Raw genomic sequence first — 288,358 nt, forward strand, 5'->3', positions numbered from 1 at the left:
TCTATCCTATCTTTTTTGGAACAAGGCTGCAAAGTTGGGAGACGGCGACGGTGCCGGGGCCGTGTCATGGCGGGTAGCTTCTCGGCGTCAAGGAACTGGGGAAACCCCTGCAGGCGCGGGTTTGCCTTAGTGCCCTGTTTGGGAGGGGCGATTCATTCTGGAAGCGACTGAGCAGAGCCACAGGGAGGGGGAGCTCTCCCCGCGGCTGTGACTGTGTTTCGTGCGGCGAAAGGGTGGGGAGGGAGGGGAGGAGTACAGAGCGTGCCAGAGCGAGCGCGATCTTGAGACTAGATCCCACCCCGGCGTCTGCAGAGCCTGAGGCGCAACTGGTGCGAGGGCTCTGTCCTCGCGTCCCGGTCAGCCCCCGCTCGCGGCCGCCGGGGCTCGGGCCGCGCGCTCGCGGGGTGGCTTTGCCAGGCGGGGGCTGGTTTGCAGAGAGCCGGGCATTTGCATGAAGCCACTCAACCCCACGGAGCAGCGGCAGCAGCAGCGGACCCCGGCGGCGGCAGCGGCGGCGCGCGGTCCAAGCCAGGCGGCCCTGGTCTCCGGGCCCCGGTGGATGCGCGGCTGGGGAGGAGCCCATGGGCCGGAGCTGAGACTGCCCGCGGCGTTGGGGCGCGGGGCTGGGGGCGCGGTCGAGGCCCGGAGGCGGCGGCGCAGGAGGAAGCGGAGGAGGTCGGGCGCGCCGGGCCCGGGAGGCAGGCAGCGCAGCGACGCCGCCGCCGCCGAAGCCCCGGGCTCGCCATGCTCCTGGCCTCGGCCGTGGTGGTCTGGGAATGGCTGAACGAGCACGGCCGCTGGCGTCCCTACAGCCCGGCGGTGAGCCACCACATCGAGGCGGTGGTCCGTGCCGGTCCCCGCGCCGGGGGCAGCGTGGTGCTGGGCCAGGTGGACAGCCGTCTAGCGCCCTACATCATCGATCTGCAGTCCATGAACCAGTTCCGCCAAGACACGGGTGAGCCGCCCACCACCCTTTGGGACCCGGGAACTCCCGCCTCGTGCACCCACCTTCGTCCACACAGTGGCACTTTCGTGCAGTAGTGTCACCAAGAGGTGTTGGTGCTTTATTCCTTTTGATCCTCTTAGTATCCCACCATCATCACCAAATACACATCCATGCAAGTAATTTTAACTACTGGTTATGCAAACCTTGCTTCAGCCTAGCCCGTAAGAACCCTCCCCCTTCACGCCCCCTTTTCAGCCCTTAGTCTCCCTAAGTCCTTCCTTGTAGAAATTCTGAGGCCTTCTCAGCCCATAAGCTATCCCAGCCACTTGCACCTCTTGGCTGACCCCGCTTTGCCCTCAGCACTCTTGGGCCTGCCACATATTCCCCCCCCCCCGCCCCCAACTTTAGTGTCTCTTCTGTCCTGGGTGTGGGCGCGGGGGGGGGGGGAGAAGAAGAAGGGATCCCCCAGGTGGGTCCTGGGTATGGGTGCTGGGGGAGGAAAAAGGGATCCACTAGAAGAAGGGATCCCCTGGAGGTTGCAGCTGCGGGAAAGCCTGTGGGCCCTCTCTGGGAGGAGAGAAAGGAATTGGGGGGATCCCAGGGATGGAACCCCCTGGATGCTGTGGCATTCCGGAATACCTCTGCTGGTGCACTCCCAGCACCGAAGCAACAGGCCAGAGCAGATGGAGAGGAGGTGGAGGGATGGGGCTCTGGAATGCCTGGCAGGGATGCCTCTCCCTTTGTCCCTGGAGGAGGAGGGGGGAGGAGGCCCATTCCTAAGAAGAAACTGTCCTTAGGCTTCTGACTGAACTGTACCCTGGGTATCCTATGATGGACACCCTGGCCTCTCAGAGTGCAAACTCCTATCTTTCCATGAGAATCAAGTTGCCATTAAGGCCACCACAACCCTACTTCCCAAAGGCTGACCATCCTTTCCCTCTGGGAGCCAGGAAGGGTTCCTGGAAATGGAGGTTATGGGGAGGGTGGGGGACACTGGAGGGAAGAGGAGAGCCTGGCTAAGCCTCTTCACTTGGTCCAGTGCAGCCAGCCCTAATTGATGACCTGGAACAAGTCTCTGTGTGTCTTCACAGTAATCTCTTCGGGGACAAGGGTGGGGGAGGGGATGTTTCTGGAATTCTGGCTGGGCTTTCCCCAGAGTGTAACCCAGGAGCCTGGAGAAACAGGTGTGGTGGGGAGGGGGCAGAGAAAATCACCAGGGAGGGCCCTGCCACTCAGAGAACAGCTGCTGGAGCAGGGCATCTCTGCTTCCTTGGAAAGCCCCCACATCCTGTGTGCTAATTAGGATTGTCATGGGAAAGGGGTATCTTCGCTCCCTGTGTCCCCATCTTTCGTCATAACTCCCAACAATCTCTTTGCCAAGACCCTGCAAACACTGGCCTACTGAGGAAAGTTTTCTGGGGAAAGGATTCCAGAAGTTTTAGTATCTGGCTGGCCTAAATCTTGGTGGGGAAGGGAGGGAGGTGGAGCTGGGAGAGACTGGGAGGAGGGGAGAATAAGGAGGAATGTGGGGAGATGGAGAAAGAGGATTCAATGTGTGAGAGGGAGGAATTGTGCTACTCTGTGTGCAGAGGCCATGGAGGTGAGGGTGAAGGCCTCAGATTGAGGAGAGGAGAGGGATTCTAGCTGTCAAGTGGAGAGCTGAGCCCTGGAGGTGGGAGCATGGACCACCCGATGGGATTCCAGACCTGCTCAAAAATAAATAAAAGCAGGGATTAGTTTTTTTTTCTATTTCAGACTCAATCTCTGAAGTGTATAGAGAACCACCCCGGTGATATACAGGTATCCGCCCCTCTCCCATTTTTGGTAAGGGCAGAGAGGTTTAATGTGTGTTTGTGGATACCTAGGAGGGGTCATGACCTAAAGGATGCTTTTGACACAAATGAAGTTGTACAGAAACCTGGGCTGATAAAAAGCTACTTCCCAGGGACTGATTCCTCTGTCTGAGGACAGGTTGACTACTGCCTGGTGACTGGCAGTTTAGGTAGAGTCTGGGGGCTCTTGAATGTTAGATCTGAGGCAGAGAACTGGCCCTGGATCATTTTAAAGACTGCCTCCGTGTGCATTTTATATTCAGACTGCTTTTTTTTCTCCCACTCACTCAGTCAGATGGTCAACCTTCCTGAACACCTTTCTGTGCCAAGCCCTGTGCTGGGTGCTGAAGGCCCTGGGCTGGATTCCCAGGAATGTTGGGTCTGTCGGGGAGCTTGTCAAAGTTAGAATAGAATCTCTGGGCTCTGAACCCCCCTTCTTCTCCCTTCCCCAACACACACATAATTCCTTTCAATATCTCACATTGATGAGACCATGATACGATACGGTAGGAGCTCTAAGCCACCAGCTCCCAGGCAACCTCAGCCAAGCCCTGGCAATGTTCAATTAAATCACTCACCATCCCCAAGCCACAATTTAAAGCTGGGAACCAGAAATATCCCTATAAACAAAAGACCTGGAAGTTCCCTGCCTAGAGGCAATTCCTCTTTTTTCTCTTTCTTTCTTTGGTTGCCTTCTCTACGGAGGGACCTTTCCTGACTGAGAACATTGTCTTTTTAGCAGTTGCTTGCCTGGCTCCTCAGCAAGTCCGAGTCTCTCTACTCTGCTGGACTCCCCACCTCATCCAGCAGAGTCTCCAAGGAGATGGCTGGGAGGTTGCAGACACCGTCTGCCCGCCTCTGTTTGCCCTGGGCCCTTCTCCTTCCCCAGACCTCCTGAGGGTTTGAGCTCATTTGCGTTCTAGGCAGGTCTCCTCTAGTCATTTTGCACTGAAGTATCTAGAAGAAGGGAAGAGATTCAGTTAGATAGAGGGACTGTTCTTGGCTGCTTCTGAAAGCCTTTGTGGAGTCCTCTCCACCAGAAGTAATTTACCTTGACTGGGCTGCCATTTTTCCCTTGTAGGGTGGTGACCAGAGTGACCGGAGAGCTTGACTTCACTGTCACTTAACCTCTATGCCCTAACACACCTAGTTGTCATCTCCAGGGTTCCAGCAGCAGGATGAGAAAAACCCAGGCTGGGAGTGAGAAGGCATGACTCAGGCTCATTCCAGACTCACTGCCTACTGTGTGACCTTGAGCAAGTCTCCTGACTGCTCCCCTCTCCTTTTCCCCTGTAGAGTGAAGAGTAGCCTTCAGATCCTTCCTTCCTCCCTACACGCAGATTGGAAGGAGAATGGGGCTAACGGGATGTGGCACGGTGTAAGGGAGGATTCCTAACAGTTTGGAGTTTTCTGTGCATTTTTGTCTTCTTTATGTCTTTAATGTGGCAAGAAGGGTCAGACAGAGGAGGTGGGTTTGACTACAGGATTTGACAGATGTTGATTTTTTTAGACTCCCTGCCCCATACTCCCTCCCTGGCGTGAGCACTGCTGTGAAGGAGGCAGTCATTATGGTGACCACATGGTCACTACAGTAGAGAGGATGCACCCTGTGTCGATATCGTGCCAGGCATGCTGCCCATGTCACCTCTTCTGATCCTTACAACAGTCTTTTAAACACTGCTCTTCCCAATTTAGAGGAAAGGAAACAGGTTGAAACAGTTTCAGTTTCTCAAGGGTTTAGGCAGTGGCAGAGCTTAGATTCTGAATCAAGTGCCCCATGCCCCACTCCTTTCTCCTGTTAACAGTTATGGATCAATCACTTTGTATAAGCACTGTTCCAGGTGTGCAAGATACAGCAATAATGGGACATCCAAGACTTCATCCTCATGGAACATTCTGGAGAGGGTGGGGCAGTGCTGGTAAGAAACACCTGAAGTGCCTGCTCTATCAGCAGTGAATCACTTGCATACATGTGTGTGACATGCCCTAGACATGTCAGCTCATGCCTGGAAGGCATTGCCTCCTATTTCCCCAGAGCCGAAACATCTCGGATGCTTTGAGATGCTGGTGTCTGAGTGGTCAGGGAGGGCTGGTTTTCTTTGTCTTTCTTCTTCCTTAGTTTCTGAACATTCTCTATTCCTCTGTGCTTAGAGGTCTTTTACTTGGTTGACTGTACCTAGAACAAGGTAGAACTTCTTTAGACTATCTAGTTTAAAGCCTCATTTCTAGAAAAACTCAAGGTTAGTATATTTCAAATGGGGCAGTCTCTGAAAATAATCAGAGAGTGAAATTCCACCATCTCTCTTGTCTCAAGTCTTTGGTTCTGAGGTTGTTTACTATCTCTTTTTTTAAAAAAAATATTTTACTTTAGTTGTAGTTGGACACAGTACCTTTATTTTATTTTTATGTGGTGCTGAGGATCGAACCCAGGGCCTTGCCCATGCTAGACGATCACTGTGCCGCCGAGCCACAACTCCAGCCCCAGTTGCTTACTATCTCTAACTACCCTCTAAGGAGCAACTGAACTCTGTAACTTTCTGTCCAGAAACAAGCTCTTCTTCTCTTTTATTTTTTTTTTAATTTTTTTATTTTTTGGTAACTGTACACAATAACTTTATTTATTTATTTATTTATTTTTATGTGGTGCTGAGGATCGAACCCAGGTCCTTGCACGTGCAAGGCGCGTGCTCTACCGCTGAGCCATAACCCCAGCCCCAGAAACCAGCTCTTCTTGACACTCCTCTGCCTGTTAATGGCACCACCATTTTGCTACTTTGCCACCGTCAGAACCCCAGGATTCTTTGGCTCATTCTATCATTCAGAGCTTCTTAGGTACCTAATATACATAGCTTTGCAAACACATGACCTAACAGTTGAAACTTTAGTGTGCATGATGAAAGCTCAGGTGCCCAGGTCCAAGCACAGGTGATATTGCCCTTTAGTCTTGAGGGCATTGCTTAACTGGATACCTGGCAATTACGAAGTAGCGGTCCTGGAACCTCACTTGGAAAGCTTTCAGCTACTCATGGTCAGTTCCTACCCATTTCTCTTTGTAGGGTCTTTTTCGTCTGTCATCTCTTTTTCATTTCCCCACCACGCCTCTACTCACTTGGAACTAATTAATAGAGCAGCTCTGGTCTTTCCACTTCTGTTTAACGAACTTGACTCCTCATTGCCTCCAAATTAAATCCATTGCAGTTTGATGATCCAGACTTCCTGTGCCCTGGCTCTGACATCCTGTCCAGGATTATCTTCTTCTATGTCTTATATTTTCTCAGAGTTTTCCATCCTTTTCCCCTCCCCACAACTATTCGTAAGGTCCTGTCTACTGAAATGCTGTCCCTTAGCATTTTTGCCCATTGAAATTCTCTGTATCACTCAAGTCCTATGCCACTTTTTATCCATTTCTTCAAATATTTTCCATTCCAACATTACCTCATTTATCCACGCAATATTTATTGAACCCCTGGGACATGCAAGGCATGTGAGATAGACGTAGGAGTGAACACCATGATGCCCACTATCACAGGATTGGGACTTGGGGGAGGGAGACAGGTACTCATCAAACTAGCAACAAATAAATGTGTAACTGCACATTGAGATAAGACTTTGAAAAAAAAAATAGGAACAGGAACTTGATCTGGTCAGGGCAGCCCAGAATGAATTCCTGGGAAATGATCTTTAATCTGAAAGATGAGCAATAAAGAAAATGCCATATTTTTAGGAGGGAAAACCCAGCATTGTGAAGAGGCCAGAATCAGAGAAGCATAACAGTGGGAGAGTTTGAAGGCCAGTGCAAGGAAAAGTGAACAGAATAGGTTAGGGTGTGAGGTGGCTGCAGAGGCTGGGGTGTAGGGTGGGGATTTGGTCTCTACCTAAGGAGACATTACAGAGAGATTTAAGCAGGGAGGAGACGTGGCTAGATTCACCATGCATTTTGTTGGCATCCTTCATGTGGTATATTTTGTACTTTGTCTTCTAATGCTGTCTTAGGCTGTGCACTGCTTGAAGAATGCTTGAATCTTTGCATTCTCCATAGAAACGAATGGGGGATGCTCAGCAATATGTGATCAATGATTAGATGTCACTGCAGATCAGGGGTCTTCAATCAGCCACAGCACAGTGTGTGGAGCCCTTGTAACTCAGACACTGCCTCAGGCACTGGAATGCAGACAGCTGCGCAGGATGTGCCTTCCCTGACTCTGGACACCTATGCAAAGTTTGAAGACACCTGTGCTCAGCAGGCCCAGTCAAGATCTGCGGCTTCAGACTTCCTGGGGTAGGGGGGCCCAGGATGGGAGAATATCTCAAGAATTGGGTGGCAAGTGACAGAGGACCTGAAGGATAAGGAAGATTTCGGTAGATAAAAAGGGCAAAAGAGGACGTTTCTGGTAGAAGGGCCCTATGAACGATGGGGTAGGGAGTCAGAGAACCCCGAGGGAATGTGAGAGGATAAAGGCAGCCTCTATTTGACAAGAGTAGAGGACAAGACAGGGATAGAAGAAGATGAACTTGGAAAATAGAGCCCTGGCATGGTCTTCAGAAGTCCTGGTATAAATCTCAGGCATCTCCAGGTCAACTGTATTGTCAAGAAAAAAAAAACAAACAACAACAGCCCACATTCGTGAGAATTGCTCAAGTGCATTGTTCTTACTACCCTGCAGCGACTATAAAAGAGTGCTGTGTAAACTCCAAAAACTTAATTTCCTCATCTGCAAAAGGTGTTTTATAGGATTGCCATGAGAATTTTATGGGCTGGCATATATGAGGTGCTTTCTAAGTAATAAAGTTTGTGCAAATATGAGCCAAATAGAAAATTCTGGTCCCTTTCTCTCTTTCCCTCTCTCTCTCTCTCTAACACACACACACACACACACACACACACACACACACACACACTGACTGCATCCCTGAACTAAGGATTCCCCATAACTTCCATCCTGCTTGGACATAATAGAAAGTCAATTACAATGATAATCCCTGTTTTATTGAGTTCTTGCTGCTTGATATTCGTTCCTTTGTTTAATCTTCACATCCACCTGTTGAAGTAGCTGCCCAGGACCCAGATGAGGAAGCTGAGGTTTATCACACAGCTGGAAGAATCTCTCCTGCTCTACCTAAAGCCACATTCTTTGTTCTTCAGCAAGTTGGTTATTAGGAAGGAAATGGAGGCTAACTAGGGAACTCCTGCCGCCCCCACACCCCATCCTGATATTCCCTACATCCCCCAGCAGAGGCCCTGGTGCTGAATAGGGGATTGTTCTGCTTCTCCCTTGTGCCTCTGAATGTTGATGTTTTGGGTCATTAAGGGGCTTGGAGATGGGGTGGGGGGCAGGTTATGACCCTGGCAAAGTCCTGAATAGTCATTGTTCCTTTTCTTCCCCCCTTGAATGGGATTCTGTCCCCATTCTTGGTGTCTCCCTCTGGGTTGGAGGAGGGAGTGGGTCAGAGGCCAACGAGGGGAGCCTTTTCCCACCACTTTGATGGATAGAGCTTAAGCTGACAGATGCAGACATTCCAGCATCTTTGGAGTACTCCCCAGCCTCCTCGTCCTGCCTAGAGATAGGCGTCTTTACCCTTGATGTTGATACCATGAAATGAGCCCTGGTTGGAATGGATCTGGATTTAGGATTGGGGTGGGTAGTGGGGAAAAGGACAATAGTTCCCTTCCAAGCCGTGTTCCCTTCCAATCCTCCTGATTTGTTTCTGTTTATACCTTTACCCTGTAATAACCCTGACCTCTTCCCTGCCCCACTATGAGACTGTCAACATTAAAATGCTATCTTTAGAAGGGTTGGATGTTTCTGAAAGAAAGACATTAGATAATTGTAAAATTATCCTCAGGCCCATGGAGAATGTTTTTGTTGTTGATATAAGATTTAGTGTTGGGAAATACTTAAGAGTTCTCTCACAGGTTACTGTAGGCTTCAGCTACGTCATTGACTTCAGCACCATTTTGTGTTTTAACTGCACCTATAAAGAGCTACTGCAAGCTCCATCACCTCTGCCTCTGAATAGTCCTTGAGTGGAAGCAAAGTTGTTCCTCCATCCTGTAGGTGTCCTGGGTTGGTTTTCTGCATAGTCTTTGGCATAGGGCAACAGAGAAGAAAGAATATGATAGTCAGATCCAAGAATTAAAAGGACCTACTATGTTTCAAGGACATTATATCCCTACATGCAATATGAAATCCAGTATCTGGCATGCACAAACATACACTTACCCAATGAATAAATGAGTCACGTCTAATTTTTACAAAAAGCAGATGAAGGGGTTATACTGTCTCAGGAGAGAAGGGTTGGTTGAAGAGTTCCATATTAGCTAGTAAGTGAATTTTTAAAAAAAAAAAAATTTCTTCAAATTTTATTTATTTATTTATTAATACTGGGGATTGAACTCAGGTCCTTGCCACATGCTACCACGGAGCCCCATCCCAGCCCTAAATTGGTTTGGGTGCTATCCCATCCAGGGGGCCCCCTTTCTGCCATCCCGCTCTGCCCCGGGTCTCCTTGCTGTTACTTCTTGCTTCTGCCCGGCTTTGAGAGCAGACTCCTCAAAGGCAGGAATGAATACTCTCCTTCAGAGCTGACACCTCCGAGTACCGCAGAGCACACGGGGCTCCTCTGACGTTTGCATGTTAACGGGATGCAGTTCAGTGTAGTCCACGCTGACCCTGAGCTCTCCTCTGTCCTCCTCTGGCAGGGACCCTCCGCCCAGTTCGCCGCAACTACTACGACCCATCCTCGGCCCCCGGGAAGGGCGTGGTGTGGGAGTGGGAGAATGACAACGGTTCTTGGACGCCCTATGACATGGAGGTGGGCATCACCATCCAGCACGCCTATGAGAAGCAGCACCCCTGGATCGACCTCACGTCCATCGGCTTCAGCTACGTCATTGACTTCAGCACCATGGGCCAGATCAACCGGCAGACCCAGCGCCAGCGCCGAGTCCGCCGACGTCTCGACCTCATCTACCCTATGGTCACTGGCACCCTGCCGAAGACTCAGTCCTGGCCGGCCAGCCCTGGGTCGGCCACCTCGCCTCCGGCACCACCCTGCTCCTGTCCGCAGTGTGTCTTGGTGATGAGCGTCAAGGCGGCCGTGGTCAACGGGAGCCACGGGCCCCTGCAGCCCACAGCGACCCGCAAGAATGTGCCCCCCTCTGGAATGGTCAAGCTGCCCCCACCACCAGGCCCTGGGGCCAAGCCACTGGACAGTACAGGCACTATTCGAGGCCCAGTGAAGACCGCCCCATCGCAGACGATCCGGCGACAAGCCTCTGGCACACCAGCTGGGGCAACTGCAGGCTCTCCTGCCAGCCCCCCAGGAGCCAACAGCAAGACCGGGAGGGTGGCCCTGGCTACCTTGAATCGAGCCAACCTGCAGCGACTGGCCATCGCCCAGTCCCGGGTGCTGATCGCCTCCGGGTAGGTGCTTCCAAGGCTGCTCAGGGCATTTATTCATCTCAGGCAGAACCTATGACTGGCCTTGTGGGTCAGTGTTAAGAGGGACTGCCAAGACCTTAGCTCTGCTCATCTTGTGCCGGCCCGGGCTGCAGGTGAAGGCCACATCGTATGGGGGAGGGAGGCTTAGCAGTTTGTGGTCCAACAAATCTGGATTCTAGGTGGGACTTTGCCTTTCCCTTGTGGGTGCTTTGGGGCAAGATCTCTAACTTAGAGCCCTAATTTCCTCATTTGTAAATGCTGGCAATCCTATTCACATTAAAGTCACTGTGAGGATTAAAGAAGTTCATATCAAGTCATAATGAGCAGCAGGAACTGAGCTCCCACGATGTTCTGGTTTGGGGGTTTTCTCCTCTCATTTAATCCTTACAACAACTCTATGAGATAGGCATTATTTTCCCTTTGTACAGATGAAGAAAATCAAAGTTCACTTGCTCAAGAGCACATAGCTAGGTTGGTAGGTTCTGAGATTCAGACTTTAGAAACCTTGACGCTGGAGCCAGATTCTGACTCCATAGTGCTGCCTCCCTGCCAAGCCTGTACCATGGTGCTGGCATGCAGTAGGTGCCAAATGCATGTTTTTTTCTTGCTGTTTATTGTCTCAGGTATTCCAGCAACAATGTGGTGATGCTGTGGGTTCTGTTAGGATGGCCTTTTATATTCTTGATCTTCTTGATCATAAAATGGGAGTAACCCAAGTCCATGTGCAACATCTGCAGCCTGAGCCTGCCAGCCCCTGGTTTCTGGTCAGCCTCCTACACCCAACCAATCTTCCCTTTCTCCAGAGAGACCTGGCTCTGCCAGCAGGCCCCGTGCTCCAGATGGTCAGGATGGTTTTAGGATTGCATTGGATGCCTGAGTCTGAAAGTCCAGGTTGCCCTGAGGAGGCACCATCAACACTGTGCTGTTTCTCTGCACACAGTGGCTTAGCACTGGGAGGAGAAAGGGAGGGAGCATACACTGCAGTGTGCCAGGAGGATCAGGCTGGGATTTGGAGGCCATACTCCTGCCTCTGCCATTTGGATTAAGCCACAGAATTTTGCAAGGTCCAATATCATTGTTTGACACTGAATTTGCCTTACCTACCATGGAATCATTGTGAAAACCTCCACAGGAGTTCACCAGATGCGCTCTTCAGCAGTATCTCATTCTTTTACTCCAATACAAGTGTTAGGCACAGGTAGAATGAACTCTCCAGGAGGTCCTCACAGCTCAGCTCCTGTGTTAAAAGGAAGGTTTGGAACCCAGGATTCAGTGTCCTGGTCCACTTTTGTTTTGGCTAAAGCCCAGCTCCTCATTGAAGGCAAAGCAATTCTTAACTGGCAACATGCAAGCCAGATACAGGAGATTTTCCTGACATACTCTTAACTGGTGGAATATTTGGAGAGGGAAATAGGCACCGAAACCATGCCGAGTTTGGTTTCTCCACACTGTCCTGCAGCAGCATTCTGGGGTCCTCTAACAGAGCTCCAGGGTGATCGCTGGCTTTCAAGGGAGGTTCCTGCACTAGATAAGAACATGGCCTCCAAATCCTCACGACTGGGATTTGAGACCAGTTTCCTAGTTGTGCCACCTGGGGCAAGTTCTTCATCCTTTGTCTTTAGTGTTCTTATCTGTCAAATGGAGTGGTAATGTTACCTTCCCTTCAGAGTTCTCATGAGGGTCTATTGAGACATTCATTGTGTAGACTTAGCGGAATGTTTGACACATGCTCAGTTTAGTCACCGTGAGCTGCTACCATTATTACTATCAGGTGTCTACTGAATATATACTGTGGAGTTGCTAAAATCAAGTCAAAGCTGAGCAGGTCTATCATGCCTCCTGTTGACATGAGGCACTGTTGACAAGGGCCAAGTGACCTCCTGCCATCATTGAGGGAGAGGCCCCCCAGTTGCTTTGAATCTTAATGAGGGAGTTGGTAGCACTTTATCTCCGGTCTTTATTCCCTCTGCCTGTCACTAGTATCGGACCTGGAGAATGGGGTGGAGGTCCGCACGGTGCAGTTTCCACAGGGCTATAGAAATGAGCTGTTTCTCATTCTGTTCTATTCTCCTGCCTACCCCGTCTATATTCCAGCACTTTCCTTTTCACCTCCTACCACCTCTCTCAGCCCACTGCCATCCTCTGCTCCTGCCTTTCTTGGTCATTTAATGAGCGTGTTTATTCCCTTTGTCTGGGATTGCCATCCACCTTCTGTCGTGTGGCCCCGCCCCCTCCTCTTTCTGCCCATGACCTCTTCAAGCAACTTTCCCACGGAAAAAAGGGAAGACAGGGAGGGCGGGAGAAGTGGGATGAAGACAGGGGTTGGGGTGGGTGGGGGGGACAAAAGATTCTGTGAATTATTCAGAGACACAAGCAGGGGGTTTCTAAAGGGTGGGGGGGCTGTGTGGTGGCAGGCAGGGCTGCCCCTCTGGCCCTCTCCTCCTCTGTCTGGGCTCCTCTCTCCAGCTAGGCTACAGTTGCCTTAGAGACAAGACCATTGTCCTGCCTGAGGATTCCTGGGTTGGTGCATAACTCAGAAAAACACTGCCTTTCACCATGGTATCTGCAGGATAGTTTCCCTGCCTCAGCCTCTCCTCCCCCCTCATCTTGTCAAACCCTTGTCCTTTCTTGGTTTTATATTTTATCAATGGAAATTAAAACTTGGACCCTCCATAACTGGGAACTGGCCCAACAGACTGGGAGGGGGTCTTCTTGTTGGTGATCGGCTAACAAAGTAGTCAGCCCAGAGACCTTTGGCTGAGCGGAGTTGCCTGGAGGATGTGACAGGCATGCCTACTGTGGGGTGGCAGTTTGATAGAAGGAGGGCCCAGGCGAATATTGCTGGGGCCCCAACAGAGTGGGCAACATGGGCTGTTCTCCAGGGTTTTCCTTTCAATCAGGAACCATGGGGGTGGGGAGATCAGGTGTTGCCAACTGAACAACCCCCAGAACTGCTCAGGGTTCAACTCTGCACCTTTACACTAGAGTCTCCTGTCCTCAAGAATCTTGGAAAGTGGGTCATTCAAGCAGGAAATGGCAGTAACTAAGCCCAATATGGTCCTTTGACAGTTGGACATAAAAGTGTAAACAGCCACCCAAATTTGCATAGGGCTCAGCTGTTTGCAAAGTATTAGACCTAGATCCTGAATCCTCACAGGGACCCCAGGGCGGGATGGGGCGGGGGTGGGGGCAGGCATTTGGGGTGCCCTATTTACAGCTGGGATTTAACTCAAATGTGTTCAGGAAACTGCAGAAAAGCCAGGCAGCTCTACTGCAGGCACAAGCAAATCAGAGCTGAGCTGGGTTAAGATTATATCCTGCTCTGCTCCCTAAACAAATATCCCCCACCCTACCCTGGGCCCCGTTGCTACCCACAGCCTGTAACAAGCCCTCCCACCACGTCGCCCCATTCCCAACAAGCAAGGACAGACTCCTCTCCCACCTGTTGGCCCCCCAGTGTCCTGTGTGTCTCTCATGTCCCACCTTCAGGCCCTCCCCTTCCTCTTTCCAGACCTTCTCCCCCACCCCCACAGTTCTTAGGCTGCTGGGGGGCGGGGGTTGGAGTATTTCCTGGTTGACCAGATTGGGTGTGGAAACCTGCCAGTCCAGTTTGTGGGAACAAAGGTGGCTTTTGTCACCCAGATCACAGCTACTTATCAGCTGGAGTGGGGGACTTGGAGATGGCAAGAGGAAAAAGGGCAGGTGCAGGTTTGGGTGGCAAGTGCTGCCCTCTGGTGGGGAGCAGAGGTACAGGCCACAGGAAGTGGCTCTTTGCCCTGGGAGGGCACCCAGGGCTAAGGAGGCCACCTTCTCAGGTCCTGGGGTGGGGGGCTGTCAAGAAGGTATCCTCTAAACAAAGACCTTAGCTGTTCTACAGACAAGGACATCAAGACAGCCACATTGACTGTGAGGAACTGTTGGCAGGGTTGGGACTGGAGTCCAGCTTTCTTGACTGTGTGTCCATCATACCACACCTGGCCTTGCAGGGCAGGCCCCAGAGCCCAGCTGTTCTTGGCCTGTTGGCACCTGTTTTAAATTCAGCTCTCACATCTTCCCATCTTTGCTGCATGTGTCTTCATTCCTGGGAGAGAACAGCAGCCCAGGCAGGCTCTGAGTAGCTGGGGAGACCCCATCTGTGCTCCCATTCCTGCTCCCCACCTTCCCACCTAGTACTGGGTTTCCTTGTTACCCTACAGCATGGGGTTCTTGGGTGTTGGGGATGATGTAAGAGCTCAGAGTAGTGAGTGACACAGTGAATGTCCCCGGAGCCCGATTCTGGGGTGTGATTGGTTTGTTTAGCCGAGCGACTCTGGTCATGTTTGCTTACCTGTGCACCTCAACTTCCTTGCCTATAAGATAGGGTTAACAACAGTCCTCTTCCATAGGTTGTGGTAAGGACCGATGGGTTTGTATGTTGTGAGCAGTTAGAACCGTTTCTGGAAGAAGGAGGCTCTGTGCATGTCAGGGATCATAATACCAAGATGAAGCCATGGGCTGTCCTGTTCGCTGCTGTGTCTCCAGCATGGAGCACAGTATCTAGCACAAAGTAGGGTGCAATAAGTACTTTTCAAATACATAAATAAACATACTCTTTTCTCCTTCCAATTGCCCAGAATCGCTCTACCCTGTAGCAGAGCTGCTGGCTTCTCAGACTGTGTTACTCCTGGAAGCAACTGACCGGGTCCACTGTCCTCTGCAAGCCAGCTGTGGAGTGTGGGTGGCAGAGGGGATGGCGTAAGCCCCAGCCCACGTGTCCCATATTTTCCTAGTCAGCGCTGTGGGCGGCCGGGCCTTTCCCAGGCAGCTGTGCCTCTCTTCTCCAGCCTGGCTTGCGTTGCTGGAGAGAAGGACAGAGAGGGGAGGAGGTTGTGCCTGATGTTTATGTCTCAGGGAGAAGGAGAAGTGAAAGCTGTTCAAACAGTGATTTCCAAAAGCTGGGCCTGGGGTTGGCGACATCTGCATCCTCTCAAGGAGCTTTGGAAAAAATACGGCTCCATGTGCTCCACGGGTGGAGATTCGGATCTGGGCCCAGGGCTCTCCATCTTTTTGAAAGCATCTCAGGGTGGCTCTTTTATACACTGAGATCTGAACTTGCTTCTTTATCTTTCATCCCTTCAACAAATATTGATTGAATGCCTACGGGTGCCAGTCACTGAACAAAACAAAGACTCAATGAACAAAACAAAGATATTTGCTTACATTCTAGAAAGGAGCTGAGGAGCAACAACTTATTTTGAAAGATCATAAGTTCCATGGGAGGGGGAGCAGGGAATAAAAGGCTGGTCTCAAACTTGCCAGTAGGATAAGAAGGTTTGGAAGTGCCAGGATTGGGTGGAGGGGTAGGAAACAGTATTCAATAAGACGGGTTCAGGAACTTCACTAAGGAGGTAAAATGTGAGCCAGCTGAGACTGCTGGCGTGGAGGAGGAAGCTATGCCTGGTGGAAGAGCACTTCCGTCAAGTGGAACAGCATGTGCAAAGGCTCGGAGGCATATGCTGTTTCCTCTGGCATGTAGGAGAAGCAGCAAGGGCAGAGTAAGGGGCAAGTGATGAGAGGAGGCCAGAGAGGAACAGAATGGAGGGTGCTAGCAAATCATGCAGGGCTGTGTAAGCCTTGCTAGGACTTTGACTTTGACCCTGAGTAAAAACTGAGCTATTCTGTGTTTCAAGGTTCTGAGTGGTGGAGTGGCTCAGCACCTCTGCTGCTGTGTTAAGAACCTCCGGCACCTTCAGTAGGGTTAGCACTGGTCCATTTTGTCCTGCTTGTCAAAACCATAATGTATCTACTTTTTCCTTCCACAGGGTCCCCACTGTCCCAGTGAAAAACTTAAATGGTTCCAGTCCCGTCAACCCTGCCTTGGCTGGTAAGAGCTGCCTGGGGCTGGACTTGCTGGGGTAGAAAAATAGGAGCCATGAAATAGGTGGTGGGCATCTGCGTAGAGGAGAGGATTGGGATGTTCTCAGAAGCAAAAAGGGATTTTAGGAACTGTCCTGGGAGGGCAGGGAGAGTTTGGGAGAGATTGCTAAAAGCCAAGCACACTAGAGAATCCATGAGTCATGGGAACTCTCTGCTGGAGAGCAGGAGTCATCTGATGGGGAGAGAGGAATTCGGGGAGTGCTGGGAGCTCATTCTTCAGCCCTTCCTCACCGTGCCCTGCCCCTTCCAGGAATCACAGGGATCCTCATGAGTGCAGCTGGATTGCCTGTATGTCTCACCAGACCGCCAAAGCTGGTCCTGCACCCACCTCCCGTCAGCAAGAGCGAAATCAAGTCCATTCCTGGGCTTTCCAACACAAGCCGCAAGACCACCAAAAAACAAGCCAGGAAAGGTACCAGCCTCTCGATCCAAGGGGATGCCCACCGTGAAGCCCTGGCTCCCTCCCCGACCAGGGGCACAGCTAAGGCTGTGTGCCTTGCTTTCTGTATCTAAGTGGGCCTCTCTGGCAGACTCTGATGGTTACACTGAAGTGCACTATGTACGAAGCAGATGGAAAAACGTTGGGAAATAGAAATATGCGGTGCAAACATATAGAAACTAAAATATTAGGTATGGCGCAGAGAAGATATGGTAGAAGAGAAAGATCACTTTAGTGTTAGAACAAAAATGGATTCACAGCCTAACCAGTTGTATGATCATGTGGAACCTGTTTTCTCATCTTCATAATGGGGCAAAAATGTCCACAGCCAATTTTCAGCACGTATGTCCTGGAAAGTAGCCATGAGGGTTGGGACAAAGCCAGGGACTTGTATCCACCTAGATTCTCCAGAACTTCTGGACACTGGAATCTCCTTCAGGATCCCCTTCCTACCTGCCCACAACCCAGCTACCAAGGGGTTCATATTACTACCTTCCTGGCACCAAAAGAACCTGGCATAGCTTTAGTCCTTTTGGTCTATAAATCCCAGCAACCTGAGAAGCTGAGACAGGAGGATCACAAGTTCAAGGCCAGCCTCAGCCACTTAGCAGGACCCTCGGGAACTCAGTGAGACCTTGTCTCAAAATAAAAAATAAAAACGGCTGGGGATGTAGCTCAGGGTGAAACACCCTGGATTCAATCCCAGTGTGGAAAAAAATTAATTCTTACCAGAGAAGCAGGACAGTGGAGGGAAGGGCTGGCACCTCAGCTTTGGGCTGTTACACGATCCATTTCCTCAAACTCTTGTCCTACTTTTCCAGTCTATTAAAATTTCCCTGCCTAAATGAACTCAATTGCCTTGCTCGTGGTCTGATTGGGAGTGACAGGATTTTACACTTTCCCACTCTTCCTGCTATTATTAATAGCACATACTGCATCCTTATCTGGCAACGTGATGAAGGGCTGTTCACCCCGGAGCCTATTAATTGTCAAAGCAACCCTTTGAGGTGGGTGCTATCAATCTTCCCCATTTTTATAGAAAAAAAAAAAAAACAGCTTAAAAAAGTGAAGCAAGTAGCCCAGAGTGGCACTGATGTTGCTTCCTCTGTGGCTCCTTGTAAGCCTGGGTCACTCCGGCCACCTCCTTCAGGTTGGATGGTCTCCTAAGGCTCCAGCTCCCAAAGGAATCCCCGGATCATAGCAGCCTGTCAGGATGCTTCCCAGAGTCTCCCTCTACCCTGCTGCTGGGCTGTGTCTGCTGGCCATGACAGCATCGTCCAAAACCAAGGAGGACTGTCCTAAAGCTGGGGGTCATAGCTTCCTATTTTCCCTTACAAATGTCTTACTTTGGTGCCACATTATCAACTTAGACAGTGCTTAGCGAATTGGAAAGTGTATGTGGTCACACTGCCTAATGCTTCCTTAACACCTAACAGTGGACAAAGGGCTTTCATTTCTGTTATCTCATAGGATCGTTTGAGCTAGTCCAGGCTCTTTGATTATAAGGAAGAGAAACTCACTCAATGTATGTCTGTTAAAATGTGGATTCATTGAAAATGGAGAGAAGCCCGTTAGGGAAGTGGCTGCAAGGGTAAAGGCAGATGAGAACATCTCTCCCTCCTCAAAACCTCTCTCCAGCCCTCTACAACCTGTACTCTCTTTCAAATTCTTCTTCTTTTTTTTTTTTCCTATTTATTTATTTATTTTTGGTACCAGGGATTGACCCAGAGGTGCTTCACCACTGAGCCACATCTCCGGCCCCTTTAAAAAATTTTTTTTTTTTTAATTGAGAGACAGTATCTCTAAATTGCTTAGGGCCTTGCTAAATTGCTGAAACTGGCTTTGAACTTGCCATCCTCCTGCCTCAGCCTCCCGGGCCACTGGCATTACAGGCGTGCACCACCGTGCCTCGCTCCTTTAGAATTCTTAAAGCCAATTGCAGAATAAATTGCTCCCTTTTCTGCTTTTGAACTTGACTATAACTTTCCTCTCTGGCACACTTAGGATGGCAAGGCTTGGTGGATCCCTTACCTCTGCCTTGTTAACCCAAGGGATCCCTTTGTCCTCCCAGGTAAAACGCCAGAGGAAGTGCTGAAGAAGTATCTGCAGAAGGTCCGGCACCCGCCAGAGGAGGTGAGTGCAGGGGAAGTAGGGCACGGTTCACCTTCCCCATCACCCACAGTCATTTCCTCTGTAGTAGTTTTCTGCAGGATGTGGAGGAGCCGCTTGCTAATCCCTGACTGGTACAGAGCTAATCAAGCTGGAGCTCAGGCTCCCAAGTTCATGGTCAGAGCTGCAGCTGTAGCTTAACCTTTCCCCTTTAGCGGAGTGCTGATGGAGTCTAAGCTACTTTACATGACAGTTGGAATTTAGGAAAAACAGCATGCTAAGCCACGTGCACTCACTTTGGAATGGAATTGACATAGACCCGTGGTTCTCAAATGAGAAGATTTTGCCCCTGAGGGGACATCCGCTTGGGTGTTTACTGGTATCTAGGGGATAGAGACCTGGGACGCTGCTAAGCCCTCTACAAAGCCCAGGTCAGTAGCCACAGCAAACAGTAGCCACAGTAACATTCCATCAAATGTTAACATCGCTGAAGTTGAGAAATCAGCCATAAATTTATTTAAATAACAGCCTCTCTGGTATATGGGAAACATGATTCCTTTACCCAAGTTCAGCTTAAGCGAAGCTTGTCAGTGTGTCTATTCGCAAGCCATTGGAGGACAGGGCTTGGTCAGGGGTTGTAATGTGATTGACAAGCCCAAGTTCACATATTAACCACTACCAGGGATTACTTCAGGAATTTCTCTGTCGTGTAAAGCAAGATTTCTAAAAGCCCACCCTCCACCCCTGACTTGTCAACTTTCTAGAAGAGGGGGAGTGACAGCTCACCCGGCCTCTGCCATCACATGGGAACCCCCACAGAGGGGCCCCGGCTGCCCAGGCTGGTGAGAACTGATATCCTCTCTGCTCTTCCCCTCTCATCCCCAACCACAGGACTGCACCATCTGCATGGAGCGCCTCACCGCTCCCTCGGGCTACAAGGGCCCACAGCCCACGGTCAAGCCTGACCTGGTAGGAAAGCTGTCCAGGTGTGGCCACATCTACCACATCTACTGCCTGGTCGCCATGTACAACAATGGGAACAAGGTCAGTGTACCCGGGGGCCTGCTGCCCTGCCCCTGGTAGGCTGTGGAGGACCAAGAACATGAGCGCCCTCCACATTCTTCCCCTGGCTGGTCTGAGGAGTCTTACATCGCCCCACTTCTTACTCATCCAAAAACTACCTGCATTTCAGAAGCTGCTCTGTTCATCTCTTACTAGGGGAAGAGCAGAGGCAGTAAAAGGATATCAACCTGAGCATGGGTCCTGGTTAGGAACTGAATGACCTCGGGCAAGATTTTTTTTTTTTCAGGCTCTCTGAGATTTCCTTTTCCATCTGGAAAATGCAGATATAACAATACCCACTTTGTAAGGTGTTATTACTATTATTATCCAAAAGAATTCCTCCCGTGTATCATGGCTGTAGTGTTCCCCACTTCACCTTTACACAGCTTATTGTGTTGATGTTCCCAAAGTGCCAACCTTGAGACTTTTCTCAGCGTCCCAGACAGACAAGGTGTAGGATGCAGTCAGTTCACTATCCTGACCCTGGCCTGAAAGCTTCCATTGGAGTCTCACATTTTAAGAGGTTACTCTGTGTTTAAAGGGCTTTCTTAGCACTTTCTTTCCTTTGGGGTTGACCGTATCCAAGAATGTCTAGTAACTATTTGCTTTTACGTCAGTAGTTTCAAAAATGTCTCTTGAGGCGCTCTCCTTTGTTCTCTTTTGCACTTACACTTGGAAGCATGTGTTTTCATTTTATCAAACACATGAGGGGAAAGGGAGGGTCTGAATAGGATGGAGCCATGCCCCCGAGGCCATGAAACAAGCTAAGGCCTCGGCGGGGAGTGGGACCCCAGCTTTAGAGAGGAGCTGACTCCAATGTGAGCTGTTCCTCTAAATGAGTAGAACTTACATGAGATGTCTCCAAATAGCTCTTCAGAGGATCTGCATCTTCCCAAAGAGTTGGGGGAGGGACATCTGAAGAGAGCTTTGGTCCCAGCTGTGGGAAAGTCCTCTGTCAGCACATGCGTCCTCCTCCCTTCCTTTTGTGAGCCTGGAAATAGGATTTGCTGTGGGGGCTCCCGCAGGGTTCCCCACCCTCCCTGCCACAGCAGGTGGCACCTCACCAGGTTCTCCTGTGAAACCACACCCTTTCATATCTGTCTGGAAACCCCTGTGCCACCAGCAGAGCCACTGGGGGGCAGTGCAGTGCCGTGGGGTGAGGTGGGGGTGATTTAGATGCACTCGCAGGTGTTCTGACCCTGGCTGGTGATGAGCCCCTCAATCTTGCTGTGCCTCAGCTCCTTTATCTGTGAAAGGGGTTTATAATTCCTCCCCAGCTAATGTCAGAAGGTGAGGCTGATGGGAAACAAGCATTGTAGATTCTGTTGTAAGATTTTAAAGCATGACAATTACGGCATCATTTTCTCCTCTGGTTGTTTATGCAGAACTTATCCTCCATCATTCTAAGCCTATTTATTCTTCAAGGGTCATTTGTTTGAAGTCGTCTTTATGTTCTCCAACACAGTGCTCAATTTATCTTTTCCTAGCAGTGGTTTCCAAACCTGAGTTTATTAGTCTTTTCGCAGAAATCATGAATAGACTGATAACACTTAGATAGGCCACTTGCAAAACACGTCCTATGGATGATCTCATATAGTATTCTAACAACCCAGTGAGACAGATACCGTTGTTTTTCTGGCTCTCTAAAGAAACTGAGACTCCGAGAGGATAATTGATTTGTCCAAGGTCACACAGCAGGTAGAAGGCAGAGTAAATCCAGGCAGTCTGACTTGCGAGCTCACATTCCAAACCACTACACTTTGCAGTCGCCCAGTTCTGATAACTGTGGGCCTGGTGTGGGGTCCAAGCATCTTTATTTTTAAGAATCTTTCAAATGACCCTGGTGGTCATCAATTGGGAAGTCGCTGCTCTTGAGAGCTTGCTATCTGTTCTATCCATTTGAGGCTTAGATATGAGATGATGATTCCCTTTGTGGGCTCCCTGCCCTAGTTGCCTGGCCTCTTCACCAATGACAGGGGCGTCCTTTCTATGTTCCTTAGCATGGAGCCTAAAGCTATTTGTAGAATTTTCTTTCTGTTACTTTGGAGATAGCAGCCGTGGCTTATGTAGCTAGTCAGGATTTCAGGTCTAGTGTGGGGTCGGAGGTCGGATCAAGTTTTTCCCCCTTGCCCTTTATCTCTGGTACCTTTGAGGTTGGGTGGGAAGGTCATTAGCAAAACGATTTCCCAGGTTGGCTATTTTGACCTTGTCTCCTCAGGATGGGAGTTTGCAGTGTCCAACCTGTAAGACCATTTATGGGGTGAAGACAGGCACCCAGCCTCCAGGGAAGATGGAGTATCACCTCATCCCCCACTCCTTGCCTGGCCACCCAGACTGTAAAACCATCCGGATTATCTACAGCATCCCCCCGGGCATTCAGGTGAGCCCACCCTCAGCAGTTGCCTTTTATAGTTTTAAGTTTAAATGTTTGCATTCGAAATGTTTTATGCTATGAAAAGTCTCCTTCCCACCCTTGTTCCCCCTCTACAGATCTAATCCCCCATCCTCTCCCCCTCCACTACCATTGTTCTTACTTTCTCATGTACCCTTCCAGGATTCTCTGTGCCCAGGCAACAGAAATTGTATCCGCCCCTCCCATTTTTACACAATGATTGACATTTAGGGACATTGTTTCATACTCTGCATTTTTTCAATGAACAATATAGTTTGTAGGTTTTTCAGTACAGAGAGAACTTCCTCTTTCTTTCTTATATCTGCACAATAATCCATCATGTAAATAATTTAATTCAACAGTCTCAATCAGATGAGAATACATACGGATTATTTCCAATCTTTTGCTACAACGAATAATGTTGGGATGAATAAACTTGTACACATATGAACCTTGCCCAGTGTGCAGCCCTGTACCTGTTTATGTGCCGAATAATTTTCTAGAAGTGGAATTTCTTTGTCAAACAGTAACTTGCATTTCTAATTCCATAGCTACATGATCACACTATTCGATAGCTACACTACTGGCTCTGAGTTTCATGGGCATTTCTTTCCTCTTTGTTTCTTTTAAATACAGTTCCAAGGAACAAATCTGAACAATATTCCTGATGGCAGATGTAAATTTTGTGGCCCTTCTTCCCACAATGAAGCTTTATCAAATGTTCTAGGGTGCAGACTAGATCGACTTTTAGCAAATGTTGATTAGTTTACCTCTTTTACTCCCTCCTATTTGTCTTTTTACATTTAATAAATATCTGCATGTGAATTAGGGATCACAAATACCCTTGGCAGTAGGGAAGGCAGGTGCAGCCCTGATAGGATTCTTTCTCTCTGAAGTCCCCATTCTGCTGGGGCCAGGAAAACCATAAAGCAAACAGACAAATGGGTGCTTGCAAATAGTGATAATTCGTGGGGAAATAACCAGGCCCATGTGATAGCCTATAAAAGAGTTAGGTAAAACATGGTTCTTCCTTGGGGGATTTACCAACCCGTCAGGAAAAGATAAGTGAACACCACCAATTAATTTAGAGAGCAAAATTGGGTGTGCACCATTGATAGAAGTTGTGCGAGGCAGAGTGAACAAAGAACTGCAAGTCCTTCAAAGTCTGATCAGCCTGGTTCTTGCCTCCGTTGCGCATGTGTGTTTGGGTGGGGGGTGCTGAGGATTTAACCCAGCATCTCCTACACGCTAGGCCAGCACACTACTGTTGAGCTACATCCACAGCCCTTTGGGTTTGTTTGTTTGTTTTGTTGTTTTGGTTTTGGTTTTCCTGTGTTTGTTTTTGAGACAGGGTCTCCCTAACTTGTCCAGGTTGGCCTGGAACTTGGTGATCCTCCTGCCTCAGCCTCCCCAGTAGCTGGGATTATAGGCGTGTACCCTGGTGGGAGTGTTTACTTGCTGGTGACTCTGGGCCAGCCACCTGATCTTTCCAAGCTTAGCTTCTTCAGCAGTGCAGCCGGGCACCTAACAGGCGGAGGTGTTGTGCGGGTGAGAGACATCTGTGTGTGCACCTGGGGCAAGGGTACAATACTAAGGTGCTCAATACCTGGTGCCATTATTATTGAGTATCCTACTCATCCTGGAAAGGACAAGGGCGTGTGTGTGTGTGTGTGTGTGTGTGTGTGTGTGTGTGTGTGTGTGTCTGCAGCTCAGAGGGGACTTTCGGGTGCAGGTTACTCTCTAGGGGAGCCTGGGAAATGTGAAGAAATGGAGGAGAGCATTTTTAGTTGGAGGGTATAACAGTTGTGGAGGAGAGAAAGTAGGGGTGTTGAAGGCAATAAGGAAGAGTTAAATGGGGGCCTAAGACTTGCAAAACGGGAGGGAGCATGACAGAGATGTTGAAGACCAGGCATTGTTGGAGACCGGCACCAGGCCACAGAAGGCCTGACCACTAGGGCTGAGGGTGAGGACCTTCCTTATTAGGCTGCAGGGAGCCCCTGAAGATTTCTGGTTTGTGATTAGATTTTGGACTATCACGGGGTTGAGTTTGTGCTTCAGGAAGGACAGTCTGATGTAAGCACAGAGGACAACCAGAACAAAGACCCATCAGGAGACTACTGCAGTAGTCCAGGCTCTGTAATGGGGCCTCAGCAAAGGAAAGGTCAGAGCAAGAGAGAAACAACTGGGTGTTGCTCGGGGGAGACTCCTGGGATGATTCTGAGCCGGCCAGTCGGGGTGGTAAGGACATGAGTGAGTCAGGAGGAACAGCAGGCAGCCTGGGTTAGGACTAGGGTCAGGGTCAGGATTAGGGCTAGGGCTAGGAAGAGCTTGTACTGTGGTTTTAGAGGTATCCACGTGCTGCTCTGCAGAGCCCCGGCTCCTCCAGGAACACACCCCAGCTCATCTCGAGAGAAATACATGTCTTGGTGGCCATCCTGTAGTCTCAGAGTCTCAGAATGCTCAGTGCCGTCTCTTCAGACTTCAGGGGCCACATCAGTGTGGGCCTTCACTGCAGAGAAAAATTCCCCACGGGAGAAACTCTGGGCCAGGCTGAGGCTGAGTCGTGACTGCTCTGCTTGGCGATGGGCCCAGAGCACACAGGCTTGCTGGGTCAGTGCCAGGTGGACTCTGCATTGGACACACAAGCAGCAGCCCCAGGAAGGGGAGGAGCAGTCATAGCCCGGTGCTTGGACTTGGCCCCTCAGTCAGGCGGCCAGGCTTAGTGAGGTAGTCATGTCTTTAAGTGTGGAATTGGAACCATCAGGTCCTGCATCTTCAAGAAGACATTGTTGGGGCTGGGGATATAGCTCAGTTGGTGGAGTGCTTGCCTTGCATGCACAAGGTCCTGGGTTCAATCTCCAGCACCAAAAAAAAAAAAAAAAAAAAAGAAACCAATTTAGCCCAGGGAAGTGTGCCTTTCCCCAGACCCCAGTACAGTCCTCACACCCTGCAGATGGCAAAATCAGAAGTGATCTTGTACTGTGCTTTCAGAAAAATTAAAGCAACAGAATTTTTGATCACTGTGCATAAAGAGACAAAATGAAAAATCTGTATGCTCATTTGTTCCTTCACTCACTCATTTATGCAGCCAGGACACACTTGCTGATCATCTGTGGGAGAGCTGTTGTTAACAACAGCACAGAATTATCAATTTTTTGGGGGAGGGGGGTACTGGGGATTGAACTCAGGGGCACTCGACCACTGAGCCACATCCCCTGCCCTATTTTGTATTTTCTTTACAGACAAGGTCTCATTGAGTTGCTGAGCACCTTGCTTTTGCTGAGGCTGGCTCTGAACTCACGATCCTGCTGCCTCAGCCTCCTGAGACACTGGGATGACAAGCGTGCACCACCACGCCCAGCTACTGATATTTAATTGGTTGTATCTGGAAGGGGTTTTTAAATAGGGTTCCATCCCTGCAAGGTTTAGGGTTGCTCCGAAATTATGCACAAACATTTGTGTGAGTGGAAAATATATGCATTGCTACTGAGAAAAAGTGCATTGCTTCTCATGAGTTGCACAAAGGGGTCAATGAACCCATCTGGCCTCTGATTAAGAAGGCTGGTGTCTTAGTCTGTTTTCTGTTACAGAGTACTGAGCATTTATAGATAATAGAGATTCATGTGGCTCACAGTTCTGGAGGCTGGGCAGTCCAAGATTGTTGTTTGCATCTGGTGAGGGGCTATTTCTACTCAAGGCAGAAGCAGAAGGACTGCTAGACATGTGGAAGTGGGAGACCATAAGGAACAACCTTGCTTTAGAGCAACAGGCTTTCACAGTACTAATCCAGTCCCTCAAGAGAGAAAGGAGAAGTTCTTTTAGAAAGGCATTAATTCCTCTCCCTAGTCACCCAACAGCCTCTCAAAAGCCCCATCTGCCAACACAGCTGCAATGACTGTGCAATTTCATCACGAGTTTCAGAGGGGACAAACCACATCCACAATTGTAGCACCTGGATCTGATTCAATCCTGCTTTATTTTTGTTTGTTTGTTTTTTAGCACCCAGTAGCCTGAGACTGGGCTTTAAATAGGATATTGGGCAACCACGGCTAAAATATCGTTAGAAGATTTTTAGTCCTGAGTCTCCTGATCCGTATGCTAAACAAGAAAACCAACATAAATTCATGATGACAAAGGAGAATCCATGGGAATCATGCAGGCAATTCTGCTTGCAGGGTTCATAGCTCAAGACACTTTGATGATTCTGAGTAGTTCAGAGCTAAAAAGTGTAGACCACAGACCTCAGAAAAACTAGGCTTAATTTTCAGCAAAGCCGCTAACATTATGGAAGAATTTAACTTTTCTGGGCCGAAGTAAAACAGTAGATGATGAAGACAGGGATGATGTTTTAGGTTTACTGGGTTCCTACCATGCACCAGGCACCAAATGTGTGTAACATGCGAAACAGCCTCACAAGGTGAGTATCCCATGTCATTGCTATCAAATCGATGGGGCTCAAAGGCCCCAGAATTGGGCTCCAGCACATCCAGCTGGGAGGTAACAGCTCGGTCCAAACCCAGGTCCAAGGATGCCCAGTCTGTGTGTTTAATGATTCCTCACACTGCTTTGGGGGTCTGTTCGGTCTAGACTCTATGGCCATTATGATCTTCATCACTATTTAATGAGTACCAGCCTGCACTCTTTTCTCACCAGAATTATGTTGAAAAATCCTCTTTGTTTTCTTTCTTTCTGCTTGCAGGGGCCAGAACACCCAAATCCTGGCAAGAGTTTCAGCGCCCGTGGCTTCCCACGACACTGTTACCTTCCAGACAGCGAGAAAGGGAGAAAAGTAAGAGTGGAAATTTCAGAGTAGTTCTGGGGACTTTATTTTCTCAGGGCCTGAGGTTTTGCTTCCTACAATGCAAAGACCAAAGAGAACTGGTTTTGTTTGTTTTTGTTTTTTCCTCTTGATATATATAGTAACAAGCTCCTATCTGAGTCAACCATAAGTAAAGTTGGATATGATTAGAAATTTTTCCTTTTTTTTTTTTTTTTTGCAGGTGAATGAGGTGGGGGCTTTTAATTTGTTCCTCTCCAGGATATTATTGGCAATAATTCATCTATTTTAGTATTTTTTGTTTAAGCGATGCTGCCTAAAGGCAGGTCCTGGGAATAGCACCAGTGGTAATATGCAGGAACTTGATAGAAACGCAGAACTATAACCTATTTCAATTTAGCAAGATCCCAGCACATGCTAAAGTGTGAGAAGCACTGATCTGGGGCATGGATCTTAATCGGTGGGAGATTATTTTATTCTTATATATTCTTAGACTTGTCTCCAAAAGGGCAGTGGGAACAATCTTTGGGACTCCTAGTACTTCATGATCAGTCTCCCATGCTTCTATGAACTCTCATTAGAATTTTTAAAAATCTACCTTTGTTTTTCCGTGAATGAGGCCATAAAAATCACTGGGCTTTCAGAATCTTTCCTGATCTCAAGAGCGTTGGGAACCACTGGTCTAAGGGAGTGCTGGAAAAACACAGGCAGGAGGTGTGTTTTAGTGGGTTTTCTCTCCAAATCTCAGCAGCCTCCTTCCACAGGATGCCAGTGGCTGTGTGGTTGCTGTGGGTCAATGTCTCTGTCTATCTGGGTGGTTATGAAAAAATCCCACAGACTGGGTGGCTCAGAAACAACAGAAATGAATTTCTCTCCATTCTGGGGGCTGGGAATCCAAGATCAAGGCTCTGGCAGAATCTGCATCTGGCAAGACCCACTTCCTGCTCATAGACAAAGCCTTCTCTCTGTGTCCTCACATGGGGAAAGGGGCAAGGGGGCTCTCTCCCAGGACTCTTTTGTAAGAGCATTAATCCCATTCACTGAAATGCATTTCTCTGCCTTAATCACCTCCTAATACTCTGTCACCTTGCGGGTGAGTGGTCATCATTTGAATTTAGGTGGTAAATAAACACTCAGCTCTAGGGTGCTCCATTTGTCTCCCTGCTCTGAAACCCAGGTTGAAGGAACAGCCCTTCTGTGGTCCATGCTCTTCCTTCCAAGGGTGGGAAACTGGAGAGAGAAGAGAAAGAGGACTAAAGAGAGAATCCGAGAGGAAGTGTGGAATCCATTTAGACCTCCTGGCACCTTTTTTTTTCCTTCTCTCGCTTTCCATAGGCCCTATCAAGTTATGGACAGGCCAGGTGAAGGATGGGGTGGTGAAATGCCCATAGGGAGAGCCCTCAGGTCTCATGGCACATGGTATGGATATGTCCTCATCCAGGGAGGAAGGAGACAGTTTGGAACAATGAAAGAACCAGCTATATCACAAGATGTGCCAGTCAAGTGTTCCCAGATTAAGAATCAGGACTAGGCCTGATGCCTGTTTTTCTTGAGGATCCAAATTTTTGTGCCTGAGCCTGAGATCTGCATCTCAACAGTTGGCTAAATGTCTCTACTGTAAAGTCCTGCTGTTCAAACTAGAACCATGTTCCCCAAAGCTGTTCTGCCTGCAGGACTCTCTTATGTTGACGACATACCCTGAATTCCCAGGATCCAGAATGGACATATTGGTCTTCTTGGGCCCTCCCTCTTATCCACCGCATCCACTTAGCTCCCTGAACTGCCTTCTAAACCACTCGATTCCTTTTATGAACCTGCTACCACCAACCTAGTTAATGCTTCTTCATCTTTCAACGCCACCAGTTTAGTCATCCCAAAACATAATTCCCAGCACCAAACACCTTTGTTTAAAAAAAAATAAGATTCAAACTGGGTACAGTGGCACCTACCTGTAATCCCAGTGTTCCAGAAGCTGAGGCAGAAGTGGGGTGCAGTGGCACACGCCTGTAATCCCAGCAGCTCTAGAGGCTGAGGCAGGAGGATCTCGAGTTCAAAGCTAGCCTCAGCTTAGTGAGGCCCTAAGTAACTCAGCAAGCCCCTGTCTCTAAGTAAAATATTTTAAAAGAGCTGGGGATGTGGCTCAGTGATTAAATGCTCCTGGCTTTAATCCCCAATACCAGGAAACACCAGGAAAAAAAAAATATAAGATGAAGTATTGCAGGTTCAAGGCCAGCCTAGGCAACTCGTAGAAACCTTGTCTCAAAATAGAAATTTTTAAAAGGGGCCAGGGATGTAACTTAGTGGTAAAACACCACTGGGTTCAATCCCCAGTACCCTCCCCCCTCCAAGAAAAGAAAAAAGAAATAAAATTCAAACAGTTGTTTCTTTTTTTTTTTTAATTTTTTTTTAGAGAGAGTGAGAGAGGAGAGAGAGAGAGAGAGAGAGAGAGAGAGAATTTTTTTTTTTAATATTTATTTTTTACTTCTCGGCAGACACAACATCTTTGTTGGTATGTGGTGCTGAGGATCGAACCCGGGTTGCACGCATGCCAGGCGGGCGCGCTACCGCTTGAGCCACATCCCCAGCCCCAAACAGTTGTTTCTTATTCATAAAGAATACTCCTCTCCGCTTGACATAAAAAGCCTGCTGTTGTGTGGTTTTACACCTTCCTATCTCTCCAGTTGCCCACCCTTGTCCTTCACGTGGGTCTCACTGGAGATTGAGGCACAGTAAGAGCTCAGGCTTTGGAACTAGACCGGCCTGGGTTCCAGTCCTAGTTTTCACACGCATAGCTGCAGAAACTGGTATTAAAGGCTTCACATCCGAATGACTTGTTTCCTCATCTGTCCAGCAGTGGTAATAATTTCTGCGTGGACAGGATGTTGTAGGAATTCAGTGAAAGTAGCAATAGTAAAATGCGATGGCAGCTGTTGTTGTAATCATCCATGCCTGGGGCTCCTATTTACTTACCGAGGTCTGCGGTCTGCACATCCTCTCTGTTAACATACCTCCCATCCTCCCTTCCGCTGAGACTCGGCTCAGAAGCAGCCTCCTCCTTGAAATATATGCTGATCCCTATCTAAAGTATACTTTGGACCCTGGGCCATGGAGTCAGGCAGCCCTGAGGTCCACCTCCAATACCCACCCTGCTGCCTGCCACTAGCTATAAGACTAAGGCAAGTTTTGATTTTTTTTTTAATCTTCTGAGCCTGTTTTTCTCATTTGTTTAAAAAAAAAAAAAAAAGGTGGCGGGGGTGGGGTGTGTGATGATGAGAGTATCTGAATCCCAGTTATTGTGATCACTGTATAACTTAACTCCTGGAGCCGAGTAAGTAACCTCTCAGGAAAGGGTAGCTCCTGTTTTCGAGTTTACTATTGTGTTCCTTGGCTTCGCTTCACTGTGACAGAATACCTCAGAGCAATCAGCTGAAAGGGGGAAGGATTTGTTTTGAGTCATGGTTTCAGTCCCTTGTCACTTGCTCCTGTCACTTTGGGCCTTGGGTGAGGCAGAACATCATGGCTGGGAGCATGTGGTGGAAGGAAACTGCTGACCTCCTGGTGACCAGGAGGCACATAGAGAAAGAGAGAGGGGGGAGGGGAGGGACTGGGGACAAAATAAATCTTCCCAGGGCGCACACCTCCAGGGACCTACTCCCTCCCACCGGACCCCAGGGACTAAGGTTTCTCCCATCTCCCAACAGTACCATCAGTTGGGGACCAAGCTTTTGGCACACAGCCTTTAGGGGACATTTAAGATTCAAACTGCAACAACGACTGTTATTACTGTTATGATTCCCCAGCCGTCAGCCTGTACCATGTTTGGAAGAGTTCATCTTTCCGGGTGTCTTCCTCATATGGACAGGGCTCCGACCAAGACTGGGAATAAGGATGTTAGTCTCGCTCAACCAAGATCTTGTTGAATTTGGATGAATCAGAACCTTCTGCAAACCCCAGCACAGGCCACAGCTTCCTCATCTATAAAATGGGGATGATGATAGCACTTGCCGTGGACCTGCCTCCAAGTGTGGTGTGAGGACCAGATGGGAGATAAATAGGAGAGAGCCTGGAAGAAGTCAGAGGGCTTTTTAAGATGTCACTGGACAAATATTTCCCAGTCTTAGTTGTTGGTAAATTAATTCCACCTCGAGGTGGTGCTGGTGGAGGGCAGAAGTTCAGAAGTCCTCAGATCGTAAGCACTGTGACTCCTAGACCCAAAGTTTTAAAATGCAACTATTATGCTGATAGCTGACCTTTTTTTTTTTTTTTTTTTAAAGTATTGTACTCCAGGCACTAGTATGAAAATGCTTTTCTTGTAGTGTTCCATAAGATGTCCACAACCTTTGAGACGGGTTATACCATTGCCACTTTATAAATAAGGATTTTAAGCATCAGAGAGAGGTGCTCTAATTTGTCCATGGTCACAGTGATTCATTGACAGAGCCAAGACTCAACCTATAGTTCCCTGACTCCAAGTCCAAGTCTCCTTCTCTTTCATTGAATTGCTTAGGACTTCCTGACGCAGGGAGATTGGGACCCTGAAGAGGATCCTACCACCCAGGGGACAGTGTCTGACCGACACTGAAGTCCGCCCTCTGTCTCTTTCCTTTGCTCCACAGGTTCTCAAGTTGCTCCTCGTGGCCTGGGATCGCCGTCTCATCTTTGCCATCGGTACCTCCAGCACCACGGGCGAGTCTGATACGGTCATCTGGAATGAGGTGCACCACAAGACAGAGTTTGGCTCTAATCTCACCGGCCATGGCTACCCAGATGCCAATTACCTGGATAACGTGCTGGCCGAACTGGCTGCCCAGGGCATCTCTGAGGACAGTACTGCCCAGGAGAAAGACTGAGGCTGGAGAGGCGTGGGGGTGGGAGGGGCTGTGGGGCCACAGGGCAGGAACAGGGAGAGTCAAGGTGGAAGTTGGTACCATGCCCTCCCTCCTCCCTCATCCTCCCTCACCCTGTCTCCGACTGGGAGGGGAGGCAGATTGCATAAGGTGACATAATTCATAAACCTCATCCGACAAAAGGGGACATGGGGTGATGGCCATCCTGGGTCTGTTCCTGTTGAGTTTTCGGTGCTGGGTAGGCAAGAATCCCCACCCCCTCCATCCCTCAAGTGGGGGGCATGGTCAGCACACTCGGGTGTGGACAGTGCGTGGCACTGCACACCCTGCCTTGTGAAGCTGAGGTTTCTGGCCTCAGCTGGCTTCTAGCTGCTTCCACTCTGCTTTGAGAGTGGAGTTTCCACTTTTCTCTCCTCCGCTGAGGCAGAGAGCTCTCACTGTGCAAGGTGGGTGGGGGGCACCAAGGGGTGGACCGCTAAACTGCTGTGACATCAGATCCTGGATGCCTTGGTGTGGGGCGAGCGAGTGCTTCTTGCTGACAGGGTCAGGGAGGCAGACGCCCCTGGGAGGGTTCAGCTCTCTCCATCGTCCTCTGGGCTTCTCTGGGCCCTCTCTTCCCCCTCACACCTGTGACCTGTCCAAAGAGGCATCTGGTTCTTTTGCATGGATGGATGGACTCTGGGATTCTTCTCTGGGCTGGCATCCTGTGATGCTGTTTCCAGCCCCTCTCTGATCAAACCAGAGTCTGCATCCCACTGGGCATCTGCACTGTCCTCAGGGAGAGGAGCCCACAGCCTTCTTCCCAACTCATCCCAGACCAGCTCAAAGATTCCACGAGTTTCATGGATTCACTGTGAGTGGGGCCCATGCTGGGCCCTGTGCCGTCTGTGTATGAGCCTATGTGTGTGTGGGTGTGTGCGTGTCATGGGCCACGTTGGTGGACAGTCCATCCCATCATGACCCTGAAATCTATTTTGCAAGATGCCAAACCCCAGTTCTGAGGGATGAAACTGCCAGGGTGTGGTCCCTGGACTTTCCTCTTCTTACCAACCCATCTCATGATAAATGTGGAACCTGATGGAGGTAGAATTGTGCTTAGGGGGATGTGTGGAGGTGAGACCTGGACCCACACCTTTTTCTATTTCTGTTCAAGACGGAATCAGAGCCAACCTCTGTCCAATCTTGTTTTTATGAGGGTTTCAATCTGTACCCATGCAAATTTGCTACGTAAGCCCAGAGATGGTGCTGGGCCCCTCATCTGTCCCACAGATGGACTTCCAACATGGTGAAAGCCTCTAGTTCATTCCTAACAGGGTTGGGACCACATTATGTTCTGGTCCAAAGTGCATCTGGGTTGTATCCCAAGACCCTGTCTATCTCCCCTCAACATCCTCTTGCCTTTGGCTCCAATAATGGATTGAGGATCAGAGAGAACAGGGGTTCTCAAGAAGGGAAACCCAATTCTCCTTTTTGAAAGTGGGTTCTTTGAACTATGTGTTTGGGGGAAGTTCCTCTGGATACTAATTTGAATTTATATACCTCATGTTTTGGGGGTTTGACGTATACATATATATGCATATATATTTCATAAAACTTGGAAGGTTTTTGATGCTGGAAAAAAAATGAAACAAAAGAACCTTCCACGGTGGTACTTAAGTTAGAACTGGAGGCCAAGGTTTCATAACAGCAGCTCCACAGCTGCTTGCTGTTAGCCCTGCAGCCACTTTGACATAAGTGTGACTAGTGGATTCACCTGTCACCAGTTCCTTGGGACTTACTGGTGCTGAGTCTTTCTTTACTCCCATTTGGCTACAGGGACAATAATTGGCCACATCAGAGGGAGCTCTGAGAGGAGGAATTATTCCTGCCACCCTTAATCCAGTCTCTCCCAGCAGTGGGAAGCTATTTTGCAGATGAAAAGACTGGTCCTGGGTTCACTGCCCCTGGGGCGTGTAAGTTCCTACTACAGTCAGGAAGGAAACATTAGAACTAAATGACAGAGATGTCCCTGCAGAGTGTAATGTCACACTGCCAAGTTATCACATGCCAGAGATCATCCTCTGGGCTTCTCTGGGCCCTCTCTTCCCCATCACACCTGTGACCTGTCCAAAGAGGCATCTGGTTCTTTTGCATGGATGGATGGCACTCTGGGATTCTTCTCTGGGGTAGCGTCCTGTGATGCTGTTTCCAGCCCCTGTAAGCGTCATACCGTTGCCCTTGTCAAGTATCTTCTCGGCTTCTAGGCCACAGGGATGAGGAACAAGACCGAGGGCCTGTGTGTAGGAAAATTCAGGAAGCTCGAGTGGAAAAGAAACGAAGACCTGCTCGGACAACTGGAAATGGGCAGTGGGGTGACCCTTCATCAGGCAGAAGGACAAGGACTGAAGATGATATATAAGGGAGTCAGGAGGCAGTGGCAATACCACTTGGAGAGGGGGTCTTCATGCCATCAAGCCCCCCACCCCACCCCAGGTCTTGGATGTGTTTGTGCCCCATTTCTCGTCTTCTCTGAGGAAGCTCAGTAGGGCTACCTCACCCTCAAGCTGCTCTTCTTGTTGAGCTTTCTGGGCAGAAAGGATCTTGGATTTCCTTTCTAACACTGTGCTAGGCAAGGCAGTGGGGGGTGGGCATTCCCTTGCTCCTTATCTTGTGCCAACATGGAAAGACAGAGTCTTGGTTTCAGTGAGAACCCTGCCAGCAGAGCCCTGTGTGCCCACTACTGTGAAGCAGGGTGTTTCCCACTAGAATCCCGACTGTGCTCTCCGGGCCCAAGCAGGGGCTCTCGCGCTCTTCTTTTCATGGGCTTAGCACCAGGGTCTCCAGGGATGACCAACAGGATCAGAGACAAACCTTCTCAGATGCTCATCCTTTAAAAGGTTATGTGGTGTGTACGTGGTGGCGTGTGCCTTTGTGTTTTCATTCCCTTCCCCTTTTTGTAAAAACTGAACATCTCTGTGGTTTTATACTTGGTCAAAAGTGCTCATCCTGGTATTGCACTATTGTGTGCATGAGAGGACTGGGGGAAGGCCTCTGCGGTGCAAGAAAGGCCCCCGGCCTCCTTTCCTTGTCTGTGATCCCTGGTATTTGAGCGGGGGGGGGGGGGTTTCTGGAAGAGACAGGTGAATGTCCAAATGTGATTGTTGTGTTTGTAAACTGCTGTGTTTTGAAGTTCTTTGGTATGACTCTGAGAGGACATCGCCACCTGGTGCTCATGAGGTGTATGTGCAGAAGAATAAATGGCAAACGAACAACCACAAACAGTTGTTCCTGGGAACCTTCTGCTTTTTGCCGACTAGTGCACCTGGGAGGCATCTGGGTTACTTCCTCAGTCTGTAAACAACCACAAACCCTTCCACAAGATAAGGGGAAAGTCTCTTTTCTCTAATTTTCTTTGTCCACTTCTTTTCTACCCACACATTTGACCTGACTTGACTCCTTGCTCCCCCAGAGAAACAGACCACATGGCAAGGGAAATGGGAAAGTGAACTTGTGGGAGAAAGGTCATCTTTGAAATCATGAATGTTGACTTCTTAAATGTCCCTCCACCTGACTACAATACAGTGTGTGTTTTAATCATTTCTAGACTGCCGTTTTTCAAATAAATGTGTACTATTAATCATTCCACTATTGATAAGAACACAAAAATAAAATGCAAATGCAGAACCACCAATGTCACCAAAATCTGTCTCCATCTCTGATAGTCCATGGGGCGTGATGTTCTTGGAAGTCAGGACTGGTCTTTCTCCAGACTTCAGACTAAGATCATCTGTTAGGAAGCTAAAACACAGCAGAGCCTGTGGGTGTGAGCCCTGCACCCAGAATCTGACTTTGTAAAGCGATTTGATGGATGTGAACAGCACAGTCCCACGTTCTGATTTCATATGGATGAACAGTGTTGGACAGTGTTCCTTAGTACCTATTTAAATGCACATCTCTGTAGTTTTGTTCATAGAAATATAAGTTTGTAAATAACTTTGATTTCAATGGGCAGTTAATGCATTTAAAGTCTGGCGACCTTTGGCTGTACTTTGCCATTCTGATGGTTAATTGTTAAAGATTTCATAAAGTCAATATTTTCAGAAAAGAAGTTAGGTTAGCTGAAACATACAAACACCCAGGTATTTAGAAACATTTTAATGCTTAAGGGGCAGGGTAAAGGTAAGAGGTTATAGAGATTGGTGTCCTTGAATGGACAGTCAGGCAAGAGGGGCTCAAAATCTGTTCTCTATCTCAGTTGGAAACGAATGAGTTTTCTTACTCCCACCTTCCCACAGTCTGAGACAACATGCTCTTCAGAAAAAAAGCCTGCTGTCAGCTCAAACCCTTGATTGTGAACATCAACAAGAAGAGAACAAAGTATCCTTCATAGAAGATAACTCACTGGCAACATTTGATATGGCAAATGTTTGTGTAATTTTTTTTTAATGTGGAGGAGCATTGATGTTGTGGAGGTGACTGCAATTAGACAATACTGGCGTTCAAGTTGAGCAAAGCCCTACACACTTCCAGGTGGCAGTCATGCATCCTGCTAGATGCCCCAGGAAACTCAGTCTGAAGCTGCTCTAAATGTCACAAGTGGCTCTGGATGCCTTTTTCAGCTCATGTAAAGACAAAGATTAGATCACCTCTGTCCCTTTTCTACCAGGTCAAGCAGTTGGTGCTTTCTACAGTGTTTTGGTTAGGGAGGAAATGATACTTGGAGTGGATTCTCACTTACTGTTGGAATGTGGTGTGTCTGTGCACATGAGCCCCTGCACCCAGGCTTGTGATGGAAAGACAGGAAGGGTGCAGGCCATCCACAGAAGAGGAAGGGGATATATTTTGGTAGCACAGAACACAAAATCATAAATGTTTGATCTATGCAATCGACATCTCCCCTCAGTGTCTCATCTAGGACGATCTTGAGGGGGACATCAGTTAGCTGGTTGGGAATAAGAATCCCAATCTTCCCTAAGCACCAGAGTCTTTTGCAGTTTTTTTTTTACTACATGTGTCCCTGTAATCTCTTCACCCATGGCCTCCTAGTAGAAGTCTATAAGTTGAAATATATTCATAGGACTTGTGGACACTAGTCAGAAGTCCAAGAGTGGTCTGGTCTCAGGAAGTCCTAACCCTAAGGCAGCTGGAAGAAGGGGAATTAGTTTAGGCAACATCTTTCCTTTCAGATGAGCTGGGGGGAGATAGTAGCCCACTGACCCAGAGCCCTCAAAGCTGAAATCAGGGGCCAAGTGGGGTTTCCTGTGTCTCTAGGGCTCTGTCTCTAGGATCATAAAAAAAATCAAGACAGCTTTTTAAAACACAAAATAGAGATGGTGCTTTACAGGAACTCTGACAGCTCCCAGATTGGAAACCACTGCAGACTTCAGACGAAATGCATAGATTCCAAATTCAGACATCTATTTTCTCCCTCCTGTCTTGTGACACATGCACAAATATGGGAAAAGACACTTCCTCTCCATTTTAATCCCCCCGGGGTAGCTTTTGCTTAGTGAGAGTCAAGATTGCTCCCTCTCCCCACCTCCAATCTCGTCCGTGTAGCTCATGGCATTTCCTGGCTCAGAGACCTAATTAAGAAGTCACAAAGTTATACCTGCTTTTAGTTCCATTGACACCTCAATACTTAGGAAGGCAAAAGTGGAGAGGGAAGACATGACAGACGTGCCTGAAGCTGTGGTCAGAGATGACAGCTGTTTCCCCAGGAAGATTTAAGCTGGGCTTTGCTGCAGCTCTGAGGCGGGGAAGTCTTCGGGGGGTAGAATCTCTGAAGTCAAATTCCTCCTCTCCTCCTCGAATAACTGGTATTCCCTTCTCTTGTATTTCCGGGTGCCATAGATAGCCAAGGCAATGACAGCTGCCAGGACGGTGGTGACTCCCACTGTGATCCCAGCTGTTGCCCCTCCCGACAGGCCTTCGCTGTTCCCATGGATGACTTTCATGGCTCTGCGCAGCTCCAGAGGTTCCCCCAGCCTCCATAGGTGGGTCTTGGAGTCTTTAATCCAGGATCTGGAAATCTCTCTGTTTGTCACTAAGACAGTGTTGGTGCTCTGACTTAGGAGGGGTGGCCTGGTGAAAGGTGGGAGCCTGGCGGGGGGCAGGGACCCACCTGTGAAGACCCCAGCCTTGATGCAGTAGGACACTTGGCATCCATCGCTGATGATAGCTAGGTGTTGGCTAAAGCCCTCGGGACACTTTTTCAGAGAGGGTACCCCATCTGTGGATATAGAAGACTTTAACAAGGGGTTCCCAACTGCACAACTGAAGAACCCACCAAAGGGGACAGAAAACTTGTATCCCATCTCATAGTCCAGAGAAACACATACGCTGAGGCTTGCAAAGAGGCTCACTGGGATGTAGCCAACTGGGCAGGACTGTGCATTTGTCATCGGGTTCACGCTCTTACTGCTGAAGAGGCCCCCAAAAAGAAGTCCTGAGTTTGCAGGTACTTGGTCCTTGACCATACACCAAAAAACCCTAAATTGAACCTTTGACAGCTGGAATACATCTTCACACACCGTGCTGCAGAAAATGACCAAGTAGCACTTCTCCTTACACTCCAACTGACTATAGCCCTCCTCATAGACCTGACTCAGCAGATGGACTGGAGAGTAGCCAGCAGGGCAGGAGAAATCGCCAGTGAGTGGATTCTTCTGCTGCAACTTTTGGCAAAGGAAAGCACTCCTGCTCCCTGTGAGTTGAGTGCATTCTTGATAAATCCCACCAAAGGAGAAGTTGGTCATTTTCCCCTCACAGGAACCATCATCTGTATTGGCATGAAAATTGAAGTTGGGTGAGTTGATATCAGTACACCCGGGGTAGGTGTTGAAGTTGTAATACTGTCTCACCGCAGTTTCCACCGTTTGTGACAGCTTAATCACCAAGGGACCAGGCAATTGAGGCAGCGTGTTGGGCTTGATGAAGAAATGCAGGGGCAGGCCAGCACGATCTATTGCCACCAGGTGGTTGGTGGTACTCTGCTGCCAGGTTTGGAGGGTGATGCCTGGGTAAAAGGGAACCCCTCCAATGCTCTGAACCCTGGAGTTGGTTCGGTTTGCGAGGTAGCTCTTGGTGAAGTCGTCCTGGTCGGTGACGTTCACTGATGCTTTGAAGTTCACGGTGTTTAAGAAGGAAACTCCGGCAGACGCGGTCACACCTATATGGTTGCTCTGGCTGTCCCGGAGGAAGGAGGACTTGATATGGTCCTCCTGCATGAGAATAGCTCCAGCTTCCAGACTAGTGATGACATGGGTGCCATAGTTGAGGACCAGGAGCTCTGCCAGGTAGGTGGCCATTCTTGTCTGATTGTTCGCTAGAAAGTCAGAGATGTCCATGAGGTCCTTCATAAATCCTGAGCTGAGTCTGGAGGCTGGGTCGATTTTGACTGTGTAGATCAGGTTTCTTACCTGAACACGAGTCGTCGCAGCTTGGTCCCTCACTTGAAGGGTCTTCATTCTCTGGAATTCAGTGGAGAACTTGCCATTGACCTTGGAAAAAACAGAGATCTCCATGTTGATGGAAGAAGAGACGCTGCTCTTGTAATTCATCCAGGATTCCAGGATTTCCGAGTTCAAGTCCAGGTTGCTCTGTTTCTGAGGAATGGTGAAGACTTCATCGGGGATGATGTACTGTCCATCCTCTGTGGTTCTGCAGTTGGTGTAGTTCAACTCTATCACCCGTCCCATGTCCACGTTGCGCAGATTATCCCAGCCCCCTCCAGGGAGGACCTCCAGCACAGGGATTTTCAAGGCATTCTTGCATCTTTGAACTCCAGTCTCCTCTTTCTTTTCTAGAGGCGGGTCTGTTTTAGCACAGGCCACCACAGCCCAGAAGACGAAGGCAGCCCTGAAGCTGCTCATGGTGATGACAGCCCCGGCCCCACACCAGCTTGAAGCAGCAGCCAGCGAGCACACTGAAAGATGGAAAAGAAAGCAGTGGCTGAAACAGAAATTTCAACTGTTCTCCTCAAGTCAACGGTTCCTCTTTAGTTTAACGCCACTGCAAAATGGGGAAATGAAAGTTGGTTGGAATATCGAAGTCTATTAAAACTTCGCAAAACTTATGTTCTTCTAGTATGCAAACAGAGTCCTGTGCTTCAAAGTTCACTGCCCTGTGTTCCCTATCTGCAGCTGTTACTCTGCAGCAGTAGTGGGCACCCAAAAATCCTGATTCCGTGGCTTACCACTTCCCCACCCAAAGGCTCTGGATTGGGTTGTTTGTTCACTTTCTTGGACTTGATGTTTTAAATTTTGCTTGACTTCTCTCTCCTGGGACTCCAGGGACAGTTTCCTTTTACTGGAAATGCAGAGGGTACTGGACACATCACCCTTACTGAGATACCCCGCCTCCACCCTACCCACTCGGACTATAGAGAAAACAACTGAGGAATGGTGAAAATTTCATCGGGGAAATTAATTCCACCATTAACCTGATGGTGGAAATCCACAGATAAACACATTTATCGTTGTAAGTGCTGATAGTCCTGGCTTTGGAGATGGAGTTATCTGAACCAGAGCTTAATGTGCCCACCAGGATTCTGTTTGCTGTCTGCTGGGAAACCTCAGTCTGCATTGTTCTAAGCATTCAGAGTGAGGGTAGGGAACCCCCACACTGTGTTGTTGTTTCCTTTCAGTTAGAAATGCTCAAGCAAAGACAAATACATGCTATAATCTAGATTTTTGATGTTTTAAAATTTTGCTTGACTGATTTACCCAAAGATTCTGATTTAAAAAACACACAGTGGACAAGGATTATATGTATGTGTGTACATGCACTTACATAATCTTCCATGTGCATGCAGTTTGCAATAAGTTGTACCTCTGGTATCTCTTATGCCTTTTTATCCTATTTCTAAGTGCATATCATTGGCACAGGTGCATAAAAAAGGATGTCCTCTTTATTTGTTTTAAAGCAACAATTCTTTTTTTTATATATCATTAGGAAAACATGTCATGAATTTCCTTTTGTGTGTTGATGCCAGGTCAGTTAGACCCCATAATTTAGAACAATGTCTCTTGACCCATTGCTCTAGTTCCAGGATTAATTGAAGCCCAGCTCAATTAATTCTTTGGGATAATTAGAGTGGGTCTCAGTACCGTTAGTGGTAGCCAGGGAATCCAGAGCAGTTAATGAAGCAAGCTCCCCATTGTACCCTCCTGTTTTCAAAAATCAGACCATAAACCAGGTTCTGAGGCTTCAAGGAGTCATGTCTCAACCCACAAGTATCACTGTGCTGTCACCTGAGAAGCAGGTTCCAAGGAATTAAGTTAACCAGGACTGTCACTGATGCACCCGAGAAGTGTTTTAAAAAAACATGAGGCAAGCTGCCTAGCTTCACAGGCTGAATTTCACTAGTGATAGTTTTAAACCCCTGATGGCGATCTGTAAATACAGAAATACCACATTCTGGGGCTATTCAGGCCACAGTTATCATGCTTTGGGGAATTGACTTACACTAGTCACTCAAGAAGGCTTGACTTATGAACCAATGTCTAGTCCATGCTTGGCTAGAGTGCCAAACATCTGCACAGGATATTCTGGCTAAGTTGTAATCAGTGAGTTATAAGTTCATACCTCAGCAAAGACCCCAGAATTAGAGAAATGACAGTTCAGTTCCCTTGAGTACTTTCAATAACTCAATATCTGCATGCTTCTTTTCAAATGTTTTAGGGATGGTTCCTGAGGATGGGAATACTCTCCTTCTTACACTTGGTTGGAGGTTTGCTCACGATTCTTACTGTTTTCTCTTTGCTAGATCCTGTTGAGACCTCACTCTTCTGCAATGAGAACCCAGGCAAGGTGAATATAGACAATTCTATATTCAGGTGTTCCTAAATATTTAAACAGCTAGTCATCGTCTTTTTTTTAAATTATTATTTTTGTTTTGTGATACTGGCAATTGAGCCCAGGGGCACTCAGCCACTGAGCCACATCCCCAGCCCTTTCTATTTTTTATCTTGAGACAGGGTCTCATTAAGTTGCTTAGGGTCTTGCCAAGTTGTTGAAGCTGATCTCGAACTTGCAATCCTCCTGCCTCAGCCTCCGGAGTTGCTGGGATTATAGGCGGGTACCACCATGCCTGGCTTTAAAAAATTTTTTCTTTTGTTTTTTGCTGTAGCCTTCCTCTTCAATTAAAAAAAAAATTGAAGATAGAGAAAAAAGCCAACAAGAATGAAATTATATACCAAAATATCATAATTATTTTAATAAGTGAGAGATTCTTATGTCACGATGTTGTGATAAAAGGATGATATACATCCAACTTGACCCCAACTATGTACTATATGTGTTATAACATATGTGTGATATGATAGTTATAACTGTAACTAGAGGAACCTGTATACCAACCAATTGACAGTGATTATATCACATGGTTAGGTTTATGAATAATTTGATTTCCCCTCCCTCTTTTCTCTGTTTTACCAAGTTTTCAACAATGAGCATGTCTTACTTATTTAAGAAATAAGAGAGACTCTGAGCCCGGATCGGCTGAATTCAAGCTCCCGTTCGCCTGCTTCCCGCAGACAAACAGCTGTGACTCAGCACTAATCCATCCAGCTGAAACAACTGGTCAGCCCTTCTCATCCTACGGAGGTAAATGCCTACCGAGCCTTCATAGGTAGTGGCCACAGGTTTGAAACGGGGCTTGGGAGAGACAGTAAGGACCCACCCGTTGCATTGGTCATCCGGCAAAGGGAAATGAACTGTCGCCATTTGCAAGAGACACCACCATGGCAGAGAACTGACGTCACCAGACTGCGGCGGAGGAGATAACTTCATTGAAACCTGCGGCTACAGGTGTGTAATTCCCTAGCCTTCCCTCTCCACACATCGGGGAAACCTTAAGGGCCCCTCCCAGCTCTCCCGTGAGCACGATAGCCAGACCCAGGGAATCAGAGGTGGCGCGGGACCCGGGGCGCGGAACTCCCTGCTACCGCTCCCACCAGTACTGACAGCTGAGGTCTCTTGAACCAGCTACCGGGGGAGTGGCTACCGGAGGGCAAGTAAAATTCGCTGAGGATTCTCAGCCCCAAGCTCTACAAACTTAGGGTCTGAGGGAATGGCAAACTGGAAGAGTGTGCCCAGTCGTTCATGAAAACAGGGCTCCCGGGAGCAGCAGACCTGGCGTGTAGCCAGTATTGTGGTGAGCGGCACCCGTGAGAGGGGCCTGGCTAGAGGAAAAGTGGGAAGTGACTAGACACAAGAGGAGGCCCTAGGCACTCAGGATTGGAGTTTCGCCCAGTCTGGGAGGAGCTGCTGCACAGTGATTGGTTCCCACGTATTGACAGGAGAAACTTGGCCTGGTGGGCACAGCGCCACCTACAGGAAGAGAAATTAATCAAACTCTAAGACTGCATTTATTAGGTTTTTTTTCTTTTTTTCTTTTCTCTTTTTTTTGATTTGGGTTTTTCTTTCATTTTCATTTTTCTTTCTTGTTGTTTTTTTAATTTTTTTTACAATTTTTAAAAAATTTTTTTTCTTCTAATTTCAATTTTAATTTTTTTAATTTTTTTCTTTTTTTATTTCCTATTTTTTTTCTTCTTTTCTCTTTTCATTTCTTTTCAATTATCTTATCCCCCCTTCCTTGAATTCTACCTGCTTACTCTCATTCTCTTTAGTGAATTCTTCCCTTCCCTTCTAATACCTATCCTCCCAAGCATCTAATAAATTTATAGGAGTAAACAGTAACTCATCAGTCAAACAGAACAAGAAGTAACATGAGCAGCTTCAAAAAGCAAGGAAGAAAAGGAGTACAAACAATGCAGGACAGCCTAAATATTCAGGAGGACCTAGAGTCATCAGAAAAATGGTCATATAAAGAACTCAAGGAACTCCTTAGACAGATGGAATGGAACCTTAAAGAGGATACAAGACAGCAAATTCAAGCAGCGAAAGAACACATTGAGAATGAATTACATAAACAGATAAAAGAAGAAGTTAAGCATCTTTATCAGGAGATAGAGATTATAAAAAATAATCAAACAATAATTCTAGAAATGAAGGAAACGATAAACCAAATTAAAAACTCAATTGAGAGTATCACTAACAGAGTGGAGCAAGTAGAAGCCAGAACGTCAGATAATGAAGACAAAATATATCATCTTGAAAACAGTCTAGCCAACTCAGAAAGGCTGGTAAAAAATCACGAGAAAAACATCCAAGAGTTATGGGATAACATAAAAAAACCAAACTTACGAGTCATCGGGATACAAGAAGGTACAGAGATTCAAACCAAGGGAATGAGTAACCTGCTGAATGAAATAATTACAGAAAACTTTCCAGAAATAAAAAAGGAAACAGATATACAAATTGAAGATGCATACAGGACACCGAGCACACAAAATCACAGTAGACCAACGCCAAGACACATTGTTATGAAGATATCCAATATACAGAACAAAGAGAAAATATTAAAAGCTACAAGAGAAAGGAGACAGATTACATTCAGGGGTAAACCAATAAGGTTAACAATGGATTTTTCATCACAGACGCTGAAAGCAAGAAGGTCATGGAACAATGTATTTCAAACACTGAAAGATGCCAACCAAGAATTCTGTATCCAGCAAAATTAAGCTTCAGGTATGACAACGAAATAAAAATCTTTCATGATAAACAAAAGTTAAAAGAATTTGCAGCCAGAAAACCAGCATTGCAAAGCATTTTGAGCAAAACACTACACGAGGAAGAAATGAAAAACAATAACCAAAACCATCAGTAGGAAGTGCCTCGGTAAAGACAGAGGGCGAGGGGAAAGATAATCATGGAGAAACAAACTAAATTTTTTTTAAAAAAGGATAAATAATCAAACATGGATGGAAGTACAAACCATATATCAATAGTAACTCTGAATGTTAATGGCTTAAACTCTCCAATAAAGCAACATAGGCTGGTATCATGGATTAAAAAAACAAATCCAACAATATGCTGCCTCCAGGAGACACATCTGATTGGAAAAGACATACACAGGCTGAAGGTGAAAGGATGGGAAAAAATATACCATGCACACGGTCCTCGTAAGCAAGCGGGGGTGGCCATCCTCATATCGAATAAAATCGACTTCAAGACTAAGTTAATCAAAAGGGATAAAGAAGGACATTATATACTGTTAAAAGGAACCATTCACCAACAAGACATAACAATTATCAATATTTATGCACCAAATAATGGTGCTGCGACATTCATAAAACAAATTCTCCTCAAGTTCAAGAATCAAATCGACCACAACACAATAATTATGGGTGACTTCAACACACCTCTCTCACCATTGGACAGATCCTCCAAACAAAAGTTGAATAAAGAAACTATAGAACTCAATATCACAATCAATAACCTAGACTTAACTGACATATATAGAATATATCAACCATCATCAAATGGATATACTTTTTTCTCAGCAGCACATGGATCCTTCTCAAAAATAGACCATATATTATGCCATAGGGCAACCCTCAGTAAATATAAAGGGGTGGAGATAATACCTTGCATTTTATCTGATCATAATGGAATGAAACTGGAAATCAATGATAAAAGAAGGAAGGAAAAATCCTACATCACATGGAAAATGAACAATATGTTACTGAATGATCAATGGGTTACAGAAGACATAAAGGAGGAAATAAAAAAATTCTTAGAGATAAATGAAAATACAGACACAACATATCAGAATCTATGGGACACAATGAGAGCAGTTTTAAGAGGAAAATTCATCGCCTGGTGGTCATTCCTCAAAAAAAGAAAAAACCAACAAATAAATGAGCTCACACTTCATCTCAAAGCCCTAGAAAAGGAAGAGCAAAACAACAGCAAATGTAGCAGAAGGCAAGAAATAATTAAAATCAGAGCGGAAATCAATGAAATTGAAACAAAAGAAACTATTGAAAAAATTAACAAAACTAAAAGTTGGTTCTTTGAAAAAATAAATAAGATCAACAGACCTTTAGCCATGCTAACGAAGAGAAGAAGAGAGAGAACTCAAATTACTAACATACGGGATGAAAAAGGCAATATCACAACAGATGCTACAGAAATACAGAAGACAATTAGAAATTATTTTGAAAACCTATATTCCAATAAAATAGAAGATAGTGAAGACATCGATAAATTTCTTAAGTCATATGATTTGCCCAGACTGAGTCAGGAGGATACACAGAATTTGAACAGACCAATATCAATGGATGAAATTGAAGAAGCCATCAAAAGACTACCAACCAAGAAAAGCCCAGGACCGGATGGGTATACAGCGGAGTTTTACAAAACCTTTAAAGAAGAATTAATACCAATACTTTTCAAGTTATTTCAGGAAATAGAAAAAGAGGGAGCTCTTCCAAATTCATTCTATGAGGCCAACATCACCCTGATTCTGAAACCAGACAAAGACACCTCAAAGAAAGAAAACTACAGACCAATATCTCTCATGAACCCAGATGCAAAAATCCTCAATAAAATTCTGGCGAATCGAATACAAAAACACATCAAAAAAATTGTGCACCATGATCAAGTAGGATTCATCCCTGGGATGCAAGGATGGTTCAATATACAGAAATCAATAAATGTTATTCACCACATCAATAGACTTAAAAATAAGAACCATATGATCATCTCGATAGATGCAGAGAAAGCATTCGACAAAGTACAGCATCCCTTTATGTTCAAAACATTAGAAAACTAGGGATAACAGGAACTTACCTTGACATTGTAAAAGCTATCTATGCTAAGCCTCAGGCTAGCATCATTCTGAATGGACAAAAGTTAAAGGCATTCCCTCTAAAATCTGGAACACGACAGGGATGCCCTCTATCACCACTTCTATTCAATATAGTTCTCGAAACACTGGCCAGAGCAATTAGACAGACGAAAGAAATTAAAGGCATAAAAATAGGAAAAGAAGAACTTAAATTATCACTATTTGCAGATGACATGATCCTATACCTAGAAGACCCAAAAGGGTCTACAAAGAAACTACTAGAACTAATAAATGAATTCAGCAAAGTGGCAGGATATAAAATCAACACACATAAATCAAAGGCATTTCTGTATATCAGCGACAAAACTTCTGAAACGGAAATGAGGAAAAACACTCCATTCACAATATCCTCCAAAAAAATAAAATACTTGGGAATCAACCTAACAAAAGAGGTGAAAGATTTATAACCCTAAAGAGAGAAGTAGAAGAAGATCTTAGAAGATGGGAAAATATACCCTGTTCATGGATAGGCAGAACTAACATCATCAAAATGGCGATATTACCAAAAGTTCTCTATAGGTTTAATGCAATGCCAATCAAAATCCCAACGGCATTTCTTGTAGAAATAGATAAAGCAATCATGAAATTCATATGGAAAAATAAAAGACCCAGAATAGCAAAAGCAATTCTAAACAGGAAGTGTGAATCAGGCGGTATAGCGATACCAGATTTCAAACTATATTACAGAGCAATAGTGACAAAAACAGCATGGTACTGGTACCAAAACAGGCGGGTGGACCAATGGTACAGAATAGAGGACACAGAGACTAATCCACAAAGTTACAACTATCTTATATTTGATAAAGGGGCTAAAAGCATGCAATGGAGGAAGGATAGCATCTTCAACAAATGGTGTTGGGAAAACTGGAAATCCATATGCAACAAAATGAAACTGAATCCCTTTCTCTCGCCATGCACAAAAGTTAACTCAAAATGGATCAAGGAGCTTGATATCAAATCAGAGACTCTGCGTCTGATAGAAGAAAAAGTTGGCTCAGATCTACATATTGTGGGGTCGGGCTCCAAATTCCTTAATAGGACACCCATAGCACAAGAGTTAATAACAAGAATCAACAAATGGGACTTACTTAAACTAAAAAGTTTTTTCTCAGCAAGAGAAACAATAAGAGAGGTAAATAGGGAGCCTACATCCTGGGAACAAATTTTTACTCCTCACACTTCAGATAGAGCCCTAATATCCAGAGTATACAAAGAACTCAAAAAATCAGACAATAAGATAACAAATAGCCCAATCAACAAATGGGCCAAGGACCTGAACAGACACTTCTCAGAGGAGGATATACAATCAATCAACAAGTACATGAAAAAATGCTCACTATCTCTAGCAGTCAGAGAAATGCAAATCAAAACCACCCTAAGATACCATCTCACTCCAGTAAGATTGGCAGCCACTATGAAGTCAAACAACAGCAAGTGCTGGCGAGGATGTGGAGAAAAGGGTACACTTGTACATTGCTGGTGGGACTGCAAATTGGTGCGGCCAATTTGGAAAGCAGTTTGGAGATTCCTGGGAAAGATGGGAATGGAACCACCATTTGACCCTGCTATTGCCCTTCTTGGACTATTCCCTGAAGACCTTAAAAGAGCATGCTACAGGGATACTGCCACATCATTGTTCATAGCAGCACAATTCACAATAGCTAGACTGTGGAACCAACCCAGATGCCCTTCAATAGATGAATGGATAAAAAAATGTGGCATCTATACACAATGGAGTACTATGTAGCATTAAAAAATGACAAAATTATAGAATTTGCAGGGAAATGGATGGCACTAGAGCAGATTATGCTTAGTGAAGCTAGCCAATCCCTAAAAAACAAATACCAAATGTCTTCTTTGATATAATGAGAGCAACTATGAACAGAGCAGGGAGGAAGAGCAGGAAGAAAAGATTAACATTAAACAGAGACATGAGATGGGAGGGAAAGGGAGAGAAAAGGGAAATTGCATGGAAATGAAGGGAGACCCTCATTGCTATACAAAATTACATATAAGAGGTTGTGAGGGGAATGGGAAAATAAACAAGGAGAGAAATGAATTACAGTAGATGGGGTAGAGAGAGAAGATGGGAGGGGAGGGGAGGGGGGATAGTAGGGGATAGGAAAGGTAGCAGAATACAACAATTACTAATAGGGCATTATGTAAAATTGTGGATGTGTAACAGACGTGTTTCTGCAATCTGCATTTGGGGTAAAATTGGGGGTTCATAACCCACTTCAATCTAATGTATGAAATATGATATGTCAAGAGCTTTGTAATGTTGTGAACAACCAATAAAAAAAAGATTAAAAAAAAGAAAGAAGAGAATCTACCTACTACCAAGTAGCAATAGTACAAAAAAGAATCATTTTTGTATTCAGGAAAAAAGTAACCCCTTCCCCCAAAATACCTATATTTTTTAAAAAGAAAAATCATTTCTGGAATTTTCATAAGCCTAAAATGGTCCAAACGGATGGACTCTGCAATTCCTGTGCTCAAAGAAGTTCTCTTCGACTCAGGGCCAACAAGGAAAGGAGAAGTCTAAGGAGGGAAATTTGGGCTCAACCGCATTGGGCCCGCCAGGGGCAGGAAGAGTACCCGCAGAGGGTGAGGAAGTGGTCCAGGGAGAGCTGGACCCAGTGTTTCACCTGCACCTTTCCTGTCTTAGTCCTTCCACAAATAAATCATCTTTTTTATTTTCTATTTTTTTTTTTAATTTTTACCGAAACGCATTTGCAGTCACATATACTCACCAGATGGCCACCCGGGAGTAGTAGGGGCTGCGGCTAAACGCTGAACTTTGGCCTCTAACAGAAAGAGGCACCTCTTCCACAAAAGGTATATATCTGCAGTGCTGAAAAGCAATTTCACTTCCTCCAACAAGAAGTAAGAGGGAAGTCCCAAGTCTGCCTTCTTTCTCAGTTTGAACACATGCAAACTTCTGAAACCATCTCATGTGGCACGGAACCGTGATTCACGTCTGAGGTTCAGTTCTGCGTGGGCTTGGAAATGGTTCAGGTTCTGCCTACTTCTGCATCTTGCCTGTGCTCTGAAACAGTTGTGTGTGCCAGGACCCTCCCCTTTCTTATCTGCAGCAGGAATCTAGAAGACTCATCAAGAAAACCAATAATTGCTAAATGGATCCGTGGAGCACTAGGACTTCACAGACTCTGAAGTTTTATAAGCTTCATTCTGGAAAAAATCTCAGAGGTGTGAGTAGCTGAGACTGAGTCCAGAAATTCAACAAATCAGGTTCAAAGCCACTGGCCCCAAAAACCAAACAGAAAAGGTAATGGTGAAAAGCACGAATTAGTCCTTAGCCCCATTGAGTTCTGCCCTCTGTGTGGAGGTGCTTGGTGGAAGGGCTACAGAGGCAGGCCGTCATGTCTAAGAACCCCATCTTCATAATGTGTCAGTTTTGCAGGACACAGTGGCCCACACCTGAAATCTCAGCAACTAGGGAGGCTGAGGCAGGAGGATCCCAAGTTGGAGGTCACCCTGGGAAATTTAGCAAAATTTTTCTCTAATTTAGAAAGGGCTGGGGGCTCAGCTCAGTGGTACAGCACCCCTGGGTTAAATCCTCAGTACTACAAAAACAAGTTGATCAATTAATTAATTAAAAAAATAACTTTCAGCTTTACTTACTTCTGGTAAGGCTGACACAAGTGCACATCTCAAGTTACATTTAAAAGGACCACTGCCTTTCTCTTTCAATTGTCCTGCATGGCTTCCCTTCGGCTTTTTCTCTACCCTCATAGTTGTACATTTGTCTTTGGTCATACTTCCCTGTTGGGTATTTGAGACCAAGCAGATGACCTATATTTTGGCCAAAACCTAACCTCTTTCTTTTCTACTGTTAAGGTCAGCTGAGACTCCTCAGGGGTTATTTTTAGGAACTTGTGAGGAGTCTCTGGGCTCCTTCACTTTCTTCCTCTTCTAGTTATGCCACCTGCCAGGATGGGTCAGGGGCTTGCAGACCACACGTGGATTCCTTTGTAAATGTTGCAGACATTCCCTTCTCCAATGACCCTCTTCTTTGCACCATGCACAGGTTAGCTTCCTGTTTTCTAGGGTCCTCACAATCCCGGGATCAGAAGGTTGGGTGGTTCACCAGAGTTGCAGGACCCTTAGAGGGCTCCTATTGTTCCTTGGGACCTGGCTGACCTTGAAGGACAAGGACTGAAATATTAATGATATTTTTCTTAGCCATTTTATTTTTGGATTTTGGTCATTGTGTCTGTTGTTGAACACCCAGAAGAGTTCCACCAGCCTTAAAAGGGGAATAGTGGGTCTTAATTTTAACTTTTGCAATTTTACAGTTATTCCCCTTCTATTTAATTGGAGTCAGTATCAATACAGAGAGCCAGTTATATCCTATCTCTCCTATAGGTGATGTCTTAGTACTTCAAATTGACTCAGGTTATTCTATTAGAAGTTGTACTTCTACAAAATACTAACAGGCAACTGTTATAAAAAAAAATTGTTTTGAACTGGGGATTGAACCTAGGGGTGCTTCATTACTGAGAACATCCCCAGTCCTTTTTATTTTTTATTTTTGAGACAGGGTTTCACTAAATTGCTAAGGGCCTTGCCAAGTTGCTGAGGCTGGCCTCGAACTTGCAACCCTCCTGCCTCAGTCTCCTGAGTCAACAGTTATAAAGTTTTAGAGGGAAAATACAAAATTAACGAGGGCAAAACCCACATTTCTTTGTATAAAGTTCTGAACCAAGAAGCATAATTTATAATATTAATATACCTTTGACATCTGATTAGCATCCATAAACCTATAATTTGTCAAGTCGATCACATATAAACCTAAATCAAATAGAAAGACTATAAGATAAGAGCACTTAATTTCCTTTTTTAGATACCTATCAAATATTTGCAAGCAAAGTGAAGTCTAAGTCCTTGTTACAAATATGTATTTTTATATATGGAATATATTATATGTCATATTTACATATTTACAAATACGTCTATATAATATATGCACATATCTATCTGTGTATCTAGAGAAAGAGATCTTAAGGAATTAAGAAACCAAGAATACGTGAACTTATATTTAAAATTAATGTTTAGTATTTTAACTTACAAATGACTCATATGTCTATAAATGTTTATTCCATTTACATCTACCTTAACTACCCATTTTAACGGCTATGTTTAGATTACCCATGAGTTGGGCATGGTGATGTACACCTGTAATCCCAGCAACTCAGGAGGCTGATGGATGCAGGAGGATTTCAAGTTTGAGGTCAGTCTGAGCAACTGTCTTAAAAACATAAAAAATAAACAAACAGACAGACAGAGCTGGGGATGCAGCTCAGTGGCAGAGAGCTTCTTGGTTCAACCTCCAGTACCACCATCCTACCACCACAGCCAAAGCATTTATCCTAATACTGGCCACCACCACCACCTCCCCTGCCAAGATAAAATAAAGCAAAAACAGATTGGGGATGTAGATCAGTGGTGGAGTGCATGCCTGGCATGCTCATAGCCCTGGGTTTGATCTCCAGCACCACAAGATAAAGAAAAGAAGAAAACTTGCACATGAAAACCAATATCAGACAAGTATAGTTAACATTTTAAGCTATTCTTATTGTTGTTCTAACAGTGTCCACATTATGCTTTGAATATGGCCCTTGCTGCTTTGCCACTGAAAATTATTTTTAAAATGGGTATGTTTCTTTCTCTACCTCTCTCCCCTGCCCTAATCTCGGAGGAAGCAGGATTACCTTTTTTCTCTATTTTAGGCAGATTTATCTGTCCTGGAGTACACAACCACCATAGGAAATAAGTAATCTAGACTTTGGGGATGGTAGCAGAAGTTCTCAGAAATGACTGTCTCCCAAATGAACAAGTGAATTACACAACTCCAACGGAGAACCTGTGAAATGGAACTTTGAATCACCTCTTTAGAAGGCCCCAGTTCCCGGAATATCTCCTTTGCAAGCAAAACAATAAACCTTCTTTTTTCTTTTTTCCAAAACCGTGTCCTTGTACTTATTTCAGCTTCTGGGACAAGAACCCAGCTTTCGGCAACATTGTTGTTGTTACTATTATTATTTGGCCAAAGAAAAAGTCTAAAACCAATGAAAGTTGCACCTTAAACATCTTAACAGAGAAAAATACAGTTCTGATTGGCAGATAACCTGGGCAAAAGAACAACAACAACAAAAATAGTGTGTTTTTATAATTCTAAAGATATCTTTATTTTATCTTACTAACAAATTTATATTAACTTATTTTTTTTTAAGGATTTACCTAAGTAATGTAAACTAAAAGGCATTTGGGGTTATGTCTTTTTAAATTTGTAAGTGCTTGTTTCTTGATAAGCCAATTTCATACAATGTAGAAAAAACACACAATACACACATGTACACAAACATAAGAAAAAGTAGAAAACAAAGGTTTTATAGCTTTTGTTTAGATTTATCATTGACAGATTTTAAAAAGTTTGGCTGCTGATATTACTATAGCTCTAAGCAATCCTTAATCTTAAATCTGCATTTCCAAAGGTGTGACTTAGTGAAAACAAGGTAGAAAATTTACATCTCAAAGACACAGAAATTAATACGAACATCCTTCAGTAGGGCATAGATCAAGCCCTCAAGAAAGAAAAAGTTTTAAGAGTGAGGCTCAAGCAGACCTAAGTTAATACTTTTCCTATTTTAAGAGTTAATCAAGCCCAGCGGGGAGGCGAATGTCTGTAATCCCAGCAATTGCTAAGGCAGGAGTTTCCCAAATCAAATTCAAGACCAGCCTCAACAGATTAGGGAGGCCCTGAGCAATTAAGTGAGACTGGGCCTCAAACTTAAAAAAGAAAATAAAAAGGACTGGGGACTTAGCTCAGTGGTAAAGAATTCCTAGATCAATCCCCAGTACAAAAAGAACAAGAAAAAAATTCATCAAGACAGGGAGAAACCCTTACAAAGGGAAATTTCTTTTGCATAGCATGAGAGAAATCATATTTCGGAGAACTATCTGGTTGATAAATCCTTGCTTTATTTCCCAGTGACTCTAGATCAGTGTGCAAGAAAACCAATTTTGGAATATTAAATGTCTATCTTTTTTTTTTTAAACATTAGGCCCCTTGATCATTGAATGTAAAATTGGCTGGAGTGCCAGACGGGATTTGTCTCCAAATGCTTTCCTCCATCCTTGAGTTAATTTCCCATTTTGGTGGAAATGTCACTTCTCCCAAAATTTCAGCCTTCTGAGCTAACAGGTGGATCTGTGTTTTGGATTCAAAGGGGCAAAGGTTGCAATGACCCGGAGGGAGGAAAAAAAAAAAAAGACAAAAAGCAAAAAGGTAAATTTATGTAAAGGAGAGATATAGGAGAAAAAGACCAAATAAATGCTAATAAGCAACGTTGTGATAAGGGTTCTAAAATAGAGGATATGCAAACCAACCAGACTAGAACAAAGAACCATTTATCAAGTAAAATAACTTTCCAGCAAGGGATGGTGGCAGCCAGCCATCAGATTCTTTTGGCCTTTATCATCAGTCATCAGAAGCAGAGTAACAACCTGACTTATGGACAACAGAACTCATAAAACAACTGCATTAAACCAGAGTGCACTTCCAGGTACCCAGGACATGCTGCACTACAATAGTAAGTCACCTTTTAGGTTTATAGCTATAATTACATCAGAAAGCCAAAATTCTCTCTAGGGGACAACTTCACAGAATCAGTATTTTCCATTCTTATGCAAGTGACCAGAGATCTCCTCAAACCAACCTTGTTTCTTGTTTCTCAGAGAAGTTTAAGTTCCTTTCTTGCTACAAATCCACAGATCGGAATCCAAACTTCCCTCTTAATCAAATGGCACAAGTCCAAATCAGTTGACAAGAAGCCACATTGGCGCAAATGATCCCCAAAGACAAGGGAAAAAAAGGGGAAGTTCAATGTGCCGTGTTCAGGAGAACTTACCAGGGGTCAGATGTCCAGAGCTCAGAGAGTTCAAAAGTTTGTTTCTCCGCATCAACAGATGGCGGTAAAAAGCAGCCAGTTCTATCGCAAAGTGGAAAGAAAGGGAGAGATCCTGAAATAAATATAATTTCAGCAGCTGCTTGGGTCCCTCCTTCTCTGCCCTTTAAGGTTGAGGTCAGCTAATTATAAGTAGATAATGCCAAAGGGCATGCTTCTTCCTGGTGGGGCTGTTACCAGAGTCCTAGGCCAGAGGTCTGACCCTGGGCATCCAACAGATCAGGTCGAGCCACTTGTTGCCAGAACCAAACACAAAGGTAAGTGAAAAATGCAGGAAAGGCATATTAATCAGTGCAGCTACACCCAGAAGATAAGGGGACCCATGTCCTTAGCCCTGCCTTCAAGGGACTGACAGTGATTTTGAGGGTTGATAGAAAGGGGAAGGAGGGTCAGAAATGGGGATTTACCTAGCTGGCGTCGTCACACAGCTGCCAAAGCAAGCGTTCTTGGTCAGTTGTGCTCTATCCATTATCATCTCAGGATGGGGCAGGTGGTGCCTTGTAGGCAAAAGAAAGTAGCTCTAGCCTGAGGGGTATCTTCCACTAGTCACAAGACTTTGGTTGATCTGACCTCTCCTTTCTGGAATCCAAGGTGACCAGGAGCAAAGGAGACTCCATGCAAACTGGAGGCAGAGGTGCCCGGTCCTTAATGCTCCTCTAATCACTCATGGGACATTTGCAGGCAAAAGTGAAGAGCCCTTGTTACAGTAGCAATGAACAAAGTGACAATATATACTTTTCTGGACAGTTGTCCCCCCCCCCCCCCCGCCCTTGGTTCTTTTTAGTTTTACGTGACAATGGGATTTATTTTGACCTAATCATAAGAGAATAGAATGTAATGTGTCCTAATCAGCGTCCAGTGTAACAGTGTCCACTTTATGCTTTGAATACAGCAATTGCTGCTCTGCCACTGAAAATTATTTTTAAAGTGAACATGTTTCTTTCTCTTTCTCTTTCCCTGTTCCTCCCTTTTCTCTCTCTCTCTCTCTCCCCCTTTCTCCCTCTCCCCCCTATCTCAGGGGAAATAGGATTACCTTTCTTTGCCATCCTAAACAGAGTTATCTGTTCACACCCACCACAGGAACCATGCAAACCGGACTTTGGGGATGGCACCAGAAGATCTCAGAAATGATTTATCTCCCAAATTAACAAGTGAACTCCAACAGAGAACACATGGGAAGTAGCCTTTGAATCACCTCTTTGGAAGGCCCCCTGTTCCTGCTGATGGGCAGAATCACAGCCTCTGGGACAGGAGTCCCCTGTATTTCTCCTTTGCTAGCAAAGCAATAAATCTTCTTTTCCCTTTTTCTCAAAACCACACCCTTGTTATTGAACTGGCATGGGGGACACGGACCCAGCTTTTGTAACACTAGTATTTCCCCTTCTCCTCCCCGGCCCCTGCTTTCCTTCCTTTAACTCTACTGATCTCTTGGCTACTTACTTATAGTTTGTTTTTGTTTTAATTTGTGTCTTGTGATGAGCAGGACAGTGAGATTCACTGTGGTCTGTTGATACATGTACATAGGAAAGTTAGGTCAGATCCATTCCACTGTCTTTCCACATCCCGTCCCTCCTCCCTCCCCTTCATTCCCCTTTGTCTACTCCACTGATCTTCTATTCCTCTGTTTTGTTTTGTTTTTTTTTTTTTACCCTCCTCCCCAAATTAATTTTTAACCCGATGATGCACACTTATAATCCCAGCAGCTCGGGAGGCTGAGGCAGGAGGATTTTGAGTTCAAAGCCATCCTCAGCAACTTAGTGGGATCATGTTTCAAAATAAAGCATAAAGTTGCCCTAAGCAACTTAACAAGTTCTGTCTTAAAATAAAATATAGGGGCTGGGGTTGTGGCTCAATGGTAGAGCACTCACCTAGCATGTGTGAGGCACTGGAGTCTATTCTCAGCACCACATGTAAAAATAAATTAATTAATTGGGCTGGGGATATAGCTCAGTTGGTAGAGTGCTTGCCTCGCAAGCACAAGGCCCTGGGTTCAATCCCCAGCACCACAAAAATAAATAAATAAATAAATAAATAAATAAATAAATAAATAAATAAATAAATAAATAAATAAAATGTAGAAAAGGCTGGGGATGGTGCTCAGTGGTCTAACATCCCTGGATTCAATCCCTGGTACCAAGAAACAAATTAAAACAAAACCAACCTGATAACTTGATGTTTTGAGAGCTGTTTGTCAGCTCCTTCTTCGATGCTGTTCTTCCCACCAGGATTGTCAGTCTACTAATCAAAACAACAGCAGCAGTGGCTTCATGGTTCCTTCTACTATGAAGGGGAAATGCCAAAGGCCCGTGGGAAATTTTGTATATTCCCATTAAAAGCTAGGCCATGGTTTGGTAGCCTAAACCATGTTATTCTCTTGTTTCTTAGGGCTTCTTACCTTCCCCTTTCTTTTGTGTGTGTGTGACGCCAGGTATTGAACCCAGGGCCTTGGGCATGATGGGCCAGCTCTCCACTATGGACTTACACCTCATCCCTGAACCAACCTAGATGCCCTTCCATAGATGAATGGATAAAGAAACTGTGGTACATGTACACAGTGGAATGTTGCTCAGCATTAAAAAAGAATAAAATCATGGCATTTGCAGGTAAATGGATGGAGTTGGAGAATATCATGCTAAGTAAGTCAATCCCAAAAAACAAGGGGCTGAATATTTTCTTCCTTTCTTTCTTCCTCTAACTTTCTCTGACTTTTTTCTTTTAATATTGCTATTGACTACTCCCTTTCTGTTCTTTTTCCTCCTTGCCACTTGAAAATTTGGGTTTGGGAACACAGTGTAATTGAAAGTGATACTTCCATTGTACAAAAAAAGGAAAGAAGAAAGAGCACACCCCCCATACACAGACTTTGTTTGACTTCCTTTCTCCCACTGTTTTTGTTTGTTTGTTCTTCTGGTACCAGGGATTGAACCCAGGGGTGCTTTACTGAAGAGCTACCTCCCCAGCCCTTTTCATATTTTTATTTTGAGACACCACACCTGCCTTGGTTGCCATTTCTACCACCAGATCGTCAGATGGGCTTTTAACTGAAACAAAGTGAATGTTACTATCTTTTTTCTTTCTTCCTAAAACATACCCTGAACACATTAAATAAAGGCAAGTGAGTTCATTGAGGTGGTTCCTCCATCACAAGATTATTTGGAGTTGGGTGCTTCAGTCCCTCTACTGAAATATTCCTCTTGTCTCTTTTAATTTTTGGTAATCTAAATATGAGATTAAAGCCTGGACTGCACCAAGCATGGTGGCACACATCTGCAATGCCATCTACTCCAGAGGCTGACACAGGAGGATCCCAAGTTCAAGGCCAGCCTCAACAATTTAGCAAGCCCCTGTCTCAAAAAAAAAAAAAAAAAAAAAAAAAAAAGGCTGGGGCTACAGCTCAGTGGTAAAGTACTCCTGGGTCTAATCTCCCAGTACTGAGGGGGAAAAAATTCAGTCCCCAGATTTTGTTCTGCTTCCCATTGTCACTCAAATATCTCGATAGCCTGACACACAGAGATGTGAAAAGTGAGATTCCAGAATACAGGCAGCATCCCGACTCCTACTGTGATGTCGGGCAAGTTCTGGAGTCTTCCTAAATTTTTACCTCCTCCCACTGTGGACCAAACTGTATGCAATAGATAAAGTTGCTAAGAGGATTGACAGCAGCCTTTCATGAAAATGTCTACACAGAGCCGCAGGAACGCAATACAGTTCACCTTCCAGCTTTGCTGAGCTTACTGTTGCAGTCTCCAGACTGATTCTGTAGTTCAATCCTTCTAAAATAGGAATGGGGGAAAGAGCATGCTACAGCATCTCAGGAACTTGACTTTCCCCTGGTCCACGAGGGCAGAGTGGAAAGCCACGTGAAGTCAGAAGGGATGCCTGAGTTTTTTCTCCTAATAACCTCAGCAAAGGCATGTATCACTTTAAGAAAAACAACCTGGTCTCTGTGGGTTCATGACACAGGTAAATTAGAAACGATTAATGACACCTGTTATCCTTCACATCCTTTAAAACAAGTGGACAATTTTTTTTTTTTTTTTTTGGTATAAATGATCAGCTAAGTGAATATTTCAGGCTTTGCACCCAAATGATTTCTGTGTTTCCTTAGCTGTGGTGTTAGGTTAAAATTGAAGAAATTAGGTTACAATTTTGCACCTTGTGATGCAAAAGCAGATGACATGTAAATAAATGCACAGGCATCATTGCATTCCAATCAATAGTTACTTGCACAAATGGATGGGCTGGATTTGGCTTCAGATCTGTAGTTTACTGACCCCCAATTTAAGACAATAGAATCATAGACTGCCTCGATGAGAAAGGAGCTGCCCCCAGCCAGTGCTTGATTCAGCCTCACGAAGCGGTTATTCCACCTTTGTTTAGATTCCTCCTGGACATGGTGGCTTTCTACTTCTTGAGGTGGACAGATCAATTCTTAACTTCTTGTTTTAACTGATCTCAGGTTGTCTGTCTGATCCTCTGGTGGTTGGTAGTGCTCTTCTTTATTGAGGTGACCTTGAGGGTGACACTGTCAGTGATCCAAGCAAGAGGAGTGATTGGCTCTGATGTCCACAGAGAAAGTCCGGTGAGGACCTGACTACGTTGATCTTGTTCACTAACAGCAATGTGTCAAGAACACAGTCCAAGGGTCCCGGGAGTCCTCTGCTCTGCTAAATATTTCTTTATTACTAGATCATGGGGAATTCAGTTGTTTCCAGGTCAGGGATCAAGTCGGATAGAGCAATTGGTGAGTTTGGAGAAGCACCTGTTAACCTACAAGGAAAAACTTTTTAATATTTCCACACGTCTTCCCGTGGGAATTGTGAAAAGTTTCTATAAGACGGAGAAGAATCCCATCCTGTATGGTGACTTCAAGGCACGAGGTTCCCAGGAGAGTTACAGGGTCTTCTTCGATTTTCACCTAACATGACCTGGGCATGGTGGTGCACACCCCAAATCCCAGGGACACGGGAGCCTGGGGCAGGAGGATTGCAAGTTCAAGACCAACCACAGCAACTTAGGGAGGCCCTAGCAATTTAGGGAGACCCTGTCTCAAAATAAAAAAATTAAAAGGGCTGGGAATGTAGCTCAGTGGTTAAGCACTCCTGAGTTTAATCCCATTACTGGGGGTTAAAAAAAAAAAAACAAAACTTTTTTTTCTTTTTAACCTCACATGAGTGTGAAATATTTACAAGCTTGAGGATTGTAAAGTATGTAAGAACATTTTGGCAATGTGAATTGGAGGCAAATTCAAATGGAAGAGGTATGTTTTGAGATGTATGTAGGCTAATAGGTAGCTGGAGGCAGTTACTCAGCCCTGAAGTGCTCTTTCTACCTGCAGGCTGGGCAAAGCATGCTGTTTATTCAAATCAGCTATTTGCTGAGGCCCGTTCCTGCTTGCTCTTTATATTTCCATTTAAATATGATTTCTTCCTAGAAACCTCTGAATCCACAGACCTATCAATCAGACTTACTTTATGTCCCTCCCCAGACTCTTTCAGCAGTGCTAGCCTCCCAGGTTCTGGGCTAGGATAATTCCTCTGTGAAGAGCCCTGGGTTGAAGGATCCCCATCTCTTCACCTTCAAACCATTTGCCCCTTCCCTAGGAAGAGGCTGCGTTCTAGCAGAGCTTCCTTCACCGGCCCAGCAGCTTCTAACTCAAGCTCAGCTAGAGTAAAGTTGCTAGATTTCACAAATTCAAATACAGAACAACCCATCAAGTTTGAATTTCAAATAAATGAGGACTTACCGGGTACATTGGTACATGCCTATAATCCCAGCCACTAGGGAGGCCAAGGCAAGAGGATCACAAGTTTGAGTCCAGTCTCAGCAACATAGTGAGACCCTGTCTCAAAATAAAAAACGAAAAAAGGGCTGGAGATATACCTCAGTGGTAAAGCACTCCTGGATTCAATTTCCAGTATTGAAAAAATTAAAAAATCAAATATATGACGACTAATTTTTTTTAACAAAAGCATGTCCCATGTATCATTTGGAGGATGTTCATACTAGAAATCCTCGATTGTTTACTTAAACTTCAAACGTAATCGAGCATCCTATCTTGTATCTGCAGATCTTAAACAAGAATGACCTCGAGACAACCTATTTTGTCCCATCTCTTCCAGAGTCAGCTAAAGCGTGGAACCCCTGCATGTGGCATCTAGCTTCTCCAATGGCTGGCCAGAGGAGCTGGACATAATTCTGTATGGCTGTGAACACCGATGGATTAGAGACAAAAAGTGCACAAGATCTAGCAGGAAATTTCCTCTTAGTCGTCCAATGGATGGATCTGAGGCCTGGTGTTTTCCTGCAGTTTGTATGGAGACATTTGTATGATTAAACAACTGTTTGTGGGGGCTGGGGAATAACTCAGTTGCTGGAGTGCTTACCTCACATGCACAAGGTCTTGGGTTCAATCCCCAGCACCACCACGCCCCCCCCCCACACACACAAACTTGCTTATGCTTATGCCGTTATAGGTTTGTTCATCTCCTTCCACACCTAATCTCCCCTTCCCCCCTTACATTTCCTGCCCTTCAAACTGCACCTCCCATTAAAACAATAATTGAAACAGAGCATTCACTAATAGATAGCATGGTGCCTTTCTTCTTCCTTTCTTGATTTTTTTTTTTTTTTTTGTGTGTGTGTGTGTGTGGTACTGGGGATTGAACCTAGGCCCTTGTGCATGCCCAGCAAGCACTGTACCAATGCTGACCTCCTCTTGTGCTCCAGGAGAACTCTCTCCATTTATTACTCTGTATGTTAATAGAGTTTTTGTTTGACTGTCTCCTCTGGGCAAGGAGTGTGTCTTTGGTTCATTGTTTTCTTGTTGGGACATGGGACAGTGTTTGGTACATAGTTGAGATTCAACATCTCTGCTAATATTTAATCAATATCTGCTAATAATGAATGAATAGAGCAATGAATAGAGCAAACAGTTTTGTCAGTATATCTCAAATATTTCACTGGAAAAACTGGCCATGTCTGGTTGGGAATAAATCCTCAAGCCCAAGTAGCATGATTATAGGGCTTTTATTTCAATTTATCTCAGTATTTGGTAGTACATTCTGAGTCTAGTGGGGTATTTTTATTATTATGGAAGAATTTGAAATTATAATTTGAAATTATAATCTGAAATTATAGCCTTGGTGAACTTGGAACTTGTAAACTTGATATCTTACATCATAAATTAAATATAAGAAGTAGCATGGGGGGATCTATGTGCCAAAGGATTTTGCCATATTTACATTTGTTCTGGTCTTCGAGGCCCTGGTCCTGCAGGACTGAACCCATGACCATCTTCCATACACACTGTGCTCCCCATTCTGGATGGTCATTTGCCCAAAGATGCTCATTCTCACTCCTCTCCCTCTTCCCAATCCTTCCACATAGATGCATAATCATGTGTTGCTTGATAATGATGATAAGTTTGAAAAACGCATCATGAGGCAATTTTGTCCTTGCACGTACATCCTAGTGTTCTTAAACCTGGAAGACATAGCCCTTCATAGTCCTTAATCAATTCAATTTCATCAGTCACTTGGCATGGCCTCTTACTGGCAGCATTAGCAGTGGGTGGATTTCATACACATAGGAGCCACAATGAATGAAACGACAGGAGATTCAACCTAGCCCAAGAGAAAATATTGCAATCAAGATGTGTGAAGCTGCTGCTGGAGAAACTTTGCCTACTGAGTCACAATAAACTTTAATTTTTATTTTGTTTTGTTTTTCTTCCTTTGGTGCTAGAGACTTTACCACAGAGCTGTTTCCCCAGCCCTTTCTATTTTTTTTTTTTTTTTATTTTGAGACAGGATCTCATTAATTTACCTAGACTAACCTCGAACTTGAGATCCTCCTGCCTCAGCTACCCGAGTAGCTGGGATTACAAGCATGTGCCATAGCACCTGGCCCTTTATTTATTTATTTTTTAATAAAAGGAAACTGCTCTAAAACAATAATTTTAAAAGTAGGATAACTTGGCATGGCGGCACTTGCCTATAATCCTAGCATTTGGGAGTCTGGGGCAGGAGAATCACAAGTGCAAGGCCAACACCAGCAATTTAGCAAGAACTTGTCTCAAAATAAAAAAAAAATTAAAAAGGTTAGGAATATAGGTCAGTGATAGAATATCACTAGATTCAATCCCCAGTACCAAAAAAAAAAAAAAAGAAAGAAAGAAAAAAGGAATGGTAGGGTATAGTAAATTCATTAATCAGTAATAGTCATTTTTTTCTCCTTAGTAAGTATTAATATCATATACAATTGCATCCACTGTATTTTTTTTTTTTGCACCAGGGATTGAACTCAGGAGTGCTTAACCACTGAGCCACATCCCCAGCCCTTTAAAAAAATATTTTACTAGAGACAGGGTCTCACTGAGTTGCTCAGGGTCTCACTAAATTGCTGGGGCTGGTTTTGAACTCACAATCCTCCTGCCTCAGGCTCCCAAGTCACTGGGATTACAGGTGTGTGCCACCAACCCTGGCTCCACTGTACTCTTAGGGAATCACTGTGGCCTATGTGGCCCATGGTGACCTCATAAGCAGTGTGGGGCAGAGGCTGGGGAGAAAAGAGGAACCTGGCTTGCCCACCTGGGTAAGGATTCCATCATACTGTAGTCAGGAGAAGGACTAAGGAAAGGAGGGGATTATAGGAAACAGGAACAGACCAGGGTGAGCAAATAAAAGGAGGTGCTACCTTGTGCGTAAAATTCCTAGCATCAGAGCTTGCTGATGAGAAGCTTCCTCATTCTGGGTAGGCGTACCTGTCCTGTATTTCTCCTGGTCTATCTTGAAGTGAGGCTTCTAGTTTCTGCCTCCGGAAATGAGCGCACCAGGGGACAAAAAATGTAGCTAGTTAGGAGTCTGGAGACTCGGATTCTATTCCTCATTCTGCCACTAGCCAGCACGGTGACTTTTGGCAAGTCACACTCCCCTTTCTGAGTCCACCACGTAACACAGGGAGGTTTGCCAGGGCCTTTCCTGAGTCTGCCTGATGCGTGGGCCACGAATCTGCCGTCCAGTACAGCAATCTGCTTCGACTAAAAGCTATGGCTCTGAAGCTTCCCTAAAGCAATCAAAGAATATTTTCTTACTTCTGGGTCATGACATGCAAATCTCCCCTTAGGTATTTCTGCTGATGCGTCCCCTAGGTGCCAGGTTTCCTTGAATGGTTTGTGATTTATGAGTCTCCGGCTTGTGGCTTGCTGTGGTCTGCGCCATCGTCCTATCAAGGTGATTTTAGCTTTTCTTCTGCTGAGGCCTGATGCTCACACTGACCCAGCGTCTAAGTTCATGTCTTGGTTTGGGTCAATGTGAACAAAGACCCACGTCTGTGTGGACACAGTCATCTTGACTCCTAGGATAATTCCAGCAGCCCTGGAACGCTGGACACAGGACCAGTGGTCTGCACCCCTTCCCCCAGCCCTTAAAGACCTAGTACCTGGCCATTATGTCTATGATTGGCTCAGAAAGCCCCTGAGGCAGGGGACTTCAGGACCCACTTACTGCTCTGATTTTGAGTTCTCGTTCAGCTCTCAAATGTTTCCCTTTCTTGGTTTTGAGCTTGAATCTTTGTGTTTGGATAAATGTGTCTGTGCCTGAGAGTGGGTGGGGGAGTTTCCCTGGGTTAGCTCAACCAGAGCAATTCTCTTTTCTTAGCTGTTTTATTTGGTTATCATTTTCATAGGTAAAAGAGTGGGCACACAGTGCAGTGTCAGGTGTTGACACTTTCCTGTTCTCTCTCTCTCTCTCTCTCTCTCTCTCTCTCTCTCTCTCTCTCTCTTTCACACACACACACACACACACACACACACACAGACACACACAGACACACACACCCGCCCCCCCATACATAAAGCCTGGATGGATGGTCTTTCTAGAGCCACAAATTCCATTTCCTAGGAGAAGTTCTCACTGCCAATGCAATCTCCCTGTCCCTCTCCCTGCTCCCCTGGGAAGGTGAAGAACAGCCATTCTCACCAAGTGGTGAGCACACAGGGCTTTTCTTGAGAGTGGGAAGAGGAAAGAGGGAAGAAAGCTGAGGGCTGTGGTGGAAGAAGCTCTGGAAACCCTCCTAGCAGCAGGACATTAGCAAGGGCCAGGTCTTGCTCTTCCCCTCTGCCCCCCTGGCGTGCAAGGAGATGTGAGTGGATTCTGAGCAAGGGGCAGAGCGCGGTTAGCACATGGGAGAGAAGGCAGTCGGAACTCAGTGTGAATCCTAACTCTGTCACTCTTGCAAATTGCTTCCTTTCTCTAGCCTTTCATTTCCTCATTCACAGGATTAAAGGATTGGATTAAATGTGTGAGTTATAAGCATTTTCTCAGCAGTGGAATCTGTGTTTTCAAACACAAGTTTCTGTAGAACTAATGTATAAAACATAAAAGAGCAGCTGCTTTGGTGGAACAGGGGTCAGACTCCAAAGCCCAGTGGCTTGAATTCCTTTTGACCCCTCAGGAGCCTGTGCAGAACCCGGGGGCACATTCATATCATAGCTTCTCTCCTTTTCTCTCTCTCTCTCTTTCTCTCTCTCTCTCTCTTTCTTTCTCTCTTTCTTTCTTTTCTTTCTTCCTTTCTCTCTCTCTCTCCCCCCCCCCAGTAGAGGCATTATAGTTGTGATGAGAAGGAAAAAAGTCTCTGTAGCTATAAAATTCAAGGGACAGAGCTGAAGAAGCATAATGTCTCTGAAAATAGGAAGTTGACGTTGCTAAGCTACAGAGCAAAGGTTCTCAGAACATACTACATTCTTCCTTCTGGAACTTTTCACCTCCTTTCAAATAAGCTGTCAACAAGCTTCAGCCAACTATTTTGAGATAAGTGGAAAAATTGCTGGGCTGAAAAGGACTTCTTTCACTAGCCAGCTGTGAGATATTAGCAAATTATTTTACCGCTTGGAGCTTCAATTCTTTCTTTGTAAACAGGGGAATGGATGTGCTTTGCCACAAGGAAGCCGCTTAGAGCTCTAGAAATGTTCTGCAATATAGTCAAATTAATAGTTTGCTACTCCCCAAAATTTATTGAGTAAGTACTATGTGTCAGGCGCCACTTGCTTGGTAACAGGAAGACAGATGTTGAACAAATGTCATTATGTGAACAGGAAGTGCACAGTGGAAAGGGAACACAGAGGGGAACTTGATCCAGCCCAGGGATCAGGGTGGTCCTAAGACAGGGAGGGAGAGAGGGGCAGGGAGTGAAATAAAGACTATAAAAGACAGAGACACAGAGAGACTTAGAGATGAGTCAGAGAGAGAAACATAGAGGCAGAGGAAGAGAGAGACTGAGAAAGCGACAGAAAGAGGCAAAGACAAAGAAAAATAGAGACAAAGACACAGGATGGAGAGGACGATGAGGAAGAAGTTTGGGCAAGTAGGAGTGCGAGCTGGATGTATCTGCAGAGGTGAGTGATGCAGGTATACGTTTCATCGCGTATTGTACCCATTTTCTATTACTATAGAAATAAATAACTGCAAATTTAGTGACTTAAGGCAACACAAATTTATTTTCCTAGTATGTTGGAAATTCCCTCTGAGTCTTCAGAGGCCAGTCTATTTCCTTGCCTTTTTTAGCTCCTAGAGGCCAACCACACCCCTGGCTTGTCCCCTCCTGCATCTCACTGCAACGGTTTATCACCACATCCTCTAGCTACTGACCCCTTTTACATCATAGAAAGTAATGCATTCCCAGGCTCTGAAAATTGACATCTCGGGGCGGGGGGTGCTATTTTTCAGGCACCACAATCATTATTATTATTATTATTTTTAATCCAATAGTGTATTTATAAGATTGTATAGCATGACCCAGTGGGATTTATGCCTGAGATGCAAAGATGGTTCAACTACTATGAATCAATTAAATATAACAAATTAACATAATGAAGGTTAAAATTACATGATCTTACCAGTAGATGCAGAAAAAGCATTTGATAAGATATAATGCCCTTTATTTGTTTATTCATTTTTTAATTTTTTATTGATTTTTAAAAAATAAATGACAGTGGAATGTGTTACAATTCTTATTACACATATACAGCACAATTTTTCATATCTTTGGTTGTATATAAAGTATATTCACACCAATTCATGTCTTCATACATGTACTTTGGATAATAATGATCATCATGTTCCACCATCCTTGCTAACCCTCTGCCCCCTCCCTTCCTCTCCAACCCTTTTGTCCTATCTAGAGTTTATCTATTCCTCCCATGTTCCCCCTCCCTACCCCACTATGAATCGGTCTCCTTATATCAGAGAAAACATTCAGCATTTGTTTTTTGGGATTGGCTAACTTCGCTTACCATTATCTTCTCTAACTCCATCCATTTACCTGAAAATGCCATGATTTTATTCTCTTTTATTGCTGAGTAATATTTCATGTGTATATATGCCACATTTTTTAATCCACTCATCTACTGAAGGGCATCTAGGTTGGTCCCACAGTTTAGCTATTGTGAATTGTGCTGCTATAAACATTGATGTGGCTGTGTCCCTGTACTATGCTGTTTTTAAGTCCTTTGGGTATAGACCAAAGAGAGGGATAGCTGGATCAAATGGTGGTTCCATTCCCAGTTTTCCAAGAAATCTCCATACTGCTTTCCATATTGGCTACACCAATTTGCAGTTCCACCAGCAATATATGAGTGAGCCTTTTCCCCATCCTCACCAACACTTACTGTTGTTTGTATGCATAATAGATGCCATTCTGACTGGAGTGAGATGATATCTTAGAGTAGTTTTGATTTGCATTTCTGTTATTGTTAGAGATGATGAACATTTTTTCATATATTTGTTGATTGATTGTATATCCTCTTCTGAGAAGTGTCTCTTCAGGTCCTTGGCCCATTTGTTGGTTGGGTTATTTATTTATTTATTTATTTTTGGTGCTTAGCTTTTTGAGTTCTTTATATACCCTAGAGATTAGTGCTCTACTGATGTGTGATGGGTAAAAATTTACTCCCAGGATGTAGGCTCTCCATTCACCTCACAGATTGTTTCTTTGGCTGAGAAGAAACTTTTTAGTTTGAATCCCTCCCATTTATTGATTCTTGGTTTCAATTCTTGTGCTATAGGAGTCTTATTAAAGAAGTTGGGGCCTGATCCCACATGATGGAGATGATGGCCTACTGTCATTATTGACAAATGACAGTCAGAGGCTTGAGTACACATGCTATTTGTGCCTTTGGAAACGCAGATGGTAGGATTTCCTGTGATTCTTTCAGATGGCCCTGATACTGCCTGAGGATGAGAATGAACAGGAATAGTTTCCTAAACCGTTCTCTAAGACCTGCCAGCTCATGCCACATCACTTACGGAACCCATGCAATTTTCTTGACTATCACTATATGTGGTTCTTCATTGTTAATAAACATCACCCTGCGGGATATTCTGTTTCCTCAACAATCTGTGGGAATGGTGCAGTGTCATATTTAAACCTCGGCACACAGAACACCAGTAACTCAGCTTTTGTTTTACCACAGTTTCGTTATTTCCTGGCTCTACTCTGCATGTCTAAAGGCAGCAGAATACGTTGGTTTCATTGAAGATAAAAAGTATCTGTGCAAGCAGATAGGGGCACATGCCTGTAATCCCAGCCATGAGGAGGATCATGAGTTCAAAGCCAGCTTCAGCAAATTAGCAAGACCCTAAGCAACTCAACAAGACTCTGACTGGAAATAAAATATAAAAAGGGTGGAGTGTGGCTCAGTGGTTAAGTGTCTCTGGGTTTAATCCCCTGTACCAAAAAAAAAAAAAAAAAGTGTTTTTCAAATTCTCTTGCATTGATTTTGAGCAATAGATAAAGGGGCAAGGATCTTCATGACAATTTGATTTTATGCTTTGATTTTAGGATGGGTTCAAGCACTTGGCATTTTGAAGCAGGTATTAGAAAACAAGTTGGCTGACTTCCATTAAGAGTCAACCCCATAAGTTCTCTGGTTTTAGCAATTTATTTTTTTTTTTTACAGTTCTAGAAGCTGTATAACAGTGCTGTGCTCTTATTAGAACCATTATAAATAGAGTCACTAGAGTTAAAATAATAAAGGGGTATTTCCATGTTACTATGGGCGAGTTGCTGCAAATCAGGTTAGGTCGCTGTTCTGTGGCTTCCTTTGAAAAATTATTTTCCTTTTTATCCTGAGTCCAAGAAATCATTACATATAGATGCAAAACAAAACCCAAGGGTTTGCTTTATATATATTAAGGAACCCATTCATTTTAAAGTTTGCAAAATTTGTTTTATATGTATTATTGAGTCTGAGACTCACTCAAACCTATAGAGATCATTTGTACCACAGAAGAACAGCTATTAATATTGTATGAATTATATCCACACAAAGACACATCATTTGAGTAAGACACCACAGCACAATTCTTCCAAGTTCTAAGCTTTTGAAAGTTGGCATTTGTAATTGCTTTCCCTCTGCTAGCATTGAATTGAGTTTTCTGACATTTGTGATCAAAATAACTATAATCCTAACTAAATTCTGAATGTATTGTCCTCATAGATAAAGCAAAATTTTTGTAATTTTTATGTTCTACTTTACTCCAAAATGTCAAAACAAGTAACTTTCAAAAATATATAAAATAGCCAGGTATGGTGGCACTGTCCTATAATTCCCAGCTACTCAGGAGACTGAGATAGAAGCTAGCCTGGGCAACTTAGCAAGATCCTGTTGCAAAACAAAAAACACAAATAAAAAGGCTGGGGATGGAGTTCAGTGACTAAAGCATCTGGGTTCAATCCCAGTACAGTGGACAGGAGGAACACACAACACACACACACACACACACACACAAATTAAAACAACAGTGAAAAGAATAGAGATGCAGAATTGAGTCACTAATGAGGATAAAAATGATCTCCAGTGTGACCTAAATTCTTGCAACAGATGGGCCACAAATTTTACTCAAAAATTTCCCAGTGACCATGGTGTGAAGAGTTCATCTTTCCATGTTCAGTGATATAATTCAGTTTTGAGAATGTGAAAAACAGAAAAAATGTTGTCAAAGAAGGCAACTGTTACAGAATGGATTTCTTCTAGAGTCCTCTGACTTAGAGGATTCTTTGTGGATGCAGATACAATGCTGAATGTAAAACCCAACCTGTCTGGTTGATGGAGGGTTAGACTTTTGAACATCAACCCCTCCCCTCAGTATCCTGCTACCACACCCACATATTGATAAATCCTTGTACATGGTTGCTCAAGGCTGTTGCCAGTTGCTAGCTCTTTGAGCGCTGCTTGTCATTTCTTCTGCTGAATGTAGGTGCAATAGCTATTAACTGGGATTGAGCCTCCTTATTATGCTTAGTTTCAGGAGGCATTATTAATCCAACATTCATTTAGTTTTGTTTTGTTTTAACATTTTGGTTCTTCCCTGTTTCACGGTCATTGATGAATAAAATCACTTATAAAAGTGTTACATTAAGAAATTCATATTTAAGCCAGGTGTGGTGGTGCAGACCTGTAATGCCGGCAACTTGGGAGGTTGAGGCAGTAAGATCACAAGTAAAAGGTCATCCTGAGCAACTTAGCAAGGCACTAAGTAATTAGTAGATCCTGCTTCAAAAAGGTGGTGGTGGTGGTGGGGTGCTGGGGATGTGGCTTAGTGGTAAAGCACTCCAGGGTTTAATCCCCAGTGCCACCCCCCAAAAGAAATTCATATTGAATAATGCTACTTTAAATAGACATCACTCCTGCTTACTAACTTTAATGATGATCATATTGAAACTAATCCCAGAGAACGAAGTCCGTTCTCCTTCCTCATTTTGCACTTAAAATTGTGCCTGACTTGAGAAAATACTTAAGCAGCTTTTCACAATTTGCTTCAATGTTTTCTCCTTTGTCTCTGATGTGAGAATGTGCATTTTCAGCTAATGACTTTGGTGTCATGTAGACAAATATTTAGGATTTCCTTAATTTGTCCATATATGCCCCTTGTATATGTTGCTTAGCCTCTTTCCTGAGACTTACTAATCCCATTCCAGACAAAAATGATTGAAATCCTTTTCTTGGAATGATGACTGTAACAAATAAAAATACCCTGTGTATTTCAAAATTGCTAGAAGAGTAGATTTTTAAAGGTTTTCGCCATACACACAAAAAAAGATGAGTGTGAGGTGATGAATTTGTTAATGAACCTGTTTCAGTCATTCCACTTTGTAAATATTATTCAGACATGTTGTTCTCTGTAAGCACATGCAATTGTTATTTATCAATTAAACATAAATTAGATGATTTTAAAAGTTTTTAAAAATCTCTAACAGCGAGGTCATGAAAACTAAAAGAAACACTGTACAGAGAGCATCTCTGTAGCATACAGTATGTTGTATGTAAATGAGGACAATAAATAGCCCAATCTACCAGGGTTCTTGAAAGGATTAAAAGAATACCTATAAAAAAACTCCCCCAAAGAAACAAATTTGTTGAAAAATATAGTCTATTGCCAAGGGTGTGAAGAAATAGGCCACCCTATTATATTGTAGTCTGTTCCCTAAAAACAACAGTTCAACTTAGTTTCTACCATAAAATTTGCATACCAGCATGACACAGCATGTACAAACACGAATATTGCAACACTTTTAATAAACTGGTAAAAACTGGAAACCACCTAAGTGTCCATCAATAGGTATAAAAAGGTGCTTACCTTTTGGTATATAAGTTCTATGAAACAACGAAAAAGACTGAGGTAGATCTATATGTACTAACCAGAAAAACTTCAAAAAATAAAGTTGAATTTAAAAAAATAAAGTATAGTGAGCATTTGGTATGATACCTTGTATGTTAATGCACACAGCCACATACAGCAGTGCTGTGTATTTTTAATTGATATATGTGTGTGTGTGCATTTTAATACACAAAAATGTAAACTTTCTTAAATTTTTAAATTCTATTTTTAAAAAACAAGGAATTTGTGTATACATTTTATCTGTGAAATTCAACTTTTAAAAATTGCTATGCGCAATAACTGGCCCCAAGACATTGTGTCCTGCACAGCACCTGATGCTCTCTCTACAGCTAAGGACTGTTATAGAGAAGCATATTTATTTTCTATTGCAAATGATCAAAATTTAAGCAGAACTCGTCCTCGACAAGAAAGCAAAGCTCTGTTAAGCCTAATTGTCTAGGAGACACGTTAGGTTACAGATTTTTCTTTGAAACAGTTTCTTTAATGTATAATTCAGATTCTCTGAGCCGCTTATTTTTATCTCTATTTGGGGAAAAAAAACAATGCTTATTTTTAACTCAAGGAACGCTGTGCTTTTTCCCCTTCTTGAGTTTTTTCAATGAATCTTTGATCTCCTTGTTTCGCAGACTATAGATGATGGGGTTCAGCATGGGGATCACTGCTCCGTAGAACACGGATGCCACCTTACCTTTGTCCTGTGAGTAGCCAGCACTAGACTGGAGGTACGAGAAGAGGCCAGAGCCGTAGAAGAGGATCACTGTGGTCAGATGGGAGGCACAGGCGTTGAAAGCCTTTATCCGCCCCTGGGTCGAACGGATCTTCACGACGGCAGCAATGATGTGGCCATAGGACACCAACACAAGAAGAGCTGAGGTCCCACCAACTGCGCACACCACGAGAACATTCAACACCTGGCTGAGGAAGGTAGGGGAGCAAGACAAGGCCATCAGGGGTGGCAGGTCACAGAAAAAGTGGTTAATGACTCGCAGTCCACAGAAATGGAGCTGGAATATGGAGCTGGTTTGGACCAGTCCCGTGAGGAATCCTCCCGCATATGCTGTCATGGCCATCCTCACACAGATGGCAGGTGACATGAGGGCTGGGTAGAGCAGAGGCCTGGAGATGGCAGCATACCGGTCATATGCCATGGCGGACAGGAGACAGCACTCGGTGCCTCCCATCCCAATGAAGCAGAATAACTGAGCAGCGCAGCCCGCAAAGGAGATGGTCCTTCTGCTCCCGGAAGAAGTCCCAGAGCATCTTAGGGGCTACAGAGGAGGTGTATGAGATGTCCACAAAGGACAGGTTACCCAGGAAGAAATACATGGGCGACTGGAGGTGTGGATCCATCCTGATCAGGACCATGAGACCCAGGTTTCCAGCCAGAGTCACGAGGTAGATCCCCAGAAACAACAAAAAGAGGACAACTTGCAGTTGTGGATGCTCAGAAAATCCCCACAGGATGAAATTGGTCATGGTGCTGACGTTCTCTCCCACAGCCATGGAGCTGCTGCCTTCAGAGCCCCAGAGGGAGATTCCTGGGGCAAGGAAAATCCAGGTGAAGAAACCATTTTGCTCATGGAATCATAGATTCCCAGAATCAGAGGACACACTGTGAGGCAAATGTCCTGTCTGTGCTGCAGAATTACCCTCTAGAGCAAGAGAATGTATTGGGTCTCTCATGGAGACAATTGTCACCCTATCAACATTGTATTTGTTTATATAAAAGCGGCATGTCCCTGAATAGACCCTCTGCCATTTTTACATTCTCTGAATCATCACCTTCTTTGTCAATAGCACCAGCTTCCTGAAGGGATTTGTTAATGGTACTTGGGCCAAATACTCCTGTTTTCAGTTGCCCCAAACATTGCAGGCCGATTATAAAGTCAGTCAGATTTAGACTATCTGATCTTTTGTTCTCATGAAAAGAAATATCTCAAAACTCAAAACACTTAGAAAGGCGATTTGGTGTTTCTTATCAGGGTAGTTTGTTCTGACCAGCTTTCATGGGGTCATGATGTCCCTCCACGCTCTTTTGAGCAGTGGAGCAAAGTACACAGATCTGGGGAAACCTGGCATCCCCACTGGACATTAAAAAGGGGCAGGGGAAAAACAGGTTCAACGCTGAGAAACCCTAATGCTCATCCTGCCCAATCGGTACCCACCCACCAAACCTCTTGCGTTAGTATTTGGTAGAGCTAGACATTGATGATGTAGAAATTAACACATCATTATTATTAAGTTCAGACTGCTCAACACAATACATGGGACAGGCAGAAAAACAGGTCAATATCAGCAGAGCATGAGCAATATGCTAAGAGAAGTATGTACACAGTGTCCCTGAGCCGAGACACAGCAGGTGGCGTTTTCAGAGAGGATTCCAAAGACGAGTAAGGAGATACCAGGATTAGAATTCAGGGTGTGGAAGGGTTGAGAAGTGGTTCAGAGATCTTTATATTAAATGAGGGAGAGGAGAGGGAAGCATTTGCAAGAATCCAGGAAAAGTGTTCGAGGGACATCAGAAATACCAACAGAACAGAGGCACAATGTAAATGGGATTAAGAGAAGACAAAAGAGGTGAGTGCAATGGTAATCCCAGCAGCTCAGGAGGCTGAGGCGGGAGGATCATGAGTTCAAAGCTAGCCTCAGCAACTTAGTGAGACTCTAAGCAATTTCGTGAGAACCTGCCTCAACATAAAATATGAAAAAAGGGCTGGGGATGTGGCTTAGTGGTAAAGTGCCACTAGGTTCATTTCCTGGAATCAAAGGGAAAAAAAGAGAGAGAGGGATGAAGTAAGCAAATAAAACTAAATGTGAAGTGTGAAGTCTATAAAGACAGGCAGTAATGTAAGTACAGGGCACACAGTGATGGGGGTGTAGCCATTGTTTTCATGCTCCTGCCTCATCAGCGGGTGCAGTGGAGAGTAGAGCCTGGGTCAGGAATGAAAAGACCTACATTCAGTGCTCATCATTGGCTAAATCATAAAATTAGTTCTTTTTCTCCCCAAAAGTTTGCATTTGTTATTTTCAACAGTTAATCCTCACGGTCAGTGGAACGGTCCTATTATTGTCCCCATTTTATGGTGGAGGGAAATCCTAAGAAGAGATGTAAGAATGATGTGTCAGCTTGTGCAAGGCCCCAGAGCTGGTGAGTCATGATGCAAGGACCAGCGACCAGCTCTATGTGATGTTCAAACCTTGCTTTGGGGAGGACACGCAGGAGGATCATGTGAAGATGTTGCATCAATGGAAAATAAGTGGTGGAGGTTCTGAGGCCATGGAACTATAAACAAATCAGTATTAAAAGGAAATGTCTATGGGACATAATCCATTTCTATGTACTTACCTTCAGATGATTCTGGTAAAAATAACCAGGCTATTTATGTAGCAATCATGCACAATAATTGGCAGCTAGCTTTTATCATACTCTAAAATGTAATAAAGTAGAAATCATAGATTCTTGGAGATAAGATAGAAAAGAATCATAATGAATCTTGCTAGAAAATGTGTAGAAATGTTGGGGGGGGGTGTCACCAATTGCTCTGCTCTGATCGCTTTGAACTTGCAATCCTCCTATCTCAGCCTCACCACCTGCTAGGATTATAGGCATGCATTACCACACCCAGATCTTCTATGTTTTCTTAGCATAAGCTCTGGAAGGGCATTATAACCTCAGTGCTTTTTACAGGTAATGGTACATGGTAGACTTGAAACAATATTCTGAATGATTTCAATTTGAAATTCCAAAAAATTACATATTACAGACAAAAAAACTATTGAAGTTATGAAAGATCAGCAAGTTATTGAGTGTTTGGGCTAAGATTTAAACTCTCAGTTCCTTGACTTTAGAGCCTGTTCTCTTTCCTAAATGCTAGGAAATCACCTGGCCTTGGGTCTGAGCAATTGGTAGGACTATATTACAGATACGACTGCAATAGATATGATCCTTCTCCCATTCCAACTGACTGGTTAGGACAGATGCTACAGGACCTCAGTTTTGAACATGACAATGGAAAGTTTTCTTACCTCAATCTTTCCAAGGCTGTTTACATTGCAACAGGTTCAAGTATATACCACGATAAAGAGGAATGTGGTAATTCCCAAACAAATAACGCAGTTGAGGTACAGTGTTTATTGTAATTCAGATGATTTTGTAGGTCTGATGAAGGAAACCTGGAAATACTGAAGTGAGACAGGGAGATGCTATCTACACCGATCACTAGCCCACCACCACCACCACCACCTGTCTGGGTGCCCTGCACATGACAGATGTCCAATGAGTATTATGTTCACTGGCTAAATAGTTATTATAGAGACACTGTAAACTTGCCCTATTCCAAGACCACTAGACTTGGCTGGTTTTAAGTGATGTCCTGATGTCTGAAAAATTCAGAGAATATATCTCAAATATTGAAATAATAAAATATCAGAGCTAGAAGCCAGGTAGGCTCAATTTTCCATTATAGATAATAAAACTAATGCCAAAAGAGACAGAGTGAACGTCTGTACAGTGGATTGGTACCAGAGGTGATGACGGAATCAGTATCTCATTCTTTAGTAGTTCTTTCTGCTCTTCCTCATTCTAAAACATGGAGTCTCAAAGGTAACTAAAGAGGACTCAAAGAAATGCAATCTTTTTTTGAAACTTCAGACACACTCATGCTCACACCCATGAATCTACAATAGCAAAGAAAACACTAGGTGGAATGTTAAACAATGTTGATTCAAGGTCTCATTTCTCCTACTTTTTTTTTTTTTAACTATGTGACCTTTGGAAAAATAATTTGGCTTTCTGAATCTTAATCTTCCTAACCTCTGTATATGCAACAAGGGGATTACTTAGACTAGTGTTCTCTAACTCACATATTCTGTCCAATTTCTATTTGTAAACAATAGGAAACTTTTCAAGAAACAAAAATCTCAGAATTCTATAATGCAAAATAGGTGAAATCCAGCTCCTTTCAATAAGGTCAGAGCAGTACTGTAGAGCGTCTCAGCATCTTTACTGCTTCACCTTCGCCACCTTCAGAGGCCTCTCTACTCTGCCATTCTATGATTTTAGGATTCACTAGTAACCAGTGTGAGAAAGAGAGAAGGGGAGACTCACCTACAACACCTAATATTCTGAGCTTCAGGTAGATAACTAAGAACAGACTCTTGGAGCAAGAACAAAACCCATCTCTGCGAACACCTGGAGCCCTGGTCTTGACCAAAAGGGTAAATAAGGTTTGGATGTAGCCACCAAGAGAAGGACTCACTGGGGCTTTAAAAGAAAGCCAGTTCTCTCCCAGGTTCCACTCAGTCTCTGTGGGTAGTTGGGTAAGGTATGTCCCAGAGAGCACCAGTGGACAGCTTGGCTGGCTGCCTGGGCTCAGGAGTAAAGAGGCCAGCTTTGGGCAAAATTGATTTCCATTGGCCCTGCTTCCATTATATTCCTGGCCCCTGATTTGGTTCCAAAAAGATCTCCCTGGAGTCAATGAAATCCAACACTTGTTTTTTGTTTCCAAGATAAGTAGCAATTTCAGACAATTGTTTTGCCCTTGTAAAGCCATGGACATTTTAAAGAACCTCTCTGAGTGACTCCAAGGGTAGAAACTAGAACTAGGTGAGAAAAAACTTGGTGGGGGGCAGTTAGGGAAACAATAGCACAGCCTAAAAGGTGAATGTATGTCCCAGAAAGAAGTAGGTTCCTCATCATTGGAAGTGTGCAAACAGAGATAGTTCACTTGACCATGAAGGGGTTTAAGATTTAAAAGAGAATCTGAATTAGGTGACCTTATACGCTCCTCAAAATCCTGGGATTTGGCAGAGCGCAGTGGCACATGAGTTAAATCTCAGCGATTTGGGAGGCTCAGGCAGGAGGATCTCAAGCTCAAGGCCAGTCTCAGCAATTTAGTAGGGCCCAAAGCAACTTAGTGAGACCCTGTCTTAAAACAAAACATAAAAAGGGCTAGGGATATGGCTTGGTGGTTAAGCACCCAATTGCCTGTACTATTCTGGGGTGGGGAGGAAGAAGATTCTAATTTGGTGAAATCAAGAGAAAGAGGAAAGGGCCTAGACAGGTGCTAACATTTTTTAATTCTGGGGACTGGGCCTCTTGTACGTTTTATTTCATAATGTCCTCAAAGGAAAACATTCTTAAAGCCACTTTTAGATAAGAAGGAATGTGGGAGAAGCTGCTTGCCACAGGTCCCAGAGATCTCCTGGTAAAGCTGGAATCTGAACTAAGTTCCTCCAGCATCAAAAGCCCATGCTCAGTCCTGCACATGCCACAACAGCCTGAAAAATGATGGCAATAGGGGAAAACAACAATCACACGACAGCCCTTGTCTTTCATTTTTTTTTTTTGACAGTAGAGTATATTTGGACATATTTATACAAATATGGATTATATCTTATTCTAATTATGATGCCAGTCTTGTGGTTGTATATGATATGATGATTCTTTTTTTTTCTTTTTTTTTATTGGTTGTTCACAACATTACAAAGCTCTTGACATATCATATTTCATACATTAGATTGAAGTGGGTTATGAACCCCCAATTTTACCACAAATGCAGATTGCAGAATCACATCGGTTACACATCCACAATTTTACATAATGCCCTATTAGTAATTGTTGTATTCTGCTACCTTTCCTATCCCCTACTATCCCCCCAGCCCTTGTCTTTCAAAAGATCTCTGTGTTGGGGGGCGGGTGGTGTTTAAAAGAAAAATAGCCTCTTGTTGTTTGACTAGGGTCAGATTTCCCCCGTATACAGGCATTGTTTTTGACCTATCAAGTATTCAACTGGAAAAGAGCTAAAGTGTACTTGTGTGTCTTGGGGAGGGACACAGAAGGAAGTGGGCATTGTGTCAACCAAGGCGACACTGGGGCTTCTTTCAAGGATCTGTGAAAGGCGGCAGCCACACCCTGTTTGTGTTGGCAGCAGTTCAAATTGCATCCAGATGAGAAAAATCGAATGCAGTTTCCTTCTCCACCCACAACCCCACCAGCCTCTCCTCTGCCAGGCCAGAGTCGCCTACTGTGGTGCCCAACAATCACACCCCTCCTCCAACCCCAGCTCTTGGTGCTACGCCTACATTCTTGGGGTCTCCTAAGGCTTGATGCTGGGGGAAGGATCACCATGGTCAACCCAGTAGTTTGTATGGAATTAAATCTTTTCTAGGAAAAGAATAATTAAACCCAAACCCCATACCCAAACAAGCCTCAGGTTTTCCTCTTCTTATTGAGTGACAGGTACAAGGATGGGGTACCAGAAGATGGTGGTGCTTTATAATCCCTGCCTCCCATCTTCCCTCCTTCAGAAAAGATTCTCTGGTGTTTCTTAGAGATTTAAAACCTTGTCAGTAGAATCAAGGAGGCCTTTTCTTGTGCTATCTCCACAATTTGTGCAGAGGGTTGGTCAGGCAATTTTAGCCTGCTTGTTTTTACGGTTAACCACAGTTTTCTAACTGGTCTTTTGTTGGTGGTGGTGTTGTTAGTGCATTTTAATTACACCTGATAATGGGTTTCATGGTGGCATATTTGTACATGCAAATAACCCTTGCTGATCTTTTTTCTTTTCTTTTCTTTTTTTTTGCCTTCAGACTCTCTCCCATCCAGTCTATCCTCCTTAAGCTGCAGACAGCCTTCCCCAACGTACTCATCCAGTTGTGTCATTCATTCCTTCCTAAAAATGCTCATTAGTTTGTTGTTGTCCTGATTCTCAAAGACTCAACATGCAGTGATGACTGGGGATATCAAAGAGAAAAAATGACAAGATCCTTGGGTGTGGCAAGAAAGATGGCAGGTCTGGTCTTCCCAGCGCAGTTTCAATAGAATGGTGAGAGTGGATGGAGCCCATCAGTCTTAAAGAATATCTGAAATCAGGCCTTGGAGGGAATTCAAGTAAAGCCAGGTACTAAAGAAAGCCATAGGCCCATTTACCAGTGAAAGAAAAGAGGAAAATGAATCACAGGTACAGTAGTTGGCAATGTCAAGTGAAGACCTTCTTGAGGTTGGGGAAACTGGATCTGAGGCAAAGCTCACAGAGATGGAAACTCAGGTTCTCAGCATTGGTTATTCACCAGAGTGATAGACATCAGATGGGCATGAGTGATAGGAACGTGAAGGTGAGGGAATAATTCTATAGGCTGGGCCTACGTGCTGGCCTTCCACATATTTTCGTTTAAAAAGCATTTGCCCCAAGGCCATTTTGGCCCTGCTCTGCCTTAAGTCAATAGATGTTACATTCCTTAACACACAGCCTGAAAGGACACCTTAGTGATCTTTACACAGACTAGACTCCAAGATTCAGGAAGACAGGATAACAGAAAGCAAACCCTGTCAATCATGAAATCTGTAAGAAGGAATTTCTAGTAAGGAACCAATCAGCATGGGCCAAAGTGACCAAGGGTTACCTTTAGATCTTCAGCGTGCCATTTTAATCTCATTTTAATAATAAAATTCCCACCCTTTGGGTTTCACTTGAGTACCTATAGGTAAAATCATGCTCAGTAGGGACTGAAAAATCTGATACAATCCTACTGTCAATCAAAAGTTGAGAGGGGGTACCTGGGCAGGACTCTCTAGAGACTTCCTAAGACCCTCATATAGAGGCAGGTGCAGTGGCGCACACCTGTAATTCAGCAGCTCAGGAGGTTTAGGCAGGAGGATCATGAGTTCAAAGCCAGCTTCAGCAACTTAGTGAGACTTTGTCTCTTAAAAAAAAAAAAAAGGCTAGGGATGTGGCTCAGTGGTTAAGCACCACTGAGTTTGGCCAGTTAAAAAAAACTAAGGCTGCCTAAGAACAGAGGCCAGTGATCATGGGAAGAGCAGGACCCCAGGATCAGAATGAGGTAGGTTTAGAGTAGGAGGAAGTGACATGGAGGATAAAATCACAGGCTATTACACTTCTGCTTAAAAATGGTCTTGTCTGTCTTTGTAAATTGCTGTTTTAATTCACTGAAAATAGCATGAGGCCGGGTGTAATCCCACCTGTAATCCCCGTAACTCAGTGGTCTGAGGCAGGAAGTTAGCAAGTTTGAGGTCAGCCTAGGTAACTTAGTGAGACCTTAGTCTCAAAATAAAAAATAAAAAGGGCTGGGGATGTATGTAGCTCAGTGGTATAGTGCTCCTGGGCTCAATCCCCAGTACAAAAACAAAAAGAAAAAAAAAAAAAACCAAACAAACAGAAAACTTGTTTATTTATTTTTGTGGTACTGGGAATTGACCCCAAGGGCACCATATCTTTTTGTTTTGAGACAGGGATTTGGGCTTGCAGTCCTCTTGTCTCAGCCTCCCACGTTGCTGGGATCACAGGCATACACAACCCTCCTGGATCATTTATTTATTTTGCTGGATCCAGGGAAATTGGGAGAAAGTGTTCTCTGAAATTTCTTTCTGAGTCTTAGAATAGATCTATAAACCAGCGTGGTGAAACCCACAAAATAGTTGCCCAACCACATCTGTGGGGCATCTGTGACACTCTGCAGACTGTGCCTATTGTCGATTCTTTGAAGAGACTCTTGATTTTCTGATCCCCTTCTGGGAAGCCACAATGCCACAATGTCCCCCTGCTGAGGGAGCCCACCCCAAGCTTTTCTTTTTAAAGCATTTCTTTAAAAAGCCTTTTTTTGGGGGGGGACCAGGAACACCACCGGCAAATAGGAAGCTATTGGGAATCCTGCGTTCAGTGGGCTCTCAGACGTGGCAACACGGAGCTGCCCCCTAAAACTCTGTTGCAACTTGGGAAAAATACAAACACTTTAAACTCGTTTCATCTTAAAAGCAGCATTTTGTTGGCAGGACTCAATTTTAAAGACAAGAGGCAGCTGTTATTGGAGGCAGGCAGTGGGTTGAGTGTTTACTGGAGAGGATGCCCAGCTGAGCCCAGAAAGGCCTTGTCTATGGGAGGTCATAAAAATCCAGTCAAACAGAAGATACTTTGTTGTATGTTAATGTTGATGGTTCGGGAGGTGGGAGGGGAAGAGAGGAGGAACTACAGGGTATCAAGCATTTGGTTGTTCAGTTGACTTTTAGTACTTAAGTACTTAGTACTGAAAATATAACATTCATCTTGAAATTCTCTCAGCCAGGAAAGGCAAGAGAAATGTATACATTTATTTTGTTTATATATTCTTTCCGTGCCCTGCCTATGTTATATCTTTGATTGAGGTCTTAAGATATTAGTCTTCCAAGTTGATCACCAATGGTTTGGGGACCACACCCAGCATGGCTCATTCATTTATGGCTTCTCTTCAATACCAATGTTCAAGCTCAGAATTGCAGGAAACGTATCAAGATTGACTTCACCTCACTGTGATGATGTCATTTTGCCCTGCGTTTTTCAAGTAATACTTATTTAGCCCTCTATGTTTAAGGGCTCTCGGACAGGCCTGGGGACATCCAGAAAGATAACTCAGATGGTAAATCAGATTCCCTGGCTTTATACTATCTTGACCTCTCCTCCACCAACTCAAAATTGCACTGCCCCAAGCCACATGGTTTGGTGGCCCCATTGTTAGACCTCACCCTAATGGGGAAACAGCTTAAATTTCAAACTCTGACATTGCTCTTCACCAAAACGTCCCATTTTTCTGTTTTGCAATTGTCAATGAATCTACTTCTGGTTTTCATGACTTCTTCTTCTTTTAGACCTTCCCAAATGTCTGGACTCATCATCATCCCAGCCCTAACTGATTCCTATCACCATCTCTCACATTTTCTTCTCCTTTTCCTGGTGATGTCCATAAGCTTGGTCAGGTTGCCTGGTGCTGAGAGCCATAGCCAAGTAGGAATGGCTCGTGATTTTGTGCCCAGCCAGACTGCGGCAGCCTGGGCTTACTGTTTAAATGTGGCCCCTTATCTCACCCAGGCATCCACTGCCTGGTGACAGTCCTAGGCGCCTCTTGGGGATTCCACTATCATATTTTCCAAAGCCACCCCAGGATCTCCTTTCCTGACACCCTCAACCAGACATGATTTCTCTCTTCTAAGCTGTCATAGCTTATGCTAACCTCATGGCTCTCATCTCTCAGCCTCAGAAGAGCTGGGTCTACTTGAGCCATTTCACTTTCACATCTCTTCGGATTGAATTCATTCATCATTTTATTTTGGTGCCCAGTACACAGGGCCTGGGGTACCTGACATCAAATAGATGTCCAGTGACTAGTTCTTGAATTAAATGGGACAACTTTTCAACAAAGAAACTTTTTTTTTTCCTTTTTTCTCTTTGGTGTTGCTGGTGATTGAACCCAGAACCCCACACATGCTAGGCAAGCACCCTACCCCTGAACTACACACCTGACCAAAGGAAAAACAAAAATTGTTTTTGAACCAACAGTTTCATCAGCTGCAAATTTGGAAGGAGTGGTTTAACAGAAAAAGCATAATAAAATGTGCAATGAGTGTTATTAGTTTTCTATTGCCGAAAAATTGCATTGACATACATTTAGCAGTTTAAAACAGTAGACACATATTCTCTCATAGATCTGTAAGTCATAAGCTCAGCACAGCTTAGATGGGTTCTTTGCTGATGACATTCCTCCTGAACAGAGTCAGAAAGGACACAGGGGTTGTTCGAGGGCCAAACTCAAGCAGCATGCCATCCTGTGAAGTAGGAAGGAAGGTAATTTTACTGTCATCTTTGCAATGGAAAGTCATAGCTTGAAGTTAGTTGGAAAGTTTGTCACTTTCTTCCTGGAGATATTTTTCTTATTAGTCAGAATTTTTAGTATTTTTTGAAAATTTATGTATGTTATATCTTATATATTTTTATATTTATCTAAAGCTAAAAGGGATGAAGAAGTTGTGGGCCATCAGGATGAAGAGAACTTTTGGGGCAGAGCACAGAGAAATTTATCCAACCTCTATCAGACATGCATTTTAAAATACTTGTAGAAATAATCCCATCTAAAGTGAAAACTATTTAGGAAAATGTAGATACTATTTGGGTCATTGTGGAAGCAGTGCTAACATTCTGTCCCTTTGGATGACACTTATGCACATCTGTGCCTGTCCCTCATCTGTGCCTCATTTGCTAGGTTAAGTTGAGCTTCTGCTTCCCCTCACCCATAAGGTGAGGGGCAGATGGGTATAATTTTTAAAGCATTACACACGTGAAAGTCTGTACAGCACTGTCACTACTCAGACCCTGGCCCTGTCTATGAACAGTTATGTTACTGCAGAATCTTGGCATGAGCCTCCCTCTACTGGTTAATGAGAGCCTAACAGGGTTTCACATTTTGATGTCTCCTAGTGACAGTGACAGATAAAAGAGACATAGAAGACTTAATTCCATTTTATATGCCATTCCATATTCGTTGGCTAATTTAGGCTTCTTCATAGTTATATGATGTAATCTTGACAGTCAATAGGTAACCCAAGTTGGTTCAAGTCAGGCTACTTGTTTTTTGATTTTTGTTTTTTTCTTGAGACAGGGTCTAAGTTGCTTAGCACCTGGCTAAATTGCTGAGGCTGATCTTGAATATGCAACCCTCCTGCCTCAGCCTCCAGAGCCACTGGGATTATAGGGCATGTACACCACGCCCAGCTTCAAGCCATGTTTTAAATTTCAAGGGGATCTACGTTCAATCTCTTCATTCCTACTTCTAACCCAAGGGGCTGCTCCTCTCTTCTTCCTTCCTTCCTCATTTGGCTCTGTGCCAAGATATTTCCTCTTGGTGACATCTGGTCCACGTCATAGCACAACAGAAAGGGGGTTGCTGAAGCCCCAGCTATATTGGTCAGTTACGGCTCTACCAAAGCTTGAGGTCTGAGACGGTGCAAGGTTACAGGGATCTGACAAGGATGTTGGGCTTGAACATTTTACCAGGTCTCTTAGTTTAAGTGTGTCCTCTTCTGTTGGTAAAGGAAAGAGCAGTTTCATTTGTATGTGATTCACTCAGAAACAGAGAAGTGCTATTATTTTGTTTGATTTAAATTTTTTCTTAGAACCTTGAATTTCCATGGCTTATGTCTTTTTTTTTTTCTTTCTTCCCTTTCATAACCAGATCTCTAAGGCATATCCAGCTCAGAAACGTGCCTGCACCATTTCTGAATGTCATCTGTGGTCCCATGTATGTTTGAGTACCTTCCTTTCTCCTTCCCACCCTTCATTTTCACTGCATTGAGATCCACTTTGCACAATATAAGATCCATCTGCTGAAAGTGTGTGGTTCAGTGGCTTCTAGTTTATTCATACTTTTGCAACCGTTGCCACTCTCTAATTTCACAGATTTTCATCAAGAGAAGCTCCACATCTATTAATACTTTATCCCCATTCCTCTCCACTCCCTCAGCCCAAGGCAACCACCAATCTCCCTTCTGTCTCTGTGGATCTGCCTGTCTTGAGCACTTCATGAAAATGGAGTAACACAGTAGGTGGTCCTTTGGGACTGGCTCTTTCATTTAGTGTGGTGCTTTTAAGGTCATCAATGCAGAGGGTGTCAGTACTTCACCGCTTTTTATGGCCAAATAATATCCTATTTTACAGGATGGTACAGAGGGACCAAGTCTCTCCATTTTGCTTTATCAGCTTTCAGTGCTCCAAGTCACCAGACCTCTGACTTATTCTTGGTATTGTCCCCTCAGGAGAGAACATATTTCCCTCTGGGAAAGATTTTATCTGTGTTTCACCACAGCTGGTCCCAACTGTCTTATTCTTTTTAATGATAATTCCAATATCTGAAGACTTTGGACATTTTTTTTTCTTCCTTGCGAGTTTTCAGTTATGGCGGCTTGATTCTGCATATTGTAATTTTTTTTTTACTATGAACCATTTTTCATTTGTTTACTTAAACATGATCTGGGAGAAAACTTACTTCCTTACACTGAGAGTATAGCCTTGTTGGTTTTCTGTACAGTCACCTTTGAGACCCCAGGACATACCCTCACCCTGGCCCATCACCACCCAGGGTGGTCTCCATAGCAGAAGCTTAGGGCCTGCTACTTCAGCTGGACTGTCCTCAAGAAAGACAGGAGGGCACTTGTTCTCTAGTGTCCTGGTTTCACTTCACTCCGGGATTACTTATTGCTCATTTCCATAAAGTAAATGGAAATACATATAAAAATGATTTCTATTTTAAAGCCAGCATTTCAATTATTTCAGACATGTTTTATTACCCTAGTGCCACATGCAGAAACCCTTGGCAAACTTCATTTTATTGTTCTCTTAACTGTATTTTCAATCCCCCTTTTTAAAAAATATTATTAGCATTTATTGCATATTTTAAGTGAGATAATTGTTGTCTTCAAGGTCTTTTAGGGCCTAACGTTGCCATTCTTCTTGCATTTTTTTTTAATCCCCATTTCCTGGTGTATTTTGAGGTTTGTGTAAATCAATTTTCATTGAAAGTTTATTTGGAAGAATTGTTTAGAGTCTGGGTTTACACTATCTCTTAAAATCCTTAAAAGAGAACTTGTAATTGGTTCTGGCTAGTTTGGACTTGAGGACACTTCCTACCTGGCACTGCTTTAAATTGTCACTGAACGATTCCGTGACCTCTATAGATAGCGTGAATTCAGACCATCAGCTTCCATTAGGGTGCATGGTCACATATTCTCAGTTTACTGAGATAGTCAATATTTTCTTTCTTGTGAAATTGAACTTTTCCTTTTAATTTCCTCTTGCACTGAGTAGTAGTCCCCTGGACTCTCAGATGCATGTCTAGGTCTCCTGTCAGACTTCAGAAGTCCCTGGCTTTGTCTCCCTGTTGCAAAGTTTCATGGGTCTGTCAGAAAACAGGCCAATATTTCCAGTGTGAAAAACATCTTCAGGGCTGCCGTTGCTTTCAAGATTCCTGATTTTACTTAATACACATTTGCATACTAAACAGTTTCCTTCTTTTCTGACCTGCTTAGAAAAGTATTTTAAGATATTTTCTAAAAATATATTTCATCAGCCAGGCACAAGGGCACATGCCTGTAATCCCAGCTACTGGGGAGGCTCAGATAGGAGGATTGCAAGTTTAAGGCAACTTAACAAGACCCTTTCTCAAAACGATATATGTAAATATTTTCAATATATATCTTTGTTTGTAGCATTGGGTACATTTATACTATCCAGTCTGCCATATTAACAGAAATGTAATTTTTCAATATATGGTGAGGGATTCCTTCTTTTCTTTTTATTTTAACTTTCCAAGGACTGGAGAGTACCATAAAAATTCCTTTGTTTATTCACTTACAAACAATCTCTATTTTTGTTCTAAAAATAAAATATAAAAAAAAATTCTAGACCAAACTCCTTATGACATATTTCCTTGGCAAAGATGTTAGGTCAAAATCTAAAATTACACTTCTCTCCACATTCCTGCCTCAACTGATTGGAATTTGCCTAGGCAAAGTCTGGAACAAAGTAGTCATTATACTGCTTGTGATGTAGTGCATGAGAAAGACCAACGACCTCATGTTCAGTCCCATTTCCTTTGGCCTGAAATCTGAAGTTCCAAAAGAATGTGCGAGGGTCAAAAACCAAAGAACTGAAGGTTGCTGCTTTATACAAATTGATATACTAACTGCCTTGTAGAGTTCTTGCTGGTGTAGGAGAGACAACTGTCAAGACAGAAAGCAGCCATGGGATTTACATGGCACTGAGCCAGTCCCAGAGTTAGATAGGTTGACTTGGAATTCTGCCATAGCATCAGTGAGAGGGAATCACATTAAATGCATTTCCCTTGCACAGTCTAGAATCTTCCAGTCAGCAGGGTCATTAGTCTACCAGACTTTGAATTAACAGTGGCCATGGAAAAACACTTTCTTCTTCTTACACCTCTTAATAGCATCTTTAATTTCCTTGTTCCTCAGACTGTAAATCAAAGGATTCAACATGGGAATCACCACTGTATAGAAGACTGATGCCATCTTATCATAGCCCAGAGAATCATCAGAGCTGGGATGCATATAGACAAAGAGACCTGATCCAAAAAAGAGAGTAACTGCTGTCAAGTGAGAAGCACAGGTATTGAAGGCCTTGGATCTGCCTTCCACTGAGCTGATCTTCAAGATGGTGACAATGATATAACCGTAGGAGACCATGATGACTAAGACAGATGTCACACCAAAAATCACTGATATCACAAACTTCATGATATGCAAGGAAAAGGTTTCAGAGCAGGATAGGACCAATAACTGAGGCAGGTCACAAAAAAAATGGTTGATGACATTTGGTCCACAGAAATTGAGCTGAAGTAAAGCACACAGTTGGATCAATGAACCAAAGCTGCCAGTTACATAGGCTCCCACCACCATCTGCACACAGAGAGTGGGGGACATGACGGCTGTGTACAGCAGGGGATTGCAGATGGCGGCGTATCGATCATAAGCCATGGCTGCCAGAAGACAGCACTCAGTCAGACCCAGGCTGGAGAAGAAGAAGTACTGCATGGTGCACCCCAGAAAGGAAATGGATCTGTGCTTCTGGAAGAAGCCTGAGAGCATTTTGGGGGTCGTGGAGGTAACATAGAAGAAATCTAAGAAGGATAAATTGCTGAGGAAGAAATACATGGGTGTATGAAGGTAGGGGTCCAACCTAATTAGGATGATGAGGCCCAGGTTCCAGACCACTGTTGAGAGGTAAGTTCCCAAGAAGACTATAAAGAGAACAGTCTTGAGCTTGGGAAAATCTGAGAATCCCAAAAGAATGAAGTTGATTGTTGTATTATTCCTTCCTCCAGTCATTATCTTGGAACTTCTTAAATCTGCAGAAAGGTTCTTGGGTTAAAAATGCACTATTTTAATATTATGGAACATTCTTATTTTAATATAGATTCATAGATTTAGACAAACGTTTATCAATATTCAAGCTAACCTTGATAATATAAAACTTATTTTTAAAACTATTGGAAATTCCATTTTTTACCTACTCTTAATAATTTGGGTTGTAGTCTTGCAATTTTTTTCCTATACACACAAACATAGAGATGTTGCCAAAATTCTGTCTAAAAGTTGATACCAATTTACAGTATTATCAAGATTTTCTGACAGTATTTCTTGCCGTCCTATTATCAACACAGCCTATATTATTTAGTATTAATCTTTGACAATATTACAGGTAAAAATTATTTCATTGTGTTTCATTCACATTTACTTTACTGACTTGCTCATATAATTTTTACATTTGTTTATTTGGTTATTCATTATTGATTTTAGGAGCTGTCTATTTAAAGAATGATATAATTCATTGTCCCTCATACCATGACAATTATTTTTCAAGTTCATAATTTATTATTAACATGGTTTACATTATATTTTACTGTACAGATTCATTTTATTTTTAGGTCCTGGCCTTGGTATTATACTGAAAAAGATTTATTCACATGATCCAATCGACTTTGACCCACATTTTCTTTTAGTTTGTTTATATTTACATTAAATTTTTGTTGGATATTTTAATAATTAATAGGAATTATAAATCTGAGATTTTGGTTTTGGTTTTCCAAATTGATTGCCACTCATCCCAACCCAATTAATTAAATGATTTCACTTTATGATAAAGCCATTTGTGGAATTCCTATTGTGCTCATTCTGCTTAGTTTTCTTTCTTTTTTCTTTTTATTTTTTGTGATACTGGAGATTTATCCTACATGGGCTTTACCACTGAACAACAACTTCAACCCTTTTAATTAGTTAATTTATTTATGGCTTTTTAAAAATTTGGTTCTTTTTAGTTATACATGATAGTTTTAATTTTATTTTGAAACAAGTTCTCACTAAGTTGCTGAGGCTGGTCTTTAACTTGAAATCTTCCTGACTTGGCCTCCAGGTGTGCATCACCACACCCAGCTATCTGTTGGATTTTAAGTCTGTCAGTTAATGTGCCATCTGTTCAGTCCTGCACCAAATTTTTAAATTTCTTATACTTTATTAATAAATTATAGTACTTTTTTTTTGGTACCAGGAATTGAGCCCAGGAGGGCTTATCCACTGTGTCATATCTCCAGCCCCCTTTTTTTAAATTTATTTTTTTAATATTTATTTTTTAGTTTTCGGCGGACACAACATCTTTGTTTGTATGTGGTGCTGAGGATCGAACCCGGGCCACACGCATGCCAGGTGTGCGGGCTACCACCTGAGCCACATCCCCAGCTCCCTTTTTAATTTTTTATCTTGAGACAGGATCTTTCTGAGTTGCTTAGGGTCTTGCTAAGGTGCTGGGGCTGGCTTTGAACTTGCAATTCTCCTTCCTGAGCATCCTGAGTAGCTGGGATTATAGGCATGTGCCACTGTGCCCTGCAGTACATTTTGATAGCTGTGAAACATTCTCTCATTTTTCCACATTGAGATCATTTTGATGGTTCTCATACTTATACCTTCGGATCTTTATAATGAATCTATAAAAGTAAATAAATATGAACTTACTGCATTTCTTTTTTTGCTAATTTGGGGAGAACTAACAAAAAATTTTCATTTTTCTGAGATGTCAAGTAAAATTATAGAAGAAATAACACCATGTTATAAATATAATATTAGGATTATTGGACTTGATGGAAGCAACTGAGTCTAGTGACACATACTGAGTTCCAAGTTCTGTCCCTGCATTGCCCTGACTGCTCTGTGCCTTCTGTTTCCTCACTGCAAAATACAATAAGTGTAGCTATTCTTCTTGCATCGAAGAGACTTTTTTGTGCTTAAAAGAGCAATAATCATGACAGTAAAACACATTGAAAGAAGAGTAATCTGATATTCTACATTATTAATGTGATTTTAATACTCAATAAAGAGGATTTAGGCTTAACCTGGAAAGAGAAGATCACACCAAATCAATACCATCTATCAGTGTACCCAGTTGGCCTCAGTAAGATTCAGACTGTATTCCGACAGTAAGATCTGAGTCACTTGCTGTATATGCTGGAACACCTTCAATAAGGACAGAAAGAGTCCATCAGCTTCATTTATAATGAATTTATATTTTAAGAAATTAAAAAAAAGATTCTTTGGATTCTTTGGAAACACTACCATACTATTTCCATACTATATTTTTCCTTGTCCTCGGGATACATTTGTTCTGGAGACCCTGAATCTCCAAGATTATTTTTGAGATCTTAGGAAAGGTTTTCAGTGAATTTGATCTGGTTTTGATCTTTGACTTTTTTTTTTTTTTTTTTTTTTTTTTTGGTACCGAGGATTGAACCCAATGAGTCACATTCCCAGTCCTTAGTATATTTTGTTTTAGACAAGAGTCTTGCCAAATTGTTTAGAGCCTCGCTAATTTGCTGAGGCTGGCTTTGAACTCACAGTCCTCTTGTCTCAGCCTCTCAAGCCACTGGGATTACAGGCATTCACCACCGAACCACACCCAGCTTGATCTTTCACATTTTTTAGTGAAAAGATTTTTTTTAAATGAATTTTTAATATTTATTTTTTAGTTCTCGGCGGACACAACATCTTTGTTTGTATGTGGTAGTGAAAAGATTTTTTAAATAAAAAAGTAGGAACAAATTAGAATGCATATAATAATACACTTTTTCTAATCTACTGATGAACAAGAGAAATTGAAATGAAAATATTTAGATAATGCCTGTTGCTGCTGCTGCTGATAATAATGATAATAATATCCAGTAGTTTCCCAGCATGGTGGAGCATGACTGACACCCCAGCAGCTCCAAAGGCTAAGGCAGGAAGACCCAAGTTCAAGGCCAGTGTTAGCAATTTGGCAAGGCCCTAAACAACTTATGAGACCCTGTCTCAAAAAATCAGAAAGGGCTGAGGATGTGGTTCAGTTGGGGATGTTAGATTGAACCCAGTATCCAAAAAAAAAAAAAAAAAAAACCACACCAAATAATACCCAGTAATCCCATTAATAGAGAATGGTTCTATAACTTGACAAATAGGAAGGCTATTTCATGCTGATTCCTGCAGTTATTTCTACTTCATTTCCTTCTGTGTTCTGCTTTTACTTCCCATGGTCCATTCAGGACTAAAGATATAGCCCAGAAAGGTAAAGAAAATGCAGCTCCTTCACTTTCCGTCAAGCCTAGGATGGAATCCTGCTCAAGTGCAGTTTAATAATCACCCATGACTTCAAGGGATTGACATCAGCAGCAGTCCAGCCTGAACACATTAAGGAACAAAATTACCATTCTTCTAAAGCTTTTTTTTTTATGATGGAAATTCACTGCAGAAACGATGTTTTCAGAGCCCCCATAAAAATAAAATGTATGTAAAAACAATTTTAGCATTTGAAAATAAAAACATAAAACCAGTTGTTCAATGTGGAAACACTGTTTTCTCTACTTTTGGAGAACTAACAAAGAGCAGTAATAAACTATTCATATACTTCAACCCGAGGGAACAGTATATGGTTCCAAGAGCTGTTGTAAACTCAGTTAAATTACAGATCATAATTCCACTCTTCTTGTTTTCTTTCTCTCTTAATATGACGTTATGTTTTCTAAATAAAATTTTATGTCCTATGAGCCAAATGGTTTGATTTAGTCCTCTTTCCTAATAAAGCCTAAATTAAATCATTATGTATTAGTCACAGAAATTGTTTGTTGTTTTGCAAACAATACAATTTTTGTGGAATACCTAACATCTGCAAGATTTGGCCAAGTAAGACTGTCACTTGGGAAGCAGCAGAAGGAAGATGAAATAAGTACTTTAAATAACTCTTGGAACAATTCATTATTGCTCTTTGTATATTTACAGAAAGACAAAGAAATAGGTGTTTTAATATGAAGAGATAAGTACACAATGTATAAAGTGTATCTTCTTGCCTACTCTGGAACTTTCTCTAATATGAATTTGGAATGTCTTCTTCTAACTCCCCAGTACCTGCATTTTTTTTTCTGATACAATAAAAAACTTATTGCTCTTATTTTACTTTTGAGTTTCCCCCATTAGACCTTAAGCTGTACTTTCAGGAAAGTATAAATTAAGAAACAATTTCATTAACACCTAATATGTCACTTATATATTGCTGTATAAAAAAAAAATCAGCTCAAACATATTTGCTTAAAACATCAGTGAGGGGCTGGGGTTGTGGCTCAGTGGTAGAGTGCTTGCCTAGCATGCTTGGGGCACTGAATTCTATTCTGAGCACTACATAAATGTAAAATAAAGATATTATGTCCACTTAAAAGTAAAAAATAAAAATAAAAAAATCAGTCAGTGATCATTTCTCATGATTCTCTTGGTTGACTGGATAGTATGTAAGCTAGCCTCCCTTTGGTCCCTCCTGTAGCCATGTACTCGGATGACTACACTGTCTAGTCAGATAGGGCTGGGAAGTCCAACACAACCTCCCACACTTGATTTGGGCTTCACCTGGGATGCCTGGAATGGCTAGGATGGCTGAGGTCCTTTCTCTCATAGTCTTTCACCCTCTATTCTTCTAAGCATCATTTCAGGATTCCAAGACAGCAAGCTTCAATTGCAAGTATTTATCTGACCTTTTCCTGCACTATACTTGTTGGTGTTTAGCCAAATTAGGCCATATGGGCAAACAAAGACTCAATCCGGTGGGGGACTATGAAAGGACGTGAGTACAGGGAAATACAGTTCACTGATGTCCATTATTGTCACAATGTACAGCATCTAGGTTTAAAGCAGTAGCTGAACTGAATGTTATAGGTACCTAATAAATGCAGTGAAATTGTAATTCATTCAACTACTTCTGGGAAGAATGTAGAGGAAGTGTTTTCTCTCTATAAAGGGAATTACTTTTTTCAAACAAACAGCCAAAGTGTCTTCAATCAAAAGGAACAATGAGACAATGTCTTGGGAACAGACAGAGCATTCATTGGTTGTTCTTGGCTTTTGAAATGGAGAGAATTCAATGTATTCTACCTCTTAGGAGGTCTAAGATGCAGTAGAGGTAGTTGATAATGTACTGGCCGTTGCCTATGTTTGGGTAGACGTTGGGAATATTCTCGAATGTTCTAAGAAAATATTCCTTTAACATAACTTCAAACACAAATATATTCGTCATAAATAATTCTGATATTTTACTAATTGCCCATTTACTACCTTCATCCTGTACAGTAATCATAATTTTTATCTTCCTAAGTCCTTTCAATGTGAGTGATGTTTGTCCTATTAATTATCATTATGGCCATTATAATATGATTATAGAAAACTTCGTCATTTTGATATGTGCCAGATACTAACTTAACCCTGGTTAATTTTCTTTACTCCATTCAGTAAATGGAGAAGAAAATTCAGTGTGAGACCTTTCAAAATACTCTGAAGTGCCTGGCAATTCCAGTGCCCAGTAATCCTAGTAATTCAGGAGGCTGAGGCAAAAGGATCAAAAGTTTGAGGCTAGTCTGGGCAACTCAGCGAGACCCTGCCTCAAAATTAAAAAGGACTGGGGCTGTAGCTCAGTGGTAAAGTACTCCTGGGTTCAGTCCACAGTACCAAAAAAAAAAAAAGGAAAAAGAAAGAAAGAAACTACTCTGCAGTATAACATAACAACAACCAGAGGTAACACTTATTTAGCACATAATGTATGCTAGATACTAGTGAATACCGCATGTGCAAATTAATTCACTTAATTATTACACAAAAGAAACAAGGAACGGAAGATTAAAAAGAAGTATGAAATTATATATGGTTTTTAAAAGTGCTCTGGCAAAAAGGTTGAAGAGAATAGGGAGTGTTGGGGAACAAAGCCTATTTCAGTTTAAGCAGCTGACCAGAGTAGACCTTGCTGAGCAGTGACAGATGAATAACAGCTTAAAGGAGCTGAGGGAGGGAGTAGTTGGTGGAAGAGCATTCCTGTAAGAGGGACAGGCTTTGCAAAGGCTGTTCAGATCAGACATGTCCAGAGATTGTAAGGATGGCTGGGGAGAAAAGAATAGGAGACAGACCAAGATAAAGAAGACTATTGCTGAAATCCAAATGAGAATTGATAGTGGCTTCATCAAAGAGCTTGCAGCCTCTCAGGGATTACAGACACCTAAAGAAATAATAACTAGGAAAGGAGATACATGCTAGTAGGATGAACATCAAAACAAGGCTTTCAACTAAAGATCTCCCAGTTCATGTTATTCATGATCCTTGATTAAAAGATGTGGAAAATAAAGGAGAGATGTTAGTATTTCATAGGAAGCATAACTTAAGGGACTTTGGGGTCAGATAGACCTGGTTCAAGTCCCACATCTCTGCTACCTCTTGCTTGTAGACAAAGCTGAGCTCCTCAAAGGCTCAGTTTCCTCATCTGTAAAATAGTTACATTTTTTGAGTGTCTGCCACACTGTAAGTTTGCAGAGGTGCTTCCTATAAAATTATTTCACAGCAAAATACTTTTAAAAAAATGCTTCCAGACTGGTGTGGTGGCAAAGCCTGTAATCCCAGCAACTTGAGAGGCTGAGGCAGGAGGATTCTGAATTCAAGGCCAGTCTCATCAACTTAGTGAGGCTCTGAGCAATTTAGGCCCTGTCTCTAAATAAAGTTTAATAAAAAGGGCTGGAGATGTGGCTCCATGGTTAAGCGCTCCTGGGTTAAATCTCTGGTACTAAATCAACATCATTATAATCATCATAATCATCATCTCCAATATCCTTCGTGGTTATCCTCATTACTGAAAGATGTCAATTACACTTTCATCTTATCCTGGGTTTCAAGCTCATGTCAAGAACAGACTTACTTGTTGAGATACCACTGGTTATTAAAAGCACTTAGTGAAATGAGAAGGACCTTTCAAAAAGTGATTCTAAGTATGATCCTGAATAAATATCAACCTCAAACTAGACTAGGACAAGGGTCAGAGGTTTGAATTGTATTGAGTGTGTGACCTTAACTAAGTTACTTAACATTTCCGAACTCTGATTTATTTACTTGTGAAATAGGAATATAAAGATTATTTGCAGGACTTGTGTCAGGATAGCATGAAGTCGCATATATAAAATGTTTTACAAAATTCCTTAGGAGATTGCTTTATAATGGTTACTAAATTACTATGAAATTATCTGGGACATAATAGGCTGTCTGTAAATGTTCCATTATTTGCTGCATCTCCATGACTCAATTTATACCCAAACTAGGGAATATTTATTTTTACTTTATTTATTTATTTATTTTTGCAGTACTGGTGATTGCTCTACCACTGAGCTACAGCTGCAGCCCTTCTCTTAAAATTATTGTTTTTGAAACAGAGTCTCTAAGTTGCTGAGGCTGGCTATAAACTTACAATCCTACTGCCTCAGCCTCCTGAGCTACAGCAATCACAGGTTTGCTCTACCACATACAGCAATTTTTTATCTTATATTATCCCAGAGACATTTTCACATATTAACAGTAATTAAGCTATTTCCTTCCTAATCATTAATATTAGTTCCAAGACTACAGCACTGCATATACTGAAACTGATATAGTTGTATTTTTCTATTACTTTAAGATAGAATAAGTATATACTTTTTAAACTCAAAATGTGCTCAATGTTTATTTCAAATGAATTGGGCATTGCATTATTGTGTATGAAAACCTTATGTATTCAGCAACAGATATTTCATTTCCACTCTCCTTTCCAACAACTGGGTGATTCTGGTAGTCTTATTATCTCTAGGCACCCAACAGAATTAAACATGGACAGTTTTAAAAAAATGTGGAGGATTAATAAGAACCTTTTGAAATAGTGTAGCCTTTTGGCTAAAAACTCAAGAAAACTGGTTCATTTATCTATTTACTCCACTGGACTCTGAGTTAAATTCTGGGACTAGGAAGGTACAGAAGGTGAATGCAATTTGGGGTGATGATTGAAGAAGCATCTACTCAATTCACTTCTGTGGAAAAGAGTATGACCGGAGATTTGCATGGTCTTTTGGCCACATCCCCATCCTGTCCAGACTCACATGCTCTTGGTCCTGGGGAAAGTCACTGGACACTTATTTTCTACCATCTTCCAAAAGAACGTTTCTATAGGAAGGTCTTTCTCTTCCAAACTCTGCTCTGTGCGTGCAATCTCCTGGCCATCCATGATAAGAGAATTTCTTCCAAAGAGGGTTCACTTAAATACCTCCCTAGTTCCAACATGTAAAGATAATAGCTAATTACGCTGTCCAGATAATTGTTCTCTAGTGTGATGAGAAAAAGTGAGAGATTTCCCCTGACAATTCCATTTCCATTTTATGAATACATCATTCAGAAAATGTTTTTAGACCAACGAATCACCAGAATAGGAATGCACCTTGTATATCATCTTAATCTGGAGACTTTCATCATGAATTGGTTTTGATGTCTTTTTTGTTACAGATAGAATGCTATAATGAACATGTTTTATTCAAAATGTTACCTATGCTTAAATTATTCATGAACTTAATCATAAATTAGAGTATTGATGGTTATATAATGTTTCACTTGAAACAATTCACCTGTTGGATTTTTTCTTTACAGGATTCTAAACGAAATCTAAATTTTTACTATGAAAGAACCCAATATGCAATTTCAGCACTTTGGAAATTTTCACAAATAAATTTCTAAAAAGGAGCTTTACTCTATTATTTCAAACACATTTTTCTAGCTTTCCATTTCGTTTTACTTATAATTTACCAACAATATGAAAATCTATTTTACACTGAATCTTATTGCTCAAAAATTTTTCCATTGATTTTAAGCAATGTTCTTCCCTGTACAGAGGCTAGATAAGTATTTACCTGTGTTTCTTTACTTGTTTTTTTTTTTTGTTGTTGTTGTTGTTGTTCTTGGAGTCACATTTTGTAACTACTCAAATGATCCAGAATTTACTTTAACTTGTGATGTAAGGGAGCTAATCTTTTCTTAAATAATTTATTTTTCAATAATTTACAACTTGTCTATCATATATTACGTATTAAGGTCATGAGCCAATTTGGTTTTAACGGTCTGTCTCTATCTTGAGAATTACATGCAGGATTCAAACTGTCATGTAATTTGCATTTACTTTTTTTTACCTTACACTATCTTTATTTTATTTATTTTTATGTGGTGCTGAGGATCGAACCCAGGGCCTCACATGTGCTAGGCAAGCGCTCTACCACTGAGCTACAACCCTAGCCCTGCATTTGCTTTTTTTTTTTTTTTTTGTACTGGGGATTGAACTCAGGGGCACTTAACCACTGGGTGACATCCCCAACCCTATTTTGTATTTTATGTAGAGACAGGGTCCTGCTGAGTTACTACGTGCCTCACTGATTTGCTGAGGCTGGCTTTGAACTTGCAATCATCCTGCCTCAGCCTCCCAAGTGGCTAAGATTACAGGTGTACACCACTGCACCCAGCTTGCATAAATTTTTAAATTTGCCTTGTATCTCATTACCCTCATCCCCTGCTAGACTGTGAAATTCCTAAGAAAGACATGTGTGTTGTTAACCTTTGCCTCTTGGCACTTAGTGCACTGGTAAGTGCCCACTGAATGTCTTAGCATAAGTGAGTGAGTGAATAGGAGTTGGGGTGATAATTCAGGAATTATGTATTCAATTCATTTTCCTGGAAAAGAGTAAAATAGGAAATTTTCTTGGTCTTTTGGTCAGCCCTTGCTTGGAGGCAGTTCTTCACCCAGCTGTAGAGAGATGGTTATTGCCATCAACTCCAGATATAAATTGTTCTGGTTGTATTATAAGACATGTTGAAAGATATTCTTAGGACCTTCTGAATGAACAAAAGGAAACTGAGCATCCCAAGGAAACTTTAAGAGCAGAACAGTAGGACAACAGAGAAAAGACTGTGTGTTTTGTTGTCTTCACTTTCTCTCCCTTGGCTTTTTATCTGCCTTTGATTTTTTTTATTATTTAATTCAAAATAAGCAAGTGATCATTTGGGAAATTTGAATAATAGAGAACAATACCATAAAAAGTCACCCATTCCACTATGCAGAAATAACTACTTTAGGGCAGCTCAAAATTTATCTTCCAATTTATTCATTTCCCCCATTGCTTTATTGGAACTTTGTTGGAACTCAATCCCAAAGGAGAGATGCAATCTCATGCTGCTAGACTGAGCAAAGTGATCACAAAATCTCTCTTTTGGGAGTGCATGTGTAAGATATTGGACTACCCAGAGAATGTAGGAACCTACACCCCATAAGCTTTAAATGCTGCAAAAGGCAGTTTCCCCAAAATCCAAGAGGGCTGTGTGTCTTATTCCTACAAACTTCCATATTTTCTACCTAAAACAGTTATCCTTTTTGATATATATATATTTATCTTTTAGTTGTAGTTTGGCACAATACATTTATTTATTTATTTATTTATTTATTTATTTATTTATTTATTTATTTTTATGTGGTGCTGTGAATTGAACCCAGGGTCTCGCACATGCTAGGTGAGCACTCTACTGCTGAGTCACAACCCCAGCCCTAAAATAGGTATTTGATGAAAGGAAAAAGAATATAAAACTATGTCCAGAGGGATACTCTGCCAGACTCTTCTACTAGGAAAGCCCCAGTGAAGAGCACTTAATTAAACACATAAGCAAGCTCAAAGAGGAGACTAAACTCAGATTTCCCAGCCTGGATTGAGAAATGGAATCCAGCCCTGTTTTGTTAAATTCCAATCACAGCAGTCACTGAATTTCTAAAGGTGGGCAATCAAGGGATTGATTGGTACTCATTCCAAGGGCAGCCACCATTCTACAGTTTAGGACATAGAGTTCATCTTGCTAAGAGGAGTGGCCAATTCTTTCTTCCCTTTTGTTCCCTTAATAATGGTCTATGGATATTCTGGAAATTCAGAATTTAGTCTTGAGATGAATAGCAGACCAGTAGCTTGTGACCCTATCAATTTAATGTAGGATAAGATTTTTCCATGACACAATTTAAAAGTGAAAATGTAACTAATTTCTTGCTTTTTTGGTATAATTTCTAATTTGAACCTCCATTCTATCTGATAAGAGAAAGTTTACATATTTACCTTTATGTGTTAAGAGAAAGTTTACATATTTACCTTTATGTGTTAAGACTTCCAAGAGAAGTCACTAATTTTAGGATTTTTATCTTTTATTTCCAGTTTCTGAATATCTAAACCAGTCAGTTAAGATTTTCTCTTTCATTGGCTCCTTAATATTAATTCTAAAATCCAGAGCTGTGGAGTTCTACTGGTATTGGAGGGAATACTTTGACTTTTCAGATCTGCATTGTTTGGTATCCCACAACTCTACCACACAATTCTTAAGCAGAACCTACCTTTGACTACTGGCATCTAGCTAGTTCCAGCCCTGTCCTTTGGCACCTGCTGAGCTGTCCATGGTTCTGATCACCTCTGGTTATTAATCTGCATATTATTCATCCTCTTCCTGACCATTTGGTTCTTTTCTCCACCAGCCCTTGAGATATATGGGAAACTCTTCAGTCCTCTTCCATGACTCTCTGTGGCCACAGAAAATTCAAGGTGACTTTCTCAGTCCTGGCTTTTCTTGCTGCTCTTGGACTCTACAGCTGCCACCTTAATGTAAATGTGGTAAATGGGGGAATTCTAGGAGCTCTGCGGCTTGTTCACACCCTAGAAAGGAGCACACATTAGTGAGTGCTGCTTTGGGTTATCCAAAGATCTTCTAGACCCTAAACTTAACCCCAAATTATTAAAGAACAAGGAACAAGACCCCCACTCTCCCCACAAAACATGCAAAATTTCCTAATTCACAGCCAGCTCTTGGCTTCCTATATTCTATGGGGAGGAGAATCTTGATTTGATTCTACTAAGTTTATCACCTGGTGAATCTTTTTTGGTCTTATGCTTGAACCAAAGAATTTAAACTAAAAAGAAATGTTTATTTTCCAGCTCTCCTGTGACACCTTTCCCTAGAATATGAATGACTAACATCTGACTTTCCACTTTAAGGAAAAGCTTTCAAATTAAGCAAAGGAATTAAAAAACACACAAAGGCATATAAGCACACAGGGAGTATCATCTGATATTATGCAAAAAGGTGAGCACATGAAACTCAAATTGCAGGGAATCATTGATTTTAGAATTAGACTTCCCAGATTTTGACCTTGTTTGAATTACTTTGTTGTTGTTGTTGTTGTTGTTGTTGTTGTTACTACTACTGGGGAATAAACTCAGGGGTGCTTACCTACTGAGCTATATCTCCAGCACTTTTTCTTTTTTATTTTGAGACAGGGTCAAGATTGCCTTTAACTTGCAATCCTCCTTTCTCAGCCTCCCAAGTCACTGGGATTACAGGGTGCCCACCATGCCCAGCCTGTTGTGTTACTTGTGAGCTATTAAACATTAGTATAATCACTTAAATTCTTTTGCCTCCAAATGCAAACATAATATTGAGCACATAATAGTAATGTATCTCTCAAGGGATTTTAAAGATTGAATAAGGACATACAAAGCACATAAAAAATGCCTGGCATTTGTTAAAGGATCAAGACACATTATGTATTACCTATTATTGTTAATCTGTTATTACTAATAGGCAGATCTAGTATTTCATTCATATTCACTGGCATGACCACACTGATGTCTTACTGAGTCTTTCGTTCTGATGAGTTGGTGCTGATCTGGTGTCAAACAGTCAAGCAATCTCCAAGCAGTTGGGTCCTAACAGTTGCTAGACTGTCTTTCCCGAGCCAGCAGATTTAGGTGGTAAGGAGACAATGAGTGCAAATGGATTTTAGAGAGATTTACAATTTTGAGCAGCATGAGTTTTCGTGTTTGCCACAGTTCCTCCAGTCTCTCAAGTCCAGGGCGGTGAAGTAGAGCGGGATACAGGAGGATAACATGTGCACAGTTTAGGTTTGGATCACAGCTGAGGAACACCAACCTGAACATATCCCCAGCCTTAAAAATGATTGCTGGCAGCTGGCCCACCCTTCCCTCTAGAGAGACATTATCTTTATTATCTTGGAATGTAGGCAAATATTCTCCGTGGTGGAGATACAGATGTCTCTATTTCCACCATCCTGACTATTTCTGAGAGAGAGAGAGCTTTCTCAAACATTACTGCTATTGGGTTATAAGAGAGGAAATGAATTGTTTGAAAAATTGGCAGAATTTGCTTAGTAATCACAATAGTTAATTTTGAGTTTTTGTCCTTAAAAAATGGAAAAGTAATTAATTTTATTGTATTGGGTTCCTCCAGTTCAAAAAATGGAATATTTGTTTAAGGATCTTCCAGGACAACTAGACCCTACTCAATATTTAACCCACATTAAATTGTTTTTGCTAACCTGGCAGGTGATGTGTAGTGCCATTAATTGTTGTACTTTACTCATATTTGATTATTTGAGTTCAAGCTGAATTCATATTTTTTTAGATTACTTTTCTCTTTTGAAATTCAGTCTTCTGTAGGGTTTGTAATAGTCTGGTTATTTTTCAGGAGAGTGGATAAAATATTCATCAAAATGCTAACCCTTTATAGGTCATTACTTGTTGTTTTATTTTCCTCAGATTATTTGTACTATAAATTTATTTGTATCATTCATTAAATATTTTTAAGCTAAGTTATTTAAAGTCTTTACAGCCCCAACTTATTTTCCTTTGTGATTTAACTCACTGGTTTATAAGTTTGTTACATTCTTTCTCGTTTACAAGCCATTTTAATTGTATTTTCTTAGATGCATTCATCAGTCTTATTTATCTAGTTTTTCTAGTACATTCTTGTAGCTTAAATGTGTTTTACTCACTACTCTTTTAAAATTTTATTTTGTATTTGTTCTTTTTAATACACATGACAACAGAGTGTACTTTTTTTTTCAGGATCATATAGTTTTTATTAACATTCATCAAGTAAACAGAATTGACCTAATAGACAACTGAAAATAAAAGACTAGGTCTCTTGAAGTACAAGGGCTGAAACAACTACTACTCATTTTAAAACCAAACATTGGATGGTATGACTAGCGTTTACTCTAGTGTAAAATAGGCCAAAGATTGACACCGCATTCCCCTCATGCATTGTTTATTTAAAATAGTGAATATTAAGATGTGTGGGTCTACATATAATCCACAAAAAGCCCCTCACAAATCTTTATGTTCTGTGTATGGAATATCTACCTCATGTACTATGAAAGTTTTATTTATGTCTCATCATAAAGTCAAAAGTAATGTAAACAGTCAAATTATAATAGGCTAATGACTTGCATATTTTCAAATGGATGTCAATATATCTAAATAGAAAATAAATGATGGTCCTGTCCACTATATTTTAAAAAATAGAATATCTTTCCAGATTTTGCATACAGATCACTTTAAAGACAAGGTATGCAGGTTTTAAGGTCTCACAATCAGTTGTCAGAAAAACAGCAGTTGTTCCTGCAGTATCTCATTAGCACCTGACCCAATTATTTTTAGATGACATGATTTAGAAGACATATAAACCCATCTAAGAATTTGTAATTATTCTGAGACAGATGGTTTCAGTGTTAACCCTAGAATTATTATCAGAAAGAATAGCAATGTGATGTAGAAGAACAACTAATCAACATGACTAAAAATATGCGCACTTTCAGAAAAACAATCTGGTCATCTGGAAAAAAAATCACAGGTACAACCTGGGGAACACTCCCATATAGGATACTGATCTGGTCAAGGCACACTATTTCTAAGCAGAATTATCAAGTCAGAGTGAATTCAGGTCACTTTTAAGGAACAGCCTATAAGACAGACCATAACTGGTCCAATTTCCCTTCAAAGTAATCTGGTACTATCCTACCCATTTCAATTCAAAGTTTGAAGTTAATTCAAACCAAAAGACCATAGTGGAGCAAAAGTGAGCAAAAGTGTAAAGACTTGTACGTTCTTATTGCTGTATTAAGTTTGAAGATGAGCATACCTACCACAGTAGTATTGTTCCAGGAAGCAGGATAGGATCAGTGGTAAATTAGAAAACAGACTATTAATTGCACAATTAATAGAAAATTAAGAACATGTTTCAAAATCTACAATAAGCCTGTATTCAAAGGCATCATAATTATTACAACAGTGAGGTGCTGGACTTTAGTTCTGTGGAATAGCTTTGCAGTGGACTCAGTGGCCTACAGGTATGGCTCACTTTCTGCCTCCTGAAAGGTGAATATGCTACACAGAGCTGTGATGGTTTCTACTGAGTGGTAAAATTCACAGAAATTCCACATTACTCATGTCAGAATCATTCCTTGTGCAAAGTTTGATGTAGATGAAGATAAAGTGATTTCTTGGTCAATAACTGCAATTTCTTTCTTTTAGAAAGTCAGTGGGTTTCTTGTGTAGTTCTATTACCCTTGGCCCAGGTTTAATCTCATCTGTCTCCATGAAAGCAAAATGCTTGGTGCTGGTAAACCTTTTTTTAGGCTTGTAGTGTTTGAATTCAAAGAAGCTAGGTGCGCCTTTGGTTAATTTTTCAATATGCTTCTGGAGTTCAATGTCCACATTAAAATGAACATATGTATCTTCTTTTCTTGAAGCCACAGGAGTATCTTGCACAGGAGTTAAATCTATGCCGTTCAGATCCTTTATACTAACTGCTCCAGCACCACCTTCTTCTTCACCTTCTTCAAATTCTAATGCTTTTCCTCACCAGGTGCTAAAATTCTCCTTCATGGGACAGGCTGAACATCAAATGGAAATTCTTTATTATACGTGAGAAAATTCTTTAGGATTGGTTCTAGCTTCTTCAGGTCTTCCAGTTTAAATTCTTCCTGGGACTGTATGGACCCTAAAGCTTGACTTCGAAATTCCAAGCTTGTTGCAATTTGGCCTATGGTTTTCTTTTGCTCTTCTGTGAGTTCAGAATTGTTGTGTTGAGCTTGGGCCTCTTTTTGTAGATGTCTTGCTAATGTCCGATACTCGGCTATCACCTCCACAAGCTGGCTCCAAGAGTCCAGTCGGTGCCTGTCCTAAAACTGGCACCCCAGCGCTGCAGGAGACTCCAGGTCACCTCCCACATGGCCGCTTCCCACCTGTCCCATCCTGCCCCTACCCAGCAAAGCCCGGCTCTAGGGCACCATCCTTCCCAGGTCTGGCCCCAACATGAACAAGGCAGGAGTAACCACCCAAAGCCACCGCTGCCACCCGCTGAAGAGCAACCCAAGCAAGCCCATTTGCCCAATAGAATGTATTTTGACATATTATACATACAATTGTGTTCCTGTACACCAAAGGTGAATCAGCTGAGAGAGAAATTAGGAAAACTATCCCATTCACAATAGCCTTAAAATATATTTGGGAATCAATCTAACAAAAGAGATGAAAGACTCTATAATGACAACTACAGAACACCAATGAAAGAAATCAAAGAAAGCCTCAGAAGATGGAAAGATCTCCCACGTTCTTGGATAGACAGAATAAATATTGTCAAAATGGCCATGCTACCAAAAGTGCCATACAGATTTAATGCAATTCCTATTAAAATTCCAATGATATTTTTCATAGAAATAGAAAAAGCAGTCATGAAATTCATTTGGAAAAATAAGAATAGCCAAAGCAATCCTTAGCAAGAAAATTGAAGCAGGAGGCATCACAATACCAAACCTTAAATTATACACAGAGCTATAGTAAGAAAAACAGCATGGTATTGGCACCAAAACAGACATGGAGATCAATGGAACAGAATAGAAGACTCATTACTCTTTGATCCATAAGAGAAACTATGTTTTGTGTATTGTGAAACAAATGCAAACTTATTTTACATCTGAAATAATTATTTAACCTCCAGATCCAACTGAATTATCTTTCTCTCAATAGTATGTGAATACTTTCTTTATTGAAGTTTTAATTTACATCTAAACTAGATCTTTTCCTGGAGTAAATATTTGGTCCCTGTTCTTTTTATTGTTTGTACAATTTCCACATTGTTTAATTATTGTTTGGTTACATATTTTTTTCAAAGTAGTCTTTATTGTCAAACTTTATTTGAATGTTAGTGTCATTTTACAGTTTTTATTACATTTCTCTCCCAAAGTTCCGATGGGATTTGAGTTGAAGTTAATTTTTAACAAATTGTTTGTTTAAAAAAATACAAGTTTTCAATATTCTTCCTTTAGATCAAAGGAATTATCTTTTCTTAAAATTCAACAATCCTGATGCCTCCATCTCTTTCATTATTGCTGTCTGAACTTCTTATTGTGGTGTGCTGGATCTCCAGAGCAATCTTTAAGCCTCATCATCTTTTTATCATGTTCATCTCTTTATATGTTCCCTCTGAATTCTTAGGAATTCAGAGTAGCTCTTTAATTCAATTTTTTAATTTTCTGAAATATCCAATTTGTTGTTTAATGATCTTTTAAAATTATTGGAATTACAGATGGCACTGTGGTCATGTCCTCAGATGAGAACGGGTGTAAAGATGCCCCATGTCCCAAGTGCGGACCTTCCTGGAGCATCTGCACAGGTGCAGCATCCGTTCATCCATTTCCTTGGATGTGCCTCACTTAGGAAAGCTAAGGACATGTTGGGAATTCCACTTTCACTTTTAGTTTTTTACCTTCATGTGCTAAAAATTAAGTATTAGAACACTTATGCAAAATGGAGCATTGGTATATATAACACTATGTTCCAAATTTAAAACATAAAATAATAGAGATGTCTAGTGATAAACAGAGCAACAGATCAGAATTCAGTGCTGAGTTAGAAGTGTGTAACCGACGAAGAGTCCTAGAAGCCACCAAACTCTATCTTCTATAATCACAGAAGAGAAAATGCAATTTCTTAGAATGTAGGATTTACTACTCCACATCCCAGGTCCTTTCTATTCCCAGTTGTGGCTAAATTCCAATATCAGCTTGGAAATTGAGAAAATATTGCATGGTAGGATTAATAGAAGTAGACTATTTTCCCTTAGCATATCACATCTGTTCCTTTGAAAATATCACCAAGACAAAAAAGTTAATCACAAAAGTTATAAAAATATAAACTCATAGTACTGTCCAACAAAACTGTCTTCAGTTTATGAGCCTCTGTCATGACCTGTTAATCTCTGAGCATTTATCCTTCATGTGAAATTCACACACAGGAATATGCATCCTGTAATTCATGTCCTATAGATGATTTGGAGATTGGAATAAAATGAATTCTGGTCCCCTAGAGAAGTAGATGGCTACAATTTAAGGACCATATCACTTTTCTGAGACTACGTTTTGCAAAATTTAGTAGGTTTTCACATAAGCACTTCTCTAAAAATTTTTTTCAAGATAACTTTTATTGGTACATTATAATTGTACATAATAATGGGCTTTGTTATTACATATTTATATATTACATAAGCATTTCTGCTAGTTGTGACCTTAACTCTAAGCACCAGTTCTCTTAAGAGATCTTAATAATTTGTGACCATAAAAGCATTAAGAATCCAGCTAGGTATGATGAATGGCACTCCGTGCTTAATTCTCTCTTTCAACCCCAGTAGAGATGTCATCTAATAGCCTTGGCTTCAGGCTGAAGCTAAGGGAGGTCTGAATGAGATCACTAACAGGTGTTAGTGCTAGAGACCTTAAATGAAATCTAGGCTCACAACTCCATCCTAACTTCCCTTGATAAAATCCTACCCAATAACTGCAAATCAGCTGTTCTCCAAAAGAAATCCCCCTTTCATCTGCAAGCTGCTGAAGCTGGATTGTACTCCAGGGATATGGAGTATTAGAGCTCCTCAAGCTGTAGTGTCTACAGATGTCAAAAAGCTTTTCTTGAAGTCCTTACCATGGGGACTTGGAATTTTCCTTTCTGAATACAGATGGGGTGGGGAGAATTTATAAAGTTTCTTTTATCAGAAGTAATCTCTTGGAAATTTCCACACATTCTGGCCACCCAAGATTATGCAAATTAGAATCTTTTTGGAAAATAAACAACAGAAGTCTGCTCTCTGTCTCAGCATCCTTTCTTTGGTTGATATTTTTAACCCTAACTCTCCATCATTTCCTTGTATATTATAGCAATGCCAACAACAATTACAAGGGAAACAACCAAATCAAGACTCTTATACTTCCAGAGTTTTGATGCCTTATAGATAATTCTATCGGCCAAGTTAGCCAAGTCTCACTTGTTAATTATTAGAAAAACAACTTTCTAATAGAGATTTGTTCTACTAAACAAGCCAAACTTGTAATATAAACACATTACTGCTGTCAGATGTGATTGTGCATGCCAGAAAACCCAGCAACTTGGGAGGCTGCAGCAAGAGGATCGGAAATTCAAGGCCAGCCTCAGCAACCTACTGAGGCCCCCAACGACTTAGTGAGACCCTGTGTCAAAATAAAAAATTAAAAGGGCTGGGATGTGGCTCAGTGGTTAAGCATCCAAATAAAATAAAATAACAGTGCTGGAGTTACCAAAGTCAGGGACTAGGCCACCGTACCATCACAGAGCCAGTATCTGATTCCCTTTTTCTGGTTACATGGTAGAGATAGATGGAGAAACAAAAATGTATAACAATATGAGGAATCCTCCAGGAAGCCTACCCAGACAACTGGTCAACCAAAACTTAAACACGCATGTGTTAAAGCATTTTTATTATGACAAATTTCTGTCTGCATGAAATCAGCAAATCTTTTATCTGGTACAGTTACTTTTGACCTGGATAAATCCACAAATGAAATTAATCCAAACATTCCAGAGATAAAAGAATTAATTAAATGTGAGAACTAACTTGCTTTAAAAAAGTGATTAAGGAGATAAATATATTTAACCTGATTTAAGTATCACACAAGGTATACAAGTATTGAGACATTATGTAATACACCATTAATAAATGCAATTTTATGTTTTTATGTAGCCATTAAAATAAATTAAAACAATAAAAAGGAAGGGAGGGAGGGAAAAAGGGAAGGAAGGAAGGAAAGAACAGAAAAGGAAAGAAAAAGAAAAGAAGAAAAAAAAAGAAATTTTTAAAAGATCAGCTAATTATTCTAGGTGCCAGGAGTAATCCCTGACCAGCAATCCCTGACTCACTTAAAATGAGATACTATTTGGTCTTTCTTGTCTCCTGGCAACCTTGATTAGTACTAGCATCTCTGGTCCTAGAAACGCTGCCATGGTAGGTAGTGATGAAATATCACCAAAGTCAAGTGTCACACTGCCACAACAACTAGCTACAAAAATGCTTGTGTGTTCATACATGAACATACAACCAGTGAAACTCTACATCATGGACAACCACAAGAGTGGAATTCTAATTAAAATAAGTTATTCCCATGCATATATAATATGTCAAAATACACTCCACTGTCATGTAATATCTAAAAAGAACAAATTTTAAAAATGCTCATAAATACTTGTGGATTGCTCGGCCTATTGTTTATTTGGTCTCAACTGTACATTGAGCTTTCACATACTTCTTATACATGTGCCTGGCTTTCTACCAGTGCTGGGTTTGTATTAGGAGTGTATAGCAACTGTAATTCTGAAATGAATTCTGTAGTTAGTAGCACCAGATGAAACCCTTCTTCCATCTGCTTAGGGCCTCTTTGATTTCCTTGTTCCTCAGACTGTAGATCAATGGATTTAACACAGGGATTATGACAGTGTATAGGACTGACGCCAGTTTGTTCTGGCTCAGGGAATCTCCCGAGTTGGGATACATGTAAACAAAGATACCTGAGCCAAAGAAAAGGATCACTACTGTCAGGTGAGAAGCACAGGTGTTGAAGGCCTTGGACCTGCCTTCAGCTGAAATGATCTTCACTATAGCGGCAACAATGTAACCATAGGATACCACGATGACCAAGACGGATGTGAGCCCAAAGATCACTGTGAGCACAGAGGTCATGACTTGAAAGAAAAAGGTATCAGAGCAGGAGAGGACCAATAACTGAGGCAGGTCACAAAAGAAGTGGTTGATGACATTTGGCCCACAGAAATGGAGCTGAAACAAAGCACACAGTTGGATAAAAGAGCCAAAGAACCCAGTAATGCAAGATCCTGCCACCATCTGCACACAGAGGGTGGGGGACATGACGGCTGTGTACAGCAGGGGATTGCAGATGGCTGTATATCGATCATAAGCCATGGCTGCCAGAAGACAGCACTCAGTCAGACCCAGGCTGGAGAAGAAGAAGTACTGCATGGTGCACCCCAGAAAGGAGATGGAGCTATGCTTCTGGAAGAAGCCAGAGAGCATCTTGGGGGCTATAGTGGAAACGTAGCAGATATCCAGAAAGGACAGGTTGCTGAGGAAAAAATACATGGGTGTATGTAGATGGGCGTCCATCCTGATGAGTGTGATGAGGCTCACATTCCAGGACACCGTCATCAGGTAGATCCCTAGGAATACTGAAAAGAGGGCAATGGTGAGCTTTGGAAACTCAGAGAATCCCAAGAGAATGAACTTCGTAATTGTCGTATGGTTCCTTCCTTCTGTCATAGCGTTGGTGGTCCCAAGATCTGCAGGGACAGAAGAGAACAAATCCCTAAGTCAGTTGTTATCCCAACTTCTATTGAGATAAACCACCTTATCTCCACACAGAGCTCCTAAGAAAGAGGAATGTTGAGTGTTTGGGGGAAATTACCCTGGTTAACTTTGCCTCCAAGTGACTACAGTGGTTGTATCAATTTTCCCACATGTGAAAGGGGATAATTACACTTGTTATTATTAACTATCAGGCTTTTATTAGGACAAAGGAAAGTATAACAATATTTGGAAGGTCCCTTAAAAATATGTTTTAGAAATTGCAGAGTGTTATTAATGGCATCATAATCCCTGCTTATAGCTCAGTGAGTAAGAGCATGGGTCTAGTTGTCACACAGCTGTTGCTTGAATGTGGCTCTTCTATCTATAAGCTATGACTCAAGAAAAGTTATCTAATATCTTTGTACCTAAGTTATGCATCTGCGAAGTAGTAAGAGTAAAATTGGTCTCCTAAAATTTATTTCATATTAAATTATTTCAGATATGTACAGTACCTACCATGTATTTCACATGAAGTGGTGTTGTTACAGGATATCTTTATAATATAGTTTGAAGCACTCTTGGTTTGCAGAAAAAAAATTTAAATTTAAAAGTTCAAAGGATCATATAACACTCTGTAATTAGAAGAGATTAAATTTTTTTTAAAGAGAGAGAGAGAGAATTTTTAATATTTATTTTTTTTTAGTTCTCGGCGGACACAACATCTTTGTTGGTATGTGGTGCTGAGGATCGAACCCGGGCCGCACGCATGCGAGGCGAGCGCGCTACCGCTTGAGCCACATCCCCAGCCCAAAAGAGATTAAATTAAAAGTCAACAAGTCGATAATCAGAAAAATCATATTTGGAAACTACATATTTCTAAATTACTCAGAAACCCAAAGAATAAGTTATAATGGAAATTACAGAATATTTGTAACTTAAATATAATGAAGAATACAATCTGTCAAATCTTGTGGATTTAACTAAAGATGTATTTAGAAAAAAAGTCATATTAAATAACTATTAAAAAAGAATAAAACAGTTGGGTGTGGTGGTGTACACCTGTAATCCCAGCGTCTTGGGAGGCTGAGGCAAGAGGATCGCAAGTTTAAAACCATCCTCACCAAAACCGAGGGACTAAGCAACTCAGTGAGACCCTGTCTCCAAAAATTAAAAAAAAAAAAAAAATACAAACTAGGGTTGGGGATGTGGCTCAGTGGTCGAGTGCCCCTGAGTTCCATCCCCCCCTCACCTGGTACCAAAAAAGAGAGAGAGAGAGAATTTTAAAAATGATGGATGTGAGCATCATCCTTAGGTAGGAAAGAATACAAATAAACAAAATAAATAGAAGAAATTTTTAAAAATACAAGAACATCAAAAGGTGATCCTTTGATGTGTGAAACTGAGGAAAAGAAGATAAATTTTTAAATAAAGAGGAGGGGGACATAATTCTAGACGATGAAGACACTAAAACAAAAAGATATCCTAAATAATAATTTTAAGCTAATAAATTTTAAAATTTAAACAAAAAGTAAAGGGACTGGGGTTTAACTCAGTGGTAGAGCACCTCTGCCTGACATATGTAAGGCACTGGGTTCTAGCCTCAGCACAGCATAAAAACTAAATAAGTAAAATAAAGGTAAGATAACTAGATAGTAAACATCACTAGAAATATTAAACTTGCCCAAACTGATTCAAATGGGAAGAAGAACCTAAATTCTTTATTGTAAATATATTGTGTCTTTAATGGTAGAAATATTCAACCCTTATTCTAAAGGGGCCAAGCGAGAAATAAAGCTCACCAACATGTTTTATTAATATTTGCTTTAAAGTTTCTATACAGGATAATGAATGGATAAAAACAATCGAATTTAAAAATCTACTCCCGAAGAAGAACAGGAGTTCAGTGGATTAGACAAAGGGGAGTGAAGGGAAGGAAAAGGAGAGACAGTGGAATGGATCTGACTTAACTTCCCGTGTTCAAATAGGAGCTCACCACAGTGCGTCTCACAATCGTGTACATCCACAAGACTGGGATCCTAATTAGAGTAAGATATACTCCATGTTTCTGTGTATATGTCCAAATTGACTCTACTGCATGTATAATTTAAAAGAACAAATAAAAATTTAAAAAAAAAAATTTAAAGATCAATTCATTGAATCTAATTGAACATTCACACATGCATGCAAGGATATGGCAAGTTGTCCCATCATCAGGTGTATCCACAGGACACTGATTTTTACATTTATTTTTTAAGTGAACTGTAGATTCATTAAAAAGGGATCCGTGGAGTGGAGGAAGGAGAGTGCTGGGGACTGAAACGGAGTAGGTTGTGTTCCATGCTTGGGTGAGAATGTCAGGGTGTGCCCTGGTATTGCATATAACTAAAATCAATTTTTAAAAAATCAATTCCATATCTAAATTCCAGCAAAAAAATAATATATAAAACATTTTACAAACAGAACCTGAAATACTTTTGACAAAAGTCAAGAAATACCCAGATGATTAAAAACACAGGGCTGGGGCTTTAGCTCAGTGGCAGAGTGCTTGCCTCGCATGTGTGAGGCACTGGGTTCGATCCTTAGCACTGCATAAAAAAACTAAACAAATAAAAGCATGCTGTCCATCTACAACTATAAAAAAAATTAAAAAAAAAATATTTACCTCTAAGAAAATGTCACAGGATTATTTCATTTCCTTCTGCTACTGTATTTCAGAGTAAGCAAATCTTTTAATGACCCCTAATTAATTAAATTAATTACTGAGAAAGAGAGCACATTTGGTGTCACCACTTACTGTGATTCCTGGCAAATTCCTGCATTTCTATGCACCTGTGTTGCTCCATCTGTCAAAGAAGGATCAAGGGCTTTCGTGGGGACTTATTTAATCATGGCGTGTAAGGCATGCAAGTAGAAAGTGCGTGAGGTTTATTGTGTGGATAACGAATAATAATGACTCTATCCTAGAACAGGTTTCCAGTTAAAAATCCCTTACAGGGAAAAATGGGACAATTTGGTGGTGAACACATTGGTTTCCACAGTCCAGCTGTCAGAGAAGGCCCACGCCCTCTGTCTGCACATTCCCCACTGGCTAAGGTTTGAAATTCCATGGGGAAATTTTTTTCAGCTCAACTATCTGAGTTTCTATTGAAATTAGTATTATCTCGTTGAGGCAGGGAAGAGGGATTGTGGATTTAAAAAAAAATAGGTGTTGAGCCTGGATGTCTGGCATCTTTGGGTTGAGGGCCTATAAGGGTAGGGTCACACGGAAAGAAGGAAAATAGAGAGAAAGGGTTTCAGGAGTGATCTTTCCCATCTATTCTGACTTTACCCACCCAGATATTTGGGCAGCTGTGCCTTGGAGAGGTCTGGGAGGCACTGTGGGTTCGGCTGCCTTCTCCAGGGCAGCGTTGTAGTCCCCAGACGTGCTTAGGGTCCTCTCAGAAACCAGAAGCCACAAACCTCATAATCTGAGCATCCAGCCTATACTTTGAGTCCTGGCTCCTACTGGCCATAGCTGCCAGAGACGTGTTTCCAACTAAAGATTGTCTTAAATGTTTCCTTGGGTTTCAGTGTGGAGAGGGAAGAGGCAATTAGCAGAGGCTCCTATTCAGTTAATTATTCTCAAGAGTGATGGTGGCAGAAAACAAATGGATAAATGTTGCCAGAGGACTCCATTTCTCCACACTATCATGAGCCCCTGTTGGCCCAATGGAATCAAGTTCCAATTTTCCTTTGCAGACTTTATAATCATGTCCTTTGGTAGGGATTCTCAAGTCAAGGTGACCATATCACTTATTATCCAAACTGGATAACTTAGGGCATGAAAAGGGAAGTTGTTAATAATTGTGCTAAGACAACAAGCAAAAAGAGGCCTAAAGCAGGATTGTCTAAGACAATGCAGGTAACAGGGTTTCCCAAGATTTCAAGGTTTTCTAAAAACTGCCGTTGATTTTGGCTTTAGTCACGTTCCTGCTCATTCTCTGGAGGGACTTGTTTGCAGTTGAGTTCTGGCTCCATCAATAACAAGCAATGTGACTTTGATTGCTTTCCTCCATCTCACTCTACCTGTTTCTTAATCAGTAAGATTCGATAAAGAACAACCACCTCATAAGGTTGTGGTGATTTTGATAAGATAATACCTGTGCACTGTGTCATTGCCTAAAAGCACTAAATATATGCTAACAATTTTATTATCACTACTGTGTCATTGTTTTAATTTCTACATTTTTTTCTGTCCATAGATTTTTACAAAAGCTAGGGTGATTTCATAGGTATGATTATTCCATCTTTACATTTTTATTGACATGTGACTATTATACATACTAATGGGATACACTGTGGTATTTCAACACATGCACACAACATGCCCTAATCAAGTCCGAGTAATTAGCATTTTTCTCTTTGTCATTTCTTTATGTTTGAATCATCTGAGCTCCTCTCCTCTGGCTCTTCATAGAATGTATAATAGGCTATTGTCAACTCTAGTTATCTCCTTGGGCTATGAAACTCCAGAACCTAATTTTTCTAATTGTGTTTTGATATCCATTGTCCTAACTCTCTGTATCCTCCTTCCTGGCACAATTTCCAGGCTGTATCTGGACCTGACTCATCTCATCATGCTCTATGTTCATCTATTTTTTTCTGAAATGGCAAGATTTAATTTTTATTAACACATTAATTTATATGTTAATGGAATTCAGTGCGATATTTCCACGTGTGCATCCAGAATGCATTGATCATATCCTACAACTTCTTCTCCACCTTTATCCCTGACTCCTCCCTGGGACCCTTCTCAGTCCCTAGTAATCACTACTACACTTCAGGCTGACTTTTTTTTATAGTTACATATTGAAAGAGGACATATGGTGTTTATCTTATTGTATCTGCTTTACTTCATTTAACAAAATGTCTTCCAGTTCTATCCATTTTGCTGCAAATAACAGAATTTCATTTTTCTTTATGGCTGAATAATGTATCCCACTGTGTTTACACAGCATATATTCTTGATCCATTTACCTGTTGATGAGCATTCAGGCTTATTCTATTTCTCAGCTGTCGTGAGTGGTGCTCATATTTGATGTATGATGTTATGGTTTAGATAGGAAGAGTCCCCCAAAGACTCATGTATATAAGGCTTGGTCCCCAGTGCAGCAGTGATTAGTAGTGGAGTTTTGGGGAGTGATTGGATCATGAGGATTCAGTAGGTTAATCCATTGGTAGCTGAATGGAATACTGGAAGGCAGTGGAAACCCCATAAGGTGAAACCTGGATGAAAGAACAAGGTCACATGGGACATGCTGTAGAAAGGTATTTATTGTCCCTAGCCCCTGTTTCTTTCTCTGCTTCCCAGATGCCCTGAGCTGAGCAGCTTTCCTACTCCATGCTCTTCTACTATGGTGTTTCTGCCTTGGAGCCTGTTGACCATTCACTGAAACCTCTGAAACTGTGAGCCAAAATAAACCTTTCTTCCTCTCAGTTGTTTTTCTCAGTTATTTGTTACAGCAATAAAAAGCTGACTAATACATATGATTTGCAAACACTTTGTTCTGACCTGTGGATTATTTCTTCACTCTTGTTTCCTTTGCTGTGCAGAACATTTTTAGTTTGGTGCAACCCCATTTATCAATTTTTGCTTTGCTTCCTTTGCTTTTTGGAATTCCAGCCACAAAACCCCTGGGTTTTCTTCTAGTTTCAGAGTTCAGGGTCTTATATTAAGATCCACTTTACTTTAAAATTTTTTTTAATTCATTTTAATTATTTATACATGACAGTAGAATGCACTTATGCACTTTGATATATCATACATAGATGAGACATAATTTAATTTTTCTGAGTGTAGGTATTTCCGAATCATATAGGTCATGTAGTCACATACATGCATACAGTAATAATATCTGTTTCATTCTACTATCTTTCATATCCTCATATCCCTTCCCATCACTTCCCTCTACCTAATCTAAGGTAACGCTATTCTTCCCTGGTGACCCCCCCCACCTTATTGTGAATTAGCATCCGCATATTAGAGAAAACATTCAGCCTTTGGTTTTGTGGGATTGGCTTATTTCGCTTAGCATGATATTTTACAACTTTAACCATTTACTGGCAAATGCCATAATTTCACTCTTCTTTAAAGCTGAGTAATAGTCCATTGAGTATATATACCACATTTTCTTTATCCATTCATCTATTGAGGGGCACCTAGATTGGTTCCATAGTCTAGCTACTGTGAATTGAGCTGCTATAAACATTGATATGGATGTGTCACTATAGTATGCTGATTTTAAGTCCTTTGGGTATAAACCAAGGAGTGGGATAGCTGGGTCAAATGGTGGTTCCATTCCCAGTTTTCTGAGGTGTCTCCATACTGCTTTCCATAGTAGTTGTACCAATTTTCAGTCCCACCAGCAATGTATGAGTGTACCTTTTTCACCACATCTTCACCAACAAAATTTATTGTTACCTGTATAAATTCAAGTTTCAATCTACATGTGGATATTAAGGTTTTCTAGCACTATTTGTTGAATAGGCTAATATATGTTTTCTGGTACCTTGTTGAGAATCATCTGGCTATAGAGGCATGGGTCTTCTATTCTTTTCCTTTGGTCTATGTGAATGTTTTATGACAATAGTATTCTGTTTTGTTACTATGGCTCTGTAGTGTCTTGAAACTAGATGTTGAGATGCCCCCAGATTTGCTCTTCTTACTCAAGATGGTCTTGAAATTTTGGAGTCATTCGTGAGTCTGTATAAATTCTAGGATTCCTTTTTATAATTATGTGAAGAATGTTATTGGTATTTTGATAGCAATTTCATTAAATCCATAGATCCCTTTGGGTAATATGGCTATTTTGACTATATTAATTCTTCCAATCCATGAACCCGGGAGGTATTTCAACCTCTTAGTATCTTCTTCAACTTCTTCAGTGTTTAAGATTGCTTTTACCATTTGCTGTATTCTGAATTTGAGGATTGTTTCCCCCTATTTGTTTGAAGAATGATAAGGAATTTTGGTAGGAATTCAATTGAATCTGTAGATCACTTTGGGAAGGATGAACGTTTTTCACAATATTAATCCTTTCTGATTCATGAATAGGGGATATTGTTCCATATGTTTGTATTACCTTAATTTCTTTTATCAATGTTTTATAGCTTTAAATGTACAGATCTTTTATATCCTTTGTTAAATTTACCCATAGATAAGCCCCAGGCCCTATAAACCAAAGAGCTGCTGATATAAGTCCTGGCATTCAAAGGTCAGAGAACCTAGACTTCTGAAGTCCAGGGGAAGTGAAAGAAGGATGTCTCAGCTCCAAAACAGAGAGGTGAGGGGAGAGAAAGAGGGATATGAAGGGACTGGGGGGAGGAGGGAGGATGCAAATATAAAACAAAAGAGCTCAGAGTTTTTGGAAAACCTGGCCCTAATTCTAAAAATCTGGAACAAGTAAGGCTTTCATAAAAATATTGTTTATAGACATGTTTCTATAATATAGTAGATTATACATTCACAGAAAGCACTAAAAATACTAGATGAAATATAAAACATATCTTTTATGACTTAGTCAGTGAGAAAGCAAATAAATCCCTGCATGCAGAGATGACAAGAAAGCACAGACCTAAGAGGGTAGAGAATTGGTTTTCAGTTTCCCAGGAGGGATTTAGTAAACGCTGTGGCCTGAGGCCTGAATTCTAATGGAATACATTTGAGGGATAGAAGAAAAAGTATGTGACATTAGAAGGCAACCCCATGACATTGAAAAGTTACTTCTGAAAGGTGACAACCTCAGGGGACAACTTGGGAAAGAAGAGACAGTAATATACAAAATTCTCAGCCTCAGTTTGGGAGACAGAGAAGAAGTTTAAAAATATCTTTTCTTAGTATTATTATTATTAGGTACTGAGGATTGAACACAGAGCTGCTTTACTACTGAGGTACATCCCCATCCCTTTTTATTCTTTATTTTGAGATAGGGTATAACAAAGTCACTTAAGACCTGCTGAATTGCTGAGGCTGGCCTCAAACTTATGATCCTCCTGCTTCAGCCTCCTGAGTCTCTGGGATTAGAGGCATGTACAGTCACAGTGTACCCCTAATTATTCTTAACCCCAAACATTTACTTATTTATATATATAATCTACCCATTTGTACTACTGTAGTTCTGAAAAAACCCAAGTCACAATTTCTTTTTAAAAGGAATCTGGGTTATTATTAACCCCAAGGTACCTGACAGAAATAACAAACAGTATTCTTGGAGGAACACATTTTAAACCCAAATCTCCATGAGTCATGAAGATAAAGTTTGTAGGAATCTTATGATCAACATCACTCAACATACAAGTGAACAGGGCACCTTGAACAATAATCAGCAATAATTAGACTACAGAATTAGACTTGCAAAACTAGTTATTTTAATTATTATGTATTGATAACTTTGATAAGTATATTTATTATGTTTAAAGAAAGGATGCTATTGAAAGTGAGGTGAAAGGAAAGGAGACTATCAAAATTGGCTATTCACAAAAAGAACAAAATGAAACCTCTAGAAGAGAAACAAAACCTTATGACTGAAATTTGAAACTCAATGGAAGATTAAATAGCCAGACAATCAACATGACTTGTAATAGAATTAATTTACTGGAAGAGATGATTATAAACATTAGGCAGAACACAGTAGAAAAATTTTAAAAGAATAGATTTTTCAGTAATGTTGAAGATAAAAGAAGATCCAACAAATGTCTAATTGGCGTTCCAGAGACACATAATAGAAATACAGAAGCAATTTTCAGCATACTAATGTTGTGGTTGGTAGACAGTCCATGGAACGGATCTAGAGACCATGACAGCTGCAACCTCTTGATGTCAGCATGCAGTGTCTGATGCATGCATGTTGTTTTGGTTATTTTCCATTTGGTCTGAACACTTGGTGTTTTACTTTCCTGAACTGGCCTCAACATGAAAAAGAAAAAAGAACGCCCCCAAATCCTGCCTCTGTTTTCAAATCCCCATGTAAGTACCTAAACATCCTAACCTTTACATGACTTCAAGTCATCACCCTTGTAGAAGAAGTCTTTAACCTTGAACCCAGGGCACTGAACCACTGAGCCACATTCCCCAGCCCTTTTCTATATTTTATTAGAGACAAGTTCTCACTAAGTTGTTCAGGGCCTCACTAAATTGCCGAGGCTGGGTTTGAACTTGAGATCATCCTGAATCAGCCTCCGAGTCACTGGGATCACAGGTGTGTGCTACCATGTCCAGCCCCAAAAGATTTTTAAAGCATCACTGAGCCAAACACAATCAAGAATCATTAAACAATTTATCTCACAAATACCTCTGGCTTAAGAAAAGACAGATATCCACCTACAAATAAGGGCTCATGATGGCTCCTCCCTCCTCTCTTATGTAATATCACAGCAGAAGTCTAGAGTCACTATGTTAGCTCCATCACATTCATGTACAAAATCTGAATATAGCTTTGATTTCCATTTCCCTGATTGCTAGGGATGTTGAACATTTTTTCACATATTTAAGGTGATTTGTATTTCTTTTTTTTAATTTAATATATATAAGAAGTGAGATGAAAGAAAATGTTTAAAATTGATCTAATTTTAGTTAAAAAAATCTATATGTGGTAAGATGTCTGAAAAGAAAATATTAGTAGAATTTATTTCTAGGTATACACATCAAGGTTGATTTTATATTTATTCTTTATTTCTGTTGAATGAAAAATTTTTAAATTGAAAATTTACTATTTTATAATCTAAAAAGAGATAAAATTATTTTTATTTGGATGAGATAAAGATCTTAAGAGACAGCTAAGGAATTTTACAATCTATGAAATATTATTTAGCATATTTGCATGGGCCTATATTGCCTTTGCCCTCACTGTTTAATAGTTCTTTTGGTGAATAATAAGGTGTTAGTGGATTATTTTGTTTCTCGAAACACAGATCTAATTACAAAGCTAATATATTTATTTATTTATTTTATGTGGTGTTGGGGATCGAACCCAGGGCCTCACCCATCCTAGGTGAGCACACTACCACTGAGCCATAACCCCAGCCCTGTATTTCTTTTGAGAAATGTCTGTTTAGTTCCTTGCCTATTTATTGATTGGATTATTTGTGAGATTATTTTGGGGGGTGTGTTAAGATTTTTGAGGTCTTTATTTATTCTGCATTTTAATCTGTCAGAGTAGTAGCTGGCAAAGATTTCTCCCATTCTGTAGGCTCTCTCTTCATGCTCTAAATTGTTTCCTTTGCTGTGCAGAAGTTTTTTTTTAATTTGATGCTGTTTAAGTTATTGATTCCTGGTTTTATTTCTTTAACTTTAAGGGTCTTGTTAAGAAAGTTAGTGCCTGAGCCAATATGTTGGAGTGTGCCCATATGTTTTCTTCTAGCAGTTACAAAATTTCTGGTCTAACTCCTGCTTTAAGTTGACTTTTGTGCAGGATGAAACATAGGAATCTAGTTTCACTCTTCTACCTAAAATCAGGAATAAGATAAGGATGTCAACTTTCACTACTCCTATTCAAAGTACTTCTTGAAACTCTAGTCAAAGCAATTAGGCAACAGAAGAAAATTAAAGGGATACAATGAGGGAAAAAAGAAGTCAACTTATGTGTTTGCTGATTACATGATCCTATATCTAGAAGACCTAAGAAGTCCACCAGAAGATTTCTAAAGGAAATAAACAAATTCAGCAAAGTAGCAGGACACAAGATCAACATACAAAAATCAGTAGCTTTCCTAGACTCCAATAATGAATCTATTGAGAAAGAAATCAGTAAAAACCATGCCATTCACAAAAACCTCAATAGAAGTAAATATTTGGAAATGAATCTAAAAATAATTCTAAATAGATATTTCTTCAGACCAGAGTTCATGAAACATTAATACAATACTTTATGATTCATGTAGCTACATCACATAGGATTAATTTTTTTCTTTTCCCACCTGATGTTAGCAGATGAAAAATTACCCCCATTTTACAGACAGAAAATTTGGGCATATTGATGCCATAACTTATTGAGGCCATAACATATTGAAGCCATGCTCTTTACCAGGTATGAACCAATACATGTGTCTCACAATATCATGTTGTACAAATTCAATGTATAAAATAAAAGTTGAAAATAAAAGAAGCTATTCAGTTTAAAGGACTAAACATTTTAAACTATTATCAGGGGGAAAATATATATTAACCCAATAACAAGACTTAAATTATTAACTAGTTGTCCTCACCAATCTCTTTCTCTTTATAAGTAATATTGGCTGAAATAGAGAAAATCAACAATGGACCTTGACCAAAACATCTCATTATTGAAAGTAACTGTCAAGACATATGACATTCCTCCATCTTGCTCAAAATCTCCTCCAAAAAGAAACCACAACATTTGTAGGAATGATCTTAGGTAAATATACTAATAAAGGATTTTAAGGGTTAGAAATGCAACATAACATGTAGGAAGTATCTCCAAATCAGAGCACAAATGTTGTATGTGACACTAATAAATAGAAGGCATACTGAATACGACATGCTCAAAGTGCTTTGGCATCTTTAACTTCCTCTATCAGAACTACTCTATGAATAACCTACTACTACTATCAGCCCCGTTTCATAGATGAAAATACTGAGGTGTGGAGAGGTTCATTTGTCCAAGGTCACACCACCAGCAAGGGGCAGAGCCAGACTTCAACCCAAATTATGTAATACCAATTATGACCAGGATAAGTTATGTCTATATCATTAATTAGTATTTGTGTATTCCTTGATTTTCTCACATATGCATAGGAAATAATACCAAGTCTGACTTAACAGGACGACTGCAGTGATTGATTTAGGTCAGGTGTTTGAGGAAATGTGTGGGGGTGTGTGTCCATAGAAAATAAAAACATTTTGTCTTTATACCTGTACTTTAGATAATAATGATCATCACATGCCACCATAATTAATAACCCCCTACCTCCTCCCTTCCCCTCCAACCCCTCTGCCCTATCTAGAGTTTGTCTATTCCTCCCATGGTCCCCCTCACTATCCCACTGTGAATTGGCTGATTATATTATTATAACAAAGAAAATAGTTGGCATTTTTTTGGTGCGAATATATTGTGTATACAATCAGAGATATGAAAAATTGTGCTCTTTATGGGTAATAAGAAGTGTAATGCATTCCACTGTCATATATAAATAAAAAATTTAAAAAATAAAAATGTTTTGTTAACACAGAAGTGCATGCACATCTAATTTATTGTTATTATGCTGTTGCCACCTAACTGTGCCACCGAGGGAAAATCTCTTAACATCCTTGACCTCAGGTTCTTCATATCTAAGTGGAGAGTTGGGGACAATCCCCATGTCCTCTGCAACTTAAACTTCTCCAATGTCAGGGGAATAGAAGTTACAATTATCAGACTATGATGTACTCCCACAGGGAAGTAAGGAACTGATCCACTTGGCAAAGAAGCACATGAAATCAACAGAGGAGAAAACTCTCTGATAACCATGACCCCAGAGAGTGAGGACCTGCAATGCCTTCTCCTCTAATTGGCTTCTCTCCTCTCACCTCTGCTCTCAGTGGATCCCTAGTGTGGCCACCTCACTCGCTGTGAGTGGAGGGCCAGGTTCATGGCCTACAGCACCCAGCCAGAAGTGCAGCAGGCCCACTCAGAAAGATCTTTGGAGAAGAAAGAGGCAGTTGCAACCTTACACAAGAACTGTCTTCTTGGGGGACCTGAGTCAAGGTGAGAGGGTAAGACTTGGAGCAGTAGATTCCGCGCTATCTTGAGGTCCGTGTGGTTTAGAGTAGGACCCACATAGAGCAAGGTTTATGAAAATTAGTCTTTCCCACTGTTCACCTCCCCCCGCCTCTCACCTCCTCACCCTGCACTTAAAATTCTTTCTCTGTATCTTTCTCCTTAGCCAGTTTTTCTGCCCTTTAGTGAAAAGAATGATCTCAAACCTGAAATTTCAGATATTACTCTGGGGGGGAGGGGGGAGTGTTGAATTCTCGTGGATGTGACCTTAAATTCTGCCACTTTCTGTTTTTGCTCTTGTAAAATGAGGATAATGAGATCATCTTAGTATAAATAAGGCAATTCCCATGAAGTCTCACAGTCATTGACACTAAATCAAAATTAACAATTTAGAGTTCCTGGAGAACTTCCTAAGATCAAAACATGCTTATCTACTATGTTTCCCTATTTTCTCCACCCGAGAACCCTTTCATTTCAGTTTTGCACTTCAGGATTTTGCTTTTGAAATAATAATAATTAAAGTAATTCCCACTTAAAGGTACAGATTGATTCATAACTGCTGAGCAGTAAGAGACACAGTGTTAACGATATCCCAGGTACTCAGGGGAATTTCATTAGGCCCTCTGAAATCTTCCAGTAGCTCTCCATGGCTAGCTTTGTTGAACCTGGGGGTCTGCAGACACTAGCATGGGCATCACAGATATTGAAGATGCCTTCTCTAGGTACGAACAGTGTTGATCTAAATATCCCCCTTGTTTTACTTAGATGAGTCTTCATTCAGGCACATTCCTGGCCTTATCTGATTTTGAAAAATTTTGTAAAATTCCTCGCACATCTTCTCAGACTGAGCTTGTCTTTATTAGATCAGAACTGGAAACGGTCTTAGTTGTCTACATGCATCTGGGAAAATTCCTAACCAATATTTATATCAGACAGCTTTCCTTCTCCAATCATCCTGAGAGTTAGTGAATACTTGCAAATCATTTATCCAAAAACGTGAGTACACTCAATTATTTTTTTTTTCAATTTCCTCCAGTTCACCAAACTGTTAACAAGATCCATTTTCAGGACAAATTTTATCATAAGTAAGAAAAACATTTCTCAGCTCCTCATTCTTTTCTGGGAACTGGGAGTTAATAGAATACACTTCAGTGTAGCTCATCATATCAACAGTGCAGTAAAGAACATGGTGAAGTTCAGTGCAGGTGATGGATCTCCAGTTTGATTTATTTTCATTGAATTGAACAATTTTGTGGGTGTCTGGGAGATGTTGTATGTGCGAGTTTATAATTTCAAAATATTTTCATTGAATTTAATTCATCTTGTATAAAATATGTGAAAACTTAAGTTGAAATCACCCTATTCTATAACAGAAAATCTCCAAGTTTATAGAATAATAATGGAAATTAAAATAAGATACTCTTCATTTCACACTGAACTCTGAGTAAAAGAACTATTTACTAAGGTAATGAATATTCAGTTATACAAATGCTTAGTGTACCTGATGCTTAGTGTTGAGTAGTGAAACTCACTAGTCTGTGCAATGTGTCTAGCCAGTGCTGTCTGCTCCAGGGTACTTGGTGGTAGTGGGACATGAATGTGGCAGTGGGAATTTGCAATCCAGCTAGGTAGAAATGACATGGTAAAACAGCATAGAAGGATTTCTTAACAGTATTCTTGAGTCTGGGCTTAGAGGTCACCTAATTAAGGAAATTGTTTTATCAAGAGCTCCTCAATACTTTAGTATTATTAGATCCTTGCTTTTTCCTCTTTTATGGAGACAAGTGATACTGGAGATGGTATAATTTATAACATTTATTGAGCTCTTATTGTGTTAATCTCTTTATACCATACAGTTAATGCAGTAATATTATGAGGTGGTAAGCATCATTAGTTCTCTGTATGCATGAGACACCTGAGACACACACATGAGCGGGATTATAAAAAAACAAATTGGGTCCAGAAATGTAGAAATATTTGGAGGACTCATCAATGCTGTGAATGTCCCTCCCTTGGGCATATTATGATTCTGCTTCCCAAGAGGCAAAATTCCCTAAAATTGAGACAGTCTTTGGGGCCAGAGTGCTCTGTGCTCTCCTCCTTGGAGCACGTGTGAAGGCTGCCCAGGAGGGTTTCTTAAATAACATTTCGGGACCCGCATGCTTCTTCCCCAACAAAGCATATCAGAAGTATAAATTATGATATTATGTTCCAGGCCAGTTAGGATATTGCATTAAATGTATTCATAGGAAAACTTTCATAACTTCTTATAACAGGGTATGTTGCAAGCCATCCATGGGCTGCGTGTGTGAGCTATGCACATTTGAGAATATGAGGGGACCGTGGCATTGCGCACTGATTGGGCTTTGTGACATGAGTGTGGCTTTCCTCTCGCTCTGCTTGTGATCCCACGCAGCACCTGATATGGGTGTGACATTCCAAGATGTCAATTAATCTGATGACCATAAAACATCACAAAGCAAGACTCCACCTTTCAAAACCCTATCTCTTGCCTTATTTGGGTGGAATATTCTATTGAATGTCTTTTCCCTAATAAATAGAGGGGTTCTGGGTGCCCTCTCTCTTGCTCCCTATCCAGCATTGCCCAGCGTGGAGCTGACCCTTAAGCTCCTGCCCTCGTTCTTAGAAACTCATGTTCTTGTTTTGCATGGTTTCTTCGAATTTTTCTCAGTTTATTGCTGCATCCAGCTCCTTTGAACCAACTCATCTCACCAGCCCAGCCAGCTGGTGGGAAGGGTAAAGATTTTTCTTAGGGGTAGAAGAAGAAAATTTTTTTTAAAAATCTAACAAAATGACAATTCGGGACAGAACGCTGTCTCACCTTGTTTTGGAAAGATAGCACTTATGCTTTCAGGATTATGGAGCAGTAGTTGTATAATGCATTATCAGAGGGATTTTGAAAATCTTTTATTCCAATCAGTGGTCTCTACCTCATACTTGTCCATCACAGACTTTGGAGGGCACTTTTGTGGACATTGCCAGTGAAATTTCTAAATATCTTTTTTTAATTCTCGTGAACTCCATGAATTACTTGGAAACCTGAAATACTGAACAGTTCTTGTTGACAATGTGAGAAGAAAAGCTGAAGCCTTTCCCAGAAGGATGGGGAAGCATGTCCCCTTCCCCAGCACTCACTGGAGGAAAAGGCGGATACCTATGAAAATGGTAATGCTGTGCTTCCTCCTGAGTCACCCCCACATTCTCTTATCCCCTTTCTCATACCAGGAGCACGGAGGCAATGACTGGGGGAAGAAATGTCACAGAGATCACCCAGTTCATCCTCCTGGGATTCTCAGATTTCCCCAGAATCACAGCAGTGCTCTTTGTGATGTTCCTGCTGACCTACATGGTGACCTTGACCTGGAACCTGTCCCTCATTGTTTTAATAAGGATGGATTCCCACCTCCACACTCCCATGTACTTCTTCCTCAGCAATCTGTCATTCATCGATCTCTGCTACGTCACCTCCACAGTCCCCAAGATGCTGTCCAACTTCTTCCAGGAGCAGCAAACCATCAGCTTTGTGGGCTGCATTGTTCAGTACTTCTTCTTCTCAACCATGGGGCTGAGCGAATCCTGTCTCATGACCGCCATGGCTTACGACCGGTACGCTGCCATTTGTAGCCCTCTGCTCTACTCTTCCATCATGTCACCCTCCCTCTGTGCTCGCATGGTGCTGGGAACTTACACAGCCGGACTCACAGGTTCTTTTTCCCAAATATGCTCTCTGCTTCAGCTCCACTTCTGTGGGCCTAACGTCATCAGCCACTTCTTCTGTGACATGCCCCAACTGTTGAAACTCTCCTGCACTGACACCTTCTTCGTGCAAGTCCTGACTGCTATACTAACAATGCTCTTTGGGATAGCCAATGTCCTACTGATCATGATATCCTATGGCTATATTGTCATGTCCATCATGAGGATCACCTCTGCCAAAGGCAGGTCCAAGGCGTTCAACACCTGCGCTTCTCACCTCACCGCGGTCTCCCTCTTCTACACATCAAGCATCTTTGTCTATTTGAGTTCGAGTTCTGGTGGTTCCTCCAACTTTGACAGATTTGCCTCCGTCTTCTACACTGTGGTGATTCCCATGCTGAATCCCTTGATTTACAGTCTGAGGAACAAAGAAATCAAGGACGCCTTGAAGAGGCTGCCGAAAAAGATAGGCTACTGCTGAGGACACAGGTCCTGAGGTCAAATTCAATGAAAGCATAAATTCTCACAGACGACATCCCCAGACACCCACAAAATTGTTTATGTCAGATTGTGCATACTTGGATAGATTGATATAAGCAGGCCACACTGCCTTTACATATCATCTTTGGAGTTCTTGTTCGATTCTCTCAATTCTGATGAGAGTCATATGGATCATTCTGTTTTAGGTAAAGACTGAAGTGGAAAGATATTTGGAGATTTTTGTCAAATCATCCTCAAGTTTACAGTTGAAAAGGGTTGAGAGAAAGGGGAATTGTAGAAGCTCTGGGAGATTGTAAAGTTCACAGCATGCCAACACCACAGTCCAATGTGACTAAAGGACATGCTGGAGCCCTTGCAAGCTTAAGAATGTGCTTAGAAGCACTGCTCTTTTAAAATGTATTAAAATGTATATGTCTGTTTCTAAAGGATCATAAGGCCTTCAATGGTGATGTACATGGGTTAGGTTTCAAATGAGAATTTTTACATAATATTGAATCAATTTTTAGCTGTAATTTTGGATTTTCAACATAATATGTGCACATATGTATGGAGTACAACATGGTTTTTTTAACATGGTGTTTTAAAATCTGCACACACTGTGTCATGCTCAAATCAGGGTAATTGGGAGGTCAGATTCATCCCATTGTTCTTTCCTTGTCCTGTCCCTCCTTCCCAATCCCCTTCCTCTACTTCACTAATCTCTTTTCTATATTCATATAATTTTTCCCCTTTTCTCCACCTCCACCACCATTTTGGTCTAGCTTCCACATATTAGAGAAAATATTCAACCTTTTACTTTTTAGGGCAGACATTTAATTTAGCACAATAGTCTCCATTTCCAACCATTTGCTGGCATATGCCATAGTCATTCTTTCTCATGGCTGAGTAACATTCCATTGGGTATATATACCACATTTTCTTTATCCATTTACCTGTTGAAGGCACCTAGGTTGGTTCCATAGCTTGACTTTTGCAAATTGAGCTGCTATAAATATTGATGTGACTGCGTCACTGTAGTGTGCTGATTTTAAATCCTTTGGATATGTACCAAAGGATTATATAATTGGATCAAATGGTGGTTCCATTTCTAGTTTTTGAGGAATCTTTGTACTTCTGTCCAGAGGAATTGCACTAATTTTCAGTCCTACCAACAATGTATGAGTGTTCCTTCTCCCCACATCCTTGCCAAAGTTTATTATGATTTTTATTCTAGATAATTGTGCTGTTTCAAATAGTGACAAAATACCGGTGGAATGGAAATGTCTCTTTTTTTATGTCAATTTTTTTTTGTAAATGTCTTTTTGACATACCAATTTCATTTCCTTTAGCTATATGTCCAGTAGTGGTATTTCTAGAACATGTGGGTATTCTGTTTAATTTATTGAGGAAGTTTTTACTATTTTTCATAATAATTTGCATTCCCACCAACAGCATATAGAAGATCTCTTTGCTCCACCTCCTCACCAACACTTGTCTTTCCTTTGTTTCTAATGGCTCTTCTAACTGGAGAGATGTGATCTCATTATGGTTTTGATTTGAATTTCCTTGAGAATTAGTGATGTTAGGCACACACACCCCATACCCATCAGCCTTTTCATGTCTTCTTTTGAGAACTATCTACTCTGGTTTAGGGCCTCGTGCTGTGTCCTGTGCAGCCAGGGATTAGTAAAGTGAATGGGGGGTGCACTGCCTGGGATATTAAAGTTTGAAGAAATATTTAGAAATAAAGACAAAAGACACAGAAAATAGTTTCAAATGAAGGGCATGGGTTGGGGGGGGGGGGTCAGACCTGATGAGTTGAAGGTCTAACAAAGGAAAAAGCTTGCGAATCCTTTATTTAAAGGGAAGCACATCAAAGGGATTTATTGTCAGAAAGCATTCTGCAAGGTAAACAGAGGCTGCAGGATCAGGCTAATGGGGCTTCTCTATTTGCACAATATCTTCTTGCTCAGAACAACTGGTGCCTCCAGGCTGTTAAGTCCATATTTCTTTCACTCCAGGGCAGCAGCATCTGAATTCAAAGCTATTGAACCCATAAATCCCATGCAGGCACGTAATCTGCCTCATTAACAGCAGCTACCTGCAAATGGGCGTGTCTTTCAGCACTGCCAGAAACCCCAAAGGGCAGTCTAGCTGTACGAGGCCAGTGTTCAAAGCAAAGATTTATTTCCCGCTGTCCACAGGGCCCATTGTTAAGTTTGTCTCCGTGTTACTTTTTCTACTGTGTTTGCTGTTTATATATTTTGGACATTGACCCTTTAGCAGATATATAGTTTGCAAGTATATTCTCCCATTCTGTGGGTTGTATTCACTCTGTTGATGGTTTTCTGTGTCATGAAGAAGCTTTTTAGTTTGATGTTCTTTTTTGTTGAATATTGCTTTTGTTGCACATGCTTTTGGGGTTTTATCAATTAAATCCTTTTCTAGACTAAGGTAATGGATATGGTAAGAGACAAACATTCACTTTGCTTATTTCTTCTGCACGTGAATATCCAGTTTTTTCAGCGCCGTTTATCGAAGACTTACCATTCCCCGTTGTGTGTTCTCCACACTTTGGTTGGAAATCTGTTGACTATAAATGTACAGATTTACTTCTGGGCTCTTTGTTCTGTTCATTTGGTCAATATGTCAGTTTTTAGACCAGTATCATGATATTTTTTTCACTATAGTGGTGTCTATTTAAGGTCAGGTATTGTGATGCCTCCGGCTTAAAATTGCTTTTTTACATATCATTTTGTCTATTTGGGGTCTTTGTGGCTTTGTATGAATCAAACTGTAAAAATAAGTCAAATGTGAAATAAATCTCACCAACACGTTTTATGAATCTCTGCCTTAAAGATCTTAACCAGTGTTATAAAGGGAGAAGTGTAGTCAAATTTTGAAATCCATCTTAAAAATTAAAAATAATATAAATTTATGTACAATTATATTACACACAATTATACCCAATAAAATAAATCAGCCTTGAGTGTGCAGTTGATTAATTTGTTCTCCCATTTGCACACATCAGCAATGAAGATATACAACATTTTGTTCTCATCAAACTCCCCCCTTTTGTCCGATGTGGTGGTGCACGCCTGTGACCCCAGCACTTGGGAGTCTGAGACAGGAGGATCAAAAGTTTGAGACCTGCTTCAGCAACTTAGTGAGACCCTAAACAACTTATCAAGACTCTGTCACAAAATAAAAAAATAAAAGGGCTGGGGATGTAGCTTAGTGGTTAAGCACCCCTGAGTTATCTCCAGTACCTCACCTCCCTGACCTCCCTGCCCCCCGCAAAAAAAAAAAAAACAAAAAAAAACTATTGTCTTATTCCACCAGTTTCTCTCTTCATCCCTAGTTTTAGGAGTTATCAATCCGCTTTCTGTCACTCTGTAAGAAGTTGGCTTTCTTTCGATTTTCAAATGGACTCAAACAGCGTGTCCTCATTATTTCTCGTTTCACTCATTATATTTCTGAGATTCATCCGAGAACTTGAGTTCCTCAGCCGTTCCTTCCATTTAATGACAGAGTAATATTCCATTGCATATACACAACTACTGTGAGCTCACCCATTTACCTGCTGTTGGACCTTTGAATAGTTTGTGATTTTTAAGTCTCCTACGTAAGAACATTGGGGGAAATTTCTGTGAGTCATTGCATAGACGTCACTCTACTGTACTGTGATCATGGTAGCTTCCATATATGAGAGACAACACATAGTATTTGTCTTTCTGAGTTTTTCTTCAGTTCCAACCATTTTGCTGCAAATTTCAGGATTTCATTCTTCTTTATGAATGAATACTATTCTGTTGCCTGATTCTTCCGTAACTTTTGGTCTAAGATGAGGCAGAACATCATGACAGAATGGGAAACATCACTCCTGGATCAGGGCATCCAGGAAACAGAGAAAGAGAGAAAGGGGCCACGTACGAGAGACAGTCCACAGGGGCACACGCCAGGGACATTTTCTTCAACCGGGTCCCATTTCCTACAGTTTCCAATAATTCCCTCTAATGTTTAATCTACTGAGGAGGTCGGAGCCCTCATGATACCATCATTTCCCAAGAGCCCCACTTCTAAATATTGCTGCACTGGGGACCAAGCCTTCAATCCATGGGTCGATGGAGGACACCTCATATCCAAATACTAACAGTGGGCATGCATCCTGTCTTATTCCTGATCAGAAGAAAAGCTTTCAACTTTTACCAGCAAGTATGACATTGGCTGTGGGTAGACACAGTTCCAGTGGCTTTGGGTACACAAACAAAGTCTGGATATTAAAAAATAATTGTCCTTAAGTTTAAGGGGAAATAATACCTTCCTATCTTTTCTATATTTTTGCAATGAATTTTATTCAATAATTTATTTTTAATTTACTTAAAAGATGTACTCTGATGTGAACCAGAAGAATTTGGGTGATAGCAAAAAAAAACCTCCTGCTATGTTTTTAGGTGAGAATATATTAAAGACCCTTTCTATATCCCAGATGATGATAAACTTGCTGTAAATATCCCCTCTGGATTTGTTGGGAATCTATTTACTTACATTCCTTGATACATCCAAGCTTAGGACAAAAGAGGACATCATGAAGTTCCATTTGTATATTCTTACCTACCAAAAGTAAATTATCCTTTCCTACCAAAAATATTCTTGGTAGATAGTCATATAAAATTTCCAACAACAATTGGTTAATTTTTGGTTAGATTTTTATTGGTACAATAATTGATTAATTTTTGGATAGACTTTCATTGGCACAACTTATTATTTAAAAAATAAATACTTAGTACTCAAAATTTATGATCTTTAGCTTTTTATGAATCTAGAGAATCAGATTTTTACTTCCAATTATGTAGGCATCGAGGCTTAGTTAATATAGTCTGATACATTATTATTTATTTATTATTATTATTATCATCATTATATAAGCTTTATATTATTATTATATAAGCTTTATTCTGCTGCAGCAAACCAAGAAAATAGTAGTTCAAAAAACAAAAGTTTATTTCTTTCACTACATTCCATCAAGGGTCAGTTACTCCATTCAACTCCAATACCACCCCTAATAGAACAACCACTACCATCAACAAGACCCATCTCAGTGACAAAGGGGCAAAACACACATGGCAAAGTGTAAACTATTTCTTAAGTCTTTTACCTATAACCTACATAATATCTCTGCTCTTATTCCATTGGTCAAAAATATCTCACAGTCAAAAGTTATTCTGAGAATTTAAAAATTATAATTCTGACAAGAGAAGAAGGTAAATATGGAGGAACAGTAGTACAACCTACTCCCATCTGTCCTTCTAATCACATACTAGTTGTCTCTTCCTACTCCCAGAGGCACAAAGACTCTACTCATGTCCTCTATAAAGGAGACTGTCCAAACTCCTTTCCAGCACTGCTTCACGCTCTGGGGTCAGGATCTTTGAGGGATTTTTTAGCAGTCTCTTGGTGATACCTCTGTAGTACTTCTTGGTTTGGAGAACTGTAAACTAAAAGACAATTTATTTGTCTTCCACACACTCATTAGTCAATGTGGAACATGAATAGAATGATGACAATAAAACTTCTCTTTAGCAAGTGAAAGACTGAAGACATGTAGCACTCAGTGGTCCATAACAATGCCAAAAGTCTACCCTGCAGATTGTATAAGGAACCGCCCACATCAGGGGTGCAGATGATTGGGTGATTAGAGACTTTTCATTCTCCATAGCTTCTTACTTTCCATACCACTTAGCTACACCTCCTGTAGAGCTTTTACTTTGACATTTATCCACCCCGGCCACATTTGAAGCAGAAATTGAAGAATCTCTACATCTGAGAAGCTGAGTCTGCTCATTGGTCATTGAAGACTGATGAACCAAGGATTTGTTCCAGTCTAACACAGGGAAATTTTTGTGCATCCTGATTTAATAGTTGTTTTCTTATCTACTTAAACAAGTCAGTCCTACAGATCAATAGCCATATTCAGAATCTTTTCCTAATATCTCTTATCTCTCTGTTCCTCCCTCTTTTCTCTCTCTCTCTGTCATAGAGATATATCTATATACAGAGATAAGTTCTCTATTTCTTTTGATCTTGCTTGCTCTCTTTAATTTCAAGTACCTGAAGACTATCAGAACACTTCAGAAAGTTGAACTCTTTAAAAACTTACATTCTATGAAACATTTTGTCAATTTGAAGAGATACCTGAGCATCATGGAAGTTTTACTAATATACTGCAATGACCATATTTGACCACAGCCTGGAGTTGGCTGTTGCTTCCAGACTGAGTTATAATGGGCTTTTCTGATCACAGTTACTTTCATTTTTATCTGTTTCCATTAGAGATGAAGATCAGCTTTCTTTTCTAACTTCCCAAGTCCCTAGATTCCTCAATGCTTTCTGTATTTTCTTTCATTCTTGCTTACAAACTGTTTTGTGAGCTTGTCTTCCTTTGGTGCAGCCTGTTGAACGCATGCAACAGAAGCCGGTGCCTGTCCCAAGCATCTTAATGCCCCCGCCCATGTCACTTGCAAAGGTGTTCTTCACAATCTCTGCCTGGAAACAATATGGGCCCATGGCCAACACTGCTGGATTGTCCCTGTCCTGTATCTCAGCCTTGCCCTGGGCCCTCAGGAGAGCAAAAAGCAGAAGGCAAGTTTCTAGCCAGGGAGTCTCCTAAAGGAGTCCTTAGAGTCCAATGAGAAGAGAGAAGCAATTAGCAAAAGACAACATTTTCCATTAATTATTCTCAAGAGTGTTGGATGAAGAAAGTGGGAAATTTTCTTAGCAGGTTCCCCTTTTGCATTCTTCTATGGGCCCCTCAAGATCCAATTAAGAATTATCAGCCACCTAGAGCTGAAAAGCATGGACATTATGAGCACTCTACAATAATAACTCAATACTAAAAGGCTGGGTGCTGATTTTTATGTTGATTTCATAGATGTGAACCCTGAAGACACAGAGGTATTAAGTGGTCTGCCCAAGACCACCTCCCCAGTTAGTGGCAAAGCCAAGTATCAAAATTAAGCACTCTGGCACCAGAGCTACTCTTCACCTAGTGTGTTTTCCTGCCTAAGCATATCAAGTTCCATGTTTTCTTTCTAACCAGAACTAGAAGGAACCTATTTGGTTTTGATGGTTAAGGTTGAGTTAATAACCATTTGGAACATAGTAAGTGCAACTGTCATTTTCTTAGTAGCCAGTAAAAGGTACCATGATTCCTTTTCTAGTGTTTCGGTAGGGATTACTTGTACAAATTAGAACTATTCTATATCCACGGTCACATTCCAAGTTATTTAAAATGCCTCATTTCCCTGATGCTAATATCTGTGTGATCTGCTATTTGATAGTCATTCACAGTTTAGTTAAAATCACTCACCCTTCAGATTCCTTTTTTAATGTGTTTCTTTTAGATCTTCATGACAGTAGCGTGTATTTCGACATATTATACATACATGGAATATAACTTATTCTAATTAGGATCCCATTCTTGTGGTGGAACACGATGTGGAGTTTCACTGCTCTTTTATTCATATATGAACATACAGAAGTTATGTCTGGTCCGTTCTACTGCTTCATTCAGCTTTCTAATCAAATTTTGAGTATTGTTAATATAACTCAGGTCTTTGTTCTCACTTCCACATGTATGAGACAAAATTCACTGGCAGAATTAACTCATGTCACTCTGAGATCTGAGGTTATAATTTTTCTTTTTTCCACTTTTTAAATTTATTCCTTTTAGGTACACATGAATGAGGTTATGATTTCTCTATTAAAATCTAATAATACAAACTCCCATTGTGCATGATTACATAAATCCAGTATTTTCCTAGGTTCCCCTTGATGGGTCTAGGAAAATACCCCTGAGGGGTTGCAAGAAATGCTAGTATGTTCTCCAGGTCATTGCAGTTTGTCATTGCAATCACAATCAGAAATTGTGTTCTGGGTTGCTGCCCTGCTTTTTAAAAAAATTTTCACCCTTCTAACTTTATCCCCAATTTCCAAAAGGGATTGTTGATATTGAGTCTTTATTAAAGATTATTAATTTACCAAGATTTTTACGGGAAACACAGAAATGTTGTGTTGATGTGTAAGTGCAAACAGTAAGGTCTCGTTTCCATAAGCCGTGCCTACCCACACAGGTCCACTGCCAGCCACTTCCCCCTTGGCCTCCAGGGCCCTGAAGGTAGCACAAGCCAGCTTACTTCCTCCCAGGTGACTGCCTGGAATATGATTTTCCTGCTAAGGGAGTAGTTTGCTAATGCCCAGGGCCCACATAAAGAAACCATTTCACCACCATCTGAAACTATCAACTGAGACCTTCATTTCTGTCCTAAGATTCAGGGTCAGGATTAGAGTGAGAGCTCGGTGAAGCACCTATTATGAAAATTTTTTTATTATTTATTTTTTAGTTCTTGGCGGACACAACATCTTTGTTGGTATGTGGTGCTGAGGATCGAACCCGGGCCACACGCATGCCAGGCGAGCGTGCTACCGCTTGAGCCACATCTCCAGCCCCACTATTATGAAAATTTTGATGAAGTTCTCACTGTCAAGATCAGGCAAGTACAAGACGCATAGTCCCAGCTGCTAAAAATGGTTTCTTTCCACACTGATTGATTGATATATTGTCAGGGTTCTCCAGAAAGGCTGAACCAATAGGAGATAAGTCAAAGAGAAATATGTAAGGTGGGATCAAAGGGGGGGGGCAATGGTGTAATTTTCTGTGGCCAAAGACTTAAAAAACTGTTGCAAGTTCTGGGTGCATTGTCCAGAGAACCTAGAGTTCTAAAGTTCAAGGGGAGAAGCAAGGTTGTTCCCTGTACAGAAAGACAGAGAGAAAACAAACATAAACAAATCAAAGTGCTTATAATTTTTTAAAAAAACTGGCCAATCCTATGCTGAAATAACAAAAACTTTCAAAATATATTGCTTAACGCATGTTTCTGGGAATATGATGGATTTTTACATTCACAAAATGCATAAATCTAATATGCCTTTTTTTTTTTATGGTTCAGTCAGTGAGAAAGCAAATAAATTCCTGGACTTAGACAAGAAAGTACAGAACTTAGAGGTTAGTAGACTGGGGTGAGCATTTTCTCAGGAGAATCTACTAAACTTAGTGGCCTAAAGCCTGGTTTTTCATGGACATGTGTGTGAAAAGTAGAAGAATTTAGTCTGTGCAGTTGGAGGCCTGATGATCTCATGACACTGAAGCAGATACACCCTAAAGATGATAATCTCTGGGGGAAAACCTGCACCACAAAATTAGTGATGTGCACAACGCCCTCAGATTTAGACTGAGATATTTCTCAGTCTTATCTATTGATAAAAAGTTAAAAAAAAAAAGAAAGAAAGAAAGAAAGTCCCAAGTTCTTAACCTCAGGCATCTACTTATTTAGACATGTAACCACATCTTATCACTATGGAGGTCCTGAGAAGCACAAGACACAATTTATTTTTAGAAAGAATCTTGGTTGATATTTCCTCCAAGAAACTTGACAGAATTAGTACGTTTCATTTCTGGAGGAACACATTAAATAAACTGAAGCCTCAATGAGTCCTGAAGATAAAGTTCATAAGAACATGAACTTCTGATCAAAATCCACTCAACACACAAGTAAGCAGGGCACCTTGAACAAGAATCAGCAATGACATTAAGATAGAATTCGGCAAGTAAAACTACACAATTAAATCATTAGGTCAGACTTTAAATTATTAACATGTTTAAATTGTTGGATGTTTTAAATCCTTCAATAATAATTTAAATAAGTTTGTTTAATATCTGTAAAATAAATGATACTATTAACAGCATGATAAAAGAATAAGAGATGATCAGAATTGAATATTTGGGAAAAGAATAGAATGGAACCTTTCAAAGAGAAAACAAAATATTATGATGAAATTTACAATTCCATGGATGAGTTAAATAAGCAAATAACTCAACTTATGATATAATGAATTTATTGAAGTAGGGACACATAAAATTAAACAGAACACAGACCAGAAATACAAATAATGGGTATTTCAGTGCTATGGAGAATAGAGCAAGAAGACCCAACAAACATTTAATTGAGAGTCAAGAGCTACATAATAGAAGCATAGGAGCAATTCTGTGAATGATAGCACCACATTTAACAAACAACACAAGGCCTAAGTTTGCATCAACGGGAAATAGAGAAAGTTCTGCAAGTTTTCATGAGTAGATGGAGAGAATCAGAATGTGATTAGAGCTGCCCAATGGGTGGTGGTGATGATAATGAAAAAGATAATGAATAGAATTTTTTTTGCACTTTTCCACAAAATTCTCTGTTTAGTCTCATTATGGACAGAACCACCTCTCAGCCTGGGGTGGCAAATGCATTAGCCTTATGCTATCGTTACCCCTTCCATATCAATGACAAGCACCTTGACCTTCTTTTCCAATTAATCACCTCATACTCCCAAATACTCTTCAAAATGGTATTTCAGGAAACAATAACTGAACTAATTCTGGGAACACGATTTGTTCTAACTTCTCTGGGCATAGCCTTATTTTTCTTTGGAGTTTTACTGTTTTTATTCACTGTTAGAAACTAGGAGACTGGAAAATGGGGAGAAGGAAGACATTTTCAGTGTCAGGTAATGAAAAAACAGTGTTATTTCATAGACATGATTTATTCCAGACATTTCACAATCTTTCTCAAAGTGAATGCCCAAGGTTTTCACTTATCACCTTAGGCACACACTCAGGCTGTTTGACAGCTAATTTTTGCCTTTCAAGGATTCCTATGATTTTCTTCCTAACTTGAGTTAATCCAAATGAAAATGTGTTTGGTTTAGGGGTTTCTACTATTTAGACAGCATGATAGCCATAGCATCTGGAAGAGATGTCCCGTGGAGAAGTATTCTTTCAGTTAGTTACCACTTGGTCGGAAGACCTGGTGCTTTACCTTCCATAGATTGGCTCCTGGGTAAAAAAGGGAAAAGAATTTCTCAAAATGCTGCCTCAGTTTCCTAATCCAAGCCTTCCCCTAAGCACACTACCCTTACATGAGCTCCAGACATGCTCCCTCGCAGCATGAGTTATTAACCTATGAACCACAGTGAGCTTCTGGGTAATTGAGAATCCCAAACAAGTGCGTGCAAAAGTCTAAGTGTTGACCTTCCTGGGTGCAAAGTCCAGGGATCCAAAAGAAACCAAGAAATTCAAGATTCGTCCATTTTAGGCAGTTTATCTCAGAGTAACGCCCTGCAGGGAACAGAGCACATAGTGGTTCTTTCCACCTCGTCTTATCTAACTCCTCAGGGGACTTTCTAGAATCGGTTTCTGTTACGTCCATCACTAAGCTGCTTCATGGTTTCTGTAGGTTTGGTTCTTTCCGTCTCATCCTGTTGTCCTGTGGCTTCATCGCAGCCTCCATCCTGAATATCCCCATTCAAAGGCTGTGCCAAGGCCCTCAATACCTGTGCCTCCCACCTGGCAACAGTGACGCTCTTCCATGGTACAGCCCTCTCTGTGTACACGCACCACACTCTAGCCACAGCACAAAGCAGCACAAGGTGCTGTCAGTCTTCAGTGTCATCCTCATCCCCATGTTGAACCCTCTGATCTATAGTCTGAGGAACAAGGAGATCCAAGAGGCCCTCACGAGGGTCATAAAGAAAGTGGCATCTTTATCTCAGCAACAGTAACAGTGAGGATGGTCTCTAAAAGGAATCAGGTGATAAGAATATGTTAGACCTTTCGATCTTTTGGAGCTACATAGAGAAATGTATGAACCAGGCTTCCTTATTTCCTGGAATTGTTGTGCCATCTGAGACCCACACTAAACACAGTTGTTTTTTTGTTTGTTTGTTTGTTTTGTTTGTGCTGTGTGGTTTTCTTTTTATCTTTTTGTATTGGAGATTTTACCCAGGGACACTTTGCCACTGAAGCAATCCCCTTTTTATGTTTTATTTTGAGATAGGGTCTCACTAAATTTCTTAGGGCCTCGCTACTTTGCTGAGGCTGGCTTTGAACTCACCATCCTCCTGCGTCAACCCCTACCCCTAGTTGCTGGGATCATAGGCATGTGCAACCACGCCCAGCTAAAACAGTCTTAAAAGCCAGTTTCCATGAATAGAATCCTGGTAGATAAAACCCTAATTGGTGGTTGTGTTTTTGAAAACAGAGGTGCTGATAAGTATTATAGGTACAGAAATGACACGCGCCCAGGTTGTCACACCACCTGCCGTTTTCTTCACCAATCTTACTTCTTTTTATCAGATAAATAAATTACTGTACCTATTTAAAGCTTACAGCAGAAACTGTGGGATAATGTACATTCTTTCCATGTCTTGGCTATGGAGAATAAGGAACATGGAAGCGCAGATGACTTTACAAGCTGGTGATTTCATCTGCTCTGAGGATGGCCCCAGCAGAGGGCTGCTGGGTCATATGGTAGCTCTAATTTTAGTTCTTTTGGGAACCTCTCTCCTGTCTTCTGAAATGGCTACACCAATCTACACTCCCATGAATAGTGTACAAGTGCTTTTTTCCTTTATCAACATTCTTTCCAGCTTCTGTTATTTCTTCTCCTTTTTTGGTGATAGGTAGCACCCTAACATATAGGAGATGATATCCTACAGTGATTTTAATTTGCGTTTCCCTGATGATTAGTGATCTTGAACAACTTGATCTCTACCACTTGGCTATTTTTTATGTCTTCTTTTTGTGAAATCTCTGTTTGGGTCCTTTGCCCATATTTAAATGTGTTATTTGTTTTTCTGTTATTAGGTTACAAGAGTTCTTTAAGAATTTTGAATGTTGTCCCTTATTGGAGATATGGTTTGTAAATATTTTCCCTAGTCTTTTGATGGCTCGCTGGTGGTGTGCTCTGCTTGCAATATAGTTTTAAGTCAGTAAGTGTGATGATTCCAACTTTTTTCCAATCTCAGTAATTCTTGTGTGTGTGTGTGGTTTCATGGATATTTTAGATTTTTTTGTATATCCATGAATAATAACATTGGTGATTTAATATTAATTTCATTAAATCTTTATATTCTTTGGGTTATAGAAACATTTTTACAGTGTAATTCTTCTGATCCATGAACACTGGATATCTTTCCATTTATTAGTGTTTTTTATTGATTTCTTTCATCAACATTTTTAAACTTTTTTTTACAAATATTTCACCTCCTCAATTGTTTATTCATAAGTTTTTGTGCTGTCATAAGTGAATTTTTTTCTCAGAAGTAGATTATTATTTGTGCATTAAAATGCTACTAACTTTTGTTTGTTTACCTTATAAACTTTTGTTTATTTACTGAATTCATTTATTAGTTCTAAGAGTCCCTTGTGGAATCCTTGGGGTTTTCAATATATAAGATCATGCCATCTACAAATATAGATGATTTTACTTCTTCAGTTTCAATGTACATGCCTTTTAGCTATTTCTCTTGTGTGATTGCTTTTGCAAGTACTTCAAGGTCTGGTTGAATAGAAGTCCTGAGAGTGAGCATCTCTGCCCTGTACTGGATCTTAGTGGAAAATAACAATTGTTCCCACTGATTATGATGTTGGCTGTGAGGTTTTTATAAATGGCTTTTATTATGTTGAAGAACTTTCCTTTTATATCCAAACTACTCACAGCTTTACCAAGAAAAGATATTGAATGTTCTTCTGTTCTATTGAGATGGTGATGTGGTTTTTAATCTTTCATTATGTTACTGTGAGACATCCCATTGATTGATCCGCATATGTTATATCTAGCTTTTTATACCAGGAATAAATTCCACATGATCATAATCTTTCTGATGTGCTATTGAATTAAGTTTGCTAGTATTTTATTGAGGATTTCTGCATCAGTGATATTAACCTGTAGTTTTGTTGTGGCGTTTTTATCTGGCTTAGTTAACAAGGTGATACTGACCTCATTAATTTCTTTTTTTCAGTATTTCCTCTAGTCACACTTTTTGGAAGAGTTTGAGAAATATCTGTAATAATTCTGCATTGAATGGTAAAATTCAGCTGTGAAGCCATCTGCTTCTAGGCTTGTCTTTATTGAAAGATTTTTAATGACTGCTCCGATTATCTATCTTTTTTTTTTTTTCAATTTGACTGTTCAAACTTTCCATTTCTTCCTGGTTCTATCTTGGTAGGTTACATTTTTCTAATATTTTATCCACTTCCTCTAGATTGAAATTCTTCCCACTAGTGCTGTGATCCCATTTACTTCTGAGGTGCTTTGTAGTGTCTCCTCGTTCTTTTCTGCTTATATCTAAGTTTTTTCTCTGTATTTTTCTTAGTCTAGTGAGGGGAATGTTAATTTTGTTTTCTCAAAGACCAATTCTTCACTCTATTGATTTTCTTCTGTGGTTTTTCTGTCTATTTATTTCTGTTCTGATCTTTATTTTCTCCTTCCCTGTGTTAATTTTGTATTTAGTTTATCATTTTTTAAATTTTTACTTCCTTGAGGCATATGGTCAGGCAATTTATGAAGACTTTCTTCTTTTTAACATGGCATTTATTGCTATGAACTTCTAGGAAATGGTTTTCCTGCAACCCATGATATATTGTGTTTCCATTGTCATTTGTATCAAGGGGTTTTTTTAAAATTTCTTTTTGATTCATTGCTTATTCAGGAGCACATTGTTTTAATTTTCACATGCTTGTGAATTTTCCAAAACTGCTTCTACCAGATGACTTCTAGTTTTCTATTGCTATGACTGGATACCATATTGTGTATAATTTAATAATCTTGAGTTCATTAAGATGTCTCTTGCAACCTAACATATGGTCTGTACTGGAGAATGTTTCCTGTGTGGTAGAGAAGAATGCATGTTCTGCTGCTATTGGATAGAATGTTCTGTGCGTGGCTGCCACCTCCATCAGTCCAACATGCAGTCTGTGTCTAGTTTTCCACATTCATTTTCTGTCCGACTGATCTATTACAGAAAGCAAGTTGTCAAAGCCTCCTGCTGTTATATACGGCCACTTGTTTCTTCTTTCATGTCTAGTAATATTTGTTACTAATATTCTTTATCTCTGTGACAGTTTTAGACTGGAAGCCATCCTTGTCCTCCTTTGGATACTGTATACATGGAATAGCATCTTCCATTCTCTCATTTTTAGTCTCTGTGTGTCCTTCAAGCTAAAATGGATCTTTCACAGGCCATATATAATTGGGCCTTGATTTTTGAATTCATTCAGCCAGTCTATGTTATTGATTAGAGTATTTATCCATTTATATTCAATGTTATTATTCAATGTTATCCTGTTGCTTGCAAATCATTTTCTCGTTGTTTTATAGTTCCGTTCTTACTTTATTACACTCTTGTCTGCCTTTGTGTTTTCTGAACTGTTAGTACTCAATTCCTTTCTTTTTCTTGTTTATGAGTCTGCTATAGTTTTTGCTTTATGGTTTCTATTGGGCTTATATGAAGAATCTTCTGGTTAGAAAAAAATCTTAGGATCATAATAGACTATTTTAAGCTGATCACAACTTGTTACATACAAATACCCTTGATTTTACCTTCCTACTCAAATTTTATTTTGTTGTTGTTGTCACATTTACATATTCCTATATTATACTATTTCTCAACAACTTAATGTCGCTGTGGTTATTTTTGGCCATTTTGACTTCACTCCTTCCTACTAAAGTTCTGAAGATTTACACACCACTGTTCTGGTAATGAGGTATTTTGAATTAGACGTTGTATTTGGCTGCACTAGGGATTTTCAACCACTCTGTTTTCATAGTAGTACTTACTATTCTTTTGCTTCCCGTTGAAAAACTCCCTTCAGCACTTCTTGTAAAGTAAGTCAGGTGCTGATAGTTTTCCTCAGCTTTTGCTCCTCTGGAAGATGTTTTCCTTCATTGCTGAAGGACAGCTTCACTAAGCATCCTATTCTGGCCTTGCATTTTTTTTTCTTTTCTTTTAGCACATGAGGTGGCTCACTCCATTCTCTCTTGACAAACAGGATTTGCTGAGAAATCCACAGATCATTATATGGGGATTTACTTCTGGGTCACTTGGCACTTTTCTCTTGCTTATTTGTAGATTTTACTTTTTGACACTTTTACCCTTTGCTTGCAGTGTGCTTTGGTGAGGAACTGGTTGGGCTGAATGTGTTTGAAGACCTTTGAATTTCAGGGATTTGGATGTCTTTATCTCTTCCAAGATATGGGATGTTTTCAGCAACTATTTCATTAAATAATATTCCCACGCCTTTCTTCACCTGGACCTACGATGATATGATAATTTGTTCAGTCAGTGGATTCCCATAAGTCCTGTAACTCATCTTTGTTCTTTTTCATTGTTTTTTCTAATATTTTTATTTGACTGGGTTGTTTCAAAGGACCTGTCTTTCTGTACAATTCATTCTACTGCTTGAGATATTCTGCTTTCAAGCTATTATATTTTTATATCATTCATTAAATTTTTCAACACTATGAATTGGGTTAGTTTCTCTCTTATGCTATCTATCTTTTTGTTGAATTTCTCATTTTTTTAAATTTCATCAAATGGGCTCCCTGTATTCATTTGTTATCTTACTAGTTCCCTTACAATCAGTATTTGGAATTCCTTTTCAGGCAGTGCATGAGTTTCCTTTTCTTTTAGGTCAGTTGTAAGAGAATTAGTATATTCTTTTGGTGGTATGAGTTTTTCCTGCTTTTTCATATTTCTTAAATTCCTGTACTGATGTCTTTGCCTCTGGTGGAACATTCACTCTTCCAAATTCATAGTGACTTTTAAAGTGAAACTTTCACTGTTTGAGTCCTAGAATATTGATGGGGAAGGGTGCCTTGACACCGGTTCTGGGTAGGTACAGTGGTGTATTATCCATGAGCCTTCTCGGCTGGGATCAAGGTCAGTAATGGCTATGGGTACCCCTGTACCCCAGGTACAGGAGTTTGATGGCAGTGGTTTTAGCAGAGCTGTTTGTTGGGGCTCTCAGTGGCAAGATTTTAGGGGTCTTCTTGTTCTATATTCCCCCCATGAGATAGACATAGCTGAGGAGATCCCTTGTGTTGTCTATCACAGCTCAAAAGCAGCTTCCATGAAGCTAACTTCCAGGACACTGGTACTCAGAGAAAGCTGTGGATATGGCGTCAGATTTTGCTGAAGTACTGAGATACTTGTAATACAAGCTCAGCTTCATTCCCTCAAATACAGGGACTGTGATTTGTGGCATTCCCCAGTAGCTTAGAGGTCTGAAAGTAGGTGTACAGCTGTGATTCTGATCCTGGAGATTATGGTTCAATAATGGCATGACTCTAGGGATGAAGGAGTGTTTCAGAGTCTTAAGAAATAGGGCCCAACTGCAATTTGAATCCCAGAGCCAACAGGATACAGTGCTAAAGTGGAGACTGCATATTGCATAGTAGTGATTCTAGACTTTGAAATCACGGACATGTTAGTGGCCCGGGGTGTGCAAAGATAAGAGCATCAGCAACAAGAACCCGGAATAATGGAGCACACTGATGGCTTGCTCTGAAGGACCCGTGGAGTGCCGGAACAAGGACCAGCTCCCCAGGGTGAAGAGGTTCCTGAGGATCTCAGGCTGCAGAAAGCTAGTTCAGAGCCAGGGAGGTGGAGCATCGGCTGTTATGTCCAGAGGACAAGTTGGAACAGTTCAGCCAAGGTTGTGTTTCTTTGGTGGGGTGGAGACAGAGCACCACCATAGCAGGTTAGATTTCTGAGGTCAAGGTCGGTCCTTGGCTCTGCGTTCGTGGTTGCTCCCTTTGGTCATGGGTCTGGGCTCCTGCAAACTAAGCATATTGAACCACTAAATGGCGGGGCACTGAGTGAACTTAGTTGCTAGGTATGTGGTTGATCCACTGGACTCAAGATCAGATTCCTAAGGATGAACACATTGGCTGAGGCTCTGGGTTCAGGGCTGCTCTAGGCTGGGCCTTAAGGTTCCTGTGGACAGGGCAGCATATTGGCTGAGTCAACAGGACGTGGCTGCTCTGCTGAGTTGGACTCAGGATCCCAGGGGCAGGGCTCTGTGGTGACTGAAGCACTGGGGGACATGGTGGCTTGCTGGGCTTAGATTCTGAGTTGTGGGACTACCGGGGGCACCTGGGATGGGGGGATGGAGTGTGCCTGAGGCAGCCTGTTTCTAGGGCAGCGGCTTTGCTGGTAGAGGCCACGCTCCCACGTGTGAGTGTAGTATGACTATGGCAGGTCATCAGGGATGAGAGGATGCAGTGACCAAAAGCCTCAGGAACAATGGGTCCAGTTTATTGATGGGGCAGCACAGGAGCAGCTTGGGCCACAGAGGATGGGACACGACATGGGCTACTTCTCTGGAGTAGTTAGTACAGGCTTTGAACCTCCAATCCACTCCCTAAGGTGGGCTCAGGGGCTGTGAGGACTGGGGAATACAACAGGAGCTGAGTGCAGGTATCGACGATAGTGACAAGGACTTCTGGGACCTCCTGTTTACTTCCACAGGGAGAAGTCCCTCCAGGTGCAAGCTGGTCCCCAGGGGGGCCATGGGACAGCAAAGACAAGATGCTCCTTTCCCTGGTCTATGTAGCCATCCAGAGCTCCACACTCCCTGGGGTTTCTGCCCTCCCTGGCTATACTGTAGCGCAGCATCTAAATGTGCTGACTTCTTGTTTTGGATCTTTTTGGTGGGGGCATGAGCATCAGGGTTCTCCAATCAGACATCTGGCTGATGTCACTTTAAACCTGTCCTTTATTTCTGTGATTTATGTACTTATTTTGTGGTTCTGGGAATCAAACCCATGAAATCATCAGGGACAAAAACTCCCGGGCAACCCCAACACCAGAGAGCAAGGACCTGCTGTGTCTTCTCCCGCTAATTGGCATCTCTCCTCTCACCTCTGCTCTCAGTGGTACATTTAAGAGGAGGCCTCGTGTGGCCATCTCACTGGCTTCCAGGGGACGGCCAGGTTCGTGGCCCAGCGAGGAGTGGAGCCGGCCCACTCAGAAATATCTTAGGAAAAGAAATAGTCCGTTTCAACTTCTGACAAGAACTCTGTCTTTTGCGGGGATCTGGGTCAAGGTCAGCCGGCAAGACTTAGAGCTGTCTTGAGATGCCTGTGGTTTCACAGTAGGACCCAGTGGAGCAAGGTTGATGGAAATCAGCCTCACCCACTCTTCACCTCTCCGCCTCCCTCATGTCCACACTCTGCACTTAGGGTTCTTTCCCTGCTCTTCAGTGAAAGGAAGAATCCCAAATGTAAACTTTAAGATATTACTCTGGGGCGAGGGGTGAGTGTTGAATTCTTAAGAATGTGACCTTGAACTCTGTTGCTCTCTGCTTTCTCACTGGTCTAATGGGACCAAATAGGATCCTCTGCAGTCAGACCAGATTACGTCTATAAAGCCTGACAGATTTTAAAAGTCAGAAATGGAAATTTGGGACAATAATAATACTTTACTTTGTTTCAGGGGAACTTCCTGAGATAAAAAAACATGCTTGCCTATGTTTCCCAATTTTCTTCAGCCCCAGAATTCTTTAAATGCAATTCTTTAAACAGAACCCTTCAGGGTTCTGTTTTTGAAATAATAAAATAATTGATGGTTTAACTTCATGACTTCTTACCGAGTCTTAATGATAGCACGGAGTATTTGTCTACAATTCCTTTAGACCTTTTGAAAGCTTCAAATAGTTCTCCATTGTCACTTTTGTTGACCTTGAGGGTCGGACACGTGAGCCTGGGCCACAGAGATGTCAGAGATACCCATTCCAGGCACAGGTAGTATTGATCTAAATGTCCTCTTTAACCTTGTTTTATGTACATTTTTCCTCATTCAGAAAAATTTCTGATTTTAACTGATTTTATACTTAGCACATTTCATTAAACTGACCATGTCCCTATGAGGTCAGAACTGGAAAGGATCTTGATTAGCTATACCCACCTAGTGACATCTCTAACTCAAATTTACATCAGTCAGCTTTCTTCTCCGGTTGTCTTGGCAGATGGTGAACGCCTGCAAAACACAGATCCCAAAAAGTGAGTATCTTCATAGTTTTTTTTTCTCTCTTTTTCTTTAGCTTATAAAGTTTTAACAAGTTAAATTGTCAGGATAAATTTTATCATGAATAAGAAAAACAGTCCCCATTTCCTTACTCTCTTCTGGGTATGGTGGGTTACACATAAGACACTTAAGTGTGGCTTCCCATGTCACCAGAACGCAATATAAAGGAAAGACGGTGGAATGAGATGGACATCATTACCCTAAGTACATGTATGAAGACACGAAAGGTGTGATTCTACTTTGTGCACAACCAGAGACATGAAAATTTGTGCTCTATATGTGTAGATGAATTGAAATGCATTCTGCTGTCATGTATAGCAAATTAGAAGAAATAAATAAATTTGTTAAAAGGAAGAAACTGTTGCAGGTAATGCTAGTATGTGTACTGGGCCTACTCAGTGCTGCCTGCTCCAGGGTACTTGGTGGTGGGACATAAAACTAGCAGAAGGAATTTGCAATCCTGCTGAGTAGAGATAACACAGTAATACAAGATAAAAATAGATAGAATGGTTTTGTATTCTTTTTAGACATACATGAAGTAGAACATATTTTGACATATTATACATACATGGAGTATAACTTATTCTAATTAGGATCCCATTCTTACAGTTATACATGATATGGAGTCACACTGGTCATGTATTCATACATGAACATAGAAAAGTGATGTTCAAGGGGCTGGGGATGTGGCTCAAGTGCTAGTGCTGCTCGCCTGGCATGCGTGGAGCACTGGGTTCGATCCTCAGCACCACATAAAAATAAAATAAAGATGTTGTATCCACCGAAATGTAAAAAATAAATATTAAAAAATTCTCTCTCTCTTTAAAAAAAAAGAAAAGTGATGTTTGATTCATTCCACTGTCTTTCCTATTCCCATCCTTCTTCCTTCCCCTCATTCCTCTTTGTCTAATAGAATAATTTCTTAACAGTATTCTTGAGTCTAGGCTTAGAAACCATCTAATTAAGGAAACCGTTTTGTCAAGAGCTCCTTGATACTTTAATATTTTAAATCTTCCCTTTTCCTCTTTTACAGAGACAAGCAATGCTGGGGAATGATAATTTATAACATTTATTGAGCCCTTACTGTGTTAAGGTGTGTATGCCATTCAATTCCTGGAACAGTCCTATAAAGAGGTAAATAGTATTATCTGTATTTGTACATGAGACAACTGAGGAACAGAGGGGTTAATAACCTGCTAAAGATTACACAACCAATAAGTAAATGTCAGAAAAGTATGTATTCTTCCCTTTCTCTTCTTCTTCCCCCCTGCTCCTCTCTCTCCATGCTATTAAGGATTTATGTACCTTGATAACTTAGTATTACAACCACAAGAGCTGGAGAAAATAAAAATATGAAAATGAGGAAGGAAATTGAAATTCTACAACTTATTACTTTTAAAATTTGGTTTTTAACGTGTGGCAATGTAAGTGGTTAACATGGTGTGTGTGTGTGTGTGTGTGTGTGTGAGAGAGAGAGAGAGAGAGAGAGAGAGAGAGAGAACACATGAGAGAGATGACATAAGCAAGTCTTCCCCCAGAGAAGCAGAAGCATTCTGCACACTCATCAGTGCTGTGGGGACAGTTTCACAGTTTCTTGTTGATTCAGAAGTTATCTTGTACATTAAAGGCTTTGCTATATTGTCTTTTATATACCATGGCTATTTTCCCAGGTTATAGCTGTATTTCAGCTGTGTCTTATATAAGTGGGATTTTATGTCATAACTAAGATTAGAATAACCACATTTTCTCTTAATCTGTTTTGGTTCTGTGTTTCTCTTAATCTATTTGGTTCTGTCTTTTCCATCCCAAGACTATGTAAATGCATCTCTCTTTATTCCTAACACTTTTTACCCTTAGTGAGTCAAGTCTCACAGACTACCTAAGAAGGAGTTTATCCTTTCCCCATTCATTTAACGTATTTTATTATATGTTACATTCTTACCAATACTTAATTGAGTTCTGAGATGTCTATTTGTTCTCTTGTTGAACATTTGTTTTGCAGGGCTAATCAGTCATCAATGTTAATAGAACTGCCTAATGTCTGGAAGTGCATGTCCTTCCTAATTATTCATCTTTTCCAAAAAATGGTATCACTAATTGGCTTTTCCATCTCAAGGAAGGACACTCTGGGCATGGAGCATAGACAATATGTACTATCAGTTAAGAACCTGCTAGTGAGCTCTGGCTTGCTGATCAGCTTTGCCAGTGTGTGTGTGTGTGTGTGTGTGTGTGTGTGTGTGTGTGTGTATTGCAATTTAGAAATAAACTATTCATTTTAACTTTATAGAAAAACTCATCACAGTTTGACGCTGGTTGTCCCTAATCCTTGTGTACCCAAAGTCTAGGGAACTAAATAGAAAATGGCATATGTGGCTTATACTTTCATGGCCTTGGCTGGTTGACCTGCGTGGGCAGTGGGTCTGAATCCACACCTGCCTGTCCACGGGGCTGATAGGTCTCAGAAATTCCAAAAAAAGAAAGAAAGAAATCTCACAGCCCCAGCACTCCTGTTCACAGATACAGCTGTTATTCATTTTGTAAGCAGTCATGTTACTCACAACAGCCACTGATTGCTGAAGAATTACTGTGTGCCTAATGGTGTGCAAACACGTGCTCATGACCGAGTCAGTGAACTTACAGTTCAGAGCGCTTATTGTTCTCCTTTATAACGAGCACATTAAGCTTGGCATGTTTAGGCCATGGGGAAATTTTAAAATAGACCAAGAAAGGACCCAAACTTCAAAGTCCAAATTATGTACCAAATTACCAGGATGTTTCCTAAGAAGCAAAATACCTTAAAGCTGAGAATCCTTGGGGCCAAGAGTACAGTATAGGTACTCACTCCTTTGTGGCATGTCATGTTGGGGGGGGGGGGCAAATGTGCTTCTGACCCCCACCAAAATATAACAAAATTATAAATTATGACATTATGTTCCAGGCCAGTTTATAGATGTATTAAATTCAGTTCTAAAATGTTTTAAAAATAATTGTAAATAGGGTATATAATTTTTAAAGGTAAAGATTAAATTTTTAAAATCTATCTAAATTGACAATCAAAAGAGGTTTTGAAGAAAACTCTTTCAAATTATTTTGGAAAAATACCACTGCTGCTTTCGTGACTCTGTGGCAGCAGGTATAGAATGCATTATCAGAGAAGTTCAAAAAGTGTTTTAGTTAATCAGTGATCTCGGTCTCATATACAATAATCATAGCATTTCTATGGCATTTTTAAAAAATTTTTAAATTTGTTTTAATTAGTTATATGCAATAGTAGAGCACACTCTGATACATCATACATAATGGGCTATGATTTCTCATTCTTCTGGTTGTACATGATGTAGAATCACATCGGTCGTATAGTTGGAGAAGAGAATATCGAACTAAGTGAAATAAGCCAATCCCAAAAAACTAAATACGGAATGTTTTCTCTGGTATGTGGAAGCTAATTCACAATGCGGGTGGGGTTAGGGAAGAACAGAGTTATTTAGGATTAAGTAGAGGGGATTAAAGGGAGGGGGAGGGGGAATGAGGATAGGAAGAATAGTAAAATGAATCAGAAATTATTGCCTTATGTATGTATATAACTATGGCCTTTTTTCAATTTTAAATATCTTTTGTCATGGTTTGACTCTTAAATATCCCCCAAAGACTAAAGAACTGGTGGCCAGCTTGTGGTGCTACTGGTAGATACGAAGGCTCTAAAGTCAGGGGGACCTCTCTGCCTTGGGCTTTTGCTCTCATTCTTTCACTTCCCAGCCACAATGAAGCGAGCAGACAGGAGGCAGAGCCTTTCCTACCCTGCTGCACTGTGCTGCCATAGGCCCAAAGAGACAGGGACAAGAAACTGTGGACTAGAACCTCTGAAACTGTAAATCAAACCCATCTTTCATCCTCTAAATAGTTTATCTCAGGCATTTTGTCACAGTAATGGGAATCTGACACATCTCTTATAATTTGTACAAGACAACAAAGTAATTGAGAGCCTAAAACAATGAGCAGTTTCTTGATAATTTAAGGAGAAAAGGGACAGTGCAGGACAGAGAAATGTGTCCCCTTCCCCAGCACTCACTGGAGGAAAAGGTGGATACCTATGAAAATGGTAATGCTGTGCTTCCTCCTGAGTCACCCCCACATTCTCTTATCCCCCTTCTCATACCAGGAGCACGGAGGCAATGACTGGGGGAAGAAATGTCACAGGGATCACCCAGTTCATCCTCCTGGGATTCTCAGATTTCCCCAGAATCACAGCAGTGCTCTTTGTGGTGTTCCTGCTCATCTACATGACAGCGCTGACCTGGAACCTGTCCCTCATTGCTTTAATAAGGATGGATTCCCACCTCCACACTCCCATGTACTTCTTCCTCAGCAATCTGTCCTTCATCGATCTCTGCTACGTCACCTCCACAGTCCCCAAGATGCTATCCAACTTCTTCCAGGAGCAGCAGACCATCAGCTTTGTGGGCTGCATTGTTCAGTACTTCTTCTTCTCAACCATGGGGCTGAGCGAATCCTATCTCATGACTGCCATGGCTTACGACCGGTACGCTGCCATTTGTAGCCCTCTGCTCTACTCTTCCATCATGTCACCCTCCCTCTGTGCTCGCATGGTGCTGGGATCCTACGTGGCCGGACTCACTGCCTCCTTATCCCAAGTGTGCTCTCTGCTTCAGCTCCACTTCTGTGGGCCTAACGTCATCAGCCACTTCTTCTGTGACATGCCCCAACTGTTGAAACTCTCCTGCACTGACACCTTCTTCGTGCAAGTCCTGACTGCTATACTAACAATGCTCTTTGGGATAGCCAACGTCCTACTGATCATGATATCCTACGGCTATATTGTCATGTCCATCATGAGGATCACCTCTGCCAAAGGCAGGTCCAAGGCGTTCAACACCTGCGCTTCTCACCTCACCGCCGTCTCCCTCTTCTACACTTCAGGTATGTTTGTCTATTTGAGTTCGAGTTCTGGTGGTTCCTCCAGCTTTGACAGATTTGCCTCCGTCTTCTACACCGTGGTGATCCCCATGCTGAATCCCTTGATTTACAGTCTGAGGAACAAAGAAATCAAAGATGCCTTGAAGAGGCTGCAGAAAAAGATAGGCTACTGCTAAGAACATGGATTCTGAGATTTCTGACAGATTTGGGGATAAAGTGGACTAAAATGCACATGACTGGAGCACTACAAAATTCACATCAAGCTTGGATGAAGGCTCAAAGTGAAATGGACAATATGCTAATAGGGCTCCATGCTGCAAAACAGAACGTTCTGGAGGTTCATTATTTGCACCCTACATCAAGGGTGGCCTCCTGATTTGTTAATCTATCCACAAGTATTTGTGAAACAGCACTTTTTTACTTCTTTGGGCTTCTACAGTTCAAGACAGCTCTAATCAGAGTTCTGCCCCCTGGAAACATCTTGGCAAGATCCAGAAACATTGTCTTTTAACTACTCTGAAGCCATTTCTTCATGGTGCTGACACTGGTTATTCTGTATTTCTGCCCAGGTGTATATAAATGCATAGAGAGAGGGAATCTACCACTGGGGTATGGGGGGAATGAAGCTCTGTAGATTGGCTTGATTGGGCTGCCAAGAAAGACCAAATCAAGATAGCCCACGTTTGTCTAAGGCATTCCTCATAGCTAGTTGTCTAACAAGTTGATGGTCTTATCCTTCTCTACCACCTGTTGTCTAGGTGAGAAAGAAATGATCAGAATCATGGTGGAAAGAAGGATATGATTTTTTCAGTGCCACTTACTTAGAGTTTAGTTTTTGCACCCAGGATCCTGTGAGAATATACCACATGAGATATTCACAGTCCATGCCACAGGCAATAGCAAGATCTGATCTCTCTTACCGTCCCTCATTCAATCCAGACAATTTACCCTTGGTTGACACAACCAGTGGAATCTCATCAGTTGAGTTGTTTCTAATGTTTCAGGAACCTGCTCAAGTTTGATGTAATACCTGTATGAATTGATTGCAATGATAAAGAGTCACTGAATAATAGAAACCTGTGTGAATTCATTCTAATAATAAAGACTAACAATAAATACAGGGAACTGATATACATTCTTTCTACTGCCTATGTTCAATATTTTGTGTTCAAGAGTTTTAAGGTGGGTGAGATGATACAATGGGTGAAATAGAATAACTGTTGATATCTTCCAGGAAACTCCAAGAGCTCAGAGTGCTACTGACTCAGATGGGGTTCTTTCTGTACGCATCTCTTTGTCTTACAGAGAATGTGGTTCTAGTTCTCTGGGTTAAAAAGTGGATCAAGATTATGATAATGATTATTGTTATGCTAGGTTATCCAGATGTGGGCATACTGATATAAGCCAGATAATATATTTATGTATCATCTCTGGAGATTTATTAAATTCTTAATGTGGCCTAGGAAATCCAATTCTGATTAAGGTCACGTAGGCTCTTCTGTTTAATTAGGGATTCTAAATGAAGAGATGCTCAAAGGCTTTGCCAAATTGTCGTGAGTTTTCAGTTGGCAAGAGTTGAGAAGAGGGGATGGCAGAAGCTCTGAGAGAATGCAAGGGCTCATCCCATGCCAAGGAAACAGAGCCATAGAATAAAGGGCACCAGGCAGCCCTCCAGACAGGGGCTTGTGCTTAGAAACATTGCTCTTTACAGATGTGTAAAAATGTGGGTGAGAAATCTGTTCCTAAGGGACCACAGGGCTTCAATAGGAGACACACATGTTTTAGGAGCGAGTGGAGGATATTTCCATAATATTGCACAGATTTAATTATTTAATATCTTAAATTTTTAAGTATTTTTAAAAATAAACATGATGTTTTGATATGTGTATACATAGTGCAGTGTTCAAATCAGGGTAACCGTCTTACCCATCTCCCTAAACATTTATCATTTGTTGTGATATGAACATTCAAAAATCTTCTATTTTGAAATATATAATATAGACACCCTCATGTGCAATAGAATACCACAATTTATTCCTCCTCTCCACAACATTGCACACCCACCTTGTCCCATCCCCAACCCTCGTGCCCACCCAGTCTCATAGTCACTGTTCTACACTCAGTCTCTATAGGACCTCTCTTTTTTTTTGATTCCACATATGAGTGAGGTCATGAGGTATTTGTCTTTCTGTGTCTGCATTATTGTCCTTAATACAGTGTCCTCCATGCTCATCCATGTGGTCACAAATGACAGAATTTCATCCTTTTTTAAAATCAAATGTTAATGAACACTGGGTGAAGAAATTAAATCAGTAATGTAAAAAAAAAAAATCCCACCAAAGAAAATCCTAGGGCCTGATTGCTTCCTTCATTGTTGAATTTCTCCTCTAGATCATGAATGGTTTCCCTGATTTCACAGAATCACCTACCTGTATTTATTTGTATCTTGTTGAGTTTCCTTAAGAACAGTATGTTTTGTGTGTGTGTGTGTGTGTGTGTGTGTGTGTGTGCGTTTGTTGGTACTGGAAATTGAACTCAGGGGCACTCCACCACTGAGCCACATCCCCAGCTCTTTTTTGTATTTTATTTTAGAAACAGGGTCTCACTGACTTGCTTAGGGCCTCCCTAAATTGCTGAGTCTGGCTTTGAACTCCTGCTCCTCCTGCCTCAGCCTCCAGAGCTGCTGGGATTATAGGTGTGCCCCCATGCCCAGCCTTGTTAATTTGGGGTGGGGAGTCATTCAGAAATTTCCCTTTCCTTGGGGTCAGTTACTAGAGAATCAAGGTGCTCCTTGGGTGGTGTCAGGTCGTGTTTCTTGCATCCCTGCTTGACATCTGTGCCCCTCCAGGGGTGGTCGTCCCTTCTGATTACACAGAGGGGCTTTCCTAGGGAAAGGCTTTCTCCTTCAGGGTGCAGGTTGGCAGAGATACATTCTCCTTGGTTCTGAGTCAGTGCAACACTGTAGTTTTCATGCAGATTCTTCAGCTGTTGGTCCATCAGTGAGGCCTGGGAGTGACCCAGTGGCCTAGACTGCAAGAGTTTGTAGAAGCTGTGGGGTGTCCTTGAGGCAGGGAGGACTCCGGCCTTTTTCTTAAGGTAAGGGGGCACACTAAGGTGCACCCACCAGCTTAGGGGATGTCAGAACAGGGTACCAGGCTGCTTATGTAGCTGAAGGAGCATGCAGCAGGACAGGACCACAAGCTCTGGTTGGGGGGAGACCAGCTATGGAAGGGCAGCGGGCTGGTTCCAAAGACAGGAAGGCACGCACTGGGTCTCCCAAAAGGAGGACAGCCTCACAGGGGGTGGGATGTTAGGATGGTTCTCTAAGATACTGAATGCTTTTGTTTTATTCAAATACTTTTAATAATGTTCTATTCAAATAGCTTGAAATAAAGATCAAACTCATTATTTATTAGAATTAAGACTATTTTGGCACTGCTTGTTCGGCTGATTGCCCCGTGGCTGGAGTCTGCGGCGAGCGCTAGGAAGTGGCAAGGTGGCGGCGAGGAGGTGCAGTGCTGCGGATTCTGTGGGCTCCTGCCAGCGGTGCAATGGCTGTGCTCAGTGCTGAGTTCTGGGTTTGAGACGGAGGAGAGAAGTGGTCCAGTTCGGTTCTCCACACCTGTCAGACCACGGAGGAGGCCATCTTGGAAAGCTGATGTAATCATCCCTGTTTTCTACTGATCTCAGCTCATTCAGCTACGGAACAGGTGATTTCAGGCTGTTATTTGCCTGCATCTCGCAGACAGATTGCTCAGGCTCAGGGCTAGAGAACCCGCCAAGACTGCTTCTTGGAGCTTGCTCCTAGCGGACCGTGCACCGAGCTCTGAGCGGCCCGGTTCTGGCTCCCGGAGCTGCTTTCACCCAGGGCTGGGGAACCCGCGGAGACTGCTTCTTGGAGCCTGCTCCTAGCAGAGCGTGCACTGAGCTCGGGGCGGCCGGGTTCTGGCTCCCGGAGCTGCTTTGGCCCAGGGCTGGGGAACCCGCGGAAACTGCTTCTTGGTCCGGGTCCTGCTGGGTGCTGTGGGGGCCAGAGGGGCAGAGTGGAGCTGCCACCTGTGCCCGGAACAGGCCAAGCAACCCGCCGGCTTGGTATCACGTCACCCCAACTGCAGCTGGGGCCGAAGAGAGCAGCCGCCCACGCCTGGAACAGGACCAGCGACCCAATGGAGTGGTAGTCAAGTCACCCCATTTGGAGTAGGGGCAGAGGAGAGCCGCCGCCCAAGCCTGCAAGGTAGGCAGACCTGAGACCCACAGTCGGGATAGGCCCGGTGGCCTGCCAGCGTGGTGGACACGTCCCGCCGATTGGAGTGGGGGCTGAGCAGGGCCACTGCCTGCGCCTGGAAAAGGTCCAGCAACCCACCAGCGTGGCAGTCAAGTCACCCCATTTGGAGTGTGGGCCGAGCAGAGCCGCCGCCTGAGCTCGCAAGGTAGGCAGACCGGCGGCCCAGCGGTGGAACTGGCCTAGCGGCCGGCAGTGGAGGCAGACACGTCACACTGGTTGGAGTGGGGGCAGAGCAGAGCCACCAACCATGTCCGGAAAAGGCCCAGTGACCTGCCGGAGTGGCAGTCAGGTAGCCCCATTTGGAGTGGGGGCCGTGCAGAGCTGCCACCCGAGCCCGCAAGGTAGGCAGATCTGCGACCCACTGGCGGAATAGGCCCAGAGGCCTGCCAGCGTGGTAGACACGTCACACCAATTGGAGTAGGGGCCGAGCAGAGCCGCCGCCCGCATCCGGATCAGGCCCAACGACCCGAGGCCGTGGTAGTCACATCAACACAATTGGAGTGGGGGCAGAGCAGAGCCACCACCCGCGCCCGCAGGGTGGGCAGACCTGCGACCGACTGGCAGAGCAGGCCTAGCGGCCTGCCAGCATGGTAGACAGATCACCCCAATTGGAGGAGGAGCACAGCCACTACCCGCCCTGCAAGGGAGATTTTTCAACTATACAAGAGCAATATAAATAAATAGGGGGAAAATTTCAAAAACACAACAGTTTTACCAAGCAGAAAGAAACGCGAGCAGTATGAAAAGACAAGGCAAGAAAGGACCACAAGCAATGCAGGTCAACTCAACTTTAGAAGAGGTAATAGCTGCAACAGATGGAATGTCAGACAATGAATTCAGGATATACATGCTTCAGATGATCTGGAGTCTCAAGGAAGACATGAGACAGCAAAATCAAACAATGAAAGATCACTTTGACAAGGAACTACAGAAACAAATCCAAGAAGCAAAGGATCAATTATACAGGGAGATAGAGGTAATAAAAAACAAACAAATAGAAATCCTAGAAATGCAGGAAGCAATAAACCAACTTAAAAACTCAATTGAGAATACTACCAGCAGAGTAGAACACTTAGAAGATAGAACATTAGACAATGAAGACAAAGTATTTCAGCTTGAAAAGAACATAGACAGCTCAGCAAGACTGTTAAGAAACCATGAGCAGAACATCCAAGAGATATGGGGATAACATAAAGAGACCAAACTTAAGAGTCATTGGGATACAGGAAGGCATAGAGGCCCAAACCAAAGGAATAAACAATCTATTCAATGAAATAATACGAGAAAACTTCCCAGACTTGAAGAATGAGACAGAATCCCAAATCCTAGAAGCCTACAGGACGCCGAATGTGCAAAATCATAAGAGATCCACACCTAGACACATTATAATGAAGATGCCCAACATACAGAATAAGGAGAGAATTTTAAAATCTACAAGAGAAAGGAAGCAGATTACATTTAGGGGTAAACCAATCAGGATAACAGCTGATCTTTCAACACAGACTCTGAAAGCTAGAAGATCCTGGAATAACATATTTCAAACACTGAAAGAAAATGGGTTCCAACCAAGAATCGTGTATCCGGCGAAATTAAGCTTCAGGATGGTAGATGAAATTAAAACCTTCCACGATAAACAAAAGTTAAAAGAATTCGCAGCTAGAAAACCATCTCTTCAAAAAATCCTTGGCAAAACATTACAGGAAGAGGAAATGGAAAATAACAATGAAAACCAACAGTGGGAGGTAGGACAGTAAAGGGTGGAAAATAATCAAAGAAGAAAACAAATCAGGTTTAGTAACATTAATAAGCAAATATGGCTGGAAGAACAAACCATATCTCAATAATAACCCTAAATGTTAATGGCTTAAACTCACCAATTAAGAGACACAGGCTAGTTGAATGGATTACAAAACAAGACCCAACAATATGCTGCCTACAGGAGACACATTTGATAGGAAAAGATATACATAGGCTGAAGGTGAAAGGTTGGGAAAAATCATATCACTCATATGGACTGCGGAAACAAGCAGGAGTGTCCATACACATATCAAATAAAATAGATTTCAAGCCAAAGTTAATCAAAAGGGATAAAGAGGGACACTACATACTGCTCAAGGGAACCATACACCAACAAGACATAACAATCATAAATATATATGCCCCAAACAATGGAGCAGCTATGTTCATCAACCAAACTCTTCTCAAGTTCAAGAGTCTAATAGACCACCATACAATAATCATGGGAGACTTCAACACACCTCTCTCACCACTGGACAGATCTTCCAAACAAAAGTTGAATAAGGAAACTATAGAATTCAATAACACAATTAACAACCTAGACTTAATTGACATATATAGAATATACCACCCAACATCAAGCAGTTACACTTTTTTCTCAGCAGCACATGGATCCTTCTCAAAAATAGATCATATATTATGTCACAGGGCAACTCTTAGACAATATAAAGGAGTAGAGATAATACCATTCATCTTATCTGATCATAATGGAATGAAACTGAAAATCAACGATATAAGAAGGAAGGAAAAATCATGCATCACTTGGAGAATGAACAATAGGTTACTGAATGATCAATGGGTTTTAGAAGACATCAAGGAGGAAATTAAAAAATTCTTAGAGTTAAATGAAAATACAGACACAACATATCGGAATCTATGGGACACATTGAAAGAGGAAAATTCATTGCTTGGAGTTCATTCCTTAAAAAAAGAAAAAACCAACAAATAAATGATCTCATACTTCATCTCAAAATCCTAGAAAAAGAAGAGCAAAACAACAGCAAAAGAAGTAGAAGGCAAGAAATAATTAAAATCAGAGCTGAAATTAATGAAATCGAAACAAAAGAAACAATTGAAAAAATTGACAAAACTAAAAGTTGGTTCTTTGAAAAAATAAATAAAATCGACAGACCCTTAGCCATGCTAATGAAGAGAAGAAGAGAGAGAACTCAAATTACGAGCATATGGGATGAAAAAGGCAATATCACAACAGACACTTCAGAAATACAGAAGATAATCAGAAATTATTTTGAATCCTTATACTCCAATAAAATAGAAGATAGTGAAGGCATTGATAAATTTCTTAAGTCATATGATCTTCCCAGATTGAGTCAGGATGATATAGACAACCTAAACAGACCAATAACAATTGAGGAAATAGAAGAAACCATCAAAAGACTACCAACTAAGCAAAGCCCAGGACCGGATGGGTATACAGCAGAGTTTTACAAAACCTTTAAAGAGGAACTAATACCAATACTTTTCAAGATATTTCAGGAAATAGAAAAAGAGGGAGAACTTCCAAATTCTTTCTATGAGGCCAACATCACCCTGATGCCTAAACCAGACAAAGACACTTCAAAGAAAGAAAACTACAGACCAATATCTCTAATGAACCTAGATGCAAAAATCCTCAATAAAATTCTGGCAAATCGGATTCAAAAACATATCAAAAAAATTGTACATCATGATCAAGTAGGATTCATCCCTGGGATGCAAGGCTGGTTCAATATACGGAAATCAATAAATGTTATTCACCACATCCATAGACTTAAAAATAAAAACCATATGATCATCTCGATAGATGCAGAAAAAGCATTCGACAAAGTACAGCATCCCTATATGTTCAAAACTCTAGAAAAATTAGGGATAACAGTATCATACCTCAACATTGTAAAAGCAATCTATGCTAAGCCACAGGCTAGCATCATTCTGAATGGAGAAAAATTGAAGGCATTCCCTCTAAAATCGGGAACAAGACAGGGATGCCCTCTCTCACCACTTCTGTTCAACATAGTCCTCGAAACACTGGCCAGAGCAATTAGACGAAAGAAATTAAAGGCATAAAAATAGGAAAAGAAGAACTTAAATTATCACTATTTGCAGATGACATGATTCTATACCTAGCAGACCAAAAAGGGTCTACAAAGAAACTATTAGAGCTAATAAATTAATTCAGCAAAGTGGCAGGATATAAAATCAACACGCATAAATCAAATGCATTCCTGTATATCAGCGACAAATCCTCTGAAACGGAAATGAGGACAACTACTCCATTCACAATGTCCTCAAAAAAAATAAAATACTTGGGAATCAACCTAACAAAAGAGGTGAAAAACTTATACAATGAAAACTACAGAACCCTAAAGAGAGATATAGAAGAAGATCTTAGAAGATGGAAAAATATACCCTGTTCATGGATAGGCAGAACTAACATCATCAAAATGGCGATATTACCAAAAGTTCTCTATAAGTTCAATGCAATGCCAATCAAAATCCCAACGGCATTTCTTGTAGAAATAGATAAATCAATCATGAAATTCATATGGAAAAATAAAAGACCCAGAATAGCAAAAACAATGCTAAGCAGGAAGTGTGAATCAGGCGGTATAGCGATACCAGACTTCAAACTATACTACAGAGCAATAGTAACAAAAACAGCATGGAAAGTACAGCATCCCTTTATGTTCAAAACTCTAGAAAAATTAGGGATAACAGGATCATACCTCAACATTGTTAAAGCAATCTATGATAAGCCACAGGCCAGCATCATTCTGAATGGAGAAAAATTGAAGGCATTCCCTCTAAGATCTGGTACAAGACAGGGATGCCCTCTCTCACCACTTCTGTTCAACATAGTCCTTGAAACACTGGCCAGAGCAATTAGACAGACGAAAGAAATTAAAGGCATAAAAATAGGAAAAGAAGAACTTAAATTATCACTATTTGCAGATGATATGATTCTATACCTAACAGACCCAAAAGGGTCTACAAAGAAACTATTAGAGTTAATAAATGAATTCAGCAAAGTGGCAGGATATAAAATCAACACACATAAATCAAATGCATTCCTGTATATCAGCGACAAATCCTCTGAAACGGAAATGAGGACAACTACTCCATTCACAATATCCCCCCAAAAAATAAAATACCTGGGAATCAACCTAACAAAAGAGGTGAAAGACCTATACAAGGAAAACTACAGAACCCTAAAAAGAGACATAGAAGAAGACCTCAGAAGATGGAAAAATATACCCTGTTCATGGATAGGCAGAACTAACATCATCAAAATGGCGATATTACCAAAAGTTCTCTATAAGTTCAATGCTATCCCAATCAGAATCCCAACAGCATTTCTTGTAGAAATAGATAAAACAATCAGGAAATTCATATGGAATAATAAAAGACCCAGAATAGCAAAAACAATGCTAAGCAGGAAGTGTGAATCAGGTGGTATAGCGATACCAGACTTCAAACTATACTACAGAGCAATAGTCGCAAAAACAGCATGGTACTGGTACCAAAACAGGCGAGTGGACCAATGGTACAGAATAGAAGACACAGTAACCAATCCACAAAACTACAACTATCTTATATTTGATAAAGGGGCTAAAAGCATGCAATGGAGGAAGGATAGCATCTTCAACAAATGGTGCTGGGAAAACTGGAAATCCATTTGCATCAAAATGAAACTGAATCCCTTTCTCTCGCCATGCACAAAAGTTAACTCAAAATGGATTAAGGAGCTCGATATTAAATCAGAGACACGGCATCTGATAGAAGAGAAAGTCGGCTATGATCTACATACTGTGGGGTCAGGCTCCAAATTCCTCAATAGGACACCCATAGCGCAAGAGTTAACAACCAGAATCAACAAATGGGACTTACTCAAACTAAAAAGTTTTTTCTCAACAAAAGAAACAATAAGAGAGATAAACAGGGAGCCTACATCCTGGGAACAAATCTTTACCCCACACACTTCAGATAGAGCCCTAATATCCAGAGTATACAAAGAACTCAAAAAATTAGATAATAAGATAACAAATAACCCAATCAACAAATGGGCCAAGGACCTGAACAGACACTTCTCAGAGGAGGACATACAATCAATCAACAAGTACATGAAAAAATGCTCACCATCGCTAGCAGTCAGAGAAATGCAAATCAAAACCACCCTAAGATACCATCTCACTCCAGTAAGATTGGCAGCCATTAAGAAGTCCAACAACAACAAGTGCTGGCGAGGATGCGGGGAAATGGGTACACTTGTTCATTGTTGGTGGGACTGCAAAATGGTGCAGCCAATTTGGAAAGCAGTGTGGAGATTTCTTGGAAAGCTGGGAATGGAACCACCATTTGACCCAGCTATTCCCCTTCTCGGTCTATTCCCTAAAGACCTAACAAGAGCATGCTACAGGGATACTGCTACATCGATGTTCATAGCAGCACAATTCACGATAGCAAGATTGTGGAACCAACCTAGAAGCCCTTCAATAGATGAATGGATTAAAAAATGTGGCATCTATACACAATGGAGTATTACTCTGCATTAAGAAATGCAAAATCATAGAATTTGGAGGGAAATGGATGGCATTAGAGCAGATTATGCTAAGTGAAGCTAGCCAATCCTTAAAAAACAAATGCCAAATGTCTTCTTTGATATAAGGGGAGTAACCAAGGACAGGGTAGAGAGGAAGAGCTGGAGAAGAAGATTAACATTAAACAGGGATGATAGGCGGGAGGGAAAGGGAGAGTTAAGGGAAATTGCATGGAATTGGAAGGTGAGCCTCAGGGTTATACACAATTACATATAAGAGGAAAGGAGGAGTAGGATAAAAATTATATAAGTGGAAGAAACGATTTTTAGTAGAGGGGGTGGAGAGAGAGAAGGGGAGGGGAGGGGAGGGGAGGGGAGGGGGGATAGTGGAGAATGGGATAGACAGCAGAATACATCAGTCACTAGAAAGGCAATTTATAAATCAATGGAAATGTAACTGATGTGACACAGCAATCTGTATACGGGGTAAAAAATGGGAGTTCATAACCCACTTGAATCAATCTGTGAAATACGGTATATTAAGAACTATGTAATGTTTTGAACAACCAACAATAAAATATTATAAAAAAAAAAAAAAAACAGCATGGTACTGGTACCAAAACAGGCAGGTGGATCAATGGTAGAGAATAGAGGACACAGAAACCAATCCACAAAACTACAACTATCTTATATTTGATAAAGGGGTTAAAAGCATGCAATGGAAGAAGGATAGCATCTTCAACAAATGGTGCTGGGAAAACTGGAAATCCATTTGCATCAAAATGAAACTGAATCCCTTTCTCTCGCCATGCACAAAAGTTAACTCAAAATGGATCAAGGAGCTTGATATCAAATCAGAGACACGGCATCTGATAGAAGAAAAAGTTGGCTATGATCTACATACTGTGGGGGTGGGCTCCAAATTCCTCAATAGGACACCCATAACACAAGAGTTAATAACAAGAATAAACAAATGGGACTTACTCAAACTAAAAAGTTTTTTCTCAGCAAAAGAAACAATAAGAGAGGTAAATAGGGAGCCTACATCCTGGGAACAAATCTTTACTCCTCACACTTCAGATAGAGCCCTAATATCCAGAATATACAAAGAACTCAAAAAATTAGACAATAAGATAACAAATAACCCAATCAACAAATGGGCCAAGGACCTGAACAGACACTTCTCAGAGGAGGACATACAATCAATCAATAAGTACATGAAAAAATGCTCACCATCTCTAGCAGTCAGAGAAATGCAAATCAAAACCACCCTAAGATACCATCTCACTCCAGTAAGATTGGCAGCCATTACGAAGTCAAACAACAACAAGTGCTGGCGAGGATGTGGGGAAAAGGGTACACTTGTTCATTGTTGGTGGGACTGCAAATTGGTGCAGCCAATTTGGAAAGCAGTATGGAGATTTCTTGGAAAGCTTGGAATGGAACCACCATTTGACCCAGCTATTCCCCTTCTCGGTCTATTCCCTAAAGAACTAATAAGAGCATGCTACAGGGACACTGCTACATCGATGTTCATAGCAGCACAATTCACAATAGCAAGACTGTGGAACCAACCTAGATGCCCTTCAATAGATGAATGGATAAAAAAATGTGGCATTTATACACAATGGAATATTACTCTGCATTAAAAAATGACAAAATCATAGAATTTGGAGGGAAATGGATGGCATTAGAGCAGATTATCCTAAGTGAAGCCAGCCAATCCCTAAAAAACAAATGCCAAATGTCTTCTTTGATATAAGGGGAGTAACTAAGGACAGAGTAGGGACGAAGAGCATGAGAAGAAGATTAACATTAAACAGGGATGAGATGTGCGAGGGAAAGGGAGAGAGAAGGGAAATTGCATGGAAATGGAAGGTGATCCTCAGGGTTATACAAAATTACATACAAGAGGAAGTGAGGGGTAAGGGAAGAATAATACAAGTGGAAGAAAAGATTTACAGTAGAGGGGTAGAGAGAGAAGAGGGGAGGGGAGGGGAGGGCAGGGGGGATAGTATAGGATAAGAAAGGCAGCAGAATACAACAGACACTAGAATGGCAATGTGTAAATCAATGGAAGTGTAAATGATGTGATTCAGCAATCTGTATACGGGGTAAAAATGGGAGTTCATACCACACTTGAATCAAACTGTAAAATATGATCTACCAAGAACTATGTAATGTTTTGAAGGACCAACAATAAAAAAAGAAAAAATAAATAAAATATTAAAATCTAAAAAAAAAGAATTAAGACTATTTGGAATAGCAGCATACTGTGACAATACTGTGTGTACCATGTTGATAGCAGCACAATTCACAATAGCAAAGCTCTGGAACCAGCCTAGGTGCCCATCAACAGATGAACGGATAAAGAAAATGTGGTACATATGCACAATGGAGTCCTATTCAGCCATAAAGAAGAATGGAATTATGTCATTTGCTGGAAAATGAATGAAACTTGAGAACATTATGTTAAGTGAAATAAGCCAGATTCAGAAAGTCAAGGATCCATGTTTTCTCTCATATGTGGAAGCTAAAGACCTGTAAAGTAGAGGAAGGGGTAGGGGGAGAGGGGAACTAAATTAATCTAAATATGTTACGTACCTGGCACAATGGACCCCTTTATTATGTATAATTATAATGTGCCATTAAGAAATTAGTTTAAAAAGACTATTTGGACCAGGAAATTCGTTTTGAGAATGAGCAGAAAGTTGAACCTTAGGAAACTCTGGTATCCTCCAATTTAATTCTCTCTTTTTCACACACATTGTTGATACTGGCCTTGGAGATCAGGAAGGGGGATCAGACACCAGGTCCTTCTTCCCTAATGTTGATGACTAAATACCCGAAAAACACCCAGGCAAACACAGACAGCAAGTTTTATTTAGGAAATAGATTTTATTTAGGAGACAGACTTCTCCTAGGAGAAGGGGACCCAGAGCTTAGAGTCCACGGAGAGGCTGTGTCTTGTTCTTTCCTAGGCCTCAGAACCCCTTTTAATTATTGCCTTCTCCTTCTTGTCCGTCTACGTGCTGAAGAACAGGGACAGGCCACAAGGTCAATCGTTAGCAACCAGAGGGCCCAGGAGCAGGATCACAGAGTTTACCAACCCATTGTCCTCTCGGTGTGATAACCAGTAATGATCAGCCCTCATCCTTTCTCAACCCCGCCATTCATTACCCACACTGCCTGCCTGACCTTCAGTTTGCTGAGGAATGTGACAAATCCTGTTCACTCAGGCCGGGCAGGGCTGCAGGCAGATTGCTTCTTGCCAAAGAAAGCATGTGAGGGGTCAACACTGTGGGCTCATTTTATATAATTATTCTCCTGTGTGTTGCCACCACCCTCATCTATCTGTCCCCTTACACTGTCGTGATCCAAATAACAGAGGAGAGAGCAGGACTCAATTGAGACATGCCTAATCTCCACTTACGGGATCCCAGTGCGACCAGCTTTTAGATCCTTGGAATAAGCAGCTGTGTCTGTACACACCAAGATGAGGATTTGGATTTTAGTCCCCCAGATCTGGGGGAGACAGATGATTAAAATTGGGCTTTCTGCTGTACAGTGGTACTTTGTGAATTCTAATCATACCAACAGTGTCATTCAAATTTATTTGAAAGGTTTGTGAATGACATCATTGGCAAAAATTTGAGTTAAGAAACTATACATTAAAAGCATATTGTGATTTTGTTAAACTGAAAATGTGTCGTACTTTTTAAAAAAGTAAGTATTGGAAATTTCTGGACAAGATGATAGGTTTTACCCAAGTGTTTTGCTTATTCCTATTAAAATGGCTTGCAACACACCTTAATCTCAGCAACTCGGGAAGCTGAGGCAGCTGGATGGCAAGTTCCAGGCCAGCCTGGGAAACTTAGCAAAACCCTGTCTCGAATTTTTTTAAATAAATAAATAAATGAAACATTTAAAAAATGATTAGCAAAAGTTACAAATAGAGAACCATGTCTATTATCAAGAGAGGTAAGAGATAGTGAGAGCCCTCATACTAAGAAATGTGAGAATTTTATAGTCACTGTACTGATGGTCTTGGATTAAATGGTCTTGTATTAGAAATGAGGGGAAGCTCAGATATCTACTCAGAATTGTTAAGCACACCAAGTGAATGCAGGCTGAAGGGCAATCAGGAGAGCTATAACAACACAATTACAAGAGACTCCAGCCCACCAGAAAGAGTCATAGAAAAAGAAGCAAGAACAAGAATTAAATTTAACATTTAAAACATTTAAGGTTAAGTGGTGAATGTGTTATATTCATTTTTTAGACAGAGACAAAAACCAGGCACACTATTGTTATGGTTTGGATATGATGTATCCCCCAAAAGTTCATGTGTAAAACAGTGTAATGTACAAATTGTCTCTTGAAATACTGAAAATGAATAAAATGTAGCAATACTTAGAGATGCAGCCAATACTAAAATCAGAAAATAATCATATTTGAAAAGAAAACAATATCGCAAAGCTCTCAATTGAAGTACTTGAAAGAAGAATGTCGATTCAAACCTTGAGGAAAAAATAGTATACAGAAATATTTTGGGGATAGAGAACAGAATTTATAACTAAATGTGACAGGTCTTCAAGGAAGTAGACAGGCTTATGAAATATTGTGCAAAAAAAATATAGACAACATCCAAATTTAGAAAAAGTTCTAAGAATGAATAAGGTTCTAAATTTTAAGAGAACATATCCATGATGGTGAGATAATAAGATAAAAATAGATGAAATTTCCTAGAATATTCTAATTCCTAGAAATTAATAATAGTTTTTATTGAAAAGCATGTTGACGATAATTTTTTAGAGGATATAAGTCATTGATGATAATTTTATTGATTTTCTAGAAAACCAAAATTATTCCTATCATTATGCTCATAAAAATTTTGACTCAAAAACTAGAAAATAAAAGTGGACAAATAACAGGAAGATTAAAATGGAAGCTATCAAATAACTTTCTGTAAAGAGCTTATTGTACTAAATGTCTTTTTTGGCTTTATGGGTACTGATTTGGGGAAAGTTTCCAGGAAATTAAAAAGATTAAAAGCTACCAATTTTTTTTTTTTTTTGGTACTGGGATTGAACCCAGGGATGCTTAACCTTTGAGCCACATCCCCAACCCTTTTTGAATTTTATTTAGAGAGGTTCTCACTGAGTTGCTTAGGGCCTCACTAAGTTATTGAGGCTGACTTCAAACTCATGATCCTCCTGCCTCAGCCTTGGCTGCTGGGATTACAGGCTTACACCACTGCACCTGGCTACCAATGTGTTTTTAAGTTGTATTTCTATTATCCTGGTAGATGCCTCTTTGACAAGTATAGGTTCAAGAGAAACAAACAAGAAGTTGTTGGGGAAGAAGGGAAACTCAAATCTAGTACCAATTCTGATAGTATTAAGGTCAGAAATCCTGCTTCATAGGTGAGGCTTGGAAGAAAAAAACCCGGTCATTCATTTTGTGTGGAAGAAGAGCCTCAGATCAGAACTGACATGTGGACAAGTGGGTAGTGGTAAAAGACCTGAATGGCTGCCCAGGGACCTGGAAAGAGAAAAGTTGGAAGACTGCAGACAGGGTGGGCTGGGGTGAACTCAGAGCACTGACATAGAGGAGCCGGTATGAGTGTGAAAAAATCTGTGTCCAATAAAGTAACTCGGCGCAGAAGAGAAACTCAACATCCAAGTGCACAGACCAAGTGGGCCTTTTGACATCAACCAGCCTTGATCATTGAGCACATGATCAAAATGACTGGCAGGAAAGAAGTCTATTCATGAGCCCAGAGTCATGAGTTTTTACTTACTAAGGCTGATTTGTTCCTGTTACTGCCTGATGTCATGGAATAAAAGAATCATATTGTAAAGAGCTCCAAACTTGCCGGGAGTGGTGGCCCACACTTATAATCCCAGCAGCTTGGGAGGCTGAGGAAGGAGGTCCACGAGTTCAAAGCCAGTCTCAGCAAAAGCAAGGTGCTAAGCAACTCCCTGAGACCCTGTCTGTAAATAAAATACAAAATAGGGTTGAGGATGTGGCTCAGTGGACCAGTGCCTGAGTTCAATCCCTGGTACCAAGCCATCACATCGTGCCTCATAAACATATACTCTTATTTTTCAGTTAAAACATATAGCTTTTAAAAAGGCAATACATTTGTTTGCAAAAAAAAAAAAAAAAAAAGTGGATGAACCTGAAGGCGCCATACTAAGTGACACAGCCGGGCACACAGGACAAATACCACAGGATCTCACTGAATGTGTGCAGCGTAAAGAAGTCAAACTCATGTAAACAGAGTATATACATCTAAGGTGTTTCATGTTGCACTGTCTGGTTTCTCCAACAGCTTGGTTTTCTGTGCTGTCAATAAACATAAATGTCTCTTTCATATCAACATTACCCACAGGATTTTTTTTTTACATTTTCAACAATATTTTTATGCCACAGAGCAGAAAATAAGGAAAAAGTGGTGAGTGACTGATTGTATTTGTCTATTTCTATTACCATTAAGAAATACGTAGGGCTGGCTACATTTATGAAGGAAACAGGTATATTCAGCTCACAATTCTGGAGACTCAAGGGCACAAAATCAGCACCAGCTTGGCTCTGGCGAGCACCTCATGGTGGATGGCAGGAGTGCATATATGACAGGAGAGATCATATCCCCAAACAGGAGGCCAGAGAGAGGTTCAGGGGTCAGGCCTATTCTGTAATAACTTCTCACTTTCAGCTCAGTAAATCATCATTCCCTTCCTAGGAACATTCCCCCGGTGACGTAGGACCTTCCACTAGACCCCATCTCTTAAAGTGTCCATCAGCACTTTTATACTGAGGGCCAAGTTTCCGTCACATGAACATTTGGTGGACACACCTAACATCCAGACTGCAGCAAGTGTGTGTAAGTGTTGGACTAGAGGATCAAGTTGGCCTAGTTCAACTAACTTGTATCACTGCCATTCCGTGACTAGACTCTGGCTGGTAGAAGTTAGGATGAGGAGTGGGATACAAAGAAATAGACTTCAAAGGGCTCTTGTGTTGCTTTGATATTGTCCCCAGGCTAAGAGTCTCCCAATGGAAGATGAGATACTGGTGATCCATGATGTGGTAAGTGGTATCACAATTAAACAGACTGACCCTGGGTATGAAGTATGGACAGATTCACAGGTCTTCCTAATCCTTTGCCTTTGAGTTGAGAGAGGCTGACCAAACAAAAGATGGAAGGGGAGTAAAGTCAGGGTATTTATTTTCATAATTTCATCTTGTCCACGTGGGGTGACCAATTTTTTTTACCAAAGGCATCCTTTTTTAACAGCTGGACCTGTTCACTCCCTTAAATGCTACTTTTCTTGCATTAGTAAGAAATACCCACGAGTGAGTTACAAACACGCACGCACACACACACACACGCACACACACACACATGTACACACACATACACACACACCTCATGTAACCTTAAATGTCTTAACAATTATGTCTCCTTTTTGTTCTTGCATCTTTTCAAATGGATCTTTCTGATGGGATGAAATTGGCTATATTTTATTATTATTACTATATTGTTACAGTTCTCCTGCTTGCTCTTCAGCTCCCATTCACTTAGCATGTTTGCAACTATAGGTAGAAGAAATCACTGGAGAATCTCCAAAGCTTCCCCTCACTTAAACAAGACCATTTAATCAAACACCATCAATCCAGGGACTACAATTTTTCATGTTTTCTGGTCCATGGACGTTCACTATCTCTCATTCCCAGTTAATCATATTGTTCTCTATTTGTAACTTTTGCAGTTGTTTTCATGGGGACTTAAAATTGGGAATAAGCAAGACACATGGGAAGAAGTACCATCTCTGGCAAAAATTTCAAAGAATCATCTTCTACAAAATACAACACATTTTCGCTTAACAAAACTAAAATATGCTTTTTACAATTTTTATTGGAGCATTAGAAAGTCTTAAATTATTTCTTGCTAAGCTATATCAGATGGAGACATTTCTTACTGGGCCTTTCATTTTTGTGTTCTGTCATGGGGGGAGGGGTGGTAAATGCCTGCACCTCTTTGGCATGTCCTTGTTGAAGTTTTCTGGAGTGAAGGGGAGCTGCATATTTAGCACCTCCCCCCCAACCTGGTTTGGCTTTCCCATCCAAAATCTACACAGAACTTCTGCCTTGGCATCTAGCCACACAAACTTCATTCCACCCATTTCTTGTTGCTCACAGAGCAATCCAACCAGATGTGAGCTCTCCTGTGTGGATTTCAGATTGCATGGCGTGCCGGGCCCCTGGCAGAGGTGAAGGGGCTTAGTGGAAAAGGTTCCAGCAGAAGCTCAGCCCTACTGCTGAGGCCAGGGTTGGTGGCTTGCGAGTGGCTTTGCAGCCCACTTGTGGGGAGCATTCGGCAGTAAGCAGCCATTGGAACACTTGGGACATCTGCAGGCTGGTGGAGCACTGGGAGGCAGCAGGCAATGTTTAATATTCTTTTAATGTAACAGTTATTTTCACTCTGATCCTACAACAATGTCATCCACACATCTTTCAGACAAATCTGAATGACACTGTTGGTAGGATTAGGGTTGGTAAAATGTTGATTGTGAAGTAGAAAGCACAATTTCAATCACCCATTCCCCACAAGGAATAAAAACCAAATTCTAATCTCAGTGTACACAAACACAGCTGCATGTTTCAGGAATCTAAAATCCTGGAAAATTGGGATCCAGTAGGTAGAGATTATACATGTCTCAAATTAGTTCTGTCCTCCAAAGCTCTGTCTCTCCTTTATTATTTAGACCTTGACAAAAAGAATTTTTTGTCAAGAAAAAGAATTGATTTGGATAACAACAGAGCTTCTAAAGTTTAGATTTCTGCTCCTTCTCACAATCAGTCCCCCAGTCCAAATAGTCTTATAAAACTATTCTAATAACCTAATGAGTTTGATCTTTACTTTAAAATACTTTACTAGGACATCATTGAAAGTATTTGAAAAAGACGGAAGTATTCGGTGGCTTAGAAGGACTTAAGGTTTGTTTTAGGAAGATTATTTAAGCCAAGAGATCAGAAAGGAGAATGGAGATAAATGATCCACTCCTAGAGTCTCACTAATTCTGGCTCTTTGACTCTTTGCAATTTCAAAGTGAAATTCTGGATCATTACATTAAAATTAATATTCTTTTTTTTTTCATTTTTTACATTACTCAGTTCTGAATGAAAATCTTCTGAACATTCAGGTCACTGAACTTGGCTACTTACTCCCCTCCTGGGAATGAACTTCTCTTGTCTCAAATTAATCTTGCAAACTCCCTCACTTGACTTAACCTTCGATTGAACCCTGCTAATTTCTGTGAGCTGTTGATTCTTGTCAACTTCCTTAGCTGTAAGTCTGTTTCAATATTCTTACACGGAACTACTCCTAACAGTAGATTATTATTTCATACATGGATCAAGCTCCCACCGGGATTATAAGGACAGGAATCCTTTCTTATTTCTCTTTTCATCTTCACCACCCACCTTGAACCATTTACCTAGCCAACCCTTGGGGGTGCATGGCAGATCAACTATATCCCCAAGTATATTATATGGCCAAATCTCTATACAGTTACAGGGAGATTTACAGGGAGGAAGCTCAAATATCTTTTTAGTCCCATAGTCCGGCCTGGGTTAAAATGTGTGGCTCAGCTGATAGTACAATCTGGAACATACCATCATACCAAATCTTCAGGAGCAAGTCTGAATAACTGTGCTTTTACTTTGCCCTGTTTTGTTCTTCAAGGTCATACTTTAGTGATATCATTCATTGGACCTATAGATAATGATTCTGAACAGCAGCCTGTGGAGTCAGTTCTTGGAAGGGATCTTAGCCATCTGCCCCGTCTCCCAGAAGGCTACTTCCAAATCCCCTCAGCAGCTTCTATGTATCACCTCCTTGGGCTCATCTGAGCCCATCAAGAGGTGGATCGGTCCCTGAGGTGGACCCTTATTGTCTACTAAGCCCTGGCATAGTGATGTCTTACTTAAGACCTCATGGCCCTTTTGGAACACACTTCTCATGCATTTTTACACATCTTTAGAGAACGATGCTTCTAAGCACATAACTATGCCTGGATGGACTATCACAGCATTTATTCATTTTGCATCATTTCCTTGATATGGGTGAGCTTTCCCATTCTTTCAGCATTTCCACAATTCTACTCTCTCTCAACTTGGCCATGTGTAAATTCATAGAAGATTTGGCAAAGCACTAAAATACCTCTTCACTTACATTCCCTAATTAAGTTGGATAATCCACTCGACTCATCAAAATTGAGACTCCAAGGCACATTAAGAATCTAATGAATCTTCAAAAATAATATGTAGCCAAGCATGATGGCACTTGCCTGTAATCCCAGCAACTCAGGAGGCTGAGGCAGGAGGATGGCAAGTTCAAGGCCAACCTCAGCAACTTACCAAGGCCCTAAACAACTTAGTCTCCAAACAAAACAAAATAAATAAATAAATAAAAAGTTCTAGGGATGTAGCTCAGTTGTAAAGCACCTCTGGGTTCAATTCCCCAGCACCAAAATAATAATAATAACAATAACAGCAGAAATAGGAATAAGAAGAAGGAGTAGATGTAATAGCCTCTGGTTTTTAAGAGTTTGTGTGAATCTGAGCAATGCAGCATATCAGTAGTCATTGTTATAAGTCTTGGTCCTCTTTTTAACCAGAACACTAAAATCACATGCTTTACGTCCTCCTTAAGATAGAGATAACTGCACAGAGAGGAGAATCCAGACTGTGCCATTATTTATTTCCTCTACTGACCCTTGGAACTTCCTAAAAAGCATGAAACTGTGTTACTCCACTTCATCCGTTGTATCACTCTGCGCAACCAAACTCTAAAACATAAAAAGCTGAGCATACATGGCAATAAGAAAGAATTGCCATATTTGTTGTTTCTTTCTGCAACATTGAATATTCAGTGACTCCACTATTGCAGTGAATCCACACAGGTCTTTCTAATACCAGACTTGAATAAATGTCTGAAATATTAGATATAATTTTATAGTGAGATCCCATTAACTGTGTTAATCAAGGGTAATTGAATGTAATGGGGGAAGGTGGGAGAGGTCAGAGTTCATGACATCAGGAATTGCTACAGGCAGTGACTTAGGCTTTGAATTATCAACCCCATCGTAGATCCTCGCTGGATCCTAGATGTAAGATTCAAATCATCAGATTTCTAAGTAACTGGAACTGAAGAAACCATAATGCTCTTTATGATTTAGGTTGCCTTCTCTTTCCTTAGGCTGCAGCTGGTAGAGACAGACACAGGATCCAAAACAGAGAATTAACACTGATTTACTGAAGACAGAATAGCTATCTCAGCTTAGTCTTTCCAGGACGTATAACCAGGACAATGTACATCTTCATTTCTGACAAACAGTACATTTTTCTCTGTCTGCTTTTCTGCCCCAGTCTGGAAACAGAATCTTCCATAGCACCACCATTTCTTTATAATACTGTGGCATAACATTTGGAAGGCAATAGTTCTGGGTCCTAAGGGTCTCAGCCAAGCATCTTCTTTAGGGACAGAATCCTGATTTGAGCAGTCTTCAATTGTGGAAGCAAAAAAAAAAATTTCTAAATTTTTCTGTTTCACAAATACTTGTCAATAGATTAATAAATGAAGACGACAACCTGATATAACACAAAAATAGTGAGCATCCAAGATGCAAGGACACTTTTTTTCTGTAGCATTGATTCCTTGAGCCTGCCTTTAGCAGACATGATCTTCATGATAAACATGAAAATGTAGCCACAGAATGTAAGGAAAATTAGGACATTGGCTATCCCAAAGAAGATTTTTATAGAGCTGTCAGGACTTGCACAAAGAATGTGTCAATGCAGGAAAGTTTTGACAGTTTTAGGGCATGTCTCACAAGAAGTGCCTGATGAACCCCAGGAAGTAAACTGGGTGGTCTCTGGAGAATTTTTTTCCCCCAGTCATTGCCTTGGTGCTCCCAGTATCAGAGAGTAGACAAGAGAATGCATTGAAAACTCAGAGTAATTATAGCAATTCCACTGTCCTGTGTTTCATCTTTCCCTCCATTGAGCACTGGGAAAAGAGAAATGCTTCACTGCTGTGGAGAAAGACTCGAGCCTTGCATCTCAAATTATCACCCGACGCCTGTTCAGTGTTCCAGGCTCTCAAGTAATTCTTAAAGTCTCATAACAATTAACAAAGAGATTTAAAAAGTGGACAGGAACTTTTGAAAACTGTACGACAGAAATGCTTTGATTATTATATGTAAAGATCATTGAAATAATTTTTTAAAAATTTTTTGATTGAAATGATTTTAAAAAGCCATTTCTTATCATTCATTAGGTACCTCCTGCTTTATCATCATAAAAGAAGTGTAGATGGCATCTTTCCAGAATAAATTTTAATGATCGACCTGTCCTAGATTGTCATTTAAATACATTTAATTTTTTCCCTTTGTTCTTCAGAAAAATTATTTACCCTGTTAATAATAACTTTTCAAACTTTTTACAAATGTATTTAATACTACATCTTCAAACTAGCCCCGAACATGATATTATAATTTATAATTCAAATATATTTTGTAGAGCAGAAGTTTGTGTGCCCGATAAAGTTATAGAACAAGCCTTCCTAGGGGATCCTTCATACAAAGTGCTCCAAAAGGAGGCAAGTACAGTGCACTCTTGGCCCCCAAGGGTTGTCTCAATTTTAGGGTATTTTGATTCTTGGGGGACAGCATGATAACTTACGTAAGGGTTCAGACTTGGAGCTTTTGTTCTGACACACTCTTGCTCTAGCAAATAGTCCCAGTGGTCTGAACACACTGAGCTTGATTTACTCACTGAAAAATGAGAACAAGAAGAATCCCTGTACCTGAAGGTTACTAAGATAGTTATAAGCAGAAATTCATGCAAATATTTAACACACAATCAGGTACATAGTCATTGTTTAGTAGATTTTTGTTGTTATTACCATTGATTGCTTACCAACAATCTTGACTGACTGCTGTACTCAGGAATGAAATGAAAATACCAAAGAGTGTGTGTGTATGCATGTATGTATGTATGTGTATGTATGTGTGTGTATGTATGTATGTGTGTGTGTGTATGTATGTGTGTATATATATATATATATATATATATATATATATATATATATAAAATTTCCTGAGACATCACAAGCCCTATAGACTGTGAGCCATTATTTCCTCCAGACAGGTCAATCACCCAGGACCTTGAAGTCGTTTAAGCCACACAAGCATTTTCTATTTAGTTCCCTTGTCCTTGGATACACAGAGTTAAAGAACAGCCAACATCAAAATAAGATGGGCCTTGATATAGAGAAAGGGTTGATGTGAATATTTCATTTCCAAAATACTACAGAGAAATTGTTTTGTTTTGTTTTAAATCAGGAAATCAGTAAGCTAGAACTCAATAACATTTTATATTAGATAACACTTCTTGTTTATACTCCAGGCCAAACTGTCTTTCCTTAAGATGAGTTCATCAGTAATTAACAGACAAGAACATTTTAGAAAAGATCGATAATTAGAAATGACCTGCACTTTCAGATATAAAAAAGTATTATAAACATTCTTATTAATTATTCTTATAATAACAAACATGTACCAAAAGAACAAATAGATGCTGTGCACAGTGGGAACAAACCTTTAATCCCAGAAACTCTGGAAAATGAGGCAGGAGGATCACAAGTTTGAGGACCACTTGGGCAACTTAGATGCTGTCTCAAAAGAAAACTCTAAGGACTGGGGATGTAGCTCAGTGGTAGAGTACTCCTGGGTCCCATCCTCAGTACCAAAAAAAAAATAGATATTAAAAAACAAATTCTTTAAGCATTGAAGCATTAGTAGTTATTTTATATATGATAAAGTTAATATTTTAAATTAATAGGAAAATGACAAACTCTTCCTTAAATAAATAATAAATGAGAACTTACTGTGGGACTGTGGGTAAAAAAAGTTATTACAAGATTAAATAGACACATATTTATATAATATAGTTCTGAACCATAACACCAAATAGAAAGTAAAAAGAAAACTATAAAAAAAATCAATTAAAATCTTGGTTATGATGGAAAAATCTAGTTATACAAAACATACTTGAAATGCAATTACAAACTAGGAAAAATAGTCACAATTACCAAAAGAGGACAATATAGTAAGGATTTGAATATAAAAGATGACTTACAAACAAACCAAAGATTAGCTCCCAAAATGGTTCTTCCTTTTTAGAAGGAAAAAAAAAAGGTAAGGCTGGGGCTGGGGCTCAGCAGTAGAGCACTCACTAGCATATGAGAGGCCCTGGGTTCCATCCTCAGCACCACATAAAAATAAATAAATAAAGGTTTGTGTCCAACTATGTTGAGAGCCATAGCCAAGTAGGAATGACGCATGGCAATTTCTTTGTCAGCCTACCCCATGTTGCTTAGAGGGAGGACTCTCCATTGTGGAAATGGGCTTGCCTTGGACCCAGGTCATTTGCAGTGACATTGCATGAATGTTTGAGAAAGGTGACCCTGCTCAAGGACCAGGGTGGATCCGGGTTTAGGGTGGATCTGGGTTTAGGGTCAATCCTGCTGGGAATATGGGAATAGGGCAGTTCCAGGTTTAAGATGGATCCTGCTGGGAATAGGGTGTATCCTGCTGCCTCAGGCACCCGCTCCTTGAGTTCCTGTTGAGTTCTCACGGGATTCAGAGAGTATTTGGTATGCAGAGCCCGGTGGGATGTGTGGATTTTCCCAGAACGTGCGTGTAGAGTGCCGGTGAGAGTTCGGGAATTAAGAATTGCTGTTTGAATCTACAAGGCGGTGTGGTGGCCCGGTTATTTTGTGCCCAGACAGACTGTGGCACAACTACAACTAAAAAATAAATACTTTTAAAAAATGTATTTAATCTGTCACTCATTCATTCTCAGTCTTTCTCTCTCTCTCTCTCTCTCTCACACACATTCACATGCACACATACTATGTACAGACTGTATACAATGTCAAGCATTAAGTGTAATAGGTGTTATGATATTTACTTTTTATGCTTATCTGTATTTTCTCAATTTTCTACAGATCCTATTTATATAAAAGAAGAAAACAAGAAAAAAATTCAGAGGGAAAGAGTTTAGACTCATCTGACATTTACTTACTGTCAGTGTAACCTTTAGCAGGTTATTAATCTCTCTGTGCCTAAATTGCCTCAGTGGATAAATGGAGACAATGGTATTCACCACTGTATAGGTTGCAGCAGGGACTGAATGATGTGAAGTTATTAACTGTCATCCCCATGATCACTTTTCTGTAAAAGTGAATAGAACTGACACTGAAGTATCAAGGAGATCTTAAAATTATTTCAGAAATTAGGTGATCTCTTAGCCTAGATTTAATAATATTGTTAATAAGTCAGCGTGCTTATTTCTATCTTGCAGTAATGTGTTGTCTCCCACCCAGACAGACTGCAAATTCCTAATGCCTCCTTTATGCTCCATTTCCTCTAATTACCGCTGAGCAGACAGACAGCACAGGCAAATCCTCTAGTATTTCTGGCCTCAGATTCTCCATCTGGAAATTAAGATTTTTTTGATTAGCAAATCCCTATCTCCTTTCCAGCTCAAATCACTCCAAGATTGGGAAAGAAAAGTTAGGAGCCTGAGATCATAAGAAGACGATGGGTAAGTAGGTATAGATCTAGTAGGGACATGGTGGCATGGGACATGGTGTCAGCAGGGAAAATCCTCCATGACAACCATGCCAAAGAGCAAGTACCTGCAGTGTTTTCTTCCCCAATTGGATTAACTCCTTTTACCTCTCTCTGCTTTCAATGGCACAGTTAAGAGCATCCCCAGTTGTGCCATCTCTCTTGCTATAAGGGGACAGGTAGTTCATGATCAAAAGCACCCATATAGGAGTGCAATATAACCAATTGGAAAACTCTTTGGAAGGGAAATAGGCAGTCTGGCAAGAACTTTTGGCAAGAATTGTCTTCTCGTGGGATCCTGGTCAAGGTCAGAAGGCAAAACATAGAACCGTGGATTCCTGGCATTTCATGTGGTTTTACAGTAGGACTCCTGTGAAATAGGTTTATGGAAATGAGGCTCTCCCCTTCTTCACCTCTCCCCTCTCCCTCACTTCTGCACCTGCACTTAGAGTTCTTTCTTGAGTTCTATTTCTGCTTACCCAGATTCTCTGCCCTTCAGTAAATAGAATAATCTCAACCATAAAATTTCAGGTGTTACTCTGGGGCAGGGGATGGGTGTTGCATTCTTAGGGATATGACCTTGAGCTCTATTACTCTTTGTGTTTTTTACAGAAAATGAAGATTCTATGATCATGTTAAAGAAATAGGCAATTTCAGCTGTTAGCAAGAACTAAAGGGTCTTGTCTTCCTGGATCTGGTTCAGGAGACAGAGAAAAGGGTAAATTCCATGCTGTCTTAATGTTTCTTCCAGAAAAGCCATGTGGAAAGGATCTATTAAATCCACATCTCCCATTGCTCAACTCTTCCCTCCTTCTCACTTTCATACCTTTTACTTAGGACCCTTTCTTGAGTCTTTTTTATCCATATTCAAAGACCTTAGTGAAAAAAATATGCTCAACACATTCTTGGTATTACTCTAGGGTGAGAAATAGGGGCTGAATGACAGTTTGGCAATTCCAAAGGAAATGACCTTGAACTTTGTCACCTTCTGTTTTTTTCTGCTATAAAATGGGAATACAAGGACCATCTAGAGCCAAATAAGAGAATGCTGTCTACAAAGCCTGCCATTTTGTAAAACTAATAAATGAGAGTTTAATCAAAAATAGAAATTTACTGAGTTTCAGGGGAATTTCCAAAGATCAAAACATGCTCATCTGTGTTTCCCAGTTTTCTTCACTCCAAGGACCATGTGGATTCGACTTTTGCCCTTGAGGATTTGTTTTTGGAAATAATTATAATTTGATTTCCATTTAAAGACACAACTTTTATTCCTGACTTCTGAGCAGTAAAAGACAAACTTAGTCTTCACAATTTGACAGAGTTTCCAGGGACAGTCTATTAGACCTGAAATACTTCAGATAGCTCTCACTGTCATCTTTGGTGATTCTGGGAATCTGAGGACACTATCCCAGGCAACACAGATTTGAAGGTGCCTACTCTAGGCACCCAGAGCATTGGCATGAATGTCCCCTTTAACCTTCATCATTTCATCTTTACCTTAACTTTGTTCCTCATTCAAGAATATTCCTGGCTTTACCTGATTTTGTACCTGGCACACTTTCTCAGATAGAACATGTTTTTACTAGCTCAGAACTGGAAAGGTCTTGATTAGCTATATCCACCTGGTGAGACCTCCAACCAATATTTGAATCAGTCCATTTTTCTTCCCTCAATTGTCTTGGGAGATGACGAACACATGAAAAATGTTAATTAAAGGAAGTAAGTGTATTTAGAATATTTTTTTTATGTAGTAAGATAAGTTATTAGGATAAAATTTGTTATGAAGGATTAAAAAAACAATTCACATCTCTTCACTCTTTTCTTGGAATGGTGAGGTTACACAGAATACACTTAACTGTAACTGTCAGTGTCACCAGAGTGCAATAAGAGTGATGAATTTCATGTAGCTGGTGGACCTACACTTTGATTTATTTTCACTGAAATGACTAATTGCACCGATGTTTGGGGGAGTTGTAAGAGTTCACAATTTCAAAATATTTTTGTTAACTCATAGTGGATAAAACATCTGAGAAATTGTAATAGCATCACTCTAAGAGTAAGCAGAAAGATTTCTAAGTTCACAAAAGCATAACGGAAATTAAATAAAAATGAAATTCTTAGTTTCAAAGCCAATGGGTAAAGAAACCATTTACTAATGTATTTAACATGTATTTATTGAGATATGCAGAGGTTATGATGCTTAACATTGAGTAGCGGAACACAAAGAGTAATAGAGCTCAAGGTCATATCCCTAAGAATGCAACACCCATCCCCTGCCCCAGAGTAACACCTGAAATTTTATGGTTGAGATCATTCTATTTACTGAAGGGCAGAGAATCTGGGTAAGCAGAAATAGAACTCAAGAAAGAACTCTAAGTGCAGGTGCAGAAGTGAGGGAGAGGGGAGAGGTGAAGAAGGGGAGAGCCTCATTTCCATAAACCTATTTCACAGGAGTCCTACTGTAAAACCACATGAAATGCCAGGAATCCACGGTTCTATGTTTTGCCTTCTGACCTTGACCAGGATCCCACGAGAAGACAATTCTTGCCAAAAGTTCTTGCCAGACTGCCTATTTCCCTTCCAAAGAGTTTTCCAATTGGTTATATTGCACTCCTATATGGGTGCTTTTGATCATGAACTACCTGTCCCCTTATAGCAAGAGAGATGGCACAACTGGGGATGCTCTTAACTGTGCCATTGAAAGCAGAGAGAGGTAAAAGGAGTTAATCCAATTGGGGAAGAAAACACTGCAGGTACTTGCTCTTTGGCATGGTTGTCATGGAGGATTTTCCCTGCTGACGCCATGTCCCATGCCACCATGTCCCTACTAGATCTATACCTACTTACCCATCGTCTTCTTATGATCTCAGGCTCCTAACTTTTCTTTCCCAATCTTGGAGTGATTTGAGCTGGAAAGGAGATAGATAGATTTGCTAATCAAAAAAAAAAATCTCAATTTCCAGGTGGAGAATCTGAGGGCAGAGATACTAACAGATTTGCCCAAAGTTGGTACAGCTAAATCACTAATCAGTATGAAAATGAAAATCAAACCTACTGTGAGAGATCACCTCACATCTGGTAATGACATTATTTAAAAAAAAAACTGAAACTTCCTAGACCATTCATGGGGAAGTAGATTGGTGCATTCATTATAGAAAACACTAGGAAATGAAATAACAACCTCATAAAGATATGGTCACTCCCATGTTCATTGCAGATCATTCAAATAGGCAAGATGTGGAAACAATGTTGGTGTCCATCAGTGAATATATAGATAAAGAAATGGATAAATAAATACACACACAGTAGAATATTATTCAGTTTTTCAAAAGGATTCAATCCTGTTATTTGCCGTAATATGAATGGATCTAGGCGACATTACAATAAGTGAAATAAGCCAGACACAAAAAGAAAATTACTACACAATATCTGCTAAAGGTTATTCATACCAACACTAGGGTTTTGAGGGAAGGTGGATTGTGGAGATAGGAGCTCACATTTCCTGGTAGTTAGTAGGTTTATATAGATGTTCTGCATAAGTTCCCACTTTCGTTTTGTTTTATTTTTTATTTGTTCTTTTTAGATATGCATGACAGTAGTGTATTTTTGCTGCAGTCTGGCTGGGCACAAATCACGAGCTACTGAAGCAGGAACAAACTTTATTTCTGAACTCCACCACATGCTCCACACACGCTCCCAGGAACTCCTCCCTAACACCATGCCAGGAACCAGCAGCCGAAAATATCCTCTGGAAATCCCTCCTCCTGCACTTCCCCAACCAATGGGAACTCTCCGGGAATCCCCACGAGAACTCCAAAGTAGCATGAGAACTGCAAAGTAGCGGCGGCCAATAGTAATGCCTCGCCTGTCAATCAATACTATTGGCAAAATGCCAGGGGCCATTCCGACTCAGCTGTGTCTCTCAGCATATTTTGACATCCTGTACATACATGAAGTATGACTTATTCTGATAAGAATCCCATTCTTGTGGAGTTTCCCATGATGTGGAGTTTCACTGTCTATCTTGGCAACAGCACACAGGATTTTTATATGCCCCAAAGTTCTGTCTATAAAATAGGGGTAGCTTCTCACTCACCAGCCTCATGTGAGTTAAGAAAAAAAATCAAATCTATGTGATGTATCTACATGGAGCGCAAAGTGTTTTATAAAAGCTAATGTTATGTGCATGAAATTCACTCTATAAACTCTGGCCTGAAGAAATATTTCTTTACACTTTTGTGAATTCTCTTGGTGAACTCTGATATCCCCAAATCTGATGGGTCTCTGCTCTCTGCTCAGATTTATGGTTCAGGAAATGCTGGCCAAGTCTCTAGGACTCAGGTTTTGTCCCCTGAACAAACCATGACAATAATTTTGAGATTCTTTCACAGTCTCTGGGAACCTACCATGGAGCATGCTTCAGGCCCACGCATGACCCAAAACTGCTGACCTTGGCTTCTTCTAATTTCTAGGAACCTCCCCAACACTTGATCTTAAAAGTGTCCCCTGCCTTCCATTCTTTCTCCCACCCCTTTTCACAATTCACTTCCTTCTATATTCTGAAGAACTGAGGAAACCCAGACAAATACTGCCCATCCCAACTACATCTCCCTCTCCTCGCCTCTTTGTATCTCTCTCACTCATTCATTCTCCGTGTCTTTGAGATTAAAGTTACAAAATATTCATTTTCAATGTATTTTTAATTTGTACATAGTTATTTTACACCATATATTATTTTATTTAATTATTATATAAAAAAATTATTAACAATTAAAAATCAAAGTGGGGTTAGGGAGGGAGAGTATGGGAGGAAGATTATTTCTAGATAGGCAAGAGGGGTGGGAGGGGTGGAAGAGGAGAGGGAAGAGGAATAACAAGGATGAGGGAATGTGATGGTCATCATTATGCAAAATATATGTAAGAAGATTTGAAGTCGGTGTCAACATACCTCATATACAAACAGAGATATGAAAAATTGTGGTATATATATGTATAAAAATTGTAATGCAAAAAAAGAGTACATATATAATGGCGTAATTTGGCGTGAACATACTTTATACACAGAGTTAAAAATACTTGTGCTGTAAATGGGTAATAATGAGTGTAATACATTCCACTATTGTCATGTATGTAAAAAATAAATAATTTTTTTTAAAAAAAGAAATAAAAGCAAAGAAGAAGAGAATGGTCTAAAAAGAAAAGAACAGTGTCGGTGGCCTCCTGTCTTCTTGTCATCTCTCCACACGTAGTATCTCTCAAACATAATCTGTTCTCTAAAATGTAATCACATTTGGGGTTTTATGTTCCCTGTTTCTAATCAAAGAATTCAATGCACAGGCAATGAGAAAAATCTTTCTTTTTCCTGCTGATTTAAGAAGTCTGAAAGAATCCTTGAGCTAATGGAGGATACTGACTTTTAAAACTGTGTTCAATGTCAGTGACACTGCCTCCAAAGGGTATTTGGAGACAATCACAATGACATTTGGCATTAAAAATGCCAGGCTGTCACTTCTTGTCTCCACCTAGCTATACCTATGACCTACAAAGGGGCTCAATCATTTTTTTTACTTCTGTCTTCCTTTTAGGGACCATCATACCTGCCCACGGTGACTCTTGCTACTTTCTTTATCACCCTCATGGGGCCCTCTTGGATCTCCTTGTTCCTCAGGCTGTAGACCAGAGGGTTCAACATGGGGATGAGGATGACACTGAAGACTGACAGCACCTTGTCCTGCTTTGTGGTGTGGCTAGAGCTGTGGTGCGTGTACACAGAGAGGGCTGTGCCATGGAAGAGCGTCACCGTTGCCAGGTGGGAGGCACAGGTATTGAGGGCCTTGGCACAGCCTTTGAATGAGGATATTTCCAGGATGGAGGCTGCAATGAAGCCACAGGACCACAGGATGAGAAGGAAAGAACCAAACCTACAAAAACAACTGCCAGAAAAAGAATCAGTTGGCTGTTGAAAGGATCAGAGCAAAACAAGAGAGTCATCCGAGGAATGTCACAGAAGAATGTTGAATAATATTTGGCCCACAGCAGTAGAGACGAAAGCAAGGAGATGTTTGAACTAAGCTGCTAAGGAAACCACTGCCACAGGCCCTAGCAACCCTTTTCTGACACAGGCCTGGGACCATGATGGCTGAGTACTACAAAGGGCCACCAATGGCGACATATCTGTCCTAGGCCATGGCGGCCAGGAGTCAGCACTCAGCCATAGCCATCCAGGCCATGAGAAAGTACTGAGTGGCACAGGCCAGGAGAGAAATTGTTTTCACATCTTTTAAGAAGTCTGAAAGCATCCTCCGGACAATGGAGGAAGAATAGCAGATGTCTACGAAGGACAAGAAACTGAGAAAATAATACATGGGTGTTGCAGGTGGAAGTCCATCCTGAGGAGGATGAGAAGACCCAGGTTCCAGATCAGAGTCACAAGGTAGATTCCCAGGAAGACTGGAAAGAGGATGAGCTGCAGATCTTTATCATCTGAGAGTCCCAGGAGGACAAACACGGCCACAAAGGTATGGTTTCCATCCCCTTCCATGTATCTGCTTGGTGTCATCTGTGGAGAAAAAGGGGAAAGAAGGAAATTGTTTGACTCCCAAAACAGAAAAAGGAAGACTTCATTCTTTTTCAAGTCATGCAGCTGGATAAATATATGCCCTTGGATCCTTATTGTTGAGTTTGTTGGAGTCTTCTAATCACTAATTCTAACTGAAAAATTCTCTTGGATAAGTACTATCATTCTTTGGGGTACAAAAGAAAACATTAAAAGGACATCATCAGCATGATATATTCCAATACATCTTGATTTCTTGTTTTACTATGTCAGGTTTTACAAATGTATCAGACTCTTGAGATGGAACAAACTGGGGAAAATGCTGTTATTTCTTTGTATGGCAAAATAGGGTGATTCTACTCAGGTATGGCCCTGCTATTGACTCAGTGCTTGAGAGAACCTGAATCAAGGTAGGCCTCATATGTAAAATGAAGATACTGGACTAGGTGCCCTTTAACATGTATTGAAAATTGACATTGAATTATTCTGTAATCAAAAAGTACTGACCATTGTAAACTGCCTTTCCACTTTCACAAAGTTTGGAGCAATTTAAGAGTAAGGTACCATGATGATGGAAAGTGACCTACCACAAAGCCCCTTGGAGATGGATATGATGGAACCAACTTAATGGCCCTAGGAAGGCTCTTGATAAGGAAAGGTGTGAAAAGCCATTGCGCCCCCTTCTTTTTTGTGGGAGCATTGTTTTCTTTTCTCAAGTCAGAGACACTTATGAATTAAATTATCTAGGATAATAACTCTTGATCATTTTGGGTGTCAGTGAGACCTTCAAAATCTTTTCAAAACCTTTTGGGAATGTTGACTCAGCAGATTGCAACCACTTACCACTTTTGTATACAGTTTTATTGGATTCTCAGTTACCCACAAACTATTCATTTCCAGATTATAAACTTCTCCTACAAAAGCTCATGACTTGAAGTTTTATAGAGGCTGGGATGCTTGGGGAATTAAATGAGGGTTAGGAGACTGAGGCAAGATTTGGGGGAGTTCTCTTCTCTCTCTTGTTCACATTGGAGCCAGTCTAGGGAAGGCAAAGTGCTAATTCTTCCAACCAAATGCTAATGAACTAAAAGAATGCTTTTGCATGTGACAGTATATGCTTTTGGATGTTATGACTATCATAATGTCTAGATAACTATTAGCCCCAAGTGAACACATTTCCATTCAGATGAACTCAAGTTAGAAAATCACAGGAAGCCTTGAAAGGCAGAAAATACCTATCAAATATTGTAGGAGTTGTATCTACGTGTAGAAGTAAAAGTCTTGGATATTTCCCTTGAGAAAAGTTATGTGAATGGAATAGACTATGAACTATAAATATTTGTCAACATTAGTCATCTAAAATGCTTTCCTTCTCCCCAACATTTTCCATTATCCTTGTTTCAAAAATGGATAAAAAGAGAAAACCTCCATTGAAGCATAAAGATATACTCAGTAAAATCAAAGTATTTTTTTCCCAAAGTCAGATGGATCATTGCTTCTTATTGCATCATTTTGAGAAGAATTCTGAAGGAATAAGGTGATTAATTGGAAAAGAAAGTCAAGGTCTTTGCCATTAGTATGGAAGGGGAGAACGATAGCAGATAGGCCATATATTTACCATCCCAATCTTAGAGGTGGTACTGTCCATGGTGAGACTAAATGGAAGAGAATATTATGGGGAAAGGGTAGAAAATTATATTCATTATATTTTTCATCATCATCATCATCATCATCATCAATGGTTATGATAAAAAAATGACTTATTGAGCAGCTATAATCTAGAGAGATTTCCTTATAATTATAAATATATGCACAACTGTTTCTAATTTCCACTCATCTGATATGGTGACCTTAGGCCTGGGTACCTATTTACTAAGCATGGTATTAGTGTTCTGAAATTGCCTCTATATTTTCATTATATCTCTCTGGAATCTCAATTAAATGTTCACTGGATCTTCTTGCCCTATCCTTGACATCACCAAAACATTAACGACAAACGTCTCAACTGTGTTCTGTTTCGTTTTTGTATCTTTCTCTTCTATTCAAATCCTTCTATCACAAATCCTGTTAATTAGCTGTTAAACTCAGGCATGAGTTTCAGATTCCAATCATAACATTTTGCTTTCTCTTTTAGAGGTTCCATTCTGTTTTTCTCCCAAGGAGTCAGTTTTTATTTTCTCTTGTTCTTTCACTGTACTTTCAATAACATTCTTTCTTTAAACATATTTAACTGGTTATGTGAGCCTCATTATACAGTTTACTGTTATTGCTGATTCCTGTTCAAGGTGCCCTATTGTGTATTGAGTGAATTTTTATCAGAAGTTCATGTGCAGTCCATCCACAGGATTTGCTGAGGCTTGGGTCTAATGTGGGCTCCTCCAGGAACGATTCATTTTACTTCTGTTAGGTACCTTGGGGGCAATACTAACCCAAAATACCTTTAAACAAAAAATTTTACTTATTTTTTTTTCAGGACCACACTAAGATTTAAGATGCGTAACTAAATAAATAGATGTTTGAGGTTAATAATTTTTAGGAACTCCAAAAACAATTTAGTGCATTTTTCGTAATAGTGGGGTTCATTTTGATATATTCATACATGTATGGACTATAATTTGTTCTATTTAAATACCCAATAATTCCACTTTTTCTTCCCTGTACCCCTTCTTCTACTCTACCGGTCTTCCTTCTGCTTATTTATTGGTTTTTAAAATATATATACATGAAGGAGAATATACCATAATATATTCATATGTGCGCATTATATACTTTGGTCAATTTCATTCCACAGTTCCTCTCTTTTCCCATTCCCCCTCCATTCTCTTCAATCCCTTTGCTCTACTCCACTGGTCTCCTTTCTATTTTCATCAGATCCATCTCCCTTTTTATTTCCTTATTTCTCTCTAGCTTCCACATATGAAAGAAAACATTTGACCATTGACTTTCTGAGTCTGGCTTATTTCACTTAGCGTCATGTTCCCCACTTCCACCTATTTATTGGGGACTCTTAATCTTTGTCTCTGTCCCCCAAACCAAGAATCGTGTGTTTCACTGTCTCTTTTTGTGGGGTAGGTTTGTTCCTATTTTATCCCCTGAGGTTTCACCCTGTGGGAGTCCCTGTTTTAGTGTCACCGAGTATGCTTAGTAGTTTCCATGAATATGAAATCTAATCCCAGAAATATATCTACAAACATTTTCTTATAAGATTTGGTAATTATTTCAGCTTATCACTGGCCAATTTTTCTCAAAACCTCAAGCTCTTTGATTTTCTTTTATATTTTCCTACTCATATGATTAAACTCAAGGCATAGTATTAGATAACTAACATTTATTGAGTACACACACTCTATCTAGGTGATATTCTGAATCCTTTTACAGTTTCTCTCATTTAATTTGTCCAACATCCCTGTGAAAAATATACTCTTATTATCCTCATTTTATAGATAAGGTGATTGTGAGCCAAAGAAATAAGTAGCCTAGGGTCACCCAACCCACGAACCCAGGTCATCCTACAGATCAAATCCAGGCTTAGTTCCAAAACCACATTTTTGTTGAGAGCCACAGCCAAAGGGGCCCCAGCAAACTTCCAACTGCCAGCAAACTTTCAGCTGCCAGCAAACTTCCAGCTGCCAGCTGATGATTGGCTCACAGCGGCCCCAGCAACCTCTAGCTGCCAACTGATTGGCTCCTCTGCGGTGATGCTCATTGGGCTGTTTCCCTCCCTTTCAGACCACGGGGAGCTGCTCATTGGGGGACTTTTTTGGCTCCGCCCACGCGACCCAGTCAATCGGCCTCAAGAGCAGGAGGAGTGGGGGAGGAGAGAGAGGCTTGTGAGAAGCCGGTGGTGGCAGTTGGGCTCTGAAGGTTTTTCCTGAGGAGCTGTTTTGTTTGGCGTGTGGTTCTAAAAATAAAGTTCTGTTTCTTTTGACAAGTGGCTCCTGAATTGTGCCCAGCCAGACTTCGGCACATTTTAAAGGACTGCCTTCCACTACCTCAGTAAAATTAATTCCTGCAGTGATCTTATTTTTAACAAGCACAGCCTGCAGAGCTTGATGATTTGGATAAAGCAAAGCCTCTCAAACAAAGCCAATAGCCCAGCACAGAGGCATAATACTAACAGAGGATGATGTGTGGCATGAAAGAGCCAGACTCCTGTGGTTCACCGCCGGCTGGACATAGACAGGAAGTTAGAGGCTACAGAAAACTGTACTCTTGGAGGAATTCCTCACAACAGGTGTCCAGGATGGCAACCTATTTCAGAGACATTCCTGTACAAACAGACAAGGCAATGTCGGTGGGATTGAGCATGCTATCAATAACATCATCACCTCGCCTCTTTACATAGATACTCCCAGAAAATGAACAGAAAAGCATTAAGGAAGTGAGATAAACTGGAAGATAATGTTTCTCTTTTGAGGAAGAAGAGATGATCAGGTATTAAAATTTTTTGCAACAATCTGCTGGTGTAACTAAGAAGCAGGGAAGTCTCAGCTTCCAGATGGGAACCACTACAAACTTCGTGCCCATGGATGTCTGAGAGAGAAAATTATCATGGCAAATTCTACACCAAGAAATGCGTCAAACCAGCTAGCTATGTGCTGTTAATTTAGAGGGACCTTGTAATTGCCACAGTGTTTTTCCCAGCTATTCTAGATTAAACCTTGCCATTTTAATTAAAGCTTGCCTCTTATTTATGAAGGAGGTCTCGGCTTTCTTCTTCTGGTGTGGATAAAGTTTATCTTGGCTGTCTTCCTTGAGCGTTTTCCCATAGTGTTCATAGTATAATACACTTGTCCTCCCATCCACCCTTCATTTGACCTTGCTTAGCAAATAATAAACAAAAGAAGTTGAAAGATAATATGAAAAAGTAGCCACTTTGAAATGCTCATTTTCTTTATGATATTTTGTCAGCAGCCCTTCCTAGTATTTACTTAGTGGATTTTGAAACAGTTCAACAACTTTGAACCAAACATGGCCAAGAAACAAAATCTGAAGAACTTTATCTATCAGAAATTAGAAGAGCAGGATTAGTCTCAAAAGGCCACATATTAACATTTATTTTTGTATCTTCTAATCCCAGTCAGCATTTTAATAGTTTAACAGTCCCTCATAGCCAGGCAAGGTGGTGCACACCTGTAGTCCCAGCACTTGAGAGAGTCTGAGAACGGCTTGGGCAACACAGAAAGATGTCATCTCAAGAAAGAAAGGAAAGAAGGAAGGTCCCTCATTGTTAGCCATGAGTTTTTTTAAAGTTGTTTTTAATCAGTACATAAAACATTAAAATGTTACATGCTGATACTGCACAATGTAATGTTTCAATATACATATGCATTATACAGCATTTAAATCAGGTTAAACATATTTATCTCCTCAAACAATTATCATTTATGATGTGAACTCATCTTGTTTCTTCTGGCCTTTTGAAATATACAGTACATTACAGTTATCTGTAAGCACTGTCATGTGCCAAAGCAAGAGGCATACTACACTACTAGAACCTAACGCATTCATCCAAGCTGCAATGGATCCACTTGATTCAAGAACAATACCCTCCATAGAGTCTTCCATAGATAGTGCACATTTAACTTCTTAAATGGAACAGGTCAGGAAGGATAAGCCCCTCACAAACAACCCATGAGTCTTCTGGTTCTGTGTTCTCTCATTTTAAATGAGTCCAAGGTTTTCCAGCCCACACTATCTCATGTCCACTCCTTGTGTGCTAGTGTATTGATACCACCTACCTATTCAGCTCATCCTTCCACAGATATGCTTTTCAGACAGAAGGAGGCTCCCTAATGAAACTTGGACTTGAAGGACAATATAACTGAGCTATTTGTAAATTTGTGAAATTCCACCTGATCCTAGGTCCCTGACATTCCTTATTGTAGAATCTCTAAGGGACTCACCCAAGAGTTTTGAGGATTTCTCCTGTGATCCACCTCCTTTTACTTCATGGTGTTCCCAGGTATTGAGAAATGGCCAACAGATATTTTACCTCCCAGGTTCTGAGAGCATCTCATTTTGCCAGTTTGCTGAGTTGAGCCCATAGTTTATAGTTAGCGATGACTCACCCAAACTCCTTCAGAAATGATATAGTCATGGAAGAAGAGGGCCTTAAGTGCTTATGAACTTTCTCCACCACATCTAAGAAAGGATTTGAGAGCACAACTTGCAACAAAGAAGGATCAATTAAAACCAAGCAAGGTGTAAATAACTGCTCTCCTGGGTAATAGAGGAGAGACCACCTCTAGGAATTGGTCCCTTGCTGAGGCTCCACTATCTCTCCAGAGGGTGTTAACCTTTTGAGGCATTTTGATATCAAAAAACCCTCCTCCCCTCTTAAAGGAATCAAGGGGCTGATAAAAGTGGTCACTTCCAACCTTGTTATACATAAAGTAAATCATGTATATAGGAGCTATTATCATAAACTTCTGTCTAGGAAAAAAAACCCAGAAAGTAGAAATACTCAGCAATTCTAAGTCAGAATCTGCAGCAGATAAATTCTCAATTCTCTGCTTTCTAATTCTGAGCCAATTTTTAATTTTTTTCTTTAATTTTAGATGGAACTCCATAGGTGGATCATGTTCACAGAGACTTCACAGACATTTGGAGTAGGCAAGGAGAAATATAAACAGGTCACTTCTTCTCTCTCTCTTGGTTTAAAGGATTTTTTTTTTAAAGGGTGGGGGAGATGGAGAATTAGAGAAAAAGAGAAGGAGAATAAGAAGGGCAGAGACAAGGAGGAAAAGAGGAAGAACTGGGCAAAGTGTGTGGGAAGCCTTGGAGAGAGAAAACAATACTCACTATCCTCCAAACATACCCCAAGGAGAACCCCTTCCACATCCCCCCACCAGACCCGCCATCTTTTCTCCAGATGCATAGGAAGAGAAGAGACTCTTGCCTTGCAGCCCACAGCTAACAGGAACTAAGCTCATGTCCTTTGGTACTCAGCTTCTTACTTTTCTTTTAGAAACACACTGGATGCTACATGGCAAGAACATTTTGGAGTGAAAGAGTCAAGGCAATGGAGAAGATGAAACAACCTTATTGAGAGAGATGAAAATTCAGCTCTCCTCAGGATCCTAACATGGCTTTCATCTCCTGTTTCATCTCCATCCAACACTCTTTTAAAAATGTTTACTTTGCTAAATGTAACAGGACAATATTTATGACCATTCTCTTTTCAGGCAGGTCAGTTGTTCAGTTCTCAAGCCTCAGGGAAAAGATGCGACGGCATCTCTTGAAAAGAAGTGATAAGGCCAAAATCACAAGTGAGTCTTCAGAATGGTTCATGAAGCCCAGAGAGATGGCACAACTATCACCTAAGTCTGGAGACACCAAGAGCAAAGAGGTCCTCATCTTTTGTTTAGGGCCTGGGTTAGGAGGCAGGAACTCCAGAAAATCCAGTCATGGAGGATCCAGGTAGGATGGTGCTGGGCAGGGAGGTATTGCATCTCTCAGTTTCCTGCACATTGTTAAGGATGGAAGAAACAGAACAATTCTCATTGAATCGAAATGGTTGTGATTGGGCCGGGATTGTGGCTCAGTGGTAGGGTACTCACCTAGCACGGGTAAGTCACTGGGTTCAATCCTCTGCACCATATAAAAATAAATAAACAAAATAAAAGTATTGTGTCCATCTACAACTAAAATTTAAAAAAAAATGGTTGTGAGCATCAGTCATCAGATTTAATAGTATTTGAAAATGGGAATGAAGGGAATTCAGCAGCAACCCATTTGTGACTTGGCAGCCGGCAACCTGATGAGGAACTGCTGATATGGAGAGGTTAAGGACCAAATGCCCGCAAAGCTCAAGCCTCATTCAAGCCATGTGAACCCTAGACACAAAAGTGTAAGAAGGATCTCAAATTGATTACTTTGTTCCCAGTAGGAGAAAAGAGAGAGAGAGAGAGCACAAAGTAGAAATAGAATTACGGGATGATAATGAAAATTGTGTTTCTTGAATATCAGAATTTATGAATTGTTGTCAAAACTCCGTGAGTGCCTTATAACTATTAATTTTCAATGGGTGTATTATAAAGACCAATTGTCTATGCCTTAATTTTCTTAGCCATTTTTCTTCTATTGTTGTTTTAAACTGCCAAGTTTTGTAATAATTTGTTGTAGAACAATAGACAATTAATATACTGAGACTAGAGACCACTTATTATTGAAACAATAAAATGAATCTCTTGACTCAGGAAACAGAGGTAATCAGAGAACATCTGATCTAGTGGTTCAAATACTAGTCGTATGAGTTATGCAACAATTTTTCCATCCTATCGCAAATTTCCTTAGTGTTAGCAAAATTGTTGTATAAGTTTCAGATCTTAGCCTCACTGTTTTGTCAGCTTTTTCGCAGCTGTGACAGAAAGACTTGACAAGAACAATTTTAGATGAGGAAAAGTTTAGATGGGGGCTCCCAGTTTCAGAGGTCTCAGTCAGTCAATAGATAGCCAGCTCCCTTCCTCAGGACTCGAGATGAGGTAGATCATGGTGGTGGAAGAGTGTGGAGAAGAGAAGCAGTTCACATGATGATCAGGAAGCAGAGAGAAAGACTCCACTTGCCACAGATAGAATATATACCCCAAAGGCAGGTCCCAGTGGCCTACCTCCTCCAGCTACACCCTACCTGCCTACATTTACCACCCAATTAATCCATCAGGGGATTCATTTACTGATTGGTTTAAGGCTCTCATAACTCAATCCAGTCTCCTCTAAACCTTCTTGCATTGTCTCACAAGTGAGATTTTGGGAACCCATCACATCCAAACCATAACACTCAGTATCATCTATGCAAAAGAAAAGAACCTCTTTTCTAGTAGACACCACAGATAAGACTTTTCTAGATGCTACAGTGAACATCTCCTTGCTTCTTTCTTACTTCATTTATCCAGTGATCCACCTCAAGCTAGTTGCAAGGGTTGTCAACTTTAGATCAGCATAATGAAATGCTTGACACTGATGAAGTAAAGACAGGTTTCATCTGGCTCTTCATCTGGAGGTTCTAATTCAAGATTAGGCAGCCCCACAGGTCTGGGCCTCTGGTAAAGGAAGTATATCATGGTAGGGCATGTTAGAGAAAGTGTCCACATCACAAGCCAGGAAGCAGAAAGAGGAGGAGACTAGGGTCCCACAGGCCCTCCAAAAGCAAATACCCAATAACCAAAAGAACACCTAAGGTCCCACCTATCAAAGGTCCATGGTACCTTCAACACTGCCAGCTTGTGGACCAAGTCTTTACATGTGGACCTTAGGGAGACACTTGTTTAAACCATAGCAAATAGTCATTTATTGTTGACTGACTTAAACCCACAACTTGCGGACTGACTTATATGTTGATTTTTTTTTTTGTTGACTCATTTATTGTTGACTGACTTAAGCCCACCATTTGACTCCTGAATTCACTTTTGAACTCAGAGTTAGAACTGATCCTAGTCAAAGAAAGATGACTGAGAATAGGAAAAAAATCTTCCCCCACAAAAAGTTTTAATAAACTCCTCAGGGAGAATGATTATGGATGAAGCACTGCATTTTTATAATTTAACTATCTATGCAATAAATATCAATTATATATAACTTCAAAATCAAGTAGTTTTAATGCTTATAAATGAAAAAAATTCTTGGTTCCATCTCCACGTGTTTCATATATAGCACCCTTTTTTATCACCTTTAACTTAAATTCTCTAGTACAAAATTATATTAACTTTGGAATTTTGCTCTTTACACATTCTTATACTTCCTAGATGTCCTTTTTGTCAAAAGTTCCTTTTTCCTCCTGTTTTTTATAGGGGTTCTATCTGTGGATCCTCAATTATGCTTTCACATTGCAGACTGAGGTACTAAAAAGAAGATCTGGTGTCACACTCCTATAAGATAATTCTATTCTCATCCCCATTATAATAAACCATAGTAGAATAGTTGGGTGCTATATATTCTGTTCTTAAAAATATATTACAAAAGGAAAAAAAGCAAATAGAATAGTTTCATAAGCTGTAGTAAAGGTATTCCACTTTGGCTGTAAAACAGATTGCTACCTGCATTGCCTAATCATTTAAACATTTCAACAAAGAAAGAAAAATGAAAAAAAATTAAATTTTTTTTACATAAACCAGATATGGAGGAACCTTAAGTGCACATTACTGAGTGAAAGATGCCAATCTGAAAAAGCTACAAAAGTACATGCAGCCATATGACATCCAGGAAAAGGGTAAGACTATGGGGACATTAAAGAGATCAGTGGTTCTGAGGAGTCAGAAAGGGATGAATAAACAGGACACTTTTCCCTGTCAATAGACTTTGAGGACAGTGAACCTGTTCTGTGTGACACCATAATAGTGAATACACGTCCTCATACACTTGTTAAAACCCACAGAATGAACACCACCACGAGTGTATCCTAATGTGAACTATGGACTTTGGGGGATAATCCTGTGCCCTTATAGGTTTATCAGTTGTCACAAAGTCACACTCTAGTGGGGGATGTTGGTAATGGAGAAGGCTATGCGTGTGTAGGGATGAGAATATCGAGGAAATCTCTGTACCTTCTGCTCAATTTTGCTCTGGGACTAAAACTGCTTTTAGAAATAATGCCTGTTTTTTAAAAAAGAAAATCTGAAGCTTGCTGTTCATGGTCCGCAATTGTCCTCTCATGGTCTTTCTGCCAGGTGATTGGCAGGAGCTTTTCAACTGCTCTGATGGATCTCTGCTGTACGCATCACTAGTTGTTTTCTCTGGGGAAGGTCTTTCCTCTATGTAGAATTGATTCCTCCAACAACATTCTGTCTAGGAAATACCAACCTCGTTTTGGGTGTTCTAAGAGTTGATAGAGTGGATGGAAGGTGTGTGGTGTTGTGAGGGGGCGGGAGGCTCAAGCATCTCACTATGCAGATACAATCTTATGCACCTATTTTTATCTTTCCCCCTTAGGTATAGCTGAAGGTCTGGAGCCCATAGTCCCTGCTTCAGTTCTCTAGGAAATAAGCCTCCCTAGAATAAGTCTTCTGCTACAGCACTGGAGGGATGATAGGGGTTGAGGAAGGTGCATGAATGCAAGAGCAATCCAGTTGTTTCTTGGTAGATTTTCAACTAAACCCCTCGTGTCAGCACCACCTGCTCCATGCAGGTTCCTAGTACCTTCCACTTCTGATCCTCTCTGGGGTCATGCAATGAGAATCAACTTGCTTCTTCCTGACTTCTCCCCTCGCACCCCCCCCACCACAGCTCCAGGATTTATTGAATCTTGAATTCGTTACCTCCCATACATTCACTTTCCAGCTTCCAGTTTGGGATATTGTTTCTCTTGTCCTCCACAACATGGTGGTTTCTAAACTTACTGTCATTTTAGACAAACTTCAGGAAGAAATGATCTGTGGATTTAGTCTATGTTTTGTAACCAAATATTACGATGATATTTTCAAAAATTTTAGACCGTATCATATTCTTGCTAGAAATAGGTGACTGTACACCATTGCTCACTTTATATACCCCAATATTCAGCTAATGTGATTTTTAAATTATTTTAATATTTGTTGTTTACTGATATTTCATTAGGTAGAAAAATTGTTTTAATTTCCCTTTATTGCCCTTGGAATGGAACTTTTTGTGTGTTTATATATTTTTAATCACATTCATTTCATCCTGGTTTTCTAATTATCATCTCTGCTCATAAAAATTGGTTTATACTGTTATCTAACTACTCTCATCCCTGTTTACTCAAAAGCATATTGTAATGTTTTTAAGCACTGATTCCTGAATAATAACTATGTATTGTACGTGTGTATGAATACTTAAGGTGTGAAAAAATCACCTTTTACTTTCATCCTTAGATTATAATTAAAGTTTTAAAAACTAAATTGCATTTTATCAGAGTAGATTAGAAAACTGAAGAAGTCTACATCCTAAATATAGGATCCAAAATAACTTTACTTACACTCTTTAATTGATCTGAAAGACAAGCCCTACTAATAAACAAGTTTGATTAATTTCACTATAAAAAGCCAACTCTTTTTAAAACAACAAAAAAATAGATACACGTTGTTGTCATCTAATATAGCCTAAAACTAAATAGTCATGATGACCATATTTCCCTTAGAAATCTACCAACAACTTTCCTTCATTTTATTTGTTTGTTAACACTTGCAGGAACTTTGCTGAGTAAAAGTAATATGATAATTTTAACTCAGTATGAACCAAAATACTGATTTGTATTAGAATACAAAGGTTAATTCACTTATTCAGCAAAGGTTGATTAAGCCCACAGGATGTGGCAGACACTGTTCAAATTCCAGAACAGAAAAATCCAGTCTTTAGTAATAGAAGCCACAATGACCAAGAGCATGCTTTGAAACCACCTTCTCCTTCCTCTTTTTTTTAAGGTTTTAAATTTATTGGTAAATTACAGGTATGCATAATGGTGGGATCCAGTGTTACATATTCATACATGCAAACAATATAACAATGTATTTTGGATAATATCATTCCCCAATTTTCCCCTTTCCTTTCCCTCCTCCCTTCTCCTTTCTCTTTGAAATCTAAAACAGGTAGATAATATCACAGAAAGATTTACCAAAGCAAGATTCTTCCCCATTCTACTCCAAACCCCACTACAAACTCCAAGAGGTCACTTACTTTGAGAATACAGAAAGGATAGTGTCAAACTCAGCTTGTGTATTAGTCGTGCTATATTAGCTTTTCATTACTACAATGAAACACCTGCAATGATTAATTTGTAAAGCTAAAAGGTTTGTTTAGCTCATGGTTTCTAGAGGTTCTAGTCCAAGACTGGACCATACCATTGCTTTGAGCCTCTGGCGAGAGCTCCAGATACCATTGACAGAGCAAACTGTTCATATCATGATTCAGGAAGCAGAAAGAGAGACAGAGAAATCCCAAAATCCTCCTCCAAAGCATGCCCTCAGCAACCTGAGACCTTCTACTAGACCCCATCTCTCAAAGGTTCCACCACCATCTAATAGCACGATCCTGGGTACTAAGCCTTTAACATGTACCTTGGGGGACACTCATCCAAAACATAACACATGATGAATATAAACAATTCCAGAACCTTCCAAGATTTGAAAGCCACCAACACTAAGAATGTGAAACAAAGAAAAAATTCTTGCTTTGCCTTCTGGTAAAAATAGGAGCTTAAAAAAAAAGTAGTATCCATGCAGTTAGTACAGACAACCAGCCCATTGTCAAGAGTATCCATCACAAGATACATGAAAGGAGAGAGGAAAGATTGGGCTGGTGCAGGACTTTTCTTCCCACTTCTTATTGATTGAGTCACAGGGCACTTCCCAGCAGCAGCTCAGGCCAGATGGAGTCTTACCTCCGATTGTGCTGCAGGCTGAGGGTCAAGGGAAAAGTTAGATGCCCCCTGCCAGGCTACATCCTTAGCTTACAGTTGGTAGAACATGAACTGAAATTCAGTGTATGTCTGACTTTCCAACTTCCTCTTTCTGGACCAGATGGATCCAGTTTGCTCCTTAAGGATTTTGTAAGATGAAAACAACCCAACCTCCTTTTTCACAAAAGGTTTTATGAGAACAAACAGGAATGTGCCATACAATACCAAAGTGACAATTTATGTATGCTGATTTTTCTACAGATGCTGACTGGATCAAAGTCCAGTCTGAGATCATAGTTCTATTTCAGAACTTGGCTGCCTATTTATTTGTAGAATGTGGTCCCATCAAAGGCTGTGGTCTGTCTGTCTTCCAACTAAACAGTGCCAGTCATCTGGTCTAGAAACTGAAGGGAGATACTGCCACGTCCAGTTTGTGCAGATCCCAAGTCACGATCGCAAAAGACTGTTGTAGCTTTTTCTTTGCTTGTAAGAAAAGGGGCCTCATAAACAATATGGCACAATAAAAGGTGTCGGTCAGCAATAAAGGAAAGAGAGGATGGAAACGAAGCAACAGTTTGTTTATCTCCGTGGACAAGACACTGAAAATTCAGTAAAGATAGTCATAGATCAAGCTGAAGGGGGGAAAGTAGGGTGCATGGTATATCTCTTTATGTGCAAGACAGTCAGGCTGTTCCTGCTTGGTTTTAGGTCAGGGAGGTCCAGATCAGTTATCTGAACACAGGCAAAAGTAAAATGGAAGTGATACCTTACTTGTGTGGAACATCGCAGAATAGGCAAGCTCCAGGTTTGTCTAATTTAAGGATGAGACAGATAAGAGACTATTCATATTGGGCTGGGGATGTGGCTCAAGTGGTAATGCGCTCGCCTGGCATGCGCAGGGCTCTGGGTTCGATCCTCAGCACCACATAAAAATAAAATAAAGGTGTTGTGTCCTCCGAAAACTGAAAAATAAATATTAAAAAATTCTCTCTCTCTCTTTAAAAAAAAAAGAGAGACTATTCATATTAAGTAAAAAAGGTAAAAACCTCATTAGAGTCTTTAATAAACACACTATTTCATGAGTGTGTAATTATGCAGAATTACAAAAAAAAAGTTCAGGGAACACTAGTGGTACCTAGAGACAACAATCAGATGTCTGCAAAACTCTCCAGATCAAACCGTAAAATCAGCCCATCACAGACAAATAAAGTACATAACAGGAAAAAGATATTACTTGAACAAAATAAGGAAAAACTGTCGATTCATTTATCTATTCATAGTGCACTGCTTAGAAGGGCAGATGGCCCTCTGGGAGAGAGGAAAGAAGAATGCTTGGAGAGAACATTTGGCAGCATCCTGGCCCAGGGTCTCCGGCTAGAAGGACCTGACGTTGGGCATATCAGGTGCTGACACACCTATCCATGTGGCTTTGATTCCTCTCTCTCCAAATAGAATTTTAGTGGTAATTTGCCTCCCTGTGTGGTTTCTTCAGCATATGGAGAATTATACCCCTCCCACAAGTACAATCTTGGCAGTTTGTTCTTCCCTGAAAGCTAAAAATAGCATCCTGGCTTATGCAGTGAGCTATTCTGAACTTGGTTAACTCCAGTCCATCTGGAAAAGATTTTTGAAGGAGGTTGCACAAATGAGAACCACACCCTGGATTGCGGCAGCTTCACTAAAGTGAGTTCTCCTGCTAGCCAGCCCTCCCTAAAGACACTCATGTCTCATCTTGTTTCAAATAGCCATAAAATGTTTCTATTCCTTTGGCTTAGACTGTAATAAATCACCACATCATCATCACAGCATGTCTTGAACACTTACTGTATGCAGGGCACTATTCTAAGTGTTTATTTGAATGATTCATTTAATTTTTCATAATAAGACTAGAGGATAATGGCAGTTACAATTACTCCTATTTTATAGGTGAGGAACTGAGACCCACAGAGCCCAAGGGACTTGTCCAAGGACACACAGATATTATTTTCTCATTTATTTAGTGAGTACCCAAGAAACACCATAGCTGAATATGTTTATCAGTTCTTAACTGCCCATTCATAGACACATAATATATTCTGAGAAAAGGTGAAAGAGAAAAATCACAGTCTTTAATTCCTTGGCTAAGTTCTCATCTAGAACTTATCACAAGGGGCTGAGGTTGTGACTTAGTGGTGGAGTGCTTGCCTAGACATGTGAGGCACTGGGTTTGATCCTTAGCACCACATAAAATATAAGTAAATAAAATAGAATTGATCACACACTTGGTAAAAACAGAGAGCTTTTCATCCTAAATGAGGGTGTGCTTCTCTTTAGAATTCTCAGCAAACTTTGAATGTTAGTTAGAAAGCTGTCACTTTGGAGTTATGCAATAATTCCTTGGTTTTATTTTTAAAATTTAGATTAGAGTGACTACTTTCTTGTGTAGTTGATTGAATTGATCAAGAGATTGCCCCACATGTTCAGTCAGTAAGGCTCAAACCAGATTTGCTGCCTTATACCTCTAAAGAGCATTAACACAGCCCCATCACACTGGCTCACCGTCACCATGATTCTCAAGCACAGGAAACACTGTGCTATGCAACACTGTTAATTCTGGAAACCAATGATGGACAAATTATTTTCTAATCACCAATAGATAAATTGGTTAATAGAGTCTTAGGGGGAAAAGAGCTTGATCCACACAAATCACTATATAGATTCAATAGTCCAAAACTACGTAAATATCTGCACCACTGACCCAGCTCATGGCTTTATTGTGAATATTAGCCCAAAGTCAAAAAAAAATGAATGCCTTTGAGAAAGCCCATTGTACATATGAACAGCTTTCTTTATGGCACTTTTAATGTCCTCATTCCTAAAACTGTAGATGATGGGATTCATCATCGGTATCACCACAGCATAGAATATGGACAGCACCTTGTCCCTGTTCGGGGAGTAGCTGGAACTAGGTCGCATGTACACAAAGAGACCAGAACCATAGAAGAGGGTCACAGCTGTCAGATGAGAGGCACAGGTACTGAAGGCCTTGGTCCTACCTTTAGCTGAGCTGATTCTCAGGACAGCAGCAACAATATAACCATAAGAAATGAGGATCACAAGGACAGATCTCACTCCAACCACAACACCCACAATAAAGTTCACCACCTGACTGGCAAAGGTGCCAGAGCAGGACAGAGCCAGGACCGGAGGAAGGTCACAGAAGAAATGGTCAATCATGTTGGGCCCACAGAAATCATGGTGATAGACAGAGGATGTCACAATCAAAGAGCTAAGGAACCCACCCACATAGGCGCCAGCCACCATCTTTAAGCAAAGCGTGTGAGAGATGAGGGCCGCATACAGCAGCGGGTTGCAGATGGTAGCATAGTGGTCATAGGCCATGGCGGCCAAGAGAAAGCACTCAGTCAGCCCCATGCCACAGAAGACAAAGTACTGTGTGGCACAGCCCACAAGGAGATGGTTTTCTGCTCTGTGATGATATCTGAAAGCATCTTGGGGCTTGTAGCGGACCCATAGCAAATGTCCGGGAAGGACAAGTTACTGAGGAAAAAGTACATGGGTGTGTGCAGGTGAGAGTCCATCCTGATGAGGACAATAAGACTCAAGTTCCAGGCCACAGTCAGGAGGTAGATCCCCAGAAATGACACAAAAAGGGAAGTCTTCATTTGAGGATGATCTGAGAACCCTAGAAGGATGAATTTTGTCACAACTGTGTTGTTCCTTTGTACCACCATAGGTGTCCTGCATGAAGAAAAGAAGAAACCCTGTGTCAGATAAATTGTGTTCATTATTATAAGAACAGAAATGTCCTAGAAGATTGTATAGTCAATACCCAGTTTCAATTCCCGCCAACTTCCAAGAAAAATCTTTCCAGAGCAAGCCAGGGTTAAATAATACCTTGGTGTTATTTTAAATTTTTATTTTATATGCCTTCTTGGAAAAAAAAAATATTCTGGTGAATGGAGTAGAAACTGGCCAGGATCAGAAAGACGATTTTGTTTTCAGCTCCATTCCTACATAGGTGAGGACTGTGGAAAGCCTCTCATCCCTGAAGAGCCTCACTTCTCAAGATGGCAGGGTTGAGTCAGAGGAGTTTCAAGGTCCTTTTAGAACTGGATTTCCTTGGGGCTCTCTTAGACTTTCTGACTTAAAAATGTAAACCAAATTAAGATTAAAAAAATTTTATGCTTTATACATCTTCAATATAAGAACTCCAATGGCCTATCATCTTTAACATATTCCATTTGGGGAAAGGAAATCCCATCACCCAAATCATTCTTCTAGATTGCAAAATGAAAAGAAAAAAAAATTATGTGTGTCTGTATGTATATGGTAAGGACTAGACAAATTTATGATAAAATTCACATAAAATTCATAGAAAGATAAAAACTTGGACTGGCCCAGTTGGCTTCCACCATGGAGTTAGAGATGGGGAGCCATCCCAGAGCTGATTCAAATGGGCTGACGATGGTGGTCAAGAACTTATATTTCCTTAACAAGAAAAGCTGGGGGAAGAGAGGGTTTGTTAGATAGTTAAGAACAATGATCAGCCGAAGACTAAGTTTGATGTTAGAAGGCCACATCAGATTATCACTTTGAAAACATGAGGTGAACCCATTGCATTTGACAATTGAGAAAGACAAGGCGAGGCCTGATGTGAGATCAAAATGAGGAAATATAAATGTGTGTAAAAAGGCAGAAGTACCCTGGGAGGACTCATTGGTGAAATGGAATTTGCTGATATTTCATTTGTATGGAATTTGGCCATCCGTGCTTGGTTGAGTGTAACTGTTTGATTGTGTTTCTCCATCACTCAACATATTAAAAACTGCTTTTCACTTTGTATTTTCTAAAACTTTTAAAGCTCTCTATAAATCACCAATTGAATGTCAAAGCTGAAAAAAAGCCAAGACTATTCTTCACCATGACATCTATCTATTGTGACCATCAAAAAAAAAAAAAAAAAAAAGAAATGAGTTTAGTGTTTCTTATCTTAATGAAATCTCTCAAGAATATAAGCCACTCAAAAACAGGCAGAAAGTTTTGTCTGTTCTGTTTATGGATCTATTTACCTGAACAGTGTCTTGGATGTACGGATCCAATAAATATTTATTGAATGAATTAATTCTTTTCATTGCTTCTTCTCAGAGTTTAGCAGAGTGGCTATGGATTATTATATTTAGTCTACTATAATAATAAAATATATAATACCAAAATAATAATATAATAATCATAATTAAATACGAACACTTATTTAGTACTTATGGTGTATCAGACACTGTTCTGACTCAATTTATGCAAACCCATTTACCTCTCCACACAGCTTCAGGAAGTGGCAACTACTCTTCCCCTTTTACAAAATAAGAGGTGGAATAGACTGAGAATTTATAGTTGTCATTTGTTGGATGAATGAGGTAGGAGAAAATAAACTGGACTTACAGGATTATTTTAGGCAGAAGTGTCCTGAGATCTTGTGCTACAAGAGAAAAAAAAAATATTGGTTGCTTTGCAACCTTCACATCTTTTGAAAACTTCAGTTAATCTGCATTTCTTTCTGCTCTGTGCCTGCTTTTTGGTTCTGCCAATGTTTTATATACTGGCCTCTGTTTAAACACCTGCTTGTAGAATCCGGGATCCTTGTTACCAAGCCTTCCTAATGGCCTATGGGAGTTCATTATTTTAATGGGCAGAGGTCACCACACTCTTTCTCCAAGAGGCTACCCTCTGTCACTCACTCCAGGGTCCAATGCAAAAATCCCAGCAATCGTTAGAAGACTAATTGTTCTCTAGAGCGATGGTGAAAGGGGCCAACCACCTCTCACCAGAACCTTCTTTCCAGTCCTCTGTCTTATTCTCTTTTGAGTTTTCACTGATTTGGATTCAGGAAGATTCCCTTTCATGTTAGTGGGCAACCTTCTACTTTATGATCCCTTTTGTTGGAAGTTAAAAAAAAAAAAACACAAACACACTGTACTAAAACAGTGGTTAATGACACCGACTTTTAACTGAGAAAGTTGCTATCTTATCGATATAAACGTGTGAAGTTGCTTAATCTTTCATATCAACTTCTTCATTTCAAAAACTGGTATAATAATAATGCCCACCCCAGGAGGGTTGTTGTGACAATTAAATAAGATGTGGATAAGAATAACAAAATATATTTTATCCTTGTACCATTACGTCAGAATGGATTCTACTGTGGTGGATAACTAAAAAGAACCAATAAAATTTTTTACAAATAAAACTTTTTTTTTCTAAAGAAAGGCTTAACTCAGTGCCTGATGGAAAGAATGTAAACGTGTCATTAACTTCATCTGTTGGGTCTGGCCAAGAAGCATCTTTCTTGCAGTTCACGTTTTATGGTGACTCATGGGCCATGTGATGACAACGATGCACTTTCTCCTGAAGGTTTGGGTGCTGCTCCGGGCACTGTCACAACCTGCACCTGTCACTGTGGGAAAGTGAATCAGCTCCTCTGGGCCGAGCAGATTGTGCTCATTCTCCAAGGACCTGTGAAGCTCTGAAAGTCTGATATTTTAAAACATCAGTTTTGTGTTTTGATAAGTATTTTCTTCAGGAATAACATTTGCCACCCCCCCCAAAAAAATTTAGTGTTTCATGCAAATCAAATTAGCCATCCTTAGTCTGAAAAGATAAGAATAAATGACAAAAATACTCTCTACAAAGGAACACCATTCCTGAGACCTTTGATATACAAGATAATTCTGCTAACTTATGGAAAGAAATTGAGTAACTGAGATCATTAAAATAAAAAGAGGTCAATGACTTCCCAAATCAACTGTGAACATGAACATGCAACTTTGCCAAAATAAACTTTCTTATCCAGGATTAGAGATAAATTGCCCCAGGAGATCCCAAGGCTGAGAGGGTGAAGCCAACAATGAAAAGTTAATTAAGTTCTGAGAAATTTAAAAGTGAACCCCATAATTTTTATTTGGACATTTTCTTAGGATTAGAAAAAGATAATAAGAAAGAATAGTAATAGGTTTAATCTGTCATGGCAAAACAGATAAAAGTTGAAGACTCTAAGACTATAAAGCAATCTGTAAATATAACAATGTTCGCATTAGACGTGTAAATGAAGAGTGGAAACATGCAATGTATTTGTCAATCCATCCTATAAGAAATTTGAGAATGAGGAAGAAAGTCACCTTGTTAAATCTCCCTGAACAAAACTATAAACTCAGCATACTTTTATTTAAAAAAAATCCAATTTGATTAAAATAGCAGAAGTTTCAGTAAACATTAAAAAGTATCAAAGCAAATCTATTGCAAAACATCATGTATACTTAACATTATTCAGTGTGTCCTGAAAATTATTCAGATGGTGTCATGGTGAATTTGGGGCGGCAACTTGACTGAGTTAAGAGATGCCCACATAAGTGGTAAAGCATTATTTCTGGGTTCATCTGTGAGGGTGTTCTGGAAAAGAGTCACATTGCAGTCATTAAACAAAATGAGGGGCATCTGCTCTCACCAATGTGAGTGGATATCATTCAACCAACTGAGGATGAACAAAAAAAAAAGCAGAGGAAAGGTGAATTCTCTATATATATCTCCTCTGGAGCTGAGACACCCTTGAACATCAGAACTCCAGGTTCTCCAGCCTGCAGACTCAGTAGTTTGCATTAGCAGCCCAACCCCAACCCTGGTTCTCAGGCCTTTGCCTCAGACTTAAGAGGTAACCATCAGTTTCCCTGGTTGTGGGGCTTCCAGGCTTGGAATAAACCACACTACTGCCTCCAGGTTCTCCAGTTTCCAGACAACCTGATGTGGGACTGTCTAACATCCCATAATCAAAAGTCAAATCCCCTAATAAATCCCATCATCTATCTATCTATCCATTCGTCCACACACAGCCAAGTTGTGCTTTCCAGAGAACTCTGACTAATCCTTATGTTAATTTAATGTTATGTAGTTTTATCATAGGAAAATAAGCACCAAGACAAACAGCAAATGAAGGCAAATACATTCCCCATAGAATTATAAATGTTTAGAAGTTTAAAAAAAAAACAGTGCTTCAAGATTGAGCTCAAAATTTATCTTGCTAAGATTCCATGTACTTTAGAATATATTCTCTGGCAGATTCTCCCAAAAGATGATTTGCTTTTATGTTCATTTAACATTTTAGAGTAGTTGTTTTAATGAGTTATTTGAATTGCTTTGAAGCAAAGACCAGAGAAAACTCCAGAGATGCTTAGCAGTAAAATGCTATCTTTGTTCTCAAATTGGAATTTGAAAAGTAATCTCAGTTTGTATTTCTTCTACTAGCAACTAGTAAAAACTTCAGATCAACGTAGATACAGAATCTTTTACCAGGAAGCCCTATTAAGTCCAAGATAAAAGTATATTTACAAGTTTTAGAAATCTTTTAAATATATATGCAAAGAGGAAAACATTCACATCCTAGAAATCAGAGGATGTGAATTCTCTTCCCCATTATACTGTAACAAATTGGGCTATTGATTTCTCTGGGCTTCTTTTTGACTCTGAAGAGGTAAAGCAGATGACCTCTAAAAATCCCAAGCAGTATGATTATATCTAAGATAACTATATTAGCAAACTATTATCTGCACAAAGCCCTGCTGGTTTAGATCCCTGTGGAATGCTGCTGCCACCTATTGGAAGTGTTCCTAAATTGTAGTCAATTTTAATTAAAACTTAAGATCCCAGCATCTCAAATAGGGATCAAACCATCTCCAAACCCATAATGTGCTCACTGTGCTCCAAGAACTGTTCGGATGCTCCTTGAGCACTTGAACTCAATATGATTGTGCAATTAAATTTCAAGGAAGATACCAAAACCAGGGAGATGGGCAACTTATTGAACATAATGAAAACGGTGCATTGAAATAATAAGAAAATATGTTTAGATAAAGGTGATGGTAATATATAATTGCTGTTCCAAGCTAATATATATGTTTTTATTAAATACCAGCTAACTCTATATTTTAATTAAAATGCCATCTAACTTTAATGAGGTTTTAAAAAGACTTTGAGGTTTAGTGAATCTTACTATTTTTATAACACTTTTGCTATACTTGTCATTTTTTATTATTCAAATACCTAATTATCTCATGAGAACTAGTTGTTTATGAATAATGTAAATGTTATGCTCCTGAAAGGCACTTAAAATATTAGATTCTTTTGGAATTGCCAGCTAAGACTTAAACTGAAAAGGAATCATTAGGACATTTTAGGTGTTGATTCCTAAATCAAATGAAAACACCCTTAATCATTGCTATAGTAAACATTGCAATAAGGATTTAAGATAATTTTAGTGCAAAATTTTTCCTACAGATTGAGTCATTTGGAGACATGTGTAAATCAACACACATATAAATCAATTCTTGAGTATGAATTTTCTGAGAAACCTTTAAACATTACTCCATCTACATGTCCCCAGATCTGAATTTCCCTTGGGAACAGTCAAAGGAAGCATTCCAAAAGAAACTCTTCTGGTTTCAAGATGATGGTCATGCTTCAAAGGAGAAGAGATTCTAGGAAGAGCCAGTTTTCTACCACTTCAATCACCTCCAGCCCAGCCCAGAGACACATCCCTGAGTCCTGACGCAAAGGGACTGGAAAAAGAATGGTGGAAAGAAGAGACTGAGGTGTGTTGGCTGATACTGAATTACTAATAGTGCTGATACTGGCCAATTGGACAGAACCAGGGGATGATGCTCTCAGAGCAGATGCCTGTGTCTTCAATGCCAGCATCTCGGCCATGAAACTGAAGTAGTGTTAGTGACATGGTGGGTATCTGTGGAAATTCCAACCTGGTCCACACAAGGACAGAAGCAAAATGGTAGATAATTGTACAAAGGCATGTGAGAGACCCCCAATGGTTCCTAGCACTAAAAGAAATTTAGAGGAATACAAGGTAATAAAAGAAATTCAAAGGAATCTGGAATTCAAATTTAAGATCCTGGAAAATGTCTTTTGTGACTACTATTATGGTCATGTTTTAGTCTTCCAGTTGTTGTGGGCAAGAACACTGATTAAGCATTGCATTATTAACTTCAATTCTGAGAAAAGAGGATATAGCCTAGGTAAAATGTACAGAGGGTGGAAAATAGAGGACCAGAGACATCACTTTGAGAAATACTCGCTACATGTATGAGGGTGGAGAAAGGGAGAATCCATGAAGAATACAATTAATATATTTCATGCTCATTCTGTTTCCCTAACACACACACACAGAGAGAGAGAGAGAGAGAGAGAGAGAGAGAGAGAGAGAGAGAGGAATGTGAAGAAAAATGATACAACCACTCTGGAAAACCTTACCATATGACCCAGCAATCTCATTTCTAGATATTTACCCAAGAGAAATAAAAATCTGTATCTCAAGTAAACCTGTTTGAAAGTGTTTGTATAGTTTTGTTCATAATGGTCCCAAACTAAAAACCATCCATGTCCCTAAACTGCAGAATGATTAAACAAATTGTGTTATATTCATAAAATAGAATTTTATAAAACAATAAAAATGAGTGGACTCATTCTTGCTAATGACACACAAGAACAGTAAGAGAATTTCAAATGCGTGCTACTAAGTAAGAAAAATCAGACTCAGATTACTTTTCCTGCTTTGCAATGCTAATTTTGTCCACCCATCTCTGACACTTGTCTTCAGCAAAATCAGCAAACCTTCTAAATAACAGCATCTGTTACTGTCCTCCCACCACAGTGCTTCTCAAAAATGTGGGCTGTCAATCATGCTGAGTGAAATAAGCCAGACTCAGAAAAATCAAGGGTCCGGTGTTTTCTCTCATATGGGAAGCTAGAGCAACACAAGGGAAAGAAAGTGGGGATGGGATTGGATATCATAGAGATACAAGGAAGATCAGTGGAGTAGAAGAAGGAGAACGAAAGTAAGAGAGGAGGAAATGGGAACAAATTTAACAAAACCACATTATATGCATATATAAAGGTACCAAAGGGAATTTCATCTTTATGTATATGTAAAAGAAAGGAAGTTTAGTAAGCAGAGGAGGAAGAATAGGGGGAAGAGGAAGGGAGGGGAAAAAAGGGAATGGAGATTGAAATTAAATTCCCTCGATGTATAATTTTCTCAAAACAAATCCTAGCCAGCCTTGGAGGCACATGCCTGTAATCCCAGTGGCTTGGGAGGCTGAGGCAGGAGGATCACCAGCCTCAGCAAAAGCGAGGTGCTAAGCAACTCAGGGAGACCCTGTCTCTAAATAAAATACAAAATAGGGCTGGGGATGTGGCTCAGTAGCAATGTCTCCCTGAGTTCAATCCCTAGTTCCCAAATAAATAAATAAATAAATAAATCCAAACACTGTCTAATTATAATGATCAAATTTAAAAAAAAATCTTGCTTCTCCTTTCTCTCACTTTCCCCTCAATATCCTAACAAAGGGGCTTTCCTCTTAGCCCTGTAGGTAGACATGGTTTGGAGGGGAAATAGTATGGAGACCATGTATAATAAACTCAAATTAATATGCTTATTTCCCTAAAACTTTGGATTCTTTCCACTGACTTATACTAGGAAATATCAGCCATACTGATCTATTCAGTAGTGGTTACTATGTAATCCAGTAAATACCATGCTACAGCCACTCCCAGATGATCTAAGACCTTAAATACAAAATACAGAGTATGTAAATATATTGTACCCAAACTAATGTTATAGAATGTCCTTCTTGCTAACACTTTTATAGCCTGTTGGACATGTTCTCCCAAGATACTCCCCAAATAATTTAGCAATATCTTTCAAGCTTGGGAGAAATAATTCTCTTCTCAAAGGTCAATCTTGTCCTCCTGGAACATGCTGATATTTGAACCTAATTATGGTTCAGTGACAACCAGGGCTGGTTTAGTGGACCTTGAGATCAATAGGTGATCACTTTGTAAAGAAATTGCTTCATATGAATTTAAGAAATAATCATCAAGGAAGGAATGGTCCCTCTTCTCAGACAGGTCAGGAGAGACCGTTTCCATGGCTAGGAAGGATCAGAGTCACTGGAGGGTTTAAGGTGATCAGCTTCCTTTGGGTCTACCCAAACATCCTCATTCCAAATCTCAGGATCTTAATATTTTCAAATATGTCATAAATTTAATGTGATAGGCTCTGTGACTTGTACCATAAAAATTTGAGCTTGTTTTATATCTTACCAACTCTGAACCTACAAAAAATAAAATATTCATTTTGGAGATTCAATAGAGGCTCTATAGTTGTATAATTGGGAAGTGACTGGGTTTAAATTCCCAAAATTTTCACTTTATTTCTTTAAGTGCTCCAGTAGAGTCAGAAATATCCAGCCATCTAATAGTTATGGTATCATCATTACTACTATAATGATCAGATGTAGCAGTTGCTTGATTTTCTAAGGATTGTCTTTAATGGGAATTTCATTTTAAGCAACTTAATTATCATGTAAGCACCATACAAGCAAAATTATTTTTATTGGTTCTTTTTAGTCATCCATGGCAATAGGATTCATTTTGACATAATTACAAAAGCATGGAATATAATTTATTCTGATTCAGTCCTCAGTACTTCCCCTTCTCCTCCCCTCCACTCTCCTCTTTTTCCCCTCCTTCTACTCTACTGATATTTCTGCTATTTGCTGTAGTTCTTTTTTTAAATTTTTGTCTTGTGGATGTACATGATGGTGAGAGTCACTGTGGTATATTCACATATGTACATTGGAAAGTTAGGTCAGATTCATTTCAGTGTCTTTCCCTATCCAATCCCTCTTCCTTTCCCTTCATTCCCACATGCAAAGTTCTTACATGTCTCTAGTGAATTACACAATACCTAACCAAGAATAGTCATAAATAAATAATTACAGAACACTCAATGAAATAGTAGCAAAGTGAATTCAATGGTATTTTGGAAGAACCACTCACCACGGTCGGTCAAGTGGAATTATCCCTGGAATGTAAGGATGGTTCAACATAAACAAATCCATAAATGTGATACACTCATAATAATGGAATGAAGGTCAAAAACTATATGATCATTTTAATAAATGTAGAAAGACATTTGACAAAATTTAATGTTCTTTCATAATAAAACTCTCATGCAGTTACATACAGAAGGAATATAACGAAATACAATAAAGTGCACATAACACAAGCCCACAGCCATACTCAATGGTGAAAAGAAGAAAACATTCCTGCTACAATTAAGAATGAAACAAAGATGCCCGCTCCTACTTCTAGTCAACATAGTACTTTAAATCCCAGTCACAGCAATTAAGCAAGGAAAAGAAATAAGACATTCAAGGCAGAAAGGAAGATGTTACACTGTCCCTGTTTGCAGATGATATGATCTTATATTTAGAAAATTATAATGACTCCACCAAAAAAAAGCCATTAGAACTAAGAAATTCAGGATTTTTTAGGATACAAAATCAACACACAAAAAAAATAGTACTATTTCTATACACTAAAAGTGAACTATCCAAACATGAAACTAGGAAAACAATCCCATTTATAGTTGAATACCAAAAAAAATTTTAACAGTAAGTTTAACAAAGTGAAAAATCTGTATACTGAAAACTATACAATGTTGATAAAATAAATTGAAGAAGATACAAATCAATGGAAATATGGATTAGAAGAATTAACATTGTAAAAATATTCATATTCCCCAAAGTTATAACCAGACTCAATACAATTCTTATAAAAATTCCAAAGGTATTTTTAATAGAAATAGAAAGAAAGCATTCTAAAAAACCACAAAATACCATAGATAGTCAATGCAATGACTATCTATTATGCCTCCAACTTTGAATAAGAACAAAGTTGGAGGCATAATACAACCTGCTATAATATGAATGAAGTCACCCCAAAAATTGTATGTTAAAAGGCTGGGCCCCACTATTGGAAAGGAAAGTGTGTGCAATAGAATTTCAGGAGGTGGATCTAAAGAGAGGTCCTCAGGTTATTAGGAGATGATAAGTAGGGGAGATGAAGAATATGTTAACAGGTCTAATTTAATTATTTTACTATGTGTATATGCATCAGAACATCACATTGTGTCCATAAATATACACAGTTTGCCATTTGTCAATTAAAGAAAATAAATGAATGTGTTAATGAAAAAACCTAACTCCAATAAATAAATATATATGTACAGAGTGAAAGGATGAATGATTTCTCCTTTTCTATATTTTTATCTTTAATCCTATTCCTTCACTACCCTGATTGTCTCTTCCTCCATTTTTCTGTCTGGTTAAATAACTTCTTTCCCTTAACTGGTCGTGGTATTAAGATTAATCAGCCACTATTTGTTGTGGCTATTTTTAAAAGACCTAAGTTCAGTATTCTCAGTTTAATAAATGAGTGAACCAAATCTTTTTCTTCTTCCTTTTCATCCCCAAGCATGTACATTAATGACTTGCCTTCTGTTGAATTATGAACTGATATTATTTTTTATTTGTATGTGGCCCTCTGTAGAAAAAAGTCTTATATCTTTATATTTCATCATGCCATATCAGAATAAGTTTTTTAAGAAGAAAAGGCCCCATGCCTAATATCTTTCTCCTGGAGGAAGATGGTAGGTTTCTTTTCTTGTCTTTTTTTTTAAGTGCACATTAACTACACAAAATAATGGGCTTCATAATGGGATATCTGTACATGAATGTCACATACTTGGATCATATCTACACTCAATTGTCCTCCCTTACCCTACTCTCTCCCTCTCCCTCTCTCTGAATCCCTTCCTCTTATCGAATCATCTCCCTTCAAGATAGTAGGTTTCTGTGAAAAGAAATTAGATTTATAAATTGAGAGATATTATTGACCATATCAACAAAATTATATGCAATTGAGTTCCAAAATAAATATGAGTGCTATATATTCATATGCAGATTTTGGCGTCAAACTGTGATTAACTAACATATCTGACAGAGGAAATGTCTAAGCAAAATAAAGAGAGGCTGCAGGGTTATTTTTTTTTTAGATGGACACAATACCTTTATTTTATTTATTTATATGTGGAGCTGAGGATTGAACCCAGTGCCTCATGCATGCTAGGCAAGCCCTCTACCACTGAGTGACAACTCCAGCTCTGTAGGGTTATTTTTAACCAAGCTGAGATAATGGAACCAAGAAATGGACTCAATGTCTTATTAGTTGTAGAAGTTTGAACAACTTATTTAGTTTCTCTGAATTTCTGTTTTCTTCTCTGCAAGGGGGGATTTTGGAGAATGTCATGAGTTAACACAAAAAAAAAGCATGAAGTACAATGCTTAGCACACAGTAGGAGCTCGGTAAACTCCCATCAACTAAGCATATTTCAGGTTAAGCAGGTTCTAGGCAAAAACAAAAGAGGATTAGTAAATATATACTTATGTATGGGCAATCTTGCTTCTTCAGCAGAGTAAGTGTTCATCCTGTTTTTATATTCCATGTGCTCCTGGGCTTGGTGATGTACTACCAGAAGATATCTTGATTAGCCTTAGGGGATTGGAGGACCTGGCCAAAGAGACCAAGTTTAATAAGCATTGTCTTTGGAGCATTTTATGAGTTTATGTTATAGACAGCCCCAGAGAGCAATTAACCACAAAGCTGTGAAGTTTGGGAAATAAATTTCTTCCTCTTTTGTAAAGATCCTCCAGGGCAAATGCAATAAAACATCTCCAAGGAGAGAGGGGAAAAATTCCTCTTCAACATTCACCAGCTACCCCAGTTTTGAAACAACTTTTCCAAAACAAACCCCAAACAGAAGTATTAGCCCCCTCCTTTCTTTGCATATCTTTGCCCTCTGTTACTCTATCCACAAACATGCTTTCTATGCACCACGATGTTTTGATTCTTGACAAACCATCCCCAAGTTCCCTCTTCAAACTTACTCCCTCCTTGGGAATTGGAAGCAGCAGCTGAAGTCTGATTAAACTCTCCAAAGCAGGACAACTCGAGACAGGTGTCAGCTAAGAGCAAGCAGAACAGGAGAAAGAAGGTAAGTGTAGTCTTTCATCTTCTATTTGTATTCTTTATGCCCAGATTAATGTCACTTATAGAGCACCCCAGATCTACAAATCCAAGCAGTACTTTGGCTTATAATTTTTCTCCTGGTACCTCTCAATTCTCTCTGCTTTTCCTCACATTTAAACTAATCTGTTTGAGGGGGGTACTACTATTTTAGGAATAGACTTTATTTTTTAGAGCAGTTTTAGGTTCCCAGCAAAGCTGAATAGAAGGTAGAGATTTCCCATATACCTCATTCATTTCTTCCCTATTATTATCCCTCCCTCTAAGCTTTGGCAATCACTGATATTTTTAATGTTTTCATAGTTTTGTGATAGTAGGAGCAAATGTGACTCCATTTTGTTTTATGACTTCATCCTGTAAAACAACCATGCCAAGTAGAAGAGTCATGACTGGGGCAAGATGTTCTCTTCCTTTTGCTATAGAAACCTTTAAGAACACGGAACTACCTAATGGGGTATTGTTTCATTAACTAGGGTAACGGGGCTCTGTTTCTGTAACTGGGCTAACTGTGATTGGTTAGGCTTCCCTCCATTTGACTGCACTGTCCCGCTTCTGTAACCTGGCTTGCTTGCATTGACTAGACGCCCGAACATCCCTTTTGCAGTTTTCAGGCTTATAAGGAGTGCCCTTGCAATTGTTCGGGGCTGATCAGGGGAACAGCTTTATGTTCTGGTCAGCTGCCACCAGTGTGCTTCAATAAAGGCTTGATTCGATTATACGTGAGTGGTCTGGAAGTCAGTTTATGAAACCTTGGGACAAAGCTTTAATTATAACAGTCTCGCAGTTTTCAGAATGTCATAAATTTGGAATTACATATCACATCATATTTTCATATAGGTCTCTTTCACTTAGCAAGGTCCCTTCATATTTTTTCATAGTTAGATAATTATTTTCTTTTTAAGTGTCACTTTTCAAAATGTCTAATCTATATGTTTTTGTTTTCAAGGGTTCCCAAAAATCATTTGTGTTCTTAAGGACAATTTGGAAAAATTGAATTTATGGACTATTCTTGCAAAGCCTTAAAAAACTCATGCTATTTTTATTTTTATTTTTCTCACATTTGAGCTTTCTTTGATTCAATGCAATATTGAAATTCAGAATAAGATAAAGAAATTCATTGTGTAATTAAATTCTCTTCTCTATCTCAGGTAATTCTGAGATAATTCTCAAATAATTCAGTTAATGGTGGAATAGTTTTCCTATTAATTAATATGTGCATATAAGCTGAACACCATTCTATATCATGTCTTTACAGGCAAGGTGACTAAGAGAGCAAAAAGAAACACATTTTCTTCAACTGGCAATTAGTTGATTAATCAATATTCAGTAGCATTTTTAAAAGTTCAGAAAATCATGAGTTGAATCACTAATTTTATTAATGCACAAGTTGTTCATTAGAAATTCTATGAAAAACAGGGCTGGGTTTGTAACTCAGGCAAAGCGCTTGCCTCACATATGTGAGGCACTGGGTTCAAGATTCAATCCTCAGCACCACATAAAAACAAACAAAATATTGTGTTCATCTATAATGAAAAAAAGAAATTTTGTGGTAAACAAATTGGCATGCTAACATGAAACAAATTATGAAAACAATCTTTCCAAAACCAAGTTTCCTCCAAACAGAAAAATGTTCTCATCACAATAATCTGAGAAAGATTGCAGAGTTAACATTTAAGAGTCTGATTCTATAATCACAGCTCAATTTTGATTCTGCTTTACTGCTTCTTTGATAGGCTTCTGAAATCTATTTGAGCTCTTGCCATTAGAAAGAGGATTAAGAGGCAATGAAATTTCAGAAGGAACTTCTATGCCCTTGAACACAGCCTTGATTATTAAGAAGTAGTCTGAAAATTAATTTGGAAGGGCTACAATCCAGACTGAGGTCATACAGGAGATTTTCTAAACACTGCGGAAATCCCTAATCTCTTAAACCCTCCTTCTCTTTTCTGTTGGATGCTTTGAATTTGACCATCTGAGTCTTAATTCCTGGATTAAAGCCTTGGCCCCTTTTGAACAGTCTCCCCACATTGAGAGACTCCTTCTGTTTCATCAGTCATGTGTACATTTAGATGAAAGAAAGCCCTGCAAGAGCAAGCCCTTGAGGGACCCAGGAACCTGCAGAGTAGAGGAGGATGCATGATGAGAGAAGGGTGGAGCCCAGATCAGGACAGACAGGGAAATCACAGAACACTGCCAACTCCACAATTTGACCGAGGTTGGCCTTGTCATTAATCCATGTCATCCTCCGTTGCCCGCTTGATCTAAATTTAAACCAGGCAAATTTGATTATAAAGCTCAACGCCTTCTTGCAGATATTGATGGAACTGACTCTAAATGAACTCTATCAGTCTCCATCAATTACTGAGTATCTTCTATGGGCAAGATGCTGTGCTAGAGGCTTAATTTCACTGTATTCTTAAATTTTCACATTATTTGCAAAAGATGCAGTTCCGGCATCTGGGAATCCAGTGAGGTCACTGTGTCTCTCAGACTCTGCCTCTTCAATTGTGTAAAATTGGTTGATTTGCCTAAATCATGGGATTTGTCTTAGTTCATTTAATGTTGCTAAAACAGAATACCTGAGATCCAAATAATGTGTAACAAAAATAGGTTTACAAAATTCAGTTCACAGTTCCCGAGGCTTTAAATCCAAGATTGGGCACCTACATCTGGCAAGGGCCTCATGCTACTTCATAAAGTGGAGGGGAAAGTGCAATGTGCCAGCCTGCACGGAAGGGAAGGGACAAAGGAGAGAGGTACTTTATAACAACCCACTTTTGCCGGAAGCAATCCAGTCCTGTGAGAACTAATTCAGTCTCCCAAGAAGGATATGAGTCCTCTTAAAAGTCCCACCTACCAGTTGAGCTATTGTAAATTGTACTGCTATAAACATTGATGTGGCTGTGTCTCTATAGTATGCTGTTTTTAAGTCCTTTGGGTATAGTTACATTATAAGCAGCACAATTCCCAATAGCTAAACTGTGGAACCAACCTAGATGCCCCTCAATAGATGAATGGATAAAGAAATGTGGCTTATATACATAATGGAATATTACTCAGCAATAAAAGAGAATAAAATCATAGCATTGGCAGATAAATGGATGGAGTTAGAGAAGATAATGCTAAGTGAAGTTAGCCAATCCCAATAAACCAAATGCTGAATGTTTTCTTTGATATAAGGAAGCTGGTTCATAGTGGGGTAGGGAGCAGAAGCATGGGAGTAATAGATGAATTCTAGATAGGGCAGAAGGGTTTGAGGGGAAGGGAGGGGGCATGGGGTTATTAATGATGGTGGAATATGATGATCATTATTATCCAAAGTACATGTATAAAGACACGAATTGGTGTGAATATACTGTGTATACAACCAGAGATGTGAAAAATTGTGCTCTCTATGTGTAATAAGTATTGTAATGCATTCCGTTGTCATATATAAATAAAAATTTTTTTTTAAAAAAAGTCCCACCTACCAACAGTGCTGCATTGGCCACCAAATTGTAACAAATTTTGGTGAAGGAAAAAACACATTCAAACCATGACAAAACTTTAGGGAGTTCAGACTCAAACCAAACTGAGCCTCCCTGAGGTTACTTGCAAGAGGGAAGAGAATTTCCTTTCTCTCTTAAGGCAAGTAATGCCTCCACATGAACAGGATTCAGCAACATAAAGTTTTCCATTTCCTTCCATTCCCTTCAGATTCACGCGCCTGTAATCTAATCCCACTGACTTGAAAGCTGATGGGGCAGGAGGATTACCAGTTCAAGGCCAGCCAGGGCAACATGCTGAGGCCTTCAGGAACTTCAGACCCTGGCTCAAAAAAAAAAAAAAAATACTGGGAATGTAGCTCTGTAGCCAATTACCCCTGGGTTTAATTCCCAATACAAAAAAAAAAAAAAATCCTGGCACCCTTTAAAACAGATTCAATTGATCCACTAATTCCCTAAATCATTAAATTCCTCAAGCATACTCCAAACGCTCCTTAAAATCCTGTGGAGTGCATCAGTGAGTTCTTATTTCCATAAGATAAGCACACTTCCACCTCCAACATCTGGAGGAAGTATTTCCAAAATAAGGGTCAGTTCTCTAAATAATTCTTTAAGGAGTAATTACTGCCAAAACAAATAATCACAGTCCCAATTTTATTAAACCAACATTTTATCTCAACACCCAAGAGCATTTTACACACTCTCCTAAATAATCTCACACTCTGTTTAGTAGACACTGTTATTGCTCTTTTACAAGTTGAGAAATGGAAGCTCAGGAAAGCTGAATGAGCTGCTAACATCCCAGTGTTGACTGGTGGTAGACAGCTCCAGGTGTTCTGGGTGAGCTACTATGTGCCAGGCATTCTACATATGTTGCCTTATTCAGTTCTTAAAACAAATCTGTGAAGCAATTACTAACATCCAGTTTAAAGGGGAAAAAATGAAGCAAGAGATGTTAGGTATTGATCTGGGACTGTAACTCAGTGGTAGAGCACTTGCCTAACATGCATGAGGCCCTGGGTTCAATCCTCAGTACTGCAAATAAATAAGTGAACTTTTAAATAAATGGATGTAGGTATCTCGTTCAAAGGGACACAAATAGTGAATGTCAAAGGAAGGAGTTTATTCTACAGAGTCTGAACTCAAAGTCTAAAATCACATGGCTACACAATAGTTAATTCCCAAATATTTAAATGACTGCAATTCAGTTATTTAAATATTCAGAGAAAGAGAATCTTTGTGTAAGTCTGTAGTTCTCTGCCCTCTCTCTCACACATTTGTGCTTGTTTTTTTTTTTGTTTGTTTGTATGTTTATTTGTTTTGTTGTATATTAATTTTTAGTTGTAGGTGGTGGACACAATATCTTTATTTCATTTTTATGTGGTGCTAAGGATTGAACCCAGTGTCTCACGAATGCTAGGCGAGCACTCTATCACTGAGCCACAAGCCCAGCCCAGTGCTTGTTTTTTGACACCACTTGTGATGTGGATTATCCCCAGCCCAGGTCCGCATCTTGCCCTTGTGGTCCATGGGAAGCATGTTGGTAACCCAGGCCTGGAACAGCTCATCTGTGACCATGTTCATCCTTCTGGGATTCACAGACCATCCAGAACTCCAAGACTTCCTCTACGTGACTTTCCTGAGCATCTATCTCGTGACCCTGGCCTGGAACCTGGCCCTCATCTTTCTGATCAGAGGTGATGCTCATCTGCACACACCCATGTACTTCTTCCTCAGCAACCTGTCCTTCATTGACATCTGCTACTCTTCCACTGTGGTTCCCAAGATGCTCACTGACTTCTTCCAGGAGCAAAAGCCCATATCGTTCCTGGGTTGTGCCGCTCAGTTTTTCTTCTTCGTTGGCATGGGTCTAACCGAGTGCTTCCTTCTGACAGCTATGGCGTATGACCGGTATGCAGCCATCTCCAGCCCCCTTCTCTACACCACCATCATGTCCCAGGGCCTCTGTGCACGCATGGTGGTCGGGGCATATATGGGCGGCTTCCTGAGCTCCCTGATCCAGGCCTGCTCCATATTTCGGCTCCACTTCTGTGGACCAAATGTCATCAACCACTTCTTCTGTGACCTCCCACCAATCCTGGCACTCTCTTGCTCCAACACCTTCCTCACTCAGGTGGTAAATTTCCTCGTGGTGGTGGCAGTTGGAGGAACGTCGTTTCTCATCCTCTTGGTCTCCTACAGCTATATAGTATCTGCTGTCTTGAAGATCCGCTCGGTGGAAGGCCGGTGGAAAGCCTTCAACACGTGTGCCTCGCACCTGATAGTGGTCACGCTGTTGTTCGGGACAGCCCTGTTCATGTACCTGCGACCCAGTTCCAGCTACTCCCTTGGCAGGGACAAGGTGGTGTCTGTGTTTTACTCCCTGGTGATCCCCATGCTGAACCCCCTCATTTACAGTCTGAGGAACAGAGAGATCAAGGACGCCCTGTGGAAGGTGATGGGGAGGAAGAAAGTATTCTCTTAGGTCCCGAATGGAAACATATTTCCCCCCACACTGGAGACTTACAGTATCCGTGGTATCACCTCCACCTGGGCCTTAGGCAAGGGAGACATTCCTATGCTCTTATTTGACAATGGAGGCTCCCCCCACCAGATGCCTCTCATTGTTCTTTCTGGTCAGTTGCCTATAGATGCCACTATTTGTAGCCAAAGATAAAAATGAATTTCTTCAGAAAAAAAATAATAATAATAATAACAGAATAGACTAATGTTATAAAAATCACAACTAGGCTTTATCAGACACTTGATATATACCAAGCAGAAAAACCATTAATCAAATATCCATGGCAATGCTACAATACCCATTGCACTATTTTATGTCACAAAATGAGGAAACAAGGTGTCAACAGGAAAACTGACTTGCTCAACATCATTCAGGGGACACGACTCTGATCCAGTCCAGGTCTTCCTGACTCCAGAGACCACACTCTGTCCAAATGCTGCAGCACTCCACATTCAACAGATAGCAGCCCTAAATGTGTACTAGGGTATAATTCTTGTTACTAGCATTTGGTAAAACTTGAAAAGATCCACTCTGTCTAGCTGAGGCAAAACTCGATGTCTATTCCATTAAACGGAATCTCCCTGCTGGATTCCCTTAATGGCAACTGAATAGTCTGCTAAGCAGATGCTGAAGGACAGTACCCTTTGCTGTGATTTCTCTTTATCTCAGCTCTGCAAGGGCCTGGCAAATTTGAGTCTGGTGATATCACACCAGTATTTGTCTCTTTTCAATCTTGGTCACCTAATTAACAGGTATCTCCTTGATTTTAACCCTACTGATCCTTCAGTGGCTTGGCACTGAGAAAAGACTCCATTTCCCCGTCAGTGTCTGTTTTGATGACCACACTCCAAACTCCCTCTTACTCTCTTCTGTCTGAACCCATGGCTCCAATATAATCCCTGTTTCTTTACCTGAATGGATTAACACTTTCAGCCCCACATAGGACACTACTTATTCACCTTCATCTCAGGAAGGCCCATCTCAGCCCTCACCTCCAGAGGATTACTCCTTCATGGTGGATTTGTCCAACACAGCTCTCTCTCCTGGTAAATCCTCCTGTCGATCCTTTGTAGCTCTACTGCTCCCAACACACTCACTTTTCCATGAGAGTACATCTAGTGGATATGCAGAGATGTTATTTGACTTATTGTTCATATAAAAAAATCAATTATTTCTGGAAGAGCATAAACTATGCATGAAGAGAGAGAACTCTGTCTCAGGTGTTCTGAAAATTTAGAATAAGATCTACAGATCATATAGTCATCCTGTAGTATCCATGAGGAATTGTTCCAGGACCAAAAACACCCCAATACAGATGTTTAAGTCCATTACATAAAATGGCATAGTATATGACTATAACTTATACTCACCTCTCATATACTTTAAATGACTCCTAGACTATTTATAATACCTAATATAATGTAAGTGCCATGTAAATAATTGTTATACTGTATTGTCTAGGGAATAATGACAAGAAAAAAGTCTGAACATGTTCAGTAAAGATGCAATTCTTTCTGAATATTTCAATTCCATGATTGGTTAAGTGCAAAGATGTGGAACCAATGGATAGCAAGGGACAACTGTCTGTGTGTGTGTGTGAGTGTGGGTGTGTGCACACAGAGAGGAGCATTAACATTTGAGTGCTTACTGTGTTTCAAGCCCTATTCTAAATACTTTTACATACATTAACCCTTTGATTCCCCAAATACACAGCCAGTGAGTAAAATATGACTTCAGATTCAAACAATATGACTCCATGACAAAAATTCTTCAACACTTTGTTACCTTGCCTTCCAATGAGCCCTTGGTTAGGTTGATGGTGAATGTTTTCTGGTGGCAGCCAAATATACCATCCAAGGAAAATACAAGAGAAACTCACCTCCTGGTTCCTCCTCTCCAATTACAGTCCTTCACCCCTCCGTCTTTCCATGGCCACCTTCCCTAGTGCAGGCCCATGTGCAGTGGCCATAGTTAGTGCTGGCTTGTAGTTTGGGACTTGTAGTTAGGATTAGAACTAAAGAACAACTGCTATTAGAGTGGTATATGAGACTGCAAAGAATGAAGTCCATAATGAGTCTGTGGATTGAGATAATTGCTTACAGAAATTTAAGTGATTTTATCCCAAACTTACAGGTGTTTTAACATCAGAGGGGAAATTTAAGAAAGAATACAGGAAGGGGGCTGAGGATATAGCTCAGTTGGTAGAGTGCTTGACTCACATGCATAAAGCCCTGGGTTCAATCCTCAGTACCACCAAAAAAAAAAGAATATAAGAAGAGAAGGTTCTCTGATATTCACTTCCACTTGGTTTTGAATTATTTCGTTGGTTTATTCAGGCATCATTAGGAAGTACTTTGGAGTCAGAGCAGCATAAGTTCACACCCGGCCCCTTTGTTCCCTAGTCATGCAGAATTAGGAGCTCATCATGTCTAACAGGGATAAAATCAGAGTGTTAATCATAATGCTCAAAAATTATTATCACCATGTCAGCACATAAGCACTCAAAAAATGGTAGCTAATAAAAATGGAGGTGAAGGTAGAGGAAGCAGCAGTGGTAGTAACAGCAGCAATTCAATCAACAGCTATTTTAAGCACCTGATACATATCAGACAGTGCAAGAAGGAAGGAGATGCGGACAAGAGAGTGTCTGACCTGCAACATTTCACAATCTTGGCAGGTGAGGGCTTCAGGTTAAATTTTCAGCACAGTTTTAAAATACGCCACCCAGTGTGTTCCAACCTCTGTTTCCTTCTTTTTGTGTAGATTTACTATGGGTTTTCTTTGGGTCCTATGGGTTTTCTTTCTGAAGTTTTCTTGCCTCCATCTGTCAGCAATGGGCAAATGGTACAGGAGAGACCTTGGGGAAGTAGAACCCAAACGTTCTTAAAATTTAAGACTCAGATGTTTGGATCCTTAGAGAGTAATAGTTTATTTTTGGTAGCCTTAATCATTTAGCAGTCAAATCTTGAAAGCATCATGAGGAAGTCAGAGTAAAAAGGAAGTCTTTAAATTACAAGATCAAATCTTTGTGAAATCTTCTCTTCTTTGAACTAAATCTCCCCATGTCCTTGCATATTTTTTCAGTTTTCTTTTGATTGACATATAATATGTATTCATATGTATGAGGCACATTGTGATGTTTTGATTCATGTATACATTGGGTAGTGAGAACTCAGGAAAATTAACATAGCTATCACCTTAAACTTTTATCCTTTCTTTGTAGTGAATGCATTCAAATTCCTCTCTTCTAATTATTTTGAGGTCTTTGATGTATTATTGCTAATTACATTTACCCTGCTGTGACACAGAGCACCAGAGCTTGCTCCTCCTAGCTACCCATTGATGGGTTCCCCCTTCCCTATTCCTTCCTTCTCCTCAGTCTCTCAAGTTCTAAGTGCTTTTAAATTACACTTACCTAGAATATGTCTTTGCATTTTTTTAACATCTCTTCTCAGTGCACCTATTTATTAAAGGTTGACTAGTGTCACATCATTCCTTAGACTTGGCTGTCATACCTTACACTCATACCTGCCAAACCCCCACATCACTTCCCTGCTCAGTCCCCAACCATTAGAAGAAGGAAGAGGAGGAGAAGAATGAGAAGGAGAAGGAGGAGGAGGAAGAGGAGGAGGAGGAGGAGGAGGAGGAGGAGGAATCACACACTCTGAAGTGAGTCAAGAATGTGTCCTTGAACTGACACATGAATATCTTAGGTACCAAAAGAATCTATTTGGGGGTGGGGTTTTTTTGGGGGGGTACCAGTATTGAACCCAGGGGTGCTTAAACTCTGAACCACATCCCCAGCCCTTTCCTATGCTTCATTTTGAGACAGGGTCTCACTGAGTCGCTTAGGGTCTTGCTAAATTGCTGAGGCTGGCTTTGAAATTGTGATCCTCCTGCCTCAGCCTCCCAAACTGCTAGTATTACAGGCATGTGCCACCGCACCTGGCCAAAGACCCTCTTTATAATAGTATCTTTCCATACTCACCAAACACTAGAAGGAACCAAGATGTCCTTCAATGGGTGAATGGCTAAACAGTGTTCCATATGTACAATTCAATGTTATTCAAGGAAAGGAGCTATCAAGTAAAAAAAAAAAAAAGGAAACTTAAGTGTATATTGCTAAATGAAAACAACCAGTCTGCCAAGGCTACCCACTGCACAGTTCTGGCTGTATGACATCCTGGAAACTATGGAGATAATGGAAAGATCGGGGCTTGCAGGGGTTGGGATAGAGAGGGCAGAATTTGGCCCTTTTCTTCTTTCAGTCATCTGTCCCTATGTTCCTCCGGCTTGTCTTTCCTGCCCCCACCTCACAGAACAGCACTCTCCCTCCTCCCGATGTCTTGGAAACACACATTTATAAATGATATTAGCACTGAGGTGACATGGATACCTTCCATTCCTGGGATATATTCAGGTAGCAGCAGGAAGTGACTATGGAGGCAAAAATGAATAATGTAGGAAAGTCTTAAATAGGTGCAGTTTAAATAGATACCTTGTGTCTCTGTTCTTATTTTACTTCAGAGAAGCAGTGGCAGGAGGAAGAGAGGAGCTTTAGAAAATGCAAGAAATCACCAGTGTGCCTGAGACCATGCACATCCACCTGGGTTCACTGAGGTCCACTAGGGCTATCAGTGAGAGGTGACTCCTGCCTTCTGAGGATTTGGTCTAGTGGAGAGGACAAACACATTAAAAAACATATATCATCTGAAATGAGGTCTCTGGAATGTAAGGGGACTCATAGTTCTCTTCTTGTACTCTAACAAGTTTCGGAATAGCCTGAGACAAGCAAATGAAAATCAAAATATCAGCTTAGTTATTGATAATGTGCCGCAGTCTTGGCTGGGCACAAGATCACGAGCCACTCACACCTTGTCGATTCAAACAGCAATTCTTTATTCCCGAACTCACACCGGCCTCTACACACACGTTCTGGGGAAATCCAAGTTCTGCCACACAATTCACGTCCCAAATACTTTCTCAATTCCACGAGAACTCAACGGGAACTCAGGCAGCAGGATACGCCCTATTCCCAGCAGCAATAACCTTAAACCTGGAACTTCCCTAAACCCAGATTGTCTTAAACCGGGAACGCCCTAAACCCAAATTATCCTAAACCGGGATACTTCCTAAAACCTGCAGGATACACCCTAAACCTGGATCCACCCTCGTCCTTGAGCAGGGTCACCTTTCTCAAACACACATGCAATGTCACAGCGAATTTCCAAGGCAAGTCCATTTAACATGGGGTACGCTGGCAAGGAAATTTCGATGCGTCATTCCTATTTGGCAATGGCCCTCAACAATAATGTTCTATTGAAAGACACAAATTTGATTTGGCCTAATGGCTACCCTATAATTCTGTACCCCAAGTTAGTCAGGCTAACCCAGTAGGAGCAGTCCTGCATTGCTGGGTTTATTAGGTAACTGAGAGTAAAAATTTGACATGCTTTTGAAAGAGAGGCAGATCCCAAAGAAATGGAAGAAAGATCAGGGGACCCAGCTACCTCGCCTGATTTTTTTTCCCCAAGCTCAGCCATCCTCTGAGCCTTGCCTGCCTTCCTAGAAGAGGCTGAGTGGAGGAGGGAGCACAGAACAGGGGTACCACTTCAGCCTAAGCTACTCCTCTGAGAGCAGAAGGGCATGGGATTACACATGGGTGCTGAGTTTGGGATTCCTCCAGCCTCATCCACCAAGGTCTGCACTGATATCTCACCCATGACCCCACCCAGAGGCCTCCGGGCCAGGGGTCCAATCTAGTGGAACCCAGTTTGCCATAGTCTCAGTTCAGGCTTCTGAATAATGAAGATGGTCATATTCAAACTTGGATCTTTTCAGGATTATTATGAGCCCCAAAAAACAGAATGGATTCTTTAAAATCTCCCAGAAAAAAAAATTAAAAACCTATAAATGTTAGGTATTCTTATTATCAAATAACATTTCCCCAAGGAAGCATTCTCAGGTGCCCAGGACTGTGCTAAACCCCTGTGTTCTCCCCATTCTCATGACACCCCAGTTACGATTACACATGACATAACCCCTGTTTCTCCACCAGACGACAAACTCCACAAGGGAGACCATATTTGTTTATTTGATACACTGAAAACACTAAAGAAATGTTTTGATTGATGATTATAATTGATCCTTTTGAAGGAAATCAATTATGTGATCCAATTGTGACCATTGTCACATTTGTCCTATGGAATTGACTTAAATATTGTTGCTAAAATTGGCTGTAATGGGTATGAATGATATGAGGACTTTGCATGAAGTTCATTGTTGAGGTACCCTAGGGGAGCAGCCTTTGAGGATTCCTAAGGCTTCCTGTACAGTTTCATCACATCCTCATTAGATGTCTTATCATAATGGGTGTGTGTGTGTGAGAGAGAGAAAGAGAGAGAGAGAGAGAGAGAGAGAGAGCACATGTATGTGTTGCTTAGTAACTTTTTAATAACTCCCATTGCATCTGCAAATTTTGCCATTAAAAATTGCATTTCCTACAAATATCCATCCTAATTCCCTGTGATGACACTATATTAGACTCCTAATTCCATGTCTGTGGGAACATTAAGCTGGGCCTGTGTTCAGTGAAGATGGAGGACCTGGCAAGCTCATCCTTCTAATGCACAAGTAGGTGAGGGCATCCTGAAGACGGTCTGTAGGCAACTTCAGCACACATCAAAAATTATGATCTTGATCGTTGTTTGGCTTTCAGTTCCTGAAATGTAAAATAGCCATGGGCAATTCTTTAAATGTATCCAATTTCAACTAACAGCTTTAGGATGATTACGTTCTTCTGCCTCTTATGTAAAATATTGGGCTTCTTAAGACATGTTTAAATTAAAAGGTAATTGTTATATTAAAACTTATCCCATAAATATTTACTAAGTACCTATGATGTATAGGCAAATAACTGACATGGGACCTTTCTGAAACAGAAATTGAAAGTGTGCTGGTATCAAGGAGAGAAACACAAGTATATAACAATGATAACATTATGATGATATTAATAGCCTATATTTATATAATGCTTTGAAGTCTACAATGGTGCTCATATGCATTAAAGCATTTAGGTGATTTACACAACACCAATGAATAGTAGATGTAGCACGAGGTTGAAAATGGGGTAAAGCAAAGCAAACCCTTGTTGGGATCTACTGCAAATCAGACACCGACACCCATTCATTCAACCACATGTGCAAAAAGAAATATTGAATAACTGATATATGTCGGGTAGAAGCTACAGATTCAATAGTGACAAAATAAGTTCTGCCTTCAGGGAACTTACGTCTGGAGGAAAGGACAGAAACAGAGACATTAGGATAGCAGGAGGAAGAAAAAACTAGATTATCACAAGCAAATCCCACTGCAAAGAAAGTCCAATGTTCCTCATTTCATGCAAAAAGATTCTGAAGAGTATAATGGTTAAGTAGACCCAGGTCATGGAGTCAAGTTTCAAACACCTGAACCTGACTTCAAAGGTTGAACTCTTTTGATCAAACTGCCTCTAGTTTTTATAGTGCAATTATAGAAATGTCACCATTTGATCCTGACCTGTTATTAAGTCTAATAGTCTAGAACTTTCCGAGGTAATTGACCAGCAGAGCAAGTAGAATAATATTAATTCAAAAGAGAAGCCAATAATAATTAGTTTTAACCAGTTCTCAAAGACCAAAGTTGGCTGGTCCCAGGTCTCTACAGGAGGTATAGTTTCCCTCCCATAACTCTTTCCTTAATAAGTCAATCATCTTAGAATAATTTTACAGAGGGCTGGGGTTATAGCTAAGTGATAGAGCGCTTGCCTAGTATGTTCAAGGCCCCGGGTTCAATGATTATTCTATGTGACTCATGATACATTTTTGTTTTCAAGTATCTGTCAGTTTCTTATTGATTTATGAGAGCCCTTTTATATCAAAAACATTAAGCTTGTTTTATATTGTGTTTTTTAACAGATATTTTGCCAAGTTTTTCATTTATATTGAGTGCATTTTTGTTTTGTAGCACTAGGGTTCAAGTATATTTAGTTGTTAACTTATTTACAGTGCTTTTGAAACATGTTTCATATTTTTGCTTAGTTAAATATAATAATCTTTAGTGTAATGCTCTTTTACTCCAAAAATTATGAAAACATTTACTGAAATTTTTTCCTAATATTTTCCTTGCTTTGATTGTTTATATTTATATTTTTTCCTGAAAAAAAATTATCATTAGTTGATAATATTTATTGAATACATAATACAATGATAAATGAATAAACACATGAAATAAAATGGGGAAGCCATAATAAATAAATCATAGTTTTCTTATTTTACTGGTTATCTATACAGTTATTCTAAATTGAAAACCCATCTGTAACTCACAATGTTTTATGTCCTAATAAGGTAGGACCACTTTTCTTAACCTTTATCAATCCATCATTACAGAAGAATCTATTATTAAGTGACAAAACCCTTAGTTTCCCTTTTCTGTGAGAAATTTAAAAGTGTGTCAATTTATTTCAGTTCATAATATCTATAAAAAGAAGTCAAGTAAACACTATTAGAATTAGGCCCCTTATAGTATCTTAATCATCAGTTAAAATTAGAAAACTGACATAACATTTGACTTTGTAAGTCCATTTCTAGGAATTTTTCTTAAAGAAATCATAGATGAGCCAGGCATGATGGCACATGCCTATAATCCCAGTGGCTCAGGAGGCTGAAGCAGGAGGATTGTGAGTTCAAAGCCAGCCTCAGCAACTTAGCAAGGTGCTAAACAACTTAGTGAGACCCTGTCTTAAAATAAAATATCAAAAGGGCTGGGGATGTGGCTCAGTGGTTAAGTGCCCTGGGTTCAATCCCTGGTACAAAAAAAGAAAGAAAGAAAATCATAAATGCACACAAAAATGCATTTATAAAATGTTTAGTGCAACATTATTTTAAAACACTAATTAGGGCTCAACCAGGCAAACTACAGGGTTAATACTAGTTTTGTGGCCCCTCCCACCTGCATATTCAGAAAGTCTGACTCCTGGCCTCCCAGGACTGCTATTCTCCTGCTGGTGCTCATTCCACTCTAGCCTTCCCAACCTGGATCCCATATACCTATGAAAACCTGTCTCACCGCAGTAACCTCATATTACCATCGCATCCCACAAAGGATTGGGAGACTTTATAGCAACAAGGACAAACACACAATAATATAATGTAAATGAGACACTGTAAAGAGGCCACCCACAGGGGGGAAAAAAAGAGAGAGAGAGAGAGTAGGAAATGAAGCCGCACATGCTCTTGAGTGCATGGAAGGCAAAGCAGAGATATGTAGTTAGTCAGAATATCCTCATTTTCTAAGAAAAATGAATGTTATTGGTGTCCCAGGAGAGTCCCCAGTACATGGGTCTACAATAAAATGAAAAAAATAAATGAAATTTCTTATGGAGAAAATTGAATAGATCCTGCCCTCAAAATAATCATAAGATGGGCGCTCACCCTTATAGATACCCTTGATAAATATGTTCCAAATTTATTCTCTCTGCTATTTGCTAGGTGGCAGTAAAAGAATGAAAAAGAAAGAAAGAATTGGGGGCAGGGGGAGGAAGAAAGGAAGGGAGGAAGGAGAAGAGAAAGAGGAAAGGGAAGGAGAGAAGAGAGGAGAGAGGGAGGGAGGGAGGGAGGGAAAATGGGAGGGAAGGAGAGAAAAGAATGAAAACTCCAAAGAACCAGCTTTACATAATGTATTACTGGGTGCTGGCATATTAAAGTAGAAGTGCATCGTATATTTTAAATATATACCAAAAACTGTAAAGTTTTAAAGTTAAAAGAAAGAAAGAAAAAGAAAGACAAAAGCAGCAATTCATTTTCTACAGGAATGAACTTGTGTTCACGGAAAGAACATCAGGGACCTTGAGAGCTCACAAGGTTTTTATTTAAGAGACTTTCTGTTTGCCCTGCCTTTCAAATTAGACCATAAAATAGACAGAACTGAGAAAAATAAATACCTATGCAGTTATTAATAAGTTGTTTATGGACTGCTATGCTCTGCTTTATTTCAGGGAAAGTGCTTTTTTTTTCCCTTCAATCTGGTAGAATCTCTTCATTGTGATTCTGCCTCTTTCAGACATGATTCCATTGCTTCAGATGCAGTTGTCTGCTTGCTACTGTTGAAATGGATTTTGGCCATCTCAGTTATTTGAATTTTTTTAAATTATCTGGAATATGAGTTCTTAGACATAAAGACATTCTTAGTGAAAATGATTTTATCCTCTGATGGCTGGTTTCTGATTTGAAAAGGCTATTTTTGACATGGTATAGTAATAGGAGAAAATCCTTGGAATACAAGTCAGTGAATCTTGCTAAAATTCTTTATCTTTTACTGACTCAAATTTGGTTCTGGACAAATCAGTATCCTCCCCTATTCATTTCTAAACTAAAAGTGTGGGTTGTCAGCTCCAAAGTCTTGTGAGGTTTTAATGATCAATTTTTCTATGACATTTTAACATGCCCTGAACAATCATTGTAGGTAACAAATCTACCAAAAGCCCTCATGCTGCCATGAGATACAGGTTTCCCAAAGTGTCAAACAGGAGTTCTGACGAGAGCCTGGTTCTTTTCTTCCTCTATGGCAGGGGATGAGAAATAAATAATGAGGCCACTCAGTAAATGGTTTAAGCCTTATCTGTGTTCAGATTAAACCAACATAAGACCCAGACTTTGGAAGAGGGGTATGGTGGGAAAACTACTAGAGCTTAATGGAAAACTATTCACTGGACCACTTATTAAATACACGAAAGTAGACTTTATTCAAAACTATTTCAAAAGCTCTCACAACTATGGCAACAAGAGAGATGGAGCTCAACTCCAAATATAACAAGGACAAGGGGAGATTTGTAGCCAGTAAGCAAGGTGAGAGAGTCAGTGGATAGGAAGTCACTAAGAGGAGACACCAAGAGTAAGATGTTGTTTATTAAACTGGCTTAAATGGACTCTTGCTAACCGTGGCCAAGGACTGGGATACAAGGAATTTTCTATCCATGATGGAGGGTAAAGAATTTGGCAGATACCAAGGGTGGGGAATTCTCACTAAACTGACTTAACAGGACGCTAGCGGAAACTGGACTTGGCAAGGGAAGATGTGGAAGGCCAAGGTTGAGCTCACATTGAGAAGTTCATTGGAACCTAACCAAAATTTGGACAAGGAGGAAGTCTTTGCCAAAAAAATGATTTAGATTTGAGTCCTTAAGTTGAGTCCTTGAGTCGCCATCTACCACGTAGATGGTATGCATCTGCTGTTATGCAGGTGTGTGAGTAAGTCTTTAACTGCTCTAAGCCTCAGCTTCCCTATGCACAAAGTAGGTGTAATCATAATCATTCTGAACACCGCACAGAGCCTTCATGAGAAGCAGTCAAGATAAGATTGCTTTTGTAGGTGAACGCGCTTGGTAAAGTATAAAGCTTAGCACATATGAAAAGACCTTTGCAGGTCAGAAGATAAACCACAGGCAAATGACCATAGTCCATTCATCTCTCTGTAGCCAGTGAACAGGTAAGAGTCTGATGATTCTGCCTGTAAACCCAGAGTATTTTTAACAGGAAAGAAGGACCATAAGGATAAAGAATTTCCCGAGCACAGAGAGAAGATAATCCTGAGTAGTCAGGATCATCCGAATGCTTGAGGGAGATTTATAACATATGTGATAAATGATGTTGCCACTTCATGATGCCACATTCCAAACCCTAACTCATCTTCTCCCTAGGTAGACTCCGAAGATGGTCACCCCTACCATGGGCCAGACCAACCACACCCATGTGAAGGAGTTTGTTTTCCTGGAACTCACTGATTTCCGGGAGCTTGAGTTCTTTTTGTTTGTGGTTTTCCTTCTTGTATATCTAACAACGGTGCTGGGAAATGCCCTCATCGTGGTCACCATCACCTCTGAGCCCCGCCTCCACACTCCCATGTATTTTCTCCTGAGGAATAAATCAGTCCTGGATATTGTCTTTTCCTCGATCACGGTCCCCAAGTTCCTGGTGGATCTTTTATCACAGAGGAAAACCATCTCATACAATGGCTGCATGACACAGATGTTTTTCTTCCACTTTGCTGGTGGGGCAGATATTTTCTTCCTCTCTGTGATGGCCTATGACAGATACCTTGCTATCACCAAGCCGCTGCATTATGTGACCATCATGAGGAGAGAGGTATGGGTGGCCTTGGTGGTGGCTTCCTGGGTGGGTGGTGGTTTGCATTCAATTGTCCAGATAATTCTGATGCTTCCTCTCCCCTTCTGTGGACCCAACATCTTGGATGCCTTCTACTGCGACGTGCCCCAGGTTGTGAAGCTGGCCTGCACCGACACCTTTGTTTTAGAGCTTCTCATGATCTCCAACAATGGACTGGTGACCCTGCTGTGGTTCTTCCTGCTCCTGGGTTCCTACACCATCATTCTGGTGATGCTAAGATCCCACTCTGGGGAGGGACGGAACAAGGCCCTCTCCACCTGCACCTCCCACATCCTGGTGGTGACCCTGCACTTTGTGCCTTGTGTTTACATTTACTGCCGGCCCTTCACTACCCTGCCCATGGACACAGCCATATCCATCAACAACACGGTCATCACTCCCATGCTGAACCCCATGATCTACACCCTGAGGAACCAAGAGATGAAGTCAGCCATGAGGAGACTGCAGAGGAGGCTTGTGCCTTCAGTGAACAGTAAACTAGGGTGAGCAGGTGCGTGGAGGCTGGAAATCCAAGACTGGTTTAGTTTCCTCCAGCTGCTAGCCCAAGAGTAAGAGAGAGCTGTCTCTTTTCTCATCATCACTCCACTGCATACTTTTATAGCCACTCAGCTCTAAGGAAGAGATGAGACTGAACTATGTGGGCCATCTGGTCCGTGGCCTGGGAAGAAGATTGAAATCAATAACCTGGATATTATATTTGTGTTATCTGTTGCTCTTTTGCTGACACTGACCTCCCTTTTACCACCTATTATAAATAAATAGCTACTCATAAAATGTCCTGAGAATGAAATATGATCATTACGAGGACGATAGTTGTGGAGGTTACCGTTCCCCTCACTAATCAAGCATTCAATGAATGTTCCCAATTACCTTTCCCTCTACTCCCAAATATGCATGCACACAGCATACAGACATGTCCATTACACACATGCTTCTTCTGATGACTCTGTTATTTCCAGTCAATTATTAAAATCACTTTTTGGTTTTATATTTTGAGTACAGTATCTTAAATATATTTTGTCAACTAGTGGAAAGAGAAGGAATGTTTTAAGCTGTTCCAGGTCAGATACGTGCATGAACAAATGTATACATGAACTAATGGTTTCCTATTCTCAGGTCCATTCTATTGATCTGCCTCCTGAAATTAATCTCAAAGTTACTTGTATAAAATATCTGCATAAAATATCTGCATATCTGCATAAAATCCCCAATGACAATTTCTTTTATGTTAACCTGCACCTCCTTTTCCCCCTCTGTCTCCACTTCACATTTTATCCCCAGAGCTTTTATAACTGGAGTAAAACTACAGGTTTTGTCAATGTATGCATAGACAATCCAAGACAAGTAGTTGTAAATTAAAAAAAAAACCTACCAAAAAATATACCTTCTGCCCTTGAGGCCTATTTTTGGTATCAGGAGAGAAAAGAAGCACTTTGTATACAGGGTCATTGATGAATAACCACTGGGCCTGTGTTGGAATCCACCTCTCTCCCAGTGGGAAGGATTGCAGTGGAGTGGGTATGTAGAGAGATGACGGATCGCCCTTCTCCTCTGTGCTTGCCTCAGATCTCACCCCTCAATCTCCAATAGTCATTCAAATGTAAGTCAAGAGAAGTAAGAAAACTCAGAAAATTGCAACACATTGAACAGTTATTTTGACTGTTATAATATACTTATATTTGGCCAAGAAGGTCCTGGTAGGTGACACACATCTGTGATCCTCCCTGAATACTAGAAGACAGACACATTGAGCCAAGACTCAATTGCATGAGAGTCCTTCTCAGTCTTTCTTAGTCTATAACCCCTTCAAGGAGCTTTATTAAATATGTTTTCTGAATTGTCCCAAAATTTAATACCAAAGATATAGCATGCATCTTTTTATGTACTGAGCCCTCTTAAAGGCCACACGTCTGAAAAAGCCAAGATATTTTTGCTTTCACCAAGAACCGGTTGTCCCTTTGGGCATGCTGTCCCCATTGAGAATTAATAATAATGTGACATTGCATGTTTCTTAGACCAATGTTTCCTTAAAATCCAGAGAATCACAAGGTAGATTTGTGTCTTCTGGGGCCTTGTAAAAATTTGGAAAGTAGAGAAATGTGAACATCTGTGTGTGTGTGTGTGTGTGTGTGTGTGTGTGTGTGTGTGTAGACTTGCTTGCAGTAACTGTTTGGAAACTGTTAACTACCTCCCTCTGGAACTGACACTCAGAAGAATGTCCGCTCCATTTCCACACTCACTTCCAAATCCCCTTTGCTAATTCTTACATTAGGCTTAGACCTGAGAGAATAGAGCACGTGGCAGGGACAGGTGGGAGCAGGCAGAAGAGTCGTGATGATGTGGCTCCCTGAGTCTGCCTTCCCAAGGTGAAGAGGTGCCACTGAAATCTGGTAGAACTACTCTTTAGAAGTACTTCACCCTCAAACACAGTAGTTCTCCTCCATCATGTGCACCGGTTGGACACTGAAGAATGTGGGTAAGGAGACTGGACACTCAGGTTCTGAGATATTATTAGATATTATAGTATCTAATATTATAGATATTATACATGAATATCATGAGCACTAAAATGTGCCAGATACCTTAAGACTCTGCAGAAATAGTGGAAAACTTTAACACAGGCTATAGAGAAGTAGATGTCAAATATTGGGAAGTGAAAAATGTCTTTTAAAGAAGAAGCCACAGAGATAGGGTCAGCACAGTAAAAGAGAAGGCAGATTTTGATAGGAAAATTGAGACAGTATTACTTTATGTATGTATATGACTGCAGGACCAATGTGATTCTACAACACAGACACTCAGAAAAATGAAAAATTATATCCCATCTGTGAAAAAACAAACTGAGTTACATAAAAAGAAAAGATTTTGTTCCAGTTTAGAATTTGTCTGCAGGGATCATGAAGCCTCTGTCTACAAAATACATGTTTCTTTAAAAAAAATCCAAGTTCCCTTAAAACCCATGGAGGTTTCAAAGGCCGCTCTATAGGCATACTATGCCCAGGGCTCACCGGGTCACCCTTCCCTTTCATCAAGAGATAGCTAGCTCTATTCTCAAACCCACAGACCCAGTCCCAAAGCCTGTGTTTCACTTGGTCAAATTTACGCAAATTCATTCAAACAAAAATAAGCAAGTTGGTTCAAAGAGAACCAACTGTTCTTTTATAGAGCAGTATCTTATATTTTGCAAACGTCTTCATAATGCTTTGTGTTAGGCAAGGAAGATGTTTTTCAGAAAGGGAAAGGAACCAATTTAATTGAAAGTCTACTACATGTCAGGTACTTCACAAACATTGTCATATTTCCTCCTTATGTCACCTGGTAAAGTAAGGATTGTGCTTCCCAACTTATGGAGGAAAGTGAAGGATTTGTTCCAGGTAACAAAGGAGCAACAGTCAGAATTCCAACCCAGCTGCGCCCTTTCAAAGCTCTTCACATTGTCCAACGCTCCCTCACAATAAATGGCTCCTGAGTGTCACAATTGAGGTTCTGAAGTACAGAGAGGCAAAGCAGATACCTCAAGGCCAAAGAGCTATTTTATAGCCTGCATCAGGAAAAAAGAATAAAAATTAAAATTCCCTGGCATCCCTGAGACCCAATCAAAAATATAAGCAGAATAGATTCCCCGTCTGTGCTTGTTCTGATGTTTCTCATCCAGACTCCAATGTCAATGTTGAAAATTCATGAGATGCATTTATTACCCAGGTTTACTCATTAATTTGAAAAGCATGTATCGAACCCTCACACGTGCCTCAGTCTTAGGCAAACCTTTGACAACATTAGGATAGTCAACACTTTGAACAGACTGGAGGAATCTGGAGTCTAATAGGGAAATGACACTGAATTAAATAGTGCTCGGCATATAAGAAGTCAGTCACAGTAAATTGTCACAGGTACCAGAAGAGAAGTGGGTTCGGGGAATAAAAAAGGAATATCCAGACGGGATCTAGTTAAGGGGTGTCATGAAAATTTTCACAGAGGAAAACACCATGAACTTGAATATGAACATGGGTGTTTGCCAAGGCAGATAAAATGAGAGTCGGAAGTGGGCAGGAGACGGTGGACAGAGGGAGCCAGAGGAACGCAGATCCAAAGGAGTAGACTGCAAAAAATTGCATAAAGTTTGAGCCATTAAAACCGAAAATCAAAAGAAACAGGTCAAAGATGGAGGAAATTCAGGAATGCTCTTATAAAAGAAGCTAACCTTGGTTCAGCAGGCAATAGCGAACCATTGAAAATTCTCAAATAAAGGAATAAAGTGATCCATTTATGGCATCAAGGTATTTCTGGAAACAACAGAGAGGATGGATTAAAGATGTAGACCCAGGAAAAGGAGACCATTTAGGGAACTCCCACTCTAGTGTAAAGAGAGAATATAAGGGTTTAACTGAGGATAAAGAAGAAGGAACAAATCAAGACAAGTGTCATGCTCGGGAGCGCTAATTTTGCACGGGATCCTGGTTCTTTGCAACGTGAGTAGCTCAGGGCAAGTCTCTTGTATGAACTGTGCCACCTGTCAGTATAGACGGTGGGGACGACGGTGCCTCACATCTGAATGAACCGGAGAACAAGACGAGTAGCCGTGTTTATCTACTTGGTTTCTCAAGGTTATCATCCTCCAAAGCTTACTTTGACGCAGCCCACGCAGGATGCCTCCCAGCTGGACACTGACCTGGGCGCTTTCTATCTGCGATGGTGACAGACGACTCAGACAGATGCTCAGGCTGAGCGTGGCTTTTTTCTCTGAGTTAACGTATGTGATGCTGCCACCCTCATAAGTCTCCTCAAGAAATTCTTGAAGTGACATGCATAGAAAATGCCCTGGGCTGAAAGTCAAAGACTGATGTCACCATGAGTTTGCTATCTTGTTCTCTATATGTCATGGAAGCCACAAGAGATCTCTCCAAACAGACTCAAATGGAGGAATAAAAGGGATTTATGATTCTCTCTGCTGCATCTGCCCCTTCCTCCCCACCCAAGAGTTCATAATACATGAATCTACATGCTTCCGGGCAGTTTGGGTGGGGCACTGTTTGTTTCCATGTTGAGCTGGAGTGAATGGGCAGATCTGCACTGGGCCAGGAAAGGCAAGTCCAAGGTTGGACAGGAAGGAAGTCTGTCTTGACCTGATTGCCTACCTCACGGGTATTCTTGCATTTCATGTCATTTCTCCATATCTGCATGCAACTTTCTTCATGAATAGAGCTGTCTGCCTCCTCTCTCTAACCATCCACCTCATTTTCTTTGTGTTGAACCATTTAGCTAAACAACTGAGTAGCCATGAAATGAAATTAAAAGCAAAGAGAAGAGACGTCATTTGCACAATAGATTATGTGAAGGTCATAGAAGGGCACTGGCATAAACTTCTACTGTGATTGAGAAAGAAAATTGAAGGAGTGGTGAAATCCACCATTAAAATGTATTTAAGGGCTGGGATTGTGGCTCAGTGGTAGAGTGTTTGCCTAGCATGTGTGAGGCACTGAGTTTGATTCTCAGCACTGCATATAAATAAAAATAAATAATGGTCCATCAACAACTACAATTTTTTTTAAAAAATTAAATTTTTTAAGAGCTACGGATATAGCTCAGTTGGTAGAGTGCTTGCCTAGCATGCAGAAGGCCCTGGGTTCAATCCCCAGCACCAAAAAAAAAGTTATTTTAAGACTTTTTTGTAAAAATTATTCTTTGATTTCTGCATCTGAAATTGGCTGGCAGTGTGGGATAGTAGAAAGATCCTAGAATGAAGAGTCAGGAGGAAATTTGTCTTATTTTTTTTCTCCTTCACTGATTTTTCTCTACGACCTTAGAAAATTGACTTACTCCTACTGTGTTCGGTTCTGGTATTACGGAAATGGGAATAATAGTGTCTTTCCTCAGACCACAGAGGGATGCTATTGTACTTCAGAATGCAGTTACTTTTTAAAACTACCGTGTGCTTTTCAAAAGGATCCCCATCATGTTGTTAGTGGGTGTTATTTCATTCCAATGGCTTTTAAGCCATAGAAAGAAAATAGAAAGTGCATCAAATCAGAGCCGCTCTGATTCAAAGATTTGGGAAACCCAGAGCCCCTTCCACAAGGCCTTTCTTCAGGTTCCTTCCTTAGTAAATTCCAGAAGTTGGTTTTAGCAGTACCATGGGCACCCTCCCTCCTAGTACAGCAAGAAAACAAGTGATCTACTCCAAACCATGACGTGCACTAACCACGGAGCTAAGGGGAGGGGAAGCTAGTGATTTTCCCAGGTGATACAGCCAGTTCCTGGAGGACATGGGGCAATGACAAACCAGATACATACGCATGTTCTGTTTCGTTGTAAGAGATAAACCATGCTTGATTTCACCATCTCATTAATATTTCCTTCAAAGGTGTCCATGGAGGAAAAAGCATCATTCAATGGCTCTGAAAAATCACACCAGGGTGACTGAATTTATTTTTCAAGGATTGACCCAGTCCCGAGAGCTGAGCTTGCTCTTATTTTTCTTTTTATCTATGGTTTACACAACAACTGTGTTAGCAAATGTAGCCATCATGGTCACTGTGACCTGGGAGTCCCGCCTTCACACCCCCATGTACTTGCTGCTCCGCAATCTCTCTGTCTTGGACATCTGCTTCTCCTCCATCACGGCTCCTAAGGTCTTGGTGGACCTTCTGTCAAGGAGAAAGGCCATCTCCTTCAATGCATGCATCACCCAGATGTTCTTCTTCCACCTCCTTGGTGGGGCAGACATTTTCTCCCTCTCTGTCATGGCGTTTGACCGCTACATGGCCATCTCCAAGCCCCTGCACTACGTGACCATCATGAGTCAGGGGAGATGCACTGCCCTCATCGTGGCCTCCTGGGTGGGGGGCTTCGTCCACTCCATGGTGCAGATCTCCCTCTTGCTCCCGCTGCCCTTCTGTGGACCCAACGTTGTTGATGGCTTCTACTGTGACGTCCCCCAGGTCCTCAAACTCGCCTGCACTGACACTTTTGTTCTTGAGCTCCTGATGATTTCCAACAATGGCCTGGTCACTACCCTGTGGTTTGTCCTTCTCCTTGTGTCCTACACAGTCATCCTGACCATGCTGAGGTCACACACTGGAGAGGACAGGAGGAAAGCCATCTCCACTTGCACGGCCCACATCACTGTGGTGACCCTGCATTTTGTGCCCTGCATCTACGTCTACGCCCGACCCTTCACCGCCCTCCCCATGGACAGAGCTGTCTCCGTCACCTTCACTGTCATCATCCCTCTCCTGAACCCCATGATCTACACCCTGAGGAACCAGGAGATGAAGTCAGCCATGAGGAGACTGAAGAAAAGACTCTTGCTCTCTGAAAGAGAATAGCCTACTTATTGGTTGCAGACCAAGGTGGGAGTAACATCATTGAATTCTTTTCTTTCTTTTTTATAGGAATTCTTTTCTTAAAATAGTAGCTGTTGAAGGTTGAGACTTAGCCACACAGAGACAATTAACTATAACAGAGTAGCGCACACACACAAAGGATCAGTGACTTGGAACACTGGTTTTAAAAAGGAATATCAGCAGAAAGTTTAACAGGAAGAATGCAGCCCTTGAAGACCAACTGACAACAAGCAGGTCTTAATCCTGAAATATAAGAGGAGTTCTTGGTGTTCAGGCAATGGGATAAAGGTTAATGTTGTGATGATGTTCAGCAGTGTGACAACTGTCTCAACACAGCAAGGCTCCAGCAGCTAAATCTCAGTTCTTCACTAGAAATCCTGTGGCTACTTATTAAACACCTAATATGTACCCAACACTGTTGGAAAGCATTCTTCTCTATCACTTGTGCTTTGTCAGTAATTTTGGAGTCTCTTTTAAAATTAACTCACCTATGACATGTACTAGCACAACCCCCAGAACCATTTGGTTAAACAATCCTAACTCTTAAGGATTTTCGATGGTCTTTTACTCCCTGTGACCTTGTCAGAATTGAGTCTGACCTGGGACTTATAAAGACTGATTTTATAAATCCCCAATATATAACTACAGAAATGGCAAGAATCTGGGGCTATCTACCCCACTGTTCATACCAGCTATACCTTAGCCATAAGCGAGTTTAACTCATTGAAAAAATAAAACCTATCACCCAATAATGTTTTTATTTTTCATATATGTACTTCTTTGTCATTTCCCTTCCTGTGGTGTATTAAAATGTCAAGTTGATAGCCTATTTCTCCTTTCTATTTCCAATCTCTAGAATGACTCTTGATCCATAAGAAGCTTTAAGTCAATTTTAGTTGACTCTATGGAAAGAAACAAAATGAATGCATGTAGAAGATGATACCAAACTATAGTCTTTAGCTTTTACTACTTAAAACTAACTTGATTTGGGGGTGTTCAGCGGTAGAGAGCCTGCTTTTCATGCATGAGGCCCTGGGTTTGATCCCCCACATCAATATTTAAATACATCTTCATGGAACCCAACTGAAATAGAAATGACTGAATCAGAGTGTACTGTGATTTTTTTAAAGAGAGAGAGAGAAAGAAGAGAGAATTTTTTAATATTTATTTTTCAGTTTTCAGTGGACACAACAACTTTATTTTATTTTATGTGGTGCTAAGGATCGAACCCAGTGCCCCGTGCATGCCAGGTGAGCGCGTTCCACTTGAGCCACATCCCCAGCCCATATTGTGATATTTTATTCAAGAATACAACATCCTTGTGTGTGTCTTCATGAGGCCACCAAATTAAGGGCTACATTCAAAAGCTTTGTTCGGATCATGTACACATAAGAAGAGGAATATCCTAGACCAAATGAGTGTCCATACAAATGCTCATGCATCCAGAGTTCCAACCAGCCTGCACTCCAAGGATGTACAGACAACTCCAGTACACCTGAACTAAAGGGAGTCATGTACAGGGATGGAATAAGTCACCTCTTTTCTCCTTCTAAAGCATCAAATCTAGCAAGATCCAGATAATACATCATTGAAATGTAATTAAAAACTACTTCTAATAATGATAATATTACAGAATCATATTCCCTATATAATTTAGTGGGACCAGATAGGTTTTAGAAGTTAAATTTCTTAGATTTTAGAAAGACAGCACAGTGCATTATTATATATGACAATTATTTCTCCAATAAGGAGCAGCTGATACCCATACTCATTTTTTTTATTTTTTTATTATTTTTTTATTTTTTTTATTGGTTGTTCACAACATTACAAAGCTCTTGACATATCATATTTCATACATTAGATTGAAGTGGGTTATGAACTCCCAATTTTACCCCAAATGCAGATTGCAGAATCACGTCAGTTACACATCCACAATTTTACATAATGCCATACTAGTAACTGTTGTATTCTGCTACCTTTCCTATCCCCTACTATCCCCCCTCCCCTCCCCTCCCATCTTCTCTCTCTACCCCATCTACTGTAATTCATTTCTCTCCTTGTTTATTTTCCCATTCCCCTCACAACCTCTTATATGTAATTTTGTATAGCAATGAAGGTCTCCCTTCATTTCCATGCAATTACCCTTTTCTCTCTCTTTCCCTCCCATCTCATGTCTCTGTTTAAAGTTAATCTTTTCTTCCTACTCTTCCTCCCTACTCTGTTCATAGTTGCTCTCATTATATCAAAGAAGACATTTGGTATTTGTTTTTTAGGGATTGGCTAGCTTCACTAAGCATAATCTGCTCTAGTGCCATCCATTTCCCTGCAAATTCTATGATTTCGTCATTTTTTATTGCTGCATAGTACTCCATTGTGTATAGATGCCACATTTTTTTTTATCCATTCATCTATTGAGGGGCATCTGGGTTGGTTCCACAGTCCAGCTATTGTGAATTGTGCTGCTATGAAGATGGATGTGGCAGTATCCCTATAGCATGCTCTTTTAAGGTCTTCAGGGAATAGTCCGAGAAGGGCAATAGCAGGGTCAAATGGTGGTTCCATTCCCAGCTTTCCCAGGAATCTCCAAACTGCTTTCCAAATTGGTCGCACCAATTGGCAGTCCCACCAGCAATGTACAAGTGTACCCTTTTCTCCACATCCTCGCCAGCACTTGTTGTTGTTTGACTTCATAGTGGCTGCCAATCTTACTGGAGTGAGATGGTATCTTAGGGTGGTTTTGATTTGCATTTCTCTGACTGCTAGAGATGGTGAGCATTTTTTCATGTACTTGTTGATTGATTGTATATCCTCCTCTGAGAAGTGTCTGTTCAGGTCCTTGGCCCATTTGTTGATTGGGTTATTTGTTATCTTATTGTCTAATTTTTTGAGTTCTTTGTATATTCTGGATATTAGGGCTCTATCTGAAGTGTGAGGAGTAAAGATTTGTTCCCAGGATGTAGGCTCCCTATTTACCTCTCTTATTGTTTCTCTTGCTGAGAAAAAAACATTTAGTTTAAGTAAGTCCCATTTGTTGATTCTTGTTATTAACTCTTGGGCTATGGGTGTCCTATTAAGGAATTTGGAGCCCGACCCCACAATATGTAGATCGGAGCCAACTTTTTCTTCTATCAGACACAGAGTCTCTGATTTGATATCAAGCTCCTTGATCCATTTTGAGTTAACTTTTGTGCATGGCGAGAGAAAGGGATTCAGTTTCATTTTGTTGCATATGGATTTCCAGTTTTCCCAACACCATTTGTTGAAGATGCTATCCTTCCTCCATTGCATGCTTTTAGCCTCTTTATCAAATATAAGATAGTTGTAACTTTGTGGATTAGTCTCTGTGTCCTCTATTCTATACCATTGGTCCACCCGCCTGTTTTGGTACCAGTACCATGCTGTTTTTGTCACTATTGCTCTGTAATATAGTTTGAAATCTGGTATCGCTATACCGCCTGATTCACACTTCCTGCTTAGAATTGCTTTTGCTATTCTGGGTCTTTTATTTTTCCATATGAATTTCATGATTGCTTTATCTATTTCTACAAGAAATGCCGTTGGGATTTTGATTGGCATTGCATTAAACCTATAGAGAACTTTTGGTAATATCGCCATTTTGATGATGTTAGTTCTGCCTATCCATGAACAGGGTATATTTTTCCATCTTCTAAGATCTTCTTCTACTTCTCTCTTTAGGGTTCTGTAGTTTTCATTGTATAAATCTTTCACCTCTTTTGTTAGGTTGATTCCCAAGTATTTTATTTTTTTTGAGGATATTGTGAATGGAGTGTTTTTCCTCATTTCCGTTTCAGAAGTTTTGTCACTGATATACAGAAATGCCTTTGATTTATGTGTGTTGATTTTATATCCTGCCACTTTGCTGAATTCATTTATTAGTTCTAGTAGTTCTTTTGTAGACCCTTTTTGGTCTTCTAGGTATAGAATCATGTCAACCAAAAATAGTGATAATTTAAGTTCTTCTTTTCCTATTCTTATGCCTTTAATTTCTTTTGTCTGTCTAATTGCTCTGGCTAGTATTTCAAGGACTAAATTAAATAGAAGTGGTGAGAGAGGGCATCCCTGTCTTGTTCCAGATTTTAGAGGGAATGCCTTCAACTTTTGTCCATTCAGAATGATGCTAGCCTGAGGCTTAGCATAGATAGCTTTTACAATGTCAAGGTAAGTTCCTGTTATCCCTAGTTTTTCTAATGTTTTGAACATAAAGGGATGCTGTACTTTGTCGCATGCTTTCTCTGCGTCTATCGAGATGATCACATGGTTCTTATTTTTAAGTCTATTGATGTGGTGAATAACATTTATTGATTTCCATATATTGAACCATCATTGCATCCCAGGGATGAATCCTACTTGATCATGGTGCACAATTTTTTTGATGTGTATTTGTATTCGATTCGCCAGAATTTTATTGAGGATTTTTGCATCTAGGTTCATTAGAGATATTGGTCTGTAGTTTTCTTTCTTTGAGGTTTCTGTCTGGTTTCGGAATCAAGGTGATGTTGGCCTCATAGAATGAATTTGGAAGAGCTTCCTCTTTTTTTATTTCCTGAAATAACTTGAAAAGTATTGGTATTAATTCTTCTTTAAAGTTTTTGTAAAACTTCGCTGTATACCCATCTGGTCCTGGTCTTTTCTTGGTTTGTAGTGTTTTGATTGCTTCTTCTATTTCATCCATTGATATTGTTCTGTTCAAATTGTGTGTGTCCTCCTGACTCAGTCTGGGCACATCATATGACTTAAGAAATTTATCGATGTCTTCACTATCTTCTATTTTATTGGAATAAAGGTTTTCAAAATAATTTCTAATTGTCTTCTTATTTCTGTAGCATCTGTTGTGATATTGCCTTTCTCATCCCGTATGTTAGTAATTTGAGTTCTCTCTCTTCTTCTCTTCATTAGCATGACTAAAGGTCTGTCGATCTTATTTATTTTTTCAAAGAACCAACTTTTAGTTTTGTTAATTTTTTCAATAGTTTTTTTGTTTCAATTTCATTGATTTCCGCTCTGATTTTAATTATTTATTGCCTTCTGCTACATTTGCTGTTGTTTTGCTCTTCCTTTTCTAGGGCTTTGAGATGAAGTGTGAGCTCATTTATTTGTTGGTTTTTTCTTTTTTTGAGGAATGACCACCAGGCGATGAATTTCCCTCTTAAAACTGCTTTCATTGTGTCCCATAGATTCCGATATGTTGTGTCTGTATTTTCATTTATCTCTAAGAATTTTTTGATTTCCTCCTTTATGTCTTCTGTAACCCATTGATCATTCAGTAACATATTGTTCATTTTCCATGTGATGTAGGATTTTTCCTTCCTTCTTTTATCATTGATTTCCAGTTTCATTCCATTATGATCAGATAAAATGCATGGTATTATCTCCACCCCTTTATATTTACTGAGGGTTGCCCTATGGCATAATATATGGTCTATTTTTGAGAAGGATCCATGTGCTGCTGAGAAAAAAGTATATCCATTTGATGATGGTTGATATATTCTATATATGTCAGTTAAGTCTAGGTTATTGATTGTGGTATTGACTTCTATAGTTTCTTTATTCATCTTTTGTTTGGAGGATCTGTCCAATGGTGAGAGAGGTGTGTTGAAGTCACCCATAATTATTGTGTTGTGGTCTATTTGTTCTTGAACTTGAGGAGAATTTGTTTCATGAATGTCGCAGCACCATTATTTGGTGCATACATATTGATAATTGTTATGTCTTGTTGGTGAATGGTTCCTTTTAACAGTATATAATGTCCTACCTTATCCCTTTTGATTAACTTAGTCTTGAAGTAAATTTTATTCGATATGAGGATGGCCACCCCTGCTTGCTTACGAGGACCGTGTACGTGGTATATTTTTTCCCATCCTTTCACCTTCAGCCTGTGTATGTCTTTTCCAATCAGATGTGTCACCTGGAGACAGCATATTGTTGGATTTGTTTTTTTAATCCATGATACCGGCCTATGTCACTTTATTGGAGAGTTTAAGCCATTAACATTCAGAGTTACTATTGATATATGGTTTGTACTTCCAGCCATGTTTGATTATTTATCCTTTTTTAAAAAAATTTAGTTTGTTTCTCCATGATTGTCTTTCCCCTCGCCCTCTGTCTTTACCAAGGCACTTCCCACTGATGGTTTTGGTTGTTGTTTTTCATTTCTTCCTCGTGTAGTGTTTTGCTCAAAATGCTTTGCAATGCTGGTTTTCTGGCTGCAAATTCTTTTAACTTTTGTTTATCATGAAACATTTTTAGTTCGTTGCCATACCTGAAGCTTAATTTTGCTGGATACAGAATTCTTGGTTGGCATCCATTGTCTTTCAGTGTTTGAAATACATTGTTCCATGACCTTCTTGCTTTCAGCGTCTGTGATAAAAAATCTGTTGTTAACCTTATTGGTTTACCCCTGAATGTAATCTGTCTCCTTTCTCTTGTAGCTTTTAATATTTTCTCTTTGTTCTGTATATTGGATATCTTCATAACAATGTGTCTTGGCGTTGGTCTACTGTGATTTTGTGTGCTCGGTGTCCTGTATGCATCTTCAATTTGTATATCTGTTTCCTTTTTTATTTCTGGAAAGTTTTCTGTAATTATTTCATTCAGCAGGTTACTCATTCCCTTGGTATGAATCTCTGTACCTTCTTCTATCCCGATGACTCGTAAGTTTGGTTTTTTTATGTTATCCCATAACTCTTGGATGTTTTTCTTGTGATTTTTTACCAGCCTTTCTGAGTTGGCTAGACTCTTTTCAAGATGATATATTTTCTCTTCATTATCTGACGTTCTGGCTTCTACTTGCTCCACTCTGTTAGTTATACTCTCAATTGAGTTTTTAATTTGGTTTATCGTTTCCTTCATTTCTAGAATTATTGTTTGATTATTTTTTATAATCTCTATCTCCTGATAAAGATGCTTAACTTCTTCTTTTATCCGTTTATGTAATTCATTCTCAATGTGTTCTTTCACTGCTTGAATTTGCTGTCTCGTATCCTCTTTAAGGTTCCATTCCATCTGTCTAAGGTGTTCCTTGAGGTCTTTATATGACCATTTTTCTGATGACTCTAGGTCCTCCTGAATATTTAGGCTGTCCTGCATTGTTTGTACTCCTTTTCTTCCTTGCTTTTTCAAGTTGCTCATGTTACTTCTTATTCTGTTTGACTGCTGAGTTACTGTTTACTCCTATAAATTTATTTGATGCTTGGGAGGAAAGGTATTAGAAGGGAAGGGAAGAAGTCACTAAAGAGAATGAGAGTAAGCAGGTAGAATTCAAGGAAGGGGGAATAAGAAAATTGAAAAGAAATGAAAAGACAAAAGAAGAAAAAAATAGGAAAAAAAAGAAAAAAATTAAAATAATAATAATAATAATCCAAAATTAAAATTAAAATTAGAAGAAAAAAATTGTAAAAAAAAAATTTAAAAAACAACAATGAAAATGAAAGAAAAAACACAAATCAAAAAAAAGAGAAAAAAACTAATAAATGCAGTCTTAGAGTTTGATTAACTTCTCTTCCAGTAGGTGGCACTGTGCCCACCAGGCCAAGTTTCTCCTGTCAATACGCGGGAACCAATCACTGTGCAGCAGCTCCTCCTCCCAGACTGGGCGAGTCTCCAATCCTGAGTGCCTAGGGCCTCCTCTTGTGTCTAGTCACTTCCCACTTTTCCTCTAGCCAGGCTCCTCTCACGGGTGCCGCTCACCACAATACTGGCTACACGCCAGGTCTGCTGCTCCCCGGAGCCCTGTTTTCATGAACGACTGGGCACAATCTTCCAGTTTGCCATTCCCTCAGACCCTAAGTTTGTAGAGCTTGGGGCTGAGAATCCTCAGCGAATTTTACTTGCCCTCCGGTAGCCACGCCCCCGGTAGCTGGTGCAAGAGACCTCAGCTGTCAGCACTGGTGGGAGCGGTAGCCGGGAGTTCCGGGCCATGGGTCCCGCGCCACGTCTGATTCCCTCGGTCTGGCTATCACGCTCACGGGAGAGCTGGGGGGGGCCCTTATGGGAGAGCTGGGAGGGGCCCTTAAGGTTTCCCCAATGTGTGGAGAGGGAAGGTTAGGGAATTACACACCTGTAGCCGCAGGTTTCAATGAAGTTATCTCCTCCGCCACAGTCTGGTGACGTCAGTTCTCTGTCATGGTGGTATCTCTTGCAAATGGCGACGGTTCGTTTCCCTTTGCCGGGTGACCAATGCAACAGGTGGGTCCTTACTGTCTCTCCCAAGCCCCGTTTCAAACCTGTGGCCACTACCTATGAAGGCTCCATTGGCATTTACCTCCGTAGGAACAGAAAGGCCGACCAGTTGTTTTAGCCGGATGGATTAGTGCTGAGTCACAGCTATTTGTCTGCAGGAAGCAGGCGAACGGGAGCTTGAATTCAGCCGATCGGGGCTCAGTGTGTGTTCTGAGAGGCCCAGACTGTTCGCCCCAGATCCACGTCAGTTCAGCATTGCCTAGTGATCCTGAGCAAACAGAATTTAGATTGTTTACGACTCCCTATGCCCACACAGCTGAAGAGGTCAGAGACTTGATCTCTCCGCGCCTGCTGCCATGTTGGAATTCCACCCATACTCATTAATATTTCCAAAGGAAAATGTGTACATACTCTGACCAAGTGCAATGAACAAAACATTAATTCAGACCAAATATTGACTCAAAATTAGTTCAAATCAAATCCAGCTCTACTACTTCATAACTTCCTAAAAAACTTTCAACACTCAGCATCTGAAGATATCAGAATGACTGGCAACACAGGCAGAGACTGGAAAAGAGGGAGTAGTGTGTGTTGGTGGAACAATCCCCTGTAAGGGTACTCACATCCCAATCCCCAGTCTCTTCAAATGTGTTATATTGCATAGCAAAGGGGAATTAAGGTTGCTAGTGGATAAAATTAGGATGGTCATCCTAATGTGAACCCACGGTCAAAAGTGTCCTTAAGAGTGATCAGAGTGTTACAATGTGACAAGTGCTTGACTTGCCATTGCTGACATTGACGAGGGACAGGAATATGAGTCAATTTCTAGAAGCTAGAAAAAGAAAGGAGATGGATTCCTCCAGGAAAAAAAATAAAGAGAGCAGCCTGCTGACACCTTGATTTTAGCCCAGTAATACCTGTGTCAGGTTTCTGTAAGACAATAAATCATTACTGTTGTCTTAAGCCTCTCATTTTGTGATGATTTTGTTACAGAGGCAATAGAAAACTAACACGAGGATTGTGCGTCAGTTGAAGGAGGAAAGGCAGTAGGAAGTGAGTAGGGGAAGGAAGAGAAATAAAGATGAAAGCAGCAGGGGCCAGGGGTGGGTGGGCGGCTCTCTGCCAACCCAGGGAGGTGGCCTGAGAGTCTAGGAATGTGCACTATTCCCAGGCACAAATCTCAGGTACCAGTGCCATGGGCTAGAGAAGCCACTCTCATGTTGTCACTATTTTATGGACTCCACATGGGAAGGAATAGAGCACTTGAATATGATGAGTTCTGTCAAATGCTCTGAAACTTCATTTGTAATTGATTTATTTGATACCAAGCAAACCACTCCCACACTTTATGAAAAGAGATTCAGAAATAGCATTTCCAGTATTCACACAGCAAATTACCTTCTTGTTTAAATAGAAAATGCCATCCACTGTAAGATGAATTTGTCACTTTTACTAAGACATGATAAAGATGAAACATTTTAATGAGATATATTACATGTACTCATTAACTTTTAAGCACAACTTAATTTCAGGGACATTAAAATATGAAGGAAAGAAATACTCCATCTTAGAACTTAAGATACAAGGTAATTGGCCACTGTGACACACACACACACACACACACACACACACACACACGTACACACTTTCCAAAAAGAGGTAAATGAAAACAAACAAGTTTTATTTTGTCATCTCTGTGTTCTAGGAATGTATACTCACCTAAGACAACCATTAACTCACTAGTAAGAAACAGACCTCTCATAGACAAGTTCTGGTCATCTACAGCTCACTCTACATTATCCATATACAGTTCATCAGCTGCCTGATATTAAGAGAAAGATTGAAACTCAGATTTTGCTTTACTCTAGAGGGAAAAAATGTGCTGCCTCTAGTCGCTTACTTTGGAGGTCATAGAGACAACCATCCTCATATCTGCCTTCTACCAAATATCTGTCTTCCTGGCTGGGCATGGTGTGGCACACCTGTAATCCAGCAACTCATGAGGCTGAGACAGGAGGATGGCAGGTTCAAAGCCAGCTTCAGCAACTTAGCAAGGCCCTAAACAACTCAGCAAGACCTGGTCTCAAAATAAAAAATAAAAAGGACTGGGGATGAGGTTCTGTTGTTAAGTGCCTTTGGGTTCAATACCTGGTACAAAAAAAAATTTAATGAAAATTTTATATATATATATACACACACACACACACACACACACACACACACACACACACACACATATCTCCATGCATCCTCCCAATAGGATGTCAGTGCCATGAGGGCAAGGATGTGAACATGGTTCACTGTCTCGCATCTGGTACCTACAGATGTTTGCCTGGTATATGGCAGCCACTCAGTAACATTATTTAGTGAGTATTAGCTTTTATAAATTATTTTGTATGTTTACAATATATTAAAGATGCCAAAGTTCATTCATCTTTATGGCTAAGTAAATCTCCACTGTGTACATATAAAGAAAATGCGATACATAAATATACAATGCAGTTCTCCTCAGCTATAAAGAAAAATGAAATGATGCCATTAGCTGGCATTCTTGTTCTGATTTAATTTTACCCTTTAAATTCCATCTTCATTTTAAAAAAAAAAAAGTCCAATATAGATTCAGAAATCTCTTCAGCAAAACTCACGGCACAGTTCAAAGACCCCACTCACTTCCTTTGCATATTTAATATGTCAGTGTTGACAACCTGAGATTCTTCTCATACAATACATACTTGTCCCTTCCATTGTAGGTTCTATTCCTTTCTTTATGTCTGCTGCTTTTCATTTAAAGTGGTAAATATGGCTGAGATGGAAAGAGTAGAACTAAGGATCCACTGAATTCTGGATCTCCTGGACCAGACTCCATGACCCTAGAAATACCAATAACCAAAAATTCCTATTCCAGGTGCAACGATGTTACTTCATACTCTTGCTATTCTATGGATAATAGAGTTGACATAAAAAACCAAATGGTACTGTGTAAGCAACTTACCAACTGATCTTTATCTAGCTATGTATTTACTTAACTCTCCCCACAGGAAAGGATTCTGTATGACATCATGTGAGAAGCAGTCAACATGCGTACATTTCTAATTGTCACCTACAACATGCTGTGCAAAGGGACGTCCAGGTAAGGAGTCAGACTCCTCTGCTGGATGAGAAAACAAAGGGCAATGAAAGGGCTTGAAGTCCAGTTCTCTTTTTCAAGCTTATTCACAAATATATCTAGTTCGACCACATCATCTTTTATACTTTTCAAAACGTACAAATGGACTTTGGAAAGATTTTAGTACATGGACCTGCTTTGACAAATAACTGATGGAGCTGAAGATAAGGGCATTGATTTCCCCTCTCTTGCCATTGATAACATGGACATAGACCAAAAGGACTTTTTCCAGTAAATGGATCGTTTGCAAACGTATTAGTGACAACTTAATAACTCCCACAGAAATCCATCACCACCAGAGGAGCTAGCCACTTGCTTTCCACTCCCTTATCCAAATATCCCTCTCCCTAGCTCTCCTAATAGGCCTGGGAGTAAGGGACTAGTACTGGAGGCAGGGACACAGTGGAACAAATTGAATCCAAAAACCAGGTTGGTTTCTATTGTCTCTAAACAATTTGGACACCAACAAAAATGTGTCCTTCTGTGTATACGCATGCGCGTGCGCGCACACACATGCACATGTTTTGGTAACATTTTAATAAGTCCCACTGAAACCACACCAACAAACTGCCATCAGCCATGTGACTTGAACTTTTTTTTTTCCAATATATTCCTTTTACCATTCTCAGACTGAGCCTGAGGCTGAAGGGCTTGAACATGACCCTGGGACATGGTGCAAAAAAACTTAAAGATGTGATTCTTGGAGTCTGTCCTTTATTTCCTGAAAAAGGAGCAAGGACAAGAAGATGTTTAATCCCCCATTGAACTTTACATTTGGAAACAAATTTTTCAAGAATTAATGCTACTGTTTGTTACACACTGTACCTAACAGCATACAACTTTTAGTTGGAGTTGGATTGAAGGAAATAGGACTTCTAGTTGAGGCAGAGGCATCCATACTGAAATCAAGATGCTGTTATTGATTAGGTATCACTAATTTGACTTGAATATATTCCAGGTATAGCAAATGCTTCAGAGCCAAGATGATCATCTCACTGACAAGCAAAACGGTGGGTGTCAAACATTGGGAAGAGGGAGGGTGTGTTTAGAAGGATGCAGAATACAGTCTGGGTGTGAGCAAAGTCATCATGCATTTGCCAAGAACCCTTGAGTTGCTTCTTGGTGACGCTTCCTCAGACTAATTTAATGGAAGAAGGGTTTCTGCCAAGTGCTTTTCTTCAGATAGACTCTTTCAAATGTCCTTGCAATGTGAGATCTTAACCTACGTGGATTGAAGTGGGGAAATGTGGAAGAAGACAGCATTGCCTTCCATCCTCTTTCTTTTCTTCCGTTTTCTACATCCTTCCTTGAATCCAAAAGATATCCCTGCTATGTCATGAAAAACAGGAATAACACTATTTCTGACCGAGTGGGTGAAGGTAAGAATTAAAGACATCAACATTCTGTGCCACATTGGCATACAAAGCACTCAGAAAATAGTAGCTTTTATTATTGCTAAAAATGATTTTATCATCTACCCTCTCTCCTTGGCTGTCCAAATCTCCCTTTACTTCTCTAAAAAAAAAAAAAACATATCTCCCTTTTTATCATGCATTGTCTTTTTATTAAAGCCGAATAAACACAGAAAAGTTTTATGATATTGGAAGCTGGTACCCAAAGCATCAATTTCAACCTTGGTGATTTCATGTTTTACATGTGCTATGTAAATGTCGCTACTTAACAGGCTTGCTTTCCCAAAATAGTTCTATACGAAATGGAATGAATGGTACTGTGTGTGAAATGTGATTTGCTCAACAATCTGATTGCAATGTTTAAAATATGGAAAGCTTAACAAATTCCATGCACTGCAGCCATGCAGGGAAGCTTGAGAGGACAGCAAAATAAATAGCCCTTTCTTCATACGACACACCTTGGAACCAAAGAGCAAAAGGAGGATGACTCCATAGAGATGGAGAACTGCACCAGGGTAAAAGAATTTGTTTTCCTTGGCCTCTCCCAGAATCAAGACGTGAGCTTTGTCTTGTTCCTTTTCCTACTTCTGGTGTACCTGACGACTCTGCTGGGAAACCTTCTCATCATGGTCACTGTGACCTGGGAGTCACGCCTACACACCCCCATGTATTTTTTGCTCCGTAATTTGTCAATTGCCGACATCTGCTTTTCCTCCATCACAGCTCCCAAGGTGCTGGTGGACCTTCTCTCTGACAAGAAGACCATCTCCTTCAATGGCTGCCTCACTCAGATGTTCTTCTTCCACCTTATTGGGGGGGTGGATGTATTTTCTCTGTCAGTGATGGCTCTAGATCGATATGTGGCCATCTCCAAGCCCCTGCACTACGTGACCATCATGAACAGAAGCCGATGCATTGGGTTAATAGTGGGCTCCTGGCTGGGGGGCTTCGTCCACTCCATTGTGCAGATCTCCCTCTTGCTCCCACTGCCCTTCTGTGGACCCAATGTCCTTGACACTTTCTACTGTGATGTCCCCCAGGTCCTCAAACTCGCCTGTACTGACATTTTTGTACTTGAACTGCTCATGATTTCCAACAATGGGATGCTCACCACATTGTGGTTTTTCTTGCTCCTGGTGTCCTATTTGGTCATATTATTATTAATAAGGTCTCAGGCAGGAGAGGGCAGGAGGAAAGCCATCTCCACCTGCACCTCCCACATCACCGTGGTGACCCTGCACTTTGTGCCCTGCATCTATGTCTATGCCCGGCCTTTTGCTGCCCTCCCAACAGATAAGGCCATCTCTGTCACCTACACTGTCATCTCCCCTCTGCTGAACCCCTTGATCTACACTCTGAGGAACCACGAGATGAAGTCAGCCATGGGGAGACTCAGGAAAAGACTTGGACCTTCTGACAGAATGGACCAGTAGTTCCCTCCTGTCCCCACCTTTGAGAATGTTGAACATCAGGTAGACTCTCTTTGCTACCTGATTTCTAACTGATTTTTCTCTTTCTACTAAGATAAGCATGACTTTCAAAGATTCTGATCAGCATGTCCCCAAAGTAAACAGATGTGCTTCGTGTCCCAGAAGAAAGTAAACAACTAAGGTCGAGAAATACAATCTAAATGGTGGATTAGAGGAAGGATACGCTTCCCAGAATGCTCAGCACCAGACTTAAACAGCAGAAACCGTGCTATCAGTGAGGTGGCTCACTAAGGGAATTAATTCACTGAGATCCAATACTGGATGGTAAAAGAAACCACAGAGACACAGAAAGTCAGAAACTTTTACTATAAAAGAAATGATGCATCAGAGATGCACCAGCTTGACTGGCACCTGGGGGAGCCTCAGCTGCTGAGGGAAGGGGACCACAGGCAGAGAGACAGAAAAGCTGATGGAATTTAAAATATTGGCTTGGTGGGAAGGAACCTGTGGCATAGAGACACATGTTGATCTTAATGGACCCAGAGCTGGTGGGACAAGAGGTTCAGTGAAAATCAACTGAAATCACTCAGCCCACAGTAGATAGTCTGACAAGAACTATTTATAACTGTAGCACAGCAATGAGCAGAGTCAGGAAATCGGGAACTCATAAAGGAAGTTGCAGGTGCACCCAGCAGTTGCCTATTTGTGATTCCCAGAGTGTGCCTGAACCAGAGTGACTGAAATAGGCACATGGAAAATTATGCCTGGAGAATACACATTCCAGATACCAAGGAAAGAGAGTTCCCTTTGCTGCTGACACCCCATCAGAACTATTGGGAAGATGCCTATAGCAGCCACACAGGAAAGGTTGCACTCCAGGGTGGGTACTGGGCAATTCACATCCATGGAGGTAAATGTGAAGCCTCTGGAGAGTTAGTCCTTATGCCCTAAAACTGGATTTTACTGGAGGTCTCTGGCTTTCAGAGATCCATTAGAAACCAGCATCTCTCCAGCAATGGAGGACATGGATCAAATTCGAAATAGCCACCAACAGAGTTCCAAAGATCAGCTAAAGCTAAACCCCAACTACTGGAACTTCCAGTTTAAACTCTGCACCACTCACACTGTGGGATTACACCATCTGTCAGCATTCACCTGTCTACGCACCCTGTGCTGAAAGACAGGAGACTGAGAGCTACCACATCCAGCTTTGCCTCCTAGCCACAGTGGCTGGCAGTTGGGTGAGGAACACAAAGACACCAGACTTCACAAACACCAGCCCTTGAGCCAGGGTTACAGAGTCAAGAATGAACAGAAAGAATGAAAATCCATCCCTGCCAACAATTTTGACCACCAATGGAAAAAAGCATTTTATTTCCCATTAAGATGTTTTCTTTTTTTCTCTCTCATTTCTTTTATTTTTTATTCTTTCTTTTCTGTATCTCCCCTTTTTTACCTGTCTTATTTTAATTTTTTTAATATTTTTTCAACAATTATTATATTTTGGTTTTTTTGGTTCTATGAGATTTTTTGGGGGGAGTGCTAATGCTTACTGCACAAATAGGTTTATAAGATAGATATGGGTATGCAAATATTCATATAAATTTACTTATATTTTAATTTATTATTTTCTGCACCTGTTTACTATTTAATCATGGTTTGACTTGGGTGAGGTATAATTATATGTGGGTTTGAGTTGTTTTGATCCTGTTTCTTTGTTTGTTTAAACCTTGGTTTTTGTCCTCTTCCTCAGTCTCTCCCACCACAAATAGCCAAATTTTCCTGTTCCTTCCTCCTTTCTTTCATTTTCTATCTTCTACTTCATTTTTATTCCCCTTTTTTACAGCCATCATCTGCTACCTATATCCTTCCTCTCTTCTCTTCCCTTTTTTAAATATTTCAAAATTTTGTGCCTTCCTACCCCATAGTTGAGAAATTGTAATCCCAATATCTAATAGAATTATATGGTACATGTGATACCTACATCGTTCATATTGTGATGATTAACACGGTGGATGATGTAGTAGACACCTGCTGTTCAATGCCTACTCTAGTAACAGTTTTTGATTGTTGATGCTGATGTTAACTGTTATTCCAGTTAACACTATAACAATTAGTGTTACAGACGTCAAAGCAGACACTAGACATTTATCTTAAGGCTGAGCGCTAGTGCTATTCCTGGCTCCCTGCATTCTCTAAGAGGTGCTGGAAACTGATTGGGACATTTCAGATATTTCACAATCAAAGAGTAAAATTCCTGCTGCCAAGCAATACTCACAACTCAGTCAATAACAGCAGATCTTACCCCACACACACTCTAGCCTTAACTGAGCCTCAACAAATACTAATAAATTGAATTTAATATTATGTTCAATGAACTATGCCGCAGTCTGGCTGGGCACAATTCAGGAGCCACTTGTCAAAAGAAACGAACTTTATTTTTAGAACCACACACGCCAAACAAAACAGATCCTCAGGAAAAACCTTCAGAGCCCAACTGCCACCAAGGGCTTCCCACAAGCCTCTCAACCTCCCCCACTCCTCCTGCTCTTGAGGCCGATTGGCTGGGTCGCATGGGCGGAGCCAAAAAAGTCCCCCAATGAGCAGCTCCATGGTCTGAAAGGGCAGGGACCAGCCCAATGAGCATCACCACAGAGGAGCCAATCAGTTGGCAGCTAGAAGTTGCTGGGGCCGCTGTGAGCCAATCATCAGCCGGCAGCTGGAAGTTTGCTGGCAGCTGGAAGTTTGCTGGGGCCCCTTCGGCTGTGGCTCTCAACATCTCCCCCTCTCTGTTTAAACAACAAGCATATGGCTTAGGGACCATGCCTGCCTTAGGTTGTCCAATAGTACATATGGTCCTTGCCCGTTATCAGATGAGCTGACCTCAAGGCGTCAGCCTCCTGTCTTAGGTTGGTACCACTACAATTGGATCTTACCCGTCACTGACTACCAGTCCAGTATACGGCCACACCTGTGGATAGGTCTTTGTATCATGGGGGGGGGGGGTGAGGTTCTTTGCCTCACCTCTGTTGGTCCCAAAATTTTAGCTGAACAACCATGACAAGCAGAAGGGAGGAAGATACACCAAGCCAATTGACGGCTCCTTTTGGAAAAATTGTACCACCGATGACATCATCAGAAAAAATACCCCAACACTACCACAAGTCACTGCACCAACAGATAGTTCACAATGCATACAAGTGAGTTCACAATGCATACAAGTGATACATAGTCCAGGCAAGTTTTGCAAGCAGTTCAATGATGGCTATTGCAGAAGCTGTAGATTGGCTTTATTTTTGTCTTCACCAGCACTGAGATGAAGATAGGATTTCTGGCAATAATGGCTAAAGAAAAAATTATATAACATTCCAGAAGGCACTAAAATAAAACAATTTTCTTTTCTTTTTTTAGAAAACAATTTTCTTAACAATGTACCTTATCTTCAACAGAATTATTAAATATAATGAAAAGGAAAGGTGAAAGTAAACAAACAGATCTGTTAACCTCCTTTTGTGTTCATATATTAAAACAATCCTCAACAGCTGTTTACCCAATTTAAATTAAACCATTTAAATCACGTGAAAAAAAATATTTGGATCCATTTTTTTCATGAGCGTTCATCATATATGATATATGGACATACGTACATTCAAACATATAACACAAAACACAAGTGTGCACACATAATATAATACATACAACACATAACATAATAGTAAAGGCCTTATAACTTTTTACAGGTGAAATCTCCATTGCAATGTTTAAAAACTCTACAGTCAAAAAATAGAACTGATCAGCAAAACATTAACCTAGGTCTGTATGAGCTCAAAAAACAAAATAGAACTTCATGATATGGGAAAGGGCAATAATAAAATAGATATTGAAAAAAGCATCCTGGTTCTGTCGCAGATGTAAGAATAGCCAAACTGGAGTTTTGGATATCAGCTGTTATGGATTTGAGCCAAATCATCTTCTTTTTGGTCTATAGAAATCACTTTAGTAAATCTTTCTGGAATCCAAATCAGCTGCTGTTCTCCCTGTGGAAACACATAAACAGACCCCTGACTCCAGACAATCACTGGGTCAGGACTTCAGTTAATCTCTCTGGAATCCAAATCAGTTGCTGTTCTCCCTGTGGAAACACACAAACAGACCCCCGACTCCAGACAGTTACTGGGTCAGGACCTTTCCATTGTCCTGTTAGAGTATCCTTCCAAAGTACTTTGGGCTTATATACATTTTTTGGACACATATGCCTTTCTGCAGCACTAAGTCCTGATGAATCCAAATTTTAAAAGTTTAGAGTAAAAAGGGTTATTTTAAGTTTATCTTTGGGGAATATATACCCCTTCCCAATTCCCTCTTTTTGCTTTAATAAGTACATTTTAATAGTTTGATGAGCTCTTTCAACTATGCCTTGTCCCTGTGGTTTGTATGGGATTCCTGTTATATGAGTAATGCCAAATGATGAGCAAAATTGTTCAAAAGAGGTAGAAGTATAACCAGGGGCATTATCTGTTTTTAACTGTTTTGGAACGCCCACAGTGGCAAAATTTTGTAAGCAATGAGCTATAACATCTTTAGTTTTTCTCTGGCATGAAGGGAACCCATCAAAAATCCAGAAGAAGTATCAACTGTAACATGCAAATATTTTAATTTTCCAAATTCTGGCAAGTGTGTGACATCCATCTGCCAATTATGGTTAGGTTTCAGTCCTCTAGGATTGACTCCAAGATTAACTTGTGGTAAAAAGGTCACACAATTTTGACATTGTTTTATTATTTGTCTAGCTTGTTCCTTAGTTATTTTAAAATGCTTTTGTAAAGTATTAGCATTGACATGGAACTTTTTATGAAAATTTGTAGCTTCTTCTAGTGTAGAGAAAATATGTATGTCATGTGTAGTTTTATCTGCTAAATCATTGCCCAAACTAAGGGCTCCAGGCAATCCTGTATGTGCCCTGATATGTCCTATAAAGAATGGATCTTTTCTGTCCCAGATTAGACTTTGTATAGTGGAAAGCAAAGAGAAAACAGTAGAGGAAGGGGAAATCATACCAGTATCTTCAAGGGATACTATAGCATTAACTATATACTGACTATCAGAAAATAAATTAAATACAGAATCTTTAAACATCACAAAAGCTTGTAATACTGCATTAAGCTCTACCTTTTGAGCTGACTGTTTGGGTACTAAAAATGTAAAAGTTTGATCAGGTGTAACTATTGCTGCTGTACTATTATTTGACCCATCAGTAAATATATTTGGAGCATTCATGATAAGTGGTTTTTCTTGTCATTTTTAGAAAAATGACAGGATGCAATGACCAAAAAGACAACAAAGGATTAGATGGTAAGTGGTTATCAAGTGAAACATTAGATTTGCACATGATTATTGCCCAAGTATTTAACTCATTAGCTAACTCATCAATTTGATTCATAGTATTTGGAGTAATAATTTTATTGGGAGAAATTCCAAACACTCCCTTTGCTGCTTTTATTCCTTTGAGTATTAATTGTCCTACAGCCTCAGGATACCTAGTAAGAATAGTGTTAGGAGAATAAGATAAATGTATCCATAATAATGGACCTTCTTGCCAAAATACTCCTGTAGGAATATTTTTTGTTGGTAGTACAATAAATAATAAAGGCAAACTTATATCAATTCTATCCAAATGCATATTTTCCATATATGTTTCAATGATTTTTAATGCCTTTCTTGCTTCAGGCGTTAACATTCGGGGTGAATTTGGATCTGATGGACCTTTTAGGATATCAAATAAAGGTCCCAACTCTCCTGTTGGTATACCTAGGTAAGGCCTTATCCAATTTATGTCTCCTAATAACTTTTGAAAGTCATTAAGTGATTTGAGTTGATCTACTCGAATTTGAATTTTTGGTGGACAGACCATGGTTGAGGATAATAGAATGCCTAAATAATTAATTGGAAATTTTAATTGTACTTTATCTATTGCTATCTCTAGATTATAATTTTTTAATAAGTTTATAAGTGTGGCATAACATTCTAGCAATGTGTTTTTATCTTTGTGTGCTAATAATACATCATCCATATAGTGAAATATTTGTAGTTCAGGATTTTGATTTCTAAGTGGCTGGATTTCTTTGTTAACATAAATTTGACACATAGTTGGGCTGTTAGCCATCCCTTGAGGGAGTACCTTCCATTCATATCTCTGATCAGGACCTTCATGATTCAGTGCAGGGATAGTAAATGCAAAACATGGACTATCCTCAGGATGAATTGGAATTAAAAAAAACAACCTTTAATATCTATAACTAAAACATACCAGGTTTTTGGCAAAGCAGACAATTGAGGAATCCCTGATTGAGCAGGTCCCATAATAACCATCTCATTATTAATGGCTCTTAAATCTTGCAATAATCTCCATTTACCAGATTTCTTTTTGATGACAAAAATGGGAGTATTATGGGGAGATACAGAAGGTTGTATATGTCTTTCTGCTAATTGTTGTTTGACCAGGTCATGGGCTGCTTGTATCTTTTCTTTAGTCAGGGGCCACTGAAGAACCCATACTGGTCTTTCTGATTTCCAAGTAATTTTTATTGTCTCAGTGGCCCTTTCTGAAAATCCAACCCATGTCTTTCCATTCCTTGATCTATTTGTATTGGTGCTGCTATACCTTGTTCTTGTTTTTCTAATCGTTTTCCTTTCCTAAAACTTTGTCTAGTCATAATAGTGGGTGCATTTTGGTTGATGTTATTTGTTAATGTCAAACCTAATTGAACTAGGACATCTCATCCCCATAAATTTACGGGAAGATGATCCAATACATATGGCTATATAGTTCTTTCATATCCTTCAGGATCCTTCCAATCTAATATCATTGCACTTCTATGGGGATTAGTCGCCACTCCTAGGCCTCAAAGCATTTGAGTGGCTTGTTGTAATGGCCAATGTTTTGGCCATTCTTTTTTTTTTTTTTTAAAGAGAGAGTGAGAGAGGAGGGAGGGAGGGAGGGAGGGAGAGAGAGAGAGAGAGAGAGAATTTTTAATATTTATTTTTTAGTTCTCGGCGGACACAACATCTTTGTTGGTATGTGGTGCTGAGGATCGAACCCGGGCCGCACGCGTGCCAGGCGAGCGCGCTACCGCTTGAGCCACATCCCCAGCCCTTTTTTGGCCATTCTTGACGAGAGATGATGCTAAGGTCTGCACCTGTATCCAGTAGCCCATTAAATTCATGTCCTTCAATATTTAGTTTTAGCATGGGGCGAGAATCTAAATTTAAAGAAAGCATAGCCCAATCTATACCTGTGAAGCCTAATCCCTTGGAACCTCTTTCTACAGTACGACTGGAAAATTTATCATGTAGGCTGGGTGTTATTAGTAAATGTGCTATTCTATCTCCTGGTGAAATTACTGATATACCCTTTGGAGAACTGGCTATAATTTTTATTTCACCTTCATAATCGGGATCAATTACCCCAGGACTTATCATAAGTCCTTTTAGAGTAGAAGAGCTGCGTCCCAATAATAAGCCTACTGTTCCTTTGGGAAGAGGTCCTTTTACCCCTTTGGGAATGATTTGAACTCCCATCTCTGGAGTTAGTACTGATCTGGCGGAGGTGCAGATGTCCAATCCTGCACTCCCTCTGGTTTGTCTGATGAGGGATCTAATGGACAATGTGTCCTGGGCACTACCCTGATGGGGTTGCTAGGTTCCTCCAGTGCTCCATATATTTGTGGTCTTGGGCCCCGGAGCATTGGGCCCCCCTGTCCATTTTTTGGCAACGGAGCCCGATGCCTTTCTCCATGATATCGTGGATAAACACCTGGTCCTTGTTCGTTTTTTGATAATGGAGTACCCTCTATGGTGGTTTGAGAACGGCATTCATTAGCTCAATGTCTCCCTCTACAGCATCGTGAGCAAATACCCGGTATTCTACTCCTTTGATACCTAGTTTTGTTAAACCCTCCTCCTATGGGGCAATTCCTTTTAAAATGTCCTGTTTGTTCACAATTGTAGCATGTTCTTGGCCTGGCATCTAAAGCTTGTTTTACTGCAGCTGCCATGATTTGCCCTTGTTCATTAATGTCTCTGGCATCTAAAGCCTGTTTTACTGCAGCTGCCATGACTTGCTCTTGTTCATTAAGGTCTCTACATAATTTATATATGTGTTTAAATCTTCATGTTTCCATAGTCTAATGACTTCTCTGCACCAACGATTCGCTTGCTCATAAGCCAGTTGTTTTATTAATGGCATTGCTTGTTCTGTATTCCCCAAAACTCTGGTAGCTGTTTGAATAAGCCTATCTAAAAATTCAGCATAAGATTCATTAGCTCCTTGTATTACCTTAGATAATTGACCTTGTAAACCTCCATGTCCTTGTAAAGTCTTCCATGCCCTAACCGCCTCTGCAGCAATTTGTGCATATACGCCAGGATCATATGCAATTTGTTGCTGCTGATCCTCATAAGGTCCCTTTCCTAACAACATATCTTGATTTCTCTGAGGATAACCAGCTGCTGCATTTCGCCTAGCCGTCTCCTTGCAAAATTCCTCATTGGCAACCTTCCATAACAGGTATTGACCTCGATTTAGCACAGCTTTACACATATTAGCCCAATCTGTTGGCATCATGTTCAAGTTGTTAGTGGATTAGACCATGCTTACAGTGAAGGGTGCTTGAGGACCATAGGTTGTTACAGCCTCTTTTAGCTGCTTCACTGTTTTGAAATTTAAAGCATGGTGAATTCGCTGCCCTCCTGCCTCAAATACAGGGCATGTTAATACTTGAGATCCTGTCTCAGGATCCCAACTGTCAACTGCAGGGGTTGGGGGCCTCCCAGCATATGGAGGTGGTGCTGTTGGTTGGACACTTACGCCCTCTAGTGATAGAAAGGTGTTAGTAGCAGTCTCCTGTTGTAACTTTTCCCCTGATGGCTTTTTCTGCTCTAAACTTCCTTCCTCTGTCTGACTTGCTCAAAAGACCTTCTCTTTTACTTGAATCTTTTCCTCTTTCTGACTAACTTGAGAGACCTTCTCTTTTACTTGAATCAATATGTCTTCTTCCTCTATCTTTGTCTGAACTGAAGGTTTGGACTAAGCAAACAAGATACCAACGCCCACAATGTCAATGTGCCAACTGGCAGAGTTCCTGGGCTTTTCTTTTCTATTCTTTTTAAATCTTCACCATGATGGTTCCATTGTGATATATTCAACAACTCCTCCTTAACAAGCCATGGGCTACATTTTTGTATTGTATCAACATATGCCCTGACTGCTCTTGATTTTACTGGGATGCCTCCTTCCTCTAACAATTTACTTAACACTCTTTCGGTTTGTTTTTTACTAATTTATGATCCCATATTTCTACTATAATACAACGCAACAAGATGACGCCAAACAAAACCAAGACAGAATGAAATAAAAATGGAACAACAAAAAATCATTATAGCCTTTCTATCCTCCTGAAATGTCCATCCGTCCTTTCTCCCTAACTGTTCCTCAGACACAAATAGTTTTTCCTCAGATATGAGCGGTTTTTCTTCCGTCTCACTCATCTCCAGGGACAGGCAACTTAAAACAAAAGTGAAGCAAAACAAAAGAAGAATCTTAAAATGGCTACCCATCCTCTCGCCCTGCCCTCAGGGGCGAGCAGTTTACCTTATCACTTACCCTCAGTCATTCCCCATACGGGCCACCAAATGCCGCAGTCTGGCTGGGCACAATTCAGGAGCCACTTGTCAAAAGAAACAAACTTTATTTTTAGAACCACACATGCCAAACGAAACAGCTCCTCAGGAAAAACCTTCAGAGCCCAACTGCCACCACCGGCTTCCCACAAGCCTCTCAACCTCCCCCACTCCTCCTGCTCTTGAGGCCAATTGGCTGGGTCACATGGGCGGAGCCAAAAAAAGTCCCCCAATGAGCAGCTCCGTGGTCTGAAAGGGCGGGGACCAGCCCAATGAGCATCACTGCAGAGGAGCCAATCAGTTGGCAGCTAGAAGTTGCTGGGGCTGCTGTGAGTCAATCATCAGCTGGCAACTGGAAGTTTGTGGCCGCTAGAAGTTTGCTGGCAGCTGGAAGTTTGCTGGGGCCCCTTTGGCTATGGCTCTCAACAAACTAAAAGAAGATCTAAGGAATTAAGAGCAAATGCAGAAGATGAGAGTCCACTTCAATAAAGAAATAGAGGTAATGAAAGGAAACCAATCAGAACTCCTGGAAATTAAAGACATAATAAATCAAATTAAAAATTCACTTGAAAGCATCACCAAAAGATTACATTGCATTAAAAAGAATAGAAGTTCAGGACTTGAAGGCAGTGTATGTGAACCTTAATACTCAGTATGCAATAAAGAGGGGCGGGCTGGGTGGAAAGACCATGATCAGAATATACAAGAACTCTGGGACAGCAGCAAGAGAACAAACCTGAGAGTCACTGGGATAGAAAAGAACATGGAGATACAAGCAAATGGCATTCAGAAGGACAGTGGCTCTACCAAGATGAAATCTGATCAATAAATTATAAATCCTGAAAAAAAAAGAATATCTTCCGTCTGATAGTAACAGATAATTTTCTGCATAGTAAAAGTGAGATAGACATCCACATACAGGAGTCATACAGAACCTCAATCTAGACAAAATAAGAATAGAATCTCTTCAAGACACATCACAATTAAAATGCCTAACAGAAAAGATGAAAAGAATATTAAAAGTTACAAGAGAGGGGCTGGGGCTCAGTGGTAGAGTGCTTGCCTCGCATGTGTGAAGCACTGGGTTCAATCCTCAGCACCACATAAAAATAAATAAATAAATATGTCTATCTACAACTAAGAATATATTTTTTTAAAAAAAGTTGTGAGAGAGAAACATCAGCTCACAATTAGAGGCAAACAAATAAGTCTCACTTCTCTGACTTCTTGACTCAGATCCTAAAATCAAAGAGGGCCTAGAATGAGATATTCCAAGCTCTAAAAGAAAACAGTTGCCAGCCAAGGTCATTATATCCAGCAAATCTGTCTCTCAAAATCAATGGAGAGATAAAAAAAAAAAACTTTCCATGACAAGAATAAACTCAAAAAATTCATGACCACCCACTACTACAAAGAATATTCAAATATAAACTACACACAGAGGAACCCCAAAACAAACCCCAATTGTCCCAAACAGATGGAGATCAATATAAGGCCAACTAACTAAATGAAAATTAAGACAGAAATAAATATAGGAAAAAACAAGATGAGAAACTACAAATACATATCCATAACAAGACTGCATATAAATGGTCTAAAATACTACCAATGACATTCTTCTCAGAACTAAAAAAAAAAAGTATTAAAATTCATTTTGGAAAAATAAAGGACCCAGTACAGCCAAAGGAATTTTAAGCCAAAAAAACAATGCTGGAGGCATCACAACATCTGACTTCAACTTGTACTACAGAGCTACAGTAACAGAAACTTTCTAATACTGACATAAAAACACATAGGCCAATGGTACAGAAGAGAAGACAGAGACAAACCTACTCATCTAAAGTCATGTAATCCTTGCCAAAAGCATACATTGAAAATGTAGCCTCTTTAACAAGTAGTCCTGGGAAAACTGGTTATTTTTATGTAGAAGAACGAAAATAAACCCTCATTTCTCACCCTGCACAAAAATCAACTCAAAAAGGATCAAAGAATTAGGAATTAAGCCAGAAACTATGCAACTCCTGGAAGAAAATGTAGGATCAACACTTCAGCTTTTAGACCCAAGCAATGACTTTCTCAATAGGGCACATATAGCTCAGGAAGTAATGCCAAGAGTCCATAAACGGGATGGCATCAAATTAAAAAGCTTCTGCACACCAAAAAAATTTAGGAATGCAAAGAGACAACCTACAGAAGTAAGAAAAGTTTTGCTATCCTCTTCTGACAGAGGATAATATCTAGAATATCTCTAAAACACTTTACACCAAAATATCAAGTAACCCAATTAATAAATGGGCCAATGAATTAAACACACATACCTCAAAAGAAGAAATGAAAATGGACAATAAATATATGGAAAAATGTTCAAAATTATTGGCAATTAGGGAAATGCAAATCAAAACTACCCTGAGATTTCATCCCTATGAACAGTATAGTACTATTTGTACTTGGTGATATGGAGGAGGTGGGAGATAAGCAACTGCAAAAGGTAATATATTAGTGAGTTCATTACTGGACATCTTCTGATATCAGTTTTAAATGTTTTATGCATTTTGTTTTCTTGTGTATATAGTGGATATAATGGGCAAGTTAGTCCCAATTTTTCAATATCTAGTCTCTAGATGTTAAAGAAATTGCCACGGCGTGAGCAAATACTTAGTAAATTTGGCACATTTTGTACATTTTATGATAAAATTCGTAGGAAAGTTTGTCCTCTGTAAATGACTTTTGGATATGAAAACCATATCTAAGCAGTACATGCCTATACTTGACCCCTTAACTGAAAATAAAGAGAAGAAAGTGAGAAGGGAAAAGTTCAAGGAAAAAATGGTCAAGTTAGGAGACACCTCAGATTATAACCATTTCTATGTGTGCCATTTTATTTACCAGTGCTGTGTGTATAGTGGACAGATTCTTACTTATGTGGGATATCTAGTCTTTCTATATATTTAGTAGTGCTTGATATATTTAAAAGTAGAAGTAGCAGGATAAAAATTTTTGTAAATAACTTTTTAAAACTGATGGGAAATACTGTATTTGGAATTATTAAACCACCTCTGAACAGAATATTGTCTGTACTTGTTCATTGGGTCAAGACAGGTGGGAGGAAAGAATTTGCAAAAGGCATTTGGTTAGAGTGTGCTAGAAATTTTCAGCTTACTTATTGCGCTGTAATATTTGTTTCATTAACTTTGCTGTGCTGTATATATTGTGTATCTGCTGGACAAAAGAGTCATAATTTTATAACTTCTGGTCTCTAGATATTAAAGAGGTGGCCAATGTATGACAAAAGTAAAGTTAATAAACTAACACATTTTGTACACATTATGTTAAAATTCATGAAAAGGCAGTCTTCTGAGAAGGACTTTTGGAAGTGAAATTGTAACATCATATCTGAGTGACATATGTTCTTACATCATAAGAGACATAGGAGAAAGATGTGAAAGAAATGAAGGATTCTAGGCCAGAATGATCCTACTTAAAAGAGACTTTCAGATATAACCATTGTGACATGTGTGTAGTTGATTCAACACTAATATGTATATAGTCTTTCTAGATGTTTAGATGTGCATACAATATATTAGAGGTAGTAAATAAAACATTTTGTAGATATATTTTTGTTAAAATTCATAATGGAATAACTATCTTTTGGAAGTAGAATGATCAAAACACTTCTCAGAGAAGTGCATGTTACAGTTTGCTGGTTCAGGGAGGAAGAAGGAAAAAAGGCTTTTTTCTGTTTTCTGTTAAACAAGAATGACCATTGTTCTTCATGTCTGTGGGTTTTGTTTCACTATGCTGTGTAAATAATGTATATAAAGACAGATCGAGTCCTAATTGACACCTGGTCTAATTAGGTGTTAAAGAAGTTGCCAGTGTATGATGAAAGTAAAGTTAGTAAACTAAAACATGGAGTACACCATGTGCTAAAATTCACAGGAAAGACTGTTCTTTTTCTTTTCATTTTTTTTATTGGTTGTTCAAAACATTACAAAGCTCTTGACATATCATATTTCATATATTAGATTCAAGTGGGTTATGAACTCCCATTTTTACCCCAAATACAGATTGCAGAATCACATCAGTTACACATCCACATTTTTACATACTGCCATATTAGTGACTGTTGTATTCTGCTACCTTTCCTATCCTCTACTATCCCCCCTCCCCTCCCCTCCCATCTTCTCTCTCTACCCCATCTACTGTAATTCATTTCTCTCCTTGTTTATTTTCCCATTCCCCTCACAACCTCTTATATGTAATTTTGTATAACAATCAGGGTCTCCCTCCATTTCCATGCAATTTCCCTTTTCTCTCCCTTTCCCTCCCATCTCATGTCTCTGTTTAATGTTAATCTTTTCTTCCTGCTCTTCCTCCCTGCTCTGTTCTTAGTTGCTCTCATTATATCAAAGAAGACATTTGGTATTTGTTTTTTAGGGATTGGCTAGCTTCAATAAGCATAATCTGCTCTAGTGCCATCCATTTCCCTGCAAATTCCATGATTTTGTCATTTTTTAGTGCTGCGTAATAATCCATGGTGTAGAAATGCCACATTTTTTTTATCCATTCATCTATTGAAGGGCATCTAAGTTGGTTCCACAGTCTAGCTATTGTGAATTGTGCTGCTATGAACATCGATGTGGCAGTATCCCTGTAGTACGCTCTTTTAAGGTCTTCAGGGAATAGTCCGAGAAGGGCAATAGCTGGGTCAAATGGTGGTTCCATTCCAAGCTTTCCCAGGAATATCCATACTGCTTTCCAAATTGGCCACACCAACTTGAAGTCCCACCAGCAATGTACAAGTGTACCCTTTTCCCCACATCCTCGCCAGCACATGTTGTTTGACTTCATAATGGCTGCCAATCTTACTGGAGTGAGATGGTATCTTAGGGTGGTTTTGATTTGCATTTCTCTGACTGCTAGAGATGGTGAGCATTTTTTCATGTACTTGTTGATTGATTGTATGTCCTCCGCTGAGAAGTGTCTGTTCAGGTCTTTGGCCCATTTGTTGATTGGGTTATTTGTTGTCTAATTTTTTGAGTTCTTTGTATACTCTGGATATTAGGGCTCTATCTAAAGTGTGAGGAGTAAAAATTTGTTCCCATGATGTAGACTCCCTATTTACCTCTCTTATTATTTCTCTTTCTGAGAAAAGAAAAAAACTCTTTAGTTTAAGTAAGTCCCACTTGTTAATTCTTGTTATTAACTCTTGTGCTATGGGTGTCCTATTAAGGAATTTGGAGCCCGACCACACAATATGTAGATTGGAACCAACTATTTCTTCTATCAGACCAGAGTCTCTGATTTGATATCAAGCTCCTTGATTCATTTTGAGTTAACTTTTGTGCATGGCGAGAGGAGGGGATTCAGTTTCATTTTGTTGCATATGGATTTCCAGTTTTCCCAACACCATTTGTTGAAGATGCTATCCTTACTCCATTGCATGCTTTTAGCCCCTTTATCAAATATAAGATAGTTGTAACTTTGTAGATTAGTCTCTGTGTCCTCTATTCTGTACCATTGGTCCACCCGCCAGTTTTGGTACCAGTACCATGCTGTTTTTGTCACTATTGCTCTGTAATATAGTTTGAAATCTGGTATCGCTATACCGCCTGATTCACACTTCCTGCTTAGAACTGCTTTTGCTATTCTGGGTCTTTTATTTTTCCATATGAATTTCATGATTGCTTTATCTATTTCTACAAGAAATGCCGTTGGGATTTTGATTGGCATTGCATTAAACCTATAGAGAACTTTTGGTAATATCGCCATTTTGATGATGTTAGTTCTGCCTATCCATGAACAGGGTATATTTTTCCATCTTCTAAGATCTTCTTCTACTTCTCTCTTTAGGGTTCTGTAGTTTTCATTGTATAAATCTTTCACCTCTTTTGTTAGGTTGATTCCCAAGTATTTTATTTTTATTTTTGAGAATATTGTGAATGGAGTGTTTTTCCTCATTTCCGTTTCAGAAGTTTTGTCACTGATATACAGAAATGCCTTTGATTTATGTGTGTTGATTTTATATCCTGCCACTTTGCTGAATTCATTTATTAGTTCTAGTAGTTTTTTTGTAGACCCTTTTTTGTCTTCTAGGTATAGAATCATGTCAACCACAAATAGTGATAATTTAAGTTCTTCTTTTCCTATTTTTATGCGTATAATTTCTTTCATCTAATTGCTCTGGCTAGTATTTCAAGGACTAAATTAAATAGAAGTGGTGATAGAGGGCATCCCTGTCTTGTTCCAGATTTTAGAGGGAATGCCTTCAATTTTTCTCCATTCAGAATGATGCTAGCCTGAGGCTTAACATAGACAGCTTTTACAATGTCAAGGTAAGTTCCTGTTATCCCTAGTTTTTCTAATGTTTTGAACATAAAGGGATGCTGTACTTTGTCAAATGCTTTCTCTGCGTCTATCGAGATGATCATATGGTTCTTATCTTTAAGTCTATTGATGTGGTGAATAACATTTATTGATTTCCGTATTTTGAACCATCCTTGCATCCCAGGGATGAATCCTACTTGATCATGGTGTACAATTTTTTTTTGATGTGCCTTTGTATCCGATTCGCCAGAATTTTATTGAGGATTTTTGCATCTAGGTTCATCAGAGATATTGGTCTGTAGTTTTCTTTCTTTGAGGTGTCTGTCTGGTTTCGGAATCAGGGTGATGTTGGCCTCGTAGAATGAATTTGGCAGAGCTCCCTCTTTTTCTATTTCCTGAAATAACTTGAAAAGTACTGGTATTAATTCTTCTTTAAAGGTTTTGTAAAACTCCGCTGTATACCCATCCGGTCCTGGTCTTTTCTTGGTTTGTAGTGTTTTGATTGCTTCTTCTATTTCATCCATTGATATTGGTCTGTTCAAATTGTGTGTATCCTCCTGACTCAGTCTGGGCAAATCATATGACTTAAGAAATTTATCGATGTCTTCACTATCTTCTATTTTATTGGAATATAGGTTTTCAAAATAATTTCTAATTGTCTTCTGTATTTCTGTAGCATCTGTTGTGATATTGCCTTTCTCATCCCATATGTTAGTAATTTGAGTTCCCTCTCTTCTTCTCTTCATTAGCGTGGCTAAGGGTCTGTCAATCTTATTTATTTTTTTGAAGAACCAACTTTTAGTTTTGTTAATTTTTTCAATAGTTTCTTTTGTTTCAATTTCGTTGATTTCCGCTCTGATTTTAATTATTTCTTGACTTCTGCTACATTTGCTGTTGTTTTGCTCTTCCTTTTCTAGGGCTTTGACATGAAGTGTTAGCTCATTTATTTGTTGGTTTTTCCTTGTTTTGAGGAATGACCTCCAGGCGATGAATTTCCCTCTTAAAACTGCTTTCATTGTGTCCCATAGATTCCTATATGTTGTGTCTGTATTTTCATTTATCTCTAAGAATTTTTTGATTTCCTCCTTTATGTCTTCTATAACCCATTGATCATTCAGTAACATATTGTTCATTTTCCATGTGATGTAGGATTTTTCCTTCCTTCTTTTATCATTGATTTCCAGTTTCATTCCATTATGATCAGATAAAATGCATGGTATTATCTCCACCCCTTTATATTTACTGAGGGTTGTCCTATGGCATAATATATGGTCTATTTTTGAGAAGGATCCATGTGCTGCTGAGAAAAAAGTATATCCATTTGATGATGGTTGATATATTCTATATATGTCAGTTAAGTCTAGGTTATTTATTGTGATATTGACTTCTATAGTTTCTTTATTCAACTTTTGTTTGGAGGATCTGTCCAATGGTGAGAGAGGTGTGTTGAAGTCACCCATAATTATTGTGTTGTGGTCTATTTGATTCTTGTACTTGAGGAGAATTTGTTTTATGAATGTCGCAGCACCATTATTTGGTGCATATATATTGATAATTGTTATGTCTTGTTGGTGAATGGTTCCTTTTAACAGTATATAATGTCCTTCCTTATCCCTTTTGATTAACTTAGTCTTGAAGTAAATTTTATTTGATATGAGGATGGCCACCCCTGCTTGCTTACGAGGACCGTGTGCATGGTATATTTTTTCTCAAACTTTCACCTTCAGCCTGTGTATGTCTTTTCCAATCAGATGTGTCTCCTGGAGACAGCATATTGTTGGATTTGTTTTTTTAATCCATGTTACCAGCCTATGTCGCTTTATTGGAGAGTTTAAGCCATTAACATTTAGAGTTACTATTGATATATGGTTTGTACTTCCAGCCATGTTTGATTATTTATCTTTTTTTTTTAATTTAGTTTGTTTCTCCATGATTAGCTTTCCACCCGCCCTCTGTCTTTACTGAGGCACTTCCCACTGATGGTTTTGGTTATTGTTTTTCATTTCTTCCTCGTATAGTGTTTTGCTCAAGACATTTTGCAGTGCTGGTTTTCTGGCTGCAAATTCTTTTAGCTTTTGTTTATCATAAAAGATTTTTATTTCGTTGTCATACCTGAAGCTTAATTTTGCTGGATACAGAATTCTTGGTTGGCATCCATTGTCTTTCAGTGTTTGAAATACACTGTTCCAGGATCTTCTCTCTTTCAGTGTCTGTGATGAAAAATCCGTTGTTAACCTTATCGGTTTACCCCTTTCTCTTGTAGCTTTTAATATTTTCTCTTTGTTCTGTATATTGGATATCTTCATAACAATGTGTCTTGGCGTTGGTCTACTGTGATTTTGTATGCTCGGTGTCCTGTATGCATCTACAATTTGTATATCCATTTCCTTTTTTATTTCTGGAAAGTTTTCTGTAATTATTTCATTCAGCAGGTTACTCATTCCCTTGGTTTGAATCTCTATACCTTCCTCTATCCCGATGACTCTTAAATTTGGTTTTTTTATGTTATCCCATATCTCTTGGATGTTTTTCTCGTGATTTTTTACCAGCCTTTCTGTGTTGGCTAGACTCTTTTCAAGATGATATATTTTCTCTTCATTATCTGACGTTCTGGCTTCTACTTGCTCCACTCTGTTGGTGATACTCTCATTTGAGTTTTTAATTTGGTTTATAATTTCCTTCATTTCTAGAATTATTGTTTGATTTTTTTATAATCTCTATCTCCTGATAAAGATGCTTAACTTCTTCTTTTATCTGTTTATGTAATTCATTTTCAATGTGTTCTTTTACTGTCTGAATTTGCTGTCTTGTATCCTCTTTAAGGTTCCATTCCATGCTCATGGGAGAGCTGGGAGGGGCCCTTAAGGTTTCCCCACTGTGTGGAGAGGGATGGCTAGGGGATTACACACCTGTCGCCGCTGGTTTCAATGAAGTTATCTCCTCCGCTGCATTCTGGTGACGTCAGTTCTCTGCCATGGTGGTATCCCATGCAAATGGTGACAGTTCGTTCCCTTTTGCAACGGGTGGGTCCTGACTGTCTCTCCCAAGCCCTGTTTCAATCCTGTGGCCACCGCCTATGAAGGCTCGGTTGGCATTTACCTCCATAAGTTCAGAAGGGCCGACCAGTTGTTTCAGCGGGATCGTTAGTACAGAGTCACAGCAGTTTGGCTGCAAGAAGCAGGCGAACGGGAGCTTGAATTCAGCTGATCAGGGCTCAGTGTGTGTTCTGAGGGGCCCAGACTGTTCGCCCCAGATCCACGTCAGCTCAGCATTGCCTAGTGATCCTTTCCCCTCGGGGTCTGAGTCCATTGTGCCATGCCTCCATGCCGGCCGCTTCTACCACCAGACCCTGAATTATCCAACTTGTAAGTAACTTTTTGTCATAGTTGATAGAAAAGATGCATCTTGGACATGGAGTTGCTATATTTCTGGGCAGGACTTGTTCATTAAGCTGGCAGCAGAGAGCCAGAAGGAAGCATACAAGGAAAGATGGGAAAGTGCTCAAGGATTTACACACGAGCCATTGATGTGTGTGCATCTTATGCCTGTACCATAAGAATATTTTAATTCACTGGGAACATGCATTCTTGCTAATATTTTAGTTGAAGAAATCTGGTAATGAAACAGGTTTGGTGTATTCTGTTGCTTTGTCTCATTTTAAATTGAAAATTAAGGGAATGCATTATTTTTGTTGTAACTCTGTCATTATGTCTATCTAACGTCTTGTTGCCATTTCCGTCTTCAATAAATTTTTTGTCCTGAAGAAAGGATTACAATTCTTTGTAACAGATTGAGTTGGTGTGATGTATAATTGGTTATCAAAAACATGTAGCTTTGGGATTCTGAATTGGTGAATATTACTGATGTATGGAAAAGCAAGATATACACTACAACACAAAATGGGATGCTATGAATGAATGTATATGCACAATCTGGAGGGACACAGCCAACTAAGCTGCTTGTGACTGGATGACTTTGTTCTTTGCTTGTTTTTTCTTTTTTCTGTAATGCACATATTAACTTTAAAAAAAAGCTATTTTAAAAAATAAGAATACAGGGCTGGGGATGTGGCTCAAGCGGTAGCGCACTCGCCTGGCATGTGTGCGGCCTGGGTTCGATCCTCAGCACCACATACAAACAAAGATGTTGTGTACACTGAAAAATAAATATTGAAATTCTCTCTCTCTCTTTAAAAAAAAATAAGAATACAAGTAATAAATCTTGGAGAGAATGTGGAGGAAAAAAAAGAACACTTTTACACTGCTGGTGGGATTTTAAATTAGTATCAAGATGGAAGATTCTCAAAAGACTAGGCGTGGGACCATCATATGACTCAGCTATATCACTCCTGATATTTTCCGAAAGAATTCAAGTCACAATACTACATTAAACCCATGTTAATAGCAGCACAATTCACAATAAATAAACTACAGAACCAGCCTAGGTGTCCATCAACAGATGAATAAATAGAGAAAATGTAGTATATAAATACACAATTGAATTCTATTCAACCATAATGAAAAATAAAATTTCATTTGCAAGAAAATGGATAGAACAAGAGACCATAGTGTTAAGGAAAATAAGTCAAACTCAGAAGGTCACAAGTTGAATATTTTCTGTCATATACAGAAGCTACAGAGGAAAAAGGAAAACAAATGTGGGTAATGGATCTCCTAAAAATCAAAAGGAGATCAGGAAAAGGATTTCCTCCAGGAGGAAAGTACTGGGGAGCAATATTGGCTAAATTATAATGCTATATTGTGTTCGTGTATGAATATGCAACAACAAATCCCATCATTATGTGCAACTATCATGCATCAATTTTTAAAAAATGATCTCAACTTCCCAATGAAAACACATAGATTACCAAAATGGGTCAATAAAGTAAGATCTAACTATATACTATTTTTAAGGCACTCATAGGCACAGACTGAAAGAAAAAGAATGAGGGAAAAAAATCCCATGAAAAATGGGGTCCAAAACCAAAAAAGTAGCTATTCTTATATCTAACAAAGCATATTTCAATCAAAAAATAATCATAGAAGACAAAGAAGACCACTACATCCTGGTTAAGGGAACAATCTTTCAAGAAGTTGTAACAATAGTAAAAATATGTGCCCCAAATTCAGTGCACCTTATTACCCAGAAAAGAAAAAAAACTTGACATTCAATCCTAGATAGATCCCAATACAATAATAAAGATTTCAGCACTCACATGAGTGATTTCAACACACAATTTTCTCAATATACAGGACATAAAAATCAACAAAGATATTTTTATCTAAATACTATAAACCAAATAGACTTAATAGACATCCCACAGAATATTTCACCCCAAAGCCACTGAATTTACCTTCTTCTCAGCAGTTCATGAGACCTTTTCCAAAACAGACCATATTCTAGGTCACAAAATAAGTCTTAGGATATACAAAAAATGGATATAATCCCATTCATCAGATCATAATGGAATGAAACTAGAAGTCAACAGCAAGAAAAATAATGGAAACCACACAAGTGTATGGAGATTGAACTATACTATTAAAGGAAGAGTGGATCATAGAAGAAATCAAGAAATTCTTAGAAACGAATGAGAACAGAGATACAATATATACCTCTGGAGCATTCCAAGAGGAAGACTATAGCATTGAGTGGCTACATTAAAAAATAATAGTAATAAATAGATTCCAAAGAAATAAACTGATACTCCACCTCAAAGCTTCAGAAAAGGAGAACAAATGAACTTCAAGATCCAGAGAATACTGGAAATAATTAAGATCAAAGCTGAAATTAATGAAATTGAGAATTTAAAAAAAAACAGGATTAATCCAACAAAGAGTTGGTTCTGAAAGATAAATAACATTGATAAATGCTTAGCTACCTTAATCAAAAGAGAGAGAAGAATCAAATAAACAAGATTAGAGTTGAAAAAGGAGATATCATCACAGTTGAAATTCAGAGAATCATTAGAAATGGTTTTGAAATGTACACTCCAATGAACTGAAAAATCTAGATTACAAATTTCTAGACATATATGAGCTGCCCAAATTGAAAGAAGAAGAAATATAAAGCCTAAACAGACCAATATTAAGTAATGAATTTAAAACAGAAATTAAAACCCATCTAACAAAGAAAAGCCTAGGACCAAATGGATTCTCAGCTGAGTTCTACCAGACCTTTAAAGAAGAACTAATACCAGTCTTTCTCAAATTATTCCATGAAATTGAAAAGGAGAGAGCCCTACCACATGCATTCTATGAAGTCAATATAACCCTGATACCAAAACTAGACAAAGATACATCAAGGAAAGAAAACTATAAACCGATATCTCTGATGAACATATTTGCAAAAATCCTCAACAAAATATTAGCAAACCATTCAAAAACACATCAAGAAGATAACACACCGTGTTCAAATGGGTTTTGTCCCAGAAATGCAAGGTTGGTTCAACATACACAAATCAATAAATGTAATTTGCCACATACAGTTGAGGATAAGAATCATATGATCATCTCAATAGATGCAGAAAAGACTTTAGACAAAATTCAGCACACATTCATGTGAAAGACACTGGTGAGACTGACCTCAATGTTGTAAAGGCTATATATGACAAACCCAAAGCCAACATCATCCTGAAAAGAAAAGAAAAAAACCTAAAAGTATTTCCTCCAAAATTAGGATTAAGACAAGGGTGTCCATTCTCACCAATTCTATTCAATATGTTTCTTGAAACTCTAACCAGAGTAATCAGGCAAGAGAAGGAAATTAAAGAAGTACAACAGGAAAATAAATCAAATCATTCATTTGCTGATGATATGACCCTTATTAGAAAATGCAACCAAAAAAATGTCCACTAGAAGACTTCTAGAGCTGATAAATGAATTTGGCAAAGTAGCAGGATCAATATTTACATTCATAAATCAATAGCTTTATACCAAAAGTGATTTTGCTAAGAAAGAAATTGGAAAAATTATCCCATTCACATTAACCTCAAAAGAAGAAAATTCAGGAATTAACCAAGGAGGTAGATGATCTGTACAATGAAAATTACAGAACCCTGAAGAAATCAAGGAAGACCTTAGAAGATGGAAAGACCTCTCATGTTCTTGGATAGGCAGAATTTATACTTTCAAAATGACCACACTACCAAAAGCAATGTGCAGATTCAATGCAGTACCCATCAATATACCAATGCCATTCTTCACAACACTATAAAAAGTGATTCTAAAATTCATCTGAAAGAATAAGAGACCCACAATAGTCAAAGCAATCCTAAGCAAGAAAAACAATGCTGGAGGCATCACAACACCAGAACTCAAATTATACTACAGAGCTTCAGTAACAAAAACAATATAGTATTGGCACCAAAATGGGCATGAAGACCAATGGAATAGAATAGAAGACCCAGAGACAAACCCACCTACTTACAATCATCTGATACTTCACAAAATGTGTTGGAGAAAAGACAGACTCTTTAACAAATTGTGCTGGGGAAACTGGTTATCTATATGCAGAACAATAAAATTTGATCCCTATTTCTTATCTTGCACAAAAGTTAACTCAATGTGGGTCAAAGACTTAAGAATCAGACCAGAAATTCTGAAGCTGCTAGAAGAAATTGTAAGCCCAATACTACAACATATTGGCACAGGCACGGTATCCTTAACAAAACTCCTAAAGCATAAGAAGTAGATAAATCAAGAATCAAGAAGTGTAATGGCATCAAATTAACAAGTTTCTGCACAACAAAGGAGACAACAGTGTAAAGAGAGAGCCTACAGAATGGCAAAAGAAAAATGCCAGTTGCTTCTCTGACAGAAATAATATCCAGAATATATGAAGAACTGAAAAACCTAGCAATAGAACCACAATATGACCCAGCTATTCCACTCCTTGGTATATATCCAAAATATTTAGAATCAGCATTCTATAGGGAAGCAGCCACATCAATGTTTAAAGCAGCACAATTCACAATAGCTAAACTGTGGAACCAACCTAAATGCCCTTCAGTGGATGAATGGATAAAAAAAATGTGGCATATATACACAATGGAATTTTACTCAGCAATAAAAGAGAATAAAATCATGGCATTTGCAGGTAAATGGATGGTATTGGAGAAGATAATGCTAAGTGAAGTTAGCTAATCCCAAAAAAAAACAAACGCTGAATGTTTTCTCTGATATAAGAAGGCTTATCATAGTGGGGTAGGGAGGGGAAGCATGGGCAGAGGGGTGGGAGGGGAAGGGAGGGAGCAGGGGGTTGGCAAGGATGGTGGAACGTGATGTATATCATTATCCAAAGTACATGTATGAAGACACAAATTGGTATGAACATACTTTATATACAACCAGAGATATGAAAAATTGTGCTGTATATGTGTAATAAGAATTGTAATGCATTCCATGTATTTTTTAAAAATCAATTTAAAAATTTAAAAAAAAAACAACAAAGTACATTATGAAGACACGAATTGGTGTGAATATACTTTATATTCAACCAGAGATATGAAAAATTTGTGCTCTAAATGTGTAATATGAATTGCAATGCATTCCACTGTCATATATAAGTAAAAATAATAATTTAAAAAATAATTCACCTTTAATTATAAAAATAGTAAAAGAATTCAACTACATTGTCACAAATAAAATTAATATAAAAATAATATAAATATTAATGATGTAAATATTAGTCTACTAATAATAGCTCATATATGGTAGGTATTCAATAAACAATAAAGTTTATTATAAATAGTGAAAGAATTCAACCAGTTGGTCACATATGAGAGTAATAATATAAGTATTAATTCAACATAAGTATAATAATATAAATATCCATCTACTAATAATAGCTCATAATAGTATTTAATAAGCAATAAAGATTTTTAAATCTTCATGAAAATTATACATCCAACTTTCAGATAAGGATTATCTCAGGAAAGGAAGGAGATTCACAGCAGAGTTCTACTGTCATAAAGAAGAATGAAATTATGACATTTGCTGGTATTCTTGTTCTGGTTTGATTGTACTCTTTAAATTCCATTTTTATGTTAAAAAAATAGTCCAGTATAGATTCAGAATTCTCTTCAGCAAAATGTATTGCACAGTTCAAAGACCCCCCTCAGTTCCTTTGCATATTTAATATGTCTGTGTTGGCAGCCTGAGATTCTTTTTACATAGTACATACTTGTCATGCATAATTCAAAAATATAATTTTCTTATACTTTTCAAAATGTAAAAATGAACTCTGGAAATATTTTAGGCATATTGACCTTCTTTGACAAAGACCTGATTAAGCTGAGGATAAGGGAATTGATTTTTTCTCTTGCCATTGATTACCGGGACACAGACCAAAGGGGCTTTTTCCATTAATGGAACACTTGCATATGTATTAGCAACAACTTAATAACTCCCACAGAACCTCCATCACCACCAGAGGAACTAGCCTCTTGGTTTCCATTCCCGTGTCCAAAAATGTTCCTCTGCCTATCTCTCATAATAGGCCTGAGACTTTGGGACTAGTACCAGAGGCAGGGACACAGTGGAATAAATTATAGACAGAAGTCAGATTTTTTTCTATTGTCTCTAAACAATTTGGACACCAACCAAAATGTGTCCTTCTGTGCATTTGGGCACACACACACACACACACACACACCAGTGCATGTTATGGTAACATTTTAATAAGTCCCATTGAAACCACACCACCAAAACTGCCATCAGCCACACGACGTCCACTTTCTTGTCCAATAATATTCTCTTTGCCGTTCTTGTACTGTGCCTGAGGCTGAGTGGTTTGAAAATAACACAGGGATACAGAGGAGGAAACTTAAAAGATGTGATTCCTTGAGTCTGTCCTATATTTCCTGAAGAAAAAAAAAGAGCAAGAATATTAAGATACTTAATCCTCCATCAGATGTTAGAAACAAAATCTTCAAGAATTAGTGTTGGAGCTGAAGGTATAAAACTTAGTGGTAGAGCACTTTCCTGGAATGCCCAAGATCCTGGATTCAATTCTCAGCACTGCCAAAAAAAGAAGAAAAAAAGAATTAGTGTTTCCCTTTATTACACACTGTACCCAACAGCATAAAGCTTTTAGTTTAAATTTTAGGATTGAAAGAAGTAGGTAAAGACATTAGACTTCTACTTAAGACTGAGTCATGCACATTGAAATCAAGATGCTGTTATTGATTAGGTATCACTAATTTGACTTGAATATATTACAGGTATAGCAAATGCTTCAGAGCCAAGATGATCATCTCACTGACAAGCAAAACGGTGGGTGTCAAACATTGGGAAGAGGGAGGGTGTGTTAAGAAGGATGCAGAATACAGTCTGGGTGTGAGCAAAGTCATCATGCATTTTACCAAGAGCCCTTGAGTTGCTTCTTAGTGACGCTTCCTCAGACTAACTTTAATGGATGAAGGGTTTATGCCAAATGCTTTTCTTCAGATGGACTCTTTCAAATGCCCTTGCAATGTGAGATCTTAACCTATGTGGATTGAATTGAGGAAATATGAAAGAGAACAGCATTGTCTTTTATCTTCTTTCTCTCCATATTTTACTCCTTCCTTGTATCCAAAATAGCCTGCTATATCATGAAAAACAGGAATAACACTATTTCTGAACTTATGGGTGAAGGTAATAATTAAAGACATCAACATTCTATGCCACATTGCACAAAAAGCACTCAGAACATTGTAGTTTTTATTATTGCTAGAAATGATTTTATCATCTACCTTCTCTCCTTTACTATCCAAATCTCTCTACTTCTCTCACAACATCTCCCTTTCTTATCATGCATTGCTTTTAACTTGCACAAATCATCCACATTTATTAGACTGCAAACACTCTAGCAGTGTGACCCAATCTATCTACATCCATTTTTACTTAATATTTTTATTTAGTATTATCTAAAATATTACTTATGCATATTAAAGAAGTTTCATGTGATATTTCTACATATGCATAGAACCAGCTTGCACTGACCAAATTTGACCTCCCTTTGTTCACCACCCCCCCCAATACACACACCTCCTTCCAGTCTCTATGAATCACTATTCTACTTTCAGGTCAACTTTTGTAGCTCCAACATATGAGACGGAGCATGCACTACTTGCATATCTGTGTCTGGCTTATGTCCTTTAACATAATGTCATTCAGTTCCATCCATTTATCCATGTACATAGCAAGATTGCAATAAATGTCTGCTGGCTATGCATGAGGTAGAGCAAATCATAATAATCATAAAACTTCCTTATAAAAAAGCAGGCATTGTTCTGGTGACACCAATGCCTCTCAATGCTTGTATGATCCCCCCATTCTCTAAGCATGATTCAAAGAGGGAAAGAAGCACAATGACTGGTACAGTGAAGTACCTCTGGAAGGAGGTCCCTGTCTTTTCTCTCCCCCACACTCAAGCAAGAGCCACAACTTTCCATGACTGCTTTCCAGAATATTCCCTGACAGTACAATACTAGATAAACGCATTGAAAACTGAAGGTGAAAAAGTCCAAGGACATTGCTACCACCCATCTTAAAAAGAAAAAAAATTTAATTTAAAAATTTTGTAATCTTGAGGATGAGATCAAAGAGTCAGTGGACTTAGATCAATCATTCATCAACCAAAAAATACCTAGGTATTGTGCCTAAGTGCATCTAGTACACTGAATGTGACAACACACTCATTCATGAGGTAAGACAGATTTCTCTTAGTGATAAAAACCTGCTTTCATTCTACACTCCTACAGTGTACCAACTGCACTGTGTTCCCCAATGCTGCCTTACCACTTACTGAACTTTCGCGAGTTCTTGCCTCTGTGTGATATATCCCTGCTTCTGATTCTTGGAAATTCATGAAGCCTGAGTGAAACCTTTGTCTCCTCTGGAAAACTTCCAACGCAGGTCCGCCATGCTCCCACAGTACTGATCAGGCCAGCATTGTGTCCCATGAGTGTTACACACTTAAATGTATGTGCTCTCCAGCACACAGAAAATTTCCCCAAAGGTAGGACTTTGCCAAACTGTGTGTGTATTGCTAGTACCAGCCCAATCCCCACCATGCTGGGAGGGTCACAGAATGTGTGTGGAAGGACAAAAGGACTCCTTGGCTAGATGCAGCCTCAGTGATAAATAAAGGCATTGTCAGGAATGCAGTTGAATCTAACTTTACAAAATCGGGTTCCACTTTTTTAATAGTCTTTTTTTTAATTGTAGATGAATACAATACCTTTATTTATTTATTTTATGTGGTGCTGAGGATCGAACCCAGTTCCTTACGCATGCAAGGCAAGTGCTCTACCACTGAGCTACAGCCCCAGCCCTCGGGTTCCATTTTTCTAACATCAATTTCTGCTGCACCATGTTACCGAGGGTGCTGCAGATGCCTGGGAGGTTAGGTTGAACCTATGCTAGGTCCTGATTTATCTGGAAACTTTATGACCTTTTTAAACATACAGCTCATCTGGGACTGTTTTTCTCTCACCTTTACCCTAAAATTGAGGTGAGGAAATAATTCTAACGAATTGAATGCTTAAACAACTATTGCATGTTCTCAGTAACAAATGGAATGTAGGTTTGGGAACTAAACAGAATCACAACCGTTCAACAACTTACTAGTGTTGTCAGTTTGGGGAAAGGAGCTCACCTTTTTTGAACATTGTGTCTTTGTCTGTAGGAATGAAATAAAAACCACTTCTTCATAAGAGAGAACTATTCACAAGACACTTTATGTCTTGAGATGGGAAGCTTGCAGAGGGCATCCTGACTGACTCCCCAGATGGTTTTTCTCAACCACTTACAGATGGATCTACAAGACAGGGGAAGGAGGAGCAGAGCAGGGAGAGAAGTAGGTTTCCAATTTGCTTCCACCTTTTGGCAGAGCCTAAAACTGAGCTCTTGCATCAGAACTTTCTTCAATTTTGTAGCCTGTCAAGTGAATCTCCCCCTCAGTTCAGATTCCTCTTGCTCTCTGTGGGCTCCAACTGAGAGTGTCCACGCAGTTCAGAGTTGAGGGTCACAGCCCCCATCATTCAATTGTCAGATCCAGAGTGTGGACAAGATGCAACCCGTGCTGCAGTCTCCCAGTCCAGAGCTCTCTGCACAATGTCCCACAGCCTCTCTCGGCAGAACCAAGCCTTCATTCAGTCTTAATGAATTTACAAAAGCATCTTTCAGATTTCCAAAATATCCACAGGTTCTGGTAATGTGGAGAGATAACAGATAATAATCACAAATTAGAATCAGTTGAAACAAAAATAAGAACGTGCAGGTGGTCCTTTTATATCTTGCCTTTAAGGAAGCCAGAAACTTTCACTACCTCCCTTCAAAGAAGCACAATGGACAAGAGTTGAAACAATTTTATTAAAGCAGAATAGACTCAGAAAAGTTTTTATGATATTGGAGGTTAATACCAAAGCATCAATTTCAACTTTGGTGGCTTTATCTCCTCAAATGTGCTATGTAGATGTCACTCCTTAATGGACTTTCTTACCCAAAATAGTTCTATAGGAAAAGGAATGAATGGTATTGTGTGTAAAATGTGATTTGATCACAAAACCTGTTTGCCATTTTTAAAATGTGGACACCTTAACAAATTGCAAACACTGCAGCCATGCAGAGAAGCTTCTGGTTGCATACTAGGACCTTGGAAAGACAACAAAATAAATTGTCCTTTCTTTCAAATGACACACCTTGGAACAAAAGAGCAAAAAGAGGATGACTCCATAGAGATGGAGAACTGCACCAGGGTAAAAGAATTTGTTTTCCTTGGCCTCTCCCAGAATCAAGACGTGAGCTTCGTCTTGTTCCTTTTCCTACTTCTGGTGTACCTGACGACTCTGCTGGGAAACCTTCTCATCATAGTCACTGTGACCTGGGAGTCACGCCTACACACCCCCATGTATTTTTTGCTCCGTAATTTGTCAATTGCCGACATCTGCTTTTCCTCCATCACAGCTCCCAAGGTGCTGGTGGACCTTCTCTCTGACAAGAAGACCATCTCCTTCAATGGCTGCCTCACTCAGATGTTCTTCTTCCACCTTATTGGGGGGGTGGATGTAATTTCTCTGTCAGTGATGGCTCTAGATCGATATGTGGCCATCTCCAAGCCCCTGCACTACGTGACCATCATGAACAGAAACAGTTGTATAGGGTTAATAGTGGGCTCCTGGCTGGGGGGCTTCGTCCACTCCATTGTGCAGATCTCCCTCTTGCTCCCACTGCCCTTCTGTGGACCCAATGTCCTTGACACTTTCTACTGTGACGTCCCCCAGGTCCTCAAACTCGCCTGTACTGACATTTTTGTACTTGAACTGCTCATGATTTCCAACAATGGGATGCTCACCACACTGTGGTTTTTCTTGCTCCTGGTGTCCTATTTGGTCATATTATTATTAATAAGGTCTCAGGCAGGAGAGGGCAGGAGGAAAACCATCTCCACCTGCACCTCCCACATCACCGTGGTGACCCTGCACTTTGTGCCCTGCATCTATGTCTATGCCCGGCCTTTCACCGCCCTCCCAACAGATAAGGCCATCTCTGTCACCTACACTGTCATCTCCCCTCTGCTGAACCCCTTGATCTACACTCTAAGGAACCATGATATGAAGTCAGCCATGGGGAGACTCAGGAAAAGACTTAGACCTTCTGACAGAATGGACCAGTAGTTCCCTCCTGTCCCCACCTTTGAGAATGTTGAACATCAGGTAGACTCTCTTTGCTACCTGATTTCTAACTGATTTTTCTCTTTCTACTAAGATAAGCATGACTTTCAAAGATTCTGATCAGCATGCCCCCAAAGTAAACAGATGTGCTTTGTGTCTCAGAAAAGAAAAATAAAATTTTTAGCAGAGAGATGTATGTTGCTTTTGCTACACAGCCTCAGAAGAAATAAAGGAATCAGAATTAAAATCACTCAAGTCTTCCCACCAGATCTCTGCACCGTCAGCAGGAAGGGAGCTCAGGCCTTGGGGTTCTGCAAGGTGGAAATCACGTCCTAATGGAGTCATCACATCCAAGTTAAGTTCCTCTGCTACTTCTGTAATATGAATAAGCTAATGATGCCCACCTAAAAAGACTTTTTAATCTCAAGTCCACACTCCACTGGTTGAGAGCAGGTGCCTTGTAGTTGGCACTGCCTGAGTTACAACAGGCCCTACCAGCACTTGTCACAAGTACAGGAGCTCCCAGGGGCCAGAGGTGAAATAACCCATGCTTCAACGTACAAGACGTAGTGTTGGATTATTAACCAAAGCATAAAATAAATACCCATGAGTTCATGCTGATGTAAATAAATGATTGAATAAATAAATCAGTGGAGGGGCTGAAGTTGTAGCTCAGTGGTTGAGCACTTGCCTTACATGAGTGAGGCACTGGGTTCGTTCCTCAGCACCACATTAAAAAAATAAATAAATAAAATAAAGATATTGTGTCCATCTACAACTAAAAAAATATTTTTAAAAAATCGATGGAGGGTAATGAACAAGTATCACATGGTGTAGAATTCCAAATAACTTATGTGGATTCTCCACTCTCAAAGAGATCCCTGGAATACCTGGAGAATTGTTCTGCCTGGCTTAGGGGTCAGCAGGTCTTGATGTATTTCCATATCCATGCCTGAGGACCCACTTGTATTTTTCAGTTGGGGCTCAGGAATTCTTGCTCACATGGAATGGAGACTGCCCAGTTTTGGTTCTTTAGTGAAGGTAATTTGGGGAACCTTTTAAATAAGACTTCTGAGGGATGGGGTTGTGGCTCAGTGGTAGAGCGCTTACCTAGCATGTGTGAGGCACCGGGTTTGATCCTTAGCACCACATAAAAATAAATAAATAAATACAATAAAGTCATGTGTCCATCTACAACTAAAGAAAAATATAAATAATAAAAAATAAAACTTCTGAAGGCAAAAAAAAAGAGGTATAGCCTAACCCCCAACTCCTTGCATGTGAGTCCTGAATGTTGGTATCCTCCCAAAGAGCACTATATGGAAACAGAACAAAAAATCTGGAAAAACCTGAAAAATACTACTTCGGCCAGGTATTCAACACTAACAGCATTGGTGACAAGTAATTTTAACAGCATGTGCCCTTTGACATGCTGGAATGAAGGGGCACTTTAGCTCTGTACCTTTTCTCCCAAAAACCTATGACCTCTGTCTAACCAAGGGAAAATCACTAGACCAAGCAAAATTGAGGGACCTTCTCTAAAATACATAACTCCTTATAATACTGTCAAGGCCATCAAAAACAAGGAAAATCTGAGAAATTTTTCATATAGAGGAGCTTAAGGAGACAGGGCAAAGAAATGCAATGTGTTATCCTAGATGAGATCCTATAACAACAAAAAAAATAGGATATTAAGTTCAAGAGTAAGGAAATCTAAATAAAACATAGACTTTATTTAGTAATAATTTATCAACATGTGGTTTTATAGTTGTGGCAAAATTACTGTAATACTGTTCACAGGGAAACAGTGTGTCAGGTATATGGAAACTTAATAATAATATTCTTGCAGTTTTGCTGTAAATCTGTCCTAAAGTTAAAATTTTACTTTGTTAAATGTATCTAGCCACCTGGCATGGCGGCACATGCCTGTAATCCCAGCAGCTTGGGAGGCTGAGGCAGGAAGATCATGAGTTCAAAGCCAGACTCGCAAAAGCGAGGCACTAAGAAACTCAGTGAGACCCTGCCTCTAAATGAGTATTTAAAAGTGGGGGCTAGGGATGTGGCTCTGTGGTTGAGTGTCCCTGGGCTCAATCCCTGGTATTAAAAAAGAAATACCTAGCACATAAGAATACTTAATAAATACTTCTCTTATTTTTCTATAAAAGTGATGCTCCAAGGGAAAGTACCGGGAACTAAATTAGAACAAATTATATTCCATGCTTTTATAATTATGTCAAAATAATTTTATTATCATGTATAATTAAAAATAACCAATTAAAAATTTAAAAAATAATTTTCCAAAACATTTTTTCCTCAATTCAAAATGTTTTTCTTCCCCTAAAGCCTTTGGGAATGAGAAGAGGGAGGTGGTGGAGACTGTTGGTTAATACTACGAAGTAATAAATATCCTGGCAAAGTGCCATTTGGGGAAACTGAGAAATTTCTGCTTCCTGCATTTTGTTATTAACTTATTCAGGCTGGATGCTGGGGTTTGTCATTTTGAAGGGACACCTTGACTGAATCATGCAGATGTAAAGTAAATCCCTGCAAATTGCAATTGGGGAGGTCTTGAATCCAAAGAGTAACTCGGAATTAGAAGTGTAAGCATTCTGTTTGTTGATCTTCACTGGGAAAGAGCTGGATATACTAAACTGAATTCTGTTGCAACTAGAGAGAAGGAGTTGGGTTTGGACTTTAGGTGACATTAGGGAGACTTCTGCCCGTAGAATCCCTTCTGCCTGGAAGCTGTCTAGGGCCAAAGGAGGAAGAAGCCGGCAGGCTGCCCTTTGCTTCAAAAGCATTCCAGATAGGCAGAGGGAGCAACTCTTGAAAATATTCAGTTTTGAAGGCCTTAAAATTGTAGAGAGTAGATATGGTCAAAACAACATAGCTAGTTTATCAATTTTCTCTATGTTGACATTTCTCACCGTGTGGACATCTTGGTGTCTTATTTCATTTTGCTCAGTTTTTCTTAATGTAAACAGCTAGCAATAGTGCTCTTTCCTGTGCCTGCTTCATCCTCTTCCCCAGAGGGGGGAATCCTTGTAAACCAAGTGCTGGGATATGGGGTGGGATGGGACTTCCCCCAATCTTCCTGCCCCTGAAAATCCAGTATTCTTTGTATGAATTTTCAGATACCGAAATAGAACACGAACCAATGCCCTCCCAGTTATAAGTCTATGTCAATTTCATGGATTCAAGGGCAAGGAGCCTCTCAGATGATCAAGAACACTGCAATTTGGGTTTTGTAAGAAATACACGTTGACAGATTTTAAGGGAACCTCTCCCCCTGTTGAAGCCAGAGCCTGAGGGGATTCTATCTTTAAGCTGCCTCTACAAATGTATACAGTCTAGACAGAGTGTGTATCCCTAAACGAATGTGCCTAAGTAACTTCTTAATTACTCCCACTGAAACAACCTCACCATCACCGGAATTCTCACACACCATATCCACTGAAATCCCTCTGACAATTCTCACATTTGTTCTGGGATTAAGAAATTAGTAAATATGACAGCACACTGGGTAACCAGTGTTGAAGAACCCATACTCTTCCCTGAGCCTGCCCTTTGTCACATTGATGCAAAAAAGAAGCCACTGAAATTAGTGGCTTCCGGAAGGGTGTTGAACAGAACGTTCTGAAACCAAATGCTTCCCAAGTTTCATGTGAACTTTAGTTAAGGTGTCGGAGCTCTTGAAAGAAGGCTGGAGATCATAGGTAAGAGACAGTGCCACAAGATTGTGTGTGCCTGTGGTGCCTGGTCACCAGATGAGCAAACAATAGTAAAAACTATTGAAATTCAGGGCTAGGGGCTGGGGTTGTAGCTCAGTTGGTGGAGTGGTTCGCCTAGCACGTGTGAGGCACTGGATTCAATCCTCAGCACCGCATAAATACAAATAAATAAAATAAAGGTATTGTGTCTATCTACAACTGAAAACACATTTTTTAAAAAAAGAAATCCAGGTGTAATCGTTAAGATTAATAAAGGTTAAGAATATTAAGAATGATAATCATTGTGAAATGAGATCAGAATGGAATTGGGGGAAAAGCAGCTTTTGTTCTCTAGGGTTTCTTGAATTGTACAGAAAAGAGATTGTTGTCATGCATTTCTTCCCTCTATCCGGATGAATCTCCTCAGACTAGGAAATCTACAGAGATAATTCTTATCCCAAATTTAACCTAGAGAGAAAAATGAAGTATTTCAAATTCTCAGGAAAGTAGAAAGACATACAATTAACACCTACATGAAGTTCACATGAAACAAGAAATTAGCTTTCTCACCGAGCATCCTATTCATGAGCAACTTCCAGTGGTCCCCCAAGTCCATCACTTTCTTTCCATCCCCAAATGCCCAAAATGTAAGTGTCACCTCCTCTGTGCAATTTTCTGAGCCTCGTGGTGAGAAATCCTTTTCTCACACTCAGCTTTTCAACTGTCCTGAGACAGCCCCTGTCATTCCCCTATAACT

The 288,358-nt window shown here is 40.4% G+C and overlaps 11 protein-coding genes and 3 pseudogenes across 15 annotated transcripts; 8 read left to right on the forward strand and 6 right to left on the reverse strand.

Moving 5' to 3' along the window:
• The first annotated feature begins 311 nt into the window (after positions 1-311).
• DTX4 (deltex E3 ubiquitin ligase 4) lies at positions 312-35,417 on the forward strand. 2 transcript variants are annotated; one of them, XM_081279454.1, is made up of 9 exons: positions 312-955; positions 9,479-10,202; positions 16,022-16,083; positions 16,387-16,548; positions 18,647-18,708; positions 19,576-19,728; positions 21,965-22,126; positions 26,838-26,927; positions 31,532-35,417. In XM_081279454.1, exons 1-9 carry the CDS (start codon positions 745-747, stop codon positions 31,763-31,765), a joined length of 1,860 nt encoding a protein of 619 aa, XP_081135580.1. In that variant the 5' UTR covers positions 312-744; the 3' UTR covers positions 31,766-35,417. The 2 variants fall into 2 exon arrangements, with proteins under 2 accessions (XP_081135580.1, XP_081135581.1); XM_081279455.1 differs by lacking the exon at positions 26,838-26,927.
• A 471-nt stretch (positions 35,418-35,888) lies between these two features.
• Positions 35,889-54,588, reverse strand: MPEG1 (macrophage expressed 1). Its single transcript, XM_081279447.1, has 2 exons — positions 54,434-54,588; positions 35,889-39,668 (listed from the first exon to the last, which is right to left on the reverse strand). Exons 1-2 carry the CDS (start codon positions 54,483-54,485, stop codon positions 37,468-37,470), a joined length of 2,253 nt encoding a protein of 750 aa, XP_081135573.1. The 5' UTR covers positions 54,486-54,588; the 3' UTR covers positions 35,889-37,467.
• Positions 54,589-71,726: 17,138 nt separating this feature from the next.
• On the reverse strand, positions 71,727-75,590 carry LOC308641894 (olfactory receptor 5A1-like; annotated as a pseudogene). The gene has a single exon. The product of its transcript is annotated as an olfactory receptor 5A1-like (transcript).
• Positions 75,591-86,884: 11,294 nt separating this feature from the next.
• On the reverse strand, positions 86,885-201,197 carry LOC308641895 (olfactory receptor 5A2-like; the record flags this gene model as incomplete). Its single annotated transcript, XM_081280473.1, is given in 3 exon segments — positions 86,885-87,016; positions 200,380-200,915; positions 200,918-201,197. Coding segments are annotated over 3 exon segments (948 nt in total).
• Positions 103,166-103,942, reverse strand: LOC308641188 (axin interactor, dorsalization-associated protein-like; annotated as a pseudogene). The gene has a single exon. The product of its transcript is annotated as an axin interactor, dorsalization-associated protein-like (transcript).
• LOC308641167 (olfactory receptor 5AN6-like) lies at positions 108,407-109,348 on the reverse strand (the record flags this gene model as incomplete). The annotated part of the gene is made up of 1 exon (XM_081279477.1): positions 108,407-109,348. The coding sequence occupies one exon, from the start codon at positions 109,346-109,348 to the stop codon at positions 108,407-108,409; it is 942 nt and encodes a 313-aa protein (XP_081135603.1).
• Positions 125,387-126,325, forward strand: LOC308641171 (olfactory receptor 5AN1-like; the record flags this gene model as incomplete). The annotated part of the gene is made up of 1 exon (XM_081279481.1): positions 125,387-126,325. The coding sequence occupies one exon, from the start codon at positions 125,387-125,389 to the stop codon at positions 126,323-126,325; it is 939 nt and encodes a 312-aa protein (XP_081135607.1).
• On the forward strand, positions 150,468-151,406 carry LOC308641170 (olfactory receptor 5AN1-like; the record flags this gene model as incomplete). The annotated part of the gene is made up of 1 exon (XM_081279480.1): positions 150,468-151,406. The coding sequence occupies one exon, from the start codon at positions 150,468-150,470 to the stop codon at positions 151,404-151,406; it is 939 nt and encodes a 312-aa protein (XP_081135606.1).
• Positions 183,138-184,097, reverse strand: LOC308635073 (olfactory receptor 5A1-like; annotated as a pseudogene). Its single transcript has one exon. The product of its transcript is annotated as an olfactory receptor 5A1-like (transcript).
• Positions 201,198-218,463: 17,266 nt separating the features above from the next.
• Positions 218,464-219,420, forward strand: OR5A1 (olfactory receptor family 5 subfamily A member 1; the record flags this gene model as incomplete). Its single annotated transcript, XM_081279467.1, has 1 exon — positions 218,464-219,420. One exon carries the CDS (start codon positions 218,464-218,466, stop codon positions 219,418-219,420), a length of 957 nt encoding a protein of 318 aa, XP_081135593.1.
• Positions 219,421-231,221: 11,801 nt separating this feature from the next.
• Positions 231,222-232,166, forward strand: OR4D6 (olfactory receptor family 4 subfamily D member 6; the record flags this gene model as incomplete). The annotated part of the gene is made up of 1 exon (XM_081280308.1): positions 231,222-232,166. The coding sequence occupies one exon, from the start codon at positions 231,222-231,224 to the stop codon at positions 232,164-232,166; it is 945 nt and encodes a 314-aa protein (XP_081136434.1).
• A 5,903-nt stretch (positions 232,167-238,069) lies between these two features.
• Positions 238,070-239,005, forward strand: LOC308641681 (olfactory receptor 4D11-like; the record flags this gene model as incomplete). Its single annotated transcript, XM_081280309.1, has 1 exon — positions 238,070-239,005. The coding sequence occupies one exon, from the start codon at positions 238,070-238,072 to the stop codon at positions 239,003-239,005; it is 936 nt and encodes a 311-aa protein (XP_081136435.1).
• Positions 239,006-252,297: 13,292 nt separating this feature from the next.
• On the forward strand, positions 252,298-253,233 carry LOC308642404 (olfactory receptor 4D10; the record flags this gene model as incomplete). Its single annotated transcript, XM_081281280.1, has 1 exon — positions 252,298-253,233. One exon carries the CDS (start codon positions 252,298-252,300, stop codon positions 253,231-253,233), a length of 936 nt encoding a protein of 311 aa, XP_081137406.1.
• Positions 253,234-282,958: 29,725 nt separating this feature from the next.
• LOC308640867 (olfactory receptor 4D10-like) lies at positions 282,959-283,894 on the forward strand (the record flags this gene model as incomplete). Its single annotated transcript, XM_081278822.1, has 1 exon — positions 282,959-283,894. The coding sequence occupies one exon, from the start codon at positions 282,959-282,961 to the stop codon at positions 283,892-283,894; it is 936 nt and encodes a 311-aa protein (XP_081134948.1).
• Between the last annotated feature and the right edge of the window lie 4,464 nt (positions 283,895-288,358).

Source organism: Spermophilus citellus (assembly GCF_964194105.1).
Source record: "Spermophilus citellus genome assembly, chromosome: 2".
In the NCBI taxonomy this organism is placed as follows: Eukaryota; Metazoa; Chordata; class Mammalia; order Rodentia; family Sciuridae; genus Spermophilus; species Spermophilus citellus.

Coding starts and splice junctions, on each gene's coding strand:
- DTX4 (XM_081279454.1), top strand. CDS start 745: ATGCTCCTGGCCTCGGCCGTGGTGGTCTGGGAATGGCTGAACGAGCAC. Junction 16,549..18,646: donor CAAAAAACAAGCCAGGAAAG/GTACCAGCCTCT, acceptor TTGTCCTCCCAG/GTAAAACGCCAGAGGAAGTG. Junction 22,127..26,837: donor GCATCCCCCCGGGCATTCAG/GTGAGCCCACCC, acceptor TTCTGCTTGCAG/GGGCCAGAACACCCAAATCC.
- MPEG1 (XM_081279447.1), bottom strand. CDS start 54,485: ATGCGGAGAAACAAACTTTTGAACTCTCTGAGCTCTGGACATCTGACC. Junction 39,669..54,433: donor CTCTGGACATCTGACCCCTG/GTAAGTTCTCCT, acceptor TCCATCTTTCAG/TGTGCTCGCTGGCTGCTGCT.